Genomic DNA, 288358 nt, shown 5'->3' with positions numbered 1-288358 from the left:
ACAAATACTACTGTGATTGGTTTTAGTAGTCAAATATTACTGTGATTGGTTTTAGTAGACAAATACTACTGTAATTGGTTTTAGTAGTCAAATATTACTGTGATTGGTTTTAGTAGACAAATACTACTGTGATTGGTTTTAGTAGTCAAATATTACTGTGATTGGTTTTAGTAGTCAAACATTACTGTGATTTTGGTTTTAGTAGTCAAATATTACTGTGATTGGTTTTAGTAGTCAAATACTACTGTAATTGGTTTTAGTAGTCAAATACAACTGTATCTGGTTTTAGTAGACAAATACTACTGTGATTGGTTTTAGTAGTCAAATATTACTGTGATTGGTTTTAGTAGTCAAATACTACTGTAATTGGTTTTAATAGACAAATACTACTGTGACTGGTTTTAGTAGTCAAATACTACTGTGATTGGTTTTAGAAGTCAAATATTACTGTGATTGGTTTAAGTAGACAAATACTACTGGAATTGGTTTTAGTAGACAAATATTACTGTGATTGGTTTTAGTAGACAAATATCACTGTAATTGGTTTTAAAATGACAAATATTACTGTCATTTATAGTAGTCAAATATTACTGTAATTGGTTTTAGTAGTCAAATACTACTGTAATTGGTTTTAAAATGAGAAATATTACTGTAATTGGTTGTAGTAGTCAAATACTTCTATCATTGGTTTCAGTGTGTGTGTGTGATTTGGATTTTTAACATTGCTTTATCAATTTTTCAGTCATATGGCTATGATGTCTGCAGTGTGGCAGTTTTTAGTGATGTCTAGCACTGGGACATCATGTCACAGACATGTAGCGAATTGGTTTTAGTAGATAAAAATTACTGTGATTTGTTTTAGTAGTCAAATACAACTGTAACTGGTTTTAGTAGACAAATATTACTGTGCTTGGATTTAGTAGTCAAATACTACTGTGATTGGCTTTAGTAGTCAAGTACTACCATGACTGGTTTAGTAGTCAAATACTACCATGATTGGCTTTAGTAGTCAAATACTGTGATTGGTTTTAGTAGTCAAATACTACTGTAATTGGCATTAGTAGTCAAATACTACCATGATTGGTTTAATAGTCAAATACTACCATGACTGGTTTTAGTAGGCACCTACTAAAGTGATTGGTTTTAGTAGTCACATACTACTATGATTGGTTTTAGTAGTTAAATACTAACATGATTGGTTCTAGTAGTCAAATACTACCATGACTGGTTCTAGTATTCAAATACTACCATGACTGGTTTTAGTAGTCAGATACTACCATGATTGGTTTTAGTAGTCAAATACTACTGTGATTGGTTTTAGTAGTCAAATACTACCATGATTGGTTTTACAGGGACAAACTTAAGTTGACAAACACTACTGTACTTAACTCAAGTAATCAAACACTACTGTCCTAGAGTTTCCATATGACTAATAATCACATGAAAGTCAGTATTATTATTATGTTGCCCTCAACATAGTAGTCCATTGCCTGGGTCTGACTGGTGGTTCAGGCCACTCTTGTACAACGGTACTGCTGTCAAACAAACTGGATGAATAAAACTGGTACGCATTCACATATCTACTCAAGTCCAATACTACTACACCAATTTTATCACAAATCACTTCACTCCCAAGTACTCCTGGTAGTTCCTCATTGCCACTCTCAGTTTAGATACTCCTAGTCCCATCTAGTTTGCTAAACATAAGAATGCTATACAAATAATCTGTGTTTCACAACCACTACCTAAATTAATTAGTAAATACAGATGCATTCTACAATAAATACCTAAGAATATTAATCAGTACATACTAAAAGCATTCCCATACATATTAATTCCAACAATACATGAAAGACACCGATGTACTGTTGATAAAGCCTAAAACATTAAAATATTATGTTAAAATCTAATAAGTATAACAACATCCCATTAATTATTAGTTAACATTGAAATAAACCAAACTATATTCAGGTGCACTGTACAGGTGCGCATATCTATATTTATGACGACTAGAACCATACATATCACCCATAACCACGTTACACAAACAATACATGCTCAGTGTATTACGTTAAAAATACAGTAGTAATTGTTGAGAATAAAACACCTGTGCAAAAATACATCATAATATTTCTTCATTAATGAAAATGAACAAGATACCATAAATTTCAAGTATAATAATGTGAAACTTAACTCACCCAATTTGTGACAAGCATTTTCTATAATGACGGTTAAGTATCTCAATCTTGTGACAAGCAATTTTCTATAATACAGGTTTAGTATCTCAAGCCTGTGACAAGCAACTTTCTATAATACAGGTTTAGTATCTCAAGCCTGTGACAAGCAATTTTGTATAATACAGGCTGAGTATTTCAAGCCTGTGACAAGCAATTTTTTATAATGATAGTTTAGTATTTCAAGCCTGTGACAAAAACAGTTCTCTATAATGATGATTTAGTATTTCAAGCCTGTGACAAGCAATTTCCTATAATAAAGGTTTAGTATTTTAAGCCTGTGACAAGCAATTTTCTATAATGGTTAAGTATCTCAAGCCTATGACAAGAACAGTTCTCTATAATGCAGGCTGAGTATTCCAAGCCTGTAAGAAATCAATTTTCTAAAACACAGGTTGAGTATCTCAAGCCTGTGACAAGCAATTTTCATTCATACAGGTTGAGTATCTCAAACTGTGACAAGTATTGTCTATAATGCTCGTTTAATATCTCAAGCCTGAGGCAAGCAATTTTCTATAATGCAGGTTGAATATTTCAAGGCCATGACAAATCAATTCTCTACAATACAGGTTGAGTATCTCAAGCCAGGGACAAAAACAATTTTCTGTAACACAGGTTGAGTATCTCGAGCCTGTGACAAATAATTTTCTATAATGCAGGTAAACATCTCAAGCCTGAGACAAGCAATTTTCTGTAATGCTAGTTGAGTGTCTTAAGCCTGTAACGAGCAATTTTCGATAACACTGGTTGAGTATCTCAAGCCTGTGACAAGCAATTTTCTATAATACAGGTTAGTATATCAAGCCTGTGACAAGTAATTTTCTATAATGCAGGTTGAGTATCTCAAGCCTGTGACAAGCAATTTTCTATAACACAGGTTAGTATATCAAGCCTGTGACAAGCAATTTTCTATAATGCAGGTTGAGTATCTCAAGCCTGTGACAAGCAATCTTCTATAATACAGGTTAGTATATCAAGCCTGTGACAAGCAATTTTCTATAATGCAGGTTTAGTATCTCAAGCCTGTGACAAGCAATTTTCTATAATGCAGGTTTAGTATCTCAAGCCCATGACAAGCAATTTTCTATAATACAGGTTAGTATATCAAGCCTGTGACAAGCAATTTTCTATAATGCAGGTTTAGTATCTCAAGCCTGTGACAAGCAATTTTCTATAATGCAGGTTTAGTATCTCAAAGCCTGTGACAAGCAATTTTCTATAATACAGGTTAGTATATCAAGCCTGTGACAAGCAATTTTCTATAATGCAGGTTTAGTATCTCAAGCATGTGATAAGCAATTATTGGATGCATATGTGATTAGAGTGCAAAAATTCTTAAAATCCAGCATCTCCACACACATTCTATCTTTCTTTCCCACATTCCCACTTTGACTAAGCTGCATGTGTTTCCATTCTATCATTGAATGTTTGGAATCATAATGTGAGAAAAATATTAACTCTTTCAATTGTAATTACCAAAAGGAAGCTGTGAAATTTCATGTTCAGTTCATTTTGAATGCAGTAAGTAGGATGCACTTGGAATGCAGCTGAAATTACAATACGATTTTGATAAATGTGAATGCAAGCTATAGAACCCATCACATAGCTCAAGTATTTCCGATTTGCAGAACAAAGAAAGTATAATCTAAGGAAATTCAAGATGCAAAAATGAAAGTATATTTTTGCCATTCTTATTACCAGCTAAAGATGATATGTTTATGTGTGGTCATTTGCATGCTTCCCCAGTTATGTTATAACCTGTACTCAGTATCATGGCATCTATTGCTAGCCTAAATCCAAAACATTGTATCAACAAAGTTAACATGGAAAATCACAAGGCGTCTGGTGTATCACAATACATTCAACCAGCAGAAATAAGAATTCTTCATCGTCTTGGCTTATTAGCTCTGAGGCTCTTACTTTTCTAACAAGACTTTCATTTCCTTCTTTTCCCCATGAATTTAGTACTTTCAGGTAGAAAATGGTATGTATCTGACAGATATGTGATAGCCCTTTCCCTCAGTATGCTTTTCTATGCTATTCTTACATAACCCAGAGATCACTGGTCATAGTCTGAACAATTCCATTAATGAAATGTTATGAACATTTCTCAAAATAACTGTTTCAATAATCATAATGGTATTTTCAATACTGTGTCTCTCACGTTTGATGTGGACATTGTGAATATCATATTCATTCGTTTGCTTATTTTAAAATTTCATTTGTGACTAAATAAACTCTTCCACATCAATTTATCATCTTTACTTTCAAATACATGTAACAGCTGTTTTAGTTCATCCACAAACAAATCTAATAAACTGAAACCTAAAGTCTACTAAATCAACAAGATGGCTGCTATCGCTTAACCGGCTTGAAGCAGCTGTTCCATTTTTTTAGTGCCGTTTTCACAATATTTGTGTTTGTTGCCTGTTTTCATCTTTGTTATTGTATTCATTATGTATTGGCTGTTAAATTCATATCTGTTTCTTCATCTCCTTGTTTTTCTCAGCTGTCTTGCTCCACTGTTTTTGAACAAACCGCCATCATGTGATACTCGCCTGTCAACCCATTTATGCTACAATGGACCCAATTAATTGCTTTAAATGTTCACTCCCTGGCTCTCCACACTACATTGTGCTCCAGACTAAATGAACTGGAACTACATTCATCATTACCTTAATGTAAACAGAAGCGAAAAAAGAAACGTTTCAAAGCTGGCCGGCGTAGAACAGGAAGAAGAATTCCAGTTATCTCCCTTATTTCGACACAACCATTTAAAAAAAATTTGACCGTTAATTTAGATAACCTAATTCAAATCCCAATTAATTTGTCAACCTTTATGTCAACTATCCAAGAAATACCTCAGCGCATTGCATTATTCAATGCCCAGTCAGTAGGACCACCGGAAAAGCACACAGAAGTAGTTAATTTTATCAACAACCAAAATGCTGACATATTATTCTTGACAGAAACATGGCTAAAACCATCAGGCAATGAGCCCAAGTGTGCGGATCTAAGACCCACTGGTTACTCCATCAAGTTGTTCCCCCGTAATTCTCACGAAGGTGGAATTGCTGTCATCACAAAGAACTCCATGATAATATGTCTGAAGTACACCACAACATTCAAATTCGACCACACATCGTTTGAACTAGTCCAAACCACACTCACACTGGAGCAAAGGTCAGTACATTTTTTCTGCCTATAAAGCCCTCCTCCTAGTAGAAAAAACAAGCTGGCTGACTCTCTCTTTTTGGAGCAGTTTCCGAATCTCCTGGACTATAGAAATTCGATAGGTGGCAACCTAATTGTTCTTGGAGATTTCAACTTTCCCTTTGACGGTCCCGGAAACTCAAATACATCAAAACAACTAGATTCCATTAATGTTTTCAACCTCAAACAGTCAGTTAACCAACCCACCCATAAACATGGTCACATTTTAGACTGGATTCTTCATAGACCTGATGATAACATTCTACGGTCCTCCCTGGTATCCCATGACCTTGCATCAGATCACCTCTGCATTATATGCCATCTTGACGTATCAGTCCCTAACCCTCCACCTTTATCTGCTACTAAGAGAAACCTCCGTATGATAAATAGAACCAAATTAATGCACGACATCCAAGCTAACCTAACAACTTGCTTACCTCTTACTGCAGAACAACTCGATAAATGTCTGCATTCATTACTTGACAAACATGCCCCAGCTACCAAGTACAGAGTATCAATTAAAAAGTGTTCTCCATGGTATAGCAGTGTTAGGGACCAGCTTTGCACTGCTAAAAGAGACCGCCGTAAAGCTGAGAGGCTCTGGCTTTCCACCAGACTCACTATTCATAAGCAAATCTATGAAGTCGCTAAGAAGAACGTCAAAAATATAGTCCATGCAGCGAAATCAGCATAGCTGCCAACCTTCCAGGCTCACAATTAGTGAAAATAGGGATAAAAAGTCATGAATATGGACATGAATTCGTGAAAAATACCATGACAATAACTCCATCCACTCTGACCACTCCGACCGTCAATACTACACTATATCAAGTTTGCAAAATAAAAATAAAACACTACATATATGCAGAAATAGTTATTTATTAAGAAATGATACTGTGGCTGACTTGAACTTCCTCAACTGCTTGATCGTAAATTTGTTTTCTAAACAGTTCCGACTTCTTGCCTGCTGGTTGATCTTGGGGACTAAAATTGCTGACAAATTTTCTGCAGCTAAGGAGGCCCTAAAGTCTGTCTTATTTTTCCTCACTAAAGAAAATACTCTTTCGCTGACACTGTTGCTGTGAGGAATGCACAGGATCTGCATCATTTTTAGTTCTTCCACAGAAAAATTTGGAAGCGATTTTCGACTTCAGGAACATTTGTCAGAACAAATGTTTAGCATGGTCTCCAGCTGATAAAGGTAGATTGTGTTCAACAAGAAAACTCACAAATAATGCTTCAGCATTGGTAGCCTGCAGGTCTTCTGCCAATGGTTTAAAATAGTCCAGAGCTGAAATCTGCGAAATCTTAATTTTCCCAACTTCTATGTGTTTTTTGCAACCGACATTCTTCATCACATCGTCTCTGCAATGGCACACTGAGTGCAAAAAGCATGAATGATATCAATGTTTAATGGCAAAATGCACGGCCAATTTTTGATATATTCCAAATTAAACTTCACTTTTTGAGTAATACATTTCTTTTTCCTTGGTGGTGAAGACATTTTCAAGATCTTACATGCGATGCTGAACGGTAACTCAAATCAGTGTTTTGACGCATGCGCGGAGCAAATTTCCGGTTAGGCCCCAGTTTCTCTCAAAATCATTTGTAAAACTACTCTTATACATATAGATTAAAATAGGCTAAAATGCTTGCTACCGGGCCAACTGTACTAATTGGCTGTAGATCTACTAATATCTTGACCAGCAGTATCGGAACGTTTCGGCAACTGCGAATATCACGACTAGCGCTTAACGGGAAATTGGTTATTTTATTAAAGATTTAAAATAATTGAGGATTGGAAAATTTGTGAATTTTTGGCTTACAGCGTGAATCCGTGAATCGTTGAAAAAAGTTGTGAAATTCACACCAAATTCGTGAGGGTTGGCAGCTATGAATCAGCCCACTACACTACTAAGATCACGGAAAGTTCCAGCTGCAAAGAGCTCTTCGAGATTACTAACAAGCTAATGTCAAGGAAAAAATCAACACCACTTCCAACTACCTTCTCTCCAGTCGACCTTCTGGACATGTTTGCAAATTTTTTCCATGACAAAGTACAAACCATTAGAGATAAGCTTGACACCACAATTTCAACTGACTCGTCGTCACCATACAGTTGGGATACAGAATTTGAGTGGCAACCATTAGCAGCATTTGAACCTGTCTCTATGGATTTTGTACGTACAATCGTGATGAAGAGTGCACCAAAGTCATGTGAACTTGATCCAATTCCAACATCACTGCTGCTTGAGTGCTTAAATCCAGTATTGCCTTCACTAACTGATGTTATTAATACCTCTCTCTCATCTGGGAAATTCCCATCGTTTTTCAAAACTGCCATTGTAAAGCCTCTGCTGAAGAAACCAACACTAGACCATAACGATTTAAAGAACTACCGCCCAGTTTCTAATCTAACATTCATTTCAAAAATCTTAGAAAAGGTTGTTCTATCCCAGTTTGTATCTCATCTAAATTCAAACAGTCTTTTTAGCAATGTACAATCTGCATATCGCCCTTGCCACAGTACTGAAACTACTCTTTTAAAAGTAGTTAATGACATTCTCTCTGCATTGGATAGCGGAAAGATTACAGTCCTCACCCTCCTTGATTTGTCTGCAGCATTTGACACAATAGACCATGATATATTACTTCACCGTCTCCAGCATGTATTTGGCATTCATGATACAGCCTTACTGTGGTTCAAGTCCTACTTGGTCAACAGGACACAAATTGTATCTGCAAATGGAATACACTCCAACCCAGTTGATCTATGTTGTGGTGTTCCACAGGGGTCTGTTCTTGGACCTGTTCTCTTCATTCTGTACACTCAGTTGCTCTCAAGTGTCATAGATCATCATCCAGTGTCTCATCAATTGTACGCTGATGACACGCAAATATACAAAACTAGCCACCCAAATGAAGTTGATGCTACCATCCAAGGTGTAGAGAGGTGCATTTCTGATGTGAAATCATGGATGACTTGTAACAAGCTGCAGATGAATGATGATAAAACTGAGGCCATTCTGATCACAACACAAAGACTTTCTCATTCACATCCTTTACCTAAAACAATAAAAATCAGCAATGCCAACATTAAATTCACACAATCAGTACGAAACCTAGGTGTTACTCTGGACAGTACTCTCACATTGCACCAACATGTCATGAACATATGCAAGGCTGCATATCTTGAGCTGAGACGCATCAGCTCAATTTGCAAGTATCTTTCAGTTGATGCCACTAAAATACTTGTGTGTTCATTAGTACTTTCAAGATTGGACTATTGTAACTCAATTCTGTCTGGTTCATCTCAATATCTACTCCAGGAACTTCAAAAAATTCAAAACACATCTGCTAGGATCATACTTAGAGTACCACGATCAGAGCACACCTCCCCACTGCTCTGTACCCTACAATGGCTATCCATTCGATCCAGAATCAAACACATGTCTCTAGTCCAACATACCTATCTGACCTCACTTATGTGTACACACCAGCAAGATACTTACGCTCCTCTTCTGACAATCGTATACTCATTATTCCAAGTATGAAAACAAAGACATATGGACAGCGTTCTTTTTGCATACCAGGGCCCAGCAACGTGGAATGAATTACCCACTGAACTTAGACACAAATACACAGTGATCACATTCAAGAGGGCTCTCAAAACTCACTTATTTCGACAGCAAGAACAAACTTAAAGACCTAATAATGTTTCCTACCTGAAATATTCTCAGCATGTTGTTTGTTTTTGTAATAATATTATTATGCTTCTTATCTTATAGGTGTTGTCTAAAGTTGTAAAGCGCTTAGAGCTTCTAAAGATTAGGTGCTATACAAAGTCCTCATTATTATTATTACTACATGCATGTGAGTACAATATGAGTGTTCAGTATTGTAAAATACTGCATGATTCTGAGCATGTAAAGTTAATGGAGAAAAAAAGGAGTGTATAATTATAACTGATTTATTTACATGTTCATATATTTATCATTATATAAAATTTGTATGATTTTTGATGGATATCAGCAAACACATTTTTTCTCCCAAAAGCTTCATTTATTTCCAAATAATAAAGGATTATGTCAGAATTCTATTAAAGAAATTACAATGTTATCATTTAAATGATATTTATCAAGCAATTTGTTGTTTTGATGTCTTTTATATTGAACATGAATTGATAAATCTACCCAGATTTATCTTTATTACATTCTTGATATGTGCAGTGCTTATATTACATTCCTAATACATACATTAAATATTAAGTTTTTCAATTATAAAGTTTCTGTATTCCACTGGCAAGACTTGCATTGACTGTTTCACACACTGCTCAAAACTTTTAACACTATTGTTGTTCAGTGCAGACATCACTTTTTCATTGGCACAAAAGTCTTGAGCCACACCCAGAAGGTGGAGAACTAGAACTTGTATGTACTCAGAGATGGAGTTTGGAACTGTTGCCATAATGCTGCAGGCATGAATGAAGAACTGACTCAACACAAACAGCTGCAGATTCAGATTCTGTTGGCCTTTACATGTCTCTATCTTTGTCTGCAAAAAGAAATTTCAAAGATCTAACAAGAGTTAAAATCATGTACTTTAATTTAAAGGTTGCCTAGAAATGAATCAGAAGTCTCTTGTAATGAATAAAAACACCTTAATATGGCAATTTTGTATTAAACAGCATAAAACTTGCTGTTTAACAATATGGTTTCAGTTTTACAAATATCAGTCTTAATGTTATGACAGGACTAGACACATCTGATTGGACAAATTTAAATCAAACTATATTTTCAGCAATTCACTGGATTGAAAACTCTTAGACCAGACTTAAATTTCAGGCTATAATCCAGACCTTGTTTGAGTTTCACTACAGAATATATGTCATACATTTTACAGAATTTTCCACTGGATTTTTGTAAATGATTTTATCCATGTCTTCTTCCTTACCCATACAAATTATTGAACTGTTGTGCATAAAAGTTGATATTCAAGTTTTCTAGGGGCTTAGAATTAACATTCTTTGAAGAGAAATTGCACTATCTGCCTCATTTTAACAATGGTAAACTTCCTATCCTTACTACAGTAAAACCTGTCATGAGCGACCTCTGCTATGAGCGACCACCTGTCATTTCTGACCACAATCGTAATGCACAGATCGATTTTACTATATAAACACTCTGTTATGAACGACCACCTGCTGAATGCGACCAGCGACTGCGATTTCTTGGCAAAATATGCATTTTGACACTGCTATGAATGACCGCATCGCCAAAAAAACAAAAACAGATTGACACCACTGACCTTAACTTAATCCTTTGTAAACACTAGAGCTCGGGATAAATGTAGTATGCAAATTAAGTGCACATTAAATAAAACTATAGTTGAACAACAATATATGGAGATAAACACCTCCAACCATCATTTAATCCTTTGTAACAAAGACTGCATAAATAGTAAAGACTGCTCTAATAAAGTATTTTAAAAGAGTTTGTCTTGCTACAGTACCAGTTTTGTGAAATTTACAACTCCAGCATACGGTGTCATTTGTAAACTGCAGTAAACCAGACTAAAGTACATGTCACTAACCGCCACTGTAGTGCCGAAGTCATGTGAATAGCCAGTAAGAGTAACATCAAAGGGAGTAATGATGGATATATGCAGTCAATTTAGAGGTTTGTATTTTTTCTTTATCTTTATGAAAACTCAAAACCCCGGTAGTCCTTATGTCCCAGTGAGAAATCGTTTGAAACGGCTTCAGTGTATGTTTGAGTACATCGTTTGTCTTTCCAGTTAATCCATAATGCCTGTAGGGTGAATGAGCTCACTGTCTTTAATACTAGTAAGTGAGAATCATTACCGGATTTTTTTTTAAATTATTTTTTATTTCTTTTGTTAGTGTCTCACCAAGTCACCATCTGTTTACCTGGGTGCAGATGGTCGCAACCTTTGTTTGTCAAGCTATAACGCTGTTGATTTAAACTTCGTCTCAGAGTTTCTTGATGAATTAATTATGTCTTTTGGTTTCATTCATTGGTACATAATATATATTTATTCCACATTTCCCCAAAACCTGATCAAAACTGATAGTCTTTATAACGTCAACACTAATAACAATGGCAGAAACTCCCCTGAAAAAAAGAAAAATTTTAATACTGGAAGAAAGGATTAATGTCATTGAAAGAAATGAAAAAGGGGAGACCGCTCGCAAAATAGCAGTCAGTTTAAGCGTTGGTAAAACGCAAGTTCAGAATGTAATCAAAGACAAGGAGTCCATTAGAAACGAATGGCAGAAAGGTGCACAAGCACAGAGGAAATATGCCACGGCACGACGGACAGTTTACGGAGATCCGAAAGAGCGAGCATGGGAGTGGTTTTGTGTTGCAAGGAGTAAAAACATACCAGCAAGTGGAAAGTTGATTCAGGAAAAGGCAGTAATTGAGATACATGTTCAGACCAAACAGCTGAGTAAAACATGTCAACAAAGAAGCATAATGGATTTCTTAAAAAACAAGTGAATAAGTGTATAGAATAAGATATATACATCATATCTAACTGTTCATTTTTTGTACATATTAATGTGATGTTGAAATATAAATTTTATTCTCGTTGTTTGATAGATGAATATCTTTATTATATAAAGATATTTTGAGAGGAATGCATGCAATATTTAACAAGATTTATGAGTAAAGGATATGATACATGTACAGTGAGTATGGGTATTATTTATTTTTCAACAATGCTAACTACTGACCCTGAAAACCAGTCCATTTTCACACACCTCTTATGAGAGACCACCTGTCTTGAGAGACCGCTTTTGGTTGGCAGAAGGGGCGGTCTCTCATAACAGGTTTTACTGTAATAGTAGGAATACATATAAACTAAAACTGTGCTAACAATTATATAAGCATGACACTGAAGAGTCATCAAATTTCTGGATACAAATATTCCAATCTATCTGCGTCGCATGTACATAAATTTAATCTCACCTGCATGGCAGCAACATAGGACTGGCTGAGATAGATGAGGTCATGCTCATATAGAGCTGTATTTTTCCACAGCAGACAGTATGAGATGAACATGTCTCTCAAAAGCTGTGACACACACAAGTCTCCCTTGACTCCTGAAATACAGAGATAGTAAGTACAGTGAGACCCGTTTTAGAAGACACCTACATATACAGGTACTTCCATATATGGTACAATAAATCAGTACCCCCAAGCCTGTATTAATATTTTGTGTGGTTTGGGATGTGATCTCACTGTGTAATATATTGCAGACAGTTTGTCCGCAACACTTGTTCATATATTGATAATTTCAAATGTTTAGTGGTATTTCTTGCAGCACTTGAGTTACAACTGGTTAAAGGGCCTTGGGTCAATCTTTACAGCATATTTCTGTAAATCTACATAAATTGACAAAACTCAACCTCCCAACACCATTTTAAATAACCAGGCTCCATTGGCAAATAATCCCATGCTCCATCAATGTTGAGGATCCAATCAGATGTGACTTTGCTCATCGTTGTTTTGGTTATACAACTGGAGAATCTGTGGATTTGTCATGTGATTGTCACAGGATGAATATCGTCCTGAGCCTATCATCATGGTTCACCATTGTGTCATATTACAAAATCAACAGAATTACTGACAGTGTTCTGAAAAATTTGGGTTACAATGTCAAACTCACCTGTCCATTTTGTAATCTGAGACACTGTTGAACCATGATAATAGTCACATAATTCATCATGAAACAGTCATGCTTGAGGTGAATCATTCAATGAGAAAAGAGGTTTCACAACAAAGAACTGATTGCACATAAGCAGGAGCCTCTTCTTAGCACTGAATGAAGTTTAAGTGGATCATTCCACTGCAACTGCCAATTATTTGATTGATCAACAAGGGGTGTTGCTCACTGTGGCTAGAAGACTCAGAGGCATAAATGCATAAAAGATGAGTTACTGAGGTTCTATTCAGCCATGTAAGAACCTGTGAGAGATTCCATTTGGACACAAAGACCTTGGTCGAGACAAATTAAAACTCTTTGCTTTGTCTATTATCATCCTTTTCATGAGGCAAATCATGTCTGAGCTCATGAAAAGGTAACTTTTATAGTCATGTGTACTAACTTTTTTTCCTTGAAGAGCCAAAGGAAACATTTGCTACTTGTGGTATTGATACTTTGACCAGAGAGATACGTAATTTTAAAGTTGGGATGAATTATTCATAACAGCATAAATACACCAAATGCATAATGTATATTTTTTCATTCCTTAGTTTAGGTCTAAATAAATCTTTATAATTTACAGTGGTGCTAGCAGATCTTGGACCTGAGCCATGAAGAGAAAGAAGACCTTGATGATGAGGCTCATGAATAAATAATAAGTCTAAGTCTGGAACTTCCTTCTTGTGGTGAACATAGCTTGCAGGAATACCGGAAAGCAGCAAAAGGAAAACTTAAGTTAGAATTTCTTTGCATGCTTAATGTGGTTATCATCTCATTACAACATTCTGATACAGCCAGGAGGTTCTTCATTTGTTGCAAAATACAAAGTTATTCAAGGGGAAATCTGAACCAGAGAACAATTGTTAAACTTAATAATTACAATGACTGTCATCAGTGGTCATCAATGGTCATCAGACGGTGACATTGTGCAGGAAACTAAAAATGCTATCAGATTTTACATAACAAAATCTTTGCAGTGAACTAGAAGATAAACAACTCCTTTTTTTTCCATTAATTCACAGTACAGTGGAACCCCGCTATAACGCGATGATCGGGGTCCATAAAATCGGATCGCGTTAAAAGCGGGGTCGCGTTAATGCGGGGTTTTACAATATTTAACTTTTTTTCCGAGAACATATACGTGTATACATGTACAATGATCAAAAGTCGGCTTATCATCAGATGAATATTAACTGGAATGCATTAATTAAGATATATTCAAAATAATCGAAGGCTAATATATTTATAGGTTATTACTGAGCATTAAAAACATTTACTAATTTTTATTTGTTTGAACGATAATACAGATTGACCGATAATACCAGACTATCGCTATATCATGAAAAGTGTATCAACACCGTATGCTACCGTGCCGTCGTGGCATGCAGTTCATCCATAATGGATGTAATTTCGTTGAAAATCGTACAGATTTAAAATATTCAATAATTTTGTAATAGTCTGAATTCGTCGTGTAAAATATAAGATGAACAAAATATTGAAACCATTTACTTGCCGTCTGATATCGTACGGTCATTGCATGCAGCTATTCCCGGGTCTACATACGGTGTCTGTACAAATTTCATACCACTAAAATTTTATCATATGCGACAACTGCAAGAATAATTAACAATCAACGCATGATTTCAGCATGCAAATAACTTTTATTTCAGATTTTGTGAACATCAAAAGAAACATGTGAAAACTGCTAAATTAATACTTCTTTTAAGTTGAGTAATGCCAATGATGTGTCGACGGATGCGTTATTATCTGCTACCATTCCCTTTATCATTTCACGGCGATAATTTTGTTTAAATACGGAAATTATGCCTTGGTCAAGTGGCTGGATTTCTGACGTAGTGTTTTTCGGGAGGTACGAAACTTTGATCTTGCCATCACTGCTGACAAGATTTTCCGCTGGGGGGTGGGCAGGGCAATTATCCAGCAGGAGGAGAGCTTTTTCCTCCAGCTTGAGTTTTCGTAAATGAGCCCGAACATCTGGAACGAATGTTTTGTGAAACCAGTCGTCAAATATGGAGCTATTCATCCAAGCATTCTTGCTGTTAGTGTACTGAAATGGATGTGCCTTCATATTTACATGATGAAAACATCTGGGAGCTTTCGATTTTCCAATCATCAGAGGTCTGACTTTGTGGCTGCCAGACTTGTTAACACAAAATAAGAGAGTCACTCTGTCCTTCCTCTTCTTGAAACCTTCTCGTTTGTGACTGTCAGTCTTGGTTGCAAGGGTGCGATCGGGTAACATTTTATAACATAAACCAGTCTCCAGCAACTTTTTAAGCCCAATCGGGTAGGAATTGGCAGCCTCTTTGTCAGCGGAGCTGATTTCCCCAGACACAAGAACTTGGCTGATTGCGTGCCTTTTCTTGAATCTGTCTAGCCAGCCATTACTCGCCTTAAATTTGGAATCATCTCCATTGATACGGCGATCAAATTTCTCTGCTTGGGCTTTCAGAATTGGGCCAGAAATTGGAACACCTTCTGAGCGAGCTTGTACAAACCATTGGTACAAAGCTGAATCTAGGACATTGTCATTAGCTAACTTAACCCTTTTATGCTGTAAACCAGTTTCCTCTTCAAGAATGTTGGGTAGACTACGGAGCTTTCCTTCATCTGTTTTCCACCCTCGCAAAGTGGACTCGCTGATTCCTAGATCTCTGGCAAGCTGAGTTTGTTGTTTGCCCTTCTTTAGTTGATCTAGGGCATACAGTTTCTCTTTAGCAGAAAACGATTTGCATTTTTGAACTTGCTTTTCCATAACAGTAAAATATTTTTTTATATAAGCAAACAACGTACACAGATAAAGCTCAATAACTAAGTAATGAAGGCCTGCAATGGTTACGAATCACTTTTTATATAAAACAAAATTAAGCTGAACGGATGTACAATTTCATACCCTTTTAATTTACAGATAATAAAGTGGATATTATTTACTTTCAACTGTTTGTTGTTTGATCACACCGCCAAGCACAGCATACATGTTGGCGGCTTTCGTCCTTTGATGTTTATTAAATTGTGCGACTCTTGTATCAACCACAGCTTTGTCTGCTGCTTGGCTGTGATTGCAGTTAAATAAGAAGCCCATGTCGGCTATTGTTTGAGCAACGACTGTATACAGAATTCATGGAAGACAATCACAAAGACGATTTACTGGCTTTACTCATGGATCCGTAATAAGTAACACTTCCGATAATGTTTACTTCGGTTTAACAATTCAAAAACCTAATGAAACCAGTTTTCTCTTCTAGAGTAGAATACGGAGCTTCACCACAACCTATTCAAATTGATAAATTTCAGAAGCCAAGCGTTGTACACACTATTTCTCGTACGTTATATATATATCGTATTATTTTAGAATTCATACACGATCACTTCTCCAAAATCACTTAAAGAACCTGGATAAATTGTTAAGTTCCGATCGTTTATTATTAAAAGTCATACGCGAATTCTTCCACCAAATTATAATAAACGTTTTACACACTATTTCTCGTACGTTAAACAAATATTTTCACGGTCCGATAAAAATACATGTAAATGAATTTCAAATTTCAGGAACCATGCCACGATCATATTATTTTAAAAGTCACAACTAATCTCATGCCCAAAATGAAGTTAATTTCTTGTTTTGTTTTTTTTTACTTTTCTCCAAATTTTTTTCTCCATGTGTGAATGAATATAGGAAATTTCGGGAGCCATGCTACGACCGCGTTATATCCGATTTCGCGTTATGGCGGGGCGCGTTATAGCGGGGTTCCACTGTATATGGTCTCAACTTACTCAGTTATTTTTGTAACAGTTTCCATTAGAATCCAAATTTGATTGATGTTCAAATCTTGCACTTTTATTATAGTATGAAGAGAGATAACATATTATGCACTTGCTTTGTTTTCAATCCCGTTGAGACATACAATTTATACAGATATTGTGTAAGATAATTTCTATTTTGGTGGATATTAGTTTCCTTGATATGAGTCAGCTTATACGCAAACCTGCTTTTACGCAAGTATATACAGTAATCAAAATTTTGAAATCTACTAATAGGTCCTGGTTCTGTTACATGTATAATGATATGCAATGGCTATTTTTGACTGAGACACAACAACCTGATGAAGGAAGGTGATGTACACCCCATCTCACTGTGCTGGCATCCATGTAGAATGTAATTCCCAGGGATTGAATGTACAAGGAATACCTTCCGTGAACCATGTGAGGTTCTCTAGTTTGCTGAGACAGGACCTCATGTATCCCACAACTGTGATTGTTGAGAATTACTTGTAATGGTAATTGGTGGCCCAAGGTGATGTCCTCAGATGCATTGAGCAGACTTAACAAACAACGACTGCAACAACCATGTCTAAGCTCAGGACCCCTACATGGTAGGCATCTGAGTTGCTACATTACCAACTGGAAGAGAAAGACACTGGTAGCTGGCTTACCACAAACGCTTTTGATATCCCAAGGTTTCGGATTTTTCCAAATGAAGATCAGAAACCTCTGCAATCTTTGCTGATTGTTGGAATAGACAGAAGGAAGATAAAGACTCCTGAAGTTATCATCTGTGACTTTTTTTTTCTGAGTTAGAATGTCTCATTAGCGACTTAAGGAGCAACTGGTGGGCTATAACATCAATGCATATTCTCTTTCACCTCAAGCTGACCTTAAGTGATAGTTGCTGATAGTAAAGTTTGAGAAATGTTAGCCAAGAGAGTGACCATCATGGAATTGCTACCAAAGGTAGATACTGATGCTGTCTTAGCAAAATCAAGAGGCCCAATCGAGCCTAATATTGTCTACCTGGCTCATTGATTCTTATTCCATGTTATGAAATCAATTATTTAAAGGTTTCTCTAGTTTTTCTGTGCTGATTCTACTTTAAGTGGTGGATTGGGATCATGCTCTGAGCTAAATTTATTCAAAATTGTCCTGTCATTTTTTTAAAGTTTATAATTGCAACTGTTGATCGATGCATAAAGCACTACACATGACAAACACAGGGCCCATACAATAAGCCAGGTGAACTAAAACAACTACCTGTAATTAACAAAGAATAACAAACCAAACAAGGTAAAAACTACATCCAGAAAGCACCTAAATAAACCATGTGCACAAATAAAAACGAGAGCTAAGACCATGCGCAACTATTACAAAGTCCACCGAAGGTAAATGTGTGCAATATTACCAGTGATAAATAAAAACAGCCTCTTTTAAATAAATGCCAAAATAAAACGAGAGCATTGCTAAGACCATGCGCAACTATTACAAAGTCCACCGAAGGTAAATGTGTGCAATATTACCAGTGATAAATAAAAACAAAAGATATAAATGTGTGAAATAACCTCAAAATTACAATTACTATATTGTTTTTACAGATGGATGGAGGAAAATAAAGTTGAAATCTGTTGGTTATAAGAAGCAATGATAATATGACATTGACAGTATTCAAGAACATCTTGGTATGTGCCACTGAGTTATAGCAAGGGCAGGTAATTTATAAAGGTATCTGGGAAATGTTTCTTCCCGCAGAAGCTCTGTTTAAGGTATAGATGAAACATAAACAGGAAGGACACCGCTCTGGTGGCCTAGTGGTTAGAGTGTCCACCTTGGATGCAGAAGGTTGTGGGTTCGATTCCCAGCCTTTTCATGCCAAAGATTTACAAAAATGGTACTAATAGCTGCCTCGCTTAGCGCTCAGCATTAAGAGGCTAGTGTTAGGACTGGTTGGCCTGGTGTCAGGATAAATTGACTGCATGGGACATCATGCAATATGTATGCGACATGATGCCCCAGGGTTAGGCATCACTATAAACAGCCACACTGCAGACACTGTAGTGATATGACTGAATTTTTTTTGAAAGCTATGTTAAAAATCCAAATCACACACACACACACAGAGACAGGAAGGACAAATTCTGACATGTACCAGACTTTACTTCCTAAAATAAAGTTGACGTGATTAGGTGAAATCTAGTCAGATCATTTAGTTTTGCATCAATATAAGCTAGCTAAATTTCATTTATCTACACTGAGAAGCTTTTATACAAGTATTAACAAGCTTCTTGGGACAGAAAAACTGACAGACATTACCAAATAAAAATACTTCTACTGCAAGCAGTGGGGGCACAAAAATGGCTTAAATGGTGTCAATATCTAATTAGGTTAGTTACACAATAAACATGCATGTGAAATTTCATTTATCTAGGTCAATCAGTTCCCGCATAATCATGCAACCAAGATATTACAAGCACAAGAATGTCTTTAAAAAATACTCATAAACAAAAGCCCCAAGTGAGCCTGAGATCACTCAACTGGCTGACATCTGCCTAATAGCCAAATACAAAAAAAAGTACTATACAATAGTTTGCCAAGAGTCACTAGGATGTTTTCTGTAGAAAATTCTTTCAAAGCTGTTGATTGCATATGTTATATAAAGAAATGTTTCATGTGTATTTGATGGCACATCAGCATCATATGTGGAATACTGAAAGGCCCCGATACCAGGATGTTTTACATCAATACTTTATGTTTTATGTCAACACTGATCAAATTCTTTCAAGTGGCTTGTTTAGATCAAGTTGTTAATTTTCTGTTTTCAGTGATGGCAATCATATTGATGGCTGATCAACATCATTTGTATAAATCTGAAAGGTCTTCAAAACTAGGATAATTTCTGTCAAAACTAGGATAATTTCTGTCAAAACTAGATAATTTCTGTCAAAACTAGGATAATTTCTGTCACAACTAGGATAATTTCTGTCAAAGTTCAAATTCTGCTGAGCAGTTATTAGCAATGGTGGTTATATCTGATAGCCAATCAGAATCATTTGTAGAACCAGCAAGGCCTTCTAATTATGTCAAATTCTGTAAAGCAGTTTCAAGTAATGGCAGCCATATCTGATGTTGGATCAGCATCATTTGCACAATTGTGGAAGGCCTTTATGTTGCTGTCAAATTTGGTTAAATTCTGTTTAGTGTTTTTGGAGAAGGTCATTAAAAGGGTTTCCTAATTTTAGTAACAAAATTCATTATCTGATGACAGATATGCATCATGTATAGAAATTTCAAAGGTCTTCATGCAAGTGGTTTTCTGTCAAAGAACAAGATTTGATATGGGCTGATATTGGCCACCAAATCAGTCATAAATAAAAGCACTTGTAAGAGTATTTGTTATAATTATGCCATTTCCAGTATATACCAACAGCAACATATGTATACATGAAATAATGAAACAGCGTGAAATTAACATTTTTGTTCCTAAATAGGCCTGTCTTCAATTAAAAACTCAAATTTTGCCAGATTTTGGCATCTTTGAAGTCCTTAAACACTAGCAGCATGCTTAAAAAAAAAACATTTTAATTTTCACAGAAGACACATTTTGTAACCATCTAATACATGCAAATTTTATATATGCTTTCATTTGTGATCATCATTAACAAGCAGAAAAATGAGGACAAAATGTGTTTCTTGCCATCTCTGTCACCATATAATTTTAGGCCTATTTCACAGTAACACAAAATGCCATTTTATGTTTCATTAAACAAAATTGATATTCAAATGTTGATTACTATTTGTATTGGAGATTTTATTTTTTTCTTCTTTTATTTCTGGTTGTGTTTTGAGGCATTCTTTAGCACACATCATAAACAGAATACCTGGATGAGAGCAGCTAAATACAGAAGTGGCACATTTAGGAATGAGGTTCAAAGCTATAGAAAAACGAATAGAGAAGCAGTTGATACCAGTAATGCTATTTTTGACTAAAATGGTCGGAAAAATTGAATCCTGGCGAGAAATAATATCCCCTTTTTTCATTACCTGATCAGATTAAGTTGCATTTATTATCTATATTCTACTTTTCTATGATTTGACTGACTAGATCTAAAACCTACACAGTAGTCTACCAGCAAAATATAACGTGGACTAATTCAAATGATTATGGCATTTAAAATACTAGACTGCTCCAAATGCCACTCTTCCCTAAAGCAGATAATGTATGATTCCCATAACTCTAAATCCCCCCACCACCACTCTTTCCTCCAGCATACAGTGTATAAATCCTATAACTCTAAACCCTCCAATCAACAATCTTCCCTCCAGCAGTGTATGATTCCCGTAACTCTAAACCTCCAACCAACACTCTTCACTCCAGCAAATAATGTATGATTCCTATAACTCTAAACCCTCACATCGACAATCTTCCCTCCAGCAAACAGTGTATGACTCACTACTCTGGGTCCTCCAACCAATACTCTTCCATTCAGCAAACAGTGTATGACACACAAAACTATAGATCCTCCAATCAACACTCTTCCCTCCAGCATACAGTGATGACTCACAAAACTCTGGATCCTCTGGCTAATACTCTTCCCTTGTCTATCACTTTTCTCTCTAGCAAACAGAGATGACTCTCACAATTCTCAACCATTCAGCAAACATTCATTACATCAGCAAACACTCTATGATTCCCTTAAGGTAGTTCTCAGAATATTTATATATGTAAATATGAAATTTAATGCCAGGTAATGTGAGTGAAAGTGTGTTTCTTTATAGTGGATATAATATCTCTCAGTGAATACTATACAGTGGGCCTCTACTCAGCAGGCATTGGAACTCTGTGAGAGTAAGTATATGACACAGACAATTCAACTGCACTCTACCTGAAAAATCCTCCAGAGGCAGTATGTACACACAACTTGCCCTGTAGGGCACATCAAGAATACCCTCTAAAGCCAGGAATCTGAGGAGGTCAATTACATGTCCAAACTCCTCCATCAATAGATGTGGAGCAACCTGGAAATATTGTACATGTTATAAAGGTATATGACAAGTAAATAGTATAAAACATGATCTATACATGTTTTGATTAATTCGTCCATTTGAATGAAGTAACTTGTGTTGCAAAACATGTATGTAGCCCTAAAAAAGTCAAAATGTAGAAAAAATCATTTAAACCAGAGTGTAATCATGGGTTGAATAAACTCAACTCTACTTTTACTAGTCTCCAGCAGCCATTGTAAACACTATCATTCAGAAAATAAATTCAAACTAAAGTAATCTTTCCAACTAAAATATTTTGTTGCAATCTTTAATCTTTACATATGACCTTTTATCCCTTCTAAAATTTGACATTTAGACTTTTAATTGGCACTAAATGGACAGTATTGTACTGACATATTATGCAACCACCCACCTACCTACCTACCTACCCACCTACCCATCCACCAACCTTCTAAGACCAGGTATAAAACAAAAAAAGAATAAAAAAGGACATTCTTGTGTATCATATTAAAGTAGAAGTAACAAATTCACAATACACAGACTAATGTTATTTTTTAATACTTTTTTCAATCATTTTTCTTAAAATCTGCTTGAAAAGCTATTATCAATCCACTGCTTGAAGCCAGATTTTACTGGATGAAAGTCACAACCTTTGACTAACAATGAACTGACACCAGAAAGTAAATTATGTTCAAGTAATTACCTTGATTAGCTACTAAAGGTAGGGCCTTACATGAAAAGCATGCAGTCCACTCACCTAATTATTATACTCATTTACATGTATAATACAAAGGTAACCTGCTGAAGGTTACATATCATAATATCCAGTCATTAATATGGCAAGTACATCATTGAATAAATATATTTATACCACCTACATTAAAAATAACATCGCTTTTAAAGTGTTGGTATAAAGCAATTTGATATACCAATACTACTGGTATATCAAATTGTGATCCACCCATGGCGTGATAAAATGCATATATTAACATTCTCTCAAATGTCTGCTGTTGATTCTAGATCAACGATGAAGTTACACACATTAATCATTAGTGTCGTATGAAAATAATGATAAAAAGGATTAATAATCCCCGTTCTCTAAATTAATTTAATATAGTACACAATTTCATCACAATTCTTCTGCTTTGTCTCCCCCCTCTCATGCATAACGGACAAACTGCGCAGAAATCTGGAGTGAGAGAGAAAAATAATTTGCTCTGGATGAAAACCTTGAAAGTGAACTTTCACCAAATAACCTACAAGAATATAGGGTAAATTTCACGGTTATGTGGTGCACATACTGTGATGTATTTAAAGTTTTGTTGTTGTTGTTGTTTCATAAACCTATTATAATGTTCTAAAAATCAGTTATTATTAATTAAATATGAAAATGTCCAAAGGCAGCCCTCTCTCACTCTCTTTCTGGACCGACGTAGCAAGATATGAGCAAAAACGAGCATAAATGATTCTTGCTTGTGTCATCCCACAATGCCTCTGGACTTAAAAATGATGGTAAAAGTTAGGTCAAACTGACCAAAGGATGAGAGAGAGAAAGCCTCGTTTCCTTTTAACACATTAACCCCTGGTGATGAGTTTACATGGCAGGAGGTAGTAGCCTACTGCCGAGCTCTGTAGCGTCAAGGTCATGTAAGATACACTAAAGTGGGTGGTATTATAGAATGGTAGACAAATGTAGCTCTACAATGATACCAAATAATCTGGAATTTCTTGCTGCACTACAAAATACAGAGAGAAAAACCTCATTTTTTGGATCCGATTTTTTTCTACCAAAAATGTGCCCATGGTTTGTGTCTTAGACTTTTTGGTCTCAGATCTAAGGCAGACCGGTATGAACTGCAAACAGACAGATGAACTTTTGCAAAAAGTAGGAAAAGATGGGCATTTGGAATAAAGACTGGTCTCGATATGAAAATAATGGGTCCATTAAGCAAAAAATTAAAATAATAATAAAATAAAAGAACTCCAACTTTTATCCTTCTGCTCATGCACGAGCCAAATAGCCAATGAAAAACAATGTTTCTAATACAACCAGGCAGTATGTTATTGGAAATCACCTAGAAGTTGGTGTTTTAGGATGTATTCAGAAATAGTTTTCAAAATGTGTTTCCTACTCGAATTTCAGACAAAAACGACAAAATACCTCCAGGGGTTAATGTGTTAATGAAAACTTTATACATCTCATGGTATATCATTGACACAGTGTACATACTATACATATATTCTATATTTATTCACACTTCAAACTGCCTTGGTCACAAAGGGCCCTTTCAGCATGGTAGGATGAATCAATATAATCATTACATGCATTACTAACAATTGTTAAGTAGTTACATCCAGCATCAACAGCAATGAACTTCTAACACGTAATTTAAACAAAGTCACTGAGCATGCAATACGGGTCATAGAGACTTCTTTTTACAAGACAGACATTGATCTTATCAAGATGCATCCACCCACTAAGTTTCATGTTTCTAGGTAGGATAAGAAGCGTGCAGCATGCAAAAAGTTAACCAAAACCAGTCAAAGATGAAATATAGGTCACAATGAGTCCCTTTTGATGTAAGAATGTGGTAGTAACAGACATGCATTTCATCATCAATTTCATGATTACAGCATGAACAATCATAAGAAATAAACATCAAACACAAAATTTAACCCAAGTCAGTGAAGCATAAAATATTGTCAATACTGACATACTAATGAAATGAGGAAGTAGTATTCAAAGCAATTCATCCCCAAATTTCATCATTTTAAACAGGATAGTATCTATGTCATGAGCTAAATACAATTTAGCCCAGTAAAAAGTGAAATATAGGTCACAGTGACATCTTTTGGGATGGATGTGGTACTAAGATTGATGTTTAAATCACCTAGATTAAAGAGTAGAGAAATAACATTAAAAATGTAAAGTTGAACCAAAGTAGGTGGCAATGACCTTTCTTGTATGAGTAAGGTACTACCAGGGATGTATACAATCATCTAAATTGATGAATCCAGCATAAACAGTGCTTTTGACATAAATCAAGTGAACTATGAAATAATGGGTCACTTTGACCCACTTTTGTGTTGAGGGTGTAGTACTTCTCAAGATACATTGCCTCACCAAATTTCATGAATCTTTGAATAACAGTATGTATACAATATAAACCACAAAACTTAAGCCAGTAAAATGTGTAATGTAGGTCACAGTGACATTCATTTGTGGTATAGGTGAAGTACTAACAGAGATGCATACAATCATCCAATTTGATGATTCTAGCATAAACAGAGCTAGAGAAATAAACTTAAAATATACAATGTAACCAAATTTAGTGAATCATGAAATATAGGTGACAGCAAACTGCTTCTGAGATGCATCCCTGTACCAACCTTCATGAATCTAGGTATAACATAATCATAACAAGTCTACTGATGAACTCCTATGTTTGATACACAGATATTTTCAAGATATGACTTTCCATTTAAGAGGTTTGGTTTGGTGGCACAGTAACATAATTATGTCTAATTGGTGCCAAGGCAACTGGTGTAAAGTGCTTTGCCCACAGCCACACCATGTTTGCTGACACAGGCTAGTCCAACAGTAGGATTCGAACCTACACCCTTTTGGTTGTGAATCCAGCATGCTAACCACTGAGTCACAGCAGCTGTTCCATTCAGGAAGAGTAGCAACTAGATTTTATAAGATGGTTGTTATGGTGGCTATACTGGACATCAATCAGCACCATTTTCATTTTCAATCAGCTGGACATCATACAAACTCTATTAGTGAGAGCTTAATGTTGATATGACAATCCATTCAGGTAGAGTAGTGATAATAAGACTTTAAGATGGCTGTAACAGTGGCCATATTGGAAATCAGACTGGCACCATTCATGTAGGACCAACTAGATATAAAAAGTCTTTTAGTGAAACCCCATGTTCATATGACCATCCAATTGTGATAAAACTTTTGAAGATAGCTGCTGTGGTTCTCATACTGGATGTCCAAGCAGGACTGTTTTCAGTTAGGACCAACCAGACCATGAGATGAATGTGTGTGTAAGTTTCAAGGCAATCCAGCAAGTAATTTAGTAGGAGTAGCAATATGAAAAATGTGCTAATGGATGGAAGATGACAGATGAGAGGTGAAATCCCATCACATAAGCTTTTCTGGCTTATGACCAATAGAGCTAGAAATTTCATTGCAAGTCAGGGTTTTGTAATTCCCCTGGAACTGTATGATCATAAGAAAGGCATCTGAGGCATGTGATATATAACACTTCCTTTTCTTAAAGCAATACAACATATGTCAGTTTCTTGTATATATAGGTTAATTCTAACTATTTTATATAATTGTAATTTTCAGCAAAAATCAATATCTTTAAGAGTCACATGAATGGGGATTCAGCTGCAATAATTATTGACTATATTAAAAAAACTAATTGACTTAAGTCAAGTGATTACAATCATGGAGTATGATATTCTACTATTCTTCATCAGCCATAAAAGGTATATATATATATATAATACATTTTTAAAACTGAAATAGTCATATATAAAAATAAATAATCAGCATTCTAATTTTGTAGCAGTTACTATTTCATCATAAATATTATGTTTATGAGTTGTAAAGCCAATCTAGTATGCAGACAAAGCCATAAGCTGTCCTGGTAAACTAGACACAAGGCCAATATGTGTTCCATAAAGTACCTCTTGGCAAAACTGTGAGTTGTGATGCTATACCAGCTGGCTGGCAAATTTGTGAGCATTGAAGCCAAACTAGCCTCCAGCCAAAGCTGTCAGCCATGAAGCCAAATTAGTCTCTAGGCTAAACTGTGTCATGAAGTCAAACTAGCCTCCTGGCAAAGCTGAGAGAACCCAACTATCCTCAAGGCAAAGGCATGAAGCCAAATCAGTCTGCAAGCAAAGACATAAGAATCGAGTCAAACTAGCCTCCAGGTAAAGCCATAAGCCAAGAAGCCAAAATGGCCTTTTGGAAGAGCTATAAGACATGAAGCCAAAGTAGTTTCCAGATAAAGTTGTCAGCCATAAAGCCAAACTAGCCACTGGCAAAGCCAAAAGCCATGAAGCCAAACTAGCGTCCAGTCAAAGCCATAAGCATGAAGCCTAACTAGTCACCAGGCAAAGCTATAAACCATGAGGCTAAACTAGTCTCCAGGCAAAGCCATAGGCCATGAAACCAAACTAGTCTCCAGGCAAAGCCATAAGCCATGAAGCCAAACTGACCTATAGGCAAAGCCGTAAGCAGTGAAGCCAAATTGGTGTCAAGGCAAAGTAATAAGACTTGAATCCAAACTGGCCTCCTGGCAAACCTATAAGGTGGCGCTCTACAGTTTCGTATTTTGCATAGGATTAGAATTTTAAGGAAAAATAATTTCCCATGATTTCTTCACTGGTTATACTGGCTATATAATAAAGACTTTGTATATCTTAGGTGCTGTTTAAAGAACTTTTAATTCCCTTTATTCTGATATATGATTGATGGGTGTAATTTAGGTTCTAGAGTATACAGCTTGGGCTCACTTAAGATGTGCTTGTATAAAAAAACTGCATGGTCATTTTCACTTCCTGGACTTCAGAGGTAAATTGTAGAAAAAAGAGCCGATAACTTATTTTACTTTTCAGATATTTTGTAATTGGTTCATTGCACTTTCAGTAAATGCTATTGTCTACTTCAGCAAAGTTTATTTTCCCTATTTTAATAATTGCTAAAGTTAGTGTACTTTTGATTAATTCTGGTTAATTTGTCAAGCACAGGGGAGCATCCATTTTCTTGTACCGTGTGCTTAGATCATGTACAATTTTCACAGGTACAGTATCCAAAGAAATGTCAGCCACATTACATAAAAGTAACATAGAGGTATGCCAACATTATCTCCATTGTGCATGTTACAAATGCAAACAACTTCACCTTACCTACGTCACTCTCTGAAAAGTACAAAATAACTGATAAGCGCCACCTAAGCCATGAAGCCAAACTGGCCTCCTGATAAAGCTATAAGACTTAAAACCAAACTGGCCTCCTGGCAAAGCTATAAGACTTTAAGCCAAACTGGCCCCCTGGCAAAGCTATAAGACTTTAAGCCAAACTGGCCTCCTGGCAAAGCTATAAGCCATGAAGCCAAACTGGCCTCCTGGCAAAGCTATAAGACTTGAAGCCAAGCTGGCCTCCTGGCAAAGCTATAGGACATGAAGCCAAACTGGCCTCCTGGCAAAGCTATAAGCTATGAAGCCAAACTGGCCTCCTGGCAAAGCTATAAGACTTGAAGCCAAACTGGCCTCCTGGCATAGCTATAAGACTCGAAGCCAAACTGACCTCCTGGCAAAGCTATAAGACTTGAAGCCAAACTGGCCTCCTGGCAAAGCTATGACATATGAAACCAAGCTAGTCTCTAGGCAAAGCAGTTAAGCCTAACTAGTGTCCAAGCAAAGCTATCTTTCAAGTGTTGATTCATACTTATGCTTCTATGCAAACAAAACTGTGTCAAACTGATTACAGTTAATCATTGTTTTTGTGGAACAAATAATGCCCAATGACTGATTATAAAAGTTCTACCAAACATAAAACACTAATAGAGAGTTTTGATGGTGGCAAGAAGGAAAGGTATCATAATTTTATTGTTAAAGCATTCTAACCTGACAAAGTGATATGATAATATCTTCATAACTTATAGCAGCAAAGTATCCCTTGATAAAGGCATCCTTCGTCATTCTCAAGGTCTCTTCATCCACACTACAGAGTCTTAGGATACAGAGTAGGCAGTGGCTGGACACTAGATGACCTGAGAAGTTAACATTAATTATCTTAATTTGCAATTACCATATTTGCTAAGATTTCATACACATTTAAGTACAACCAAAACTGATTCAGTTCAGTTATGCCTAACTTAAATGCAGATTAGACCACCTTGCTATTCATTTTACATGCATCATTCCAGAAGAAAAGCTTACCTGTCAGCCTATCACATGACAACAGACTGAGGCCCATGCTCTTAGTATGGTTCTACAAAAAATCTGGTCCCTGATATTTCTGCCACCAGACCATCAGCCATATTGCTGTTCATTTCACTTGTATGATTCCAAAAGAACAACAAAGACCCTGATAAGGCTGCCTGTCAGTTAATCACATGACAGCAGATCAGGGACCTTGATGTTTATTTTACTTTGCTCATGAACAATTGCCCTGATCTGCTTGTCAGCTGGCATATTACATGACAGCGAAACAGGACCCTTGCTCATGATTTCAGCTGTATCATCCACAAGGACAAAGTGGACCCTGATCTGACCAGCTGCCAGCCAAACAGATGGCAACTGCTTCAATTTACCTGCATCATTCCACAAGAAAAAATGGATCCTTATCTGTCTGCCTGTCAGCATATCACATGAAAGTGGATCAGGGCCATTGTGGGTATGTGAGAAAGCTTACCAGTAGCTTCTCATGGGTCGGTGGTTCTTTCTGGGTTTTTCCCGGGTTCTTCCTCCACCATTAATACTGGCCGCCATGTATAGTCTCTTGTGTGCTGAAAAATGGTGTTAAACCCAACAACAACAACAGGGCCATTGCTGTTCGTTTTATTTTGCATCATTCCACTAGAACATGTACCCTGATACGTCTGCCTGCCAGTCCATCACAAGACAGCTGATCTAGGTCTTTGCTGTTCATTTTTTGGGTGCAAAAGAGCACTGACCCTGAAATGCCTGTGAACTAGTTCATTGCATGAAAGCAGACCAGGGCCCTTGCTGTTCATTTTACGTGTATGATGGGTATTTAAAAAGTTCTGAATATTAGAGCACTGTGCAATAAAGTTTTTTTTATTGAACAGTACATCAGTGCAACTCATCTTGGAAAACTGTTTGCTGTTTGCACGTTGCTCACATGGTAAATACGATCAATGTAAAGTTAAAGGATAACAACATTTCACAAATCTATTTTACTACAAAGACACTGATTTGGTAATTGGGATGAACTTTTAAAATAAAGGAACTTAACATAAAATCTTAGCACTGGCATTCGAGTTGTTGAAAAGTAGTAATTATTTCTCATTAGCTGGTAATTTACACAAGAAAAAAATCATATTTTTGTAATTGGCAGAACTATAGATAAAATAAAGTAGTCATTTAGTATCTGTTTCTTACTGAAGGTATCAATACATACCTGCTTTCATTTCTTTCAAATATTCTTCCACCAAATCTTCTGCATTCTGAAAATATTCATGTAAAGATTTGGAAATACTCTTTATGTATCAGAAACAAAGGAGGCAGCAGGATTTTTCAAATACTTCTTTGGTCTATCAATTGTTTCTTCTGGAATGGTTATGCTAAAACTGCAAAGGTTTATATCTCAACAGTCACATCATAACAATTATCTCAAATAACAAAAGAAAATACATATCTATTTTTTTTAAAAGAACACTTCTTTCTAGTAATGTTTAATTAAATAATATTTACCTGATCATAATACTTTGGGAGAATTACCTTGCAAATCCAGCCCTCCCAGGCTAAAAGTTATAAGTTATCTGCAGCTCAAGTGAGCTCCCCTTTATTCATGGAATGGCACCAAATCCTGTGAATACTTCAGTTACTAATGGAGAGGAGGGCAGTTCTCTATACGGTTGTAGCTGCAGGTAGGCTGGGAGGGTGTATGTCTATTATAATCTGGTAAGTATTATTGAAGAAACATATTTTACTGGAATTTTTTTCTTCTTATTTTTCAAATACATTACCTGCTCATAATAACTTAGGAGAATAGGCAAGAGGTGGAGGGAGATACATCCCCTCACCCTGGGGAGACCATCTTCAGTCAACTAAGGTATGGGAGACATCTTCCAGTTAACCCAACTGGAGAATAGATTTCATATCATGGAGAGTGGCAAATCCAGCAGAAATCATGAAGCTGTGTCCTTATGAAGATGTCAAATGACATAGGAAGGTAACCGGTTGTGCCACAGCTATAAAGCGAGTTTAGTTTTCTAGGATAAAAAGTCTCTGAGATAAAAGCTCGGAGAAGTGGACTCAGATCTCCATCCCATGACATAGATAATGACAAAGAACAGTTTTGCCCAAATGCAAGGTTTGTGTGACTGCACTGACTTCATGGGCCGAGATGTTTAGTAACTTCATTTGGTCTGGGGTTATTTTCTGATATGCAGCTCAAATAACCCACTTTATACAGGATGAAACAGTCTGCTGATATATCATCCTTTTCCTCTGTGAGGGGTAAGAAGAAGTGATTTCCCTTGACACAACGACTTGGTCTTTCTTAAGTACCACTTCAGAGCTCACACTTGGTCCTATAGGCTGGGTCCTGTAGATGACCTTGAGACGAAGTGTCAAGAGATTTCATTGCAATAGTCTGATTCGCCATGCTCCTGCCAATGAAAGCAGGGGCCGTCACAAATCATACTGATCCATCTTGTTGGAACTGCATATACTTTGGGTCCACTGATAGAGTATGTATTTTACTGATTCTGCCTGCCATCGCTAATGCAGTGTAGGAAGCTAGTCCTATGAGAGGTGAACCAATGAGGATCTTCAGAGTGGTTCAAATAGTTTCTTGTTCAGCCAGGTTAGTGTAATGATAGCTTCCCTCTGTACAAAAAGTTAATGTCTTTTCTAATGTGTAATCAAAATTGGACAAAAGACCGGATAGGTCTTTGTTTTGTCCAATATCCTATCTTCAGTGATGATGCAGGGTGTCAGTGACCATGGATTTTGATTGTGATTTGTGCTGTTTCTTGTCAAAGAGCCATAGTAGGAAGTTAGTTGTCTGAGGTATTTATGCCTGCAGTGGTGTAATGTGTTCTTGGGCACACCACTGTATTAAGATTTTCCATCTTTTTTCATATGTTTTAAAGTGAAGGGCAATCACACTTGAACGATTTCTACACCACTGGTTCTGAGAACTGTTTGTATCTGACGGCTTGTTTAAAATGATCTAGATGTTCAGGTTCAGAAACTCTGGGATGGGATGAAATACCTGCCATTGTGGTTGCTTGAGCAGATAAGGGAACATCTCTGCTTCTGGATGTAGTCCAGACATGGATCATTTCCTGGTCCATTAATTGCATGAAGCCCAAGTGACTGATCCTGAGTCCAAATGGGAGTGCCCTGAACTAGTAAAAAATTTCTTTGTAGGAGAATCACAGGATCTTCCTAGAAGCCATGTAAATGGGATCAAGATACACATCTGGAAAATGTACTGATTGCAGTCTCCCTCCCAGCATTTAGAACATGTCATAGTGTTTCCATTTTGAATCAAGGGGGCACGAATGAATTTATTAAGTGCACTTAGGTTGATGACATGGCAAAGAGTGCCGCATTGGTAGCTGAGGGAATCCTTGACAAAGGAGGAGGTGTGCTGAAAATGATAATGAGTCTCTCGGAAACCATTTGTTTTAGGTCTGTAGGTCACTGCAGCATACCTTGTCCCATCTGGCTGCAAATAACTGGAGCCTTCTCCCTGCTGGAATCTGTGATAAGGGGGGCATGAAGATGTAATTTTTTCAGATAGGGAGCCTGTCATGAAGAGAAACGCTGTCATAAATGACTGCCCTCTCTCTCTGCTTCTTGTCCGCTTATGTTCAGGAGAACTGTGGTTTTCAACATTTGTAGATTTGTATGACTGCTTCCCAGTAGCTTGTGTCCTATGGGCATCTCGCAATGCTTTTGTCGCTTGCCTTGAAAATCCCTCTGCTGTAGCTGAGACTTTGAGAGAGACAAATTGGTCTCTTTGGTTGCTTGTTTGCAGATTTCTATCAACCTGACCATTAAAAAAACATGGGGTAAAGTTTTCTCCAAACATGGGGTTTTTCTAACCATGCCTTGAATTTTGATATGACTTACTTTGTCTTTCTTACTTTGGATTTTTAAATATTTCAATACAAGCTTTCAGTGGCAAAGTACATTCTCTCTATGTTTAAAACATTCTGTCCAAAATGGTTCCCTTCGACTACCTCTAATTTGTTGGCCTATATACCAATCACATTAAGGCCTAGATCACATGTGGCTCCCTTTGAGAAGCAAAGGATTGAGAACAAAGTAAAGTAACATCTCTAGAATACTGATGCACTAAGCTGGGAATCATACGCAGGGTTGGACTGATGCATGAGAGTGCCTGTATGACCTAGGTATGTGAAGCTGGACAAAACTCATTCTTCTGGTGGTTGATACTGATTGATCATTTATGGTCATCACCCATTTTGTTCAGAAGTATATGGCAGAGACTGGTCATGATGAAACTGGACAAGCTTGGTTTGCACTACATTTTCCAGTTCTTGAAACTGAGATGAGGTACAGGATGTTGATCCATGAAACCAGTCCATAGTTCTGATGTCCAAGATGGTAACTGAGATGGTTTGCTCTCTATCTTACTCCCCAGTATGTAATGTGGTGTTGAACCCTAGCATGCAAACTGATGAATACCTCATCCCTCAAGGTGTACTTCTGTGCTTTCCCTTTTAGCACTGCCACCTACCCATTGACCTCTGTCTACAATGTGCAAGTCTGATAAGTATTTGTTGATTGACAACTGTAGTAAGCTACACATGTAGAGTGGCTGTCAGTTTGGTCTTACCCAAGGTCTAAATGCGCAAGATAAAAAATACAGCATGTCAATATATACAAGTGCAGCACAGCATGAACACTGCTTTAAAATCTTCAGAGTGTATGTAAAGAGTGTATAGTTAAAGTGTTAGAGTGTCACTATTAATACTTCTCAAGTAAACACTAAATTATCAGTTCTAATAAAAGTTACCTGAAGGAAAGGCCATTTGACTGCATATACAAGTAAAATCACTTAAGTATCACTTATAATACCTATGAAGTGGATGCTATGACTAAACAATGCCTAGAAAACTTACCTTTATGTAACTGACTGTGCCATAAGCTATACAGCAACATAACTGAGTTTTCTATAGTACACACACTACATGCATACACATATGCACAGAAGAGTCATTAGTGATACTTAAGAAGTGGATGCTATAATATCAATTGTAAGACAATGTTAACTGTATGAAAATCCAAAAATGGCCGATACAGGTCAAATCAGAAGAGCATCATGTATATAATTATAGAGATGACCTAAAGACTAGATTAATAAAGAAATCTTACCTGCATAGATCAAAGCTAGGCAAAAAGTAAACAGCAATATTATATGAGTTTTCTATCTCACAAACCAGAACTGCACCTATTTAAATTCAGCTATAGCAATGTGAGAAGACACAATCAGTAACCATGCATACCTGCTGTATTCCCAGACAGCACTGGTGGGTTTGTGAGACTAAAAAAGTGAGTTTTGAGTTACCAAGTGGGATTCAGTGCATGTGACCAAAATATGCTATTTTGTCTAATTGAGAATAAGTTAACTTTTCATATAAGCCTATAGAAAATGAATGGAAATTCAAATCATAATAAAAGAAATAAACTTATCTGTCTTGTTCAAAGCATTTAAAACACTTTTTTTTAAAAAATGGTTTGAAGACTTAGTATTGTCAAATATCTTCGCCATATACTTATGTGTAAGAACTCACATAATCACTACCAAACTGACATTATATAAAAACATGCACCAAGTTTCTGTCTTTAAAATCCATTGGATGGCAAAATATAGGCTTAATTAGATAAGTCTTTGCTACCCTCAATAATTCAATAGGGAGTTTGAAGGTAATGCAAGTGTCATTAGTGTCCATCACTACACTCAGTCAAGACTGGATGATACTGGTGGATTCTCTGAGCAAATTCTGGTCAGAACCAAGTTGTTCTGACTGACCATAATGCCAGCATTGCCAAAATTGTATCTGATGCAGTCTGGTCATGAGATATGCTTGTCTTTATAGAAAAAAAAGAAGGAATATACATCACATTTGGGACTTACTATTTCATTGGGGAAGGGTGAGGGGGGGTTATGTTTTAAAGTTTAATGGGGGCTTTACAGGTAATAAAGCTGTAATAAACACGTTTGTCCAGTATGGGTGGTAATGCTTTATCAACACAAAACAACTGTGTAAACATAAGCTTGTTCTTATTATTGTATTTCAAACAATCTATTTCATGGCTGAAAGAATCCTGAAATAGCATAGGTCAATTAATAGTTAGTATTTTTAACAGGATTAAGAAAAGAAATAATAACAAAGAGAACTCTCTGTTGAAAGTTACATAAAGATGGTGTATGAGAGATCCCCTACACACAGAAATGACATATGTTGACATTTTGTGCAAATAATTAAATGCACCCACCCCCTTTGCTGGCATTCCTCACAAAGTAAAACTCCAACAAACAATTCTGAAATTAATTTTTGCTGGATTTTCCTTGTTTTGCCAATGGCTAAGTGTTTCCTGAATTGCCTTAAAAAATGAATCTCAACTGAACACTATTCCGACAACTGAAAAAATTATGTTTGCATTTTATATATGGAGTAAAATCTTACTTCAAAGAAATGTTGCTGTTATTCACAAACTTCTCAATAATCTTTATTACAGATGGCTTAAACTATTTCATTCAAAGCAATGATATGCAAAACTTTTTTTTCTCATACACGCATCTAGCCTCTTGTTGATTTACCTAGATTGGATTGTTCCCCTTCGTTACCATTACATACACAAATCAGCAAAATGGACTCATCCACCGCAGTCTTCAAATACATCACACTAGCTGTTGTCAGGAAATTAAGTAATATGTGAAATGGTGGTTAATAGCTGATCTCACTGCTTTTAAATTGCCGTTATTTAACTTGCCCCAAGGATAGTTTTATATCATCTGATTCAGGACTGCTTACTGTTTATACACTTTACATGTAACAGACATACTGAAGCATATGTTTTTTTATGGCAGGTATGACCCAAGCAGGTACATACCCAAGTGTGCAAGGATGGCAAAGTGATTACACTAAGAAGACAGAAATTTTGTCTCTACTTGATGTGATAGACATCATCATAATCTAACCATATGTCTGTACTCGACTATACAGACAGCATGAAGTTAATAAATCACTTCACCAATGCTAACCACATAGAAATATAAAGCAAGTAAACTACTCACAGCACATGTGTCACAAAGAATTTTTCTGGCATACACTGTAACTAGCCAATCTAGTCCCTCCAGCCTGCTCCTCAGCCAAATTACTTCTCTCTCTGAAAACAAAAGTACTGCCTACAGATACTATGCTACTGCTTCTGCCTCTGTTTAGAGACTGAAAGATATGTTGCAGATATGATATATAAGAAATTCATATTTACAAAGTATACTGGGAAGTTAAAGGTATCAAATGTCTTCCTATATAATAATAATTTCCTATATTAAATGACATAGTTTGAATGTACTTTAAATTAAGGAGCCTTCTGAAAAAAACTGAATGTATTTACATCCCTACGACATATCAAACTTGTTCTTTCTGCCCACTTGAAACAAAAAACAGATACAGTTTTGTCTGTTTACAGAATATACAAAATCATGTTGACAAAATCTAATTTTAAATAATCTACTGTTTGGTGAATGATTCTGAATTAAAAGCTATCATGTCCCATATAATCTGTAAGGTAATAGATTAGTCCAGCTCCAGTAATTTTTTTTAATAATTATGATTTTTGCTGTATTCCATTTTTTCTGAACTTTAACAAGTTGTTCTCTATGTTTCTCTAAAATATCAATAAAATGTTTTGATGTTTTTTCATACTTTATAACAGATCAAAACGCTTATTTACTATCGTTTCTAATTTCCAGGGATTCCTAAGTGTATCTTTCCAAACCTTTGGTATAACATCAAGAATTCCAAGATTCCATTCGCCAAAATTATGACTAATAATACAAGAATGCCAGCTTTTCTGGTATACTTTTTATACCACAATGACATACATAAAATAGCTTCTGGGGTTATAGTGGAGCATTCATCCAATTCTAACTATATAAGAAATATACTCAATCAAAATCTTATAGGACACACGGTACTAATTATACGGAAGAACTGTGAACCAGTCTAGAAATGGGTGAAGAAATGATAGAGTATTTACAGGTTTGGTGGTCCATAATTGGTTAATAATGAAAATTAAAATTTTAGGAAAAATATCTTTTGAGAGCTTGTCCTATATGTAATGTAAAAAAAATATTGACAAATTTCTACTGATGCAATTTTAGCATTTTTACAGGCTTGACTCAGGAGTACTCAATACTGAAAGTAGCACCTGATTCATTTGGTGCAGAATCAATAACACGTGTTTCATGCACATGTATGTAAACAAATTGCCGCGGGTCATATGGTGTTCTCCACACATAAGCTTGCACCAAGGTTAGATGTGCACGAAAAATTATAGGTGTCATTATCAGCACCCATAAATTTTAAGTTATTGAATTTTGAATATGACAGTGTTTCCATATGTTTACCATTGGAGTGGAATTAGTACCGTGAGTCCTATATGCGACCTATACCATAATAGGAGTTTGTTGTTTCCATGGTTACCACGTGCATCCAGGGTATCAATTTGGTGGTTTTTACATATGACAGTGATAATGGAGTCTTTTTATCATGGTTTGCATGTGATTTTGGAGAAAAATTCTATACAAAAGACAGATGGGGATGGTTTTATACACTGGAGAGTGGAAGTATATAGCTCAGGCCATAGGGAAAAGAGCACAGTATGGCCTGATGGCAGAATTTCATATGATGGTACCCATAGATTGGCCTGTATGGTTAAATACCATTTAACACATGCAATAATTCCCCAAAATGGGGTGGGGTGGGGTAGATTTTATATGTAAGCCACTTATGTCACAATCACTTATGTATCAGTACTGATCATTTAACTTTAGAGACACACTCAGCAGATCAAAGCAGAGAACATTGTAAAAATAAGGACTGTGCACAAAACTGCACATGCTGCATTGCCTCAACCTGTAAATTGAATTATTATATGTCGAGTCACATTGAATATCAATTATACCGGTCTTATTTCTTATCCTAGAATTAAACTCCTTGACACCTATTCTATGTTCAGCATGTTTCTCATATTGGTACATTACAGTTTTGGGCAAACAGTATTGGAACTTTTCTGCATTCCTTTTGTTGAGGGAGCAGGGAGGGACATTTTCACTTAAAATAATAGTTTTCAACCCTTCATTCCCAATATAAGTCTGCAAAAGTCCTATCTGTATTGCATTCTTTACACAGGCAGTTTTTCTTCCCCAACCTCCCTTCATACAGTTGAAACATTCTTGATGTATAACTGCATGGTGAACATACTGCTCTCTCCCACCAAACCAGATCTCTTTTTTCTTCATGTACCAAGTCCCATGATAGAAAACCTTTATACTCAGGGTGTTGCAACTTGTGGTCTCAGAACACATTATTCCAAATCTCAGCATTTGATTACTGCGTGCACTAAGTGATATGGGTTTTCTTCACCATATATGTTGTTGTGAATAAATGAAAACAAGCTTCATGTCAGAAATATGGTTTCATATTTGAAACAAGAGCTATTTATTAAACCTACATTGCTCTGTTCTTACCATCAAGTAATAGTAAGGAATCATTTAGCTGTAAATTAGAGCTTGCTATTTGGTTTGCCAATTCAAGGTGTATTACCTCCCCTTTGACTGTAATTGAGTGATTGCAATGTTTGCTTTGTTTCTCTTTTGTTCAATAATGTATGCATTTTTTCAGCTTTATATTAAAAAGTAAGTAATTTAACACTGCTTATAGTGGAAAGTAGCCACAGTAATGATTTTGAGACTTTTTCTTAACTTTTTATGAGCTTTGGGTAAATGTAGGTATATGTTTATGTATTAGGCAACTTCAATATGCAATTCAATTCTATTACTTAAATTTAACAAGTAGTGTATTCAGTGACAATTTTTATCAGTGTCTGCATATTGCATAGAGACATGAACTTGTCTTGGCATAGCAAAGTTTTTCACACATTTCTCCACCTCCAGCATACTTAATAGCTTGAGTCATAACAGTTTGTGCATACACTTTCTGTCTCCAACATCAATGTCAGCATTATAGGAACTTTGGATAGCTTTTTCAAATTTGTCTCTTGCTGTCCTTATGTAACATACCTCATGCTGATGTGTTATTTGGGTTGATACACATTCCCTCCACCCCCGTTGTGGGGAACATTACCAGGCTTGAAGAAATTACTCTGTCTATTCTTTGCTTATTCACCCTTCCCCATAGTTTTATACTAAAAAGTAGCACTATGTTATTTAATTATTCAGTATAATAAAGCTTATGGAACTCTTCCTTGGCTTTTATACCTTTTTATTAACATTTGGGGGTCATGAATCACATGTGATGATAGTTTAAATAAGTTTGGAATGTCAGCATCTCTTGATGCTTCATGGGTGTGTGTATATGTTTTAGTCACAAAAGGGCAATGGCCTCTTATCATTTTGACCTGTCATGTGGCACACTTATTTGTTTTGTTTGATTGATGTGAATAGGGATGCACTGTATCTTATTTCTGTGAGAGTCAGCAAGAAAAGAAATGCAATTTTGAAATTTAAAACATTTAAAACTTGTCTTATAGCCAGTGAGAGATGAAAATACAATGCGTCATGTAATTTGATACCCTATGATGTCATACTTGCTGATGTCAGCATGCTTGTGTTTCTTTTGTGTAGCATGCATGCCATAGAAAGATAACATGAAGATACAAAGGCAGAAAACAATTATTTTAATAACAAGAATAAGCCATTAATAAGTACAATACAACACAGCAACATGTGATGCGGATGCAATTTAACTATAGATATTGGTATCACATAAAATGCTATTGCACTATTATCCATGCACAAGCATGGCCAATTCTTTCTTACAATTATGCCCTAATATCAAGGAGTAAAATACAACTTTTTCAAAAAAAATTAAATCTGGTTATAGGACACACGGTACTAATTATACGGAAGAACTGTGAACCAGTCTAGAAATGGGTGAAGAAATGATAGAGTATTTACAGGTTTGGTGGTCCATAATTGGTTAATAATGAAAATTAAAATTTTAGGAAAAATATCTTTTGAGAGCTTGTCCTATATGTAATGTAAAAAAAATATTGACAAATTTCTACTGATGCAATTTTAGCATTTTTACAGGCTTGACTCAGGAGTACTCAATACTGAAAGTAGCACCTGATTCATTTGGTGCAGAATCAATAACACGTGTTTCATGCACATGTATGTAAACAAATTGCCGCGGGTCATATGGTGTTCTCCACACATAAGCTTGCACCAAGGTTAGATGTGCACGAAAAATTATAGGTGTCATTATCAGCACCCATAAATTTTAAGTTATTGAATTTTGAATATGACAGTGTTTCCATATGTTTACCATTGGAGTGGAATTAGTACCGTGAGTCCTATAAATTCATTTGAGATCTTTTGGCTGCATTCCTTCTTTAAGGAGAAAATTTGAACACATCTATATTTTTTATTACATGTGCACTGGTTTGGTTTGGTGTTTGGTCTTTTACAGCACAGCAACAGCAGATTATTTAGTGCCCAGGTAACTGGAAAAAAGTGCCCTGCCCATAGACACTATTCTACATCCCCAAGCTTGGACCGCTCTGGTGGCCTAGTGGTTAGAACATCCACCTTGGATGTGGGAGGTAGTGGGTTCGATCCCCCGCCGCGTCATACCAAAGACTTACAAAAATGATACTAACAGCTGCCTCGCTTGGCACACAGCATTAGGAGGTTAGTGTTAGGACTGGTTGGCATGGTGTCAGGATAATGTGTCTGGGTGGACATCATTCTACATATCTGTAACATGATGCCCCAGTGGTAGGCTAGGCATCACTATAAACTGCCACACTGCAGACATTGTAGCGATATGACTGAAGAACTGTATAAGCTACCTTAAAAATCCAAATCACACACACACACACACACACACACACACACACACACACACATCCCACTCAGCCAGAAAATGCAATTGAATGATTTTTAAAAGAATTTTAAAGGTTTTCAGTGATGGTAGCCATATCTGATGGCCGATCAGCATCATTTATAAAATCTGATATGCCTTCAAGTCAAGATACTTTCCGTTAATTTCATCAAAATATCTGTTGAGGCAGTTTTAAGAAGTAATTTTAAAGTTAGTCTATTTTCAGTGATAGTTGCCATATTTGATGCATATTTGATACATACAGGTTTGAAAGGCCTTTATGATAGAATGCTATCTGCTAAATTCGGTTGAAACTGGTCTAGTGGGTTTAGAGAGATTAGAATTAAAATTAGCTAAATATTTAGTAAATTATGTTTCTCTAACAATTTTTACCCATTACCTCCCCTTACCACCATATGACTCCTAAAGAGAATATTCTTGGGTGAAGAAACTTGGGCTGAGAAAAAAACAGAACAAGTGTCAAGATATTTATTAATATCAAGAGATAAAGTCCAATCAACACTGGAATCATTTAGTTTTTTACTTAATTATTTGGATATCAAGCCTTAACAAAAAGTTCCATCAAAATGAGTAGCAAATCTACCAATTACAACATAGGCATGTTTTCCAGCAGAATACACTGCTTCCAATAGTTTAGTCAATTAAGAAGACAAAGTCATTTTTTGTTAGGTGGTTTTAAAGATGTTCTTGTCACTCCATACAAATTATTAATTAAATGTATCTCATTCTTCTTTCAAGAGATATTCCTTGCTCTATGGCATTTTATTTGTCTATTTAGAATTTGATGTCTCTACTGTTTTCTTTATCTATTTAGATGGCCAATTTGATGTTCTTGTTGTAGGATATGTTGTTTGTCTACTCAGACAGGGAAGTTGATGTCCTTGTTGTTTTCTGTGTTTGTTGAGATTAGAATTTGTTGCTCTGAATGGTATTTTGTCAGTTTAGATAGGGCATTTGACATCATTGTTGCTTTGTCTAATTAGTTGTGGAGTTTGATGTCCTTGTTGAATGGTCTTTTATTGGCCTATTTAGGTGGGGAATTTTATGTTCTTTTTTGTGACAATATTGGGTGGCATTTTTCTTTCATTAGCTTAGATTGTTTAAAATTAAACCTCAAACTGATATTGTGATGAATAAAGCTAATTTCACCTGTACATATTCTTCACAGCCATTATATTGTTTCATTAAACAAGTAAATATAAATCCTTTATTGAAATAACATTAACTGTGAATTTATTTAATTTTATGCAAAAATTACAGTTTACGGCATACAACATTTTTTCATGCAAAAATCAAACTATCCGTATACCATCACTGATTTATTAATGTCATATCCATAGACCCTTAAAAATCAAATTATCCAGATAGCATCATTGACTTATTAATGTCATATCCATATACCATCATTGATTTATTAATGTCATATCCATATACCATCATTGATTTATTAATGTCATATCCATATACAGTGGAACCCCACTATAACGCGCCCCGCCATAACGCGAATTCAGATATAATGCGGTCGTAGCACGGCTCCCGAAATTTCGTATATTCATTCACACATGGAGAAAAAAAATTTGGAGAAAAGTAAAAAAAACAAAACAAGAAATTAACTTCATTTTGGGCATGAGATTAGTTGTGACTTTTAAAATAATATGATCGTGGCATGGTTCCTGAAATTTGAAATTCATTTACGTGTATTTTTATCGGACCGTGAAAATATTTGTTTAACGTACAAGAAATAGTGTGTAAAACGTTTATTATAATTTGGTGGAAGAATTCGCGTATGACTTTTAATAATAAACGATCGGAACTTAACAATTTATCCAGGTTCTTTAAGTGATTTTGGAGAAGTGATCGTGTATGAATTCTAAAATAATACGATATATATAACGTACGAGAAATAGTGTGTACAACGCTTGGCTTCTGAAATTTATCAATTTGAACAGGTTGTGGTGAAGCTCCATATTCTACTCTAGAAGAGAAAACTGGTTTCATTAGGTTTTTGAATTGTTAAGCCGAAGTAAACATTATCGGAAATGTTACTTATTACGGATCCATGAGTAAAGCCAGTAAATCGCCTTTGTGATTGTCTTCCATGAAATCTGTATACAGTCGTTGCTCAAACAATAGCCGACATGGGCTTCTTATTTAACTGCAATCACAGCCAAGCAGCAGACAAAGCTGTGGTTGATACAAGAGTCGTACAATTTAATAAACATCAAAGGACGAAAGCCGCCAACATGTATGCTGTGCTTGGCGGTGTGATCAAACAAACAGTTGAAAGTAAATAATATCCACTTTATTATCTGTAAATTAAAAGGGTATGAAATTGTACATCCGTTCAGCTTAATTTTGTTTTATATAAAAAGTGATTCGTAACCATTGCAGGCCTTCATTACTTAGTTATCGAGCTTTATCTGTGTACGTTGTTTGCTTATATAAAAAAATATTTTACTGTTATGGAAAAGCAAGTTCAAAAACGCAAGTCATTTTCTGCTAAAGAGAAACTGTATGCCCTAGATCAACTAAAGAAGGGCAAACAACAAACTCAGCTTGCCAGAGATCTAGGAATCAGCGAGTCCACTTTGCGAGGGTGGAAAACAGATGAAGGAAAGCTCCGTAGTCTACCCAACATTCTTGAAGAGGAAACTGGTTTACAGCGTAAAAGGGTTAAGTTAGCTAATGACAATGTCCTAGATTCAGCTTTGTACCAATGGTTTGTACAAGCTCGCTCAGAAGGTGTTCCAATTTCTGGCCCAATTCTGAAAGCCCAAGCAGAGAAATTTGATCGCCATATCAATGGAGATGATTCCAAATTTAAGGCGAGTAATGGCTGGCTAGACAGATTCAAGAAAAGGCACGCTATCAGCCAAGTTCTTGTGTCTGGGGAAATCCGCTCCGCTGACAAAGAGGCTGCCAATTCCTACCTGATTGGGCTTAAAAAGTTGCTGGAGGACGGTTGCTACACAGCCGACCAAGTTTACAACTGCGATGAGACTGGTTTATGTTATAAAATGTTACCCGATCGCACCCTTGCAACCAAGACTGACAGTCACAAACGAGAAGGTTTCAAGAAGAGGAAGGACAGAGCGACTCTCTTATTTTGTGTTAACAAGTCTGGCAGCCACAAAGTCAGACCTCTGATGATTGGAAAATCGAAAGCTCCCAGATGTTTTCATCATGTAAATATGAAGGCACTTCCATTTCAGTACACTAACAGCAAGAATGCTTGGATGAATAGCTCCATATTTGACAACTGGTTTCACAAAACAGATGTTCGGGCTCATTTACGAAAACTCAAGCTGGAGGAAAAAGCTCTCCTCCTGCTGGATAATTGCCCTGCCCACCCCCCAGCGGAAAATCTTGTCAGCAGTGATGGCAAGATCAAAGTTTCGTACCTCCCGAAAAACACTACGTCAGAAATCCAGCCACTTGACCAAGGCATAATTTCCGTATTTAAACAAAATTATCGCCGTGAAATGATAAAGGTAATGGTAGCAGATAATAACACATCCATCGACACATCATTGGCATTACTCAACTTAAAAGAAGTATGTCACCTTGGAGGTAAAGCCTGGGATGCTATCACTGCACGCTGCATTGAACGATGCTGGATAAAGGGTCTTGGGCCAGCTTTTACGCCCTCGACACAAAATGATAGTGACGATGAGCTTGAATTTACAGGATTCACTGAAGACGACGTATGTTTAGCAGAAGAAGCACTCAAAAAATACGAGCACAGTCATCATGATATCCTTAACTGGTATTCAGTAGATGACATCTGCCCTATATACGAACACATATCAGATGACGAAATTGTTACAAATGTCAGCAGGAAGAATGAAGCTGCACAATCAGAACCTGAAACCAGTGACGATAATGATAACGATGACGATGGCACCCCAACTCCCCCACCAAAAGTGTCTGAAGCAGTAGTACATTTAGAAGCAAGTTTAAGGTGGCTGGAAACACAAGATGTTGACAGCGTCAAAGTCCTTCAATTAAGAAACATTCTTGACTTTGCTAGAACCCAACAGTTCGCGGCAAAGAAGCAAACAACATTGGACATATTTTTCAAGAAATGATGAAATTTAAATTTGGAACCACACTGACTTTGCACTTTGCGCAACGATTAATTTAGCAGTTTTCACATGTTTCTTTTGATGTTCACAAAATCTGAAATAAAAGTTATTTGCACGCTGAAATCATGTGTTGATTGTTAATTATTCTTGCAGTTGTCGCATATGACAAAATTTTAGCGGTATGAAATTTGTACAGACACCGTATGTAGACCCGGGAATAGCTGCATGCAATGACCGTACGATATCAGACGGCAAGTAAATGGTTTCAATATTTTGTTCATCCTATATTTTACACGACGAATTCAGACTATTATAAAATTATTGAATATTTTAAATCTGTACGATTTTCAATGAAATTACATCCATTATGGATGAACTGCATGCCACGACGGCACGGTAGCATACGGTGTTGATACACTTTTCATGATATAGCGATAGTCTGGTATTATCGGTCAATCTGTATTATCGTTCAAACAAATAAAAATTAGTAAATGTTTTTAATGCACAGTAATAACCTATAAATATATTAGCCATTGATTATTTTGAATATATCTTAATTAATGCATTCCAGTTAATATTCATCTGATGATAAGCCGACTTTTGATCATTGTACATGTATACACGTATATGTTCTCGGAAAAAAAGTTAAATATTGTAAAACCCCGCATTAACGCGACCCCGCTTTTAATGCGATCCGATTTTATGGACCCCGATCATCGCGTTATAGCGGGGTTCCACTGTACCATCATTGATTTATTAATGTCATATCCATAGACCCTAAATTGTCATTAAAATTGTATTGAAAGGTATGTAAGACAAAATGTTTCAAACATTCCAGTTGTTGGATATTCATTACTGGATGCAGAAATTCCAGATTTAATGTATTTGTGACATAATGTTTTCACTATTTGATTTGGAACAGTTCAGTAGACACAATGTATTCATTATTTGATTTGGAACAGTACAGTAGACATAATGTATTCTCTATTTGATTTTGGAACAGTACATTAGACATAATGCATTCATTGTTTGATTTGGAACAGTACAGTAGACATAATGTTTTCACTATTTGATTTGGAACAGTACAGTAAACATAATGTTATTCATTATTTGATTTGGAACAGTACAGTAGACATAATGTTTTCACTATCTGATTTGGAACAGTACAGTAGACATAATGTTTTTACTATTTGATTTGGAACAGTACAGTAGACATAATGTTTTTACTATTTGATTTGGAACAGTACAGTAGACATAATGTTTTCACTATTTGATTTGGAACAGTACAGCAGACATAATGTTTTCACTATTTGATTTGGAACAGTACAGCAGACATAATGTTTTCACTATTTGATTTGGAACAGTACAGTAGATATAATGTTTTCACTATTTGATTTGGAACAGTACAGTAGACATAAACAAATGTTCTTCAGAGTCAGAACTGCATCAGATAATAAAAAACATTAGCTTGTTGGAGCTATTTTACCACACACACAAAAAAAAACTGGTTGGAGAACTTTCTGTCAGTTGGAAAGAGGCTGGCAAATATCCACATTCTTCTTTAAACAGAGGTTTGTTATTTACATGTTAACTTTAAATCACACTTGTCACTGGCAGATGTCCATGTTACAGGACAAACCCCTGTCCCCGTGTCCATTGAATGATACCCTTAATTTAATTTGTAATAAGCCTCTATGTGGTAAATTGGCCATATTCAAACAGATGTTACCTTTTCTCCCCAATGCCACTTGGGCAATCGATTCAAAAATGGCTGCCAAAATATTGATAATGTTGTACTATAAGTTCACATTTGTCACTGTCATTGGGTGGGGGCACTAATACAGGTCCCCTTCCCCCTCAGAGCCCTCCATCCATTTATTGATATTGCTACTTTTGTTTGTAATGAGTCCCTTTGAGGTAAATCAGCCATATTTGGACAACCTTTTTTCCCAATGCCCCTTGGGGAACTGATTTGAAAAATGGCCAACAAATGTTGATAGTAATAGTAAAACAAATTCAGTTCTAGACACTGGGGTAAGGAAAATTCCCCCATCTTATCCACTCAGCAAAGAGAATACTGTGCAATAATTTCATTGGCTTACTTGGACCAATCAGAATCACATAAAGTGATAAGTTAACATGTTCTCATATAAAAATTATTAAACTGCACACATTATATATAAAATGTACCAACTATTTAATAATTATAGTTGCCATATGAACTGAACATAATAAATACTATGCATGGTTATCATATCAGCTGTATTTAAAATATACTATAAATAGTTACCATATCAACATTATATAATACATACAACAGTTACTATATCAACTGTGCATAGAACATACTATAAAAGTTACCATATCAACTGTATGCAGAGCTGCCAACCCTCCAGACTCGCAATTTGTGAAAAGAGGGATAGAAATTAGTGAATTTTGAACACAATTAGTGAAAAATTATACCATGACACAAGCTCCATCCACTTTGATGGTTAGTACTGCATTAGATGAAAATCCCGAAATATAAATAAAACATATTATTTACACTAATTACAAGTAAAAATTTATTTGAAGCCAAATTTACTGATATACACAAACACATGATATGATGCTGTGGTGGACCTGAACTTCCTCAATTGGGCTATAGTAAATTCATTTAAAACAGTTCAGGCTTCTTGCCTGCTGTATAAACTTGGTGACTATAATTGTTGCAAATTTTAAGCACCTACGGAGGCACTAAAGATTGTCTTATTTTTCCTTAGAATAGGAAATACTCTTTCGCTGTCACTATTGCTGATCTCCAACTGAGAAAGGCAAGTTATGTTCAACAAAACTCACCAACAATGCTTCAGCATTGGTAGCTTGCAAAAATATGAACTCAAGCAAATTATGATACATGCTAATCTTTCAATATCTGAAAAATGCCTACATTCGAAAAAGCTGTCTTCATTTGGTGCTTGTTTTAAAAAAGTACAGTTGCTACAAGTATGTACATGTGCCATTTAATTAAAAAAATCAGCTGGGCCCTGGTTTTCTTCATGAGAATTTGTAAAACTTCTGTTCTAAATATAGATTATATACTTTACAATGCTTGCTACAGGACAAACTATAACACTTGAATATAGTTTTATTAACATCCCAACTAGCAATACAGGACCATTATGGGTTTAAGTGTTGTTGTTGTTGTTGTAGGGTTTAACGCCATTTTTCAGCACACGATAGGCTATACATGGCGGCCAGTATTAATAGTGGAGGAAGAACCTGGGAAATCCCCGGAAAGAACCACCAACCCTCGAGAAGCTACTGGCAAGCTTTCTCACATACCCACATTGGCCGAATCCGAGACTCGAACCTACGCAGACAGAGGTGAGATGGCAGTGATCCGTAACGGACAGCGCTTTAGACCACTTGGCCACTCGGGACCCCGGGTATGAGTGACCACTGCTGCTATTCTGACTTGCACTTAATGGAATAAAATTAATTTTATTCATGATTTAAGCCAATTGAGAATTTGTGAATCCATAAATTGCTATCTCGAGTTGTGAAATTCACAACAAAATCATGAGGGTTGGCAGGCCTGTGTATGTAACACATGCTATACATAGTTACAACATAAACTGTACATTATACATACTGTATTTACCATATAAATTGTAGGTAATACATACTATACATAGTTACCATATCAACTGTATTGTACATGATACAAACCATGCATAGTTACCGATATCAATTTTACATAATACATACTATAATTAGCACATCAGTATCAGCACTCTCCTATACATTTGGCAGAGATGTCCAGTTTTGAAGATGATGAAATTATTTTGATAAATTCTAAATTTATGTATCCTAACAAAAGCATATCACTGACATATATAGGGTTCAAATGGAATTTTGCAGTGCATCCCTTCTCAGAAGCAATGTCTTCAAAATTTCATAACATTTTCTTAAGCATATGAGCACGGACAGCAAATTTCAGAACTATCAATAACTATTTAAAACATGTCATGTGTTATGCAGAATGCAATAATTGCATGATTTTTCAAAGCTGAGAACAATTTTATACTGACCTATCAATGGATAGCCGCTGTCAACAATAAGCTGAATCAGTACATGAAGGCAGGACACAGCCAGCCCCTTGAGTGCTACAGCACTAACTGGCAGGCTCTCCACTGCACCTCTCCACACCACCAGGCACTCATGTAACACCTCACAAATGCAAGCCACCATTGCTATTGGCTGAATACTCATCCAGTCAGGTGTGAGCTTTCTTGCACTATAGGATTCCAAGGTAATCCTGAGTAATCTCAATGCAAGACTGCAGGTGACTGGTTGTTCAAGACCATACAGTGAGGCTGAATTTATGTGAGGTAAGACACAATGGCTGAGAAATTCGATTTGGAAAGTGGTTCCGGACTGGCTGGTAGCACTGTCAGGCTGAGCTTGACTAATCCACTTAAAAATAAATGAACTGATAAAAAGTTTTGTTGCCTGAAATGTCTTCATGTTTCACAACATTGGTCACATTAAATATACCATAAATACTACCAGTAACAGAAAAGCTTTTGGACTTGTTCTTGTTTTGCTAGGGTACACGATAACAAATACATATACACTCATATCTACCACACACACAAAAAGCATGTACACGTTTAATATAACTTTAATGAAGTCTTCATGTTCATTTTAGTGCCTTAAATATTTTAAGAATTTGCTAATTTGTCCATAAAATAAAATTGATAAGATGCAGTATTCTCATTACCTGAATCTTCTTTTGAGAACATTCAAACAGTCTGTCAAAATACAATACCAACTCCCATAATGGCTGCCTCCCTCAAACAACAACCTCCATTATACAGTCAGCACTTGTCTCTCCCAAATGTTATTTTTCAAAAATATTTTACTTTTCCTAAAGTTATTTTTTGCATGCATTTCATTAAGTTTTTAAGGTGTACAAATAATTACAGATTCATGAATAATTAAAATTTTCTTCACTAACTAACATCGGCAAAATTGTGATAAGAAAGAAGTTCTCTGTACCAAAAGTTAGAAGAAAAAATATATATGCAATTTTCTTACCTTAATGGTATTAGAAAAATAAAAGACCACATAAAATTGCAGACAATACATTAATCCATAACAATTTCTGGATTACTTCCCTTGGTCAACATGCCAGTGACCTGGAGCCTTTTCTTTGGCAGTAATAACAAGTCTAAATGGAATTGCTGGCATTATAATTAAAGCACATGCCACTTTTGAGCCAGCTCCATTAAATCAAAGCTTTTGATTAGCAAGGGTACTATCAATGGATGTTATCATAAATGTTTATGTTTTCACTTCAAGCAATTTTGATAATTAGGTGTCATTTTCACTAACTCTGTGTAAGACTGAAAAATGTATTTGAACTTAGACAAATACATCAAATCTGCACTAATCACAACTGTAAAACAAAAAAAATGATTTATTACTGTACTAATTAGGGGTTCAAGTGCCTATCACTTGCAAAGAAAATTACATTCTTTTCCTACCTTAAAGCAAACCTTAAATCTAGCCAACAACACAGTCAATACTGACTTGTAAATAGTGGTAATTGCAGAATGTTGGTTCTCTATTGTAGCCAAAGCTCCACGTCTTGTTATTGATACAACTTTTAATATTTCAGAAATCAGCTTTTGGTGGTAATTCTGAACTTTACAAATGCATAATTTAGGACGTTGGCTTTAGTTCTTATACTTTAATGGCACTACCTTATCTTAAAGTTTGCTAATGAATACTAATAGCTACAACCTGTCACAGAATGTCAAGAATTGTCATATGATGGTTTTCAAACAATGGAAATGGAAAACAATGTATAGTGTCTGCACACTATAGCAGGTGTGTTGTATCTAATTATACTATGCATGTAAACCAAAAATGTGTTAAAATGTACAAATTCATAATTGCTTCTATGTGGATACTTTTTATATCATGACAGAAAAGGATAAAATCCACACAACATTAAACAGCACATTAAACTTTAAAAAGCTGATTTCCATAAGAAGCAAAAATATTTCCATCCCACTGATGGCTCGTGAAGAAGGACTGCACTATAGAAAGTTGCTTATTCCTCTTTTAACAAGGTCTCTTCCAGCACTAAGAAACTACTAACACTCTGAAAAATGGTGACCATTGCCTGATATAATCCTGAATTAAAGTTCTGGTCACGGACAAGTCCTTTACAATTTTGTTACACCAAAACCTCTGAGGATGCAATTTGTTTTCTGATTGGCTAAAAATCAAAGGAATATCCATGACATAAATTTGGACTCATTGATGTGATGGTACATCAAGACTCTCCCTATACTACATATTAACAACATTGTACAAAGTGTCAGAATATGAACACCTGCATAATCAAAGTGGTGTTTGTTTTGTCACAAATCAACAACATATAATATAAAACTGTCCACATTGTGTCAAAATTGGAGTACCTGTATAACCACAACAATACTTATATTGTCACAAATCAACAACACATTAAGAACACTTACCAAAGTGTGTCAACATATGAACACTAATATAATCATATCAGTGCTTATATTAACATAAATTTGCAGAATATTAAAAATTTGTCCAAGGTGTGTCAGTATAGGAATATGTGTACCACCATACAAACTGCTTAAATTGTCATGAATCTGCAACATATTAACAAAATTGTCCAAACTGTTTCAGTACAGAATCACCTGTATCATTATGTTTAAACTGTCCTAATCTGGCAACACTTTAAAACTGGCGTGTATGAATATCACACAAATATATATCAGATCTGATAATAAAACATATCCCCAAATTTGTACGAAAAGGAAGACACGCTAATGCATTTTCCTGTTTTCTATGTTATATTCAGTACCTCAGTTTTTATATGCTATATGCAGAAACTGTTTTCTGTATTATATTTGGTACCTCTGACTGTAGTAAAGACTGCAGGAACAAAAGGAACCTCTGATCCTCTGATTTCGATAGAAATGTCTTCACCAGGAAATTCTCCAAGATGAAGGTCAGCAAGGACATGTCTGGGTGGTGACAGGGATGCCTGGTCAGACACAAACTGGGTAACTGCAGCAACAGCTATAAATAAATTGGATGTAAATGTAAGTTTAATAAAGTCAGTTTCTTCTGATTTTAAATTAGCTTGTTCTTAGTTCCTAGTGATGTGTAATGCCCAGAAGGAAAAAAGGATTGTGATATACTGCAATACATCCTTTATTCATTGCAATATGTATAAATATGTATTAGAAACATTCATTTTTACTTATTCTGTTCCTTTAACGGTATATTAAAGTGTGTACATTTCTTTTCACTTATAAGTTTTGTTTATACAAGTATGATGGCAAACATGCTGTTATTCATGCTTAATTATATCAGTAAATCATGCAGTTATTCATACTTAATTATATCAGTAAATCATACAGTTATTCATACTTAATTATATCAGTAAATCAAGCAGTTATTCATGTTTAATTATATCAGTAAATCATGCAGTTATTCATACTTAAATATATTGGTAAATCATGCAGTTATTCATGTTTAATTATATCAGTAAATCTTGCAGTTATTCGTACTTAATTATATCAGTAAATCATGCAGTTATTCATACTTAAATATATCAGTAAATCATGTAGTTATTCATGCTTAATTATATCTGTAAATCAAGCAGTTATTCAGGTTTAATTATATCAGTAAATCATGCAGTTATTCATACTTAAATATATCAGTAAATCATGCAGTTATTCACACTTAATTATATCAGTAAATCATACAGTTATTCATGCTTAATTATACATGTATCAGTAAATCATGCAGTTATTCATACTTAATTATATCGGTAAATCATGCAGTTATTCATATTAATTATATCGGTAAATCATGCAGTTATTCATACTTAATTATATCAGTAAATCATGCAGTTATTCATACTTAATTATATCGGTAAATCATGCAGTTATTCATTCTTAATTATATTAATAAACCATGAGAGTCTTCACTGTTGATTTTGTAATGAAGAAAGCTTAAGAACAAAAACAAAAGAGAAAAAAAAAATAGATCAATTTTGCAAACCTTTTGCTTTGTGACTTTCAAAAGTTGAAAGCAAAATTAAAAATTAGTAGTAACTGAAAAGGAATACCACAATGATTATAGTGTTTACATTAATAAAACAATTATAATGTTTATGATATTATAAAATTATGTTTACAATACTACAATGATTATAGTGTTTACAACTTTAGTTTGATTATAGTGTTTACAACCTTACGATGATCATAGTGTTTACAACTTTACGATGATCATAGTGTTTACAACTTTATGATGATCATAGTGTTTACAACTTTAGGTTGATTATAGTGTTTACAACCTTATGATGATCATAGTCTTTACAACTTTATGATGATTATACTGTTTACAACTTTAGGTTGATTATAGTGTTTACAACCTTATGATGATCATAGTCTTTACAACTTTATGATGATTATAGTGTTTACAACTTTATGATGATCATAGTCTTTACAACTTTATGATGATTATAGTGTTTACAACTTTATGATGATCATAGTGTTTACAACCTTATGATGATCATAGTCTTTACAACTTTATGATGATTATACTGTTTACAACTTTAGGTTGATTATAGTGTTTACAACCTTATGATGATCATAGTCTTTACAACTTTATGATGATTATAGTGTTTACAACTTTAGGTTGATTATAGTGTTTACAACCTTATGATGATCATAGTCTTTACAACTTTAGTTTGATTATAGTGTTTACAACCTTACGATGATCATAGTGTTTACAACTTTACGATGATCATAGTGTTTACAACTTTATGATGATTATAGTGTTTACAACTTTATGATGATCATAGTGTTTACAACCTTATGATGATCATAGTGTTTACAACCTTATGATGATCATAGTCTTTACAACTTTATGATGATCATAGTGTTTACAACTTTAGGTTGATTATAGTGTTTACAACTTTAGGTTGATTATAGTGTTTACAACCTTATGATGATCATAGTCTTTACAACTTTATGATGATTATAGTGTTTACAACTTTATGATGATTATAGTGTTTACAACTTTAGGTTGATTATAGTGTTTACAACTTTAGGTTGATTATAGTGTTTACAACTTTAGGTTGATTATAGTGTTTACAACTTTAGGTTGATTATAGTGTTTACAACTTTATGATGATTATAGTGTTTACAACTTTATGATGATCATAGTGTTTACAACTTTATGATGATCATAGTGTTTACAACTTTATGATGATTATAGTGTTTACAACTTTAGGTTGATTATAGTGTTTACAACTTTAGGTTGATCATAGTGTTCACAACTTTATGATGATTATAGTGTTTACAACTTTATGATGATCATAGTGTTTACAACTTTATAATGATTATAGTGTTTACAACTTTAGGCTGATCATAGTGTTTACAACTTTATGATGATTATAGTGTTTACAACTTTATGATGATTATAGTGTTTACAACTTTAGGTTGATTATAGTGTTTACAACCTTATGATGATCATAGTCTTTACAACTTTATGATGATTATAGTGTTTACAACTTTATGATGATTATAGTGTTTACAACTTTAGGTCGATTATAGTGTTTACAACTTTAGGTTGATTATAGTGTTTACAACTTTAGGTTGATTATAGTGTTTACAACTTTATGATGATTATAGTGTTTACAACTTTATGATGATCATAGTGTTTACAACTTTATGATGATCATAGTGTTTACAACTTTATGATGATTATAGTGTTTACAACTTTAGGTTGATTATAGTGTTTACAACTTTAGGTTGATTATAGTGTTCACAACTTTATGATGATTATAGTGTTTACAACTTTATGATGATCATAGTGTTTACAACTTTATGATGATTATAGTGTTTACAACTTTAGGCTGATCATAGTGTTTACAACTTTATGATGATTATAGTGTTTACAACTTTAGGCTGATTATAGTGTTTACAACTTTAGGTTGATTATAGTGTTCACAACTTTATGATGATTATAGTGTTTACAACTTTATGATGATCATAGTGTTTACAACTTTATGATGATTATAGTGTTTACAACTTTATGATGATTATAGTGTTTACAACTTTACGATGATTATAGTGTTTACAACTTTAGGATGATCATAGTGTTTACAACTTTATGATGATTATAGTGTTTACAACTTTATGATGATTATAGTGTTTACAACTTTGCGATGATTATAGTGTTTACAAGATCAATGATTATAGCGTTTACCATACTACATTCAATATAGGTTGGCTAGGTGTCCTCAGATTTGATAACTGAGTCTGTCAATGAATTCAACAATAATAAACGACACCTACTGAGGACATGTTCATGGCCTGCTCTGTGTTCTTTACACTCATTTCAATAACAATCATCAAAACCTTCTTTGGGTCTTGCAGAGCTAATCGTAAAACTTCATCAAAAACCTGCAAAAGTAAAGGTCAACAATGGCAAGAACTATTCAAGTTAAGGACACTTTAAAAAGAAAATCCTTATCACATTTCATATGAAACCTGTTTAATGTAAATGTAAATAACACAATATCTGAACTCTGCATTGAACTGTCATATTTTTATTGAAAATTATATGACTTTATAACAAATAAAAAAATAGTAAAATATAATAAAACCTGATAAATGAAAGAATAACAAGAATTCATATCAAAGAACAACAATACTCAAAAAAAATTCATGGAAACAAAAAAAAAGTACACACATTAATAATCAAACAGATTTTGACAGTTGTCCATCCAGTTTCAAGTCACATACAATATTTTGAGATTTACAACAAAAACAAAAATGGTTTGGGTAAATTTAGGGCCAATATAGCAAGGGATGAAAATATCTGAAATCATAAAATATATGTGAGTTGACAGTGTATGTGCAACGTTACAGGCAAGGATGGAAAAAGTTGGTATGAGAGCAAATTGTACAAATACCAATAAACCAGGCACATCAATGCATGGTTTATCGCTTGCACAGAGTGGAGATAATTATCTTGTAAACCATACTTAAGAGTATAAAAATGAAATGAATGAATTTTTCACCTTTATGGGAGCTGAGTTCATAATGAAATGCATCACAAGTCAACATTCTGACACTATAATTTGTTGTACACAGCATCATGAATATTTTATCATATCTGTAACTCAGTAAATTATCAGGTTACCATATATAACTATAGTTATCTAATTTGTTTTACATTAAGTATTTAAAATGAGTTAGGTAATTTTAGCTATACTTAATGACGTTGATCTAAACATTTACAGAGTTACAGATAGGACAAAATTACGATACTGTGTGGAACAAAACAAGACTGTAATCCCATTCCAATATTATCACGGTCGGTCACCAACTTAATCCACACACAATTAACAACGTTGGTTTAGAGTTCATTTATAAAGTAAATAGTAAAAGTGTTTCCATGCACCACATAGAAAGTTTAGTTTTAGTGGCCTGGTGTGAGTGAAAGCCTCTAACTCAAGTATGGCTAGATCACACGTTTATAGTCATACACAACAGAAATAGAAACTGGCAAAAACCAAGTTGATCCCCGAGTAAACAATCACATGGTTATTAATTTATTTTGAACAAGAGGAAATAAAATCATCAATGGTATATACATAAAAAATAAACTACATAACAAATAACTATCTCAATACATGTATTCAAGATTCTTCAATGCAATCTAAATCAAGAAAAAAAGTGACCATGTGGATTATCATCTAAGAAACAGAAAGAGGAGAACTTTAATTTATACAGTTTCATCTTAAATCAAATATTGAAACCTTTCAATCCATCAAAGCAATAAGCTGACTCATCTTCTAGTGCTGTATTGTTGCCAGGGATCACTAAGCAGTCAGTAGGGATTATAAGTGTATGACAAGAATAAGTTGGATTCTTACAGACTTTGATGTTGAGACAGTTAGGTTTCAAGACTTAAAACATGTTTTACAATTTGTTGGTATATGAATACCAACAGCCTTATCTTTTCCCAGTACAGAGGCAAATTTTATCAGTGAAAACAGGCATATACCAGTGTGACAGAACCTCTGATGTGATACCAATGATTTTTCAATTCTAGATCATTTTTCGACACATGAGTTTTAGAGCTGATGTGTTTATGGTGTAGCTTGCTGATTTATTTATACTGACCAATCCTGTGACTATTGCATCATCTGAAGGTATTCCATAAATACTACAAGTGTGGTAGGATTGTATTTTCTAGGTACCACAACACTATATGGTACCAACTTTTACATTGTAAAAGATGATCTCATCTGAAATAGTACTCTTTACGTTCAAGTTGTAGAACATATCCCAAGTCTTTTGATTACATGAGCTAAATTATACTTCCAAACAAGCCTTTGGAATCCAGTAAAATCCTTAATTATTCCTATAGTAGGATAATTAAGGATTGTAAGAAATTGTTTGATTTAGTATCTGAATTCTTCAACTGAAAATATATTCATCCACTTTCCATTCCACTTACCTTCATATTATCATTTTATCATACAGTCAAAAAACTGACATATATTCACAATTACTGTGAATTCACTATTTTCTAGGAGGTCAAAATTTTCAAGAATTTTATGGAAACCACAAATTTAATGACCCAACAAATAATAATCCATAATCAGTTATTAAAGATGAAGGGTCAGGTATGGTGGAAATTTTTGAATAGGCAAATAAAAATCTGAAATTAATTTGTCCACGGGCAATTAAACTTACAAAATATTTTTAATGATCTGATCTTAATAATGGAAGAGTAAAGTTTGATAAATGTAACCACTAACTGACATTTCAACTGTGGGGAATAGGGCAATTCATCTTCTTTGATTCTGAATTATTCACTGGCATTCACACTTACCTTTGTGTCCATTCTACTAGTGATTCTATTGAAAATGCTGATGATGTCCTGCAGGGTTGTCTCCCCCTGTAACCATGGTACCTGATCATGCTTTGTGTACTCTGAAGCAATTAGTTCATCCCTCAGCTGTACTGATAGTGAGTCAAACACCTTCAGGATTAACTATAAATTGAAGTAAGTAATCGATAAGCCTATGACAATTTATTCTTTTTTATGCTGAGCAAGAGAAAAGTTCAGACTTGATGATTATTTTGAACACACACTAACATCTTACATATATTTTGAAAAAGATGAAACTATATTTATCCAGACTTGTTTTCTGAAACCTGTGCTTCAAGATTATTAATTAAATGTCTCTTTGCAATAAAATGATTCTTTGGAAAGCAGTCTTATCTCCAGAACCATGCCTTGATATGTTTACACTAAATGTAACTGGCAGAAATGCTGGCACAAAACTTTAATAAACACTAATCAAAACAATGACATTACCATCATTGCCAGAAAGAAAACAAAATAAATGTGTGTGTGTATATGTGTGTGTGTGTGTGTGTGTGTGCATGCATGCGTGTGTGTGTGTGTAAAATGGACAAAAGAAAGGCAGACAGTCCTGACAAATCTGTCGATCAAACTTCACGGTATCTCTTTGATACTGCATACAGTTGACTTTAACATTTAATGGCTGGAGATGGAAGATATTTAAAGGAAATTATACTCAATATATTACATTTAAAAAGCAGAAAACTAGTATAGAAATACAAACAATCTCAAATTGGAATGTGAGCATTAACAACTCTGAATATGAAAATAAAATATAAATACTTCAAATCTGCATCCCACAATTAGAATGAAACATTTAACCTTGCTATTCAAAGTAATTATGCTAGTATTCAAAGTAATTATGCTAGTATTCAAAGTAATTATGCTAGTCTTCTTTCCTACTGTGTGCCATGCTATGTCCCTCTACAAAGGACTGTGAAGACGTTATTCAGCCAATATTGATGCTTGTCAATTTACGAAAAACACATTTTCATCAAGGTTTAATTTCTTATAAGCCATCTTTCTGAATTTCTGTTGTGCACATTTTAAACAAAGTATCATTCTTACAGGTCATCATTCATTTCATTATCCTTTTTGAACATTCTCAGGTAAATGGAGCACTTAACATATACACTTTTGTTTAATATTCAATTGCTTTTGTGCAATATTTAATTGCTTTTAATATTCAATTCCTTTTGTGCAACATTCAGTTGCTCTTGTGTAACATTCAATTGCTCTTGTGTAATATTTAGTTGATTTTAAAATTCAACTGCTTTTGTGCAATGTTCAATTGCTTTTGTGTAATATTCAATTGCTTTTGTGCAATGTTCAATTGCTTTTGTGCAATATTCAATTGCTTTTGTGTAATATTTAACTGTTTTTGTGCAATATTCAAGTCATTTGATTTTGTTTCATATTTAATTGCTATTGTGCAATATTCAATTAATTTTGTGTACTATTTAATTGAGTTTGTGTAATATTCAACTGATCTTGTGCAATATTCAATTGATTTTGTTTAATATTTAACTTCTTTTTGTGCAATATTCAACTGATTTTTTGTAATATTCAACTGATTTTGTAAAATATTTAATTACTTTTATGAAATATTCAATTGATTTTGTGCAATATATAATTACTTTTATGCAATATTCAATTGATTTTGTGTAATATGAAATTACTTTTATGCAATTTCAATTGATTTTGTGCAATATTCAATTACTTTTATGCAATATTCAATTGATTTTGTGTAATATGAAATTGCTTTTATGCAATATCCAATTGTTTTGTATAATATTTAATTGCCTGGTGCAATATTCAATTGATTTTGTTTAATATTTAATTCCTTTTTGTGCAATATTCAATTGATTGTCTGTAATTTTTATTAATTTTGTATAATTTTCAATGGATTCTGTGCAATATTTAATTACTTTTATATATTATACAATTGCTTTTCTATAATATTTAATTGCTTGGTGCAATATTCAATTGATCTTGTGTAATATTCAATTGCTTTTGTGCAATTTTCAATTGTGATTTTTGTAATATTCAGTTGCTTTTGTGATATATACAGACAATGAACTCAACCAAGTCTGCATTTTATTTGCATTTTATTTGTAATTGATCTATCTGCTCATTACATTTTGTCTAAAGTCTCAGATCTTACATTTATCACCTACATCCTTCATTTCCTTGCTTGTTTGGAATGAAATTCAAATGCATTCATATCTTATATTTCACCTACATCCTTCATTTCCTTGCTTGTTTGGAATGAAATTCAAATGCATTCAGATCTTATATTTATTACCTACATCCTTCATTTCCTTGCTTGTTTGGAATGAAATTCAAATGTATTCAGATCTTATATTTATCACCTACATCCTTCATTTCCTTGCTTGTTTGGAATGAAATTCAAATGCATTCAGATCTTATATTTATCACCTACATCCTTCATTTCCTTGCTTCTTTGGAATGATCTCACTGGCTGTGCTATGGATAATTGTATTTTGGACTTGACCTTGTCCAAAATCAAGTTCATTTTCTACCTGAAATGAATCATTGATTTTGGTTTTGCAAAGAACATGTTTATCAAAATCTAACTCCAGAACATTGGAAATTCCCCATGAAATGCCAGGTCTACCTGTTGTTTACATCTAATAATATAATTTTAGTAACAGAACTTCTTATTATAACTATGATTTTATCTTGTAAACATTTGGAACCTTCCAGAATGAAATTTTCCATTTAGTTCTTTTATTTATAGAAAATGCTAATTGTGACCTGAGGTCAAGTAAAGGACTGTCTTGTTTATCTAGAAATTATTCATTTTGCTTTAAGATCTGAGCAGAATCAGTTGTATTATTGTTGTGTCCAGTATTTCATTTGGACTTGAATTTATTTATATAAATTATTTAATTCAGGTTATTCTTCTCTGAAATACAAAGTGCTCAAAAATATAACATTCTCGGAAATAGAGACATGGATTTATAGTGAAATACAAATAGGAATTTATTTTTGGATTGTATTATTGTGATTCAACAAAAGACTGTTGGCAAATCACTATGACACAGGCCCTCACCAGAATATTAACACTTCCAGCATTGGATTTATTTTGGAATACCAGTAACTACTTAAGTTTATTCAGAACTATAATTATTAGGACTTGTGTTAGAAATTCTATGTTTATTTGGAATTTAATTTACAATATTGACCGTTCTGGTGGCTAGTGGTTAGAGCATCCAACTTGGATGCGGGAGGTCACAGGTTCAAACCCCGGCCAAGTCATACCAAAGACTTACAAAAATGGTATCTACAGCTGCCTTGCTAGACACTCAGCATTAAGAGCTTAGTGTTTGGACTGGTTGGCCTGGTGTCAGGATAATGTGACTGGGTGGGACATGATGCTACATGTATGCGGCATGATGCCCCAATGCTAGACATCACTATAAAACTGCAACACTGTGGACAGCTTAGCAGTATGACTGAAATTTTTTTTAAAGCTTTGTTTCAAAAATCCAAATCACACACACACACACACATACACACACAAAATTCACAATATCATAAGTTCATTGTACATTTTACACTTTGTATTCTAATGAAATAAATTAGTTGTTGAATTTTACAAAGCTTGTTGGTTTTCACTCTTTTCTATTACATAGTTTAAGACTATAGAGTAGTAATAGGACAAAAAAACTGGAATGTCAAAATCAGAATCTTACAGAAGTGATTGTTCAGGGGAAAAATATTAGGATAAAAGCAGGAATGTCAAAATCAGAATGGTTGGTATCTCTGGTAGGACCTGGCAGAAAGAAAATATCAAAATGTCAGTGCTAGAATAATATGGATGCTATATATAAATACCTGTTTAAGTTTTGACTGCTGGCCATGAAAATTTCTGTTTATATCTAGCAGCCTCAATACAATAGGCTTGGTTCCCAAAATATCAATGTGCCAATGGAGAAACTCAGCAACACTGAAAATAGAATATTTTTAGAGTACTGTCCACCTTTGTGTCCCAACCACCTCCAAAATCAGTGCCCCTAGGGGTCAAGTCAGGAGTGGAGGGAGAGTATGAATGGGGCCAATTTTAGTTGCGTGTCTGAATTTGTCTTTTTATACTCAGCAGGCATTTATATGGTGGGGATCTCATTAGCCTCCAAATTATTACCCAGGGGCTGTGTGGGTAGAGATGAATCCTGGTGCCAATTCAGATGCATGCATAAGTGTATTTTTTATGCTTAATTAATATATATATATATATATATATATATATATATATATATATATATATATATATATATATATATATATATATATATATATATATATATGGTTCTAAGGTGGGGATCTCAGTAGTCTCTAACACAGGGGCCACAAACTTAATGCAGCAGGGCATGACCCTGAGGCCTCATTCTAATCCCGCCATCTGACATGCACTGACACTTAGTTCGTTGTTTAGATACACCAACTCTCAGATCTATATTCTCATAATTTGGGGGTTATTTTAAATATACACAAAACCACCCACACCAGCACAGTCCTACCTCCAGGGATTTTATCAGAATTCTAAATCTGTGCATATCAACATCTCATGCGCAATCTAATCCTAGAGTTGAAGTTTCTATTCTGAATTGTATTGATGTAGTTGAATATTACAAACACAAAAGTGGTGATACAAAAGCATGGGGATCAAAATAACGAGGACTGAAAGGATCACAATTTGGTTGAAAAAGTCCCATAAATCAGAGTTTGAATAAACTAAACAAGTCAAGACAAAAAGTCATGGGTTATCAATTATTCTCATAGAATAATGGGTGGAAATTTTAAAATGTTTGTAGTTATGTTGCCCTAGGGACAACCATCTGCAAGAAAGATATCAATGCTGACTCCCATGCCTGAGGTCACTAGGATCTAATGTAGACAAATATCAATTACAATAATGTTTTCAATCATTTTCTGACTATACACAGTCACAGCAGGAAGATGTGACAGATTTTACACTATGACCCCTAGGTCACAGTCTGGAGGTGGGTTGGAATATGCAGTAAAAAGCATAGAGGTTTGTGATGGCAATCCATGTTCAATTTTGTTAGAAGTGTATTTACAATATAAGGAGTCACTGTAGGATACATGTAGGGCAATTTACATTATTAACACTGACTATGATACATGTATGGCAATTTACATTATTAACACTGACTATGATACATGTAGGGCAATTTACATTATTAACACTGACTATGATACATGTAGGGCAATTTACATTATTAACACTGACTATGATACATGTATGGCAATTTACATTATTAACACCATGATACATGTATGGCAATTTACATTATTAACACCATGATACATGTAGGGCAATTGACATTATTAACACCGTAATACATGTAGGGCAATTTACATTATTAACACCATAATACATGTAGGGCAATTTACATTACTAACACCATGATACATGTAGGGCAATTTACATTATTAACACTGACTATGATACATGTATGGCAATTTACATTATTAATACTGAAATATGATACATGTATGGCAATTTACATTATTAACACTGACTATGATACATGTGTGGCAATTTACAGTAGCAGTGACTATGAAATATGTATGGTAATTTACATGATTAGCAGTGAATATGATACATAGATGCCAATTTACATTATTAACACCATGATACATGTATGGCAATTTACATTATTAACACTATGATACATGTATGGTAATTTACACTAGTAGTGACTATGACACATGTACGGCAAAATATATAGTAGTGACTATGACACATGTATGGCAATTTACATTATTAACAGTGACTATGAAATATGCCAACTTCCATTATTAACAGTGTATGACACATGTATGGCAAAGAAAATTCAAAAAGTACTCAATTGGTAAAAACTGAATGATGTTATTTGTTGACATATTACAATTTACAGTACTTTATTTGTTAACAAACTAATGAAAACTGTCAATAGCTTACTGTCCAGGATGGGTGCACAACATATGGCCTATGGGAAGCAAGAACATTTGTGCTGCCTGCAGCCCATGTTTTTAACTTGCACATGGTTTTATTCTAGATACAAAACTTTCACAGTGCAGCATGTTTAGTTCCAATCAAAGTTGATTCTGATCCATGTCAACATTTGAGTTGTGCACCCCTGGTCTAGGAAGAGGGTATTTCTACATGTAGAAGATTGACCAATATTTAGACAATATTCAAGTTTGTAAAATTCTAACATCATTATTTGTACAGTAATACAAATTGTCAATTACTTTGTTTTTAAACTTCAGCTTTTGTTCTGTGCTCTTAAGTCTAATATATTTAAAGATCCATAAATTCAGGGAGAAAAAATCTCTGAAATCGGCTTGGGCAAAGTTTGCATCACACAGAAAAAGTAAGTTCGAGTACACGGCAAGTGTTATCAAAAACTTTATTATAATAATAAATTCACTGGTGAGCTATTTTAACTGTACCTTTCATCATTCCAGAAAGAAAAACATTCAGGCGACACTAAAAGCTGCAGGCAGTCTGAAAAATAAAGCACTTACTTGCAGAAATACAAAGCTACCTATATAATAAGTGAGTTGAGCTTTCCATGGTTTAGGTATATTATACAGTTTTTAATACTGAGCACTCACCCATCACAAGACCTGAGACCAGCATAATACCTCTGTCAAATGAGTAGATATGGATGTGCCTATCAGTCAATAGTATACTTAGTAAATATTTACAAAATTAAAAAAATGAGAGACGAGATTATCATCAAGCATGGACTTATTGGCTAAATACAGTGCCTTCAAATAATGAAAACTACTGCAACAGGAAAACTTCGTAGTACATTAACTTTTCACATACTGTATATCCTCAATTATGCAAGAATGCAATGATCAAAAAGCCTTAAAAAGAAACAGGAATCTCTCAAAAAAATGATGCACTGCTGCTGTAAAAGCATTTATAGGCATCCAAAATCACAGAAGTCCATTTCTTCTGTTCATTTATTCTTTTTCATTGATGGATAATGAAACAATCATAGATATTCTTGAAAAACTCCAACATACTAGAATTGGTCACAAAACAATATGTATGTATGTATGCATGTGTGTGTGTGTGTGTGTGTATGTGTGTGTGCATGTATGTATGTGTGTCTGTATGTATGTATGTATGTATGTATGTCTTAACATGTTCACAAGTACAGTACAAAATTCATTGTCATGACCTTTGATTTTTGAACCCGATATCATGAATAGAATATCACTGAACCAGTCTAAGAAAATGTCAGTGCTAAAAATTAGTTAAATCAATAATTAATTTTTTCTGAAAATCCAAGTTACTGAAATAGCACCATTCAAGCTATGCTTCAAATAAATCCACAGACTGGCTTTGAGGCCTTTCTTCATCACTGGCTGAGAGACATGTTTCTTCCTGAGGGTGTATTTTAATAAAATCCAGACATGCAGGTTCAGGAACTTTGGGCTGGGATGAAACACCTGCCATCATGGTTGTTTAATGCAGGTGAGGGAATACCTTGATTTCCTGGCAATTCTGTTGCTAGACTGAGAAGGTCTTTAACCCAAGATTTCACATTTGAGTAATCAGGATGAGGAGACACTGGATTCTTTTGCTTCCTGCATCATCTCAGAAGCTGAGGTGTTGGAAGAGAAGCATATATAATTCCAATTTATAGCAAGAACATCAATTATCCAGGCCTTTGAATGTAGGACTGGTGCAACAAAAGTTGGGATTTTTTTCATTTGACCTTGTTGACCAACAGGTCCATCACATATCGATCCCATTGTGTACCTATCAAATGAAAACTGAGGGATGAAGAGACCATTCTGTTTGTATTAATTGGTTCTTGAGAATAACAACACATTAGCCGGCAAAGGGTATGTCAAACTTGGAAGTAGATTTGTCACTGAAGACACCCCTTTAGAAAATCTTAAACAAAAATACCATGGCTTGGGGAGCAAGTTCTGTCTTGCCATTTGAAACAAGTTACCACATTAGACTTGTCAGACCAAATGAGAACTCCAATTCACATGTAGGTTCTTCAGACACCAATGAAAAGCTTTTGGAACAGTTTTCATTTTGAGAATGTTGATGTGTTAATAATGATCCTAAGGGGACCACACTCCACTGGTATCCCAAAATGATAGGAGACTTGCCCCCCACCCCCACCCCCATGTGTTCATGTTCATATAAATCATGACTGCCAGTGGTTGTGCTTGCAGAGGTATTCCCAATGCAAGTCCAGTGAGATTTCCCTATCTTTGAGATGGAGACTCATATTGTGCAGATTGTGAAAGTTGGTCCAATGGTCAAAGGTTCTGCCTCCATTTTGACCACACAATCATTTCTATTAGTGCCCAAGAAGGGGACCTAAGACTAAGATGAGGCTGTCAGTATTCACTTACCAACAAACTGGAGAGAAATTATTTAGTCTTGAAAACTGATCTTCTCAACATCAAAGCCTGTTCTATAAAAAGCAGACTTATACTTTTCATAATGTTGTTGTCCCATACCCCTGCCGACTGAGCAGTTATTGTAGGCAACAAAGCACCAGAAGGAGAGTCGGCTTATCACTTTGATGAGTTTAAATGGTTTGATATTTGATTAAAGATGAAGCAATACATACAGAAGCACTCCTCTTTATGTTATAAAGACAGCAATCCAAACAGTCACTTTCTGCTTCATCCTCTTTATGTTATAAAGACAGTATTCCAAGCAGTCACTTTCTGCTTCATCCTCTTTATATTATAAAGACATTAATCCAAACAGTCACTTTCTGCTTCATTCTGTTTATGTTATAAAGACAGTAATCCAAACAGTCACTTTCTGCTTCATTCTGTTTATGTTATAAAGACAGTATTCCAACTTTCTGCTTCATTCTGTTTATGTTATAAAGACAGTAATCCAAACAGTCACTTTCTGCTTCATTCTGTTTATGTTATAAAGACAGTAATCCAAACAGTCACTTTCTGCTTCATTCTCTTTATGTTATAAAGACAGTAATCCAAACAGTCACTTTCTGCTTCATTCTGTTTATGTTATAAAGACAGTAATCCAAACAGTTACTTTCTGCTTCATTCTGTTTATGTTAACAAATCCTGAATATCAAGATATTTCTTTCTTTTGGAGAATATATTTATTCTGTATACTATTGATGCATTTATTTACTCTTATTCAAAACAAATTAACATGTTTGATTGTTGGGGTCAAATTAGGTTGGATTTGGCGAGTTTATATTTACAGATGATTTTAAGTCATGTGATCTAGCCATGCTGAAATGTGAGGGCTTTCCTTCACACAAAGCCAATAAAACAAAACATTTATGAAAACACTTGAACTATTTACTTTATAAGTGAACTCAAAATCAACGATGTTAATTGTGTCTGGATTAAGATGGTGACTGACAGTGACTGCATGTATCTGAATGTAATAGAAATTATAAAGAAATATTAAACAAGCTTTCTATACCATACACCAGACCTGTACTTATTAATATAGCAATATGGGGGACATCATCATGGCCTGTGCAGGTATATATCAAGGGCATCCAAGTATGTAAATACAGCAAAGTGATAACACTGAAATGTCAGACACTTTGTCATTGATGATAGAAAGAATAGGAAATTTATAGCTCTTCCAACTTGTTTTAAGGTAGGAAACTTCTAAACCGCTTGCATGGATTTTGCTAGGCCTCTCTGTTGGGAGCGTGCTACTCAGCATGATCGGAAGAAGCAACCAAAGAATTCACTGGATTTGGCACCAATCTCAGTATCAAGGTGAGATCACTCTATCTAACTGCTGCCTAAATGTGCTGAAAACCTTTATCTTTTTGGCTAAAAAACTTGTAATTTGGAAGGGCTGGATTTGCAAGAAAGTACAAGTAGTAGTTCTCCAATGATATAATGATCAGGTAACATATTTGAAGAAGACTCATTTTCATTTCGGTCCAACATGACCTCAGAATGAAACTGTATGATAAGTTGTACGACTCTTTTGGGTATCTTAGGAGTATATATGAAACAAAGAACTGCCAAGTGGTACCAGAGAACATTATATGCTGGCACATCACATGCAGTACACACATCATGGATTTCAGATTACCCACTCAGTCTGGTGGACACAGATACAGGGGTAAGGGATTAAGTGTCCAGCATGAGTGGACTTCCCCGATGTACCCGCTAGCATATATATATATATTTCATAAAGGTGCTTTGTGTACTGGTAAATAATTTATCTTGGTTTCCCATTTATTTTCATACTATTTCCATCACCCACTTTGAAGCACTAATACAAAATAAAACTAGAAAAGAGATTACAAACTAATGCTCTATTAATTACACCATACATGTACAATCAAGAATACAGGAACATTATGACACATTTGTCATAGAACTTTACAAAGTTTAAATATAATGCAGCAATGATAATTAAAATAAAGGAAAGATATACAAGTTATGCTACAAAAAGATTCTTCTTTACCTTTACCATTAAAAACTGAAAATGATATTGCTTATTAGAAGATATGACAATTTTAAATGTGAAGAACTGTATATACCATACAGACCATTGTGGTCTATTGGTGGCCATTCATGTTATAAACAAAGTGATTATAATGGAGAAAAGATAAATTCTGTTGTCACTTTTTTGATAAATGTACATGCATCGTCAGGCACTGTCCAAGGAGTGACATTCTTACTTTGAAGTCAGTGGCTATCACTGTCCAAGGAGTGACATTCTTACTTTGAAGTGAGTGGCTATCACTGTCCAAAGAGTCACATTCATACTTTGAAGTCAGTGGCTATCACTATCCAAGGAGTGACATTCTTACTTTGAAGTCAGTGGTTGTCCAAAGAGTGACATTCTTACTTTGAAGTCAGTGGCTATCACTGTCCAAGAAGTGACATTTTTACTTTGAAGTCAGTGGCTGTCCAAGGAGTGACATTCTTACTTTGAAGTCAGTGGCTATGCCTGTTACTGTAGCTTCCTGCCAACAAGTCAGTCAGGACAGTTCCTACCAGCTACTGTTCAACGTCATGCTTTGATTTTTAAAAACTGAAGCACAATAATTGTGGAATAAAAATTTTGTCACAGAACCACACACCTTAAGAAAACATTATGTGAAAAGCAAATTTGGACCAAGGGGGCAAATTTTAAAGTAAATTGTGTTTCTTACCCAGTCAAATTAATGTCAGGGATATAAGCTTGCTACCTTGCAAATCCAGCCTACAAAAAGATGAAAATTGTCTTTTCATGTCTAACAGAGACAAAGGACAATAATTCTTGCCCATTACCTCTCCTTGCCACTGCCAGGTGTCACTAGTCTTTAAGCTGAGTAATATACTAATAAAGATGCTCACATGGCGGGCTGGTTGGGATGATTTAAAGTAATGTGATTGGGTAACTATTCTTTGAGAAGCACAATTTACATAAAAGTTAGCTTTCTCCTTCAAATACATTTTCCAATCATATTAACATTAGGAGAATATTTCATAGAAGGAGGGAATGATGGCTGGATTCCCCCATGCTAACAATCAGCTGTTCTCCTAATTACATAAGCAACACAGCTTAGGGTCACTTGAACTGTGACCCCAACATATGGATAAGAAGATAATTATTTAAATCTTCTAACCTACAAAATTTCACTGACAAATCCATCAAAAGCTGATAGGCTTTGTTGATTGTTTTAATTGGGTCTGGTGGTTATCATTGCTTCTGCCACCAGACCAACCAGTTTCAAGGTTTGCCTATGCAATAAAAGCTCAAGAAGGTTGACTGCATGCCAGCCAACAGCTACTACTATATGTTGGATCAAAACATTATGTTTGAATGCGAGACTCACAGACATCACTCTAATCTCATGAGCGTATAACCCATTTCAGCCATGAAGCAAGGGCTTGAGGGGTGATATCCTGTTTTTCCAGGCTTGCATCAGAAGAGGCTCTTGTGTATCCCACAGCTTGTCTCTGTTCATTTCAAGTAGTGCTTGAGTGCACGAAAAGGTTTCACATGGCCGCAGCTCTCAATCTGTATATGGAAGACAGCAAGCAGATGACGACCCTTTGGTTGCTCACAGGTGGTAACCTACTTTTGACTACAAAGCCTGGCTGTGTCAAGAGTACCACCAAACCATCTGATCTGAACTGATGCTAGTTTGGGTCAATGGAAAGGGTATGAAACTCACTCACCCTGCATGTTTAACATAAAGCTATCAGAAATATGTTTGGTAAGAAAGTAGCTCTTTATCATGCCTGATATCGTATCTACTATGATGCTGGAATATGTCTGATATCATGAAGCAGTAGCCTTTGATAGTAATTGGGGTCCAACTGTGTCTCTGAAAAAAGCCAGAGAAAAAATTCTGCCACTTGAGGGATTGAGGAAGAGAGACAAATGCACACAACCTTTCCGAACTGATTGACAGAGTATCCATGACCCAAGCTTATGGATCTGGAACTGGATAAAGAAAGGTTGGCAACTTCCACTCTGTCACAAAAAGATCAATCATTGAACAGCCCCAAAGTGCACAGATTGGAATAAAGACTTATGGAGATGCCATTCCATGTGAAAGGCTTTACCTTTCCTGGATAGTGTCAGCCAAGACAATGAGTCTGCTGGGAATGTGTCTGATTGGTACGTTGATATGGAGGTTGTCATAAAAGCATAGAAACTACAAAATCAGAACACAGGCTGGGTGATTTGGTGCACCCATGTTTGAGGTAGGTCTCCACCAGAGTTGACAGACATAACAAGGACCATTTTGCCAGAGAATCAATCCTTCCAAAAGTGAAAGGCATTGATGATAGCCTTCATTTCTAAAAGATTGATGCAGAGAGATCACTCCCCTGGATCCCATGTGCAGCTGAAGGTAGTAAAGTCTGGCAACAGGTGGGCATCCCAACCATATGTTCTGGTGTTGATACATACCAATGCTTCCACTTGTTCAAAGACAGCATGTTGTAACATGGTATTAAATAAAGGTGAAAAAGTGACTCCAACTTGGCAATTTTTTTAAATAATGTATACAGCCTGCATAAGAATGATTTTCCAACAAAATAAATCCAAATTTAAAGTCTGATGGTCCAATTTGAACACTAAGATAGCTTGGATTGTTGGAGGTATAATGTACTTGTTATCAGTACAGTAGTGAGTCTTAAAAGCTGGCAATACCTGGTGGTGGCAAGGGGAGGTAATGAGCCAGAGTTATTGTCCTTTTCTACATGAAATAGAAAATGATGATTTTCATCTTTTAGTAGGGCTGGATTCACAAGGTAGCAGGCTTATTTTATATCCCTGATGTTAATGTGACTGGGGAATTTTTTGGAATGAGAAATGCACTGATGTTAAGTTCTCATATTATCATAAAACTTGTTTATAGCATTGCATGAAAAACTCTATATCGTTTTTTTAATTATTTTCCCAATTTGAGTCCATCCATTTTAAAGCAAATTTAGAACAAAGTGAAATGGCCTTGATTTATGTCTAAACTAAGTTCTTGATAAATGTCAGAGACACATGCAGCAATAACAAGTTTTCAAAACAAAAATAATCTTTAAAAATTATGATCAACAGTGTTTACAAATGAATGCTGTATTACTTAGTGTAAAAGCAGGGATAATTAAAATTGTAATTCTTCTCTAGAATATGACATGTTAAGCATGATACATGTGCTAGGCATGAAAATTTTCTCCTAATACATTATTTGAGTCAAGGCCTGAATTTTTTTTTGAGGTTAATTTGTGACACTTTCACAAATAACTGCTTTCTAGAGGTATACAAAAAATGTAAATTGTCTCCATAAATCTTTCAATACATATAAGTTTATCACAACAGAACATAAATATGATATGTTTATGAAAGCTCAATTACACTACAGGCTTACTTTTTTAAAATGCAGCTCTCTTTGTAATAAAATTTACTTATTATATGAAAAACTGACATACAGTGAGAAAATGCACCAACACTTATTGATCAACGTTACCCATTGCTCCTTTTGCTAACAGGCATCGATTATTAAAGAGTATGCATTTTTTAATGTGATACAATTATCTTCATTTTGGAATTCACCTATTGACAAAATTTAGAAATAAAATTTTGATACTGCTTATTATTCAGTACAGGTAGATTACTGTTTAGCAATTCATTTTGAATTTAAAAAGAATTTATATATGAACTTAAAGCTTTAGAAATGTAATAGATCAAAAGTCAAATGAGCTATCACTAATCAAACTAAATACAGTAACAATATTCACGAAAAAATTAGAGTTAATAGGGATTGTTCAATAAAAAGGAAATAATAAAACCATATCTTCCCCCATCTGCACATACAAACTGCCCCAACAATCTTTTCTATGCTGTGCAAATGTAGATCTTCGTTCTGTTAACTTTTGATTATTATTGCTTTTAATTCACCTATGGAGTGCAAAGTTTGTTCATGTGATTCCCAAAGATTCAGTGCCATTTGGTGGGGAGTATGGACATAATATCAGTAATTTCCTATTGCTCGTCTAATTGCTAAATCCCGTATAAATATGAATTTGGTCCATGTTCTTTGGTGACAAAATGTTTTATCTGTATTTAAGTCAACTTCTAACTCAAAAGGGTAATTGGGTCAATATGCAACAAATCAGAAACAATATTCACTTGACATTCTGGAACAGTTGTGTAGTATCTGACAGGTGGATTAAATGAATGAACTAACTGATCTGCATTAACTTAAAATAATACAAGTTTATCGACTACCAAAATTATTTTTGTGATCACGTTTTTTCATTGCTTTCACCCATCCATTTAGTAATAGTAACCTCTAGAGAACAAACAACCCAAGGTATATTTGTAAAGCTGATAGTTGTAGAATGCAACATCATGTTTTTCATCAAGTCTGTGTAAAAAAAAAAGTCCACAGTAAAAGTAAACACATGTCTAGTTCCCGAGAAAATGTGTCACATGTACATGTATAATTAGGTTGCAAGTACCAAACAGAGGCTGGACAAGAAGAGGTACTTTTTTCGGTAGTGCTGTGTTTGTGTGGGAACATGTTAAGCAAACAATTTAACAGTAACTGGAGGCATTAAAAAAATTTCTCACATTTTTTGTTTTAATAATGGAATGAAACCGACTAATAGTTATTTGTAATTTCTTTCCCTTTTCTTTGTTTAAAAGTAGAAACTCTCTCTCTCTCTCTCATTAAAATTAGTATTATTAAACCTAGTTAAATCTGTGAATCGTTTCAGGATTCTTGCTCAGAAATGTATCCTTTATCTCTTAAAATATAATATGTGTTTTAGTAAGCAAGTCTTGAATATTAAATAGCATTTTGCGTTTCAAAAGAGCCTTCTGCACAATAATGGAATAACATGGATGGATTAAGTTCCACCACGGTAACATGAACTTTTCATAATCCAAGATGTGTGTACCGTACAGAAGTCTGGTCTTCAACCAGTAATGACACCAATGAATAAGTTTCCATGCAAGAATTTGACTTTTGTAAACACTGATATTAATTCACAGTGGGAAACGAAAACAAATAACCTGCTTACAGTTGAATGGAATGATACTGAAAAGCTTGCTGAATATGTTGCAGGAAGATGTTGTGCCAAAACAGGAGATAAGACATCAAGGCACATTTACTCTGGGATTATTCTAACTAAAGAAAGCAGCTTTGTATAAAAATAAATTTTTGAAAAATCTACAACATTTCATTTTATAACATTTGTATCATTTGTCTTTTGATTATAAGTTCACAGATACACAAATTGTTGTTGTTGTTGTTGTTGTTGTGGGGTTTAACGCCATTTTTCAGCACATGATAGGCTATACATGGCGGCCAGTATTAATGGTGGAGGAAGAACCTGGGAAAACCCCGGAAACAACCACCGACCCAAGAGAAGCTACTGGCAAGCTTTCTCACATACCCACATTGGCTGAATCCGAGACTCGAACCCATGCAGACAGAGGTGAGATGGCAGTGATCCGTAATGGAGAACGCTTTAGACCACTCGGCCACTCAGGGCCCCCCAGATACACAAATAATAATCCACATGGTGTACTTCATTTTAGCTCATGGTGACCATTTGTCATGTATTATCTGTTATTTTTATTTTTTCTAAAATAACTACAGTAATTTCAATAAAATTTGTTTGACAGAATCCTTGTATGAAGGCCTTTAGTTTATATAAATGTATGCAACACTCACTTATAAGTCCAACTACAAGCAACACAGATCATAATCTATCATCATAAAGCACCAGCAGATCAGGATCTATATTATATGTTCTAATGATTAGTCCTAACAAATTACATAGATGGAGAGCTTCCAGGCCATCATGCAATGTCAGATCTGGGTCTGTGCAGTTTTTTAGTTGTACTCGATTTATAAGTAAGTATACAGAGTAATTATGGAAAATATTTACATAACCTTCAAACAATCTAAGCCAAATTTTGACAAAAGTAGATAAAGATTGATCACATTGGTACAAATGAAACTAATCAACCAAAAAATACTGCAACTTTAAAATAAAATAACTTCAAATTTGGAGTGTGTGGCATTCAGTTATATATTTAAATTTGATAGTTAAATTTCTGGTGTCAAGACCATTCCAAATTTCTACAAGAACAATTTACCTTCAAATACACAAAAATTAAGTACCACTGTTTTTAATGCAAGAACTGCTAAACCATCTAGACTAATAAATAAGCTTGAGTACTGTGGCATTGGCTAAAGCCTGTGTATGCTAGGTAAGCTATCTCAGGCTCAGTTAGGACACTTGTTTGTATACTGCTATGTATCAGTGGTGTCTACAGGCTCAGATGATTTGATCGGAACCATGAATGATTTGGGATTTTTTGCGTAGTTTTACCCATTACAAGTCATAGGTCCAAGTAACAGTATCTTTTAAGGCAGAATATTCAATTTCATTAATAAAAGCCAATAAACACTCATACCTTCATAAAATAAGAGTTTCTCATGTATTCTCCACATCAGGGCTCCAAGGGTCAGATCTGTGTCCAAGGGGCTGGGCTCAACCCTAAATATCTCCTTCCCTTCAACAGCACTTGTCTGGCCAACTGATATCTTCATAATAACACCAGACATGACCTTCATTACTTTCCCTGTCTCTATATAAAGACTGTCTGTAATCCAAATCATGGTTTCATTAATGACATCTGACAAACGCTGACAAATATCTGATACATTTAAGACATTAATGTCTGAAACCTCTGACAGCATAAGACACTTGCAAAGACAGTATGTCCAAACATCTGTAGGAAAGTCCTCAGATAGTAAATCAGTTAGTGTAGTATGTAGAACATAGTTTCTATTAGGTACATCAACAAGGTCAGTATCCAATTTAATATGACCAACTTCTTTACCTCTGTTTTCTGAAATCAATGAACATCTGGCTGAATCAAATCTTTCAACATTTGCACATTTCACATGTAATTCACTATGGCACACGTCATCATTTGGCACCAGAGATCTACAACCGTCCCTCTTCAACAAATTTCTGACAACCCATATGGAAAGTGACTCTTTTTCATCTTTCCACAAAATTCCAACAATACCAAGAAACATTAGCTGCCCTAGGCACTTCAAATATTGTCTCTGCTGAGATTTGGACATGTAGTAGGTAGCTGCTTCACACTGGAAATTTAACATGTCTGCTATGAATTGCTTCCTCTCATGCAGAAATTCCATAAATAGGGAGCTAGGGGAAGATACAGCCTTCAGTTTAATTGTTGACAGAACTAAGGGAGATAACTCTGCTGGAGCAGATACAACTGATGACAGAACAAAATCCATCATAGCTGAAATGAAGCATCTGTCATAAATGTCAACCGGTTTGGATTGACAGTGTTCCATGGCATGCTCCAACAAACTTGCTCCAATGCTGGCTTCATGCAACAACAGACTCTGAAAATATACCACATGTACTGCATCAGAATCAACTGAATACTGTTTGCACTCACTTATAAGTCCACTGCAAAATGCACATACCCAGATCTGCCACCACATAATGCAATGGCAGATCTGGGTCAAAGCAGTTTGTAAGAAGTAATCAGCAGAACAAAGAAAACAGACCCCAATCTGCCATCAAATTTTGTGACAACAGATTAAGGTCTATGCTGTTTGCTGTTATTGTTGTTGTTTTGGGTTTAATACTATTTCTCAGAGCAGGATAGGCTATACATGGCGGCCAGTATAACTGGTGGAGGAAGATCCTGAAGGAAACCCCTGGTAAGAACCAATGACCCACGGGAAGCTACTTATGTTGTTTTGCAGTAGAATTCATAAATGAGTATATACTTAATTTTTTAAAACACTAAAGCTAAAGTAAGAAAAACATTGTCATTATAGGTTACTGCATACATACAACACATACAACCAAATTTTATATTTTAAAAATACTTAAAAGTGTTTGTGGGCCAGATGAATGCATTACTGCAAGTTGATCAAGAAGCAAACCTCTAAAAGAATGTATCACTATCAAAAGACTGCTTATCTGTGGAGATCCTACTGCATAAAGCATCAAACTGAATCTGAATAATGGGGTCATTCACACATTTTAACTGAATTCTGAAATTCTGATTTTGTACCACCTAGTTAAAGGTTACTTGCTGTTTATGAGACATAGCTAGGGTCCATTACTGACATCTTTTTATTAGCATCAACATATTCTACCTGAAAAAAGTGTTGGTACCAATTGTTGTCTTTCACAAGTTCAAAGTAGAAAGGTCCACTGAATTCTGGTAATATGGCTGCCAGCATATCAAAGCTGGAGTAGACTAGTATTTCAGTCTCTTCTGTGGCAGCATCCTTCTCAGCGTACTGTGATGTTATCAGCTTATACTGAATCAAAGCATGAAGCTTCTGGTGCCAGGCAACACTGTCTACTAAGTAAAGGTCACTCTGTAACCCTGCAGTTATTTCCCTTACAGCAGCAGTAATAATGTTACAATAACATTTTGCCTCATATTTGTTGATAGATTTCAGTTGTGTTCTGGCCTGAAATAAAAGCATGATATAGGGTTAATAAACAAGAGGTCCAAGTGAGCCTGAAATTGTTCACCTGTATGATATATTATCTGAAAATTGTTCACCTGTATGATATATTATCTGAAAGCTAAATGCAAGGCCAGTTGGAAAGGTAATTTGGGTTTGTGTGATGCTGACATATAAATTTTTTATATCGTTTTAGTATTACCAGCCATAATGGAATGCAGATCAAGGTCATTAGTGTAAACTTTAAAAGTCTTATGCAAGGACGATTTCTACTAAATCTGGTCCAATTCTACTGACTGATTTTTGTGAAGGGATTACTTCAAGTTTATTTTCTGTTTTTAATAACATGTCCATACTGAATTTAAAACAAACTATAAATTACAAGAAGTGTTTCAGTGAGAATGCCAATAGGATTATTATGGAGTAACAGAAACAAGATTTTCAAGAAGACCATGACCACCATTTTGTGTGGTAAGATTGGCACCATTTTTAAATACATCTCATACAAAAAAAGTGTTTTAGCGAACACCCTATGTCAATATGACCATTCATTCAAGAGGAACAGAAATAACAGGATTATTAAGGTGAATGCCATGGTAGTCATGCTGAAATGTTATTAACACTATTTTCATTTGGAACCAACCATTTGCCACAAGACAATACTTATAGCAAAAATCAAATATTAATATTATGATCTGCACATAAGAAATAGTGAAAAGGTGACAGGATAGTTTTGTAACTTGGCCAAAATTCTTAACTTTTGCTACTGTGTGATTTTTGTCAGCTATTATTTTTTTAAAAGTAAATATATGGATATATTAGTGCATTCAATGCTTGTATTGCTTCTCAAACTAAAACAAATATATACAAGTCCCATACAAACTTAACAGAATCTTGACACTGAAATACCAATAGTCAGCCAGGAAATGGAGCTAGCCACCTGTAGCAGTAGACAATTTGGGTTCAAAGGAAGTAGAATATGTATTTACTCAAATAACAAACATTTCAACCTGTATAAAGCTGTTTAGTACACAGGTTTTTAAATTATCATGTGCGGACATTGACTGTATTGTGTGTCACTTTGCTTCAAAAATGACCTTTTCCAAGACCAATACATGTGCTATTTTAAGGCTGTCAACACAATAAGCCAGGTGGTTTAGGAGTACATGTAGCAATAACATTCTTGTGCTAACAGACAGGCACCTGACTGTTGAATAAGCCTGTCTTTGACTAGTACAGCTAAAAAGGAAAGCAACAGTACTATTGGCTGAATAATGCATTCTATACCTGGTACAGTGACAAAAATACCTGTTTGGAAATGAGAGCAAATGCTGAATGTAGAACAGCAATTTCTGGGCAATACTCCATGTCAAAAACTTTCTACCAATACTGCTGCCACTCCTGGAAAAAAGGTTAATAATTATTTAAACTAATGTCAATATCTCCTAATACTGCATGTTAATCAATATCAAAACAAGGTGTGTCTGTAAAATATATATCCCCATGCTTCTCTGCCACAACCAAAATCTTCCTGGGTAGGTCTCTGAGGGTAAGAATTGTCCCAAGAAAAATGTTATTTGGGTGTTTGCATTGATGCCAAATAAATATGTACATGGTCATATAGTAGGGATCTCAATAGTTTCCAAGTTATGACCCAAGGATTTATTTCCTTTTACAAGGGAGGGGTTGGATAGCTCTTATGGCCAATGTCAGCTGAATGTTTAATTCTGCATTTTCATGTCCCATATATTTATATATACAGTGGAACCCCGCTATAACACGATAATTGGGATCCAAACAATTGGATAGCGTTAATATCGGGGTCGCATTCATGTGGGGTTTACAGTATTTTATTTTTTTCAGAGAACAACTCATTGTCACACATACATTTATTCATGTCTAATGTGTATGATGAATAGGGTATCAACACCGTTTACTATCGTGCCGTTGTGGCATGCAGTTCATCTATAATGCATGCAATTCCATTGAAAAATTGCACACATATTTACAATATTCAATAATTTGAATGCATGTACCATTTCATACCCTTTCAATTTCCAGCTAATAAAGCTGACATTATTTACTGGTCAACTGACTGCATCTAATAACACTGCCAAGCCCAGCAAACATGTTGGTGGCTTTTGTATTTTTATGTTTATTAAACTGTGAGAATCTTTTATCAATCACCGCATTGTCTGCTGCGTGGTTGTGTATTCTGTTAAAGAAGAAACACATGTTGGCTATTGCTTGAGCAACTATTGTATACAGAATTAATTGAAGACAATCACAAAGACGACTTACTGGCTTTACTCATGGACCAGTAATAAGTAACATTTCTGATAATGTTTATTTTGGCATAAGACTTCAAGAACCTGGTGATATTGTTAAATTTCAGAAGCTACGCCACAATCATATTATATTAAAATTCATATGCGAACTCTTCCCCAAAATGATAATAAACATTTTACACACTATTTCTTGTACTTTAAAAAAATGTTCTTTCCCAGTACAAGAAAAACATACATACATGTATTTAAAATTTCAGGAACCACACCACAATCATATTAAATTCAAATTCATACGTGATCTCTTCCCCATAATGATAATACATTTTTTATACTTTATTTCATGTACACTGAACAAAAAAACTTTTTTCATGTGCGAATGAACATACAAAATTTTGGGAGCCACGCCATGACTGCGGGGCATATTATAGCGGGTTGCACTGTATTATATATGACCACAGGATCAGGCTCTGAACAGTTTTCAAGTTTTGATCTAGCATCTAAATCCTCGTGGGTAGGGATGGAATCCAGCGTCAACGCCAGCTGCATGTATGAATTTGTCTTTTCATGCCCAGTAAGTGTACATAAAGTATAGGGTAGGAGGTCTTAACAGTTTCAAAGTTACGACCCAAGAGCTCAATCCTTGGGGACAGATTTAATTATTTATGGAGTCAATTTTCAGGAGTAAATTGCTGAAAATTCTGCATTGAGAATGATGCAACCCTCCCCAATTTTCTGGGGGTGGCAACTAATACACAAAGAGATATATGAATTACACATTGGAGTGTTTGCAAATACTTAATCCTGTACTCTACTGCTTTGTCCCATCACCTTCATAATCTGTGTCCCTAGGGTCAAGGACCACTCCAGTGGCCTAGTGGTTAGAGCGTCAGCCTCAGAAGCAGAAGGTTGTAGGTTCAATCCCCAGCCGAGTCATACCAAAGACTTACAAAAATGTTACTAACAGCTGCCTTGCTAGGTGCTCAGCATTAAGAGGACTGATCAGCCTGGTGTCAGGATAATGTGACTGGGTGGGACATCATGCTACATGTCTGCGGCATGATGCCCCAGTGCTAGACATTACTTTAAACTGCCACATTGCAGGCATCATAGTGATATGACTGGAAAATTGTTAAAGCTACGTTAAAAATCTAAATCACACACACACACACACACACAGGTTCATGCAATGTTCAACTGGAATCTAAGTTGAATTATATAAAAAAATGAAAACAAATCTTGAAAACATGAAATAATACTATATTATATTTAGTAGTATATATACAGTTACTTAAAGTTTATAAACAATTTCAGCACTTTTCATTGATATAAAACATCAAACTCCAATGTACTGTTTGAAAGTGATTGTGACAATGAAAAGGAATTTTAAAGTTTTCGAGAGTAATCACTCAGGGGTAATTCTTCACTCCAGTTGCAGCTACAATTGATAGAACTTGAAGAATATTATGCAAAATATTGTTTGATAAGTTCTGTTGACCAGTTTTAGTAAATGTTTTACAACTAGAAACTTCAAATTTGGACCAAAATACTAGAAATTGAATTGTCTTGATTTTAGGTTCATAACATTATAGTATTTTGTCTATCTTCATTGACAAAAAAATTCATTAGACTTCAAAAGTAAGATTTTAATAAAGGAATTTTTTTTAAAGTCATATATCAAAATGCAATTATGAACATAAACATGTCCAATAAAACATGCAGTTATGAACATAAACATGTCCAATAAAACTTTATAAACATTTGTTTTCTGTGCTAATTTTTTATGAGATTGATATTTTCTTGAAAGATTTTGCACTCCTAGAATTTTTTGTGATAAATATATACATCATTTTCAGATGTCTCCCAAGAAATAATCAAACAACTTGCATTGAGAAGAAAGTACTGGTACCACATCACTGCTAAGTCACGCCAGGAGTCAAGAAGATAGGGAACTGATAATACAAATGATCAGGTGCCAATGTTGCTGATAGAAGTTGATAATGGTGTTGCACATCTTGCAGAACATTCATATAATGCACAAGTATTTGACACTGCATCAATGTAGGGTGTTGCTGAGTGTGTTCATTCATTTTTAATGAAGGAGTCTCTGGTGCTGACACATATGTTTAATCAAGACCCACTTGAACATTGTTCCCATTATAGACACAAAGGTGGTGCCAACAACAACCCAACAGTCTATGAGATCCGAAATGCCTTGACCACAATTCAAGCAGTTGGAGTACAGGCAATTGCTCCTCGCCAATAAGATATTGAACATGCAAACAATGAAAATGCTGAGAAAAGGGAAATTAAAAAATACAGCATTACCAAAGCGAAAGAAGTTATGTTTAAGAACTAAAACCCTGATGCATATGTACATTAAGTGACTGTGTTTTTAATAAATATTTTTTTATTGTTTTTGTAATTGCTTTTCTATATCATCTATCTTCTATATCTTTCCACAATTATGCTTTGCCTGACAATAATTCTAATATTCTTAGCACACTTAAATGTGCTATATGATACTCTCTCCAATACATGTATTAAGATATTGTTCTCCCTCTCTCTCTCTCTCCCTCAAGTTGTACATGTTTCATGGTTCATACCATAAATGGAAAATCCTTAAATTTGAGTGTTTACCGTAACATTTGAATATAAAGATACTTTACCTTTGAAAAGTCTGAAGCATTCTGAATTTACAGGAGGAAAAATAAATCAAATGGAAATGCATTTACTTTGCTGTAATTGCATGACAATTACTTTAATGTTTTCTTCTACCTTCTATTTTACCTATTGATGAAGTGATAAACAAAGTAACGTGGAGAATGTTCAATTTAGTTATGAAAACACAATGCTTGATGAATTTGAAAAGTCTTGGAAAATTTAAAATTCTCAGAGAAACAACTCGGGTGGGTGGGAGCTGTACAAACCATGCATTGATTTAACCAAATGTGGTGAATTTATTCTTGTGTATCTAATTACTATGTTCTTTGTTTTTAATCTGCATATCCATGATGTGGATTATGTTGTGCATAGACAACTGGAATAAACACTCCATGTATCCACAACTAGAATAAGCTCTTCCACGTGTTTCCATTTTGCATGGCTTGAAAAAGATTTATTTTAGTGCAGAGCTTGCTAATACATGTATATGAAAATGGAAAAAAAAGCCATTTCATTTTATTCCTTCATCATTGGTGTTGACAAAAAAATTATGCTTTAGCCTGGACAGCATTTCAAAAAAAGAAAATGTAAATGATGTTTGGTCTGACATGTCTACGAGTAAAGTTCAGATTTTGAAAAATGTTACTTTCCATTAGCTATTACATGTATCTGATTTTGCTTTGATTGTTCCTCATAATGACTTTCTGTCAGCAGCAATAGCTTTATTCAACCAGTTCCTCCAAATACGGACTACAGCATGTTCAAATATGGACTATAGCATGTCCAAATACGGACCATAGCATGTCCAAATACAGACTATAGCATGTCCAAATATGGACTATAGCATGTCTGAATATGGACTACAGCATGTCCAAATACCTACTATAGCATGTCCAAATACTGACTATAGCATGTCCAAATACAGACTATAGCATGTCCAAATATGGACTATAGCATGTCCAAATACTGACTATAGCATCTCCAAATACCGACTATAGCATGTCCAAATATGGACTATAGCATGTCTGAATATGGACAATAGCATGTCTGAATATGGACTATAGCATGTCTAAATACTGACTATAGCATGTATGAATATGGACTATAGCATGTCCAAATATGGACTATAGCATGTCTGAATATGGACTATAGCATGTCCAATATGGACTATAGCATGTCTGAATATGGACTGTAGCATGTCCAAATATGGACTATAGCATGTCTGAATATGGACTATAGCATGTCTGAATATGGACTATAGCATGTCCAAATATGGACTATAGCGTGTCTGAATATGGACTATAGCATGTCCAAATACTGACTATAGCATGTCTAAATATGGACTATAGCATGTCTAAAAATGGACAATAGCCTGTCCAAATATGGAATATATCATGTCTGAATATGGACTATAGCATGTCTGAATATGGATTATAGCATGTCCAAATACTGACTATAGCATGTCCAAATACTGACTATAGCATGTCCAAATATCGACTATAGCATGTCATGGAGATCAATATCATTCATAATCAGAATAGCTTCAAGATCATCCCACAAAAGGCAGTCATCATCCCATGAGACTAAACAAAATTACACTGATATTTGCTTTTTCCTACAAAAACTAACACCTATCTTCTGATCTGACACTATAGGTAATGATAAGCAATTCATCAAACTCTGTAAAAACAACTCCTCATATTATGATAAGTCTATCAATATAGAGACTACCAGTACACATGATGATAACACTGGAAATTCTCAAATGCTACTCACCACGCTGTTGCGGTCACTATCAATTGGTCATTTACACATGAATAGCAGCCCATTTGACTGAAAAATGCAAATGGTTCAGTTGCCAATCTCTCTGTTATATGTCTCTGCCTATGTGTGGTCTGTTTGACACACTGTACAATCCAATCTGTTACAATATCTAACAGAACTGAATGAAGTACCGTCTTGTACAGTAAACAACTGTTCACATATCTTACCTTAAAGTTTGTAATTTTTGAAAAATGTGTCTTTTACTTAATTAGATTCACATTCTTGTTTTGCAGAAGTGCCTTCTCACACACTAGCAGAACAGCATACCACAACTAGAATAGTTCTCATACCTGCAGTCAGATTCAATATACATCCCATTTACACATACATTTAAGGCTTATTTAGTATACACAGCTAATGGCAAGTATGTACTTGTACTTGTCATTATCTTTAGACGGGTATTAAGAATGAAAGACTGGTGAAGCCTGAAGATTTCAACTTTGGAGGATTAATACTTAGAGAAGTACATGCTATGAAAGATGAGATGAGTTTGTGTGTGTGTGTATGATTTGGATTTTTAACATAGAAATTTTCAGTCATATTGCTAAAATGTCTGCAGTGTGGCAGTTTATAGTAATGTCTAGCACCGAGGCATCATGCTGCAGATATGTGGTATCATGTCTCACCCAGTCACATTATCCTGACACCAGACCAACCGGCCTTATCACTAACCTCTTAACGCTGAGTGTCATGCAAGACAGCTGCTAGTACCATTTTTTTATAAGTCTTTATTGTGACTTAGCCAGAGTTTAAACCCACAACCTCCCACATCCGAGGCAGACACTATTAATCTAACCACTTAGGCCATCGGAGCGGTATGAGATTACACTGGACAACAAATTTTTACAAAAGTCATGTTACTGAAATAAAATTAGTCAATTCTTATCAATTTTTATGTGCTGAACACGAATATGACAGTCAAATTGCAAAATTGGCTCTAGTTTTTTTGTAATCTGCAAGAAATTAATGTTTACATAACGAAATGCATTCCAATAGTAAAAGGTCAACTGTAATAGCCTACCTATAAAAAATCAAGTCATTGACTACATCTTAGATTTCTTCACCTGTCTCTTGTACAGCTGTTCGGGAGCATCTCTGAGGAGTGTCCAGCAGTAGTCAGCCAGCATTGTAGTGGACCATTTTCCCTGGTATCTTTGTTCCATTGTTGCGATATCTTGATGAAAATGTTCGCCGTGTTCATCACTAACAATACCACAGTTGCTAGGAATGAAATCCAAATGGGAATGAAGGAAGTGAATCTTTAGAGACATATTGCAGCCAAGTTTCTTATACTTCATCAACATGTCTTCTACTAGTTCCTTATAGTTTTCTGCCCTAACATTTCCGAGGAAGTTTGTAGAAACTAGGCGAAAAGCATTCCATGCTTGTTTCGCGTCACCTTCCAGCAAGTTGTTGAACCGGTCATCTTTGAAAAGCTCTCGAATCTGAGGACCCACAAAAACTCCCTCTTTAATCTTTGCTTCGCTGAGTCGAGGGAATTTTTCATGCAGGTATCGGAATGCTGGCAAAGTCCGGTCAATGGCTTTCACGAAGTTCTTCATCAAACCTAGTTTGATGTGAAGGGGTGGTAGCAAGATTTTCTGAGCCTCAACCAGAGCTGGGTGTTGGATATTCTTCTCTCCAATGGCTACATTCTGCCTGTGAGTCCATTCCTTCCTCATGTAGTGCTTTTCCCTTGCTCGGCTATCCCACTCGCATAAGAAACACATGTATTTTGTATATCCTTGCTGCAGTCCCATTAAAAGGGCAACTACCTTCAAATCACCACAGAGGTGCCAGCTGTACTTGTTATACTCAATGGAATTCAGTAGCTGCCTTAAGTTATCGTATGTCTCTTTCATGTGGACAGCATACGCTACTGGAATAGATGGAAGAATGTTTCCATTGTGCAAAAGCACAGCCTTGAGACTCAGTTTCGAAGAGTCCACAAATAGTCTCCATTCTTGTGGGTCATGAGTGATTTTTAAAGCATTCATGAGGCCCTCAATATCGGAACAGAATATCAGATTACTTTCCTTTCTGAAGAAAGGCACCAATTGCTGGTGGCGCTTTCGATATGCAGTAATTGTGACATCTTCTTCTAGAAGATTCCATTGTTGGAGTCTTGATCCTAGCAATTCTGCCTTGTTCTTTGATAAGTCCAAATCACGAATCAGGTCATTTAGTTCTTCCTGTGTTATTCTGTGTGGGGTTGATGATGCACCACAGTGAAAATCTGGATCACTGCATGCTGATGGACCAGGAGAAGAACAGGTCGACTTACCTTTGTCTTCGTCAGATGAATCAAGAGAATATTCTGCTGGAGGTTCTGGAATAGGAAGTCCCTCACCATGTGGAACTGGTCTCAATGCAGACGGAATGTTTGGGTAGACTATTCTCGACTTCTTTCGCTTCGTTATTCCGCCGGAAAGAGGAGGAACCAAGCAGAAGTAACAGTCATTTAGGTGGTTGCTTGGCTCTCTCCACACCATTGGGACTGCAAACGGCATTGATGACCTTTTGCAATTCAACCACTGTGAAAGCTGTGTTGTACATGTAGCACAGCATATATGCGGAGCCCAAGGCTTGTCTTGGTCACCAACCTTGCATCCGAAGTAAAGATGATATGCCTTCTTCACTTGAGAATTGATACTTTTCTTCTGGTTGGCAAATGTCACTTCCCCACAAATATAGCAAAAATTGTCCGCGGTATTAACACACTTTCGAGGCATTACTGTTCTTTATTGTACGTAAATGGATAAAATAATAAGTTTTATGTAACAGTAGCTTGAACTGTCTCGCACAACGTCTAAAATATTTTAAATGCTGAACCTATCTGATTGGGCTTTATATAGTACACTGCTTACGTCAGCTTCAGCAGCCGCCTGGCATTAGTATAATAGGCCTACACATGTATAGTACACTGCTGACGTCAACTTACTTCAGCAGCCGCATGGCATTAGTATTGCATTGCATCAGAAAATGATGCAATCAACTGTGGATGATGTGAGCATGATGGTATTATGCAATGTTACATCATTATTCCGGATGTTGCTGCAGTCCTACTGGAGAAATTTACACAGTGAAACATAGAAAATGAGGTATATGAATATCTTCAAAACGAGAGCCAATACAAATTTTTCACGGTTATATTCGTGTTCGGCACACCAAAATACTACAGATTAGGGCCTTTTCAAGTCAGTAATGATTTCACTGTTGACCAGTGTTATCAGAAGTAAAATGTAAACAGGCAAATGAGTCATTTTATAGTACCAGTATGTATTTCAGGAATGTTTAGTAATTCTCTTTGCTATTGTCAGTACTGACCACAACTGTACTTTCAATATGGTAAGTTTGACCGCCATTGGGTTACAGGTATGCATGTAACATGACTGTCAGTAAAGGGAAAGGGTTTATTGGAAGAAGACCAATATGGCAGCCCCCATTACTTGGCATCATGATGTTTGACACATGTATTGTACACAACGGCCCAATGTATATGAAAAATGGAGCGCTCATTGCATCTAGATTAGTCTTCATGCAACAAGATAATTACAATGTAATACCAACAAGATAATTACAATGTAATACCAACAAGATAATTACAATGTAATAACTCAATACAATCTCATTGCTGTGTTCTATTATGCATAAAGTACCATATTAAATTGCCTATTTTAGCTGATATAAATACATTTTCCATAAAACAGATTGCCCCTGAACATTTAAATGAGTTTTTTAAGTTACTAATATAAACATTTAAACTCATTACGTACTATACATTATATTTTTCTATACCACATACACACACACATTAAGCCAATTCGTATTATTAATAGCCCTAAATACTGAGACCTTAATAAATCATAATTCCAAATTTTGGCTTCTTTGATTGATATTAACTCAGTAAACTAAAAATAATTTTTTTTATATAAAAAAAAATCTCACAAGGGCTTTCAGTCTGGAGATGTTTCACTGTGTTATTAATTTATCTACCCAACTCCACCACCAGTAATAAAATTAATTTTGAAAAAAATATCACTATGAACACTTTAGCATAGACACACACACACACACACACAACAAGAACAAAAACAACAATGAAATGGGCTCAATGTCATGACCATGTGTTTCCCTAACAATGTAGTTTTGTCTAAAATAAGTATGGAGAGAGACATTTCAACAAAAAGAAAATTCCAAAGCTATTTTAACCTGAAGACATTTCAACCCCAGCCATGGGACAATTCCACCCCAATTCCTGCATTTTTAAAACAATAATTAGCACCTTGCTAATGGTAATTCCTACTAATCACACGATTATTCATTGATGTCTGCAATTAAAGATGATACCAACACCGCTAAGTTACTAGAAAAGATTGCAACCGTAAATTATAATTAATTTTAGTAAGCTAATGAATGCATGCTAATTTGAATGAAAAGAAATCAAATTTACCACACTGTAAATTTGTATAAAAAAATCTGATATTTTTTAAAACAATAATTAACACATTGTTAATGGCCATTTCTACCAATCACAGTTCTTCACTGATGTCTGCAATTAAAGAATCAAAACTCTAAATCACCAACAGTTAATTATAATTAAAGTCACTTTTATCAAGTTAATCAATGCAAGCTAATTTAAATGAAATGAAAAAGGTATGAAAATTTAATGTACTACATGCTGTAAATTTGTTTAAAAGAACTGAAAATTTTCAGTACATTCAAATATTTATCCTAAGCTTTAATACAGGTGTGTGGTATCCTTGTGTATAAATTTTGATTAATTTATAGCAAATAGTTTATATGGTGACGTTTCAATCGGATATATTTTGGTATAATACTAACTGAACTGTGTTAACTGTGATACATGTAATAGTGTTTTATCCTTGTGTAAAATTCCATAGGCATGTCTGGCCTCACCATCTTGTTTTGTCTTGTAATAGATGTGGGAAATGTCAGCATTGCATCTGTACTAGAGGTAAGTTTAATGATCTTTTTTATTCTCTCAGTCTTCCTTTCTTAAATATTTATTCATTCATCCATTTATTTATTTATTTCTGAATTTCTCAGCTGAAATTACTGAGTAGCATAGATGTGGCCTGTATATTCATACATTTTAGATATAAAAAATGCATATAAAATGAATATATTCTTTCAAGCTTACCAACTTCAAATAGTCCTAGAATTTCTTTATTTTTAGAACATAATGTAAATAATTAAATATTGAATAAGTTAACGATTAGCACAAAATTCTTAATAATTTCAATATTTTAGACGGACAAGAAAATTGTCCGTAGCAACTGTGAAATATTAAATGTTAACTTTAAATACCAATATATTATGTTCTGCAGCTTCAAAGGAGGTATTTTACTTCTAAAATAATTATTACTGAGAATGAAGTTAGTAGTGAAATCTTCTTTACAAGAAATCAACACTATAATTACAGATACATATAAATTCTTAATATTTAACTTTATAAAATGCAATATATATTTTATGATTAGTGGTATATAATAAAAAGAATACAAAAATGTTTCAAATGCTTCAACAAAGAATTCTAAAATAAATAAAAGCTAATGTCTTAAAACATTCAAATTATTTCAATGCGGCTTGAAAAGAAAATCTTTAAAATGTAGTACTAAATTTCTCTTAACTGTAGGAAAAGGAAGGTGAATGCAGTGAAGTCTTTAACTAAACTATTACCAAGGACTTGAGTGGTTTAACTTATATTGTGATCTCAGGCAGCGAGGAATGCGAATTCACTCCCATATAAGGGTATACTGGATTCACCCCTGCGCTTTGGATTTAAGAAAAATTACAAGACTTGTTTTGGAAGATTTACGAAAACATTGGAATTTGTATTATAGCACCTTCAATTTTCCAAAAATGGCCCTATAGTTTAGCAGCTCTAGTCTTCACAGTTCATGACCTTCACAAAATCTGTCAAGCCAGCATTCTAGAAAGTTTTACTGAATCAACAGTCGCTGAGCCAACATCCTAATTTAAGGAATCAGCCTGATATGATATCTTGGATTATGTTACTGTATTCGCTAACTTAGAACACAGAAGAGAATTTTTCATTATTTTTATACAATGTTAGATGTATTGCTGTATTTAAGTGACAATCACAATCTTTATTAAAATGATACAAATTTAAATTACAACAAAAAAAAAATGCATTCTGTACAACTTCATTGAAAATTCAATCTTCACATGCTTATTAAGTATATAAATTTGTGTAAATCATTTATATGTGATGCTTAGTATACTGATTACCAATAAAAATAAAAGAGCATTGCTTTTTCTTTTACATATAAAAACATTTTTCCTTCGAAGTTGGCATTCCGTTCCTTGGAAACCGCTCCGGTGGCCTAGTGGTTACAGCGTCCGCCTCGGATGCGGGAGGTCGTGGGTTCGATCCCCGGCCAAGTCATACCAGAGACTTAAAAAATGGTACTAACAGCTGCCTCGCTTGGCGTTCAGCATTAAGAGGTTAGTGTTAGGACTGGTCGGCCTGGTGTCAGGATAATGTGACTGGGTGGGACATCATGCTACATGTCTGCGGCATGATGCCCCAGTGCTAGACATCACTATAAACTGCCACACTGTAGACATCGTAGCGATATGACTGAAAAATTGTTAAAGCTACGTTAAAAATCAAAATCACATCCGTTCCTTGGACTGATTCATAGTATTCGATCACTTGGGTCCTTAACGAGGTATAAATGACAAGCTATTAAATACTTTTGTTTCTTACACCTTACTTGTATCCTAATAATTATTTGAAAAAAAGTGATAATCCTTAGGTACAAGAACTGCAAACTATTTTTCTTCTTTTAATTATATACCACTCACGAATTTACTTCTTTAACTTTTAACACTGTTGATGTTTAAGCCTAGCTCCAGTTTAAATTCTCATAATATGCATGGAGCGACACATGCTTCTTTAGTGTGTAAAATTTGAACGGCTGACCTAATGGTTTCGTTGTATTTGACTTATCTTTTTTATAGAACAAAAGGGGTCACCGACTGAGTTGCATTATTATATGACCACACATAAACACGATAAATTAAGCTGGGGTGAATTGTCATTTGGGTCGAAATGCCCGGGCCGAATCATCTTTGGGGTTGAAATGTCGAGAGCTGTTAAAACATACTATTATATCAACATCCAGAATTTTTCCAAAATTGTTCGCTCCATAAACATTTTTAACGTTTTATCATTTAGATATGCTTCAAGATAATTAAAGACTAAAAGTATCCTTCTAGCCATCCACATGTAAGGTACTTTGTCTGTTCACATTTGGTTCACTCTATCGCAGGTGAGTTCTAAAAGAAGACAAACCTCCGAACCCGATGCGTCTAGTCGCACGCACAATGTCATCTGGGAAAAGTTTGTGCTCTATGACCAAACCTGGAGGAGTAAAACGGATAATAAAAATTACACGATAATGAATTTAACACATGTTAGCGTGCATATTTTAAACAATGTTTACGTTAATGTACTTACAGATACCAAATCAATTATGGAAAGTGTGTGTGTGTGTGTGTGTGTGTGTGTGTGTCAAATGATATACTAATCACCCCAAGGTATATTAAAAGGTCTTTAATTTACCTAACTGAGTGAAGTATGACCAGATGCTACAAGGATGCACCCCAACACACAGCCGTATGGGGTCCACGTACACGTGTAGGACTAGTAGTTGATTCAGACCTTGGTTACTGATGTTGGTCACAGCCTTTTACCACATAGACTTTGTGCTTATGCTACAATAAATCACACGTGTATGCGTGTGAACCCGTGAATTGTATTTTGTAAAATAAGTCCCCAGAATGTTTCCATTTCAACTGAAACTACCTTTCCTACAACCAGCAAATCACCCAACTTACAAGAAGAAAGCCAACAACAGCAAAAGTATATCATTTCCACCAAGCACACAAAAATATGCCTATTTTCTCCCACCAAAATATATGCAATAATTACAAAGAGGCTGCCACCAAAACGCAGCCAATTCCAACCAATCTACGTATATTCCAAGAACCAAAATATTTGCATAGACAAGCATACCAATCCAAAAACGCTCCATAGTCAACATATTATGTCAACAGAAAAGTATATCATCCAACAGCATAACCCAGAAATAACAAGTACATCAATCCATTAGCAGAAACAAGCAACAACATGTATACCAAAAACTAGAAAGAAGTATAATAAAACCAAAACATTCCAGTCCAACAACTTCCTACAGACACCAATCAAATAGCAAAACCCGAAACATTCAAGGTCAACAACAAGAACAGAAACATACGCATCAAAATCCAACATCGTCGGTAAAATAACCAACAATAAAAAACAACAAACAAAACCAACATGCTACTTTCTAAAAATACAAAGCCCTCAAACTGCAAACAAAGACGTTTTAAAAACAGCCCATGTGAAAATAGTTCATCTTCTTGGCATGGTGCGTACACTGTCCAGGTTTCGAAAGCATTCAGCATAATCGGCAGCACAATGACCTTGTAGACCTTAATTGTTGTTTCCGTTCCGCGCATTTGTATGTAGTCTGACAATGGTCATACATGCTCTGTCTATTCAGGCATTGGTTTCCACATCGACCTGGAGCGCGTGTGACATTGTGTTGATGAGATAGGTGAACTGATCCACTACCACGAGGGTTTGGCCATTTACTATGATGGTAAGTTCTGCGTAATGCTTTACTGGTGCAGATTGGGCCAAGCAGCAGAGGGGGCGAACAGACCAAAAGCTTTTTGCACAATAAGCCCTCCCCACGGAAACTATTCGATAGAAGCGTTATTTCGACGAAATAACACTTTTATTCAGAAAACGAGACAAAAAAAAATGTCCCCGATCCCTCGAAGAGTTTCCAGGGACAACCCGTGTTGAGTTTGCACTGCCCAACTTGGGTTACTTTAAATAAATCTGAAACAGTTTCCGACGCGGGGTCATTATTGAAAAATCCATGGGTCGGGTCCAGCCCCCCCTCTGCTGCTCTACGAAATGAGTTTCCGTGGGAATCTTCGATTCCTAAGAAAACATTTTTATGTTGCAAATAGTGTATCAAGTCCAATACGGTATCGTGTCCGCGGGTCGTGTAAATTTATTGTTACAAATCCGTGAGGTTTTCTTTGAGCATGACTGAAGAAATTTTTAAATTTATTTAAATCCATATCGCCACCACACCAGGTTTGATGAATATTTCTCAGCGTATGAACATCAACTCCATTAAACACAGCAAGAAGATTACAGTTATCCCTGATTACTTTTGGTATTTGTGTGTAACGTTGAGTAACATAAATGACATCGGTGTTTTTATGACGACCTCGTGAAAATATTCTTGCAGGATTTTTTTGCTTGTCCAGCATCACATCATCATACACTACTAGGTTATTTATTTCCCCGTTAAGGTCTTCAACGGACGGAGCTTCTTCAATATCAGTTATAAATTCAACAACATCCTCGCCGTCTTCACTCAGCGCTTTTGCACTCTCATTAAAATCTTTTATAACATCATAACAACGTTGATCATCCACAGACGGAGCTATCAAGTATAGTTTGTCCCATTTCATCCACTTCATTATCATGTTCAGCAACAGCTGTGTTTTACCTGATCCTGACGGTCCTATGATGATCATTCTGATAGAATTTGGTAGCACGGAATTATGCTTGACTGGTTCTTTCCTTCGCGTCGCAGAAAAATCAGTGATCTCCATTTGTATATAAGGAATAATAATTATGGATCTATATTGTGTGAAGTGTAAGGCACAAACCCCTACGAATGATCTAACAACCATTACAACAAAAAATAACAGACAAGCACTTTCTGGTAAGTGTGCGCAATGTGGCACAAAAAAATTTAGATTTCAAAAAAAAAGCCTGACAAAGTCAGCGGAGGTGACATCGCAGCAACCCTCGGACGACTTCCAGGTACCCCTTGGGCTAAATATCCCGGAGAAAAGCATCTCCCAGGATACAATTACTGCGGTCCAGGGACACGACTAGATATCAGACTTGATGAACAATCTAAACCAAAACCGGGAGAGTATCCGATAAACGCTATCGACGCAGCGTGTCACATGCATGATGTTGCTTATCGAAGTAAAGATCTGCAAGACAGGCATATCGCGGATGTGAAATTAATTCATGCACTAAGCGCCATAAAAAATAAATCATTTAAGGAGTCACTCGCTAATTGGTTAATAAGATCAGCGATGAAATCTAAATTAGCATTAGGCGCTGGATAATTAATAAAAATGCAAGCGATTTATTATTCCCCAATCGGATACTGGAGAGGTAACTCAGCAATTAATAAACTCGCCAACGCGGCATCAGTAACACGCGAGGTTGCCAAAAATTGGCTATCAAAACAAGCAATATGGCAAATCTACTTACCACCACCTCGACAAATCAACTTTGCACATTTTGATGTTAGTACCCCCAATGAAGTTCATCAGGCTGACATACTATTCCTGCCTCATGATACTGTCCGTAGAAAAATATACAAATACGCGCTAACAGTAGTTGATGTTGCCAGTAGATACAAAGAAGCAGAACCGTTAGCGACTAAAACAGCGTCCGAAGTCGCCTCTGCGTTTAAACGAATTTATCAACGAGGACCTCTAAACTGGCCACGATTATTACAAGTTGATCCTGGCAAGGAATTTCAGGGTGCGGTGTTATCACTGACAAAGCAGCATAACGTTACCATACGACGAGGACATACTGAAATTCATCGGGATCAGGCAATTGTTGAGCGATTTAATAGAACACTCGCTGAGAGATTATTCGGATACCAGTACGCGAGGGAATTTATTTACGATACGAGATCTCGTGAATGGGTTGCAAGACTGCCAAACGTGATAGCCGCACTGAATAATGAAATTACCAGAACAACAAACATGAGACCTGTAAATGCAATCACAAAAAAATATATACCCCGCGTCAGTGAGCGTGTTTCAACGCAGCCAACGACGCTAGCGTCCCCACTACTGGGTAATGTCACCGTTAGGTATTTATACGAACCCGGCGAACTCGAAGGAGGAAAAAAAAGGGCAACTGATCCTATATGGAGCGTTACAACACATAAGATATCTAGCATAACCAGATCAACTGGGAGAAACGCAATCTACAGATTAGATTCAACTGCTCCTCAGCGTGGGTTCACACGCGAGCAACTTCAGGTGATCCCCGCGGATACACAATTACCACCTCGATCACTTAAATAACTGCAGCAGCACCTCTGCGTCGATTACACTCAAGACAGGTCAACATCACATTTTCACGTGTATGACCGCGACTGCTATCTATTCTATCTACGGTAAATTGCCTTGGATTATTTTTCGAATACTGCCACAGCAATAAACAATTACAACTCGCGCAGTGATTATTCTGCTGCTGTTGTAATTGTATAATAAATGTTTCGTCGAGATCAAACTCGTTGCCATTTTTTTTGTCGCTCTGTTTGTAACCGGCTAATTTCTTTCTTATTGTATCATCAGCGATTGATCTGTTGATGCTGTCGTTGATAACATCATCTAATACAATTCTTCGTAACTGACCTATCCTTCTTACTCTTGACACGGCTAAATAAACTAAATTTGACCACTCGATGCGATCATCAACAATCCAAACTGTTGTATCTGAAATAGTTAGTCCCTGCGAACTGTGGATGGTCATAGCGTATCCTAGCGTCCACGGGGATTTGCTCATTTTCAGTGCCTGTTCAACAGCATCAATATCAACTGTGACAATATCATTTAATACTAAATTCTGTTTTTCCGGACCCGACGCAGTCAGGCGCCCTGGAATATCAACGTCGGTATTCTGCAATCGCGTATCAGCTGGTCTATAACACAACGGCACTGGCAACATGGGAAATTTCTTCTGATGTAACTGAAATAACCGCTGCTGAAGTGTGTCCCTGACTATCTTTCTACTTGCCACAATTAAATCACCTGGTTTCCACGTTTCCCAAAAGTCGCTCAGCGAAGTCTCTGGAATTATTTCACGCATTATCTCACACTGGACTTTATTGGTTTGTAGCCTGATCAACGCCTTAAACTCTTTCAGCGTTTCATCGAGTGCTCTAACATCGTTAGTTATTTCCTCATAATAATCTACAAAAGTTTTCAGCCACGTGTGTGGAGATTCACCTGTAAATGGCGGTGGTTGACCATGATCGCCGCACATAACAACTGCGGTATTTTTCTTTAGCAACCAATCCAGAAACTGTTTTAATGTATCCAACGGCACAGTGTCTATCTCATCCCAGATGATTATTCCAGGGATATATTTCGTTCCCATTCGCGTAGGAGTCCATGTGCCGCCGCTGTATTTGAAAAAACTGTGATACGTGCACGCGTTAACATCCCGTTGTCGCATCTCCCTGGCAAGTCTATGTGTGGGTGTTAGCACAATCATGTCAGAGTTTCTGAATAATTCTATCGCGCGAGTTGTCTTACCGGAACCACCAGCCCCGTTGAGATAAACTGTTCTATGTCTCACAACAGGATCGTGCACCGGCGGCAGCGAAGTTGTCGTAGAAATTGAAAATTTCCCAGATATTTCTGCGCCGCGATATTCATCCTCGATTTCAACATCAGCTGATTCACAATATCCATGCAACATTTCATTTTTTATTCTCCATGAACCCCACGATGGATCATTCGGTATAACCTTATTCAACGCCGCTAAGTGTTTTTTATCGATATAGAATGAATCCGTTGCAACTCTCACTGCGTCAACGGGAAACCTATTAATCATCGACAATAGGTTTATTGATACATAAGCTAGCATCGAAGATCTCAAATGTGTGTACTGAGATGATTCTCCGTCGATATAACTAAAAACAGTTCCTAATTTTTCCCCGTTTGACAGAAACACATCTTCGCGGGTACAAAACTTATTATTCGTGGCGGCATCAGCGACAATAAGATCCAATTCGGCCTCGTCCATGATTAATCGACTATGATGTAGTTTATGATCATACGCTCCACCTTGAGTAAATTTTCCTATTATTCTTCGTCCTAGATCTTTTGCGGCGCTTTCATCAGTTTGGGAAATTTTAGGAGTTCTTTCGATGATAGTGTCGATAAAAGATTCTGGATACTCCTGGAAATTATTAGTTTCTTCGATGACTTGCGGAGTTGGCAACCAAACTTCGGTTTGACGACAGTAGCATATAATCGCTTCACTGACCGTCAGCGACAGCAGTATTCGACTGTCAAGCATGTATCGCAATAACACTATTGGGGCCCATCGCTTCTCAACGAAATGTTTACCAAACCAAGCATAACACACAGGATGTAAACCCGTAGCGAGTTTAAACGACGACACACAAGCAACCCCCGTCAGATCAAAATCAGGTAATGGTCCGTTCACAGCAACTCTTGTCATCGAGCTTGTAATATGACCAAACCGCGCAAAATACTCACTACATTCTCCACGCCCAAGAAAACTTCCTGGATAACATGCCGTCATATCCACGGATATCATATCGCGGTGATCATACTGGGTATTCCACAAACCACCGTGTCCGTATTCGATACAGCTCTGTTGAATATCCTCGAGAAAACTCTTCGGGGTTGGTCTCCATGAATTTCGTTCTCGGGCTATATGCGTGACAACACCCGGGACAGTAAAACACTGCGTCAGTAACGTATCAGTGTTCGTCGCATGATATTTTTCTGCGAGTTTTTTCATTTCGTGATGTAATGCCGCCGTTCTGTATACCTCCCCGTTGGGTTTCACAAACTGATCAAACTCTCCCTCGAGGTCACTTCGGAATAACCACACCGACACTGGATCGGTTTTACTTATCTGATAAATAAAATCAAACATAGAAATGCTGGCATTTCCGCTCGTGGAACCACTAGCATTTTCCAATTCCGGATAATACTTTACAACACGATCTCGAGGAAATATCCTAACCGAGTCAGTCCAGGCGTGACTGTTATGATCGATAATAGTTATTGGTGCTCCACGGGAATCATATTTACTCTTGTACAATACCTCACCGGTCAACGATGAAACCGTTATAGGAAATTTTAGTAATCGTTCGAGCTCGGCAACATCATTTATTGACGCTCCTTCATCCACTACTTTTGCCGCCCACGCTGTTATTTTAGTCTGTCTTAGCGGTGTTAGGCCGTTTCCTCGCGCGGCATTTTTAAAATGTTCCATTACTCGCTCGGCTACACAATTCAACCCTGGGGATTTTATCAATGACTCTGACATCTTCATCGGGGCGAGTTTATCAACGCGTGGTTTCTTCATCGGATAAATTCCATAAATGACTGCGGTCACAGGATACGCTCTGGCATAATACGGTGTATCAATCCCAACAAGTACTCCCGGGTTTGAGTCTTTGGTTACGACGACGGTTTTTCCCCGTCGGGCATCAAGAATAGGGTCTAGTTTGTCTCTGATAATCCATGTTGTTTCACCTGTTTCCGCGTCGTCGACGCCAACGATAAATTTTATCTGAATGAAATATTTTTTATCATCGAGATACCCAATTATGTTCGACGCGATTGTATCGTTGATGGTACCATCAATGATGGCATTTTCAGAAATGATTTTATACGAAGACCACACATGTGCGGCACCATCACGACGAAACTCTTCTTTGGCGTTCTTGATAACACCAATTACGAGTGTGAGTTCTCGTCGTCGTCGATCAAAAGTTAACCGGTCAAGATCGAATCGACCTCGGGGAAATTGGAGATTTCCAGGTTTTATTCTGGATAGTCTTTCAAAACTCATTATTATAATTAAGACAAGTATTTAAATAGACAAATATATTATATGCACCAATGCAAGTGGATTAAACTAAATTCATCAGCGCCGTGTAGCAAACCATGCAGACACGAATACTGTGGACAACATGCTCAACAGGTCCGCGGTGGGAGTCTAGGACCGATACCGTGTATCAGATGCGGCATTGGAGTACGAGGAAAAACGCAATTATGTTCAGCGTGTGGGGGAAAACGCTATCGAGAACTAAAACGTTATTACGATAAAAAAAATCCAGCCTCGAACACGTTCTCGGAGCGTGATTACATAAATAAGTTTTCAGACAAATTATGAATTAGACAAATGATTTGCTTATAGTATAATGAATCAAGAATTCGTCCCCGAACAAGAATTTGTTCCCGAACAAGAATTTGTTGCACATCCAACTATTCCAAATTATGAGGCAAACCGAGATGGCATAGTACGACACTGCACGCGAAGACGACCAGTTGGTACAGTTGATAATGCTGGTTATTTAAGATTTACTGTTACCAAAGGGAGGTATTTATGTCATCGTTTCGTCTATGAGGTTTTTAACGGAGTGATCCCTAAGGGTTTTGTCATTGATCACATTAACGGTAACATACTTGATAACTCTATAAACAATCTTCGCGTGGTCACTCAGAGCAAGAACTGCCTACTGGGTAACACAGGGCGTTGTAAAACAGTTGGGAAACGAGCTGTTAGGTCTCGAAATATACAGACTCGTGAAGAAATTGTATTCCAGTCAATGGCCGCAGCCGGTAGGTATTTCGGTATTTGTTCACCTGTTGTACAGCATGTCGCAACCGGGATCTGCAAAACAGCATTTTCAAAGAAGCTCAAACAGAAGATTTCATTCTGCTATATAACTCTTATCGCTGACACAAACGACGATAACTCCTCCACGAGTGTGTAACGCTCTGCAGAGTTGTCGTCGTCAGAGGATTTGCTCCCCTGAGAAAGCCACCTTGATAAAATATTTTATCGAGTTCATAACATGTAATCATTTATTTACCGTAGAATATATATTTTTTTACAAACAATATCCTCGTTTTACTGAATATATCCGACTGTTTTGCTCTTCTGTGCTTGTTATATGACCGCGCTCGAGAAAACATACAATTAAAATATTTTAAACAAGTCCCGCCCACTGCTAGAGCGAATTTCCAACTCGCAAGTAACAGTTGGGTTATATACGAAATCGCTCCCTAAGACCTTTGGGTCGATCGAAAGTCAGCACGCGCAAGCAAAACCATAAATTAAATCCGCCAATGGCGGGTGTCTTTTGTGCACCATCCAATGGTCGATTCAATGGATGGTTTTGCTCTGCTGCTGACCGTAGAAAATGACCCACCTGCATGTTTGTGTCGTCATAGGATAAGGTCTTAGGATAAGTTAGGATAAGATTACATGTTCATTGTGCCTTTACTTGCTGTCATACTCGAATCAGAGGTAAAGGTTGTTCTGTGTTGTATCGTCCCTCCCGAGCTTCTAGACCGTTATTTGACGATCTAGAAGTTCCTCATGGGGTGAGTGACCCCCAAAAATAAACAGATAGATGGATGCATAAAGCTCTACGTCACCTGGGTGCCCACCAATAGAAACATTCAGAAAGAGTGTTGGCCAAAAATAAACGGTAACATGAGGTGCCTAAGGGAAAAATCACAACACGAAGGTCTAATATAAGACCAAGAAAAAAAAATCCTAACAAAGGACTCATGAAAGAACCGTAGGCCGGTGAAGAGTACCCAGTAAGTGATAACCGCTCATCATCTATCTGTTTATTTTTGTTTTTGGTGATGCTAGCATGAGAAGTCCCTTGGACTTCCAGAGAAACTCTTCGAGTTTCCACGCTCATGCAAAGCATTTTTCATGCATTTAAAAATATAAAAATATATAATAATATGAATCACGAAAATATAAATACCATACTTGTTGAAATTAAAGAATTACAACAGCGAGGTTTTAATATTTTACTAGACACTGAAACAATTATGTCAGATTTTGAATCCTTGAATGAGCTATCACAATCCGGGAAGAACAATCTCCCCGCGTGTTATAGGTTCATTAAGGGTTTGCAAGATCGCATTTACAGATCACTTGCCGGGATAACTGAAAATCAGGTATCTGAATTTATTCCACTGTGCCGTGCAGTTGAGAAGATTCGTCTTGTATTGTCAAGCGAGTATGAGACTCGAAAATTAATTAGCACCAGGGTGAGACGGTTAAAAGGTTATATAAAGAATCTAGACACGGAAATGCCTTGCATTTCTGACGAAAATACTAGTATTTGTGACTACGAGGCCGACAAGGAAGTATAAACCGCCGCGTGTGACTCACAGCACAAAGTGAAAGTAGAACCTGAGAAACGCTAGCCCCCCCCCGGAAACTCAATGAGTTTCTCGAGTGTAAAGCACATTTCCACGGTAAAAAAAAAGTGTATTATTTTTTTTGCCCGAGCGTGGAAACTCTTCGAGTTTTACATGAGAAATGCTTTGCATTTCCAGAGAAGTCCTTAGACTTCCAGGATTTGCTTAAGCGTTTCAACATCAATACAACAATGAGAATAGTTCATAATCTGTTCTCGTTGACACCAAGCTGTGATCATATGATTTTGCTGTAGCTGTGTTAATTGTGACGACGTTAACAAGAAGTCTTCGTCGCCGTACACGTCAACGATTATTTTAACGGGGAAATACTGTTCTGGGAATGTCTGTATTTGAAATGCGGTTTTTATTGCCTCGTGAAGAATTTGCTTATCATGAATATGAACTCGTGCGTGAATGTATTCACACATTATACACAACCGTTTTTTTAAATGCGCGCCTGCGTGCTAAGCACTCGCATGAGAAGTCCTTTGGACTTCCAGAGAAACTCTTCCAGAAATGCTTTGCATTTCCAACGATGCCGGTTTTGATGGGGTATTTGCACGCGATGACGAAAGTGGACCACTGCAGAAAAAAAACTATTATTATGGATCCGTTGACTTGTCCTTGTCCTCGAAGAGTTTCAGGACTTCACCAGTAAGTTCACGGAGACAGTCTCGCCACGCAGGTCCAACAACCCCCCCCGTTGGTCGGTGAGTTTAAAATTTATCGTTGACAACCACGGATTATTACACCGCAGATAGACCACATTGATTGGTTCTTGCACAATCAGAAAACCAGGAGGGTCTCTTGGTGTAAACGTATACAGGATAAACCCCTGTTGGGCCGTCGTTGTGTCTGCGCTGTAGCTACCGTCAATGACGTCACATACAAGATTGACCGCAATAACATCTGTGATATTTACGATCCCGGGTGAGATGTGTCTGCCATCGGATGCTGTACTGTTGTCGTGTCTTAAAATAACAGGTTGTGGTTTTATTTTCGTGTACGCGGCAAGAATATCTTTGAAAGATTCCTCGATGAGATCCCGGACTGATTCTCGCAGCACGGGTGCGTTATATCCAGGAAATTTAAAATTTGGAATATCCTTCACTTGAATACCGTATTTAGTTGCAAATTCTAATCTAGTTTGCTGTCCATATTCCCCCAAGACATTCCGAGGATCCTCCTTAAACGAATCCGGATCCACGAGATCCAACAACAACTGAATTATTTTTAGATTTATGATTTCCATCGCGGATGCAAGTTTGTTTAGTTTTTCTATGGTGGTGATAATTTTATCGCGAGAACTGCTTGCAGAAACGCTAGCGTTTCTAGTTCCCGTTGACGTATCGGAAATATAATCCTGAAAATATCCCCGCAACAATTGTAGCTGTTGCTGATGTTCAGTCGATATCGGAATAAAAAATTTAGATTCTATATCATCAAATTTGTAATTATCTGCAATGTGGGTTCCATCATCACGTGGAACCTGGACAATCCAAAAATTAAATATATCATTTGGTGTCCTAAGATTTCCTTTTTTTGTTAGTAATCTATCTGCAAGGGAAAAATAATTGCTGTACACGAGGTCGTGTATTTCTTCCTTGGTGGTCTCGAAATCAGATTTTTTAGGTTTTGGTGGACCCGGTTCGACCTCGGGTCGTTCTCGTGGCCATCCTAATACTGTTCGGATTGAGCTGCTATAAATATCCACGGCGTATTCCGGTGTTGAGATTTCAATGACCGCAGACAGCGTTGGTTCGTGCGCGGTCACAGATATTTTGGCTTCCTTGCCGGTGATTCGTTTTATTTGGCGTTGTATCTCCGCGTTGATTTCTTCGATCTGATAACTCCCAGTGGGTAGCGTAATTGTATCCCATTCAAGTTCACGTTGTTGTGGGTCCGCGCTGGGTCTCCCGAACACAAACGAATTATTCGGCTGCTGACCGCCAAATGATGCCGACCTGATATTGGGCCAGCTGTGATACGCACTGAGCTTTGCTAATGCGATTTCGCTCACACGAATTGGAGTTGGAAAATTAATGCTGAATTCTGGTGTCGTCGAGGACACTGAGATCATCGTTGTTTTTACCGGTGTTGTGTTTGTGGCTATTTGTTGAAGCAATTCCTGTGGCGTTGCCATCGTTATTATTTACTGAACTTTTCAAATAGTCATTGTACGCGTGTGACATCGCCGTAAATTCAGAATCTGATATCGTTCCGTCGTCGAGACTTGATGATATCAGCGATGACAGTTTCTGATATGCGGTCACGGCGGTAGTTAATTTGGTTGTGTAATCGTGCAGTTTTGTATTCGCGCATGATGATATTTTTTTTGCTATTATTCCAAAGACGCCGGCGGTGGTTGTTGTCACAGAAACACAAATTGTTGCAGCGACTACTGCAGTCACGGGAGTTATCGCTGATAGTATTAATCCCGCGGATGCAACAGCGGTAGATACCGAATAAACCATAACATCCAATACTACAACGCGGCGTTTATACTTCCTTACTTTACGATTAAGCTCGTCGATGACGGTTTTTAATTCTGATTGCCACTCATAGACCTGATTGTATCTATATTCATTCCCGCGCGGCGTTGAAACGCTTTGCGTTTGCGTTGACATTATTTAAATCGCATGCGATTCAATTATGCAGTGACCAATTGAGGCGTTGCAGCGACGAATTCCAAACAAAACCAGTAAGATGTTGCTGTTAAAGTATCGTCGGCGGCTTCAAGCATAAATGTTTCCTCGGTTCCGCTGTTTAGTATTACAGTGCAAACCCCGGAATACTTATCGGTGGAATGTCTCCAAGGATATGTTGTGAAGATTTCAAATTTAGCGGCTGAAAACACAGACAACCTGTAAACACCGGTGGCTGTTGCTGTATATTTGATAGTGCTATTTTGTCGTGACCATGTTGCGAATCCCGATGATACCGTGAATACGATGTTGGTGATATGCCCGGGAGTAACTCCAGTGGGAACTTTAAACAAACTGGTTTTGTTAACGATCTCAGGAATACCCGATACTATATTCTGCTGTGTTTGTTTGATCGTGTTAATGTTATTTTCTATTATCTGAACTTGATCTGAAAAACTTTTTTCCGTTCTGACTACACCTAACCGGGTATTAATCTTATTGATATCGTTGGCGTTATTAGTAAGATTTGGTATGATTTCAGAAAGTTTCGTGTCGACGACTGGAGGATCCCCAAAGAACTTATCCACGGCCTCATCAGTTTTTGAGAAGTTTCTTCGAAGTCTTGTAAACGCGCCCACGTGAACATCATACTCTGCACGCAGCGTATTTAGTTTACCGTTGACGATGTCCACGTATTGTTTGTTTGACGCATCCTGGTCGGATTCGGGATTTGCTAACGCGGTTATTTTGTTGCCGCTCATGTCAAGTCCGCCGGTCATTACGTCGCCGGATTTTGTTACTTTGTCGCTGACTAGGTCAACAACGAGTTTGTACTGCGCGTCGACGTATTGTTTGTTTGCTGCATCGTCGTTCGAGGCTGGATCTCTGAGTACGGTTATTTTGTTTCCATTCATGCTGAGTTCGCCTGTCATCGTGTCACCGGCTTTTTTCACACATTTATCAACACCTTTATCAATACTGTCTTTGATGCTTGCGATTGATATATTCGAGTCCTTGATCCGGCCGCCATCACTAAATGCAACGAAATTATCCTTGGTAGCTCCAAGAACTCTGCGAATTATATCATTCCACTTAATGTTGCTTGTTCTTAGTTTTCCTTGCTTGTCTTGGAAAATAGCAACTTCATCTGGGTCAACTCCAGCTATATTCAAAAGATTATCGACTTCATCTCGGGTCGCATATTTTGAGAGATCAACATCTGTGCCAGGTTTGACTTTTCTTGTGAAAGGTCTTCCGTAAATATCCACCATTATTCTTATTGCTGTTTTTCAAATGCGTGAGAAGTCCTTTGGACTTCCAGAAATGCTAAGCATTGGAAACGCTAGCGTTTCTCGATGCGGTATATTCATACACTACTCGATGCGGAGACGTTGCTGGATTTCTTGAGATTGCATCAAGAACATTTAAAACCTCGTTTCCACAAATGGGCGGATCAATTAATGTTTGTGTTGGTAGCGTCGACTGCCACACTGGAACATTAGAAAATCTGCTGTTGAGAGTGCGAGGCACTCCGCTGACATACCTGAGAAACTCAACTGGCGGTGCTAAACCGTACGAATCGAAATAGATAATTCCACGTGGATCGATCGCGTAAGCAACCCAGTGAGTTCCCGGACCATCTTTGTTGTCGAGATTGATAATGCCAGTTTCTGGATTATTCGGCCGCGTCGGTAATTGATCTCGCATAAATACTCCTCTGAAATGTTTTATACGCAATTTTTTAACAGCATCGAGTAAATCAAAATTGCTCAACGGCGTTAGAATTTTTTTGGATACCATGATGGTGGAGTTCCTGGTAGTCTTAGACCTGATCCGCGAGTGGATCTCCCCTTTTTTTTCTTATACCCATTTCCGGTTGCTTTCTTTAGTGCCATTCCAGCTGCGGTTCCAACTGCACCAAGTGCTGCTGCCTTTGCTACGGCTGGTGCTGCCGCGGCAATCAACGCCGGTATTGCTGCGAGAAGAGGAAATATTCCACCGGTTTTGGTCATGTCCTTGATAGCTGCAGCAGAGAAATTAAGTCGGACACCGGTTTTTGCCGTTAGTGCCTTATTAAAATGTTTAATCTGAGTATTAGTCAACGACAGCTTGTTTGGACCACCAACAAGTTGATCTCGTTTTAGTGTTATTGATGTCCCGCACGTGCTTGCGTTCTTCGATTGCAATTTCTTCGTTTGACCGGAAGTCAAGGTGACGTTAACGTGACTGTATGACATTATATTTCAAAGACTGAATTTAATTAGGTTACATATTCTCGACTGGAGCGTCAATGACTCTCATTCGTCCGCCAACACCTTCCAAAAGCATTGTTTTGTCGGAGAGTATGACAGCAATCGCTCTGTAACCACCAGCAGGAACTACACCCACCCTAGCCTTAAAGTGTATATCAACGACAGATTGTTTGGTTAGATCAAGATGTTCCAGCGAAAAGTAATAAACCGGATATAACGTTTTGAAATCCAACTGTGATATCTGTAGACCGGTATCAATATTTTGATCACGCCCCATAAACGTCATCAGACGGTGATACGCACGTGCGACCTGATTTTCTTCAAAATTTATATGAATGTCTTCAGATGGTTCTTGATGTCCGTTTATTCGCAGCGAAACCTCAGTGACGTCACAATTATCAAATACCATTGAATTTTCTTCTCGATTGTTTAATCGATCCATTCCCTGAAATGCAACGAAAATATGTCGCGGTGCTGATACTCCCTGTTGTGATGCTATATGCCACGTAAAATTTCCAAGAATGTTACTCTGAAAACTATCTGTTGTTGTTGTTAACCATGATAACAGTGATTTACCGCCTGTATCCATGAAAGAGAGTAGCCGTTGCTCTTCAGTGATCGATGGAGACATCACTGGCATCCACAACGCAAGCTTGGATAATACTACTTTACCTTCAGCAGCACCGGCTTCACACCAGATAGCGTCATTGCTGGTACCGTGTCTAACAAGTACAACTGAATGATTAGATCCAAAAATAATTTTTCTGACATTTCTGCAGAATCCAAAGATGTGAGACAGCGGAATTACACATGAGAATCTTCTGTTATTGCCTGATAACATTAATTTACGCGTAGCAAACCCCAGATTGTAATTAGGGTTGTGATGAACTATCGGCCACACATCAGCATCAGCGTTATCGGCAAAGTTTCTTGGTCGTCTTACAATGCTAGATCTATGATCCGGATGATCAGAATTATCCTTAGCGAACATCATAGTCGGACCAGCTGATCTAGTGTAATCATCTGAGTATCGTGCTAATCCCAAGATTGTTGTAGCAACGCCAACATTATCCTGAATCGTTTCAATCTCTCTCCCGTCAATGCTGTATGAAGCACTTTTGAACAGCGCCATGATGCCATTATTAACAAAACCAACTCGAACATCAGCTCCGTATGGCGTATTAGCGGGGACATTTGTTACAATTTCACCCGTGACTTCAAGAAATGCTTCAGCGGGCAAGAAATATCTACTTGTATCCTGAACTCGCAATTCAATTCGCCCCGACTGATTAGGTACTGTTGCTTCGTAAGAATAATACTGATAATCACGCACTGACTCATCCTTGAGTGTTGGTGCATCCATGTCGAACGCTGGATCAGATATACGTTTAAACATTTTATATAAAATTATTGCCTTCTAAAACGAAATCCGCTTCCTGATATCAGACTTGTATTTATTTGTTCGGGTGTTTGGGTTACAAGCTCTGCAAGTTTTTGATTGGCAGCCTGATTTATTACTTTACTGACGTCCGCGGGCATAAGTTCAGTACTGGCCAGTTTCACCGGTGGCGGTTTTTTTGATCTACGAGTTAACCGTAACAGTCTATCCTTGATTGACGCGAATGCCTTCCCGGCGAGATCACCAACAGATCCAAGGGCTTTATCCTTGATAACATCAATAGCTTTCATCGACAATTGTTTTGCAATCGGTAATGCCTTAGGGGCTATTCTTGAAAACAAACCAGTAATTGTATCACCGAGACCATCTCCGTAGGTTGCTCTGTAGACTGGTAATCGCGAGTTTACTACGCGGACTTGTAACACACGAGCGTGTCCGGGTTGAGAATTGTGCACGATCATTTTATTTAATTATTGTTTCTCTAACTAAATTTGCTAGTCGCTGTGGTAACCGTCTGCGAGTTCATCAATGAGTCCCCGGTAAACGCCGATATCCATAATGCCACGCTGAAATAGTCTCTGACAGATATCTGCGGCTTCATTTATAATTTCCGGAGAGTTGTTTCCGGCACGTCTTCCTCCGATGAGAACTTCCAACCGTGATACGTCATTGACGATATTATCAGGGCAAGTAATGTGACCACCAAGACCACTACCAGTAGCGGCTGGTGCGTCGTGAAATTCTTCCTCTGGAGATTGCGGTCGAAGTTGTGGCTGCGGTGGTGGAGGTTGTTTTTTCCGCTGCCGAGTTTGTTTCTGCTGCTGCGGTGGTGGAGAAGAAGATTGCTGTTGTTGCAGAGGTGGAGGAAGTTGATACTCGGCGGGCTGTTTTTGTTTTAGTTGTTTCATTTGCTCGTTATAAAGTTTTTTTACTTCATCATTAAGAATTCTATACTCTAAATCATCATCTCTGGCCTGCGGTTTGTCTGCGCGTATTCGATATATCCATTTGATAAGATTATCATCAGATACTTTATCATGGGGGGGGTTTAAAATTCTAGATTTACTAAATATACTAGCTAATATTTTTTTAACTAATTCTTCTGGTTTAGAATTTTTAATATCTTCGACAATACCTTTCTTAAATCTTGCAGCTAATTCTACGTTTTCTTTTACTGGTTTTTCTTCCCCGGCGGCGACGTCAGTACCCTCAAGTATTTCTTTACCGACAGGTGGAGGTTGAGCCGCAGCGATATCAGCTGGAAGTGTTCGTAAAATCTTTTTTGTCTGTTTAGTTCTTCTTGCTATTTTTTCAGCCTGCGTCGCAGTTTGTTTTGATACCGGAAGAAGATCTTCTTTGATGACAGTTGTAACTTTCTCAGTAGCTTTAGTCACGGGTTTAAATAATTCCTCCGCGGATTCTGCAAAGACTTCCCGTGCTTGCTGTCTTAGTTGTAATTTTTGTCTGACACTATCACGGACAGGAAGAAATTTCTGAATTGCTTCGAGACGTTCTCGAGCTAATCTAGTAGTAAGTGCTTCTCCGATATTTGCCATTATTTATTTGTCAATGATTTAATTCCTTTGACATAAAAATGTTTTCGTAGAGCAGCAGGGGGGGGGGGGCTGGACCCACCCCATGGATTTTGCAATAATGACCCCGCGAGCGATACTAGCATCGTCGGGGACATTTTTTTTTTGTCTCGTTTTCTGAATAAAAGTGTTATTTCGTCGAAATAACGCTTCTATCGAATAGTTTCCGTGGGGAGGGCTTATTGTGCAAAAAGCTTTTGGTCTGTTCGCCCCCTCTGCTGCTGGCCATACTGTGTTGCATTTCAGTCTCAGGTTTGGCATTCAAATTACAGTCATCAGAAAATAGGAGATCGCGAACACTCACATTCTTTTCCTGTAGTCTTCTCAGATTGTATAGCTTGCCGTCAGTCCTTTATCAGATGACGATTTCATTCTCGTCACTGAAGGAATCAGTAAGCATGGCTTAGAACATCATGTTCAAGAGGATTTGGGCCACCATAGCCTTGCTTGACTCCATAGATAAGTTGGAATGGTTCAGATGACTCACACTCAAAGCCATCAACAACACCAGCCTGCATGCCATCATGGAATTTCCAACCATAGCGATGAATTTCTATGGGCAACTTCGCCACGATCTTCCAAAAGTCCCCCACAGATGACGGTGTCAAAGGCTTTTGTAAAGTCGATGAATGTAGTGTACAGGTTGGACGTCTGTTCCTGTCGTTTCTTCTGGAGTTGACAAGCTGCAAACACCATGTATGTGGCCTCTCGTCCTTTTCTTACTTCACACTGATTCTCTGACAGGAGTCCTTGATCTATGTGATACACGAAACGATTCAGCAGAGATCTGTCAAGGATTTTGACAACTATTGAAACCAAGGAGATACACGTATGCTTGTCGCGAGTATGTAAGTTGCCTTTCCACTTGTACAAGTAGACTATGAATGCATCCTTCTACTTCTGGGGCATAGCTCCCTGAGTCCACATTGATTGGGAGAGTTCAGTCAGTTTCTGTGCCATGTGTGAGCCTCCGGCTTTTCAGACATCTGCTAGTATAGCATCTGCTCGAGGTGCTCTGCCATTTGACACCAGGAAGATTGCTTTCAAAGTTTCAGTCAGCTGTGGAAGATCGACAAGTGACATGTTTTTTTTCCACTTGGGGCAGTCGATCAATTGTCTCCTCGCTAACTGATTAATGTTGATTGATGGTATTGTTGAAGTTTTCTTCCAATTTTAATTAGCAACTTGAAGCAGTCACCACTCAGTTTGTGCCTCCTCGACTAGATGTATTTGGATTCCAAAATATATCAAGAACAGTTTACGACAATACGATGCAACAATACTATCTGTTATATGGCTGGCCCTTGAAAAGAATGCATAAAACGTTTGGAATGACAGAAAAGGCTCATCCGTCATAGCTACGCGCTCGCTATAATAATTGTGTGAAACGCAATACAAGTGGATACAACATGCTAGAAACGGTTGAAAAAAGAAAACTAGAACCGTTCCGTGGATGACTGGGATTGATAAAACGCACTGATGGTCTAAGGATTACAGGGATATTTATTGCATCGATGCCCTGCTTACTTTCCTCAAAGAGCCCTGAAAAATCCTTTCTCAGAGTTTATCATGGAAGAGGTGCAAGTAAAAACGGCCGCCAATATAGTTTAGAAAGACGATAGTAGTGAATGGGGACACCCTAGGGACTAGGGGAGTTCCATGTTAAAAAGGCAATATAGTTTAGAAAGACGATGATATTGAGTGATAGAAATGTTGGAATACAAATACGATCGACGTTTGAAAACAGATACAGAATTTATATATATTGTAGAAGATTACGATATGGCGGACATCGAACCTTTATATCCGCGCCACTGGTTTTTCGGATGATGAACTTCTACATACTTATTGCACGACGTGAACAAATCTTATGCAGAGCAAATCAAATGTGTGTTCCTTGTGTCCATGGGTATATAAATGTTTGATTCCCCACAGGTCATCCTCAAGTTTTGAAACACAATCGCCAATCCGAAATAGGATCAAACGTAAACCTTTGACAACGACGAACTTTTACCATACTGTTTTACCTCAACATTGCCACAGAAAACGAACGTTTTCTTTATATGCTGTACCTGTGCTGAAACGTGTAATCAAGACCAGCCTTGTCGCCATGATGATCAAGAACGATCCTTGGTAGGAACGTGGGTGTGAGTTGAATGATTTCATGTTTTCAATCGCTGATACCGCTTGTTAAATGTATATAAAATGTAACACTTCCTACCACCTATCCAACAGAACGAGGACTCGAATATAGTTTTTTCTTCTTCAGGCTACGTCATTGAATTTCTGAATTTGAAGCAAGAAGCTAGAGGCTCTCCTTCTTGGTGTCTGACTCCAAAAGGCAGATGATTTCAAAGAGCCTTACCAGTCCCTAGAGACCATTACCATTGAACATGTCGAACAGAAACAAAGAAGACAATCGCTTACAGAAGTCATACTGAATTATTTGTGGGGAAAATTTTGACGAATAAAAAGATAACTCAAAGTCAAGTCAAGAACAAGACTTTATGTGAAAATGTTGAAGCCTTACAAAATTGTACGTTTTTATATTTGGCGAGTAGCTGCTTTTGGTGGTTTCTACCCGAGTCTGTTTTTGATCAATAGTCAAACAAATGCAGAATCCATCTTATGCAATCTGCATGAACTTAAAATCACTCATCAATATACTAAAACAGCTGACGAATTAATGTCCGTGATAATAGAACCATCTTCTAACGTGTAGGAAACATCCTTATCAGTTGTCATATTTACATCACCCACGTTCCGGTCACCAGTCGCAGACAACGGGTCTTCTATAGCATGTGTCCTGTTCCATGGATTCGCGACATAATGGTTTGATTCTTTTTCACGAAGCAGCAAGGAAAGAGACCTCACAATGAGATTTATGTTTATACTGCTGGAGATGATTGATAACTCGATATTTTTGTGACAATTAGGTTGTTTTTTTTTTTTTTTACAGTACCAATGAACTGGACATTTGACCGTATAAGCCCGGAATTGATATGGTTCTTCTTTTCCCCAAGTGAACGCCGTTCACAAAGCATACTTGCTATAGATGGTGGAGAACTCGAGTGAAATCATTTTCATCTTCAGTCTCAGTTAAACTTGACCGGATCATTTAATCTCGAAATCTCCAGATTCTTTCCTGGTCAAGTTTTTTTTTTTTTTTTTTTAAAGTTGGTATGTTTTTTCTTTCTTATTGAAGTTTAATGGTCTTGCAGTTCCCCGTATTGTAAAATTGGTCAGTGTTTTCTGGGGAAAAAGGTGTTCCTCAGTGGCCTACAAATTTCCGTTATAACGTCGATAATTTACAACTTCTTTTAATTTACAACGATAAAATGTATAAATTGTACTTCTCCAAATCATAAAATTGCATACTTTGATGATTAAAATAACAACCACCAGCAGGTCAGCGTATTAGCATTGGATCAGCAACTTTTCGTTTCATCAGCAAATCGCTTACGTTAGAAGACTTTTCTTGGTCCGTGTAATTACCACAAACCACCGCAAACCACCAAACACCTACAACAGACCAACTTTAAAATGCATTATAATACTAATTTATCTGTTAACAAATGTTTTAATTGAACAAAAGACGAAACTTATAATGTGAAACCTTTATGCAGAATGATGTTTTCCACGTTACTAAATTTCAAAGGAGGGGGCACGCTTTTTGTAAAATTCTTAAAAGTTACATTACATCTGTTAAAAAACACGAGCAAATAATATTTGGTGTCAAATAATATCTAAATAACCTCTTCTTACTATACATTTCAATGAGGTATGGAATTGCTAAGGAAATTGTATACACTTAAATTTAATATGTGAGAATAACTGTCAGATGTGGGAGTTATGATCCCCACTCCTTATGGTGTTTTGGTTATCGTTATCTAGGAGTTGATCGGCCACGGTGTTAACGAGTAACACTTAAATTAATGTGTGAGAATCACTGTCAGATGTGGGAGTTGTGATCCCCACTCCTTGTGGTGTTTTGGTTATCGTTATCTAGGAGTTGATCGGCCACGGTGTTAACGAGTAACACTTAAATTAATGTGTGAGGATCACTGTCAGAGGTGGGAGATGTTATCCCCACTCATAATGGTGTTTTGGTTATCGTTATCTAGGAGGTGATCGACCACGGTGTTTTCGAGTAAACAATAAAATAAAATATGAAATTAATGGAAGGAATAACAGAGATCTGAGCAGAGATATAGAATAGAACATAATAACTATAACAATTTTAAAATAATTACATTAACAAAGTGAAATTCAACATGACATTTTAATGCTTTAATGTCTCATAGAAAAGGATTCACAAAGTTTATGCGAAATTCAATAAGCCGTTCTGTTATACCGATAAAAACAAATTTGATCACAGAGTCGAGTGAATGATCAAACTCCAACTGCCCGCGTGTCGTCATAACCTGGTTGTTTTTGGTCCTTCCGAAATCACTGTTGGTAACAGATCAGTGTTGCGGTATTTCTTTCCTTCTCTCTTTCTTTCTCTCATCCCCTTCGGGTCATCAGACGTAACTTGTTTGTAGACTGCGTTATTTTATATTGTGCAGTACAGATATGGAGCTATATTTCCCCTTCGAATAAAATATAATACGCAATCTAAATATGTCAGTTTTTTTTCTTTCTGAATTCGAACAACATTCCCATTTTTACGTCAGATATTGTCTTATCGTAATTAAACAGAACTAAGCTAATATGGCCAGTTTTCTACCTGATATACACACGCTATTATCATGAAATTAATTTTATTTCTAGCGGCTACTCACATTCCTAACTGGAACCATGACCTAACTAGACTTCTTGGATAAACAATTTCAACCCGCTGTGTGCTGTGAATTACTAGCTGAACGAACACAAGCCGACCTCTCGATCAAAAGAACCACAACTCAACTACACAAATGAATTAATGGACTTCACGTCTTATCGTAACTACATTACTTGCTAATTAGCGATTCATTCACATAGATATGGTAAAATCAATTCTTATCATTCATATAATTTAAGACAGGCAAATTAATTCTCACAGTTTGTATCAGAGTGATGCATGAACTTGCTACATGACTTCCATTGCATACAAACCACAAAATCCGAACACATTATCAATTACTTGCTAATTAGCGATTTATTCACATAGATATGGTAAAAACAGTTCTTAGCATTCATATCATTTAAGACAGGTAAATTAATTCTCACAATTCGTATCAGAGTAATGCATGAAATTCCTATACGATCTCTATTGCATACAAACCACAAAATCCGAACACATTACACTGGACAACAAATTTTTACAAAAGTCATGTTACTGAAATAAAATTAGTCAATTCTTATCAATTTTTATGTGCTGAACACGAATATGACAGTCAAATTGCAAAATTGGCTCTAGTTTTTTTGTAATCTGCAAGAAATTAATGTTTACATAACGAAATGCATTCCAATAGTAAAAGGTCAACTGTAATAGCCTACCTATAAAAAATCAAGTCATTGACTACATCTTAGATTTCTTCACCTGTCTCTTGTACAGCTGTTCGGGAGCATCTCTGAGGAGTGTCCAGCAGTAGTCAGCCAGCATTGTAGTGGACCATTTTCCCTGGTATCTTTGTTCCATTGTTGCGATATCTTGATGAAAACGTTCGCCGTGTTCATCACTAACAATACCACAGTTGCTAGGAAAGAAATCCAAATGGGAATGAAGGAAGTGAATCTTTAGAGACATATTGCAGCCAAGTTTCTTATACTTCATCAACATGTCTTCTACTAGTTCCTTATAGTTTTCTGCCCTAACATTTCCGAGGAAGTTTGTAGAAACTAGGCGAAAAGCATTCCATGCTTGTTTCGCGTCACCTTCCAGCAAGTTGTTGAACCGGTCATCTTTGAAAAGCTCTCGAATCTGAGGACCCACAAAAACTCCCTCTTTAATCTTTGCTTCGCTGAGTCGAGGGAATTTTTCATGCAGGTATCGGAATGCTGGCAAAGTCCGGTCAATGGCTTTCACGAAGTTCTTCATCAAACCTAGTTTGATGTGAAGGGGTGGTAGCAAGATTTTCTGAGCCTCAACCAGAGCTGGGTGTTGGATATTCTTCTCTCCAATGGCTACATTCTGCCTGTGAGTCCATTCCTTCCTCATGTAGTGCTTTTCCCTTGCTCGGCTATCCCACTCGCATAAGAAACACATGTATTTTGTATATCCTTGCTGCAGTCCCATTAAAAGGGCAACTACCTTCAAATCACCACAGAGGTGCCAGCTGTACTTGTTATACTCAATGGAATTCAGTAGCTGCCTTAAGTTATCGTATGTCTCTTTCATGTGGACAGCATACGCTACTGGAATAGATGGAAGAATGTTTCCATTGTGCAAAAGCACAGCCTTGAGACTCAGTTTCGAAGAGTCCACAAATAGTCTCCATTCTTGTGGGTCATGAGTGATTTTTAAAGCATTCATGAGGCCCTCAATATCGGAACAGAATATCAGATTACTTTCCTTTCTGAAGAAAGGCACCAATTGCTGGTGGCGCTTTCGATATGCAGTAATTGTGACATCTTCTTCTAGAAGATTCCATTGTTGGAGTCTTGATCCTAGCAATTCTGCCTTGTTCTTTGATAAGTCCAAATCACGAATCAGGTCATTTAGTTCTTCCTGTGTTATTCTGTGTGGGGTTGATGATGCACCACAGTGAAAATCTGGATCACTGCATGCTGATGGACCAGGAGAAGAACAGGTCGACTTACCTTTGTCTTCGTCAGATGAATCAAGAGAATATTCTGCTGGAGGTTCTGGAATAGGAAGTCCCTCACCATGTGGAACTGGTCTCAATGCAGACGGAATGTTTGGGTAGACTATTCTCGACTTCTTTCGCTTCGTTATTCCGCCGGAAAGAGGAGGAACCAAGCAGAAGTAACAGTCATTTAGGTGGTTGCTTGGCTCTCTCCACACCATTGGGACTGCAAACGGCATTGATGACCTTTTGCAATTCAACCACTGTGAAAGCTGTGTTGTACATGTAGCACAGCATATATGCGGAGCCCAAGGCTTGTCTTGGTCACCAACCTTGCATCCGAAGTAAAGATGATATGCCTTCTTCACTTGAGAATTGATACTTTTCTTCTGGTTGGCAAATGTCACTTCCCCACAAATATAGCAAAAATTGTCCGCGGTATTAACACACTTTCGAGGCATTACTGTTCTTTATTGTACGTAAATGGATAAAATAATAAGTTTTATGTAACAGTAGCTTGAACTGTCTCGCACAACGTCTAAAATATTTTAAATGCTGAACCTATCTGATTGGGCTTTATATAGTACACTGCTTACGTCAGCTTCAGCAGCCGCCTGGCATTAGTATAATAGGCCTACACATGTATAGTACACTGCTGACGTCAACTTACTTCAGCAGCCGCATGGCATTAGTATTGCATTGCATCAGAAAATGATGCAATCAACTGTGGATGATGTGAGCATGATGGTATTATGCAATGTTACATCATTATTCCAGATGTTGCTGCAGTCCTACTGGAGAAATTTACACAGTGAAACATAGAAAATGAGGTATATGAATATCTTCAAAACGAGAGCCAATACAAATTTTTCACGGTTATATTCGTGTTCGGCACACCAAAATACTACAGATTAGGGCCTTTTCAAGTCAGTAATGATTTCACTGTTGACCAGTGTTATCAATGAAATATTGTATGACATGCTTACAATACATGAATCATAAAACACTCAAGACGATGGCACTGTTAGCTGCTGCATTAATGTTATGAATATTAGATTTAATTTATATTTGATTTAATTTAATTGTTTGTTTGCTATTTTTTATTTATTTATTCCATTGCATGTTATTGTCATATACTTTTATTTGCTGGATTTGACATTGTCCAGAAATTCAGTTCAGTTCTGTTTGACCCGATTGTTTTTTTAATAGACAATTAATACTAGGAGCTTTGTATCTAACGCTGCCCTAGTTGCTGACCTTGATTCAGAATCAGTAAGAGTTGAAGTAATCGACGTTTTATATTAAAAAAAGTTATTCTTTCTCAGAGTAAGATCCACAAAGTAACATAGAGGCCATACTTGGAGCACATGACAAATAACATGAATCAGTTAGGTTTTACCAGAGGACTGACCCACATCCGGGCATCTGTTTTGCTGCGTAGCTAGATTTATTGCGGATGTTTTGAGAAAGAATAGCTATTACTTGCCTTAACACTTGAGAAGTTAAAGTGTTTCATGTTGTGACCAGTTTTTTGGGCTAATTATTTTATTTTTCTTCAAATTATTTGGATCCCAAGAGATTATTTTTACCTGGAAATATTTGTGCTGCAAATTAATTCTTGGACAAGGATATTTTCTAGGGAAATACAATATTTGTTAAATTGTACAAAGCTTGTTGTCTTCACTCTTTTCTTGTTACTGTTTGAAAGAGCCTAAACACGTAAAACTAAAAACATTCAACAAATTATTACAAACTTATATCAATTAACATATCGTATGCAATTGAGTCTAACCTTGTGCTTTATTGAGAGTTATTCTTACAATGCAGCTGAATCTCTGTCTGGTTCTGGGTCTCTCAAATTCTTCCATACCCACGTCCCTTTTTAATCTCCTTTGATTCCATCAGACTTCCCTTTCAGCAGAAAAACGTGGACTGCCGAATTTCGCGAAGGAAATTACTTTAAACATAGAATTTCTCCGGGGAAACACCGCCCGCCTCGTTTAGCTTAGCCTGTCAGGATTGGTTTTCTCTAACCGCCAAAATTGTAACACTCCCATCGAAGTCAGAATAATTTTCTCTAGACCGTCTTTATTTAATTTTATTTTTATATGTTATTGAATTTGTTGTTGCCTTTTAATTAGTTAAATTAAGTTCATTTTTAGATCTATATTTAAATTAATACTCTTTTAATCATTAGTAATGCACCCGCCGATAATTCATGCTTATGTATCATTAAGGATAATTAGAATGGATTGTTTTTACTATTATAATTCCTTGCTTTTTTAATTCAGCTTTGACTGACTTTGTTCTTGTCTTTTTTAATTAGTTCACTAGAATTAGAATATTTACCTGATTGACATTTCGTTAACTGTGTGTTCTTTTTGTGCTTCGACCTTGAAGATATTTGAAAAAAGTCGATAATATTACATTAAAAAATTCGGGTGTCATCTCTTTTACACGGTGCATAGATAGACCAGAGAGAGAGAGAGAGAGAGAGAGAGAGAGAGAGAGAGAGAGAGCGTTATATTAAGGGAATTTAAATTAAGACCAGGTTAAATCATGAGAAGTAAGTCACGTTGATTTACATTTAATTAAATAGGTCATTAAAGGGATGAAAATTAGTCACTTTTACATTTCTGTTTTTTTTATGTATAATAAAGTCGCATTTTATCTTCAATTTTTTCGTATTAAATGTAATCGATAAAACATAACTTCATTGTTTAAAAAAAATATTGAATCTAGTTTCACTAACAAAATAAATATCTAAATATGGAAACTACAAGTGTTTGTTTAATATAATGTATTCATTTTCTATTCCAAAAAATATGTTTTTGACCATTACATAAGCCTGTTCTCCATGTGAAATCTTCAACTATTACTAAGGCCGCTTACATTTCTGTGGTTCTTTGGTATTTAATTGGAGGCGATTTTGCAATTGGGGCGATGCTGTGAAAATTGTGGCGTTTTTGTCGGGGGCTGGTATTAAGTGGGGTATTTTGACCTGTTTCCTTCAAATATAGTGCAAATAAACTTACTTAGTTTAATTATATATTTTTGCATATGAATTTTAAGGCTATTTGAGTGAATGAAATACAGTGTTGTGTCATTTAGTGGCATACAAATTATGTGAAATTTGTTTGAAAATAATGTTCTAACAGATCCGGAAGTTTACCGGTAATAATTTTATCATCACTGTAATGGGTGTTTAAATTATTATGAAAAAGAAATGAACATATCATATCGACACTTCACAACTGCAGCTCTGACTAAGTGTAAATTAACAGTATCATTTAAAAAATGTCTTCACGTATTATGTTATAAGTTTCACATTTTGTTCGCTTAAAAAATTCTTTTCAGAGATGAATTAATACCATAATGCACTTTAAAAGTGGTTTGCGGTAGGTTTATGGTGGTTTGCGGTAAATCGAAAGAGGCGACTTTTCTGATCATTCTTTTAGCACGACCCCTTGCAACAGCTCTTCTCCAAGAAGGTTTATAAGGAAAGCTAACTGGGCACCAAACAAAATTAAACGTCTCCTGTATAAGCTAAATAAATTTATTGGTCATTCAGGCATTTGACATTCAGGACGAAGAATGGCAACAAATGGGTATATTTAATGCCGTCTTCTCTCGCAATTATCTATAGCATAACTGCAAAGGCACAACAATCAAATGGCGCCTCGACCACTAACTCGAGTAACACTCCAATAACTATGCAGTTTAATCTAGACATTAGTATTTCCCGCGGCTCTAGATTACAGTTAGTTGAAGGGGCCTTTGGATGATACGTACAGAATATTTTGGATCAATCCTATGCTATTATGGGTTTAACACCATTTTTCAGCACATGATGGGGTGTGTGTGTGTAGCAAACTACACTCTAAAACCGAAATACACATATTATGTGCCATAATGCTTATGAAAATAAATGTATTATAATTTGTATATGTTTGAATAATGATTAGAAAGCAAATTAGAATTTGATTTGAGTTATTTTTATAGGAATTATTAACATTATTCTATTTATAGCTTCATTCTTTTACTGAAGACACTCGGCCGTACTTGATTAGACAGCTTTTACCTCATTTTAATTACTTCAAAATACATAAGTATATGATATTTCCACAGAAAATATGTGTATACTCATTTTGGATTCTCACAATCATAATCTCACTCGTATATTTTAAGTTCTGACCAATCCACAATTTATTATACCTGTTCAGTCTTGTAAAATCAAGTACGACCGAGTGACATTGTTACATGGATTGTGCCAGAAAAAATTGGTAAAAATTAAATATAATTTGCATCAAAATTGCTTAAATCAAAGTTTGTTTTGCTTATTATTGTTAAAAGAATTACAAATCATAATATCAGGCTGTACTGTGTACACCTATATATATACCATAAAGATGTAAATAATTGTATATTTTGGTGTGTGTTTCAGTGTATTTCAGTTTTTGAGATTATTTTGGTGTTTCTAGTTACCGCATGGTAGTTACCTATGGTGGGCAGTTAGTCCTATAATGTAAGATGCCACTCCTGACATTTGTGTTTTAGGTCGTCATTTTAGTGCCTGAATAGAAGCATTGTGTAACATGTTCTGAGGTTGACTCGACTAATATTGGAATGAGAAGTTAAATTTTCAGGAATATCTCACACATTTGGCACACCATATAGACACTTTTCTACAAACTTAAATCATATTGCTTTAGTCGGACTTTACTTACTCCAATGTCTCTTTTCTAATAAATTCAAATTCTGACAGAAGCAACTTGGATTAAATTGAAGTATGTTTCTTCAGTGAAAATGAATGAAAATATACTAATATTCGGTGCATCGATACACTGGAATGCATTTGAAAACAGCTAAACACAATATCATATAAACTATAGTGTATCATTGGTTGCGTATATTATTCATAATTTTGAAATTTAATACTAGTTATATAATAGATTAATATGTACTTTCTTTACTGCCAACAAGTGATGCAACATGAAATTGATAAGCTGGAAATTTTGCATTTTGGCAAAATGATGCATGTACCCCAATAAATTTGCAGGGGTTGTGTTAGGTAATAAATGTGGACGCAAAATAAGTGCTTTATTGTCACAGTTACTATCTTAATCGATGCATATTAAATTGAGAAATACACTTGTAGTGAAAACAGAGAAGGTATATATAATGTTTTACTTTATTTAGAGAACTACGCTTTGGTACATATACATGTATACATGCATGCCGTTTTGTTTGAAGTCTAATGTCAAAAAAATACAACATAATGAAATAGATAAGAAAGAGATCCCACAAAATCAGTACATATCATATTTATTGGAAGGTACTTATTTTTATTTTAAAAAATTGGTTAAGATAAAATATTTAGAGTCACAGTTACTAGTGATATAGGAGGCCCCGAGTAGACAAGTGGTCTAAAGTGCTTTCCTTTACGTATCACTGCCATCTCACCTCTGTCTGCGTGGATTCGAGTCTCGGATTCGGCCAGTGTGGGTTGGTGGTTCTTTCCGGAGTTTTCCAGAGTTCTTCCTCCACCATTAATATTGGCCGCCATGTATAGCCTATCATGTGCTGAAAAATGGCGTTAAACCCCACAACAACAACAACAACAGTTACTAGTGATATAAAATGGAACCTTCAAATTCAAGAATGATGCACCAAAGCAAATCATGCTCTAGGCTTATTAAGATGCAAGTTATTATCTTGCCCACAGGGCGTAGAAGAAATAGTTTTCAGGCATATAATTAGACCTATTTTAGAATATGCTTGTTCTGAATTATAGACACACCCATGACTTTCTATTGGGCTTGACAATTTTCCTTCTGCTTTCCCAGACTGATAAAAAAAGGAAAGATGGGCCAAGGCACTAAAGAATAATGTTGATATGCTCTGTTTACTTAGACAAAATGTTTTGAATAACTTTACGAATTGTTTTACAAAGCAAGCATATAATGACATGGAAATAAGAATCACTTCATGTATATTTATCATTAGTGTGATAAGCATTAAAATAACTTCCACTTTACACTATATCTTTATCCTGAACTTTAATGTGGATAAAATCATCACTGTAGTTGTAGCAGATCATGCTGACAATGCTGCTGATGTTTAAACTAAAAGTTCATTTCATTTGGTTCCAATTTTGGGGACTGCATGAAAAGTGGGAAGCATAATTTTTTTACTTGGTGCTTCTTAAATACAGACTGACACCTGCCTTGTGACATGCCCTGGACTTGTCATTTCTAGTGGAAATTTCCACCAAATTTGTAAGCATGAAGTCCATTATTTAAATTTTAGCAAACAATGTGACGAAAATCAGGTAGACCATAATTTTTCCCTATGGGGTAAATGTCTTGAACTCAAATCCATGTAAATATATTGTTTACAAATTATCATTATCTTAAAGCATAATCTACAATCATGAACAAAAGTTAGCTACTTAATGTGTTGTTTACAAATGACCCTTACAATCTATAATGATGGACAAAAGTGAAACACAGTTTGGATATACATAACAATACACACACACACACACACACACACACAGACACAGAGCAAATGGTAGTTCTACAATATATACTATAAATTCATCAGTTTTAATGGTTTGGCAAAAAAAATGAGATTCAGTGTTTAAATACATTGCAATGTCTATGAAACAATTTATATTACTGGTAAAGAATTTTATATTAGGCTCGCTTGATGTTTGTACCAAACACAGACTTCACAAAAAATTGGTGCCTCATGAATGAAAGTAAATATTTCAGTTGAATTCAACTGCACACACACACACACACATACACATAGAGGTACAAACAACATTGATACTAATCTGCATTACATAATTTACCATCAGATTATTGCCTTTGTTGTTTGTTCTATTGATTACTTCTAACAAACTGCAGAGACCCAGACCTGCTGGTGCATTATGCTATGGCAGATCTGGGTATCTGCAGTTTTTAGTTGGGTTCAATTTATAAGCATGTATATAGAGTACAATAGATGGTAAGTTTTAATATGTTACCCATTTATACTCAATACGTTTACTTGCAAGTTTCATGTTAGAAGAGAATGATAAGTTAAACTGAGCTTCATTTAATGAATCATTGGTAGATTTAATGTTTTTTTGTTGTTGGTCAGAATTATTTTATTTATTGCTTGTTAATGTTTTTTTCTTCTAATATTTCAGAATGAGTAATGGTGCTGTAACTGGTACTAATATATTCACCTTTAAAGATGAGCGTCCTGGTTTGGATCCTGTGTTGGAATACACAAAGTCACTCAGAGATGGTGCAGTTCCCATTGTTATAGATAATGGTAAGGCTACTACCTTTGCTAATGGAACAAAGATGTGTAAGATTAAATGTAAACTATTTTTAGACATGTGGTTTTATTTAGATTCAGATTTTGACTTTTGCTATTTCAAGATATAGTTTTATATCAGATGTCTATTGTAATGAAGTAAAACTATATGTACTACTGGTACCTCTGTAATGACCTAACTTGTGTATTTATGCTCTGTCATTCTCAGGTAGTTACCAGTGTCGTGCAGGTTGGGCCTTGTCTCCAAAACCTCAACTCGTATTCAAGAACGTTACAGCCAGACAGAGAGGAAAAAAGGTTGCATTTCTTGAGTTTGCTCATCTATCTTGATCTTCAACTTATGTGTTGTCAATAATTCAGTGATATATTTGGTTCATTGCTATTTTGTTTCCTGAAAATATGATATATTTTGTAAGTATTCACTCAGAATTAATTCACTAGCGAGGAGTGACTATTTGTTAAAATTCTATTGACATTGCAATGGTTTTTAAAATATATATTGTCATCTGAAATTTTTTCTGTACCTCTGATTTGTAATTCAATATCAAGCACACAAACATAAATACAAAATGTAAGGGTGGTTCTAAAATCTTGTTGGGGCCTAAGGTGTCAGCGTGGTTTAAGGTGCTTGCCTTTACAGATGTCTCATATGTCTCACCTGTATCCTCATGAGTTCAGGTCTCAGCTTGACCAGTGTGAATATGTGAGAAGCTTGCCAGTAGCTTACCAATGGTCATTTATTCTTCCTGTGGTCTTCCTCCACTGGCTATCATGTATAGCCTATCATGTGCTGAAAATGGGTGTTAAATACCACAAAATCAAACCAGAATCTGTTTCATGGATGTGATGTTACACTTGTAGGTGAAAGTTGGAACCATTGATGTCTTGTCAGCTGATATTTTGTTTTAACTTTACATTTAATTTTTGTGTGTGATCTAAAGCGTTCATCTTTACCAATCTCTGCCATCTCACCTTTGTCTATGTGGGTTCAAGTCTCAAGCTCAACCAGTGTGAATATGTGAGAAAACTTGCCAGTAGCTTCTCATGGGTCAGTGGTTCTTATCGGGGTTTTCCCAGTTTTTTCCTCCACCATTTATACTGGCAGCCATGTATAACCTCTCTTGAGCAGAGAAATGGCATCAAACATCAAAAAGACAATAACAACATTTATGTTCCACACTTAATGTAGGAGTTTGTTTTATTTCATTATCCCCTTGCAAAATGGAATAAAATTACCATATCTTTTATATGTAATAGTATAGCATGTGACCACACTTTAACGTTGTTTAAATAGGATTCCATGAGGATATCTGTTGAAAAGCATGATTAAAGAATATCAAAGACTGCAGAGTTCTTTGTTCCAGGTTTCTTTCAAAGAACATAAAATATGTATCTGTTACTATACCTGTTAGTACTTCAAAAGTTTGTCATCAGCATTCTGAAATCATAGATTCACTAAAATTCTCTTTTGCTAAAATAGCTTTAACAATAATATAGAGGTACTTGTCATCAGCACGCTGAAATCAAAATAGCTCTTACAGTATTATACCAGTACTAGTCATCAGAATGCTGAAATCAAATAGCTTGTACAGTATTTATAGGTTACTGCATTTGTATTGGAAAATATTAGTGTTTTTTAATAATACTGCTTGATCTTGAGAGTGCAGTATTACTCAGAAACAACAAGTTCATATTTTCCCATACGAATGCAGTAACCTTTTTATTTTATGCTCATTTTGTTTTCCTACATAAGGCTTAATTATAACAAAATACATGATAAGAAACAAGGTAATTGAATTTATGCTGTATTCCAAAATAAATACACAATTGTAGATTCATCAATACACAATAACAATATTAATGCACACATAGCACTGCTCAGTGACCTTTGAACTTCGCCATTGTTATGTATATTTAATTTGATTGTTTATTTGTTAGTTTTTTTTAAAAATTGAAAGACAGATGTACAATGGAGAGATTCTTTGAGTCTGGTGATAGAGTTCTGTCTCTCTTGCTCATTCTTTAGGGTTTTCTTCAGATTAGGTATTGTGGCCCTTACAAAGTTAAGAAGGAAACGAGTGAGTTAAATTACAATAATAGTACTCCTGATATGTAAATAAATTAAAGGAGTACCAGCATGTTGATAGAGATAGCTAGGCTAAGCATGCAATTAATTTAGTTGTACTTGTCCCACTCAGTGAGGATTTAAGCGATGGAATGCAATCAGACTATACTGATTTTGGAGTAATAAATCTTCAAAATTCAGAAATTATGAATAATCTGGACCAGAAACTTTCACGTTTGCAACAAGAAAAGAATGAACTTAAACAGTTATTACTTGAATTTGAGCACTTATTTCCAGATGTTCCTACAAGAACAAGTAGAATCGACCATGACATTGAAATCGTAAATTCAACACATTTGAAACAACACCTGTTCAAGATGAACCCTCTCAAACAGAAATGTTTGAAAAACCAAAATTCAGTATTTGCTGGAGAATGATTTCATAGAGTCCAGTAAAAGTGACTGGAGTTCACCATATATACTTGTTCTGAAATCAGATAATACTTTCTGCATGTGCCCTGATTATAGGAAGGTGAACAGTGTGACTAAAATAGATTTATTTAAATTACCAAAAATCGATGACTGCATTGATAAAATTAGAAATGGAAAGTATGTCACCAAAATTGACCTTCTGAAAGGATTTTGGCAAATTCTACTGATGGAAAGAGCAAAGGAAATTTTGGCATTTGTGACTCCAGATGGACTTTGTCAATATAAAGTGATGCCGTTTGGGATGAAGGGTTCGCCTAGTAGTTTTCAGTGTTTAATGAACATGATTACATCTGGTCTAGATAATTGTGATGTTTACATTGATGATGTCATCATCTACAATGACACCTGGAAAGATCATTTAGCAACAATTTGGAAATTCTTTGACAGACTCACTGATGCAAGTTTGACAATTAATTTATCCAAAAGTGAGTTTTGCCGAGCTTGTGTAACATTTCTAGGACATGTTGTGGGACATGGACAGGTTAAACCTATAGATGCTATGGTCAAGGTTATCTTTGAATTCCCTGTGCCTATCATTAAAAAGCAACTGATGTGATTTTTGGGTATGGCTGGATACATTTGGAACCTTTGTTACAGTTTTTCCATAATGACTGAACCCCTGACAAATTTATTAAGCAAGAAAAATAAGTTTCTTCAGACTGAAAAATGTCAGAAGGCTTTTGATAAGTTAAAAGCCATACTTAAGAGTACACAGTTCTTACAGCTCCAAATTTCAGTCAATCATTTAAACTCTCTATTGATGCAAGTGATGTTGGCATTGGAGCAGTATTGATTCAAGAAGATAAAAATGGTGTTGATCATCCAGTGTGCTATTTTTCTAAGAAATAAAATAAGCAGGAGAGAAATTATTCCACAATCAAGAAGGAATGTTTGGCTTTGACATTGGCATTACAACACTTTGAAGTTTACATTAGTTCAGCTCCTTCTCTGATTATTGTGTTTAGTGATCACAACCCCCTTACTTTCATCAGCAAGATGGGGAAAAAAAGGGTGGAGTTTGTTGTTAAAGGAATATAATAGTGAAATCAGGCACATCAAGGGAAAAGAGTTTAATAGCAGATGCACTTTAATGTGTATAGAAATGTATTGTTTCCTGTATACTTTATGTCATTCATAAGATTTCATCTTATATATATATTTTTTACCACATGTATATTTGACTAATTTAAAACAGAAAGATTTATTGCATAAATTGCGAAAAGAATTGTTGTTTTGGTCTGCTTAAAATTGAAATTTGGGGTCATTATGTGAATGAATGTGCATGGTGACAACTTTTCCAGTTGGTCTGGAATGGATCAATTATTTTGGTCAATTCTTCTCAATTCTGATTTCTGCTTGTGATGGACTGGATAGTTCTGCTTGAAGTACATGTGATTTGGAAGGGACCCACCATGAATCAGCTGCATATGTAGTTTATGATCTGTCATGATTGTTTGGAATTAATAATGTGGGAAAAATATGAACTCTTTCAGTTGAAATTATCAAAAAGATGCTATGAAATATCACATTCATTTCCTTTTGAGTGCATTAAGGAGAATGTGATTGTTGTTGGAAATGTAGTTGAAATTGTAGTACAATTTTGCAGTGTGTAATCAAGTTTTAGAACCCATGACAAGCTCATGTAATTCAGATTTGCAGAGCAAACTAAGAAATTATATTTTAAGGAAATTCAAGATGCAAAAATATAAGTATATTTTTTGCCATTCTTATTATTAGCTAAAAAGACATGTTTATGCCATGTCACTTGTATGCTTTTTATAGGAACCCCAGCCATGTAATGACCTCTACTGTAGTATGGCTTCTATTGCTAGCCTAAATCCGAAACATTATATTAAAAAGTTAACTTGGAAAATTGCAAAGCAGCTGGAGTGTGATAGTCCATTCATCCAGCGGAAATAAGAATTCTTCTTTGTGGTCTTGATTTATTTAGTCTGACACCATTATTTTTGTACCAGAACCTTCAGTTAAATGTTTTCTCAAATTTAATACTTTGACATTATAAAATGATACATCTCTGATAGGTATGCAATTGCCCATGTTTTCAATATGCTTTTCTATGCTCCAGAGAGCACTGGTCATAGCCTGAACCATTCCATTTATAAATTCTTTAACTGTTTAAATGATCAGAATAGTATTTTCAAACTTGCATCTGTCAAGTTTGTTGTACACATCGTGAATATCATGTTCATTTGTTTGCTTCTTTGAAAGTTTTATTTGTGAATCAGTAAACTTGTCCACATCGTTCACTTTATCATCTCTGCTTTTAATTAGATGGAAAAGCTTCTTTAATTCATCCACAAACAAATCTAACAAACTAAAACCTAAAGTGTCTGCCACATGAATGTACATGGTTTATTTACAGAGTAGTTCCTAAATATGCTATATGCTATTTTTAGATGCACATGTTGTGTAATATGAAGCTGTGCAATATGGAAAAATATTGCACGATTCTGACAATATAAAGTTAATGGGAAACAAAGAGCATACTTATAGGTTACTGCATTTGTATGGGAAAATATGAATGAGTTTTTCAGATGGAATACTGCACGACCTTGGGAGTGAAGTATATCCTTCCAACAAAACAAGTTCATATTTTTCCCATACAATTGCAGTAACCTTTTTATTATATAACCTTTTTATTACATGCTCTTTTTCTTATTCTACCTAAGGCTTATATATATAAATAAGATACACTACAAGAAACAAAGTAAATGAACGTATGCCGTATTCCAAACTAAATACACAAGCGCAGATTCATCATTACACAATAACAACATTATTAATGCGCACATAACTCCGCCCAGATATATTTGAACTTGTCGTACGCTAGACATAAGTTTTAAAAGAAAATGGCATCTTTGTCTACTTAAAATTGAAATTTGGAGTCATATTGTGAATGAATGCGCATTGCAACAAGTTTTCCATTTGTTCTGGAATGAATGGATTTTTTTATTTTTGTCGATTCTACGAAAGTTTGTGATTATGGACTGGATTCGTCTGTGCAAATTGTACTTGAAGTACATCGGATTGAAGCAGCGTGGGAGAAGTGTTTTGACATCTACAAGTGTGTTTGTTCTGTCATTGACTATTTGAAATCAATATGGGAAAAATATGAAGTCTTGCAATTGCAATTATCAAAACAACGCTATTGAATTTAATGTTTATTTCATTTTGAGTGCAGTAAGGAGGATGTAATTGCACTTGAAATATAGTTAGAATTACAGTACAATTTTGAAATGTGTAATCAAGCTTGAGAACTCATGGCATGGCTCATGTAATTCAGATTTGCGGAACTAAGAAAGTACATTTTGAGGAAATTCAGGATGTAAAACTGTAAGTATACTTTTTGCCATTCTTATTACCAGCTAGAGGAGATAGCTTATGCCTTGTAACTTGCATGTTATTTGTAGCTACCCAGCAGTTTTATGAAATCTGGCATCTATCGCCAAAATCCAAAACATTGTATCAACAAAGTTAACGCGGAATGTAGCAAAGCAGCTGGTATGTGGCAGTCCACAAAAGATCTACTTTAGTTCATTCAGAAACAAATTTAATCAACCAAAACGTAAAGCATCTGCTACACGATTGTACATGGTTTGTTTACAAAGTAGTTCCTAATACACTATTGGGCACACGTGTCCTGCACATGAATGCAATATGAAGGTGTGCAATATCGTAAAATACTGAACGATTCTGACAATGTAAAGTTAATGGAGAAGAAAATGAGCATATAATAAAATGATATATGGTACTTGTCACCAGCATGCTGAAATCAAAATAGATTTTACAGTATTGTATAGGTACTTGTCATCAGCATGCTGAAATCAAAATAGATTTTGCAGTATTGTACAGGTACTTGTCATCAGCATGCTGAAATCAAAATAGATTTTGCAGTATTGTACAGGTACCTGTCATCATCATGCTGAAATCAAAATAGATTTTGCAGTATTGTACAGGTACCTGTCATCATCATGCTGAAATCAAAATAGATTTTGCAGTATTGTACAGTTGCTTGTCATCATCATGCTGAAATCAAAATAGATTTTGCAGTATTGTACAGTTGCTTGTCATCATCATGCTGAAATCAAAATAGATTTTGCAGTATTGTACAGGTACTTGTCATCAGCATGCTGAAATCAAAATAGATTTTGCAGTATTGTACAGGAACTTGTCATCAGCATGCTGAAATCAAAATAGATTTTGCAGTATTGTACAGGTACCTGTCATCATCATGCTGAAATCAAAATAGATTTTGCAGTATTGTACAGGTACTTGTCATCAGCATGCTGAAATCAAAATAGATTTTGCAGTATTGTACAGGTACTTGTCATCAGCATGCTGAAATCAAAATAGATTTTGCAGTATTGTACAGGTACTTGTCATCAGCATGCTGAAATCAAAATAGATTTTGCAGTATTGTACAGGTACTTGTCATCAGCATGCTGAAATCAAAATAGATTTTGCAGTATTGTACAGGTACCTGTCATCATCATGCTGAAATCAAAATAGATTTTGCAGTATTGTACAGGTACTTGTCATCAGCATGCTGAAATCAAAATAGATTTTGCAGTATTGTACAGGTACTTGTCATCAGCATGCTGAAATCAAAATAGATTTTGCAGTATTGTACAGGTACCTGTCATCATCATGCTGAAATCAAAATAGATTTTGCAGTATTGTACAGGTACTTGTCATCATCATGCTGAAATCAAAATAGATTTTGCAGTATTGTACAGGTACTTGTCATCAGCATGCTGAAATCAAAATAGATTTTGCAGTATTGTACAGGAACTTGTCATCGGCATGCTGAAATCAAAATAGATTTGACATTATTGTATATGTACTTGCATATTGTTACATACAGGATTTCTTTGCTATCCAATTTTTTAAATTTGAAAAATGTGAAATTCAATTTTAGACAACATCATGAAACTCATGAAAGTGACTTGTCGTCTTATTGCTATAAATAATTAATTAGTAAAATGTCTTTACTGCTTTGATCATGATATTGATGTAAAATTCATTTAAATAATTTTGCTTCAAGAAGAGTTACAGATGCTTTTAAAAATGTTTTTTCTTATCCTCTAATTATAAAGTCATTTCTAAAAGGTATTGTGTAAAATGTCCCATTTAATGTATATAGTTAGGATTTTCCTGTCTTTGAGATTCTTTTCCATTTGAGGTATTGCTGGCAAACATGAAGGTAGTTGGTGGTATATTGGTCTTCAAGCTGTAGATTATTAAATGAGAGTGAATTCATAAAATATATTGATGTGAACCCAGTGAATGGAAGTCATGAAAATTGTGTTTAACTATATTGTTAGGAGACAGATGTACAAGTTGGCAATGAGATCACAAACCTGGAAGTTGTTAGATGGATGCTGAGAACACCATTTGACAGGAACTTGGTAACTCTGTACGATGTCCAGGTAAGATGTTCTTCCTTTTCTTTCAAATGTTAGCATGTTTACTTGTATATGAAGTGCATCCAGCTGATGTTACTGATGTGTAATGCCTCCCCCGATTTGCTGTCACGTGATATACTAACCTGTTATGGTATACAACTTTGCACGGATTCTGTTGAGTTAAGTTATACAGTTATATTGCGGGAATTGTGTTTCTCATTCTGTATGTGTATAAAAATATTTTCCTGTGTTGAACATCAATTGAGGATATCTTTGTCTTTCACCACATAAATGCCATGTTATATACATGTATGTCTCATGATGTCAGAATAGCATTTTATTGGTGCATGTCAGCACACTGGCTTGTATGTCATGATTGTGGGCAGTTTATGTATGTCTTGACATGTCATGATTGTGGGGAGTTTATTATGTATGTCTTCGCATGTCATGATTGTGGGCAGTTTATTATGTATGTCTTCGCATGTCATGATTGTGGGCAGTTTATTATGTATGTCTTCGCATGTCATGATTGTGGGCAGTTTATGTATGTCTTCACATGTCATGATTGTGGGCAGTTTATGTATGTCTTCACATGTCATGATTGTGGGCAGTTTATTATGTATGTCTTCGCATGTCATGATTGTGGGCAGTTTATGTATGTCTTCACATGTCATGATTGTGGGCATTTTGTTTATGTCTTCACATGTCATATTGTGGGCAGTTTATGTATTTAACTTAGTAATTAACTAAACTCTGGGATTTGAAAACTTTTCATTTAGTCCCTTGCCCTCCAGGGCAAATAACTTCTAACTTTTACTTGACTTGCATGGGTTTAAAATGTTTTCCCTTGCCCTCTGTGACTAATATTTTGGAGCATTTACTCGTCTTGCATAGGATTTTCTTGTCCTGTACTTGTGTATAATTTTTAAGACTGAAAACGTAAACATCATGTATGATATTGTTTCAGTGTTTTGGCAAGATTTTGCATGCAGGTTTTTCAAATACCTTTTCATGCTGAACATACTGGATACACATTAAACCACAGTCAGGATGATTTTGAGGCTGATATTAAATATTATTTGCAAACTGAATAATATAGCACACTGGACTGATTGTCATACAGTAAGTCATGCCTGTTGAACCTGTTCTTAAACTTTAAAGAATTATACTTTTGTCTGCTGTTTGATTTTCTCTGCTTAGCATTTTATGATCTTTTCATTCCTTAACTCTTCCAATGAAGGAAATACTTTTGAATGACCAACATGCCAACTAGTCAGGTGATGATGTCTCAGAATGAATGCGTGCAAAAACCAGCTGTTGCAATTGACAGAAATAAACAATTTACAAAGTGGCCTTTGCTTGATTTCTAAATAAACTTTACTACATGCATTTGCAGAATTAGAACTAAAAATAGAAAATGTTGGGGTATCCTGGTGTATGGGATGCTTATGTAAATATAATATATGTGAAATTGAATCAAAAGCCTTAACAATAGATTAGTTTGCATCTGGTTGATAGAGACTCATCACAAATGAATATGATTGTAAGGATATTTCTGTCATTTTTCTTGAAAAGCCACTTTACCTTCCTTTTTTGTCACAGATAAGTATGAGAGGACTTGGGAGGAATGGAGTTTTTTAGCCCTGTTTTCTGTCTGCCTTCAGCCTTAGCCCTGTATCTGTCTGCCTTCAGCCATCTTTCCAGTTGTATTCTTAATTGTAAATTGAAATAATACACTATTTCTAAATATTTAAAATTTTAATGGATATTTGAAAGGAATGCCGTCATGTCCAGTGCAAATTTCAGAAACTTGCATATGGAGGATTCTGTTATCTCTTATTTGTAGGAGCAGATACTGGATTACATCTTTGCCCATCTTGGTATAAATACAGAGGGTGAGGTCAACCATCCAATTGTTATGACAGAGCCTGTATGTAATCCCAACTACTGTCGAGCACGTAAGTCTTTGTTATCGAAATCAGAAAGTCACTATCCTATATTTTCTCTATATGTGCATTTTTTGCAGATATACTTATATCAGTTATATTGATCCCACATGATTCCTTCCATCGATGTCTCAGTTCTGCTAATAATATAATCATGATGCATCAAATGTGTAGAGGATAATTAAATTTGGTAAAAGCAAACCCTTGCTGATAATCAGGGTCCATTACTGCCAATTGTATTATGTACTTAACTGCTACATGTTAAAAATCAGAAACTCATTGAAAGTGTATTTGTATAGATAAAATAATTGTCACATTGTAGTAATTGTGCCCTGAAACCGCAATCCTTATGTACATGCAAGGTGCATATTTCAAGATATTTCTTAAGAAATAGAGCACCTTGTGTTTATGATTAGAGTCCCAATGTACAAAGTTGGCAGATCCCTATAGTAATCAGATCTGTCTGTTAGCAGTTTGGTTTCTTCAGAAAATCATTGCTGGGAATTGCTGGATTTGAACCATATTTGATATGAAGCTCAATTTTGAGAAGATCCTCAAAGTTTGATTTCCAGTTTTGTGTGTCATTAATTACAGGAGTTATGGTCCCTGATTGCCAGTCTTCCTGACTTTCATTTCCACAGCTTCAATTTATCATGGATTGATTTTAATCAAATTTTGGCATTCAGCTCTATGTCGATGAGTTCTTGAATGAATAAGATTTCAAGCATTCCATGACATTGAGCCATGCCTCCTGATTGCCCAGTCTCCTAATGTTTGTTACCACAATAAACTTTACCAAAGTTAGTTGGATTTCATCCAGGTTTGGTGTGTGGCTTTATATTGATGATACCTTAAATTTCTAGCATTCCACAACATGATATACAAGATTTATGCCCTATACTTGTCTAACAGCCTGATTTTATTTTCTGCAACATAACTTTCACAAAATTTGGCATGCAGCTTTGTAGTGCATGAAAATATTATTTATAGGAATTATTTACCTGCTTGGACCATCTTCTGACTTTGCTTTGTGCTGTGTGGCTTTACACAGAATTGTAGAATTTGAACCAAATATGGTATGCAGGTTTATATTGATGAAATTTTATTTTCTTGTATTCCAAAACAACATTTATGAGTTATGGCCATCGGTTTCTGATCCTCTTAACTTGGGGCTTCGGCAGCATAACTATGCTATAGGTTATTGGATTTCAAGCAAATTTAGCTTGTACCTTAATAAGACCTTTAATTAATTTGGATTTTAGCATTTTACAGTTCAATTTACAGGAGTTATGTATTGCATTTAATCCTGATAGAAACCTTTACTTTCAAAATTATAAACTCCTTGAAACATGACTCACTCTTTTCTCACCACATATTGAAAAATCTAATTTTAAGTATCATGTACACTACACCTTTTTATAGTAGAAACATGAGTAATGGTGATATTTCTATTGAATTTAACAACTTTACCACATATCCCTCAAATCAGATATCATGTTACAATAGTACCATTGGAAACTAATCTCAAGGTCATCAGGGTTAAAGGTGCAAGATTGCAAAGTGCCAAACCATAATATTCAAATACTTTATCAAAATTTGAGGTTTACCAGCTTAGTAATTTTTTTTCTTCTACACTTTATGAATAAAGTTTCTATTTTTATGTTCAGAATAAAAAACTTTGTATTCACTGGGCTGATTTGATGGAGCTTATTGCCATATTTCAAACATTTTTGTCACAGAGTTTCTTGGTGATTTGCAGCCGAGGTTTCCCATGTGTGGGTAATACAAATGTAATGAAATGCATTATTCAGATGGGTCTAATGGTAATAGGTACCATATTATTCATATTCAAGCAAATCCACATCCTAAATTAATACAATCTGCAGATGAATGACTTAAGGAACTTTTGCTTTTTCCGTAAGGTAACACTGAACGGTTTTTTGTATGATTGACCATGGAGTACATTTTTTTTATAGCAGAGACATCTATACTACATCTGAAGGTTTGTCCCTCATTATTTACATTGATGTCAAGAGTGCATGATTTCATGTTGTATGCACAAGGGGACAATTCTAGAGCAGGCACACATGTTTTAGTCAGGTTGAAGTTTTGCCATTTTCTTTGCATGAGCGGCTGCCCATTTTCTGTCATCTCCCTTTTTCTGTGTTTATGGTAATTCATTCGTAGTCCACTTTTATCTTCATGAAAGCAGCATCTGGGATGCAATTGCTGGAACGTGATAAGGAAAATTTTCTGATTTTCTTCAGTATAGCTTCTTGTTGAGTTTTTAAATGTCAAGTTTTAGTGAATTTCTCATGTTGTAAGGAGGGGAGTTGGTGTGGCTATAAAGGGGGTAATCACTTAGGGTTAAGCTTTGCTGTGCGCATTATTTTTTTTTACTGATTTAGTTTTATTTACAGTGGTCCCCTTCTTATACAGCCACCCCTTCTACACCGGGAAAGTGGTCTTATAAGACAGGTGGCCTTTCCAGAGGGGGATTAAATTTTTTGTGAGGAGTATATGTCATGTACATAGTAAGAAAGCTACATACTTAAAAGCATTTAATATCTTCATTTAATATCTTCATTTAAAAGTAACATTAATTATTATTAATAGACTTATTTCAACTGAATATACATTAATAGTTCTTATTCTTGGTGTAAGCGTGATATGTGAGTGGGTATTGTTGTCATGCACATTGCAAAACCATTCAAAAACATCATTTAAATCTTGGTACATAATTCTCTTTCCATTAAGTTTATTTTAGGTCAGTATCATTGACACTGTTAGCCATAGTCACAAAAGCATGCCGTTTTGTTTGAAGTCTAATGTCAATTTCTTATGCACATTCGACAGCAGTGTTATATAAAAAAGAGGGAGTGGTTGGGTTCAGCTAAACTATTTCTTTCAATATATGTTTAATACTTTTAAATTTTTTATTTCTTCAGAAATGTCAGAGCTGTTGTTTGAGTGTTATCATGTCCCCAAAGTTGCATATGGAGTGGATTCATTGTTTAGTCTTCTGAACAATCACCCTGCGCCAGGTAGTTACATCATGTTACTGCATTATTATTTATAACCAGGTAGTTACATCATGTTACTGCGTTATTATTTATAACCAGGTAGTTACATCATGTTACTGCATTATTATTTATAACCAGGTAGTTACATCATGTTACTGCATTATTATTTATAACCAGGTAGTTACATCATGTTACTGCATTATTATTTATAACCAGGTAGTTACATCATGTTACTGCATTATTATTTATAACCAGGTAGTTACATCGTGTTACTGCATTATTATTTATAACCAGGTAGTTACGTCATGTTACTGCATTATTATTTATAACCAGGTAGTTATGTGTTACTCCATGACTGTATTACATCTCCTTCAAATATGTTCCCTGATCACATTAACATTATGATAAACCTACTTCCTCCTGAATCCAGCCCTCCTAAAAAGACAAATAATTGTCTTTTCCTGTCTGTTTCTTATAGATAAAGGCAGGAACTCTTGCCCATTACCTCTCATTGCCACCACCAGGTGTCACCAGCTTTTAAACTTCACTGTCATGTTGATACATGCACAAAATTACCTCGTGAACATCCAAGCCATATTTTGTGATTTTATCAGTAGCTGCTGCCAAATTTGGAAGTATTGTGTTCCTTAATCATTACTACACAGGTGGTATACATTTTACTTTTATATTTTTTCTCAGAATTTTGGATGAATTTGACAATTACGGACTTAGTCTTTTAGACTCCTTATACCAAAATGGCAACCACACTAATGTTGTAGATGTGTTATTGACTTAGCATGCCAATGCAATTTTTCCTATAACCTGTTAATAACTGGTGTGTAGTTGCATATTATTTACATGCAAAAGTGCTTCTTGTACTGTTTTTTGCTACTTTTCTATAATTTTTGGTTGTTTCAGTCTGAATGGTGACCAATGCGCTACATGTAACAATTTCCAATACAGTGAGGACAACCATATCAGCCTGTGTTAGACTTGGTTTAAGGAACTTGGTCAATAGTGTTAAAAAAAAATCAACCAAAGGGAATGATAAAAGAGCCAAGAGCCAACACTGGCAGTCCAGCCAACACCAGCAGTCCAGCTGTCCCAGTATGGGGATCTTTTCATTGAAATAGTCCAGCCAAATAGTTCATGTGAGGATATTAGAGATAGATCCATCCATCTAGCCATGCCATCGGCATCTTATTACTATACCTGAAATTTAAATGAGAAATCTGTTTGTTCAGCCATTACCAGTGACAGCCAGACCATCTACCGCCAGCATCTGGGTTGTGGGCATTTGCCCTCCTGTGTTGCTGAGTTTGAAAATAATCCAGAAGTTATGGGTTTAGAATGGCAAGATGATTCTGATTGCCCCTCTCAGATGGGTCAGGTCCTGGGTCAGTGATCTATTCGTTCTGTCAATAGATATGCCCAGGAAGATTCAAGCCAACCCTAATCTTCTCTAGCATCCTTAGTCAGAGGTGGTTCTTCCCTGACCGGACCGTCCTCTTCTTTTATGTGCTCTGCTCTTACCAGGACAGCCTTGTGAGGCAAACAATTCAAGCCTTTGATTAAGAAAACCCTCCACTCTGAAGGCTTATGAGGGACAGTGGCTTGTTTTTAGGGACTGGTGCAATACCAACAACATCGTCTCTTTGCATGTCTCAAGCTCTCAACTGGCTGACTTTTTCACTGGCTTTTGAAGAGAAACAGTTGGGCCCCAATTTCTACCAAAGGCTACCACCCCATGATATTGGACACATTCCTGCATCATAGCAGACATGTTTTTGGGCAGGATATAGTCTTATCAGACCTTTTGGACAATTTGTGTCTCAATCAGCCAGTAACCCTCATTTTGTCTCAGAATGGAACCAATTCTAGGTCATACAATAATGTTTCCTGACACCATTAGTTTCTGCATGCAGGGTATGAGAGCTGCATGCCCTTTAGGTCGACCCAAAATCTCTTCACTTCAGATCGGAGGGTTCATTGGTTCTCTTGGCAGAATCAGGCTTCTTAGCCCAAAATAGGTTACTGTCTGTCGGTAATCAAAGAGTCGTCACTCACTTGTTCTCTTCCATAGACAGGTTGAGAACAGCAGTCAGGAAAGATCCTGTTCATGCTTTCAAGAATGAAGTACAGAGTGACAAATCTTGGCATGTGCAAATGACTCTTCCTTCCAGGGTGAGCCAGAACACAGAATAACACCTGTCATGCCCTTTCTTCATGGCTGAAGTGGGTCATACACTTGGTGTACTCTGACGGCTCAAAAGATTACTGCACAGAAGTATTGAGCAATTGCACTCAGATGCAACATTCTGACCCATTATATAATAGAAGCTGTTCGATGGCATGCAAAGTCAACTCTTGAACTTCCATCTTATAGATTTGGCATTGTAAAGACAACCTTGAATCTGGTAGGTCCAGTAGTTGCAGCACAGGCAGCCATCAGACCCAACTAGATCAAACAACACAGCTTGAAATTTTATAAGTAAGAAGATTTTCAATAATCATCTTAACTGTATGTTAGGGTCACAGGTCAAATGACCCCAGGCTGTTTTGCTCATGTAATTAGGAGAACGGGTTATCATTCACATGGGGAAATTCAGCTATTCTTGCCTAGAAAGATACCCAAGGTAGAGGTCAGATGCTTAGTATCCCCTTCTCCTGATACTTATTCTCCTAACATAATGTGATTGGGGAACGTGTTCAAAGGATAAAGCAAATTCTTAAGTAAATTATGTTTCTCCAAAAATACTTACCTAATCATATTACTTAAGAACCTCCCAACCGCCCCGCCATGTGTGCATCCTCATTAATCTCTCATTCCTCTAAAAACTAGTGGCACCTGGTTGTGCCAAGGGGAGGTAATGAACAAGAGTTATTGCCATTTGTCTATTGATATAGACAGGAAAAGACGATTTTCATCTTTCAGTAGTTCTTGATTAGCAGGCTAATATTCTTAACATGATGTGATTGGGTAAGTATTCTCGGAGAAACATAATTTACTTTTGTTAATAATACTTACCCAATCATAATGGACGTTTACCTTCCCAGCTGCCTTGCACTTAAATCCTTATTGAGATCATTCCTCTTGGTGCAGCAGTAACTCAAGTATTCGTGGAATTTGGTGCCAATCCCTGTGTCAAGGGAAAATCATGCTATTTAACTGTCACCTAGATGGTCAGATAACTTTTAGCTTGTCAGCTAAACATTTTAGCCTGGGAGGGCTGGATTCATGATCTACTTGGAATTCTCTTAGTGTTTTATGATCAGGTAAATTTTATTGAAGAAACAAATTTTACTTGAAAAAATTGGTTTCTCTGTCCTCAGCATTTGATAATTTCTGACATTTTCAGTGGGGGATTCTTGGTGCTGAAGTGCCATACATTTGTCATTTTTTTAGAATATTCATACCAGTAAGACTTTAAACAAATTTGTACACAATCATTATGTTGGTCTGATTATAATAGTAACATAGCAGAATGTGCAGCGGATAGCGCAGGGGTTGGCAACCTATGGCAATGGTGCCACAAGGTGGCATGTCGAGAGGTTTTGTGTGGCACGTGAAATGCAGCCAAAAATCTCGATTTTAAAACTGTGTTACTCTCTTACTGGTGGTACATGCTCATTCATTTTGTAATTAATCCACAAAAAAGTGGCATGCTAAGTCAAATAGGTTGACAACCCGTGGGATAGAGTATATCATCGGACTCAGAAATTTCTTATTGTAATTTAAAAAAACAAATACAGGAGACAGGAATTTACAACATTGACAATGAGATGAGAGGCATCGCTGATATTGGGTGAGCTGTCCTCCCACTCAAGAGGTTCACATTTATGCATATAACACACCCAGATATGCCACTGCATATTGTACTGACTGATCATGGTCTATGTTATTAATTCTAATTATGATGCCAGACAACATGGTGTATGTTTTTCACAGACATGTAGTCATTTGACATGTATTGATATAGACATAATAATAAAGCCTGTGCTGTTTTCCAGAGAAAGCAAACTCAATGATTGTTGACTGTGGATACCAGACAGTGCACCTTCTGCCAGTGATAGCAGGTCAGCTGGATCCAAGTAACTGTCGACGTATCAACCTTGGTGGAGCACAGTTGGATGTCTTCATGCAGCGACTTCTTCAGCTGAAATATCCTGGTCATAGTGCTGTTCTGACTCTCAGTCGTGCTGAGGTGAGACTCAAGTTATTTTGGTTTTAATGTATAAATCGGTGGTGTAATAATAACGTTTTCTTGTTGAATTATGAAATTATTTTATTTTTAAACTAGAGAAATTTAAGTGCACAGCTTAATAAAAAATATTTTAATAGCATTACTACAATACCTGCTGCAATTGCATTGCTTATATTTATGGGATGCTACACCCAGCACAAATTAAATATTCATTCTGCCTGTTAGAAATTAGAACTTAGAATTGAAAAGAACATGATCCCAGTCTGATTTGTGAGTCACAGCCAATATACAGAATACCTTCTTTTTCCTTGAACTTCATGCAAGTAACGTATGCCAAAATCGCTAACCAAAATTGGCTCTTGATGTTTTTATTTTTACATCTTATTGGTCAATCTTCGATCCTTTTGTGTTGATTGATTATTTTTTATCACTCGTCTTACATAATTTGAAGGGGCCCCAAGTGGCCGAGTGGTCTAAAGCTCTCTCCGTTACAGATCATTGCCATCTCACCTCTGTCTGTGTGGGTTCGAGTCTCTTATTCGGCCAATGTGGGTATGTGAGAAAGCTTGCCAGTAGCTTCTCGTGGGTTGGTGGTCCTTTCCGGGTTTTTCCCGGGTTCTTCCTCCACCATTAATACTGGCCGCCATGTATAGCCTATCATGTGCTGAAAAATGGCGTTAAACCGTACAACAACAACAACAACATAATTTGAATGAATTTGTGTTTCTATGGCTAAGTTGAAAGGTTTTGGGGTTTCACTCAGCAGTTGGGGAATCTGTTTATTGTTAGCCCCTTTTCAGTAATACATGTTTGGGTAAGTAATTATTACCTTCCCTTCTTTGGTTTCCAGTTACCTCATTTTTTTTGTAATTTCTAACTCATAGACTTGACAAGCTTATGGGATGGTCTTTCATCCATCATCTGTTATCTGTTTTCCATCTTTTAGCACAAAAAATATATTGTTACTTCTACTTGGAGGATTAAAATGAAACTTCACAATGACATTCATCCCTTAGTTGGTTCCGAATAAAAATGATGCCATTCTGACATCCAGTATGGCTACCAAGGCAGCCATTTTTTTTAGATCTTATTGCTTCTTATCCTGAATGAAATTCATATTGACTTTTTGAGTTTTTACCAGAAGACTTCTTATGATGACATATTGGTTCTAAATGAAAATGGTGCTGATCTGATAACTAATATGGTAACCATAGTAACCATCTTGAAAATTTTGTTATCACTACTACTTATGAACAGTTGATCATATCACCATGTGATTTTCACCAATTTAAACGTGTTTTTATGATACTATTGTCTTAAGATTAAGTAACAGATAAAGCAAAATCAACAATTATTTCTCTAGAATACAGAACGAGCTGCAGTGGCTTGGTGGTTAGCATGCTGGTTTTGCATCTGAAAGGGTGCAAGTTCAATACTACTATCAGACCAGTCTGGATGAACTACTGTGGTATGTCCACGGGCAACATACTTTACTTCAGTTGCCTCAGCACTAAATAACTTTTTGTGTTGCTGTGACATAAAGCACCAAACCAAACCAAACCCTTTAATACAAAGCATAGATTTAAGAGGAATCCCAGATAATTCTAAAAGTTCTACTACAACTCCAAAAGTATAGATTATTCCAAATGAATTCCAGTATTGAATGTGCTGATTTGTCAATAGCCTTGATTGAGCTGATGTGCCAACAGTCTTGATGTATTAAAATGATATAATCCAGAATGTCCCTGAATGAATTCACAATAATTCCAAAATAGTGATTTAGTCCAAAATGTCATTGAGCACTTTGTAATTCCAATGAATTATTTTTTAATTAAAGATTCTACTCAGATTATATCTAAAGACAATTAACAATAATGTTAGAGATGGAACTAAAAGTAGGAATCAAGAATTTTTTTATTACTTCAGCACCTTATATAAAAACCTAAGGCACAATAAGATGACCAAGATGTGGGTCATTTTCCTGTCAAATTCATACACAAGTTCTCTTATTGAACATACTAAGGCTTGACCTTTAACTCAGATATCAGTCAACAACTTTTTTACAACTTACAAGACAAAAAAGCAGGTGTGCCTTGAAAAATCTACCGTCAAAATGTTTACCTTTCTTAAAGTATAATCTACAATCATGGATAAAAATTAGCTATGTATTATGTTGTTTACAAATGACTTGAAATCTACAATCATGGATTAAAGTTAAACACAATATAGATGTACAGAACAACTTCAAATTATGTCTAGTTGGTTCTAAATGAAAATGGTGTCAATCTGACGTAGAATATGTCCATCAGAGTTTGAAAATTAGAAATTTGAAAATTTTGTAATAGCTGAAGAATATCAGAGATAGATTAATCACTCAGCAGTTTAAAGGAAGAAATAGTCTCAAATTCCAGGAAAGTCTTTTGCCCAGTAGAACATCAGTCCTATTGAGGAACTCTTGTTTTCTCTTTCAGAGATTAACATGTTGCAGGGTGTGGGTAAGTGGGTAAGTGTGGGCACATGAAAACCCATAGGGATACATCACCTCCTTATAATGAATGTCTGTTTGCATGCACAGTTGTATGTCCTATATGTTGTCTACGAAGAGCTAAAGAGTGGGACTTGGTGAAAAGTCGTCACACATAGAAGACAACTGTCTGAATTTCTTCTTGGTTTAGGGAAGTCTACAGCTCCTGTTGGGCAGGAACAAGAAATGATCTCCATGGATTAGAGATCATCAAAGGGCAGTTTGATGCCATAATTGCCTGCGAGAAATAGATCCTTTACTTCTCTTAAGGGAGGAAAAGTGCATGAAGCATAATATGCCTTCTGGCAAGGATGAACAGTGCCTTCTCAACATATGCATAGCATGGGTGCAGCAGATAGGGTGGCCTGTCCCTCTCATCTGTGGTCACACCACTGGTTTCTGCCTCCAGCTAATGGGTTAATTCCACATGTCCCTTAAGCCAGCCCCCTTATACTCCAGTGGGTCACATGTGGATATTGGCTGGGCTTGTCTCTATCTTATGGCCCTTCTGCTTAAGGCTCAAAACCTTGTGACTATTGCCTCCCATACTGATCTCAGTTTCTTGAAGATGGAAACATTGTCCCCGATGGCACTGCAGCTTTTGTTGGAGGTTGTTGGCATAAAATGTGATGGCATGCACTCTCTGTATCAATGGCACTGTCTGTGGAGTTTTCCCATCTTCACAGGGATCTTGCCTTGGAGACATCTAAGGTCTTGCCGGACCACAGCAAGAGGGCAGCACTGATTGTGGTGAAGATGCTCTTCAGAGGTCTTATCCCATCTGTAACCTCAGGTGACTCTAGGCCCACTAAAACTGGTCAGGAAGAGGGCTCATCTTGATCAACTGTGGTGAGCTCATCACAAGTTCTTCAGACCTGGTCAACATTATCAGACAAACAAGCAGCCCAAATCTTCCTCAGTGGAGGGACCTGCTGCACAGGGATATCATCTGCACAACAGACCTTCACACCAGGCTTATCGTGCACACATGAGCTGCCAAGACCAGTTTTCAAGTAAGGTTGCCAACTGAATTGTCCAAATTAAGAGACAGCCCATTCGTGGAGAATCTTCTGTAATAGGTGAAATAGGAAATGCATTAATTCTAGTTGTCCACTGTAAGTGCAGTTGCAGACTTGGTTCTCTTCATTTGTGCAGAAAGAGAATGTTATGTTTCCATTATTAAGGGCTTTAGTTAACCTGTTTCTTATGCTTTCAAGTTCTCATTGTATTCTAACATCGGGTTGTATCCTCACTTTGTGATCTTGTCAGTTATTTTCAGTAAAAAGTGTCTCTCTCATTAATGCTTATATGGAACCTCTAGTCTATCAACATCAGCAAGGACATTAGTGGGACAAAGTTTGTCAGGCAACGGAAGAGTTTTGTTCTTTTCTGTTTTTACACTGCCAGTGGCAAGACCATTCCTGGATTTTTTACCTGGTTGTTGTAATACTGGCTGTGGTTGTTGTTATACTGGCTGTGGTTGTTGTAATTGTATAGTTATCTACTCCATTAATAAATCTAATATATCTTGGATCACTATTTTGGGCCTGATCAACTCCTTAGTATATGTGATCTATCCATTTGTACCAAACTTCTCTACCTACATCATCATTAGTGTACTCAGGTTTCAGAACTTTTTTCGCCGATTAAAACTGTTCATGGCAAATGCAGATAATTCTTCCACGTCAAGTTTTTATATTTTGGCAGTACTCTCTTCGGTAAATTTATCAGTTTTTTCAGTTCTCTCTTTTGCTGGTTCTTGTTCTTGTTCTGCTTCTGATTCTGGTATACGATCCTTTATATCACCTATTTCAGCACGACCTTAGTCAATACCTTCGAGTATTTCTCACATTGGTTGAGCAGCAGCTATTTCACCTGGAAGTTCTCTTAGAATCTTTCTTGTTTGTTTAGTTCTTTTTGCTATTTTTCCAGTTGCTTCAGTGGTTTTCTGCAATGTGGCTAGAAGACCCATGGTAGCCTTTGTAATTGGTTTGAACAACTGTTCTGCACCTTCTGTAAATTCCACCTGAGACTCCTGACACACTTGAAGTTGTTGTTTGACAGAATCACAGATGGGAGATATTTCTTAATTGCCTCTAGTCACTGTTGAGCTAGATTAGCTGTGTGAGATTCCATAGTTAGTATTATTATTGATATAATAATGATTTAATTAAGCCACACACATAGCAGCAGGGGAGGGACGACCAAGAGTGAGTGTCCAGGTAGGTAAACAGGCACACATACATATTTGGAAACAAGCATCAATGATAAAATAGCAAATGAGCTAACCTACACCCATGAAGGAGGTGTGTGTGTATTTGACACACACATAAAAATAACCCAGTTAGAGGTCTCAATGACACTTGTATTTTTTCATCCTCCGTAGGAAGGCTTTACCACACAAATAAATTTAGTCTATTTACCCTCCCTACTTTAGCGTTATTGGCGCTTGTATTATTTTACACTCCGTAGGAAGCTTTATATCAGTCTGAAATTCTGGTCTGTTCACCCCCCCATCCCCGCTGCTGCATGGGTGAGGGTGGAGAGAGAGAGCTGGTACTGTTTAATGGCTGAATACTCATTTTATAAATGTTTTGGGTATAATTCTCAGCGGTTTCCTCCAACGTGGGAAGAAGACCCATGGTAGTCTTTGTAATTGGTTTGAACAACTGTTCTGCACCTTCTGTAAATTCCACCTTAGCACCCTCAATCAGTTCATTGATGCCACTTGGCTCTCAATGGAAACACCATGGTGCATTTTGGAATGCTGTCCAAGAGGGAGACTTCACCATCAGTGTGGACTTAAAAATGCATACCTTTATGTCCCAATTCACAAGGCTTCCAATTCACCTACAACATCAGGGATTTCCCATTGGGACCCAACATCAGTCTTCACTCATTGTCCTAGGTCACATTTTAATGTGCATATTGCAATGATTCTTATGTCTTAATGGAAGCCAAAAGTTTGCCCACTGGACCAACCTCTCCCCATCTGCACACATTTCAGGCACCATCTGTGGAATTAGGGCATCCAGTTTGGCACATGGCAGGTATAACTCTGCAAGTATAACCTTACAGTCCTTACCAGGGCAAGTACAGAAGGCTGGGGGAACCCACATACTATCATCCTTTCAGGGAGCCAGTGGTGCATGATCTCCCCAGGAATGCCATATGCATATCAGGCCATTGTGAAAGCCTTTCACTGGTGGCAGGAATGTTTAAATGGCAAGGGAGTTCTCATTCTGTTCAACAAATTTATAGTAGTAACTTTTCTCAAATGACAAGGAGGAACCAAGACCCCAGACCTTTGCATCATGATGTGGAACTTTTTAAGGTATCTATAATACAGATAGTTCATTTCCTCCCCTGGCTTTTTGAAGAGAGAAAGTTAGCACTGAATATGATAAAAGGTTACCGTTGTACGATCACTGACACCCTTTGTCATCAAGGTAGAGAGGATATCAGACAAAACAAGGACTTATCCAACCTACTTGCCAACTATGAATATACATGACTGAAACATGAATCCTATGCCCAAGTGGAATCTATCTGAGTATTAACTTGGCTTAACAAAATACAATTTGAAGCAATTTCAAGGGCATTTCTGGTGCAACTTTCTTACAAGACCTGCTTCCTCATGATGTTAGCAACTGGAGGCACAGTTAGCAAAATGTATGTCCTATCAGCAGACACAAATTACATGCAGTTCTGACAAGTTGGGTCAGTCTTCTCATGACAGCATCCTCTTTCATCGCCAAGAACTGGCTTCCTTATATGGGTAACCAGACTTTCATCATTTAACCTCTCTCATGTCTGGACACATCAGCTAAAGGCCACCTACAAGACCCAGTTTGGGTTTTGAAGTGTACTTCAAAAAACGGAGCCATTGCATTGAGAGAGATCTTGCCTCTTTCTACCTTGCAAGACAGGACAGGAGGATATATCAACACAGACTATCTTGTCCTGGATTATGTGGGTTATTCACTTGGCATATAGAGAAATAACCCATGCTCACATGAACTTATTACACATTATAGCTCACACGGTTAGAGCAGTTGCCACCAGCCTAGCATTCATCCGAAACTGCTCACTAACCGACATCATTCATTCTGTGAGATGGTGATTGGAGTCCACATTCTCTAGCTTTTACCTTCACGATCTGACATCACAGAGGGCCTAATTCGATCAGGTAGGAACTATATTCACAGCTCAACAGGTCACCCTTCCAGGCCGACAGCTTCTTAAGATGCAGCTTCATGACTTCTACTAGATTGGCGGGGGGGGGGGGCATTTTTCCCTATTTGAAGCCACGTCCCGACAGGCAAAGTCCCCTCCATTCAGGTTAACTAGAAGCTGTCTCACATACCTTAGGGAACTGGAGATGGTATCTCTGGGATAGACGTACCTCCCTCCACCTTTTATTCTCCTGAGGTATTATGATTGGGTAACATACACCCTCCCAGCCTCCCCACAGTTACATCCATAGAGAGCATGCCTCCTGCTCCAGTAGTAATTGAACGTTGCTTGGACTTTGCTGCTAATTCTTATACCTAAGGGATTATCACTCTGCCTGACCATCACATAGGTCAGCAGACAACTTTTAGATCCCTTTAGCTTAAAGTAGTATCTGGGAGGGCTTTATTTGGGAGGTAGTCATAGATTTCCATTGGTATTATTTTTGGGTAAGTATTCTGAAAGAAACATGTTACTTGGAAAAATTGGTTTCATAATGTTGATTCAAATGTCCAGGTCCTGTCTGCTGTTTCCAATGACAAAATGAGTGATAAATCCAAGTTTTAGTTACCTTGTGATTATGATTTTCTTCAAGTTCAACAATTATGGGTCATTGTTTTGGAAATTTCTAGTTTAAAAAAATGGTATCCATGCTTGACTCTGTGTTATAAGCGGGTTCCTGACTTATCAGTGCAAGAGTTATCGAAGGAGTAGTGTATAATGAATAAATAAAACCTAACAAACAGTGCAAATTAAATATACATAACATTGGAAATATGAAACTTAGTGAGAGTATACATCTTGACAATTACTACATGCTCATTACAAAAGTAGGTCATCAACCCATGGTATATGCATCACTGACATAGGTTCAGTTTTGTTTTAACTTCATGACTGAATCACTAAATTAGATGGTTGTATAGATCTCTCTTCATAAAACATCTTTATTGAGACTGTATACATACTTTCCTATTCAGAATCATAACACTTAGTGAAAGGATCCATTTTAATAAGCACTGTTTCTAATTGCACAAGTAGGTGAATATGGCCTATATTCTATGCTACTCTCACTTGGGTTGTATTGGATGTTTATTTTTCCATAGCCTTTGTTAGAATAATAAAAATGATGATAAAATGTATCTCAGATACGCACCACACCCATACTATAAAACCAGCTAATTGTGACATATTTCATCTTTCACTGACTTTGCTTCAGATTTTGAATTTGGTTCATGTCCGTACAAATTCTTGGAGTGTTATATGCATACTGACCTTCCTAGAGTGATAGAACTTGTTGAAATAGTGAAAACCAACAGGTTTCATACAGTTCAATAAATAATTTATTTCTCTAGAATGCAAAAGTAAAAATTTTAAAAGTACTTGCAGTATTGTGAATTAAATACCAAACAGTCTAGAAGTTATATCACCAGTCCTAATCAATAAAGTTTTAATTAAATTCCAGTGGTGTTTGAAATAGCATCAATTGCTGAACATGTTGATGTGACTATAGTCTTGAATGTACTAATTTACAGTGACCTGAATTGTGATGATGTCTTAACAGTCTTCCAGTTTATCACCAACTATTATAATCAAAGATATCCTTGTCTGAATTCAGTATAATTCTGTGTTAGTGTTTCTGTTCAAGAATATTATTAAAGAACACTATTTCCAGAGAATAATAAATTGAATAAATAATTTCACCCAAATTAAATACTGAAGAAAAACAATATGACTGATTCTGCATAAAGATATTAAAGAAAGAATAAATAATTTTTCAAGGAAACAAGATTATTTTTAAAAAAAAACTTAGACACAAAAAAAGAGGCGGGATGTAGGTCCAAAGTTAATTTCTAGAAAATTTTAAGTTGTGAACAAATAAAATCTGTTCCTAAAATTATAATAAAGAATTCGGAAAACATCAGGTAGACAAGGTTATTCCATGGGGATACCAATGTCTTGACTCGGACCAAGATTACGATCCTAATATTTAACCCACACTCATAGGGAAATATTAACTAAATATTATTTGTTCATAAAATAGAAACATCAGTGTCTCCAGTCGGGAACACAGTGAACTTGATTTTGGACAAGGTCAGTTACAAATTCCAACTAAACATAACACATAATGATGGTGGACAAAAACCCTAACAAATACAAATTAAACATACATAACAGGGTCAGCATGCTTAAATGAATTTGTTGAATGATTGTTGTGTTTCAAGATCTTTATATATTGGGTGCTATTTTTATTTTAATTATAAAACAGCAATTTTATACATGTTTTTACTGCACCCTTACAACTCATGTAGGTCACTTTGACTTTCATTTTATGCTCTATTAACATAGATTAAAGTGGTTTTGTTTAGCTCATGACAACTTAGATGCTGCATACATCCCAGGCAATGTGAAAGCCCTTTCTGATCTGTGCAGTTGAAAGTAGGAATAAATATGTTTATTCACTGGTAGAATTTTCATATTACATTGTATAATATTTTGTGGTAGGTTCCTATCTGTAAGTTGAATGAAGATAGGAATTAGATGTCTCTGTGGCCTGATGCTTTTTATGTAAGGTATCATTTGTAGTGGCTAATCAAGATAATTAATGCTGAGTGGACTATGCTGTCATTCCAAAGTCAAAACCTCTGATATTCATCCAGTAAAATCTGCCCTCTAGTGGTGAACAATGATTATAGATTCTGAAGCTGATTTTAAAAACAATAATTTTTTATTTGAAAGAAAATGCTAATACACAATGTTTTTCACTCAGTTTGTCATCAAATATATGAATACTCTTCAGCAATGTACAGTTGAATCTTTCTTGTATGTGAACACACAGGCATCTGGCATGCATTGACTGTATGTGAACACACAGGCATTCTGGCATGCATTGACTGTATGTGAACACACAGGCATTCTGGCATGCATTGACTGTTTAGAATAATTTATACAAATGAGTCATTTGCCTGCTTGTAATTTGTCAGGAAGTTTTGAGGGACCATTGCTATGTAGCCAGGGATTACCAAGTGGAGTTGGATGACTGGGTGTCTAATGAGTACTATGATGAAAGTGTCCACAAGATTCAGCTGCCCTACACAAATGTATGTCACATGTCTTTCCATTTAGTTGTTCACATTGACCAGCCTTTGTAATTATTCATGTTGTACTATTAATGGAGTTATGTAGCATCACCAAAGCTTTAAACTGCATATTGAGTTTTAGATTGATGAATCTTTATACTAAACAACTAATTTGGTATCAACTATCTGCTTGCTGAGTTATTAAGTGTTAATAGATCAACATTTAAAAAGATAAATACAGTTATAGCAGTAAATATGCACTTATTTTAATGTTATTTCTTTAACTCCTACTATTTACAGATAATAATTTTCATTGGTTTCTCTTTATTCAAAACCATATCTGAAATAGCTTGGTAGATGTAATGTCTCCTTGAGATATGTTCCCCAATAACATTACTTTAGGAATATTTGCCTGCTAACTTGTGAATGCATCCCTACTGAAAGATGAAAATCATCTTTTCCAGTCTATCTCATAATGACAAAACACCGTTAGGTGTCACTAGTTTTTAGCATTGTTGCTGTACTGGTAACATTGTACAGTAGAATCTCTGACAATCCAAGCTAATTTTGTGTTCTAAATGAACCATCCAACGTTTCTTTTGGATCTCTTGCGTTGATTAATCTTTGCAGGTTGTATACTTATTTTTTACTTACAATTTCTGCCAAAATTAGAGTGATTTTATCACCTTTATAGACTTTGTCTATTTAAGACCATGTTAGACCATACTATCATTGACCTTATGCAAGGTCATTCAGTAAATACAACTTTGACTATTTTCACCTACTTTCTTTGTAACAGAAATCATAGTAACAACTTTTTATATGCTGCATAGCTAATTTATGCTTAGTTTCTTCTTATTTGGTGTTGTTTTGATAGAATTCTAAACTTGGCATTATGCATTGGTTGATAGAATTCTAAACTAGGCATTATGCATTGGTTGATAGAATTCTAAACTAGGCATTATGCATTGGTTGATAGAATTCTAACCTAGGCATTATGCATTGGTTGATAGAATTCTAAACTAGGCATTATGCATTGGTTGATAGAATTCTAAACTTGGCATTATGCATTGGTTGATAGAATTCTAAACTAGGCATTATGCATTGGTTGATAGAATTCTAAACTAGGCATTATGCATTGGTTGATAGAATTCTAACCTAGGCATTATGCATTGGTTGATATAATTCTAACCTAGGCATTATGCATTGGTTGATAGAATTCTAAACTATGCATTATGCATTGGTTGATAGAATTCTAAACTTGGCATTATGCATTGGTTGATAGAATTCTAAACTCGGCATTATCCATTGGTTCATAACATGGCTAAAGGCTTCTTACATGATGCTTCTTTTTTCACTTTTTTCCAGTAAGAAATTTGTTCTGTCTATCCAGGTCTTTGGAGTGGCTGGTACCAGTGATAGCCAGACTGTCTTCTATACCACCAGCATCTGGGCCGACCATATGCCAAGCACAACAGCAGGGCTTCAGAATGTTCACTTGCCTACCTTCAAGAGAGAGCTAGTGACATCATCAAAGATGACTTGCCAGAGTCATCCATGCTACCTGGCATGACCTATGTAGAGCTGCAAACCAACGGGGAAGGGGAACCAGTGCCAGCAATCAATCATATTCAGATCTGACTGAATTCAGCTTTCAAGCTGCAGTGAAGGAAATCTTTGGGTGTTGGCCATTGCGGAATGCTTTCCACCCTCTACTGCTACCCAAAACTATAAAGTCAAGGTATCTGTAGATTTTGGTGAGGAGGAAGAGACACCTTCTGGCTCCTTCCCCAATCAGTAAATATTAAAGAGATCAGTGACTGGTTTTTGTGAAGGATGGGTGACCCAGGTAATTCTAATGTTTTCTTCTGAGAAAGCCACATCCCTGTGATATTTTCCTCTTGCTGGTATAATATTCACTCCAATGCCTTCAGTATGGATCTCAGACCTTGACAAGAACTTAGACATGTCAGCTCCATTGTACTACACAGTGGACAAGACTGTGTTCATGCCATGTCCAGGCTGGTTAGGAGCATCGTCATGACATCCTCAGTGTTTGATTTGGCCTCATTGGCAATCTTCCAACTCGTGGAAAAAATCTGACAATGGCCCCACATGGGAGATGATGACCAGGATTGCTAGAGTACTTAATCAAGCAGCTCACCATACTATGGCCAATGCCTTGACTGATTTGGCCAGCTTACACCTATGATGACAGGATGCATGTCTGTGGTCTGCATCACCCAAACCTCAATACACCTTAGCATTATGGATGACCCTGTTTGGGTCACCATTGGCATTGCTTTTTGGAGAAAGAATAGAAGAAGCTTGGAGAATGGCAGCTCAGGAACTGCCACTCCAGCTTGCTGCGCAACCCAGACAGATGTTTGGACCCACTCAGCCCCACCTGTGTGAAGGAATGTTAAGCAGCTTCAGGCCAGGGGATCTTTTAATTCAGATGTGCACCAATATTGATCCCAACCCAGTGCCAAGAGACAACAACCAACCTAGGAGGCAATCGAAAAGAGGTTTTTAAGAACTGAATTTCTCCACCTTCAAGCCTCCTAACTGGAAACATTGACCTGCCCTCCCCTTCGCCTTCAGACACCCTACCTGTCGGTAGTGGACTCCTGTAGTTTTGTGCTCAATGGATCTCCCTATTCCGTCAGGACAGTTGGGTGATCCTGGTCATTTCAGAGGAACTTTGTGTTTCATTTATCCAATCCCCTCCCCTCTCCTCCTCCTACTTCATGCATATACTGTCAGATTGGGAGAAGGATGCCTTTCTACTATAGGAGATATGGTCACTCATCAAAAAACAGGTCAACCTGAATCTTCTCAAGCAACCATGGTCACAGGTGTTCCATCCCTGCCAGGACTGTCTTCTTCTGTACGCCTGGCTCAGGGCAGCCTTGTGAGATGAACAATTAAAACCGTTGCTTGTGGAGAAAATCTTGACAGCAAGAAGGCCCTCCACTCTGAAGACGTACAGCGAAAAGTTATATGTTTTCAGGAATTGGTGCCATACCAACAACATTGTTCCTCTGAGTTCCTCAGTCCCTCAACTGGCTGACTTTTTTTGCTGGCTCTTCAAGGAGAAACAGTCAGCCCCCAATTACTATCAAAGTCTCCTACTCCATGACAGCAGACACATTTTGGCAGACATGATATTGGGCACAAATAGAGACTTATCAGATCTTTTATACAATTTTGATCTCAATTGACCAAAACCCCTCACTCAGTTTCCATAATGCAATCTGTCCTGGGTTTTGACATTTCTCAATTCAATCAAATTCGAGTCTCTAGCCCACACTTTGCTAAAGTTACTATCTTACATGACGCGTTTTGTGATAGCTGTAGCTTCAGCATGCAGGGCAAGTGAGCTACATGCCCTTTTTGTCAGCCTGAATTATCTTCAGTTCAGATTGGATGGTTCATTGGTCCTATTGACACAACCATTCAGTGTAGCCAAAATTAAGTTACCATCACTCAAGAGTCGTCATTTGCTTGCTGTCTTTCATTGACAAGTCAGGGGCAGTAGCAGTCAAGATCCTATTCACACACTCAAGCACTACTTGAAATGCATGGAGACAAGTCATGGCACATGTATGCCTCTTCCTTAAGGTAAAAGCCAGGATACAGGATATCACCCCTCAAGCCCTTGCTTCATGGCTGAAATGGGTTATGCACTTGGCATACTCAAAGGTCTCAAAAGATCAGAGTGGCCTCATGAAGATTACTGCACATGAGATTTGAGCCATCTCTGCGAGCCTCATTTTTGAATGTAATGTTTTCATCCAAGATACAATAGAAGCTGTTGTCTGGCATGCAAAGTCAACCTTCTCGAGTTTTTAGACTTAACTTTGTGGAGGCAAACCTTGACTATGATAAGTCTAGTGGCAACACCACAGAAAGCCTCCAGACCCAGTTAAAACAGTCAACACAGCCTATCAGCTTCACTGGATTTGCCAGTGAAATTTTTGGGTAAGAAGATTTCCGTATTTATCTTCTTAACCATATGTAAGGGTCACACATTAGATAACCCTAGGCAGTGTTGCTTATGTAATTAGGGGAATAGGTTATCGTTTGCATGAGGAATCCAACCATCATTCCCTAGAAAGATACTTTAACTTAACCTGATTTCGGCATTCCCAGCTTCCATCACTTTCCAAAGCATATTAGAGTTATTCCCACCTTGCTTGCTCGTAGCTAAAAAAGATTCTCGATTTTTAAAAAAATTATGTCCAGACTCCCAGGATTAACACAGAAAAAATTGTAATTTAATTTTTATATGAAAAAAACATACAAAACAATTGTACAGCCATACACTGCTGAAAATGATTTTTTAAATACAAATTACGGGTAACCCATACAAGTTGACACGTATGCATTACATACCTGTCATTCCTTAGAAGGATACCTGAGATAGAGGTTGGATGCTTTGCATTCCCTCCTCCAGTTACCTATTCTCCTAATGTGATGTGATTGAGGAACGTATTTGAAGGAGAAAGCAATTTTTAAGTAAATTATGTTTCACCAGAAATACTTACCCAATCACATTACTTAAAAACCCTCACAAGCACCTTCCCATGTTAGTATATCACTCAGGTAAAAACTAACAACACCTGTCAAACAAAGGTAATGGGCAAGAGTTATTGCCGTTTATCTCTATGAGATAGACAGGAAAATACAATTTTTGTCTTTTAGTAGGTCTGGATTCACGAGGTAGCAGGCTAATATTCCTAAAATAGTGTGATTGGGTAAGTATTTTCGGAGACAAAAAATTTAATTTAAATTCACACCAAGGAATAGAAAACAAGAAGCTGTCTGACCTCCACCTAATCTTCAGCCATTTTATAGGTATGTCACTTATGTATATAACATCACATGGTTTAATAAGTACCTTTAATTTATTTTACAGTAATAAAATAACAAGAAAAAATGAAATTTATCAATAGACAAGCTGTGACTTGAAATAAATAGACCTTAGAGATACAAGGCAACAACTATCTCTATTTTATATGCATTACAGGTTCCAGGCAGTCAGATTTCAGCTCAGCAGCAGAAAGAGAGAAGAGAGCAGCAGATTAAACGTTTGAAAGAATTGAACAACAAAAAGAGAATGGAGAAGGTATTTGAATAATACTGAACGTAGTTAGGTACATGTACATCTAGCGCGAAAGGAATCGTTGGGCATCAATATAACTTTGAATTTATATTTAATTTCTTTTGTATAAAGTGAAGTCAACCAAATATGTAGAATTGTTCATTTCCTTGTCACTTTGTCTGGCTCGCAATTGGGGTAAGGAAGAAGCCTTTCTGTTTCTGGAAATAGGTCAGTTGTCAAGGTGATTGTGAATGAAAGAAGAAAACTGGTTTCTGCACAAAAACTCTTCTTCTCCACAATCTTAAGTTACCAAACTTTGTGGATGAAAGGTCAAGGTCTTTATGACTGAAAGAATACAAACATTCTTTTCACAATAACATTAGTTCTACATTGCACATTCCTGTCAACCCCTTGAGATAGAAACCTGTACGCCAGACCAATAAAAAACCTTACAAAGACCAAAAAGAACACAGCTTTAAAACAACAAATGCCATAAACGAACTAATTTTACACACATTTACATAATTATTTTTATCTCTGAAACTTATTTTAATTTATTATTTTGATTTTGAGTGTGTTGTAACACATTCGTCATTATATTCAACACATGCACCCTTTGCACTTTTCAAAATGTAATCAAGGGTTTAAAGTCTATGCAGAAGGTGTCAATGTTTATTTTACCCTGTAAAAATGATGTTAGTGTGTCTGCATTCAGGGACTTCCTACAGTCTGTATGTATTTTTTTTATCCTTGAAAAAATCTCATAGTCCGCATTGTTGTGAGGCAAGGTAAGTAGTTGTTGAATAACTCATTTCAGATTTGGGACTTGGATGTACTAATTGTCTGGCTGATAATATCCAGCCAGTAGCTACAAAAGCTCCTTTTCTGGTGATTGTCTTTTAATACAGGCACACACTTATCAGGTGGCATGAAATAATCCTTAGACTCATTTCATGATCCATGTGTGGAGCAACTCAAAAACGAAAGTGTCGCTACTAGTAAAAAAAAAAGGTATGCACAAGGTATTTTGAAAAATGAATTTTCAAGGTGCAGTATTAATTTCATTGGATTTATCATAGTCTGATTATTACATATTTATATTTTCCCCCCCATAAACCCGTAGTTTTACAATGTAAGACCTTGACCCAATATTTATTTTTTGGGTGTTCAGGTCTTACTGCCTAAAAGTACTTAATTTAATTTTAAATATCTTGTATAAACGAATTAGGTATTTTTAGCTACATTTGATGATGTTGACCTGATAATTTACTGAGTTACAGACAAAATCAAAACTTTAATACTGTGTGGAACCAACTATATTGTCATGGAGTTGACTTGTGATGCTGTCCATTATGAATACATCTCATGTAAAGGTAGGTCAGAATAGCAGTCATTCATTTTTCTTACTCTATAGTATTGTTTACAACATAATTTTCTCTACTCTATGTAAATGTTAAACCATGCATCGATAATATTGGTTGATTAGTATTTATACCGATAAGCTTTGGTCTTGTACCAACTTTCCATCCTTGCCGGTGCAAAGTACTGGTAATAGCAGAAATGCTTGCTCATTTCTTGTAAAAAATTTCAGAAATGGAAATTAAATGTTGAATTTTGTTGAATTAAGTGGGTTCACATGTTGCGTAAGAATGACATAACTGGGTTATTGATTTTACATGGGTCAAGATAAGCAGGAAAAATTAGCATAACAAAAAAGGATTTTATTGGACCAGACCAAAATGATCGACATGGGTTCTTGAGAGAACTGAGGTCAAGATAATTGGGTTTGACTGTAATGTCAAAAGTCATCAATACCCCATTTGTGCATACATATAGGGCTATCAAACATGAAACAGGCATACCATTTAACATTCATGGGTCTCTTGTTCATTCTTGACAGCTTGCAGCAGAGGAGGAGAGTCTGCAGCAGCTAATGAGTGTACAGGAGCTGCTGGAAGATGAGGATGAGGACACATTTAATGTGAGTACTAACTCTCAGGGAGAGACACAATGGCAAAGATTTAATAATTTGTATGGATATCATTTAAGTGGCTCATGATGTTTTCGTGTACAATTAAATGAGTCAAACATTTATTCATATGTTTATTTTAATTGTCACATTTTTTTCAAACCTTGGGTTTTGTAGTGCTTTCACCATTCTGCTTACCAGAAAGAAAAAGAAATTTAAAAAAAAAGGCTCCAGTATTTTTCATGGATGCAAATATATGCACATCTAATTTTCTTTATTACTTTTAAAGGTCAGCTGATTTGTTGTCAAGATGTAAAAGCAAACAAACAGCAAGAATGTTATTATAATGCATTGATGCCTTTGCAACATATTATATTTACATGCAAGAATGTTATTATAATGCATTGATGCCTTTGCAACATATTATATTTACATGCAAGAATGTTATTATAATGCATTGATGCCTTTGCAACATATTATATTTACATGCAAGAATGTTATTATAATGCATTGATGCCTTTGCAACATATTATATTTACATGCAAGAATGTTATTATAATGCATTGATGCCTTTGCAACATATTATATTTACATGCAAGAATGTTATTATAATGCATTGATGCCTTTGCAACATATTATATTTACATGCAAGAATGTTATTATAATGCATTGATGCCTTTGCAACATATTATATTTACATGCAAATTTATATTCATAAAGAAATTACAAATAATAAATAAAAGTCTTTGATTCCTGTGTGGAGAGCATCATGTGTGAAACGGAGGATAAAATGATTTCATGTGTGTTGACGCCAATAACAACTGTATTGTATGATTATCAGGTACAGCCTTAATTCATATGCATTATTTGCACACACTAAATATTATGTTAATAAATAATGGCCAATGTTTGAAGCCTACTGACAAACCTTTTTATGCTGCAAAATTGTTTATCACTATTATTGGTTAAGTTGCTTTATCCTGACCACATGAATCTTCCATGGACAGAAAGGTTCATTACAGCTCACATTTCTTATAGCTGAGCTCGCATTTATCAATTGGACAAGGAGATTGGTATAGTCCACTCTCCTTTTAGTTGAACTCACCTTTATTAGTTGGACAGGGAGATTTGGTATAGTTCATGCTCCTTTTAGTTGAACTCATCGTTATCAATTGGACAGGGAGATTGGTATAGTCCACACTCCTTTTAGTTGAACTCATCTTTATCAGTTGGACAGGGAGATTGGTATAGTCCACACTCCTTTTAGTTGAACTCACCTTTATTAGTTGGACAGGGAGATTTGGTATAGTTCATGCTCCTTTTAGTTGAACTCATCATTATCAGTTGGACAGGGAGATTGGTATAGTCCACACTCCTTTTAGTTGAACTCATCTTTATCAATTGGACAGGGAGATTGGTATAGTCCATGCTCCTTTTAGTTGAACTCATCTTTATCAGTTGGACAGGGAGATTGGTATAGTTCACACTTCTTTTAGTTGAACTCATCTTTATCAGTTGGACAGGGAGATTGGTATAGTCCACACTCCTTTTAGTTGAACTCATCTTTATCAGTTGGACAGGGAGATTGGTATAGTTCATGCTCCTTTTAGTTGAACTCACCTTTATCAGTTGGACAGGGAGATTGGTATAGTCCACACTCCTTTTAGTTGAACTCATCTTTATCAATTGGACAGGGAGATTGGTATAGTCCATGCTCCTTTTGGTTGAACTCATCGTTATCAGTTGGACAGGGAGATTGGTATAGTTCACACTTCTTTTAGTTGAACTCATCGTTATCAATTGGACAGGGAGATTGGTATAGTCCACACTTCTTTTAGTTGAACTCATCTTTATCAGTTGGACAGGGAGATTGGTATAGTCCACACTCCTCTTAGTTGAACTCATCTTTATCAGTTGGACAGGGAGATTTGGTATAGTTCATGCTCCTTTTAGTTGAACTCATCATTATCAATTGGACAGGGAGATTGGTATAGTCCACACTCCTTTTAGTTGAACTCATCTTTATCAATTGGACAGGGAGATTGGTATAGTCCATGCTCCTTTTAGTTGAACTCATCTTTATCAGTTGGACAGGGAGATTGGTATAGTTCACACTTCTTTTAGTTGAACTCATCTTTATCAGTTGGACAGGGAGATTGGTATAGTCCACACTCCTTTTAGTTGAACTCATCTTTATCAGTTGGACAGGGAGATTGGTATAGTCCACACTCCTTTTAGCTGAACTTACATTTATCAATTGGACAGGGAGATAATTTAGTCCACACTCTTTTTAGCTGAACTCATATTTATCAATTGGACAATTGGATAAGGAGATTGGTATAGTCCACACTTCTTTTAGCTAACTCATATTTATTAATTGGACAGAGAGCTTTGATTTAGTCCTTATTCCTTTTAGCTGAACTCATCTTTATCAGTTGGACAGGGAGATTTGGTATAGTCCACGCTCCTTTTAGTTGAACTCATCTTTATTAATTGGACAGGGAGATTGGTATAGTCCATGCTCCTTTTGGTTGAACTCATCTTTATCAATTGGACAGGGAGATTGGTATAGTTCACACTTCTTTTAGTTGAACTCATCTTTATCAGTTGGACAGGGAGATTGGTATAGTTCACACTTCTTTTAGTTGAACTCATCTTTATCAGTTGGACAGGGAGATTGGTATAGTTCACACTTCTTTTAGTTGAACTCATCTTTATCAGTTGGACAGGGAGATTGGTATAGTTCACACTTCTTTTAGCTGAACTTACATTTATCAATTGGACAGGGAGATAATTTAGTCCACACTCCTTTTAGCTGAACTCATATCAGTTGGACAGAGAGATTTGGTATAGTCCACACTCCTTTTAGCTGAACTCATATCAGTTGGACAGAGAGATTTGATTTAGTCCTTATTCCTTTTAGCTGAGATCATATTTATCAATTGAACAGTGAGATTTGGTATAGTCCACACTCCTTTTAGCAGAACTCATATTTTCCAATTGGACATTGTTTTGATTTAGTCCACACTCCTTTTAGCTTAATCTATATTTATCAGTTGAATGAAGAGATTTGGTATAATCTACACTCCGTTTAGCTGAATTTATATTTAGCAATTGGCTGGTGTGATTTGGTATAGTCTACACTCCTTTTAGCTGATGAATGTATATTGATCAATTGAATAGGGAGATTTGGTGTCACCCACACTCCTTTTAGCTGAGCTAACATTTATGTAGACATTTAACATGTCATTTATCCCAAGGAATTGTGCTAAATTAGTAGGGCCCACTGTAATTTGATTCATGAATGTAATGAAAGCTGAAAGTTTCAGGATGAGATTGCACTTGACTTAATTGAATGCCAATTTTCACAAAGTCATGGGGGAGGGAGGGAGGGAGAGAGAGAAGAATTACACCTTTCATTTCAATGGACATGATCAGTATTTGTAGATTTTCATTTTGTGTGTGCCACAACAAACTGATCTTCCCACAGAAAGTATAGGATATCTAGTACAATTCACAAATTTAAGTGCCAACGAAAGTTCATCTTTGCAGAACCAACAAAATTTAAGTGAAAATAGATATGGCATATTTGTGGTATCAGCAAATTAATGTTCACTATGATGCAAATTTGGTCAAGTACAACTTGTAACTGATTTTGCCTTAGTAAGCATTTGTGTATCTATCTCTCTGTGTGAAATTAGAGAACTGTTTGGAACTTTATTGTATTTACAGCAGATTATGGAAGCATTTGTGTATCTATCTCTGTGTGAAAATAGAGAACTGTTTGGAACTTTATTGTATTTACAGCAGATTATGGAAGCATTTGTGTATCTATCTCTGTGTGAAAATAGAGAACTGTTTGGAACTTTATTGTATTTACAGCAGATTATGGAAGCTTTTGTGTATCTATCTCTCTGTGTGAAATTAGAGAACTGTTTGGAACTTCTTTGTATTTACAGCAGATTATGGAAGCTTTTTGAGAACATTGCAATGAAGATGAAATATTTCAGTTATCACTTTTGTACTACTGCTGTAGCTGACATGTTTTCTCAGTTTTAATTAGCTCATTGTAGCTTGCATTTACAGAAACGATTTTAATAGTTTCTTGGAAGGAAATAGATGTATCTGAAATATAACAAACCAGAACAAGTCTTAAAATGACTTTGTTTGGCTGTTGCCGCCATTAAGTTCAGTTATGGTTGTACATGTATATTTAATTTACATCCTTGAAAAAGTATTTGTAAAATTTCTCCTCCTGAAAAAGGCATGCAGACACATTGTTAAGTTTTTTTAAGCATTTCTTGGAAACAAATCATGAGGCTTAATGTTAAAACACCTGGGATAAATTTGATTTTCAACTTTTCTATGAAAATTTTAAGGAGTTGTCGCCTCTGTTTGACTAAAATTTTAGCTGGCAATCAGTTTAGTCATTTTGACTCTAATATTTTGAAGGACTTCATAGATGAATACTAAACTTGAAATAGTTCTTATATTAAGAAGACTTAGGTCTAATTAAATTGTCACCTTTTTCCTCATAAATTTTAATTATTTATGGTCACAGTTTGACTAGAAACATTTTTTGCTTGAGTATTCAACACTATAACCTGCCTCCTTTTGCCTTTTACGTTGATCCCTTTATTGGTTTTGCATTTTTTTATAGGTTCCTCGATAACCTGTGCCTCACTTATAGTGCGGTCGATGTTTTTGGACCCCGATGTGCATGAGTTATCGAGGGAGAGGTGTATTTGGATTTCTTTTTATCTAGACTGTTTGACTAGAAACCCATTTTGCTTTTCTGTTTGACTGGAAACTTATTTTGATTTCTTTTTATCTAGACTGTTTGACTAGAAACCCATTTTGCTTTTCTGTTTGACTGGAAACTTATTTTGATTTCTTTTTATCTAGACTGTTTGACTAGAAACCCATTTTGCTTTTGTTTGACTGGAAACTTATTTTGATTTCTTTTTATCTAGACTGTTTGACTGGAAACCCATTTTGCTTTTTCGTTATCCAGAGAGCTCTTGCTGAGGCTGGATATGAGACAACCGATGAGCTTCAGGCAGCCATCAATCACTTGACCGCTAGCATCCAGAGGCTGAAGGCAAAAATACTGAAAGTAGAACCTCCTCCTGTGGAATTAATTGAGGTACAACTCCTTGAATATATTGCTATGTTATATGAATCAGTATATTAGGAGTATAACTGCCTCCTATGGAGGTAGATGAGATTCACTGTAAGATGTCAGTACACTATAAAGATGAAGAAACTAGGAGTAGAACCTCCTTTTGTGGAGGTAGCTGAGGTACAGCAATTCCTGTAATATATGTAATATATTGCTACATTATATGAATCAAGATGATCAAGATGCTAGGAGTATAACTGCCTCCTGTAGAGGTGCTGAGATATACTGTAAGATTTCAGTACACTCAAAGCAGACCTGCCAACCTTCATCGCTTCTGGCATGAATTTCACAACTCTCGATAGCAATTCATGGAATAATGAATTCCCCAGTTCTCAGTTAGCTTAAATCAGGAATAAAATAACTTTTACCCTGTTAAGTGATAGTCACAATATCAGCAGTGACAGTGGTCACTGATGCCAATGACAGTCCCAGACTGCTAGTTGTGATGTTAGTAAAACTGTAACAAACTGTTAGTTTCCCTTTAGCAAGCATTTTAAAGTATTTAATCTATATTTAGAATATAAGTTTTACAAATACTTGTGGTGAAAACTGGGGCCCAACTAGATTTTTTTAAATGGCTCATGTACACACTCATAGCAACCGTAATTTTTTTTAATAACAAACAATAAATGAAGACAGCTTTTTGAATGTAGGAATTTTTGAGATATTGAAAGATTAGCATATATCGTAATTTGCTTGAGTTCATATTTTTCCACGCATGCGCCAACACAACTGATCATTAATCATTTGATGTCTCATCTTCTGGATTAATACCATTTCATATTTAAGCTATACTACAGTTAAAATGTTTTCACAGTGTTCTTTGAATTTTAGAATTGGGAATGTGCACATGGGCTTGGATCGTTGCTTACGATTTACCTGTCGTATATGTACTATATAATAATATTATTATATAGTACATGTATGACAGATCAATCGTAAACAACGATACAAGCCCCTATGGGCATGTGGCACGGGTGATGGGTAAAAGCACAAATATTGGGAAAATTAAGAGCACCCAGCAGATTTCAGTTCTGGAATGCTTCAAGCCTTCAACTGAAGACCTGCAAGCTACCATTGCTAAATGATTGTGTTTTCTTGTTCTACATAATCTGCCTTTCTCTGTTGGAAATCAGTGACAGTAAAAGAGTATTTTCTATTGTGCGGAAAAATAAGATGGAATTTAGGGCCTTCTTAGATGCTGAAAATTTGCAACAATTTTAGTGACTTAGATCAACCACCAGGCAAGAAACCTGAACTGTTTTTAAACAAATTTACCATAACCTTATTGAGGAAACTCAAGTCGGCCACAGCATCATATCATGACAAATAGCATGAAGTTTGTGTGTATCGGTAAATTTGGCTACAAATATAGTAGTACATGTAATTAGTGTAAATAATGTTTTATTTTTATTTTGGGATTTTCATATAATACATGCTGACCATCAGAGTGTATGGAGCTAGTGTCATGGTTTAATTTTTCACTGGTTGTGTTCAAATTTCACTAACGTTTATCCCTCTTTTTACTAATTGTGAGTCTGGACGGTTGGCAGCTCTGTTATAAAGATGAAGAAACTAGGAGTAGAACTGCCCCCTGTGGAGGCAGTTGAGGCACAGTAATTCTGTCTGTAAGATGTTATTATAAAAGAGGGATAAATATATTGGGAGTAAAATTTGTCTGGAGACAGTTGAGGTGTGGTAATGCTTGTACAACTAATGTATTATTGTTCTTTATATATCAGATTGTGACGAATCTCCTTGAATAAGGCAGAAAACATGTGTACATGAGCACTTTTTCCATATAATCTTAAATTGGCAGACATGATCATTTTTCAGTGGAAGATGCATTGCCATGAGATTGGTAGTCATGATTATTTTTCGTTGGAAGATGCATTGCCATGAGATTGGCAGTCATGATCATTTTTCATTGGAAGATGCATTGCCATGAGCTCACATCAGAAAACATTTCTGTGTCAGCGCATTCTGTTATCTGAGAAAGATTTGCTGTGGCTCTTGTAATAATGTAACTAGTGCTCTCAAGTAGCTGCCTTTTACTGTACTACTAATTAGACCTGCCTTTTACTATGCTACTAATTAGACCTGCCTTTTCCTATTCTACTAATTAGACCTGCCTCTTACTATACTACTAATTAGACCTGCCTTTTACTATACTACTAATTAGACCTGTCTTTTACTATGTTACTAATTAGACCTGTCTTTTACTATACTACTAATTAGACCTGCCTGTTACTATACTACTAATTAGACCTGCCTATTACTATACTACTAATTAGACCTGCCTATTACTATACTACTAATTAGACATGCCTTTTACTATACTACTAATTAGACCTGCCTATTACTATACTACTAATTAGACCTGCCTTTTACTATATTACTAATTAGACCTGCCTATTACTATACTACTAATTAGACCTGTCTTTTACTATACTACTAATTAGACCTGCCTTTTACTATTATACTAAGTAGACCTGCCTTTTACTATACTACTAATTAGACCTGCCTTTTACTATACTACTAATTAGACCTGCCTTTTACTATTCTACTAATTAGACCTGCCTTTTACTATTCTACTAATTAGACCTGCCTTTTACTATTCTACTAATTAGACCTGCCTTTTACTATTCTACTAATTAGACCTGCCTTTTACTATACTACTAATTAGACCTGCCTTTTACTATACTACTAATTAGACCTGCCTTTTACTATTCTACTAATTAGACCTGCCTTTTACTATTCTACTAATTAGACCTGCCTTTTACTATTCTACTAATTAGACCTGCCTTTTACTATTCTACTAATTAGACCTGCCTTTTACTATTCTACTAATTAGACCTGCCTTTTACTATACTACTAATTAGACCTGCCTCTTACTATTCTACTAATTAGACCTGAATTTGCACAAGACAGTCATGATAGCCTGCTGGTGATTGTGTAATAATTTTGCATACAAATGAAAACAATTGATGTCAGATGGTGGTCGAGGATGATAGCTTATATAATGCTTTTACACAATAAGTGATTTTGGTATTAGACAGAATTACTAATATATCATGACATGGAAAGAACATCCTACCTGCAATCTGTATGAAGCAAATCAGCAAAGTGATATCAGGCACATCCAGAATCATGTATTTTAACAAAGAAATCTGACTAATAATGGTTACATTCAATCAGCAGTCAGCAGAAGAGGAAGATTGCCAGAAGCAGAGTTACCCACTCTTAAAATATTGGCATAAGCCTCACTGTTTTCAGGGGTAACTTGCTCCATTAGGATTTTCCCCCTTTCACTTACAAATTTCACTACAACGCATGCATTAAGTTTCCTTACTCTAAATAATTGTTCACAACATAATTTTCTCCACTCTGTGTAAGTGATAAATCATGCATTGATGAGATCCGCTGATTATCATTTGTACCAATAAAATTTGGTCTTGTACTGACTTTCCATCCTTGCGGAAATGCCAGATCATTTGTTGTAAAATTTCTCCAATATAGACATTAAAAGATTCATTTCATCGAATTAAGTGGGTCCACATGCTACTTCAGACAGAAACTTATGTCCAACATAACAGAGTTATTGACTTAACAGGGGTGGAGAAAAATAACAGAAGGATTGTTTTGCAACTGGACCAAAATGCTCAACAAAAACAGGTTCTTGAGATAACTGATGCCGAGATAAGTGGGTTTGACTATATATATATATATATATATATATATATATATATATATATATATATATATATATATATATTGTTGGGTCTGATAAAGGTGATAAGCTTCTTTTAAATAGGTACTTTAATTCATTTGTAAATTTGGGAGAGAAAGTACTTAAGACTTCTCCATTGTTTTGGTGCATGGTTGTGTATGCCAGATGACTGAGTAAACATCTGTTGGCTGTTGTTTACCCTCGACTGAGCTGTTGTACACAGAATGCATGGAAGAAAAACACAAAGAAAACTTAATGGCTTTACTGTTTTGGTTTAGTAATAATTAATTAACAATAGTCTGCTTTTAAAAAGCCAACATCTTTCAAAATAACCAGGAAACAGTGATAAGATATTTTTTTTCAAGAATACAACACCTCTTGCCAAAATATTAAATTAAACCCATGTTTATATGGGCACTAAACCTTTATAATACTTTGAGAATTATTAAAATTATTATAAAATTTTAGGAGCCTTGGGATGGCTGTGCTATACCAAGGTTCATGTTATGTAAGGCATGTTATGGATGACTGTGCTATACCCAGGTTCATGTTATATGTGGCATGTTACGGATGACTACTATACCCAGGTTCATGTTATATGAGGCATGTTACGGATGACTGCTGTACCCAGGTTCATGTTATATGAGGCATGTTACGGAGGACTGTGCTATACCCAGGTTCATGTTATATGAGGCATGTTACGGAGGACTGTGCTATACCCAGGTTCATGTTATATGAGGCATGTTACGGAGGACTGTGCTATACCCAGGTTCATGTTATATGAGGCATGTTATGGAGGACTGTGCTATACCCAGGTTCATGTTATATGAGGCATGTTATGGATGACTGCTGTACCCAGGTTCATGTTATATGTGGCATGTTACAGATGACTGCTGTACCCAGGTTCATGTTATATGAGGCATGTTACGGAGGGCTGTGCTATACCCAGGTTCATGTTATATGAGGCATGTTACGGATGACTGCTATACCCAGGTTCATGTTATATGTGGCATGTTACGGATGACTGCTATACCCAGGTTCATGTTATATGAGGCATGTTACGGATGACTGCTATACCCAGGTTCATGTTATATGAGGCATGTTACGGCAGAGTTTCACTGTAGTTCTGCTGTTTAGTTTTACTACCAACAAAATTGTCCATATTTGTTTCCATGTCTAGATTTTTTCTGCATCCATACTATTAGTTGAGATTGATTGTACAAGTTCCTTATTAGACTGGTTGCTTTTAAGCTGTAAGCCAGACTAGCTGTTTATAATGTTGACAGATTAATATATTAACTGGCAGTCTTACAATCAAAAAGGGATTATGCTGTGAATTAAATTGCTTCTACCAAATATTTTTAATATAAAATATTATATATACATGTACTTGTAATTATTAGGTAGTGATGTTATTTTCAACTTGCCACATAATGATTCTATTGGTCACCAGAGAGCAGCCAGTTGACAGTTTTCACTCACGAATTCTGAATTTGTAGAATCACAACTTTGAGTGCTGTACCATCCATTATTAGTATAGGGATTAAGATATTATGTGTAGCTTCCCCAGTGGGTACAGCATTTTTGGTATCATCAGATTTCGGTGTACAGTATGGATTGTGATACAGGGAATATCATTTTTCCTGTCTGTTTAATATCAGATGCTTAACAATACGTTTTCAGTTCCTTGGTTCGAGAATTTCTTTTCGTCAGATTTAATCAAGGGCCTTAGTCTATCTATTAGAGTATCTTGGTTCTGTTATAAAGGTTATGTTGTATTTTGTCAGTCTGTTCTTATGTTGTTTCAGTTCCATTAATGAATACTGAAAACCAGTAATTAGTAAATAAAAAAGCATTTAGAACACATACAATCTAATTTGATCATTTTTCACGAGTTACTGTAGTCTTAGGACTTTAACCGTGTGAAGTGGATCTTTCCCAGCCAGGTTTTAAAGTGTTTTCAGTCCCTGAATATATCTTATTAAGAATAAAAAACAAGAAATGGTTATGGAAAAATAATTTAATGTGTGAACTTTCAGCCAAAGAAGGAGCCTGTTTATGACTTGATAGAAGTACCTGACGATCAGCTGACACCTGAGCAACTTACTATGAAAAAGAGACAGAAAATTCTCAAAAAAGCAAGGGAGGGCCGTGAAAAGGCACAGACTCTTCAAAGAGAAAAGAGACTTAAGGTTTGTTTCCTCATTTTTCCTTATCTTTGCTAGTTCCTGAAATGAAATTTAAAAAAGTAGTAGTACAAATAATGTTGAATTGATTATTTTCTTGATACCTGCAGTATGTGTAGGTTATGTTGTTACTAATTTAAAGAATATTTTTTATGTGTATATATATAAGATATTCTCTATTGTATGTTCCCTGATCACACTAACATTAGGAAAGAAGGACAGTAGGACAAATTGTACATCCCAAAGTCAAGACTAGAAATACATACAAGAAGATGAAAGCAGCTGCCTATTCTGCAGCCAGACAGGTGGAATGAATGCAAGAAATGTACAAAAAAGCTAATTGAGTTTATTATGGAATATGCAATTAAAAACACAGGGCTTGTTAATGGTGAGTCATTGCACTTGCTCTAGTTTGTTAATTAAAACTAGTTTTGAACTTTACACAAAAAAGTCAGAAAGCTGTTATTACATACCAAGCTTTTGTATGAAAGTGAATTTTTGTCACTGTGATTGTGCTTTCTATTTCTCTTTTGTTGTTTCCCATGAGTTTTTTTTATACATCTTTTGGAAGTGTGTATTATGCTATAGCCCTGTCTGTCTGACTGTCCATCTGTCCAGTTCTTTTAGGCATGAAAAGTTCAGTTCTCCATGATCTACTCTTGGCAAACTTAATGGATGCCTTGCACATGGAGTTAGGAAGCACCCCTTTGATTTTGGGCTCAAAAGGTCAAAGTCACTGCACCCGAAGAAATAACAATATTTTGCAGGATAATAACATTAGTTCTACATCACATACCAGGGTCCCAGGTGGCTGAGTGGTTTATATCACTCATCTTTACCATGACTAATATCTCACCTCTTCCACATGGATTTGGGTAAATGTTTGTGAGAAAGCTGCCAGAAGCTTGCTGGAGGTCAGTGGTTCTTACCGGGGTTTTCCCAAGTTCATCCTTCACCGAGTTATACCATATATAGCCCATAACGTTAAACCTCAAAATAACATCACATACCTGGACCAAACATTGTGGATAGCATGCGCATGGGCTAAATAAAGAAGCCTTTTGATTTTGTGGTTTAAAGGTTAATGGTAAAAAACTGATGTACACACAAACACAGTTATACATCACAGACAAGGACTAAACATTGCAGGTGGATTGTGCGTTTGGAAGTCAAAATATGCAAGGTTGCGATCAAAGTGACTTATGAGAGAAAAATAGTTTCTGCACAAAAATTTTAATTCTTGACTATCTCCCTTCACCAAAACTTTCGGATGACTTGCACGTTGGTTAAGAAAGAAGCCTTTTGATTCTGGACTTATAAGGTCAAAGGTCAAGATCACTTTATACCTTGACCTAAATTTGTGGAGGCTTGGACGAAAGAGGGCAGTTGATTTGGAGTCAGAAAGTTAAAGGTCAGGGTCATTGTGGCTGAAAAGGAAACTGCTTTTGCAGAATAACTTTTGCCCTAGAATACATTTGTTGACCAAACTGTTATGGATGACTTGCAGATTCTGGGGACTACAAGTCAGATGTCATGGTTGTGGTAAAACGGAAAAGAAATTAATGGTTTTGGCACAGTAACAATGTTAAGACTGCATATCATGATCAAGCATCAGGGTCATTGAGACTCATTAGTTAATAATCTCCTGAGTCAGTTGTGTCCTACTATGTGTCTGTTTAAAAAAATTTTAATCACAAGGTTGGCCTATCATGTGGCATTCATAGTACTAATGTTTTTTATTTCAATTTTAGATAGACAGTGTCCACAATCTAGTATAAATAAAATGAATTACACATTATTTCCATATTTTTTTTAAATTTTCATTTTGCAGGTCAGTGTCCCTAAATAGTGCTTTTAATCACAATCAGTTATTTCCCTTGTTTGATTTTTTCGTTTCTTTACAAACATAGTGTTACTTAAAGTTAGATACTGTGCTGTATAAATTGTGCAAGGAAGCCTACTCATTACATGTTTATATCTGGCTGTAATAAGCTCTACATACATCATCAAATCAAACTATTCTTTTGATGGAGACTATTATAAAAGTCTTTAAAAATTGGCCAGCCAGCCCCACCACCACCACCACCTATTCCTCTTTTGTCACGGAAAATTGAAGCAGTTTTGGAAATTTGTGTTCTGCTAAACCCAGATGTGTCAAAGAGTTTGGTAGTTTTTAATGTGTTTTGTGTGATGATGCATTGTTGTTGTTGTTGTTGTTGCCATAGGGTTTAACGCCATTTTTCAGCACATGATAGGCTATACATGGCTGCCAGTATTAAGGGTGGAGGAACAACCCGGGAAAACCCCAGAAAGAACCACCAACCCACAAGAAGCTACTGGCAAGCTTTCTCACATACCCACATTGGCTGAATCTGAGACTCAAACCCATGCAGACAGAGGTGAGATGGCAGTGATCCATAACGGAGAGCGCTTTAGACCACTCGGCCACTCAGGGCCCCCGATGATGCATTGACTTAGGAGGTATGTGATATGATGTTCCATGATAATGTAACTGCTTCATGCAGAACAGGGGTGCCCTGAGTGATCGGTTGGTCTAAAGTGCTCACCGCTATGGATCACTGCCATCTCACCTCTGTCTGCATGGGTGTGAGTCTCGGGTTCGGTCTATGTGGATATGTGAGAAAACTTGCCAGTAGCTTCTCATGGGTCGGTGGTTCTTTCCTGGGTTCTTCCTCCACCATTAATAATGGCCACCATGTATAGCCTATCTTGTGCTGAAAAATGGCTTTAAACCCCACAACAACAACAACAACAACATCATGCAGATCAGGGCTGTTTCATTTACAGAAAATTTGTAAACATTTGCAAGTCTTTTAGGAAACAAAATGATTCCATTTAAATGTGATCTTATATCACTGTAATAGGTCATAATGAAGGTAGCTTTCTCTAAAGTGGTCCAAGTGTTAATGAGTCTTTTTATTATTAATGTTTAAAAATTATTATATATATTGAAAATTAGTTTATAAGTTTGTTACTTCAGCTGAATAAAAAATTGCTTATTAGTTTTCACATGGTATTGAGGTAAATGTTGTGTATTCAGTTTATCAATTATTTCAGGAATATGACTGCTCTTGCTTTAAAAATTCATTAATCAGCTTTCTATGTTGACGTATATACATATTACATGGCACAAATATACTCTTTGTATAGGTTAATTTGAGAATAGCAACAGTGATGGTATGTTAGGCAGACACAAAGTAACAGCTGGGTGGGGTAATCATAAAAACATGTTATCAATATGTATATTTAGAGTAAGAATTTAAACAGGAAAATATTTGATTAATTGACCTGTAACCTCAGTTTAGAAACATTGCTTATCACATTCATCCACACACATCATTGCTAGTGTTTTACTTTCAACATGGAAGGCAGTATAGGAGCTTTTAAAGCTGTAAATGGCTGCTGATTGATAATCTTTCGTGAACCTGTTTCATTGAAGGGATTTATATTTTTACTTTGGAAGATCTGCCATTGTGCTGTTATGTATATATAATTTGTATTGTATGCTTGACCTTTGTCCATGATTGATGATAAGTGTTTTAGTGTCTTGTTCGTAAGTTATAAATAGATATTTACTTGGTTTTGGGTTCAAGACCTAGACTTGACTGTGACTTTAGAAGGTTCTAGAAGCAAACTTGTTTACAGTTTGGAGTAATTTTACATTAAGATGATTGCGTTATTTTCAGATAGTGCTGTTGCATCATAGGAGCAAGTGGGAATGTACATAAGGTTGAGATCAACAAGATTATTCATTCTTGCTTTAATTTTAGTCTGTTGGCTTATTTACTATTGTGTTTGACCGCTCTGGTGGCCTAGTGGTTAGAGCAGGAGGTCGTAGGTCGATCCCCGGCCGAGTCATACCAAAGACTTACAAAAATGATACTAACATCTGCCTCACTTGGTGCTCAGCATTGAGAGGTTAGTGTTAGGACTGGTCGGCCTGGTGTCATGATAATGTGATTGGGTGGGACATCATGCTACATGTCTGCAGCATGATGCCCCAGTGCTAGACATCAATATAAACTGTCACGCTGCAGACATTGTAGTGATATGAATGAAAAATTGTTAAAGCTACGTTAAAAATCCAGTCACACACAAACACACTGTTGTGTTCAGATATAATTTGAGAAGAATCATTTATTTTAAAAATTATTAATTGGAATTACAAAGTGCTCATTCACTTTTGGACTAAAACATTATTTGGGGATTACTGAGGACTCATTCAAAGACATTCTTGATTATATCATTGTGATACATCAAGACTGTTATTACATCAGCACATTCAAGATTGAAATTAATTTGGAACATCAATGAAATTCTTTCAGAACACTATACTTTTGGACTCGTGATAGAACTTTTAGGATTATTTGAGATTTAATTCACAATACTGTAGGTTCCTCTTAAATTTTCACTTTGTAACTTAGATAATTAAATTATTTGTTGGTTTTTATTTAGTCTATTACTTAGTTTAAGACCATAGAGTCATAGCAGAAATTGGGGGCTCATCTGTGATATTACATTTCAGAGATATTAAAATTTTCTTTTGAAATTTAAATGGACTTTGTTTAAGAATTTCCATTGTCCCTGTTAAAGATTTTAAACTTTTTTAAAAAATATTCCATTGTTTAATGAACATGATAACATCTGGTCTAGGTAATTCTGTTGCATACATTGATGATGTTATTTTCTAAAGTGATACCAGGAAAGATTATTTGGAAGCCATAAAAAAATTCTTTAATCAACTCAGTGATGCAAATTTGACAATTAATTTAGGTAAAAGTGGGTTTTGCCATGCTTGTGTTACATGTGTAGGACATATTGTGGGATGTGGTCAAATTAAACTTGCAGAAGTTAAGGTCAAGGCTATATCTGAACTTCCAGTCCCTTTCAGTAAAGAGTGACTGATGCAATTTTAGATATTATCAGAAATTTTGATCAAATTATTCCATAAATGCTAAAGCCCTGACCGATTTGTTGAGTAAGAAATCCAAGTTTCATTTTGTTAGAGGTTAATTTCTTTCAGCTCCAAACTTGTCAGTTATTTAAAATGGCTGCAAGTGATGGTGGAGTATTGATTCAAGAAGACAAATATGGTGTAGATCCTCCAGCATCCTTTTTTATGCAGAGTACCTGCCAAACTATGGAAGAGACACTTGGTTGACTTGTTTGCATCAAAGCTAAACAACAAGCTCCCCTTTTACCATTCCTCTAATCTCAGGCCAGTGGGGCTAGGTAGTGGACACCTTTAGCCAAAATTGAGATAATAATAATAATAATAATGTAGACTCAGTACAGTGCCTACTCTTTAGAAGCTCTAAGTCCTTTACAGTATTAGATAACACATAAAAACATATACAACAACACCATGAAATTATAAAACAAAAACATGCATGTTGATGATAATTAAGAAGGTAAACATTATGTCTTAATACGTATGGCCTTGTAGTTGAAATAGGCAAGTTTTTAAGAGCACTCTTGAATGAGGACACAGTGTTCTTGTGTCTAAGATCTATGGGCAATTCGTTCCTTGCTGGGGCCTTGGTAAGCAAAAAAACATTGTCCATATGACTTTGTTTTAACAGTGGGAACAACGAGAATGTTAGTGTCAGAAGAGGAGTGTAAGTTACTAGATGGAGTGTGCACATAGGTGAGGTCAGATAGGTATATTGAACTGGAGCCAGTCAGCAAAATTTAGCATAGTGGACTGATTTTATGTTTGATTCTGTTTCGAACAGGTAGCCAGTGAAGGTTACAGAGCAGGGGGAGGTGTGCTCAGTTGTTCATACTCTAAGGATGATCTGAGTAGCCTGATTTTGAATTTTATGAAGTTTCTGTAGTAGATACCGTGACTAACCTGATGGAAGTGAATTACAATAGACCAGTCTTTAAAGTACTAAGGAACACACAAGTGTTTTAGTGGCATCAACTGAAAAAAACTGAATGGAGCTGATTCATTTCAGCTCCAGATATGCAGCCTTGCATATGTTCATTACATGTTGATATAATGAGAGCATACTGTTGAGAGTGACCCCTAGGTTTCATAATGAATGTGTAAATTTAATGCTGGCACTGATGATATTTATGTTTTGAGGTTAAGGATGTGAATAAGAAAGTGTGTCCATGGTGATGAGAATGACTTCAGTTTTATCTTATTACATAACATCCATGACTTCACATCGGAAATGCACCTCATTGCACCTTGATGGTGGCCTTAAATTCAGCTTGGTTGCTAGATTTGTATATTTGAGTGTAGGAAGATGATTGAATGGATGTGGAGGCCTACCCTCCCATTTACTCGAGCGGTATGGTCACCCCCGGTCCCTGTCTGGCTTTGTTACTAGTGTAACTCATCAGACAGAATTGATCTGGCTGATTCATTTGTTTAGCTAATCACTTTTTGTCTTGTCAATGAATGGTTTATATCCATCTTTGCTGCAGGTGTTGCCAGTGCAACCAGTACTGCTACATGTTCGGTCATGTGACAATTGTATTGGTGAGACATTGCAGCATTTGGATTTTGAATGATACCAATGTCTTGCAGTGGGGATTAGGCTAAAACAGTGGATAAAAAATTATTATAGAAGACTGTTTTAAATGGGGGTATAAACAAAGAAATGACAAGAAAACACTTTTGAATTATTATTCAGATTTATTTTCTGTATTGTAGATAAAGTTAGTTTTTGTAATGCTAAGCATACTAATATAAAGTATGTTTAATTTTATTGTTTTGAACCAATGATTGGCAATGTTTAAATAATGCTGCACAAAAAAACACGTGTGTAGTGGTTATGTAACATGGTTGGTCATGGTTTATGATGTAATCAATAAAAAGCAAGGGCAGCGAAAAGAGGAAAGTGTTTCCTCAAAATTTTTAAACTTTCAGGGGTCAGAATGTCAGAGTTCTCATGGGATGAAATATTATAAATTATGTTAAGATACCTGGACTCCCATTTAAACAGAGATGTTAATCCCTACCAGCTGTAGTGTATGTGTATGATAACAATTCTCTATCTTTCAGATAAATGGTGCTTCTTGAGAATTCTGAATCAGATTTAATAATATCTATCATCTGATACTTACAGATTTTGTTGTGGTCATTTTTGTTAATATGTTTAGATACTAGAGAATCTTTATGATTATGGATATCCCTCAAGTGTTCTTTTATTCTCACTTGGAATTCCCTTGTCGTCTCGCCAACATATTGTTTGCCACATTGATGGAAGGTGAGTAAGCAGATGACATTTCATGTGATACAATGATGTTAGGTTTATCCATTTTCATGCTGAAGCTGCAATTAATGGGTCTCACAATCTAGTACTTTGTTAGTGGATGTTTTACCCATCAGGCCTGCATGTTTGCTAGAAAACTTTGATTTTATCAGTTACTTAAATAATTTAGAACCAGTCTTACTAAAGCCACAATCCTCAGATTGGAGAGATGATATTTTGGTTTATTTAAAGCTATACCAATTACATACTCTACAGCCAGTAAGGATTAACATCTCTGTTTAAATGGGAGTCCAGGTACCTTTAACTTGTATATTTGAGCGTCATCAGTGTACAATATTTGAGACACCGGATGTCCACCTATGACATTTGAAAGTGCTGAGTGTATAGAATGATGAGAATTGGGCAGAGAACAGAGCCTTGTGGAACACCAAAACATTGATCAACTGGGCTGGAATGTTTTCCATTTATGCACACGATTTGTGTGCTGTTTACTAAGTAGGACTTGAACCATGGTATGGATGTATCATGAATACCCAATACATTGCTGGACATGGTGAAGTAATATATCATGGTCTGTTATGTCAGATGCCACAAACAAAAGTCAAGGAGGGTGAGGACTGTAATCTTTCCACTATCCAAAGCAAAGAGAAGGTCATTAATAACTCTCAGAAGGACAGTTTCAGTACTATGGCGAGTACAATATGCAGACTGTACATTGCTTAAAAGACTATTTTAATTCAGATGACATACAAGAATGGAATAGAACAAATTTTTCTGAGATTTTTTAAATGTCTGAGAGGTTAGAAACAGCTTGGATGTTCATTAAATCAGTCAGGTTAAGTGTCAGTTTCTTCAACAGAGGCTTAACAATGGCAGTTTTGAAAAATGATGGGAATTTTCCAGATGAGAGAGAGGTATTGATAACATTGGTTAAGGAAGGCAACATTGAATCTAAGCCCTCAGGTAACAAAGATCTTCATCTAGTAGATTGTCTGTTATGCCTTCCCACTGTTCACAAAGATTCAGCAAAGTCTGGATCTCCACTGCCTGGCTCATTTTGATTGTCCCATTGTTGCCCCAATAATTTGGTTAAATGATCTTCTAACCAGTCCAGGATGTTACCTCAGAGGAGGGATATTATGTCACAGCATAGAGACTTGTTTTTGCACAACACCTAATAGATTGTTCACCTTCATGCATGACTTGTCTCTGTGACAGGACAAGATTTTGAACAAAGATGCCAAGTGCATTGTTCAAGCTTGGAGATGCTTTCCATTCAAAGCCAAAGTCTATGATGCCAGATGGAGAATCTTTTGCAGTTGGTGCAATAGAAAATGCATTGATCCTAGCTCTTCCTGTATGAGTGGATAATTTTCTTCTCTTCACTTTTTGAAGAGAGAAAATGTTTCAGTGACATGGGGAAGTGACTGTGTTGGTGTTCTTCCAGTTTTGGGAGGATGTAATTTTTATTATATGGATGAGGGTAATTTCCATCCTGGTAAGGTAAACTATGCAACAAACAATTATTACATGAGTAGAATTAGTTCTACCCCTTCAGAAACATAGTTTGGGGCCCTGAGTGGCAGAGTGGTCTAAAGCGCTCTTCGTCACGGATCACTGCCATCTCACCTCTGTCTACGGCGGTTCAAGTCTAAGATTCAGCCAATGTGGGCATGTGAGAAAGCTTGCCAGTAGCTTCTCGTGGGTCGGTGGTTCTTTCCGGGGTTTTCCCGGGTTCTTCCTCCACCATTAATACTGGCCGCCATGTATATCCTATCGTGTGCTGAAAAATGGCGTTAAACCCCACAACAACAACAACAACAACAAAAATCAGAAACATTGTTCTATCTACACATGTTAGTATGACAGCCCTTGTGCTGACTGCATTCATTGTTATAATAAAGATTGGAGTTGTATTCATTCCTTTGCCGCCCACTGCAGGCTTGGGGATATAAAATAGGCCTGATGCATCTTTCTGCATGTCAGGTGACTAATGGAGACCTTGGGAAATGTCCCATACAGATTTTCCAGCTGAGAAGGTCTTGGAATTTTTTTTAAAGAGTGCTGTTCTTTTAATTATCCGTTGTCTCAAGATAATGTTACCTTAATACCACATATTTGTCTATTATGGAAAACATTCAGATATCATCAACTGCTTTATTATTTTGTGTATCCATCATGACTGTCTCGCTCAGTACTGTGAAAGTGTCTGTATATGCAAGTTTTCTTTTGTGTGTCCATTTTCATGTGCATTGCTGATAGTTGAACACTGCTTTTCTAACAAATTGTGAGTCCATTACCTTGCATATGACTTCTGTTATCTCAATCACTTTTCACACGTCACTGTCAATTTATATTTGTATCACAGGAACTGGAGGAGGAGAGGGAGCTAGAGAGGAAACGACAAATTGACTTTGTGGCATGGTTACAGGAGGTCAGACAAAGGCGCCAGGTGATTCCACAAACATGCTTTCATATTATGAACATGTTTTTTGTGTTAAGATTTTCAGTTCTTGTTTGAATTAGTCATTTGCCTCATGGTGATAAACAAATATAGGAAAAATTACTTTCATTGGGGGAATTTGATTATGAGCCTTCCTTTTAGTTCTTCAAATGAATGTATAAATCTTTGAAAAACCTTTATTCTCTTTTAAAGGATTTATTGTATATTTCTAATGAGGTGAACAATGCACAAGTGTTAATTCTGAGCTTACTAATTTATTTAAAGAAGCTGTTTTCTTAGATTGATGTACATATGTCAGACAGTTTGCAGCAGAAAACTTTTGTTTTGGATCTCTCCCTCGCTGTCATTGTCTACTTTACATAGTATTTTGTGACCTATATTCTGTGCTTTAGTGACTTTAAAAAAATTGCATTTAGAGTTTATTTCTTGCACCTGATCATGTTAGAATAATGAAACTTGATAACTAAATGCATCTATATAAGTACTATCCCCTAAAGGGATCTAGGTGGCCATGTTGTCTAAAGTGCTCACACTTACTGATCACTGCCATCTCACCTCTGTCCACTTGGTTTTGAACCTCAGGCTTGGACAATGTGGTTATGTGAGAAAGCTGCCAGTAGCTTCCAAGACCTGTCAACCCATATGATTTTGCTGTAAGTCTTATAGAAATGACCCTTAAAATATGGACTTACAGAGTAAAAGCATAATTTACAGAAATACATGGCTTGAGAAGGTCACTTTATGGTTGGCAGGTCTGGCTTCCCATGGGTCAGTGGTTCTTACTTGGGTTTTCTTAGGTTCTTCCTCCAACAGTTATACTGGTGGCCACACATAGTCTGTCTTGCACTGAGAAATGGTGTTAAACCCCAAAACAACAAAAACAACTATACCCTTACAGTCAACAAGGAAGGTCACTATGACACACATTGTATGCTTTACTCACATGGGTATTTTATTGGCTTATTATAGTACCTATAGTAGCTGTACTTTAATATCATATAAACGAAAAATCTTTTTTAATATATGAATGTCCTATCACAACGAACAACATTTTCATGTTAAGATCACTGTTTGTAACATAAATTTATTGTCTGTAGGATATTTAATGTTTATAGTAGCTGCTGCAGTGTATTAAAAGCTGTGATGTAGATGTGAGCTCTGTAATCATTGATAACATTCTGGTTTATGTCCCATTGGATCATGGTTACCCTAATAGGAAATTACTGTTTGCCCTACATTTTGATCTTGAATACCCTTATAGCAAATGACTATTTGCCCTTCATTTTGATCTTGAATACCCTTATAGCAAATGACTTTTTGCCCTTCATTTTGATCTTGAATGCTCTTATAGCAAATGACTATTTGCCCTTTATTTTGATTTTGAATACCCTAATAGGAAATGACTATTTGCCCTTCATTTTGATCTTGAATACACTTATAGCAAATGACTATTTGCCCTTCATTTTGATCTTGAATACACTTATAGCACATGACAATTTGCCCTTCATTTTGATCTTGAATACCCTTATAGCAAAATAATATTTGCCCTTCATTTTGATCTTGAATACCCTTATAGCAAATGACTGTTTGCCCTTCATTTTGATCTTGAATACCCTTATAGCAAAATAATATTTGCCCTTCATTTTGATCTTGAATACCCTTATAGCAAATGACTATTTGCCCTACATTTTGATCTTGAATACCCTTATAGCAAAATAATATTTGCCCTTCATTTTGATCTTGAATACCCTTATAGCAAATGACTATTTGCTCTATTTGATCTTGACCACAATTTCTCCAGTGATGAAGTAAAATTGAAAACTAATTTTTTATATATGACTGCATTTGTTTTATCTTTTTATAAAAATAAAATAATCTGTTATCAGCATTAATAGATGCGTTATATTCTCAGAAACTGCTGGACCAGCGTGCTGCTAGGAAACAACGTAAGACAGACATGTCCAAGAGGAAAACTTTTGCTGCACAGCAGAGAATGAAGATTATATCTCAGTTGGCAGGAAGTCAGTTGATTCATTTTGTATTTTTAAATAAATATATATATATATATATATATATATATATATATATATATATATATATATATAAACATAACTATCTCATGTTGGTGTATATGTCATGCATGGTTCGCATTTGGCAAATTATATTTAGACTAAATCCACCTTTTAGTTTCCAAAATGTGCAACTGAAAGATTTTTTAATAATAAGTGAAGCAAAGCAGAATACCATGTATATAAAGCTTTTGAGCTAAAACTTTAAGTAATGATGAGTTGTAATGTATAAAAAAATATTTTAATTGTAAATATTAAATATTTTAAACTTTTAAGCTGCAGATACCCATCTGGTATCTCTGCTTGGTTTCCTCAGATACACATTTGGTATCATTGCCTGATGTCCTCAGATACACATTTGGTATCATTGCCTGATGTCCTCAGATACACATTTGGTATCATTGTCTGATGTCCTCAGATACACAACTGGTGTGTGTGTGTGTGATATGAATTTTTAACGTAGCTTTAACAATGTTTTAGTCATATCACTACGATGTCTGCAGTGTGACAGTATATAGTGATGCCTAGCCTCCCGCATCCGAGGCGGACGCTCTAACCACTAGGCCACCGGAGCAGTACACACATTTGGTATCATATCACAATGTCCTCAGACACACATTTGGTATCATAGCCTGATGTCCTCAGATACACATTTGGTATCATTGCCTGATGGAATGTTGTGAAATACAGTGGAACCCTGCTATATAACACGATAATTTGGGTCCACAAAATTGGATCGCGTTTATATCGGGGTCGCGTTAATGTGGGTTTTTACAGTATTTTACTTTTTTGAGAGAACAACTCATTGGCACATATACGTGTATTCAGACACATAATGATGTGTGACAAAATTATTGAATAGTTTAAATATGTATGCAGTTTTTGCCAGAAGATTTGGAGAAAATAAAATCATTTGATGAATTTGTGAAGGCCAGAAGAGAAGCAGATGATTTTGCAGACAATACGATTATCAACATGGATGAAATTCTAGTGTACTTTGATCTCATTCCTGGACAGACTCACGATAAGATGGGGGTCAAAAGTGTGAGAATTAGCATGACTGGTGCAGATTCGAAAAAATCTTACTTTAGTCCTTTCAGTTTCTGTTTTAGGTGATGTGTTCCTTCTAACAATAATTTTTCATGGTATGAGAAAGCTAAAATAAATATTCATGCACCAAAAGAATGGATCGCACATGTGCGGGAGAAGGGTTGTGTTGATGAGATGATGCTGCAGTGGATCAAAGAGTACATTTTCCAACACTTAATTTTCAAATGATTTAAAAGGTGTTCCACAACTTACGACTTGAGAAAACAATGTGTCCAGAAAATACAGTGCATAAGAAAATTACTTTCAAAATTAATTTTGTGGTATCCCAACAAATACAGTGTCCCAACATATACGATAATACCATCACAACAGAATGAGATGCACTACTCTCCACCTTTCTTTGGGATCATCATTAGACCAGGCTACAATCTCACCCATTATCCTCTAATCTACTTTTTAATGGCCAGATCAATGAAATACACAAACAAGCCACTAAGGAGACAAATTTTACAGCCCCTCAGCCACAACACCATAAAAAAACATTGCCATTCATTTAGATGTAGGACAGACAAATGAGGACACTATACCATAAAAACATTGCTGTTCATTTAGATGTAGGACAGACAAATGAGGACACTATACCATAAAACATTGCTGTTCATTTAGATGTAGGACAGACAATAGAGGACACTATACCATAAAACATTGCTGTTCATTTAGATGTAGGACAGACAAATGAGGACACTATACCATGAAAACATTGCTGTTCATTTAGATGTAGGACAGACAAACGAGGACACTAGACCATAAAATAAAACATTGCTGTTCATTTGGATGTAGGACAGACGAATGAGGACACTATACCATAAAAACATTGCTATTCATTTAGATGTAGGACAGACAAATGAGGACACTATACCATAAAACATTGCTGTTCATTTAGATGTAGGACAGACAATAGAGGACACTATACCATAAAATAAAACATTGCTGTTCATTTGGATGTAGGACAGACGAATGAGGACACTATACCATAAAAACATTGCTATTCATTTAGATGTAGGACAGATGAATGAGGACACTATACCATGAAAACATTGCTATTCATTTAGATGTAGGACAGATGAATGAGGACACTATATCATAAAATAAAACATTGCTATTCATTTAGATGTAGGACAGACAATAGAGGATACTATACCATGAAAACATTGTTATTCATTTAGATGTAGGACAGACAATAGAGGACACTATACCATGAAAACATTGCTATTCATTTAGATGTAGGACAGACAATAGAGGACACTATACCATGAAAACATTGCTATTCATTTAGATGTAGGACAGACAATAGAGGACACTATACCATAAAAACGTTGCTTTTCATTTTGATGTAGGACAGAAAAATGAGGACACTATACCATGAAAACATTGCTATTCATTTAGATGTAGGACAGACAAACGAGGACACTATACCATAAAAACACTGCTATTCATTTAGATGTAGGACAGACAATAGAGGACACTATACCATGAAAACATTGCTATTCATTTAGATGTAGGACAGACAATAGAGGACACTATACCATTAAAACGTTGCTTTTCATTTTGATGTAGGACAGACAAATGAGGACACTATACCATGAAAACATTGCTATTCATTTAGATGTAGGACAGACAATAGAGGACACTATACCATAAAAACATTGCTATTCATTTAGATGTAGGACAGACAATAGAGGACACTATACCATGAAAACATTGCTATTCATTTAGATGTAGGACAGATGAACGAGGACACTATACCATGAAAACATTGCTATTCATTTAGATGTAGGACAGACAATAGAGGACACTATACCATGAAAACATTGCTATTCATTTAGATGTAGGACAGATGAACGAGGACACTATACCATGAAAATGTTGCTATTCATTTAGATGTAGGACAGACAAATGAGGACACTATACCATGAAAACATTGCTATTCATTTAGATGTAGGACAGAAATAGAGGACACTATACCATGAAAACATTGCTATTCATTTTATTTTTGTCATGGAAGAAAATTGATGTAGTTTGGCATCTGTGTATGTGTCCATATGTTCTAGATTAATCTCAATTCTCAGGTTTTACTTTATACTACCCTACCTATAAAAACATACACATATATACAGCCTCAATGATTCTCAAGCATTCTTTCTTCCTAGGTCATGGGAACAGTTTGGAGTGGCTTGCAAAGCACATGTATCCTGGGGAAGGGCTAACTTTGTACATTAGTTTTACATTCTTGGCTAAGTTTTTGCTTTCTCTCATGGTCTTTTACACTGTATAAATACTGTTATTATTTGGAATTGTGAAACTTCAACCTCATCACAAAACAGGTCACCATAACCCATATGTTTCATGCATCACTGACTTATGTTCAGTCTCTAGCACAATTCCTGTTAAAATCATCAAAATCTCTGTTAGTACAACATCCTTTGAACAAAAGAAGGTTACTGTGGACTACATTTCACATTTTACTGGCTTATGTTGAGTTTTTGAATTTATCACAAGACCACATACCAGTAGGTTTTTGTTTTACTTCCTACACACTAGAAGTTATGCTGGGAATTTTGGAACTTGGAGAAAGATGAATAGTACACCCTCATCATTAAAGTAGATCACTGTATCCAATATTTCACACTTTGGTTAAAAAAATTTGAATCATTAAACTAGATGATTATATACATCTCTTCTAGTACCACACCCAAAGAAGAAAAGGTCACCATGACCTACATTTCACATTTTACTGGTTTATGTTATATATTTACCTTTATCTCATGACCATATCCTGTTTTGGGTCATGAAACTTGGCTGGAGGATGCATCTTAATGAGCATTACTTAATTTCAGTTGCATATTGTCCCATGATTTCCTTTACAATGACTTGTGTTTATTAGGAGAGTGGTAGGGAGGGAGATACAAAGAGAAAAAGTTTATTCTTATACCCTGTTGTCATAAAGTGAGTGCCACTATGACAGTATGTAATTTGTTATAAAGTGAGTGACACTATGACAGTAGGTAATTTGTTATAAAGTGAGTGACACTATGATAGTATGTAATTTGTCACACAGAAATACTCGGCTGATCAAGTTCAATTAAAGACTCCAAATGGTCAGATCAAAGGTATGCAACTAACTTTTCATCAGTGGTAACTTATTAGGTGATTAAAGTTTTTCACCTACTGGCACAGGTGTGAGGAGAATCCATGTTAACTGAGTTTACCTTGATCAAAGCCCTTTAACACTTTTGTTCATAAGATCACATAAAACATGACTGTTTATCATACCTATGTTATTATTCCAACATGGATGACCCAAGTTGGTATCCAATAGGTGTGAAGTATTGAACTCAAGTATCTTAATATTTTTATTGTTTTTTTTTTTTCCTGCTCTTAAATCATCTGAAATGTCATTAACATATTACAATCAACCTAATTACTGATATATATATATATATATATATATATATATATATATATATATATATATATATATATATATATATATAATAAGACCCATTTAATCAAGATATTCTGTTCACTGTCCTATTTTTTTTACTAAAATTCAAATGAATGATTATTTGGACTAAAGCAGTGTCCCCAGATGGTTCTAGATATTCTTTACTATATTATTATCTATATTATTATCACTCAGACTAATGTTGTTTCTTATCAATGATGATTATCTAATACTTTGCTCTGTGAGAGATTGACTCATAATGAATTAGAATGTCTTCCTTTTTCATGCTGATTACTCAAGTCATTGATGATGATGATGAGTGAGGGTCTGACACAAATACTAGGTATTCAGAAGCTGGAGAAAATGACTGAATTGCAGTTAATGATGAAGACACTGGGGACATTACCTCAGTATTTGATACTTTTACCAGGAGTGATGGTTCTGTCAATCAAGCATAATGAATGTACCAAACAAATTTTGTAATCACACTGAATGATTCCAAAGAAACTTGGGCTTTAAAATGACTGGTTCATGATGAAAAGTAAGATTTCAGTGTTATAATTAGAGAAAACACCATTAATAAAGTGTTGTGTAGGCACTATGTTGTATCAGTTACAGTTTGTACAGAACTTTATATGACTGTAGAAAATGTGAAAATAATTTTAAAAACAATTTAATATCAGCCAGAGATAAAAGTATAAAATTATTGCAGTAATTGATAGCAAATATTCATAATTGTGGTCACACAAAAAGCATGCAAGTAAGATCATATTAGATAACAAGTAGTGCCCTTTGAATGTGAAAAGGGTAGATTTGACCTAGGTGGTTGATAGTGCCTCTTTTCAGGAAAAATGGAGGAAAAACCCACTGAAACTGCAAAACTTATGAATCCAGGTGTTTGTAATGGAAATATAAAGCAAAAAATCCTTGCCAAAGTTGACTCTTGGTCTACATGCTTTTATCTTATTAAAAAATCAAGACTTTTATGATATGATAGATCAAGGTTGATTCAAGCATTTCCTTTTTCTTTTGTTGGCATATATCATGCAAATTTCTTTGGTCCTTATTTCTTTTATATATCAGGTACCAGATCCCTAAAAAATATAATAATAACAGCATAAAAGAGTTGTACATTTATATTGCTTGGAGGACTCCTAGATGAAAATGTTTGCATTGCATTTTATAATTGAGGATGTAAACTAAAATTTTATTTTTCTGTGTAAATATTCACATAGATGTATCAGTTGAATTGGTTACCATTGTAACCAGTGCTCATAATATCTTTTGACAGAAATAAATCCTTTAGGTTTTTTGTTTTATGTTATTTATTTTTTTATTTTCTTTGGTATAAAGCTTTATCAGCAACATATTTTTTTTATATGGGCAATTTCCATTTATATCCATAGACTAATTACAGACTCTGCAAGTTGCATAGACAAATAATGTTTTCCATAAGTTATGTGACCTTTTTATCTTATTACCTCTTTCTTTCTTTGGATTTTACTCTCCTTATTTCAACTACATGTTATTTTGCATGGTTTAATTAATCAAAATCGAGGTGATGTTAGTTGTAAGAGTCATTAGAAGAACATAAACTTGTAATCATTCTGATACCATGATTACAAGGAATATATCTGACATTGTTATTTTGTGTCACATGTATTCAGTATGATGTGTAAGTTTTATTTATAAATCTAAATGCTTACATTAAAAATATTAATTAATTTCTCAGGAAATGGGTCTTTTTCAAGCAGTGCTATTGAGTTAAATGTTGGACATCAGTATAGATTTCTTGAGAGGTAAAGGATTAAACTTTAAGGTGAACAATTCACACACAATTTCATCAGTGTCATTGTAGTTGCAGTTTACCTGTGTTTTATTGTTCCACATAACCTCTGATTGGTTTCCTTCAGTTCTTCATGGAACATTTAATGCGATCATAGTTGGATATCTTTAATCCTATATGGGACAAATTGATCTACATACATATTAGCTTACCATAGGTATATGATTAGATTGCTCCTATATAAAAATCACCATATACATGTAGGTAGAATTGTTTAAAAAATTCCAAAAATTCTCTTTTACTAAAATTGCTAAATTTTCTTTCATTGAAGACACCAAGAAAGACGACACTTTTGGGCAGGATGACAAGGACTGGGATGTTTACAAAGAAATAGTAAGTAGTTGAAATGTTGTTTGTCATAATTTACTGTAACCCTACTTTCTTTATTTCTATTGTTATGTATATTTAACTTATACTGTGTGCTTGACCTTTGTCCATGATTGAGGGTAGAGATTTGGTGTACCTGACTTTTGTAAAAAAATTTAAAGACGTTTACTTATATTTGAGTTAATGTTTACTTCTGTTTTAAGTCTTGGGTTAAATTCTGTTGTGTCTTATGTCAAGTGAAATAGTATACACAGGTTTTGTAAGCAGAGTCTTCATTCCTGTTTGGTATCAGTCTTTGGGAATCAGTGATCAGACTTTTTAGTTGTGTTCACATATAATTTGAGAGGAATTATTTATTAAAATTATTCTTTGGAATTCCAAAGTGTTCATTGACTTTTGTACTTTGGGATTAAATTCATACAAAGACATTCTGGATTATGTCATTGCGATGAAACTATTGGTACATCAGCACATTTAAGATTATTAGAGTTTTATACTTTTGGGCTTTTGATAGAATATATAGGATTATTTGGGATTTAATTCACATTTAATAGGAGCAATAGCTTACCTATGGCTATTATTTAGCTTTCTTTTTCATGCCGAAAAATACATACTGTCCATTTGATGTGCATACATCTTCCCTTGGAGTGAAGAATTGTCAGTAATAAGGAAAATTCGTTGTGCAGCTTGGCATGAAAAACAAAGCTAAAGAATGACCATGGGTAAGTATTGCATAATTAAAATTAGCTTTACCCCCCCCAATAAAAACATATACTGTGTCTTTTGAATTTTTGCTTTGTATTCTAGGGAAATAAATTATTTGTTGAATTTTACTCAAACATGTTGGTTTTGCTTCTTTCTGTCACATTGTTTATGACAATAGAGTCATAAGACCATGCTATACACATGGAACTTCAACTTGAAATCAAAATATGAGAGGACTAGGTACTAAAAGACCAAATTTGGCCCAACTGTGAAAAGGTGCCAACTTTTATACAGAAACTCTTTACTACTGGTTCCATAGTGTAATCATTATTTATTGATGTCATGCAAGTACGTTATAGGTATTCTGCACTTGTTGTTTCAACTCACCCCTATAAACCTGTCGTAATGGTCTTCTGCCTGTCGTAATGGTGTTTCTTAACCAAGCAGTGGTTTCATCCTGCCCTCCAGTCACTATATCATATTACTGACTGTTCCAAGGATTCAGATTAAACTTATTTTGTTTTTGATGAACAAGGCATGTTATATATAAAGGTATATTACCTGAATCAATGTTTAAACATTTCATATTTGGATTGTACCTACCATAATCCATTGAAACTCAAAGGTTTCTGACAAAGCCAGATTCATCAAACAGAGAGCACATGTAAGCCTGTTAGTCACGTGATACAACAAAACCATCATTGACACATGTTCTATTCTTGATGACTCTTTCTCCAACTTGCCGCAACAGCAACAAGTTTCTGGCCATTGTTCTCCAAATAATATGTTGAGAATTATTTGTTCTTTTGATTTTTTTCAAACAGTATGTGACTTTCATTTAATATTTTAAAATTTGTGTACAAAAATATTAGAAAGAAGGGTTTATTGTTGATGTCATGTGACTATTGGACCTCAGATGACATTGACGTGTTGATTGCCAGATTCATGCACTTTTATATGACTAGAAATACAAATGATGAGTACCACGTAAAATTTCATCAACGATATTGCTTCATCTTGACTGTTAGCAGATTAAGTACATAATGATTATAATGCTTGCAATTTCAGAAAATAAATCATTTTCCTATTGATTTCATGCAGATATGACTCAAAGTAACATCTTTTAAGTTTGCTGTGCCCACTGGTAAGCAGCTACACTATGTGGCCACTGCACGGTGGCAGCGAATTCAAACCTTTTGATAGGCAATTGACTCTAACCCTATACACCACCATAAATGTTGTGATATCACAAATGAGGTGGGAAAGGTCAGAGGAAACTTGGACTAATGATGTAGGTGCTGCTAACAATAGCCCCAGGAAGCTTCTTTAAATTACCTAATCATCAACGGTTGCAAACAAAAGCTGTCTTTTGATCTCAGTGAGTTTGAGCAGCTGCTTAATCCATTAGTTGTTTAGTGCGTGAATACGTTTTCATGCCTAATTATACCAACTACCATGACAAAAGTTGTGTGTTTCACAATTACAGGTTAGCTGTCATATATTAATCTTATTTAGTAGCTGTTTCTTCTGAGATAAAATGAGATAAAATGGTTTGCTTGTGTGAGAGAGAGAGAAAGAGATATGTATAAATGAATGCATATACTCGGATGTAGTTTTCTTGTTTTGATGGTGGTGTATTGAAATTATCGGATTGGTTTATGAGACATTAAATGACAAGTAGAGTCAGGTACTGATAAATGCAAAGTTATTTCTCTACATGAGACATTAAATGACAAGTAGAGTCAGGTACTGATAAATGCAGTTATTTCTCTACATGAGACATTAAATGACAAGTAGAGTCAGGTACTGATAAATGCAGTTATTTCTCTACATGAGACATTAAATGAAAAGTAGAGTCAGGTACTGATAAATGCAAAGTTATTTCTCTACATGAGACATTAAATGACAAGTAGAGTCAGGTACTGATAAATGCAGTTATTTCTCTACATGAGACATTAAATGACAAGTAGAGTCAGGTACTGATAAATGCAAAGTTATTTCTCTACAGGATGACACCTCTTATCTTTGACAAGTGAAACAATTCAAGCAAGGATACAGTAGCTTTTATTGGAACTTATTTTGTTATTTCCTTTTTTGCTAAATAGTGAAACTAAATACATGTATATTGGTAATGTATTACTCTTGCTAATAATGATATGTGTGGAACAATAATAATAATGCTAATGTTATTCAGTTCATAATACATAAATTTGTCATGAACCAAGTTTGAGAGCTAGACCTGACTTCAGAGGTCATCTGTCTAAAAAGCCACTTTTGCCATTTCCCATGGGTGGCAGCTGTAGACAGGTGTGTGTGTGTGTGTGTGTGTGTGTGTGTGTGTGTGTGTGTGACAGTTTTGTAAAAGACTTTTACAGAAGACATCCATAAATAGCATCAAAGCAACCAAAAGAAAAATATATCTTCAACACGTTATAATTTTGAATTAGCTTCTTTTCCTTCCATCTATGCAAAACGTGCTAAGTGGTACTAGATATATAACATAAACATCAACCCCATAAAAATCATTGTACATTGTAGCATGCTACAAGATTTGACATTTTCATATTAATTGAAATCCACAGAAAATCAATGACATGAAAGACATTAGAATCCACTGTGATATATACAGATGCTATATTATGAAGGAGAAGCAGGAAGAGGAGAAGAACATAATTTGTCTCCTGTCAGTTGCAAATCGAAATTGGCTATTGAAATGGTGAATATCATAAGACCTGACTTTCTTCAGCCAATGATTCAGATCTTATCTCATTTTGATCACACAGACACAAAATTCATTTGCAAGTTTGCCCTTATCTCTAAACAGAAGTGGAATCACTATATTTATAATGCTTCAAATGCACTTTCATGTACAAATAAATCAATTGTTAAAGCTCTGGTCTAGAGACACATTAGTTATCTTAACAATTTATGGATTCACTGAATGTAAACACATATGACATACTTCTACAAGAGAGAGAATGAAGAACGTACCTGAGATGCTAGAGGTCATGGTTTTCGACCCCAGCTGAGTCATGCCAAAGACTTATAAAAATGGTACTAGCAGCTACCTTGCTTGGCACCCAGCATTAAGAGGTTATTAATAGGATTGGTTGGCCTGATGTCAGGATAATGTGACTGGGAGGGACATGATGCAACATATCTGTGGTATGATGCCCCAGTGCTAGACATCACTTTGAACTGCCACACGGCATATGACTGAAATTTTTTTTTAAAGCTACATTAAAAATCCAAATCACACACACACACACACACGCAGATGCAGAGAAAACATAGTTTTATTGTGCTTCTAGACAAGAAGTGTGAAAAAGAATCTGGAAAAATGGACCCCATAATAATAAAAAATAAATGAATAATTAAAAACCTCAAGGGGGTGGGGCAGAGGGTAACCTGCTTTGTAGATGTAAATAAGAAGGGGTGGTTTCAAGTATGTTCAATTGTAGTTCAAGTGCAAGATTATGACCATGTTAACTTAGGCCATGCTACTTTATACACATACAATTCATATAGACCTGACCATGCTACTTTATATGCATCAAATTCACCTGGACTAGGCCCTGCTTCTTTATATGCATTGAATTCACCTTGACTAGGCCATCCTACTTTATATGCATTGAATTCACCTTGACTAGGTCATGCTACTTTATATGCATCAAATTCACCTTGACTAGGCCTTGCTACTTTATATGCATTGAATTCACCTTGACTAGGCCATGCTACTTTATATGCATCCAGTTCACCTAGACTAGGCCATGCTACTTTATACACATCGAATTCACCTTGACTAGGCCATGATACTTTCTACACATCCAATTCACCTTGACTAGGTCATGATACTTTCTACACACCCAGTTCACCTAGACTAGGTCATGCTACTTTATATGCATCAAATTCACCTAGACTAGGCCATGTTACTTTATACACATCCAATTCACCTTGACTAGGCTCTGCTACTTTATAAATGTCCAGTTCACCTAGACTAGGCCATGCTACTTTTTACACATCCAATTCACCTAGATTAGGCCATGCTACTTTATACACATCCAATACACCTAGACTAGACCATGCTACTTTACACACATCCAATACACCTAGACTAGGCCATGCTACTTTATATCCATCCAATTCACAACTGACTTTAGAGTTGGCACAAGATAGTGCAGAACATGAATTTGAAAAAACACCATTATTATTAAAAACAGTCACATAAACACTTTACAAATACAATATGTGGAAAGCTACACTCATTTTCAAAACATCCATATTGCTGTGTTTAATCAAACACACTTTCTGATCACGATGCTGGGACTTTCCTAAAACTAAACAAGCTGCACTAGATGATCTGCGTGATTTAAATAAAAGACAACCATTTTATAAAAATGGTCTATACAAACGGGCTTATTATGTTATTAGTTTCAAATTGGTTTCTGGTTGGGGGAATGTTGCTTTTGCAGATTATAAAAAATCATGTACTATTGTCCTTGAAATAAACATACTGTGGCATTTGCATGGATAAGGTCTGCATGATATGAAGAATATCAAGTCCCTTATTGTTAATAATTTCATTAAAAATGAGCTAAAAATGCAGCAAATACCTGAGTATTTCACCATGCAAATACCTGACAAACTATTAAATGTTGTCAGCCATCACTGCATGTTTAAGGGTTAATGATGTACATATAAAGCATCCTTCTTTTCACAGCGATTTCTTTTCATGTCTAGACCCTTGTATTCTACCTTCTATATGAGATTATTATTTTCTTCAAATCAGTGCAGCATTTTCTGCCAGTTGTTCATTGGTGATATGACTAGCACTCAGTTATATTCCCCAATATATGGTATCTGTGAATTGGGTACATCATGGTATTGTTGAGAAATTTCTGTTTTTACCATAGCATCGATATTCAACCACACATTTAGTAACTAATCATGTTGCATATCTACTCTTTGCACTTTCCTTCCTTTCTGCAAGAAAGTAGGTATTTCAGTTTGAATGCCTAAATCTTTAAGTAGGCCATTTGAATTACTATATCAGATGCCAAAATCTTTAAGTAGGCCAATTGAATTACTATGTCAGATGTCTAAATATTTAGGTAGGCCAATTGAATTACTGTATCATCTTCTTACAGCCACTCTTATTTTTGTTGATATTGTTGCTGAGGACATATGCTGGCATTATTGTTTTTACAATAGACTTATAGCATGTTCTTACTGATGACTAATTTCACAAGATCGGGATGAAGACTGAAATATCAGTGATGAAAATTGGACTGCAGATATTCCTATATGAATGTGTAGGTACCACATATGACTAAAGTTCTTCCTATATGAATGGATAGGTACCACATATGACTAAAGTTATTCCTATATGAATGTGTAGGTACCACATATGACTGAAGTTATTCCTATATGAATGTGTAGGTACCACATATGACTGAAGTTCTTCCTATATGAATGGATAGGTACCACATATGACTGAAGTTATTCTTATATGAATGTGTAGGTACCACATATGACTGAAGTTATTCTTATATGAATGTGTAGGTACCACATATGACTGAAGTTATTCTTATATGAATGTGTAGGTACCACATATGACTGAAGTTATTCTTATATGAATGTGTAGGTACCACATATGACTGAAGTTATTCTTATATGAATGTGTAGGTACCACATATGACTGAAGTTATTCTATATGAATGTGTAGGTACCACATATGACTGAAGTTATTCCTATATGAATGTGTAGGTACCACATATGACTGAAGTTATTCCTATATGAATGTGTAGGTACCACATATGACTAAAGTTATTCCTATATGAATGGATAGGTACCACATATGACTGAAGTTATTCTATATGAATGTGTAGGTACCACATATGACTAAAGTTATTCCTATATGAATGTGTAGGTACCACATATGACTAAAGTTATTCCTATATGAATGGATAGGTACCACATATGACTAAAGTTATTCCTATATGAATGTGTAGGTACCACATATGACTAAAGTTATTCCTATATGAATGGATAGGTACCACATATGACTGAAGTTATTCTATATGAATGTGTAGGTACCACATATGACTAAAGTTATTCCTATATGAATGTGTGGGTACCACATATGACTAAAGTTATTCCTATATGAATGGATAGGTACCACATGTGACTAAAGTTATTCCTATATGAATGGATAGGTACCACATATGACTAAAGTTATTCTTATATGAATGTGTAGGTACCACATATGACTAAAGTTATTGCTATAAGAATGGATAGGTAGTACATATGACTAAAGTTATTCCTTTAGGAATGGATAGGTACCACATAGGAATAAAGTTGCTGGAATGTTATTTCCACCAAAAATGGCCTGCATCAGGCCTGTGGTATTTTGACTTATTACAGTTCCTCTGTCACCGTGTTGAAAGTCATCATATTTAGGAATAAAGTACATAGTTAGGTAGCTGATGTGATAGCTGATGTCACCTACAACACACTGCTTTTAATGACTGTTGATTGTATTTTATCTGAGTGAAAAGGTTTAAAAAGGATGCCTAGGCATTGTCTGTAGGATCTGATTTTAAACATTGTAGTCTATTGTCATGACTACAAATGTCATTGAATGATGCCTTGTCAATCCATAATCGATTGGAATAATAATCAGAGAAGATGATATGTCAAAATTGATTTGTCTTCTTTTGTTCTAAGTGTTTCATATACTTTGTTTAAGCATGACAGTGTCAACTCATTTCTGATTTCAAGCCTGAGATACAGTCAAAAGCAGCATATTTAAATCTGTCATACTCAATATGGCCAGGACAACATCTTGCACCAGCTGTAATGATTATATTCCTATCAATAAGCATGAGATACCTGACTGAAGCAAGCACTGCATTGAATTTTGGCCTCTATGTTTGTATGTGTTGCAGGATGAATGAAATTAATGTATAACAGAAGACAAGAAATGATTATTTTCTTCAGAGAATTAACATCTGCAGAAATATTTGTATGATTAGCATTATCATCATTGGGCTGAATTTAATTTCATGGACAGAAATATACATAGGATTAGCATTATCATCATTGGGCTGAATTTGGTTTCATGGACAGAAATATACGTAAGATTAGCATTATCATCATTGGGCTGAATTTGGTTTCATGGACAGAAATATACGTAGGATTAGTATTATCATCATTAGGCTGAATTTGGTTTCATGGACAGAAATATATGTAGGATTAGCATTATCATCATTGGGCTGAATTTGGTTTCATGGACAGAAATATACGTAGGATTAACATTATCATCATTGGGCTGAATTTGGTTTCATGGACAGAAATATACGCAGGATTATCATTATCATCATTGGGCTGAATTTGGTTTCATGGACAGAAATATATGTAGGATTAGCATTATCATCATTGGGCTGAATTTGGTTGCATGGACAGAAATATACGTAAGATTAGCATTATCATCATTGGGCTGAATTTGGTTGCATGGACAGAAATACACGTAGGATTAGCATTATCATCATTGGGCTGAATTTGGTTTCATGGACAGAAATATACGTAGGATTAGCATTATCATTGGGCTGAATTTGGTTTCATCAACAGAAGTATACGTAGGATTAGCATTATCATCATTGGGCTGAATTTGGTTTCATCAACAGAAGTATACGTAGGATTAGCATTATCATCATTGGGCTGAATTTGGTTTCATGGACAGAAATATACGTAGGATTAGCATTATCATCATTGGGCTGAATTTGGTTGCATCAACAGAAGTATAAGTAGGATTAGCATTATCATCACTGGGCTGAATTTGGTTTCATTAAGAGAAGTATATGTAGGATTAGTGTTATTATCATTGGGCTGAATTTGGTTTCATGGACAGAAATATACGTAGGATTAGCATTATCATCATTGGGCAGAATTTGGTTTCATGGACAGAAGTATACGTAGGATTAGCATTATCATCATTGGGCTGAATTTGGTTTCATGGACAGAAATATACGTAGGATTAGCATTATCACTGGGCTGAATTTGATTTCATTAACAGAAGTATATGTAGAATTAGTGTTATTATCATTGGGCTGGATTTGGTTTCATGGACAGAAATATACGTAGGATTAGCATTATCATCATTGGGCTGAATTTGGTTTCATGGACAGAAATATACGTAGGATTAGCATTATCACTGGGCTGAATTTGGTTTCATCAACAGAAGTATACGTAGGATTAGCATTATCATCATTGGGCTGAATTTGGTTTTATGGACAGAAATATACATAGGATTAGCATTATCACTGGGCTGAATTTGGTTTCATCAACAGAAGTATATGTAGGATTAGTGTTGTTATCATTGGGCTGGATTTGGTTTCATGGACAGCAATATATGTACGATTAGCATTATCATCATTGGGCTGAATTTGGTTTCATGGACAGAAATATACGTAGGATTAGCATTATCATCATTGGGTTGAATTTGGTTTCATGGACAGAAATATACGTAGGATTAGCACTATCATCACTGGGCTGAATTTGGTTTCATCAACAGAAATATATTTAGGATTAGCATTATCATTGGGCTGAATTTGGTTTCATGGACAGAAATATACGTAGGATTAGCACTATCATCATTGGGCTGAATTTGGTTTCATGGACAGAAATATATGTAGGATTAGCACTATCATCACTGGGCTGAATTTGGTTTCATGAACAGAAATATATTTAGGATTAGCAAATATCATCAATGGGTTGAATTTGGATTCATGGAGAGAAACTCCTCTTTGTTATACGTGCTTCTACACTTAGCATAAGTCACATTTATTTCTTCTATATTTATCAGGAAAGTTTTTATGGATATTTTGAATCTCCATGTTTCTTGGACCATTATGATCTCTCCTTCTGATGTTTTTTGTGTGCAGACAAAACATGGAGGTTTTTTTCTTTTCCTGTGTTAGTCCTGTATATATTTCATTGTGTGGTTCCAAAAGCATGATATTTTAGCAAGTGATGAAATATATCCAGTATTAATGTAGGGAAAAGAAAATTTTCTTTTTATTGTGTACCAAGCTTGCTATAGAATCAAAGTTTACAAGATTAAACGAGACAACTACCAGGAATAATTAAACCAGCACAGCTTCTTTGCTTCACTGGATTCATCTTTTTAACCTGGTGGAGCTTGTGACCACAGACTGTGCTGCTTTAAGCAGGAAAACAGGTTATCATTTGCATGGGAAATCCAATCTTACTTTCTCTCAATGTACACAGTATATGTAGGATGCTGAGCATTCTATATGCCTATTACCAGTTCCCCTAATGTTAATTTGATCAGGGAATGTATTCAGTGGAGAAAGCAAATTTTCTGGTTAATTACTTTTGCTCCAAGAATATTTATTGCTTCAGATTACTCAAAAACACTCCCAAGCCACCCTGCTATGTAAGCATCCTTATCATTATTTTGCTCAGCTTAATAGGAAGTGACACCTAGCAGCAGGAAGGGGAGGTAATATGCAAGAGTTGTTTCCCTTGTCTATATGATAGAAAGTATTAATTTTCCTAATGTAGTAGGGCTGGATTTGAGATGTAGCAGGCTTTTATTCCTAATGTTAGTGTGATCAGGGAATATATTATCAGAAAACAATTTACTAGAAAAAATGTATTTTCTTCATATTTAGGATGACTTTTTATGAAGCTAATAGAACTCTTTCTATGATGTGTTTGTTCACTTATTGTACTTTGGAGTCAAGGTCACAGAAATTTTGTTTTAATGTTTTGTATCAAGTTTTTTCATTTGCTTATGTTTTCCAAACCTCTTCATGTATTTTCTTCATGTATTTAATAAACCATTATGAAAATAAGATATTTCATTCTTTTATATACTTGCTTGCCCCTTTGACCTTGGGGTCAAGGTCACACATTTTACAACAGTACTTGGATCATGGTCACACATTTTGCAACAGTACTTGGATCATGCAAGCCCTTGCCTTCTTTTATTATTAAACCTGTGAAGCAATAGAGTAAAATAGAGAATACATTTTTCAAGATGGTGCCTTGGAGTTAACATTGCTCCGCACAACATGCTTGCTTCTATTTGTATGACACATTATAGGTGCATTTGAACTCATGATTAGTGAGACATTTTTTACAGTTTGGATTGGAAATAACAAATTCATCCCACACAGTTAAACTGTAACCAACAGAAATGCATGTTTTGGCAGTTTGAATGAAGGGTGTTTTGTTAGCTTTAATGTTGACTCCTCTTTGATAAAAGGCAGTTTTCCAGACTGTTGCCAGAAGGTTTGCTGGCCAGGTATTTCTGCAAGATACTTGTGTTAGTTGTGATTTGTCTTTTTTCCTTCAAAAAGTAAACACAAACCCGAATAATGGTAAAGTAAATCGGATAAATCTAAATCGGCAGCTTATGTCAGCTACCAAGTCCAACAGTGGCAATTTGTTGAGTTTGTAGTGATTTCCTTCCCTCACACACACAGACACACACTCCTATTAACCAGAATGAATGATTTCCTTTGATTAGAACAAAGGCATTGGTTTTCATTGGAGTAAGACCACTTGATACAACTTTTAATGTCATCGTGATTTGTAGAGCTCAACAAGCACTACAGTTGAATTTATTTTCTTTAAAAGTGATACCCTATCATCACTTTAAATCCTTTCAATTTAATAAGGATCTTGACAAAAGAAATTGTGATCTGACAGATTTATTTAAAGGATCATTTTACCATATATACTCAGCTCTAAGTCACCCCCCATTTTTAGAAACCCCCATTTTTAGGGGAAAGCCAATTTCTCTTTGACCCTCCTATAAGTCAAGGTATATTTTGCAAGTCAGATCTATATGAAGGGCTGACTTTGTAATCAGTGAGTTAGAGTTGCACTTTGAAAAAATAAAACAAGTCACACTGGATAGATGGATGGATAAGTGCATGGGTGGGTGGGTAATGACAAAACCAGTGTAAAATTTGGTGCTGTCTTTTCAAGCCAAGGGCTTGTTGGGTTGTGTACACTGACAGAAAATGTGGGAAATATCACTTGAGTATTAAATCAAACTTATGGAGAAAAACCCACTAATTAAATCAAAACTTTTATTGCATCAAACACAGTGTATATACAGCAACACGCAAATATTAATACAAATACAGGTTGTACAGACTTGCATGAAAAGGGAAGCAATATAATTGCTAGTAAACACCCATGGTAAACAACACTGACACAGACTTCACTTTGTGTGGGTAGCATTTTATTTACCCATAATATTTTCAAATTATTAAAATCCAAATAACTGTAGATACAAGTATCTGTAATGAATACCATCATGAAATGGATAAATATGGTGTATGCCATATACACATTTATGAATGGGAATACCATCATGAAATGGATAAATATGGTGTATGCCATATACACATTTATGAATGGGAATACCATCATGAAATGGATAAATATGGTGTATGCCATATACACGTTTATGAATGGGAATACCATCATGAAATGGATACATATGGTGTATATGATGTATACATTTATGAATGGGAATACCATCATGAAATGGATACATATGATGCATGCCATATACACATTTATGAATGGGAATAGTAGCATGAAATGGATACATATGGTGCATGCCATATACACATTTATGAATGGGAATACCATCGTGAAATGGATACATATGTTGCATGCCATATACACATTTATGAATGGGATTACCATCATGAAATGGATACATATGGTGCATGCCATATACACATTTATGAATAGGAATAGTAGCATGAAAACATTAAAATATTTGAAATGACATAATTTTACTGCAAAACCTCAATTTTCTAACATTACCCCTATATTTATCAATTTGTTTTGTATGTCATGCTTATAAGACAAGCCCTACTTTGCATGAATCAGATTTTTATTAAAAAGAACATTGTCTTATAAACGATCATATCATATGTGTATTTAAATTGAGCAAAAATGATGTCTTTCTGACATCAGAATCAGTTACCTGTAATAACAAATCTTTCGCTGAGATATTTTGTGACTGGTGTATTTTTACAGAATCCTAACAACAGTGACAGTGATTCAGAGGCAGAGGAAGATAAACTTGAGGAACTAGAAACCATGTTGAGAGAACATGATCCAGAATTTCAGAAGTAGGTCAATGTGAACAACCATTTCCATCTTCAGTTTATATAATATTTAAAATACTACACTATAGAACTTCAGTTCAAACATTCAATATCTGTTTCATTTTAAAAAGTATGCTCAATTACTTCCACATAAAGAAAACAGAAAACATTCTTTTTCTTTGCTCACAGAGTATAAAGAGACTTGTAATTTCTTAAGAGAAACTGAACCAAAAAAAATTAAAATAAACTTTTTGGTTTTCAGTTGCCAAGGTTTGCCAAACCGTGTTATTTATATTTATGCTGATTTCAGGTAATAAACTATTTAAAAAATGTTCTGTTGTTATTTACAACGGATGATGCAGATGTGTGAAATTTTCTACAATTAAAGATATGCTTTTATGGAAGTGAGCCAGGTTGATCCATCCATATTTTATGTCTGCCATAATGCACGTCATGTTATGGTGTTGTCCATCAGTCAGTTACAAATGTGTTTCCAGATAATAACTTGTGTTATCCACCATTTATGGTTACCACACTTCATGCATGACTTCCACATGGGGTACAGAAGAACTCGATTAAATTCAGAGTCACAATGTCAAATGTCTAGGTTATTGACTTAAGGATGACAGCTGGGGATTTTCCCTATCCTATGTGCAAGTCTTTCATCAAGTTTGTTAACTGGAGATGGTGGATAACTCAAATTATTGTGCATAAACCATGTAATTTTGGGGTCAAAAGGTCAATTGTCACTGACTAATAGAAGATGGATGGATTCTGCACAATAGCTAGAGTCCTACACCATCTACAGTCAATGTATGGCTTGCACTCTGTGTGTGTGGGTATAGTTGTTTGTGATTTGGATTTTTAATGTTGCTTTAACAATGTTTCAGTCATACTTCTATGATGTCTACAGTGTGGCAGTTTATAGTGATGTCTAGCACTGAGGCATCATGCCGCAGACATGTAGCATGATTTCCCATCCAGTCACATTATCCTGACATCGGGCCAACCAGTCCTGACACTAACCTGATAATACTGCGTGCCTAGTGAGGCAGCTGCTTGTATCATTTTTATAAGTCTTTGTATGACTCAGCCTGGGGCTCAAACCCATAACCTCCCACATCTGAGGCAGGCTTTCTAACCACTTAGGCCACTGGAGCAGTCAGCTTGCACTTGGGGTAGGAAAACTCTGTTGAGTTGGGGTCAGAAAAATCAAAGAAAGTGGTTTCTGCACACAAATTTCAGTTATCTTTATGGAAGACTGTTAAATACAGTATATTTATATAATGTGCCATTTATGATGCTTTTGTTAAAACTTAGTTAAGTTATCCACATTTATGGAAATATAAAATATAAGTATGAACTGATGTGGATCACCTTCAGTCCTTAAAAACATTTTCTGAAGTTATATTTTATTGTGGCAAATACTTGTTTTTTGGGAATAAACTTGTAAAGCATATTGAAAGAATGAGGAAATAATTGATTATCACTTGCATATTATTGCAGAGAGCTAGGTGAATCAGCCGGGGAGTTTGATATTGCTGAATACTACAGATTACATCTGGCTATTGAGAGAATCAGGTGAGGTACATTTGTGGCTATTGCGTGAATCAGGTGAGGCACATGTCTCGCTTTGTAGAGAATCAGGTGAGGTACATTTGTGGCTGTTGAGTGAATCAAGTGAGGCATATGTCTTGCTTTGTAGAGAATCAGGTGAGATACATTTGTTACTATTGAGTGAATCAAGTGAGGCACATGTCTCGCTTTGTAGAGAATCAGGTGAGGTACATTTGTGGCTATTGAGTGAATCAAGTGAGGCACATGTCTCGCTTTGTAGAGAATCAGGTGAGGTACATTTGTGGCTATTAACAGAATCAGGTGAGATACATTTCTGTAACAGAATAATGAAGAAAAGATGAATGTTACTATTTTGTTTCCCCTTTGTTCTTAGATTAAAGATTTTATCTTTGATTAGCTTAAAATTGGATCATGACCATTCTTTGGTACTTTTAGTAAAACCTCCAAATTTATACCACCCATCAGATTTTGGGAAAAGTTATTTGAATTAAGAGGTAGCCTGTTTTTATAGGATACCTTTGCATTTTTAATTAGTCGGTGACAGTTAAGAGCAGTGATCTCAATATGATAGATCAGAGGCATGCACATCTGTCAGATCATCAGCAGTAGACCAATCATGGACCTGTCTACTAGGGTGCCAACTTCATTGCCAAGGCTTAGAGGAAATACACTTCCAAAGTTTAGAATGCATAGTTGAAAATCTTATGTAATTGATGCAATAGGAAATGCATAGATCCTAGCTGTACCCCTTTGAATGCATTGATCCTAGCTGTACCTCTTTGAATGCATTGATCCTAGCTGCACCCCTTTGAATGCATTGATCCTAGCTGTACCCAATTAAATGCATTGATCCAAGCTGTACCCCTTTAAATGCATTTGCATCTTTTTCTTTCTATTTGTGTTTCTACTGTTAAGACCAAAGGGAGAGCCTTTCTAACACTCATTCTAAGGGTTCTGCTATCGGGTTGGATCATCTTTATCGGGTATATTGAGCCCCTCCTCCATCTACATTATTCCTGCTATTCAGCCAGATCTGGTGGTCATATTGGGTTTTTAATAAAAGTTTTCTAGTTATGCTTAGAAGCTCCAAGTTTTGGTGGTAAAGAAAATAAATAATCTGAATTATAATTACCAAAATTTACTAATCTGAATTCTAGTTACCAAAATATGACAGTTATGAAAATAAAAGCTTATTATGTCAGTGCCTGTTGGGCTAATTTCTTCACAGAGGTAAAAAGTTAGGTTTCATAATAAATTCTTGAAGTGGTACTTACTTAAAATTTATCTGCAAATGGTTTCCAATGCTGTTAAACCACAGTTTAATTCTGGTAGTGCTGGAGCCATATATTTATATATGACATCACCTGGCTTTTTATGTGGGAATCATATATTTATGGTCAAACATCACCTAGCTCTGTCTGTGGATACCATATTTTAATGGTGCATGATAGTGATGTCTGTGGATGTCCATTCTAGGCCAAACATTAAATGTGTGCTAATAATAGCAGGGAGATAGTATATGTAATAGTCTCGTAGATCATGGCTCTCTGCATCGTTGTAACGAAACATCAGTGAAACAAATATTACAACAGACTTATTTGTCCAGGAAAGTTTGTTGTTAACAGTGGATGTTGATATAAACAATATGGTGGCTGTTAAGTAGTTGCAGTCTCGCAGCTGTCTCATAGCCAGTTGTCACTGATTACCATATATATATGTTATGGTCCAAATTACAATAAAGTTTGTTAGAGCTTTGTGTGGAAGTATAGAGGTATAAATAGCAATATGCAGCGTTTTCCAAATTTGAGAATTCATTTTCTGCAGGAATACACCATTTGTTTGATATGAAAGTGCTCTGACACTGACATGTGTTTGATATGAAAGTGCTCTGACACTGTAATGTGTTTGATATGAAAGTGCTCTGACACTGTCATGTGTTTGATATGAAAGTGCTCTGACACTGTAATGTGTTTGATATGAAAGTTCTCTGACACTGTAATGTGTTTGATATGAAAGTGCTCTGACACTGTAATGTGTTTGATATGAAAGTGCTCTGACACTGTCATGTGTTTGATATGAAAGTGCTCTGACACTGTAATGTGTTTGATATGAAAGTGCTCTGACACTGTAATGTGTTTGATATGAAAGTGCTCTGACACTGTAATGTGTTTGATATGAAAGTGCTCTGACACTGTAATGTGTTGATATACAAGTGCTATTACATGGCCATCCCATTCAGTAATAAGTTCCACAAAATCAAGCTTAAACTTTTAGCCAAGTTTATCAATGAGTCTGTCATGTACACAGCCTTTTTTATATTGGGGGATACATTGTATCAAGAGTAAGAATTGTATATGCCTGAAAGGGACCAACCATTCATTTTTGGGGTTGTCAGGTATTGATACTGAGATTTCCTTTCCTTGAAGATCTGATTTCTTTTCTTAAAATAAAAAAAAGCATAATACTCTTCTTGCACTATAAAGTTCATTTTGCTCTGCTTCTCTCTCTCTCTCTTTCTTTCTCTCTCTCTCTTTCTCTCTCTTTTTCAACAATTAAGTTGAAAAGGAAATGGATGGAAGAGAGAGAGAGAGAAAGAGAGAGAGTTTTTAATTAACCCACTCTTATGAGAGCAGTGTGAAATGTATGTGACTTGGGAATCTAATAATCATGACCCGCATTCAGTTGCTGAAATTTTCACCTGGTGCAAATCATTTTTTTTTTCATTGACAGTTTCATTTTTTGTTTCGTTTTTACAGCGCTAGTTTCAGAGATACACCAATGAACATATAGAACTTGTTCTTTTTTTATTTATTTTTTTATTTTTCCTCAAATGTTTGACAGTGTAGTCTTTATAATATGTTAAGATTGTTGCTGAGAAATCTATTTTATTTCTAATATTTTTGGTAGGTTACAATGAATAATTATCATTGAAAACCTCAAAACTTTTACTCTTTAATTTATAATCAGTGAGAAATAATTATGTTAATTTTCTGTAATAATGACTTTCAGGCCTCTCAGATCTACAGCTCCTCTCAAAATAATACCTGACAATCATACATGTGTACTGAACGCAAGAGATCCCATCAAGTGTTGAAAACTCACATCTCAGTGAATTTATTTCTGCCTCACTTGGCAGTAAAGATCGAAGGGCTGACTTGGCTTGGAAACACATTGGCATTTCTTAGCTGATGTTTCATACCTTATACAACCGAAAAATAGTACACTACTCTATTGTGTTGAGAGAAGACCCAAACTAATGACTGTGATAATATTGCTGTACCTGATGATATTACATTAAAATCATTCAGATGTAGACACTAGAATATTACATAATTAAACACTTCTGTTTGGTAGGCCATTGACAGTTATGCTCAAACTAGCTGAACATCAGAAGATTTTTAAAAAATAAGATTCTAAAACAACTTGAGTTGTAAAGAAAGTTATTCTAAAACTATATGTGCTCAAACTAGCTGAACATTAGATGCGCTGTCATATATTAAGAATGCATTAATTATAAAAGCTATTAAAGACATCAAAGATATGATGTATCCCATACTATGGATATGCATTCAGTTTGCAGGTTAATAGACAGTAAAGGAAAGTTAAGACATACGAAAGATTTAGTTGTGAAGTTGGCCCAAAACATTTTCAAAATAAGACTAAAAGTCATTAAATCCATGAATGAAATCCTAACTTTTTCAACTGTATTTTTTATTTTGAAAGAAAAATTTATTTGTTTCATTTTACTTGATGATGAATAGAGTCCACTGCAGTCAATGACAAACTTGCAGATGGATTTTGTATCAGTTATTACGTATTTCACATATATAGAGATACTTGCATTCATCAAATTTATTCTTGCAACCAACAATAATTGCTTATAGATGTGTTTACATAAAAAAGCTGTAAATCATCTGCCTTTCGACAATTTTCAAATGAGAAAACTAGTTTTCCATTAGTTGGACTTCATTGCATAAACAGTATTCTCTGTACACTAAAACACAACAAATGTAATTGTTCTACTTTATGATAATTGGTATTTTGCCTTCATAATTAAAACAACTTGATGACACTGACCTATTTGAATAATGAAAATGAAAAATGAATGCTTTGTTTTGTTGAATAAAAGATTCTACCAACAATATTATTTTAAAAAGTCTTTTAAATCCTTCAAACACTAGCATTATTTTTTGGTTGCTATGGCAACCAAAGTAAATCTAATTATTTATCATTTTTTATATGATTAGTATTGGTCCCTTATCAATGAACTATAAAATAAATGAATAGAATTATATTTTATATGCAGACCATTTGTGATTAATAACCTTGCATAAATATTACATCATCTAAATATTGTAACATACTGAAATGAAGGACATGTTTGAAAGTAGAGTTTTAATTATCTATCATAGCCCTACAAGTAATAAACTGAGGATATGTAGGAAAATAAATTGACTGTCCATGTGCATGTACAGAATAAGTATATTTGATGGAAAAGTATACATTAATTTTGATTTTTTTTGTCCCCAAAAAATTACTTTTCTGCCCTTTTTGTCTATTTGGAAGGCTATGGTAGCCAAGAATACACATGAATTTCAGTGACATTTTAGTGTTAGCAATCTGTATGCATATATGCATCACTTTATACAATTTCACAACAATATGATTATAAATAATAGTTTTGTAGTTGTTAATTAGATTTGGCCCAAAAACTCTCTATTGTTCTGAAACAATTCAGCATACACGGACAGGACAGTTAGAAACAAATCAGCACTGCTTTCAAGGTCAAGCAAAACAACACAGCACTACCAGTGTTAAAAGCAAGAATACATAATTTACCTGCAAAGCTCAGCAAAATAAAATGTTAAAACTCCAGGTTGACAGGGTTTTACTTTGTCAAGCACAGTAGCAAGAGGGAGAATTTAATTCTTTGCACATACAGCAGATATTGACATTTTAGTAATTCTGAAGTATATGACGTTCATCAAAATAGAAACACCTGTATGTAGTATTACTGGAGTCTGACATTTTATCAGTTACATACAACATGTGTATATTTATAGTACAGATATGGCTATTTCATGTTGTCACAAATTTTTGTCATGTTTTATTGATAAAAACATCAGTCTCCTGTGATAGCATATTCAGTACACTGAATTAAACATTCAGATTAGTTATCTTTATTATTATTTGATTTCTTAATCTTGTTAAAATACTATTAATTGACCCATGCCTTTCATAATGATTTTAGCCATGAAATAGATTGATTAAAAGACAGTAATAAGTACACCCTCATGTTTGCACATTTGATTTGCGCTAATAATGCATTAACACCTGAACTGGATGGAGCCATTTATGACTGCTGTATTACCTGTAAGAAAAACTCATTAAATTTGAAAATAGTATGTTTTCTCCCTTCCCCCATCGAAATGGTGGGTACAAATATGATATATATGTAGTATTCTATAGAGAGAAGCATATCTCATTGTCACACTGTATCAGATACAGATCTGGCAATACCAACATGATGGTTGTCATAAACAACTCAGTTCTGACTAGGATTTGCCTAGAGAATCCAGCAGAGAAGTTTGGACAATAGTACAGTCTGGTCTTTGGACAATAGTACAATCTGGTCTTTGGACAATAGTACAATCTGGTTTTTGGACAATAGTACAAACTGGTTTTTAGTGTGAATACTGATGACAGTTGCATTACCTTCAAACTGCCTACTGAACTATTGAGAGCAGTAATGACTGCATCAAAATAAGCATGGATTTTAAAGGCAGAAACTTGTTTGTTTGTATTTAATATCAATGTGGTTGTGATATATGAGTGTTTGTACATGTGTATGGCAGTGATATTGGACATTACAGTGCTAAGTTTACCAACTATTTTTCTCTGTAAGTGAATTAAATCCTTGGAGGGGAAACCCAGACAAAAATTAAGTTTTGTTTATTCAGATTTGATTTTTCAATCATTTTCTAATGGCTTATATGAAAATATAGCTTATTTTCAATTCGATGCATTGCTTTTTTTTTTTTTGATCACACACACTGACCCCTCCCCCTAGGGACCTCAAACACACTTTGTGAGGCTCAAACACACACACACACCACCTTTGTCTGGGAATATGGCAGGTATGGAGCTATGATATGCAGTCCTCAAAGAAAAGTATTTGTATCAATTATTAGAGTTTCTTTCTGATAGATGAAAGCTAATGGTCGACTTGTTTACCATGAGTCTAGACAAAAAGTTAACACATTATATCCTTTCAGTGTCAGATCAGAGTGCATCACTGTGGGGGGGGGTGACACTTTCAATCTGAATTTAAATCCTTTATTGATTATGATTAGAAATCTTTAAAAATATTGTTATGTGGTAATGTACAATTCTCTCACAAAAGATTTTGTAACACAGCCATAGCAGATAATGTTTGCATTCAGGAGAAGAAGTATGATTCTAAAACTTGTAATATATGAAGACAGAAAAATAAACTGAATTTATTCATTTTTAGCATGATTGTGTTTGAACCCAATCAGCTCTAGATTTAGTATTGTGTACAAAATAAAGGTCTTAAGTGGTCAGTAGATATCTGTTTTTGTTCGGTGCTTGACATAAGAGTTAATTCATGGATAAATATTAAAATACATGCCATAATCTTTGCAATCTTGCTACAACAGATATGACTTGAACCAAGGTCATCATTATAATGATAGTTGACTGTATTATTCTTTTGGACAGAGGCAACAAGATTATTTCCAAAGTCTTTAATACTGTATTGAAGGTTGATGAATAGTATCATAAAACACCTGAACTAAAACACCTTAGTGAAAGTAAGTCTTTCAGCAATACAAACCTCAGTGTATCTTGGCTTATGTTGTTATAGATCAAACTGTGGTAAATAAGACAGTATGTGTTTCTGAAATTTATCAGTATTGTCATGGGCCAACACAATAACCTTATGCAAATTGAAAATATTATAACATTTGGTGAATCTTTTGAAAATTTAAGTATTTTCTGGTGATAGAATACTGTTGTAAAAGTTCTTAAATTTTCTTGAAAATTATTTTACAGGACATTCTAGATGTTTTTATCAAAGCCGTGATGAAATGCTTACAATTTTATTCACAAACTTGATCTGTTCAGTAGATTAATGCCTCGGTATAATTTTCTCATCAGGGTACCAGAGTTATTGTTCCAGCCCTCCATGGTAGGGATAGAGCAGGCAGGAATAGTGGAGACCATGGATTATGTCTTCAGGAAATACACACATGAAGTGCAGAATGATCTGGCCCAGGTACTGGCATGGTTATTATTATAATTGTTGTATAATGATGATCATAATGATAAAGGCTTTCAGGCCATGCAAGTTTATAGTTTGATCCTGCACTGAGTATGCATTTTCAAGCTTGTGTCATATATTGTCCAAAGTCAGTCATCCATTATCCATCAGCAGTTGCTGTTTTCAACTTCTTCGCTACAACCACAACATATTTTCATTAAAATTTGGCACAGAGCTCAATGGCAAACACAGTCTTTCAGACTTTTGGACAAATGCCAATCTGCCATCAGATGTGGCAAACATTTCTTAAAACTAGAGAAACCTTTAAATAACAACTTCTCTTGAACCACTAAACATACTGGATACATAGTTTTTTTAATACTGTATTTACCATATTGGGACACCATAAAAAATAATTTGTGTGTGCATTGTATGTTTGGGGACACATCATTTGTTTCGAGTCATCAGTTGTGAGACACCTTATAAATGATAAATCATTCAAAAATTACATGCCAGAAAATGCACTCTAACTTAAATTTTATTTAAAAAATTATTAAACTGTGTACTTGAGATAAAACTCTTTGATCCAATTAGCATTTTCTCAACATAACCCATCTCATGCACATGTATGATCCATTCTTTCAGTACTAGAATATTTGTTCATGCCGTGAAATATTGCAATAGGAGGCTGCATCTTCTGAAGCAGAAACTGCAATGACAGAAGTCAGATTTTTTTAATCTGCACCAGTCACACTAACTTTTAACCCCATCTTATTGTCAGTCCACCCAGCAGTGAGATCAAAGTGCACTAGAATTTATCCATGTTAGTGATCATAGTGTCAACGAAATTATCTTCTCTTCTGGCCTTCACAAATTCATCAAATGATTTTATTTTCTCCAGATCTTTTTGGCTGTGCTGGGTCATCAATGTTCGATTGATTCAATTTATTTTCAAAATTCCAGTGAATTCTGGTGACAGGGAACTAAAGTTAGCTTCCATATCATGGCTGACTTTGTATATCCCATCAACAAAAAATTGGCACACTTAAAAGAACCCAAGGTCGGCTTTCTTTGTAAAAAAATGACCTTTGTATTAATACCTTTTTTAACAAAATTGGCGTAAAAGTATCCAAAGTCTTTTTCCAAGGTCAACTTGCTTTGTAATAAAAACAACCCTTGTCTTTGATATCCTGTCGGTAAGTTCAAACAGTGAGTTTACTGCTCGCTGCCAGTTGTGTTCATTCATCACCTGGACTTCTGTTTGCTTGGCATCTATAGTTATAGTTAATACAAACAGGCAGTGTATAATGTGAATGTATAAAAATAAGTTAGTTACTGGTTATAAAAGTAGTCTTCACTTACTATTAAGCCTTCCGAGATGGAACAGTGCCTCTATCGTATTGGTAAACAATAATGTATTTAGTTTTGAGGCATTACTGAGAATTTTTGTGTTTTAAATGATGATTAAAATGTATAATCATATGCATGTATATTAAGAGTACACAAAAATGTGTTTTGTTACGTTATATGTTCATCATCAGACAGATTGGATTTTAAAATGTGTTTTGTTACGTTATATGTTCATCATCAGACAGATTGGATTTTAAAATGTGTTTTGTTACGTTATATGTTCATCATCAGACAGATTGGATTTTAAAATGAGCCAAATATTATAACTGACATGCACTAGCAATAACCATTACGAAGTACAAAGGGAGGTAATTTAAAAGAAGTTGACTGAAAAACCATGCATACCAATTTTTCTGTATTATATGATATCATTCTCAAATGCATAATGTTCACGTTTTCAGTAATTTCCTTAAACCTGCTGTAGAAAAACTTATCACTTACATATCATCAGCAAAACTAAGATTGAAACAAAAATAAAGCCTTTAGTGTCAAATGTAGCCTCTTGTGACATTGTCCCAACATATAATTTACAATGTTTATGTATGTATTAAAAACAAAGGCAAAAGAACAACTCCCTGCCTCAAACCATTGGTTACATATATGGAATTGCATACTGCACTTTCCCCATTGCATATAGTACAACTGTTTTCCATACCATTTAACTAGAGTATCAACTGTGTCATCAGGTATTTGATTGTCAAGCAGCATTCTAAAAATAATATAAATAACCCCTTCAGATGCATTACTGCCATTGAAATACATGCAAACACAGGCCTACCATATTTTATATAACAGTTGATAGTTTCTTTAAAGGCATAAAGCACAAGTCTCTTGAATGTTGTTTCTTAAAACGAGACAAATTTAGAAGAAATTGTGACTTCACATCTTTGTTGTACAGAACATTCAATTTTGTTTTTAATTATCATCATAAGAGCTTGTTGGTCTATATTGTTTTTGTCTTCCATGTTACCAGTTTTACCTTTCAATAGCAGGATAATCATAAGTTTTTTAAAAATCATTTGGATCTGAAAATTTGAAAATGTTTTATGTATAAAAATCATACACTTGACATCAACTCCTCCTATTTGGCTATGTTATGTTCTGTCTTGGACATTGATATCAGTTCAAAACTGGTAGAGACCTTTGCATGTTGAGAAAATATAATCTTTATTTGAATTTTTTTTAATGCTATTGAGTAATGATTCAGAATGATTTTTCCACATGTTTTAATGTTTTAGGGTTTTAATGCTATCCCATAGCACACGATAGGCTATACATGGCGGCCAGTATTAATGGTGGAGGAAGAACCTGGGAAAACCCAGGAAAGAACCACCGACCCATGATTAGCTACTGACAAGCTTTCTCACATACCCACAGTGGCCAAATCCAAGACTCGAACCCACACAAACAAAGGTGAGATGGCAGTGATTCGTAACGGAGAGTGCTTTAGACCACTCGGCCACTCGGGGCCCCTCTATTGGAAGTTGTAGTAGTATTTTGTTTAACTTGCTTTCAGAAATAACAGTAGTCAAAATTTTCAATATTTTGGCAAGTAGGAACTGATTTGTGTGTGTGTGTGTGTGTGTGTTTTGGATTTTGAACATAGCTTTAACAGTTTTTCAGTCATATTGCTACAATGTCTGCATTGTAGTAGTTTATAGTGATGTCTAGCACTGGGACATCATGCTGCACACATGGTGTTGATATACAAATATCCAGCTGAGAGATAGCATTGTGCAAGTTACTGAGAACAATTGAATTTGTTATGAGGTCTGCTGTAATTTTGAAGAATGATAAAACACAGCACAATTATTACAAAATGGGTGAAGTTAACCTCCAAAGGGAGTGGATCTGAACGTATTACCACTCCCTCATAAATGAGCCATCTGTCTGCCCTCCTGGCTTCAGCCTTCCACGACATCTGTAGACCATGCTGAACCATTTCTGGACAGGACAGAGGCAGTGTGCAGTCAACCTTGTACGATGGGGCCAGCTCACTGACTCTTCCTGTAGCTATGGAGCTCTGCAGACCATGTCATACATTGTGAACAACTGCCCACTGACAAAATTCCCCAGTGGACTGCAGGCTCTGCACCTTGCTGATGATGGTGCTGTTAAATGGTAGGGCATGCACTGCAGACAATAAATAAATAATCATTCCAAGTTCTTAATATTTGGTATGCTTTAGTAACATTAATTTTACCCAGGCAATCAACAAATTCCTCAAAATGTTCAACTAATTACAAATTAAATAGACATTTATGAAAAGCAGAGATGTATCACCTGTCGTAATATTAATACCTTATAATTTGTGAGGTGTTATACTTACATAATATTTGCAAGAGATCTTTGAAATGATACAACGACAAAGACTACTTAACTATAGAAGACTGAAGTAGTGATGCACCTGGTCCATTAAATTATTCATGCATTGATGAAAGACAGTCTATCTCACTGTTGAATAGCTGCAGCTCTTATAGATTTAGTTGTAGTTGTTGTAGGGCTTAACACCATTTTTCAGCACACGATAGGCTATACATGGCGGCCAGTATTAATGGTGGAGGAAGAACCTGGGAAAACCCCAGAAAGAACCACCGACCCACGAGAAGCTACTGGCAAGCTTTCTCACATACCCACATTGGCCGAATCCGAGACTTGAACCTACGCAGACAACTCTTGTAGAAGACACATCTTATAGCATAAAGTAACCATTATGTAAAGTTGATTCCAACGAAGTAAAATTTGGAATATTAGAATTTAAATCCAGCTCTGACAGTAGTCTCTAAATCAATGTATTCCTTGGCCATGTATCCATGTTCATTATTCGATTGTGAGTGAAGTTATGGGTGATTTTGAAGCTCGAATAAGTATCATATTTTAGTCGTAACCTTGGTAACTCCATAGTAAAGCCCAATAAGAGAGGCTATGTCTTATTCAAGAGTTCCAGGGACAAGTCTTGTTACAAATATACATCACTGTCACATTGGACACACTATATACAAGTGAGAGGATGCTTCATCTCCTATGATAATGCTGCCATACCTTCTCGGAAATTGGTGTGAATGGGATATTTGCAGACAAATTAGTCCATCACCAATATAGATTTTATGTGATGGTTTCAGTCAAAATCTAGCCCTGTTCAATAGGGGTGAAATGATATGTTTGGGGCCATGTATCAATACAATGCATGATACACAGCCTGCGATATGATACATATCAATACATGTATCAAATTCAAAATGTGATTATCACAACACATTTGATTGATCATATGAATGTGTTGAATGGTATTTTCATGTACAGATAGTGTAAAATATGCAATGAATTAGCAGTGAGTCATATAGTTAACATGTTTCTGATTAATGATAACACAGAAAACATTGAATGTCACTGCTAACATTGGTTTTCCATGTGTAACAAAATAAATTATAAGAAGGTTGTGTTTCTTAAATCTTCATTCAATAAAATTGAAATGTTACATGTTTTGTGTCTGATTCATCACAGAATAACATACTGCAACACATAAGCACATTAAAAAGTACATGCAATACAAAACTATAAAAAAATGTAAAATTAATGGAATAAGGAAGTCATTATTATGCATGCATGTACTTTTCTAAACTGTGCATTTTCCTCTTTTGTTAAATTAAAAAACAATCAACTTAGAAAACACAAATGAAGAAATTCAATGAAGCCAACACTAATTAATTTCAAATAAATTGTCATGTGTGTAATTGAATTCCATAGATGATTAAAAGAAAATTTCATAATGATTGAAGACGATATCCTCATCATCTTAAACACATTTTCCAGCAGAGAATGCATCTTCATATCTTTGGCATAGTTGTCTTAAGATGCAACCAGTTTTAAATCAGTTATGCTGTGATTAAAATCGCCATCATTGGAAATATTATCCTGGCAGCAGGGCAGACCTTATTAACACGAATCTGGATGCCATTTGAGTCTGTATAGTGCTGCATACATTACAAGTAACTTCTTTCTTTTGAATGACTAGTGGTAGGGTTTATCATTGTTGGCATACATGATTGACTTAACAGATCTGGATTTGTTTTATTATAGCCTTATGTTGCTGTTTAATTATTGTTGACGACAACGTCAGATTGAACTGTGTTAAAAGTATCAACATGAGGTGGCAAATGTATTTGTGACGGACAACGATGACTGAGTATGTTCATATGGGCCTTGCATTATACTTAAAGAGTCTGATGGACTGACTTTAGAATATCCACAGAATGTTTTACATTTTTCCATGTCCTTCCATAAAACTGACATGTGCACATAATTGTATTATACAGGGGGCAATTTTCATGGATCCAAGGCAAGCAAGCTTGTTATGTCATTTTGGACACGAATAGATTCAGTATGTTTAATATTATTTGCAGATTTATCCTGCTGCTTTATCATTATCTCGTCTGTTTGTACCACTGAAAACAGAGTGTGTTTTGTCACCTCAATATCACTGTCACAATATGTTCATGAAAAGTTGTACAATATGATCTCATGGCAAAAGATATCATTTACGTAACACTAAAATAGTTGAAGCCTAAAATACTTCCTTGTGGAACAGTACTTGTTATTATTTTTCCTTTTGATTACTCCCTATTTACCTTCATTATTTGTTTTCATTTAAACCATTAACTGATTGGATTCCCATACTTTTCAGCTTCTTTCCAGGAATTGTATGATCTACTGTATCAAAAGATTCATAAAACTCTGGCATAATCATTCCTATTTGCGTGTATTGTTGAATGTAGTCAGTAATGAGTAACTTTATTGTGCATTGTTTTAATTTGGTCAATTAACATCATTACTGATATTCTGTATTGATAAAATTTCAGTATGTGTTCCTTACTGGCAGCAATGCTAACTTTCCCAACTTTAGTGAGAGACTGGAGAGAGAACTGCTGGCCATCCGACCATTTGAGTCCATGTTCCATGTCTATAAAGCAGGTATGCACTATCAAATCTAAGTCCAAATTATTATTCTTACATTATCCAGCTAATTTTTGCTGGTTTGATGCATGCAGTTTTGTGTTGGCCGCCATGTTTAATCAACATAATTGCACATGCTGCTTGATGTTTTTCCATGTTAAATAAATTCCCTATTTAGTAGCGAGGATTTGATGTAATTAATCACATAAGAATAATGATCAGACATGGTTTGCTGTGTACAGTCATTTGTCCTTTGAGTACATTCCGTCATCACATTAATATCGGGGATATAAATCTGCTACTTCCCAATGCCAGCCCTACTAAAATATGAAAATTTGTCTTTGTTCTCTGTATTATGTAGACAAAGGGCAGTTACTCTTGCCCATAAAAAACCATTGCCACTAGGTATCCACAGTTTAAAGCTTCACCTCCATTCAACAACATTGTATGAGACACCTAACATCATTCCAAGCCAAATTTGTGTTAATTTTGAAACATCCATACAGGATTTTGGATTTATTTGGATTAATATTCATTCATTATTATGTAAATCTATATTTTTGTAACTCCTGGCACATGATTGTGTCTGTATTATGTGTAGTTTTTATTCTTGACTATAAATTGTAATGATCATCTGTAGTCAAGATATTAGAAAGTTAATTTTTATACATGGGTATAAAGATCTATTTTAAGATATTAAGAGTGTAGATTCTGTAGGATCTATAAATAGCTGTTGATGTAGGTGTTTATGACCATTAATAATAATATTAATAAGAAGACCTGTTAACTAGTTTGGGGTTAGGTGGGTTCTTAGAAAAATTAAGTTATTTCCCATAGGATGGGTTAGGTCAGATGAGTAGGTATTTTGAAGTATTAGATTGAGTAGTAAGATGTGTCACATGGGGTATGTTGAGACATAGACTCTTGAAGGTGTAGATAAGGAGAGAACTGAGCAGTCAGATTCATTCCTATTTTGGATTCATGTTTCATATGTTAAAATTAGTCTGCAGATGTGATTATTGTTGTGTTTAGATAATTTGAGAGAAGATATTTGTTAGGATTATTCATTGGAATTACAAAGAGCTCATTGGACTAGAACATTATTCTGTGACTATTATGAATTATTCAGAGGAGTTCTGGATAATGCTATTTTATTACATACATTTGAGGATCTAATATTCATTTGGAACATTTGATTATTTTGGACTTGAATAGAACTTTTTAGGATTAATTTGGATTCAGTTCATTTTACATTTTAATTTTATAACTCTGATAATTCATTTATTTGTTAAGTTTTACAAAACTTGTTGCCTTTGTTTCTTTTCATTACTTAGTTTATGACCATACAGTCATACTATCATAAACAGGTGGTAAATATTATTTTGTGAATTTTTTCTTTTGGAAGTATTTTGGTATTCACAGTTTGGCACACACTTCCTATTACTTGCTTACCTGGTTAGTAATGGGTGTTGTTTTAGTGACTTATTATGATGCAGCATTATTAATTTATACGGTTTTGTTGTGTTTCATTTTATATTACTGTTTTAGTGAAAGATGTCGGCAAAGTTTAATAAATGCAACAAGGTCAAGGCCAAGGAAGACACACATTAGTCATGCTCACTGTATGCAGTACCATACAGTGTGTCTGTGTGTGTGTGTGTGTGTGTGTGTGTGTCTAATGGTCCAAGAGTGTATGAACTGTTGTTTTGCAAAAGATAACCAAGGCAAAGAAAGGGGGTGATCAGCGATACATATTTTAAATTCCTACAATTTAATTATGATTCAGTGGGGAAACGTACCTGCATTATAGGCAGCCCAGGTGATAAAAGTCCACCCGCAGGTCAGAGCATGGCCTGTAAGTCCAGGTGCATAGGTTTTTTAATGGATCCAACTAATTCATCTTGTACTACTGTATCACCATATGGAATTGTCCAACCACTAGAGCTGGCCATCCAGCCAGTCCAGCCATCTCAGTGGGGATCTTACTGAAAGATCTGACCCTATCGCCAGGCCTACATCTTTTTCTCTTCATAATTACAGAGATCTTAATGTTTGATCTGTCCTTCCTGATATGTCTATAGTTGCATACAATTATGGGGATCTTAGTGGCTGATTCATCCGTCTTGCTGGACATGAGGCTACACAAACATATTATGATGGGGATTTTAGTGATAGATCCATCTGTCCAGTCTTGCCCACATCACAGCCAGTTCCACTGCCTTGGAGCTGCCTTGTCCTATATTCACTGCTTACCTACAGTGTAATGGTTGTGACTTATATAGAGACAATGGCATTGCATCATCATTGCCACAGGGAAAGGTTTTTCATGAAATGGAAGCAGACCATGAACAGGAGACCTCACACAGTGAGTGTAAAGATAATTCCGAGTACCATCACTGCTCTGATCTGACCATGGAGAAGGCATAATTTAGTTTTAAAGCTGCTGATTAGAAGACTTACCAGGTGTTGCTGGCTTTGAAATGCCCTCCAACCTGTACCACGATGCATGATTATAAGATAAATGCATTGATCAACATCGAAGGTGGAGACATATCTATCCCTTTAACTGTTTCTTTAGTCAGCATAAGACATATCGCTAAAGCTACATCGTGCTCTGGCTTTAAGAATGGCTCCATTTAGCTTATCATTGCTGTTATGGGGCAAAATTTAAAATGTTTGGAAGCAGGCAGCTCAAAAACTACCCCCCCCCCATCTTGTCACTCCAGCTGTATCCTTGTTTTAAAATCCAGCTGTCCTTGCACAATTCTGTCTCAAGTGCCATTCAGATCTCAACCTTATGCCAGCAGACAACAGCTGAAACAGACTAGGAGGCATCCTTGCAGGGGAAAAAGTATTAAACCAACTTTCTCCACCCCTAGCAGTCTCCCACCACTGACCTAACAACCCAACCTGACAGAAGTCTGCCAGGGTACTCTTGACACCTGCAATTCTGATCACATTAGATCAACCTGTTTCTGCAAAATGAATGGGTGGTCCAAGTCATTTCAGAGAGACCTTAGATTTCATTTATCCAGCTGCCTCCTCTTTCTTTCTCTCCAATGAATGTGCCACCGTGGCTGTTACTTTAACAAAAAGGCAACGGTAAGTTTAGGCTGATCATAGACTTCATTTGCCTTAACGAATTCATTTTTTCACTGAGATTAAAGACAGACTTGGTGAGGTCTATACAACATTTCATCCAAAGAGACAAGTATACCATCAGTCACAATCTCACAGATGCCTACTTTCATGACCCTATTCACCTATCATCATGAAAAGTTTCCTTGGTTTACTTACTGCAACAGTGTTTACCAATTTCAAGTTCTCCCCATTGGTTTAAACATCAATTGTTACCGAATTATAGGTTATGTTTTGACCCTGTTCTGCTAAACTTCCTCTACGTCAACAACAGCATAACTGGATGATATCCTCCATAATATATGATACCTTCCATTTTCAAGGGCAGAATGATCTATCCCTTTTGAATCATCTTAGTTTTTTCATGAATTGGGAAAAATCTGACCTTTGCCCATCCCAGTGTTTTGGTATGGAGTTTATAAACAATCTCACTCTTGTTCGGGGCCCCGAGTGGCCGAGTGGTCTAAAGTGCTCTCCATTACGGATCATTGCCATCTCACCTGTCCGCGTGGGTTCAAGTCTCCGATTCGGCCAATGTGGGTATGTGAGAAAGCTTGGAAGTAGCGTCTCGTGGGTCAGTGGTTCTTTCTGGGGTTTTTCCAGGTTCTTCCTCCACCATTAATACTGGCCGCCATGTATAGCCTATCTTGTGCTGAAAAATGGCGTTAAACCCCACAACAACAACAACACTCTTATTCATCTCCATCATGTCCACATCATATGGCTCATCAGATTCAAAGAGTGTGTTAACAACAAAATGAGAATTTTGCAACTCCTGGGATTTTTCAGTGTGGCAGCAGATTTGATCCTACTGGGCCACCTTTATATGTGCTGTTACAAATGACTTTGCTGGCTCAGTGACACCCAGTCCACTCAATTAAAAGGTCAATATGATGAATGATCATTCTGTTGTCAGTAGTGCAACCATGGTTGACTCACAACAGGAATTCCTCTGGAGAAGCCCCAACTGGAAGTGATGGTATATACAGACACCATTATGTACAGTTGGGGAGCCCCCTTGTTGCCATACTTCAGCACAATCAGCAGACATATTTTGTATTTAGTAGGGCTGGATTTGGGAGGTAGCAGACTTATATCTCTAATCTTAATATGATCTGGTAAGGGTTATTCCATTTAAACATACCACTACCCCACAGATGGCAAAATAAAACAACTTCCATGCATGGTCATCAATAAACAATAATCACTTCTGTGCCATGTCATATCAAAGATGCATGGCCATGGGTGTCCAAAATTCACTGCTATGACTGGTGGTGGTAGAAAAAAAATCACTTCTGTGGGTGGTTACCCATTTTTGAATGTGTCTTCCCCTCGCCCCCAAGGGGTATGTTTAAATGGAATAGCCCTAAGTAATCTCAGCTAAACATAATTTGCTAGAAAAGTTTGCTTGCCCAAAACACTTTGGAAATACTTTTTATTGCTTTAGCTTATATTCTCCTTCTTGCTTAGGGAAACATTTGATTCCACTGCAGTTGTACAATGAGAAATGCATAGGATAGCCCCAAAAGAATATCTTCTTATTTATCCTTCACGTTTCAGTGACCATGTGTAATTTTATGTTGTTTGACATATAAACTTTAGACAGTTGTAGTCTTATTTTTCTTTTGAATAGTTTTTGCCCCTAATTTATATACTTCTAGTATCTTTGCATAGGGCCAGTTTATGTCTTTTGAATAGTTTTTGCCCCTAATTTGTATACTTCTGGTATCTTTGCATAGGGCCAGTTGATGTCTTTTGAATAGTTTTTGCCCCTAATTTGTATACTTCTAGTATCTTTGCATAGGGCCAGTTTATGTCTTTTGAATAGTTTTTGCCCCTAATTTATATACTTCTAGTATCTTTGCATTGGACTGGTCTATGACTTTTGAGAGTTTATTGCATTTCTAAATCAAATGAAATAATTAAATATGAAGCTAGTAGATACTAGTGACACATATATTTGTACATATTAGATACTAGTGACACATATATTTGTACATATTAGATACTAGTGACACATATATTTGTACATATTAGATACTAGTGACACATATATTTGTACATATTATGCTATTTTCAGTTGGTTCCAGTTCATAATCATAACGTTTTTTAATTCTGCCAGATAATAGTTTTATAATGAATTGTATAAGTTGTCTTGAACATGTTTTTGTGTAGGAAACCCTTCCTTGGATGCTTGGCTTGGTGCAAGAAAATGGGCGCTGTCCCCAACGTTTTCTACATCTTTCATCACAAGGTCAGAATATGAGGAAAAAGGGGGGGAATACTTGAAGGAGCACACCTGTTCAAACAGATTCTTCCCAACTCCAGTCCTAGTCTCTAAATGACATGAAGATGTTCATATTAACCCTGTTACCAACTTCAGCTAGTCTCCAAATGACATGAAGATGTTCCTATTAACCCTGTTACCAACTTCAGCTAGTTTCCAAATGACATGAAGATGTTCCTGTTAACCCTGTTACCAACTTCAGCTTGTCTCCAAATGAATGGCTGATTGAAAAGAGTTGTAGTTACATGAGTAAAAATAAATATCTTACAATCAATGTTGGCTTTGTGAAATTCAAGATTTTAGAATCCTTCTGTGCAAAGTTTATCTATCCGCAGACACTGAAACCAAATATTTTTTTTTTTAACCAGGGAAACAGAATGCATGCAAAATGCCAATAAAATTGTAATGGTAATATGAGTGACACATAAAATAGTCCAAAAGACAGAATGATTCATGATACATAAAAAAAAACAAAATGAGACATACCAGTAATGCATTTCTTGAGTAGATTTGAACATCTGTTAACCTGTATTTTGGGTTGATGCTGAACTTACACAGTCAAAAGCCCTTTTGCATGATAATCCAGGATCAGATTCTTTATTCTTTTTATGGATAGACAATTTTTCATTATTTACAGCCCATGAAATTGTTCTAATAGCCATCATTGATACCATGACATCATCATTGTTAGTTGTATCTCTACAGTTTTCATTTATATGAAATGAATTACGAAATAAAATATTTCTGGCAAATATTCTGCAATTTTAGTTTTCATTTATTGCAGTTAAATTTATATCATTATTTACTGCTGAAGCACACTTTTAAAAGAGGCACAAAAGTTATAATTCTTTCCATTTAAAAATGAAATGAAATCCTAAGGAACTGTAGATGCTTTATGGTTAGAGTGCCAGACTTGACACAGAAAGGGTGCAGGTTAAAAGTCTATGGTCATATTGCCTATCAGAGTGTGCCCTGGGCAAGGCACTTTAATCCATGTGCCCTGGGCAAGGCACTTTAATCCATTTGCCCTGGGCAAGGCACTTTAATCCATCTGCCCTGGGCAAGGCACTTTAATCCATCTGCCCTGGGCAAGGCACTTTAATCTGTTTGCCCTGGGCAAGGCACTTTAATTCATTTGCCCTGGGCAAGGCACTTTAATCCATTTGCCCTGGACAAGGCACTTTATTCCAGTTGCCTTGGTACTCAAACTGCTTATGTTGATTATGCCATAAAATACTAAATCAAACAAAATCAGCTGACTTTGATAAATGAACACAAATAATGGAAACAATGAATGGAAGTTATAAACACAAAATTAGAATGCATTTGTTAGATCGTTGTTGTTGTTGTTGTTGTAGGGTTTAACGCCATTTTTCAGCACACAATAGGCTATACATGGCAGCCAATATTAATGGTGGAGGAAGAACCTGGGAAATCCACGGAAAGAACCACCGACCCACGAGAAGCTGCTGGCAAGCTTTCTCACATACCCTCATTGGCCGAATCCGAGACTCAAACCTACGCAGACAGAGGTGAGATGGCAGTGATCTGTAACGGAGAGCGCTTTAGACCACTCGGCCACTTGGTGCCCCTTGTTAGATCGTAAATAAAAGCTTGGATGATAGTTGAAATGCATATGTGAGTAGAATGCAAGCAGCATGCGGAGAATGAATGAAAATGATTTGGTAAAATTGCACATTCAGGAACTGTGTCAGCATGTATGTCAGTCTTGTCTGTTTGTCTCACTCTATCTGCATTGAATTAAATACACAGTTTGTTGTCATAATGATACTCTAAAATATTTTTTATAATCTGACAGAAATTACATTGTTACCTCACCTTTTTGTGATTGTCTAGCAATTTTAAGCCAGCTACAAAAAAGAGGTTATGATCAACATGCTGTGACCCTTTACATTCCCACTTTAAACCAATGTTTTGAAGTAATTCATATATATATATATATATATATATATATATATATATATATATATATATATATATATATATATATATATATTATCATGGTGGCTTTAATGATGAATAGACAGCCTTAATTATCTGTTTGTAAAATATATATCTTTTGCCAAAATCTTCCACTCGTAATTTGTTTTTGGCTCAAGTGATTATTGGCAAGAAGAATTTATGGGATGGTCTGTTGTTTCTTCACTGTCATCCATTAGTACAAGTGTTTACTGGCAAGAAGAGTTTTTGGGATGGATTGTTGTTCCTTCACTGTCCATCCATTAGTACAAGCAGTTATTGGTGAGAAGAGTTTCCTTCACTGTCCATCCATTAGTACAAGTGGTTATTGGCAAGAAGAGTTTATGGGATGGTCTGTTGTTCCTTCACTGTCCATCCATTTGTACAAGTGTTTATTGGCAAGAAGAGTTTTTGGGATGGATTGTTGTTCCTTCACTGTCCATCCATTAGTACAAGCAGTTATTGGTGAGAAGAGTTTGTTCCTTCACTGTCCATCCATTAGTACAAGTTTGTTATCGCTACTGCTACTAAGCTACTTGGTGGATTACACATTTATCCCATGTACTAGCTGGTTCTAAATAGAAATAGTACCTCTTTGGCAGCTGAAAATCTTGTTGGAACAAATTCCTACTGAATCAGCAGCGAGTTTTCACTAAAAGACTTTGTATGATATCTGGTTGGTCCTTGATAAATATGTCCCAATCTGACATCCATTATCATATCATTATCATAACTATGGTAGCTATCTTGAAAATCTTTTTGCTAATATCTACTAAATAGAAAGAAATTTCAATTTCTAGTGGGTCTTAAGTGAAAATAGTTCTGATCTGATCTCAGATATGATTGGCATGGCAGCCTTCTTGAAAATCTGGTCATCATTCAATCTAAATGGAAAGTGATATTGACATGCAGTTTTCATGAAAAGATTTTTTAAGGCATCTAGTTGGGCCAGAATGGAATTGATACCAGCCTGACCTTCAATAGGACCATCAGGGCCGGAATGGAATTGATACCAGCCTGACCTCCAATAGGACCATCAGGGCCAGAATGGAATTGATACCAGTCTGACCTCAAATAGGACCATCAGGACCAGAATGGAATTGATACCAGTCTGACCTTCAATAGGACCATCAGGGCCAGAATGGAACTGATACCAGCCTGACCTTCAATATGACCATCAGGGCCAGAATGGAACTGATACCAGTCTGACCTTCAATAGGACCATCAGGGCCAGAATGGAATTGATACCAGTCTGACCTTCAATAGGACCATCAGGGCCAGAATGGAATTGATACCAGTCTGACCTCCAATATGACCACCATGATGGCCATCTTGAAAGTCATAGCAGCATAGAGTTTGCATCAAAAGATTTCTTATTATATCTAGTTGGTCCTAAAAATGTGAATGGTGACAATCTTACATTAGATAAATCTGCTACAATGGCCACCTTAAAAATCTGGCTACTAATTCTGAGTGAATGGTTTTATTGGTATGTTTTTTTTTAAATACTGAAAGTCTTTAATGATGTCTAGCTTGTCCCAGATGAAATAGGGATGATCTTATATCCAATATGGTCATCACAGTAGCCAAGTTTGAAGCCTAGTTGCTCAAGAATATCAAAAATGGTTAAAACTCCCAGTAGTTAAAAAGGAAGAAAATGGTTCAATTAATGGAAATTCTTTTCAGACAGTAGAGTGGCAATCCATTTTAGGGACTCTTGTTACCAATGTCCTTGACAGTAATCGACAGTTCCTTTATGGTAAAGTTATTTTTGCTGAAGTCTCACTGATTTTGTTAAACAGCAAGCAAAACTTCCTGTTGTCTTTATCTGCTTATGAGTGTACAAACCTGAGTTTGTCCATTTATCTCAGTCACTTGCCACTGCGGCTATTACCATATTATCTCTATAACCAAGGCATTACCTTGGAAGGGTCCTGTAAGCAAAACTAGATTGGGATCACTGAAGAAAGACAGCTGAACCACAATTAACTATGTTAACATGTTAATTCTGGGAATTTTGAATTTTTAATGTAGCTTTAACAATTTTTCAGTCATATCACTACGATGTCTGCAGTGTGGCAGTTTATAGTGATGTGTAGCACTGGGGTATCATGCCGCAGACATGTAGAATGATGTCCCACCCAATCATATTATCCTGACCCCAGGCCGACCAGTCCTAACACTAACCTCTTAATGCTGAGTGCCAAGCGAGGCAGTTGTTAATACACCACTCCCTCGATAACTCGCGCACACCGGGGTCCAGAAACATCGAACGCACTATAAGTGAGGCACGAGTTATCGAGTGACCTACAAAATAAGCCCAAAATCAATAAAGTGATTGACGATATAACGGAGATATAAGGGGGGTAGGGTAGGCAGATTATACTGTTGAATACTCACTTTATAATCGTTCTGAGATTAAATGTTAATAAATATCTCTTCATAATGGTGTACTTTATTATTTCCTCATAGGACAACATTAATTTCAGGATAAATTACAGTATATTGAGGCGATCATCGAAAACATTATTCCACATGGTTTCCGTTCGCTTAACATGTGTACCACTTCACACAATGTGTACTACGTCACTAATTTTTATGTTGAATTGGATACATTCTAGTTTTATTCTTTGATCCAAATTAGATGTTTTTTTATATACAAAAGATCGACTCTTTTCGAGAAAGTGTCAATCGAACGATAGATAAATATTTTTTAATGTGATAGAAGTAAAATGGAAAACAAAAAAAACAAGGGTTAATCAGTACAGATATATTTTTTTGGTCTACAAATTTAAAACAACATAAATTAGAACAAGTTAATACTTGCCGTTTGTGCCACGCTTGACAAATATCAATTCACTTTTTGAAAAAATCAGTTATTTTTTGTGTGTGTGTGTTATTCCTTGGTTTCTCTGCCGCCGAGCAAAATCCCTCAGATTTCTCAACTGCATGAGCTTTACGTAGTTAACATTTTGGGTCTCCAGCCACCTTATGGCAATATCAAAATATTTGAGTGCTTCCTGTACAGAGGGGTGGGGGGTGCGACATCTGCATCTGCATCACTTTCAACACTTGTGTTACTCCAGTTAGAATCGTCTTCTGCTGCAAATTTGTTCACTATAGAAATAATTATAGTTTCATCTGACATGTATTCGGCTGTGGGGCAATCATTGTCAGCACAAATCCACTCCTCCATATCATCAAGAGAAACGCCCATCTCAGGACCATGAGTCTGTACGAATTTCTCCCATACATCCTCGGCATTAATGACATCAGTTTCACTGAAACATTCGAAGTCACTATCATCGTCGTTGTCTCTGTTACTGTTTTGCTTTACGTCAAAGGCAGCTCCAAGACCCTTAATCCAGCACCCGAGGTCTCTTGTAATCGATTTTTTTTTAATGCAACAAATACTTCCCCAAGCTGTTGATCAAAACAAAGCCGGCATGTACATGTAATTAGGTTCTCACAGAAGTACTCACGAGTTTCGATGTGACGGTCGACTGACTCTTTTCATGTTTTCAATGAACATAATATGTTGTGATTATAATGTTTACACTGAAACGGAATTAAAGGATTAGAACGTGACTTTCACACAGGAAGACGTTTAATTGGTGTTTATTTCATTCTCTGTTGCCACCTGTTAGCATTTACCGAAAGTTTTCATTGATCGCTATTTCACCAGACTGTTTATTTACAGTATACTGACAACTATTTATCATAAAAACTTACATAATATATGATATCTTTAAACAGAGGTCTCACTAGGATTTTAAAACTGGGTCTTTCTGCCTCTGAAGTCAATCACTAAATATCAGTACATTTTCTCACTCGGCCGCTAGTCAAAGCCTTTGAACTAGCCGCCAAGCTGTTGCATCATGTTCTTTTTTTTTTTTTAATGTACTCTTATAAAATGGCAACAGTACATCAAAGAGTCTTTCAGTCACTGAATTCTATCATTGTAAATATCAGCACAGTTAACTGATCAACACATTTTCCCACAAAGCAGGTGGCTGAAACAGGACCGGCAAATCTTTGAATTTTCCCGTGCACCTATTACATGTGTACGGAGGACTCCCGCCTCAGTGATTTTCTGTGTCCCAGATAAAAAATTGGCATCCAAATACGCGTAATTAAGCGTTTTCGAGATCTCTGAAATTAATTCTTCTTTAGAACTTGCAAATTTCAAAATATGGATTATATTTTTACAGGCATTAATCACCATTTTCGATGATAAAACGAGCAATGTATCAAGGTTTAATTTATCAATTCTTATCGTAATTTTTTCATGTTCAGCATATTTTTAAAGATATTTTAAATACATTTTCTCTGGAAAAAATCGGGAGCCAAGACAGACACCGCATTATAAGCTGGATCGCGAGTTATCGAGGGAGCGGTGTACCATTTTTGCAAGTCTTTGGTATGACTTGGCTGGGGATCGAACCCACGACCTCCAGCATCTGAGGTGGATGCTCTAACCACTAGGCCACCGAAGTGGTTTAGAAATTGCCATCAGTTAAATAAAATGTGATCAGATTAGTCATTGATAAAGGTTTTTTCCATTATGAAAATATGCTGTTGGAGATTATAAATTAAAGTACTATGCCAGAAGAATACTCAATGTAATACTAGTAGATTATAAATTAAAGTACTATGCCAGAAGAATACTAAATGTAATACCAGTAGTTTGTTAATTCATGGACTATGCCAGAAGAATAATACAAATAGTACCATTAGTCAATCAAATCAGGAACTATGCCAGAAGAATAATACAAATAGTACCATTAGTCTATCAAATCAGGAACTATGTCAGAAGTATAATACAAATAGCACCATTAGTCTATCAAATCAGGAACTATGCCAGAAAGAATAATACAAATAGTACCATTAGTCTATCAAATCAGGGACTATGCCAGAAGAATAATACAAATAGTACTATTAGACTTTCAAATCACGAACTATGCCAGAAGAATAATACAGATACAGTACACATGTACTGCCTGACTGCATCTCAGCCAAACATTCACAGATATAATACACATGTAGTGACTGTCTGCATCTCAGCCAAACATCCACAGTTATAATACACATGTACTGACTGTCTGCATCTCAGCCAAACATCCACAGATATAATACACATGTACTGACTGTCTGCATGTCAGCCAAACATCCACAGATATAATACACATGTACTGTCTGTCTGCATCTCAGCCAAACATCCACAGATACAATACACATGTACTGATTCTCTGCATCTCAACCAAACATCCACAGATACAATACACATGTACTGACTGTCTGCATCTCAGCCAAACAGCCACATATACAATACACATGTACTGCCTGACTGCATCTCAGCCAAACATTCACAGATATAATACACATGTAGTGACTGTCTGTATCTCAGCCAAACATACACAGATATAATACACATGTACTGTCTGTCTGTATCTCAACCAACATCCACATATACAATATACATGTACTGACTGTCTGCATCTCAACCAAACATACACATACAATGCACATGTACTGACTGTCTGCATCTCAGCCAAACATCCACAGATACAATACACATGTACTGCCTGACTGCATCTCAACCAAACATCCACAGATACAATACACATGTACTGACTGTCTGCATCTCAGCCAAACATCCACAGATATAATACACATGTACTGTCTGTCTGCATCTCAACCAAACATCCACAGATATAATACACATGTACTGCCTGACTGCATCTCAGCCAAACATCCACAGATATAATACACATGTACTGCCTGTCTGCATCTCAACCAAACATCCACAGATACAATACACATGTACTGTCTGTCTGCATCTCAACCAAACATACACAGATACAATACACATGTACTGTCTGTCTGCATCTCAACCAAACATCCACATATACAATACACATGTACTGTCTGTCTGCATCTCAAACAAACATCCACAGATATAATACACATGTACTGACTGTCTGTATCTCAACCAACATCCACATATACAATATACATGTACTGACTGTCTGCATCTCAACCAAACATACACATACAATGCACATGTACTGTCTGTCTGCATCTCAACCAAACATCCACAGATACAATACACATTTAGTGCCTGACTGCATCTCAACCAAACATACACAGATATAATACACATATAGTGCCTGACTGCATCTCAACCAAACATCCATAGATACAATACATATGTACTGTCTGTCTGTATCTCAACCAAACATCCACAGATACAATACACATGTAGTGCCTGACTGCATCTCAACCAAACATACACAGATATAATACACATGTACTGACTGCATCTCAGCCAAACATCCACAGATACAATACACATGTACTGATTCTCTGCATCTCAACCAAACATCCACAGATACAATACACATGTACTGACTGTCTGCATCTCAACCAACATCCACAGATACAATACACATGTACTGTCTGTCTGCATCTCAACCAAACATCCACAGATACAATACACATGTAGTGCCTGACTGCATCTCAACCAAACATACACAGATATAATACACATGTACTGACTGTCTGTATCTCAACCAAACATCCACAGATACAATACACGTGTACTGATTCTCTGCATCTCAACCAAACATCCACAGATACAATACACATGTACTGACTGTCTGCATCTCAACCAACATCCACAGATACAATACACATGTACTGTCTGTCTGCATCTCAACCAAACATCCACAGATACAATACACATGTAGTGCCTGACTGCATCTCAACCAAACATACACAGATATAATACACATGTACTGACTGTCTGTATCTCAACCAAACATCCACAGATACAATACACGTGTACTGATTCTCTGCATCTCAACCAAACATCCACAGATACAATACACATGTACTGACTGTCTGCATCTCAACCAACATCCACAGATACAATACACATGTACTGTCTGTCTGCATCTCAACCAAACATCCACAGATACAATACACATGTAGTGCCTGACTGCATCTCAACCAAACATACACAGATATAATACACATGTACTGACTGTCTGTATCTCAACCAAACATCCACAGGTACAATACACGTGTACTGATTCTCTGCATCTCAACCAAACATCCACAGATACAATACACATGTACTGACTGTCTGCATCTCAACCAACATCCACAGATACAATACACATGTACTGTCTGTCTGCATCTCAACCAAATATACACGTATATAATACACATATACTGACTGCCTGCATCTCAACCAAATACACACGTATATAATACACATGTACTGTCTGTCTGCATCTCAACCAAATATACACGTATATAATACACATGTACATCCTGACTGCATCTCAACCAAACATTTCTTTGTGGATTCTAAGTAACAGTTTCAAGTGGGTTTCATATCATATGCCCCCTGAAGAATGGGCTAATTGTGTACAAAAATGTACATTATTAGTTAAATTTTCTTTTATATGTATACCTGGAATCGTGTAACTTGGTTAAGGGATGCATCCTTGTGTATACCTGGAATCGTATAACTTGGTTAATGGATGCATCCTTGTGGGTACTACCCATATTTCAAAAGTTATTTTGATCACAGTTCACATACTTTGGCTACATTTTGTTAAAGTTTATTTCTTAAGTACTGTTCACCAAACTAGATAATAATAATAATAAACAATAATAATAATAATAATAATGAGGACTTTGTATAGTGCCTAATCTTTAGAAACTCTAAGCACTTTACAACATTAGACAACACCTAATAAAACATATGTAATGATATGGTCTTTAAGTCTGTTCTTGCAATCAAAATAGGGATGTTTTAAGAGCGTTCTTGAATGAGATCACTGTGTCTTTGTGTCTTAAGTTCAGTGGGCAATTCGTTCCATGTTGCTGGGCCCTGGTATGCAAAAGAACATTGTCCATATGACTAAAGACGGTCATATGCATCTCTATTAGTACCACATCCAAATGACTAAAGATGGTCATATGCATCTCTATTAGTACCACATCCAAATGACTACAGATGGTCATATGCATCTCTATTAGTACCACATCCAAATGACTACAGATGGTCATATGCATCTCTATTAGTACCACAGCCATATGACAACAGGTGGTCATATGCATCTCTGTTAGTACCCCACCAAATGACAACATATGGTCATATGCATCTCTATTAGTACCACACCCAAATGACTACATATGGTCATATGCATCTCTATTAGTACCACACCCAGATGACTACAGATGGTCATATGCATCTCTATTAGTACCACAGCCATATGACAACAGGTGGTCATATGCATCTCTGTTAGTACCACACCAAATGACTACAGATGGTCATATGCATCTCTATTAGTACCACATCCAAATGACTACAGATGGTCATATGCATCTCTATTAGTACCACATCCAAATGACTACAGATGGTCGTATGCATCTCTATTAGTACCACATCCAAATGACTACAGATGGTCGTATGCATCTCTATTAGTACCACATCCAAATTACTACAGATGGTCGTATGCATCTCTATTAGTACCACATCCAAATGACTACAGATGGTCATATGCATCTCTATTAGTACCACATCCAAATGACTACAGATGGTCATATGCATCTCTATTAGTACCACATCCAAATGACTACAGATGGTCATATGCATCTCTATTAGTACCACACCCAAATGACTAAAGATGGTCATATGCATCTCTATTAGTACCACATCCAAATGACTACAGATGGTCATATGCATCTCTATTAGTACCACATCCAAATGACTACAGATGGTCATATGCATCTCTATTAGTACCACAGCCATATGACAACAGGTGGTCATATGCATCTCTGTTAGTACCACACCAAATGACAACATATGGTCATATGCATCTCTATTAGTACCACACCCAAATGACTACATATGGTCATATGCATCTCTATTAGTACCACACCCAAATGACTACAGATGGTCATATGCATCTCTATTAGTACCACAGCCATATGACAACAGGTGGTCATATGCATCTCTGTTAGTACCACACCAAATGACTACAGATGGTCATATGCATCTCTATTAGTACCACATCCAAATGACTACAGATGGTCATATGCATCTCTATTAGTACCACATCCAAATGACTACAGATGGTCATATGCATCTCTATTAGTACCACACCCAAATGACTACAGATGGTCATATGCATCTTTATTAGTACTACACCCAAATGACAACAGATGGTCATATGCATCTCTATTAGTACCACACCCAAATGACTACAGATGGTCATATGCATCTTTATTAGTACTACACCCAAATGACTACAGATGGTCATATGCATCTCTATTAGTACCACACCCAAATGACTACAGATGGTCATATGCATCTTTATTAGTACTACACCCAAATGACAACAGATGGTCATATGCATCTCTATTAGTACCACACCCAAATGACTACAGATGGTCATATGCATCTTTATTAGTACTACACCCAAATGACTACAGATGGTCATATGCATCTCTATTAGTACCACACCCAAATGACTACAGATGGTCATATGCATCTTTATTAGTACTACACCCAAATGACAACAGATGGTCATATGCATCTCTATTAGTACTATACCCATATGACAACAGATGGTCATAGACCTCTCTGTTAGTACCACACCCAAATGACTACAGATGGTCATATGCATCTCTATTAGTACCACACCCAAATGACAACAGATGGTCATATGCATCTCTATTAGTACCACACCCAAATGACTACAGATGGTCATATGCATCTTTATTAGTACTACACCCAAATGACTACAGATGGTCATATGCATCTCTATTAGTACCACACCCAAATGACTACAGATGGTCATATGCATCTTTATTAGTAATACACCCAAATGACAACAGATGGTCATATGCATCTCTATTAGTACTATACCCATATGACAACAGATGGTCATAGACCTCTCTGTTAGTACCACACCCAAATGACTACAGATGGTCATATGCATCTCTGTTAGTACTATACCCATATGACAACAGATGGTCATATGCATCTCTATTAGTACCACACCCAAATGACAACAGATGGTCATATGCATCTCTATTAGTACCACACCCAAATGACTACAGATGGTCATATGCATCTCTATTAGTACCACACCCAAATGACTACAGATGGTCATATGCATCTCTATTAGTACCACACCCAAATGACAACAGATGGTCATATGCATCTCTATTAGTACCACACCCAAATGACTACAGATGGTCATATGCATCTTTATTAGTACTACACCCAAATGACTACAGATGGTCATATGCATCTCTATTAGTACCACACCCAAATGACTACAGATGGTCATATGCATCTTTATTAGTACTACCCCCAAATGACAACAGATGGTCATATGCATCTCTATTAGTACCACACCCAAATGACTACAGATGGTCATAGACCTCTCTGTTAGTACCACACCCAAATGACAACAGATGGTCATATGCATCTTTATTAGTACTACACCCAAATGACTACAGATGGTCATGGACCTCTCTGTTAGTACCACACCCAAATGACAACAGATGGTCATAGACCTCTCTGTTAGTACCACACCCAAATGACAACTGATGGTCATGGACCTCTCTGTTAGTACCACACCCATATGACTACAGATGGTCATAGGCCTCTCTGTTAGTACCACACCCATATGACTACAGATGGTCATATGCATCTTTATTAGTACTACACCCAAATGACAACAGATGGTCATGGACCTCTCTGTTAGTACCACACCCATATGACTACAGATGGTCATAGGCCTCTCTGTTAGTACCACACCCATATGACTACAGATGGTCATATGCATCTTTATTAGTACTACACCCAAATGACAACAGATGGTCATGGACCTCTCTGTTAGTACCACACCCATATGACTACAGATGGTCATAGGCCTCTCTGTTAGTACCACACCCATATGACTACAGATGGTCATATGCATCTTTATTAGTACTACATGTACACCCAAATGACTACAGATGGTTATGGACCTCTCTGTTAGTACCACACCCAAATGACAACAGATGGTCATAGACCTCTCTGTTAGTACCACACCCAAATGACAACAGATGGTCATAGACCTCTCTGTTAGTACCACACCCAAATGACAACAGATGGTCATAGACCTCTCTGTTAGTACCACACCCAAATGACAACAGATGGTCATAGACCTCTCTGTTAGTACCACACCCAAATGACAACAGATGGTCATAGACCTCTCTGTTAGTACCACACCCAAATGACAACAGATGGTCATAGACCTCTCTGTTAGTACCACACCCATATGACAACAGATGGTCATAGACCTCTCTGTTAGTACCACACCCAAATGACAACAGATGGTCATAGACCTCTCTGTTAGTACCACACCCAAATGAGAACAGATGGTCATAGACCTCTCTGTTAGTACCACACCCAAATGACAACAGATGGTCATAGACCTCTCTGTTAGTACCACACCCATATGACAACAGATGGTCATAGACCTCTCTGTTAGTACCACACCCAAATGACAACAGATGGTCATAGACCTCTCTGTTAGTACCACACCCAAACAGCACAAGAAGCTAATCATGACCTTTATTTCATCTTTTACTGGCAATGGTTAAGTTTTAGTGTTTAGCTCATTACCAGATGAATTTTTGTATGCTTTATGCATATTGATAAGTGTGATCTATATGCTTTATGCATATTGATAAGTGTGATCTATATTTCATCTTTACATACCTGTCAATTTTTCAAAAGCCAGTTTGGGGAGATTTAATTAAAAAATTAGGGAGATTGGGACCTAAAATTGGTAGGGTTTTCACAGCATTTTTAAGCCTTGTTTTCACTAAATATTGACCAATCTTCCAGGTCCAATACCAGACCTGCCAACCCTTCAGAGTCCGTCTCAGTAAGGCAGTTGAATTTTTTCCGTAAGATTGACCAGTTTTCAGTAAGGTGTAACAAAATATCAATAACTGCTATTGTAGAGCTGGAAAATATAATTAAAAGTTCAACACAGCAACGATAAACATTATGTTCAACTGAAAAGTTTGTAAAGTACACATAGACTTTATTTACCACAAGTACAGGTGCACAAACTTTAGTTCCAAACCCTATGCAACTCAATGGTTTGTTGCTATCTCTCAACTTGACATAATTCTTGGAAATTCTTTTTCCATTTCACATGACGATGGTAATCATATCTCTTGCCGCAAGACATACTCAAAATGGCATGTGATGTCCAATAAATGTAACTGTGTCCTTTCCAGCTTTTATTCACAAGAATCTGAATACTCCTTTTTATTCTTCTGTGTTGATTATTAAAACATTTTTAGAAGCTTATTTTCCCTTTTGTCTTAAACATGCATCGCTTTCTTGATGCCATTTAAAAAAAATTCTGTAATCAACAGTTTGATCATGCAGATGCTTTGTAGGAACAAATAGATGCAGTTTAAAGCATCTGGGGTGCTGCTGTAAAGTTAGTCTGGTTTCCTGACTTATTTCACTAATCCTAATATGAAACCCTGATCCATATTAAACACGGATGCATCAATTATCTGGATCCTATAATTTTCACATAGTTTTTGATTGCGTGCCGTAAGTCCGTATTTTAAGGGTAATTTTCATCAGACTTATGGCAAAATCGTAAGAGTTGGCAAGTCTGCAATACACATGAAATTCTCAAAGGGTGCGCCATTTCTCCCTGTGATGTGCCTTATTTTCCCCTAGGACATATTCTTTTCATGTTCTGGTCAGCTGTGGCCAAACTGCACAATAGCTAAAGGTTAGACTTAAGTAAACAAGCAAGAAAGCCAGTTTGACTAATTAACAGTAAATCCTTATCATTGCAATTATCTTGTGAAAAGGACTGGCCCTCAGATATAATTCAAAGTATCATGCTCTACAGTGTGTTATGTAAGCACCAGCAATTAATTGGCAAATAAAAGATGCCTTACTTTGTTGTAACTAGCGGTGTCTAAATATGCAGTCTCAAGCTACCAAGCATGTGGTAACTATTTTTCCCATGTTTTATATCCCACCTTATTTCCTTATTGTCAGCTCTTAAGGCATTTAACATTGTTTACCAAATAGCATATTAATTCAGAGTTAGCTTTTCGAGGGCACATAAACTGCGTGTTATGTTTCTTCCATTTTTTTTTAATGATGGTAATTAATGTTTCTATATCAGTACAGTAATGCCAGGTGTTCACTCATGTATGTTTCTTTGGTGGGAATGGAGATGCTACAGCATTCACAGTGATCATTCATGGGATTGAAACTAATTGCTTACAATTTTATTTTTGTGGTTCATTTTTTGTTTTAGTTTATTTTCTGATTTTAATATTGTTGTAGGGTTATAAAAAAAATTATAAATTGATGTGAATCATGTTTAAACTCTACATTCTATTTACTGAAGAAAAAAATGTGTGTGTTAATTATTTCATCACAACAGTTTTCACAGGTAATGAAATAGAACATGACTTCTGTGGATTCTGTGGCATATATCTATTTATGTAGGATTTATTTTTAGGAGAAATGAACATTGATAGATATTATGTAATAATCGGGAGTTCTCTGCAAAAATTGGGAGATATTATGAAATTGGGAGGTAGGCATGGAGCTACCCCAAAATTGGGAGGTTTTTTTTCTTCTCCTGGCATGATATTTGACAGGTATGCTTTTACTGGCAAAGGTTACGATTTTGTATGTAGCTCATTACCATCTGAATTTTTAGCATGCTTTATGCATATTGTCCCATCTGTTGTCAAGGAACTTGGTGAGGGAATACATTTTGACAAGTTCTACATCCATATTGCAAAAGAATGTTCCATCTGATCTATATTTATTCCACTTAAACATAGATGGCACCCAGCACTTTGTTAAAAATATATAGATGCCAGGGTACTCTGGTTACTCCTCGTGTTTGTATGCAAATGATGACAAATTCTAAATTGCATCTATGGGTGGCTACTCCACATTGACAGAACCTTTCCCATGTACATTTTCGTGGAACAGTCCTCATTGACTTTGTTGAATTTTTTTGTTTAAAGTTCATTTATTCAGTGCTGCTGATATTAAAATTGAACCTACATTGCGTGCTTTATTAATTAAGGTTAAATATATTTATGTTTAGGTATTGAGCATTTTTCCATGCTTTATATATCTTAACCTACTTTATTTAGTGCTGTGTAGCTAGCATAGACATTAACAACTAAATATAGTCAAGACAGAATAAATATATTGTATTTAATAAGTTCAACACATTTTATTATACATAAATTCAGACAGTTTAAACATAGATTTATTAATCTGTTTACAAGTATGTCAATTAGACAGTACTTTGTACTTGGCTAGTACCTTATGAACAAGACAAAAATATTGACAGCCTTGCTAAAAGGACCATAATACTATATATATATATATATATATATATATATATATATATATATATATATATATATATATATATTATACCTATTTTTTATTCATAATCATTTTAATGAATGGAACAATGGAACACACATAATTTCATTACAATTTAAATACAGGTATTTTTCTGGAATTAAATTTAACCGTCTCTTATTTTGTGGTTTCTCCCTTGTTGTAAAAGCCAATGAACTACACTAGATGTTGTTAAGAATGCTTCCTGACCTCTTTCATCCAGGGTGAGGTATTTTATCCTATCATGTATTGACAAATTAACTAAAAGACATGGTCAGTACTCAGCCATCCCAAACTGCCTGTTGAGAAATGAGGCTGAAAATGTTGCAAATGACACTTGTAAAAAGATTTTTTTTTTTAAAGAATTAATACAATCACATCATTAATAGTTGCATACTATAAATGTACATTTCTTTCTTGATTGTAAAAAAGTGTTTTTCCCCATATTTTATTTTATTGACATGAAATCTCCAATTTCTTCCTACGGCAAGCTTATGTTGAATTCAGAACAGAACTTCTCATCTTTAGCAGTAGATACGATTCTACTGATCGGTGCAAACTGTCTCTTATTTTCGTTTTATGCAATGACAGTGTTAGAAGATTAACCTACACTGGCATTACAGTGAAATGTTGCTTTGATATTCAATTAAAGGAAACTTAGTACATGGTTCATACAACCTCAGAAAGAAATCCTTGAATTTGAGACATTACTTTGAAAACTCCTTGGATTTCAAAAAGTTTGTTTAATTTTGAAAAGGCTTTAAATTTGTTGGAAAAACTCTTGAATGTTGCCTAAAATATCTTGAATATAATACAGTATACAAAAACGTACAAGAATATATAAAGTAAGGCCAGCCATGGTTGGTTACCTCAGTGTTTCTTTGGGAAAAGCGCATTTTTCTTAGCATGATATGACCAATAATGTCATAAAAATGACATTAATACCATCATCAACAACAATAAAAACTTCAATTTTATAAATAAAATAAGTAAAATGAAAAGTATAATTAGATGGATCTATAACACATCCCAGCAGTATGGAGTAGAGTAACTTGCTTAGTGGTGCGCCAATCACTTTTGCAAATGGATGACTAACTTACTTAGAATTGTGATCTGACAAGGGATTAACTGTACCTACATTTGACCCACTTTCCATAAGAATTGATCTGACAAGGGATTAACTGTATCTACATTTGACCCACTTTCCATAAGAATTGATCTGACAAGGGATTAACTGTATCTACATTTGACCCACTTTCCTTAAGAATAAATACTCCTTGGAAATTTGTGGAGACCATTTCAAAATCCTGGGAAAAATTCTCTCCAAGGCTGTATGAACCATGCAGTGAAAAAAATACAAGGCATTGTAAAAAGAAACACTTAGTACTGTCTTCATCATTGATGAAATGATCTTTCTGATCAATACAAGTTTAGATGATATTGGAATACAAATATATGTATTCTTTTTGTTTTAATTTTGATGTCCATCAAGCAATGGAACTATTACAAAGACATAGTCAGCTCCAGCGGGCGATGTTTAGCATTGTGGGTGCTGGTTCCAAATGTCTCACCATAACGGAACTTTTGGTCTGAAAGAGAAAAGGACACACATGCAGTACAGATTAATTCTTTAATTCTAGGAACAAATGCCTTGATGCTTGACTGTTTGCCCCATCTAATCTTCAAGGCCTTTTTTTGAACCTATGTGTAAAAGCTACCACACCAAAAAAAAATACATTGATGATGCTACTGGTTCTTCAAATACACTGGCAAACCATAATATATAAAGAGTAAATCCAAAAGCTCATAAATCCAGCACTGTCAAGCAAAGAGTACTTTAAACACATCCTTTGGCTTGTTTTAGCTGTGAAAGTGTCGTTACATCATCAGCCCGCCAAAGCAGAAGTGATATAAGAGTGGTCTCCCATCTGATAGAGGGGTTGGTACAAAATCCCACCATTCAGCTATTTATTACTTCCACTTGTGCCTAGTCAACACACACATGTGGGAACCTGTTCCATACAATGAAAGCAAAAGTTATCATAGAATTAATCAAACCACTATGGCTGATCTGCAGATAGATTGGGTTAACTTTCAAAGTTTGCAGCTTGTATTTTAACTGATTGAGACACTTGTAGATAAGGTGACTCTGTATAGTACAAAACCTGCTTTCAAAAGTACATAATAACTACAGAGCAGGACTAGAAGGACCATACAGCATTGTATGATTTAGCATTGGCTGTATATTAGCTGACACATTTAATTCACAAGCATCTAAATATTCCATTTGAATAATTATCATGCATTTCTTCCACAGAACGGTATTCATTAGTACCAAAATTGCACACAAGTCCCACTCTCCTTCTGTATGATGAGAAGTAAGTTATTTTGAAAATGCACGTTACATTTTCTCAACATAGCAACTACTTTTATGCTAAGTGACAGGAGCAAGAAACTTGCCACAGTTATTTCTGAGATGTCACAACAAAAAGTACAGACTGAAAAGGGATGGAGCAAATCAGGTTCAGAGAGGTCAAAGGACAAAATATATGTCAATAAAATGCTGGCACCAGCATCTGGAAGTATGCAAATCTGCTTTGTCATTTTTTGTCCTTACCTTTATTACAAATGAATGAAAAGAAATATTTTTTGCTATATCTTTCTTTCACTTAATGCATGTAACTTTTTTTTAAGTTTCTTAATATTTTGTAATACCTTATACCTGTCCTGCATTCAGAAGTACATAGTAACTGCAGGGTTAAACCAAAGTTGTGGGCCATCTTGGTTGATTCTGTCCCCCACTTGTTCAGAGTAATGTTTCTTCTTGAGAGCCAAGATGTAAACCTGCATTCATGGTTAATTCAGCAAGCATGGAGAAAGTGTGACTCCTGGTAGTCACTGGTGCTAGACTGAAGAGGTAGCTGATGTGAGGTGTTTCCTGCTTGAAGTGAGTGAAAAGATTAGTCATCACTCCTCAGATTCCTTCAGTTATGGAAGACTTTCCGATTGGAGTATGTTAGGAAAAGGCCATTTAGCAAGACTTCCAATTCTGAAAAAAGGTGGCTTTTGGGTTTGTTGCTGGGAAGATGAGGATTGGAGCTTGGTGTTCCACCTTGTAAAGATTACCACAAACGGGAATCCTAGTGTGTACAGATTCAACTGAAACTTGTGGGGCAAAAGGATTGTGCAATGTGGATTGGTTTTTTCCAGCAGATGGGTGAGTCTGCTAGAAGCTTGAACTTGCATTGAATGTGGTGGACATGAATATGGATTTGTTGATGAGGATACCATCTGAGAAAATTCTAGATGGGAAGGCTGAGGTCTGTTGACTGGGTTCTCTATCAGAAACTAGAGTAATAGACAACAGTCAAGATGATGGTAATAATAAGATCATTCTTTCTAAATGACCTCTGACCTGAATGAAAGGCATTCATTATGGCTCTTATCCATATGGCGTTGATATGCATGGTGCACCATTATGCGGCCAAACCTGTCTCAGAAGAATGGCATGAAATGGATTCTGCTGCCAGTCTTGCACATATCACAATGTCCAGCAGTTGATCCTTGAGTGGGATATTCACTGCAAACAGGGGAAGTTCTTCCTATTCTCATAACGAATGAAACTTGGAGCATTGCATCTGGTAAAAATTTTGTAGCTGTCAGTGATTTAAAATTGAGAGCCTTTTGAACCATCAGTCACACTGAGAAGGTCCAAGAGGAGAAATTATTCTCAAGCAAAGGTGTCACTTATCAAATAGACTGGGAACACCATGGAGGTGATCACCAAATGATGCTTTACGGGAGAGAAATTCAGAACCAAAGGGGGTTTTGAACTCCATTCCCAGATGAATGAAAACCAGAGACTTAATGAGATAGCATTTATCCTTGTTGAAAAAGAATTCATGAAGAAAGAGGGAAATAAAGGATTTTGTATTTGTTTAATTTGTGTAGTTTTGCCTATAAGCTCTAGCTTCATTATGATGTTTATGATCGATCTTGGAACTGAACTCTGCTGCCTGTAGTTGCTGATTGAGAGAGCTACAATTTTGAAAGGCACTTGGAGTAAGATCCTGATGGGGATGTGTTATGAAGAAATTCGAGCACGCTTTTTGTGAGGCGAGTGTAGATTCTAGTGAGAGTTGCAGGCCTTTGGGTCCAAGTGTTTCCTATACCTTGGTGAGGTGTAAAGACCCCATCACTAGGTATCACATGCTATGGGGTGGGAGTGACATTTGCTGCACAGAATGGGGGATATCCTGACCCAGACGACTTGTGTCTTTGGACAGAAATAAACACTCGCTTCACAACAAAAGTGGCTGAGTTCGTTTACCAAACAACTTGACCAGGATCTTAAGCCAGACCTTTCCAGGACTTGTTTTCACTCAAGCAGAACTTTCAAGCTACCGAGTTCATGTGACTGGGGTTTGTCCCTTGCAAGAGTGTCCCATGCATATCAACCCCTGCAGATGAAGATCACAGTAATTGTTTTTAGATCACATCAGATATTATCTGGTTGGGAACTCTCATTTTTCTCGTTTCCTCATTGATCATCAGTTTGTTCAGAAGACAAGGAAGAACTAAGTCCCCAAACTGGTGCCTTCCCCTAGACATGAGGGGGAATATGAAGCTCCATACACTCATCTCAGGGGTCCTGATTGGCAGAGAGGTCTAAAGCGCTCTCCATTATGAATCACTGCCATCTCACCTCTGTCTGCATGGGTTCGAGTCTCGGATTCGGCTAATGTGGGTATGTAAGAAAGCTTGCCAGTAGCTTCTCGAGGGTAGGTGGTTTTTTCTGGGGTTTTCCCGGGTTCTTCCTCCACCATTAATACTGGCCGCCATGTATAGCCTATCATGTGCTGAAAAATGGCATTAAACCCTACAACAACAACAGCAACAACACTCATCTCACCAACCGCAGATTCAAAAGCCTGGCAGTTGATGTCCTTTCCCATAATTTAAATGGTCCAAATGAACACGCCTTTATCCTTGCTTCTCTTCTTCCCAAAGTCTTATATAGATCCGACAGCCCACTAGGGAAAGAATTACATGGGCAAAAATACCCACCACATTAAGAACATATAAAGGCAAATTGTAGTTCTCTTGCTTTGGATGGAATCAAATGTATATCTATATATAATAGTGCATCTAATAATCTTACGTGGAATATGTCCTGTATAGTGAGGCACGAGTCCGATATCAACAGGATAGATCAGTTTTGAATCCTTTGGCACTGCTTCTTCCCTGTGGATTTGGATTGGCTTTCTCTGGATTTCCATGAGTCTGCCAGTGTCATCTGTGAATTCATTCAAGGCTTTATGGGTAATGATGGGGTAACCCATTCCTAACCTCTGGCGAGCTCTGGGCACGAATCCAGTGTACCCTTATGAAAAAAATAAAAACAATGAAAATGTTAACCCAATTCTGTGATAGGGTTTATGCAGAAATTAATATAGAAATATTCGTATCTTAGATGGGTTAACTGCCTTTCAACCACCAAAGCGTTTTGGAATATATGTACTCGTGGATTTTGACTTGATTACAACCATATATACAATTTTCTTAAATACAAATGTTATGCTGAGTTTTAATCGTCGAACACTAGTATACATATTAAATGAGTAGGTACCAGTAATCATTCATGCAAATAATGCCTTCTTTTTGCTGGCCATATAGAATATAGAACTTTAGTTTTTTATGCATGCTTGAGTTAACAGTGACCCTAGCAGATGTACCTGACATAAATCTTTTCATTGGGTTGTTATTGGACATGTAGAATGGTGACTCGGCACTCTTAACAAAGCTGGGAGACATATATGGTTTGGGTTCAGCAGCAATTGCCTGCAAAGGGGTCAAATAGCGGCTTCTGATTGGCTGAAAGACAAAACATGAAACTATAGTTTTAAAAGTTTTAATGTTTTTCATAGTGTTTCAAGTACTTACTATGGTAATTAGCGACTGTACATCCAAGTACAAAACCTATGAGTGCTAAGATAATCGTATTCTGTTGAGAGAAAAGAGCTGTGACAACCATGTTACCATAGTAAGGTAGGAAAGATATCACAACTCCCTCCAATTCTGGAAGGTAAAACCTGGCTTCCAATGATTCTGCTGAACGAGTCATTATCGATTTGCATTAGTGATGGAGGGAGACGAGTTTGGTTGAGGAGGGGAGGGTAATGTTGGACTGATGAGAAAATGCAAGACAAACATTGGCCATTGTCTGCACCATGATTGGCTGTTGCTATCTCAGATTTTCCTAAGCAATGAGCTTTGTCATTCAACACATTTCATGCAGTTATATCTACCCATTGACCTATCATTGATACAGAGTTATACAGCAGCAGCTATCGAGCCTCTCACACTGACCTAACCTTCAAAATCTAATGCTTTTATGTATATACTGTTACGAAACAACATAAGTGTTAATCCACATTTCTGCCATAAATATAGCTAGATGTTGATAAGTATGCTGCATACATCATACACAATTATTCAGTCTTCATTATCTAAATTTCTGTTATCATGAATACCTTGTACATTTTAATGAAAGTTTGTTAATGAATATTATCTTGATTACCCACGTCTCCTGTTCTTGCCAAATAGATGAATTATGTTGCCTGCTATCAGATATATCAAGCTGAGTCAGATTTCAACATATATAATTAACTGTTGGCCTTTAATTACTGATAATTGTTGAATCAGTTTGAGTTGACCTGGAATTTTCTAATACTGTGAATTCGTGTATTTTTGTGGTAATTATTTTTAGTGGTTTGGGGGAAAATATATTTTTGTGGGTACTTAAATGTGTGGGTTGGGAAAAGGGTTAACAGAAGGATGAATGTTTGTTTGGTCTTTCAAATTCATGGGTTTGGAAAATAACAGATTGATAAATGTTTGTTGTTTGGTCTTTCGATTCATGGGTTTGGAATCGGGTTAACAGAAGGATGAATGTTTGTTTGATCTTTCGATTCATGGTTTGTGACAACCATAAAATGAATGGAAATTGGTACTCACAAAAATTCAGTTTCATACTTAGCCACTGATGCCTTAATAGTATTGGTATTAACAGTGACACTTTTCAGCAAAAATTGTCATTTTTGTTATGCAGAGCAAGATTTCTTTACAATGAGCCATCGTATATCTTGATGAACCAGACCTCTTAGAAGTTAAGCAGCCGATAATGTCAAACTTTGTGTGAGTTTTCACCTGGCCAGGCAGTGTTACAATTTTGCAGGTCACCACTATTTTCAATACTGAAGCTCCATTGATTCATTGTCATACCAAATGAAGATGCTAGGATATAGTTTTATAATTACATTTCACAAGAAAAATGTTGCCAGCTTACATAAGAAATCTTTTAAGAGCCGATTTCCAACAAGTTACAGACAATGTATGCTGTTGCAATCTATTTATGAAGGATATAATGTTGAGAAACACCCAATGGGTAGACATCTAGTTGGGGTAATGACCTTTTGTAATGTTGAGAAACACCCAATGGGTAGACATCTAGTTGGGGTAATGACCTTTTGTAATGTTGAGAAACACCCAATGGGTAGACATCTAGTTGGGGTAATAACCTTTTGGGTGATCAGCAATCTTTCTTTTAATGGCACCCATGTGTATTATGGAGGTGTGACCTAAATAATCATTAATATGAAAGTTGGTGTAAATTGAGACCATTAGAATTCTCATTCAAATGCATATTATTGAGATTTGTCTTGTAAAAAGTAATTAGATGCTTCTATCTATCTATCTATCTATCTATCTATCTATCTATCTATCTATCTATCTATCTGTCTGTCTGTCTGTCTGTCTGTCTGTCTGTTTGTCTGTCTGTCACTCACTCACTCACTTACAGGTAAGTTAGGTACTCTGGATTTGTTGACTGGTTTTCCTGACTGCAGGGCGTCAGTAATTTTTAACTCCTCCACTTTCTCCTTCTGCCTGTAATTGTCCATCTCGAAGTCTGAAATGGCATGCTTGCAGTTGATTACGTACCGGTTGCCAAAATAATTCTGGCTCTTGGGGATGAAACCTGCAATGAAAAGCTTTGGTAATATACGAATGTTTACTCACTTCTGTTGTTTATATTTCTGGTGCAGAGAGAGAGAGAGAGAGAGAGTTCATCACATACAACATATGATGTCTACATGCTAGCGGACAACTTTACTTTAAAATATGAAATAAATGCATTGACTTTGAGGCAAGGGGATTTGATATGGTACTACGGCAATTCGCCGTCTAATCATGATATATACTTTGAGGCAAGGGGGTTTGATACGGTACTACAGCAATTCGCTGTCTAATCATGATATATACTTTGAGGCAAGGGGATTTGATACAGTACTACGGCAATTTGCGCTCTAATCATAATATATACTTTGAGGCAAGGGGATTTGATACGGTACTACGGCAATTAGCCATCTAACCATGATATATACTTTGAGGCAAGGGGATTTGATATGGTACTATGGCAATTTGCCATCTAATCATGATATATATACTTTGAGGCAAGGGGATTTGATACGGTACTATGCAATTCGCTGTCTAATCATGATATATACTTTGAGGCAAGGGGATTTGATACGGTACTACAGCAGTTCACCGTCTAATCATGATATATACTTTGAGGCAAGGGGATTTGATACGGTAACGGCAATTAGCCATCTAATCATGATATATACTTTGAGGTAAGGGGATTTGATACGGTACTACGGCAGTTTGCCATCTAATCATGATATATACTTTGAGGCAAGGGGATTTGATACGGTACTATGGCAATTTGCCATCTAATCATGATATATACTTTGAGGCAAGGGGATTTGATACAGTACTACGGCAATTTGCGCTCTAATCATAATATATACTTTGAGGCAAGGGGATTTGATACGGTACTACGGCAATTAGCCATCTAACCATGATATATACTTTGAGGCAAGGGGATTTGATATGGTACTATGGCAATTTGCCATCTAATCATGATATATATACTTTGAGGCAAGGGGATTTGATACGGTACTATGCAATTCGCCGTCTAATCATGATATATACTTTGAGGCAAGGGGATTTGATACGGTACTACAGCAGTTCACCGTCTAATCATGATATATACTTTGAGGCAAGGGGATTTGATACGGTAACGGCAATTAGCCATCTAATCATGATATATACTTTGAGGCAAGGGGATTTGATACAGTACTACGGCAATTAGCCATCTAATCATGATATATACTTTGAGGCAAGGGGATTTGATACAGTACTACAGCAGTTCGCCGTCTAATCATGATATATACTTTGAGGCAAGGGGATTTGATACGGTAATGGCAATTAGCCATCTAATCATGATATATACTTTGAGGCAAGGGGATTTGATATGGTACTACGGCAATTCGCTGTCTAATCATGATATATACTTCATTGGCAGATCCAGATTTACATATTGGTGGAATGGAGGAAGGGACATAAAAGTTGACAAAGGGGTCTGAAGGATGGAATGGGGGAGGGACGCAAAAAGGGTGAAGAAGTCATCTCATGCTTCTGTATTTCAAGCGTTTCCATGGCATAATTTTAACTAACTGGAACGAAAACAAACTTGGGGAAATGTGCCGTGTACCAGTTGCTTCTGGCTCTTTTCATTTTCTCAACGTGGGGAGTTGCTGGCTCCACTCCTGCCCCTCCCTGCACCCCATCAGATCCGCAAGTGTTATGGAGAAACTTAGAGAAATTTAACATGAGCTGTTTTTCTACACATAACTGTATATAAATAAAATTAATTTTTGTCATTCCTGAACAACCTTGACAGTAGTTCCTAAACAAAATTTGAGGCCTGTATTGGCCATAAGCAGCATTTTATTATGAAGACAATTAAATAATTCTTGACTGCTCCAGTGGCCTAATGGTTAGAAGCGACCACCTCGGATGTGGGAGATCATGGGTTCGATCCTCTGCCGATTCATACAGAAGCGGGTCACAATTAGTACTTCCAGTTCAGTACCCACGAATGTAGTTGTAGACTATTTGTAGAACATTTTTTCCTCTCTCATTTTGGTGGTGATAGAAGAGTTTTTTATATGCATTTTTGGTAGGGATTTAAAGGTAATTGTTTATTCTTGAGAATATGAGCTCAGGGTTGGTGTTCCATGTGTATTTCGGTGACAGTGCACAGTGAGTAATAAGGCCTTGATGATGATCCGGAAGTGAAATCTGTGTTCTTTTTACATACTGCTCTGTTGACAGTCCAGCCTTTCAAAAAAATGCAGGTCAACCCTTGACAAGAACTTTACCATGAAGTCATCTTTGAAGGTATTTTAGATTAACATATGATTTGTATTGACTGTCACACAGTGGAAAGGTCAGTAATCAGAAACAAATGTAGAGAACATATAGTAAAGTTAATTGTGTTTTATGTCCTGTCAGTGCAGTATTGGAGTAAAGTTTAAAATGGTATAAAATCTTTATTATTAATGATAGACACATGAAATTTGAATATTTTATGTATATTGACTTTGAAAGTATAAGAATGAAATTAAAAATAAAAATTAAGTTTTATTTAAAAATTTAAATGAAATTAAAAGAAAAAAAACATTCCCCCCAAAATGCACATATATAATATTTTTTTGAAATGATATTAAATGATATCATCATGTATATATTCCTACACCATATACAAGCTCCAATGTTGGATATTTGTCACATTTTGGCAGAGAAAATATCTTTGTAAATCAAAATGAGACCTTCATTTAAAATACACGAAGACAAAATTCTATTTTGTAATGGCCATTCAGACCATTTATTAGGGGTCCAAGCAGTTAATTTTATGTGTTTATGATGGGGTCACTTCCTGAGTAACACATGTCTGCTTGTATAGCCTTCAGTAATTGTTTAAAAACAGAGTTGTAAGGTATTTAGTGAGAGGACAGCAATGAAAACTTTATACTAGAACCTACTCAAGTTCTCTACTAAATCATTTTAAACTCTCCGAGAATGAAATATAGGTTAAAGGGATAAAATATACTTTCCCCAGGTATATTTACCCTTGCATGTAAGAAAACAGCAAAATTATGTAAGTTGAACACAAACTGCATTCCATTTTATTGTTCAGTTTGGTTAAGATATTGATTGGTGTAGTGTGGCATTGTGGCCTATATATGATCCATCTTGCTTTATGCATTATTAATTTCTAATAATATTTGTTAACTGACACTCTAAAGATTACATGAGAAATATTCAAAACAGATTATTTGAATTTAACTTAGAACAACTGATCTTAACATGGTTACATATCCCACATGAACAAATATCCATATATTTTAGAATGTTTGGGATCAAAAAGTTCACATTCGGTACATCATATAGGTTGACATTGTACCTATAGTGAATCTATAATGCACATTTCTGGCTGTGTGCACTGAAAATATCCCAAAATGTTATTTTTATCATGAATATGCCTATGTGTGGTAACATATTTCAAATTAGTACTTTGACAGAGTGTGGTATTTTTGCATCAGCTGATATCTGATTCCATTGAATCAATGAGCTTACTAATTGGTAACCAACACTCTTAAAAAATACACTATAAATGTTCAAACAGATCATTTGAATTATGTTTGCACCTTTGATCTTAACAAGTACACTATTTATGTCCCACATATGCAAATTTCCATCTTTGTTTACAAGTTTTGGGGATCAGAATTTCACATTTAGTTGATGATATAGGATTTATTGGTACCTACAGTTGATCTGTGTGGCCACATTTGGCTGTATTAACTTGCAATATCCAAAATTGTTATTTCCCTCATGAATAAGATTGCTTATAGTAATATATTTTAATTTAGTACATTGTCACTTGACTTTCCTGTATAATGGTATGCACTAATGTTTGCACCAATGATCAAACCTCACTGCCTCATCATTGCCTTAAAAGGGGCCCCGAGTGGCCAAGTGGTCTAAAGCGCTCTTCGTTACGGATCACTGCCATCTCACCTCTGTCTGCGGCGGTTCGAGTCTAGGATTCAGCCAATGTGGGTATGTGAGAAAGCTTGCCAGTAGCTTCTCGTGGGTCGGTGGTTCTTTCCGGCGTTTTCCCGGGTTCTTCCTCCACCATTAATACTGGCCGCCATGTATAGCCTATCGCGTGCTGAAAAATGGCGTTAAACCCCACAACAACAACAACATTGCCTTAAACTTTATGATACACAGTCTACCTGATTAGTTATTTAACTTGTAAATGGCTAAATATGTTTCTAAAAACCTCATATATTTTTAGGATGAATTTATCACTTTAATACATGGCCATTGCTTCACATTTCTGAGTGTCACTCGGTCAAGTTAAATATTTTTTCCCATGCTTGCAACCTTAATGTTATTTTGAAATCACCATATCTAACACATTTTAACTTCATTTATATAGATCTTACTGTTTTCTAGAAGTAAGTGAAACATATTGTATCTTTTCAGGTGTAGCCTGGCATCTGGAACAAAGTGCTAGAGTTGGATAAGCTTGGAAACTCTCCAGTTGTCCGGTGGTGATAGCAAGGTTTCATAAGGGCATGTGCAGTGTACTGCCGTAAGTGACCAAGATTAGTTCATATCACCACACTGATATATAGCACCTCAAAGACATGGCTTGGGTCTTCATGAGAGAGATTAGCACCATTTTTCAGAAGGTAGAGCCTCCCTAGAAACTATTTTCCTATCCCATTGTCACCTTTTGTACTTATCAACATTGAAATGGAATGCATTTTTGCTATAAAACATGGTAGTGGCCCCATCAGAACTTTAAATCTGAGTGTGCTATTAGTTATACAAACAACTGCCTAAGTACTTGACACAATAAATGTGGAACATAGCACCTGCCATTGTTTCTTTAGTGTGAAATATTATGGTTTGCTGCCAAAATCACTATGAGCTATGTTGCTTCACATCCCCTGGGAAAAATGTTATGTGTTGTACAGACCCAAACTACCATTTGTTTTAAATACCATTCATTAGACAACTTTGCTGTCTAAAATTTGTCAAACTGTGTTTTAAAACCTGTATGAAAATTTCAGTTTTCAATAAAATAAGTGTAGCATGCAAATATAAAAGTTTGACTAAAATTGGCATAAAAATGGGGCCTGTCAGGAATCGGGTCACAATTAGTACTTCCAGTTCAGTACCCACGAATGTAGTTCTAGTCCATTTTTTGAACATTTTTCCTCTCTCATTTTGATGGTGATAGAAGAGTTATATTTATGCATGTTTGGTAGGGATTTAAAGGTAATTGATTATTCTTGAGAATATGAGCTCAGGGTGTGGTTTTCCATGTGTATTTTGGCGACAGTGCACAGTGAGTAATAAGGCCTTGGTGATGAGCTGGAAGTGAAATCTGTGTTCTGTTTACATGCTGCTCTGTTGACAGTCCAGCCTCTCAAAAAAATGCAGGTCAACCCTTGACAAGAACTTTACCATGAAGTCATCTTTGAAGGTATTTTAGATTAACATATGATTTGTATTGATTGTCACACAGTGGAAAAGTCAGTATTGAGAAACAAATGTAGAGAACATATAGTAAAATTAATTGTGTTCTATGTCCTGTCACAAAGGCTTACAAAAATGGTACTAACATCTGTCTTGGTTAGTGTTAGGACTGGTCGGCCTGGTGTCAGGATAATGTGACTGGGTGGGACATCATGTTACATGTCAGCAACATGATGCCCCAGTGCTAGGCATCACTATAAACTGCTACACTGCAGACATCATAGCGATATGACTGATTTTTTTTTACAGCTACGTTTAAAATCACACACAAACACACACACAAACACATAATTCTTTATGTATTTTGGTAATAAAAATAATGACACAACGTTTAATCCCAAACATTATGATGATCCTTTAAATAAACAGTCTGAATATTTTCATATTCTTCGCTCACACGTCTTTCTATACTGTACATACTATAGATCTATTTATTCTATCACAGTTGGTAATTCAGTTTTCTATACTTTTTTAATTGATAAATCTTGAGTTTAAACCTCAAACCACTTTATTGGTATCCTGAAATGGAATCAAGGTAAAATGTACAAAATGTAAGGATTTATCTTTATGTAGACCACCAGCCACATTACGCTGCCTCCTTGTCTCATACCTTGTAAAGCACCCCATGTTTTTGTAAATGCCTAGACTGTTGTTATGTATATCAAAATTTGTGCTTATTCACTTGTAAGCAACCTATTGCACAGCTAACTTTTATCAATGATTGCAGATTACTAAGAGAATAATCATATGTAAATCTGTTTACTTGGATTTGAGTTCAGGACCTTAGTTTTTCCCTGGGAAATCCGATTTTAGGACAGTAAGTCACAGGACAAAAAGTCACAGTTCTGATTTTCACAGTTATGAATAAATGAGGTGTAGGATAGAAAGTCACAGGACAAAATGTCAATTATTTTTAATGGAGTTATCAAAATGAGGTAGGTCGACAAGTCACAATATGACATATATAATTTTTAAGTCTTCTTACTTCACGAATTAGGACCATCATTTTCACATTCCCTTTCCTACTTTATCCAATACTTTTTAATACTCATTTTTTAAAATTTTATGGTAAAATGATACATTTACATTTCCTGATGCAATACATAAAACATTTTGATTGTGTTCTTTCGTGTTATTTGTAGTAAATTCACGTATTATATGATTTATTTGTCCTGTTAAATCTCGTTTTTATACACTTATACATTTTTACCTGCTAAATTATTGTCAAAACCACCCCTTCATGTGTACAATATAATAAAATAATGAGAGACCAGACATTTGTTTCCAGCATGCATATCATGTAACCTTGTTTACACAGTAACTAAGGAAACAAACCATGCCGCCAATTGTTACATTATCAGCAACATCACCATTCGAGTATAACATACTTGCAAGCAAACCAAACTGTCAATTGCTAAATCATCGTCAAAACCACACCTTCCTGTCTAAAACAACTGCACCAAAGTCTGTGTAATATTTTGTCCATCATTATTAATGTTACTATTTTATAACATTAAAAGTATTCAAGTGTGACATTTTCTCCTGTAACTTTTGTCCATCATTATTAATGTTCCTATTTTATAACATTAAAAGTATTCAAGTGTGACATTTTCTCCTGTAACTTTTGTCCATCATTATTAATGTTCCTATTTTATAACATTAAAAGTATTCAAGTGTGACATTTTCTCCTGTAACTTTTGTCCATCATTATTAATGTTCCTATTTTATAACATTAAAAGTATTCAAGTGTGACATTTTCTCCTGTAACTTTTGTCCATCATTATTAATGTTCCTATTTTATAACATTAAAAGTATTCAAGTGTGACATTTTCTCCTGTAACTTTTGTCCATTATTATTAATGTTCCTATTTTATAACATTAAAAGTATTCAAGTGTGACATTTTCTCCTGTAACTTTTGTCCATCATTATTAATGTTACTATTTTATAACATTAAAAGTATTCAAGTGTGACATTTTCTCCTGTAACTTTTGTCCATCATTATTAATGTTCCTATTTTATAACATTAAAAGTATTCAAGTGTGACATTTTCTCCTGTAACTTTTGTCCATCATTATTAATGTTACTATTTTATAACATTAAAAGTATTCAAGTGTGACATTTTCTCCTGTAACTTTTGTCCTACATGTTCATCACAACAATAAAAATATGAATTGTGACTTTTTGTCCTGCGTGTCTTTGTGACTTTTTGTATTGTGACTTTTTGACCATTACCAGAAGAAAAAAAACATGGTCTACCTGATCTTTCTCTGGTTTTTAGTTAAAAGTTAATTATACATTCCTGACCTTGCTTACAAATTTGATGGGAAAATGACCCACATTCTAGTCCGCTTATTGTATCTTAAGTTTTTATATAAAGGTTGTGATCAACTTAATTATTTAGTCCTACTTTAACATCTGTCTAGTGAAGTCACTTTTATTTATGATCAGTATTTATGATCAGTTATAATTTGAGAGGAGTTGTTTATTTAAATTATTCATTGGAATTACAAAGTGCTCATTGACTGGTAGATAAAAATCCCTATTTTAGGATTATTGTGAAGCCATCCAAGGACATTGTGGGTTATATCATTGTGATACACCAAGATTGTCAGCACATCAAACTATTAAATACTGCTGGTACATAAGCCTAAGCAGGTCATTCCGTACCCAAGTCGTTCCGTACGCAAATGGTCGTTTGGTATCCAAACCAATAGTCGTTCCGTACTCAGTTTTATAGTCGTTTTGTACCCAAAGCTGTAGTCGTTTATTGCAAATACAAATATAATCACCAAGATCATATAAAAATATATTTCCAACATATTTCAATCTGTTACATTTTTTTTTCGGGTGTTGCCATGGTGACGGTGATTATCTTTGGATAATTCGCTGAGAATACGTGCTGGCGTTTCTTACCTTTGGGTATTGGGATAAAAAATCTTTAAAAAACCGCATACAATTCTGTGCAACTAGTTTCACATTTATGCTTCTTTAGGCACGAAATGTTTTGAAAGAAAATGGATGACGTCTTTTACGAAAGTATAGTGATTAAAAAGGCTGATAAATCAAAGACTATTATTATTATGAATCAAGAAGATTATGTTAAAGAAGTTGAACGTCAACTAAATAATGAAAAATACCTCAAACATATTAACGAAGACCCCGTCAAGAGAAATTAAATAAAAAATTTCAACATGCGTTATTGAGATCGCTAAAAATAATAATTCCGTATATGAGGAATTTGATACTTTCCCTCTTAACATGCGTACACCTCAATTCTACATATTACCCAAAACTCATAAAAATTCTGACAATAATTTACCTTTAAATTACCCAGGACGACCCATTATGTCAGGTTGTAATTCATATACTGAAAACCTATCAAATTTATTGATAGTGTTTTACAATCTTTAATGAAATCAATTCCTTCATACATTAAATATACTACTGATTTCATTAAAAAGTTGAAGTCTATTTCGCATGCAGATGGTATTCAAGCGTGTAAATATTTTCTTGATAATAATCCTAATAATAGCACACTACCTAGTGAAGATATTTGTAAAAAAATAAAACTTATCTTGGAAAATAATTATTTTCAATTTAATAATACGAATTACATCCCAAAAATGGGTACGGCAATGAGTAGTCCTGTGGCTTCTTAATACGCTTCCCTTTTCATGGGTAAATTAGAAAAAGATTTTCTTCAAAACGAAATGTTTAATCCATCTGTTTGGTTCATATTGTAGATGACATATTTATGATCTGGAACCATTCAACTGAAGAACTGAAACAAAATATTAATCGCCTAAAGCATTTTCATCCGACGATTAAATTTACTTATACTGCATCTAGTACGCATGTTTCATATTTTAGATGTAAATGTAATAAAAAATACTGATAATACTATCTCTACAAATATTCTTATCAAGGAAACTAATATCCACCAATATGTGGAATATTCTTCATGTCATCCCATGTCATGTAAAAACGGTATACCATATAGCCAGGCCAAAAGATACCAACGCATTATTTCAGATGATTGTCAATTACAAAATTCGTTGAATAAATTACAAACATATTTCGAAAATAGAAATTATCCTGCACATATAATTGAGTCTGCGCTGAACAAAGACCGTAATCTTACTCAACATGAGGCTTTAAACACAGCAGAATGTAAAATAGAGAGAGATGTGATTCCTTTCACAATACAATATAATCCTTCATTACCTAATATAGGTCGTATAATTAATAAATAGTACTGTCTCCTAAATTTATCAAATAAAACCAGCGTAAAATCACTTTACAAAAAATAGACAAATTCTCGCTTATAGAAAACCCAAGAATTTGCAAGATTTTCTAATTAGAACTAAACAGACAGAAAATACAAAAGATAATTTTCATCATCTAAATGTAACAGACACCGCTGCTCTTAATGTGCAAACATAAGAGAAAGTATTTATTTCAGTATCGCTAATACAAAAGGTATTTTCTCTACGTGATAACACTAACTGCATATCATCTCACGTGATTTATTTGATAACCTTTCAAAAAAAATTAGCATGCAATATGTTGGACAAGCAGTTCAACAAGTTTCTAAGAGAATGAATAATCATCACTTTCATATAAAAAAGTATAGAGATCCTCAGTTTTCTTCTAATATTTCAACACACATTAACACCAATAATTACTCTGTACTCGATTTTTCTTTCATGACAATAGATATTGTGCATGGTGACATGAACAGACTCATAAAAGAAACTTATTGGATTCATAAGTTAGATACTTTGTATCCTAATGGCCTTAATGCCAATGCACTAAATAAAAATTGTGTACATTTTTTTTAATTGATATATTTTATATCCTTTATAACAATATAATTATATGTATGACTTGTTTGTCTCTATTTGATTCTATTATTTTACCTTTGGGTATGAAACTCCAGCATGTGTTCTCGGCTGCACATCAAAGTAGAAAGATAATAAACTCATATAAATAGATACTTCATACATATTTCAAACTGTTACTTATTTCATTTCATGTATTGTTTTGGTGACACCGATTATCTGTGGATAATTCGCCGCTAACAGATGCTGGAGTATACGCATTCACGCTTACATGAAAAAATACGGCGTTTTATAGCAAAACATTTTTTAATGTACTAAGACAGAACGTGACATTAATTAAGACTGAAACATTGCAATGTAATAATATATGCAGTTTTCATTTCATCAGAATGATAAGCACATAAATTTATGCTTTGCCGTTGTTGATTAATTTGTCTCTATGTTTATTACTTTGCGTTTGTCTGATTTTAATAAATGTTTTAACTCACGATGACATGATTAAACCCTGATCTATTCTTAAGTATACTTATTATGTGATGAAAGGGCTCCGTATTTCTGATTGCTGCAGATTGAAAAATAAGCAACAGAATAAAGGCAGCTATGCCGAATGCATTTATTTATAAGAGGTCAAGGTCACTGTCTTGTACTGAAAGCAATACACTGGTTATGTCAAACAAACCCCAGTCTGATTTTATTATGGAGAATTATGAACCATTCATGTCGAAAGATTCTAACTCACTTACTTGCGATTCTGCCAAGCCTATCCTTTTTAAAATATGTCCTATTTGCCGTTAGAAGAGCATGTTGCACTATATTTACTTTAACATTCACGATTGGTGACAATCGTAACATCTAACAGAACGAAACGAGGTACCTTCTTCTAAACTATGCAACCTGCTTGTATATTTTGCCGGATCAGTTTGCATTTTTTTTAAATTTGTCCTTTTCTTAATTTGAATCACAACTTCTCATACTTACAAACATATTCAATATATGTCCCATTTATGCATACGTTAGGATACTTAGCTAATGGCAAGTACTTGTCATTATCTTTAGACGGGTATTAAGAAGGAAAGACTGGTGAAACCTGAAGAAAACAACTTTGGCGAATTAATATTTACAGAACTACATGCAGTGAAAGATGATAGGAAAAGAAGTAAAATGTAAACAAGAGAATAAGTAATTTTATAGCATGTATTTCGGGAATGTTTCGGAATTTTCTTCGCAGTTATTAGTACCGAGCACAGCTGTGTTTTCAATATGGAAAGTTCGATAGCCATCATGGTACAGGCATGCGTGTACTATGACTGTCGGTCAACGGATGGGCTTGACTGGAAGAAGATCAATATCGCAGCTCTCATTACATGACATCGCGATGCTTGCCACATACAATGCACACAAGGCCCAGTGTATATGAAGAATGGAACGCTCATTGCATCTTGCATAGGTTTGATGCAACAAGATAATTACAATGCATTATTATACATCTCTGTGCCGTGATGTATTCCGATTTGTAAAATGCAGTATCAAATTGCCTGCTTTAGCTCACATAAATGCATTTTCCGCAAAGCAGACTGTATCCCTGAAGATTTAAATAATTTTTTTTTTAAAAAGGAATACTACACCCACCCAACCTGTTTGGCCTAATCACGTCACCAATAGCCCTTAATTAGAAAGGTACGTTGTTAAAAGGGACTTTTATTCTCGAAATATAATTATCTAGGCATGTTAACAGCAGGTTATCTCTAATATGTTGGTAATAAAGCGATGATCTCATTTCAGCCATTGTTTAAAAACCAGATTTCCACGATGGCCGTTTCTTTCCATTTGGTTCAAATATAAGGCGACCTTGAAAGTTTTTGGAAAATATGCAATTTGTTTCTTTCCTTTGAGCAAAGAATAGAGGTGGGTTCGAGATAATAGTGCATTTGTTCATATATTACATCCTAAACACTATACCGGTGAGTGTGAGATGGACTTTCTTAAAAGGTTGCATCGGAAATAGGTAAACAAAATAACAAATAAAATCAAGTCCTGGTACATAAGAGCGTTTTGTCAGCTTCGTAGTAAATTGTAAGGAAGAGTGATTATATGAACTACTTTTCCTGGCCAGATAAAACTCAAGTAAAACACATAAATGGACAGGAGAGGAAGGACAATGTTGGCTCGAAGAAGGTCTCAAAATTGTCCACAAAAATGTACGATTCTAATAAATGAATATGTAAATAGCTTAAATGGGACTAAGATCGAAGAATACCTGTGTAGCCCGGTATCATATTTTCTACCAGTTTCTGGTCCCCCCAGCTGTGTGTGCGGCTTCGGAGCAGCGCCTCAGTGGGGTCAACGTGATCTGCAGGTACAGACCGCGGCCTGATGTCCGCCAGCACAAGCTTTCCTGAGCTGGCCACTTTCTCATCTCGAAGCAGACTAGACGTAGTCTTCCCGAACGTTTCTCCTATCTTGTACTTAAACTGTGGACAGAATCCGCCGTATCTGAAATGAGTAGAAATCGTGTATTCAGGTGTACTAATCAAAAACAAAAAGCAGTCTGTCATAATAAATGCTTAAGTTGCAAATGGCAAGGTGTATACGAGGATTCACGTTCGATTCAAATAGCATCAACACTTCAACTAATGTTATGCACCATTATTATTATTATTATTATTATTATTATTATTTATGACGTTGACAGTTATTATTAGACCTTTGGCCTCTGGCCGTTGCCTCACAAATTGGTGTAACAGTAAAGAGATGGTAGGTATCAAGAAAACTGGTTATCCCATTGTAAATAATGCATTAAACCGTCTGATTAACTTAGCCATATTATGATCGGTAAACTGATAACCATCGTATTAGATAACTTGGAGGAAGTGCTGAGTTATGTCACTTGCAACAAATAAATCAAAATGAAATCTTTTGAAATTACGATAGTCTATAAACCTGTATCAGCAGCAAATCAGACTTGGACGGTAAACAGCTTGAATACTATATTACTCGAGTAGCTTCAACGCTGTATGACTAGAACAGCTTGAATAGTGTACGACTTGAATAGTGTAGACTAGAACAGCTTGAATAGTGTACGACTAGAACAGGTTGAATAGTGTACGACTAGAACAGCTTGAATAGTGTACGACTAGAACATCTTTAATAGTGTATGATTAGAGTAGCTTGAATACTGTTTGATTAGAGTAGCTCGAATATTATGTGATAAAAGCAGTTTAAATATGCATGACTCGAGCAGCTTGAATACTTTGCGACTATAACAGCTTGAATATTGTATGACTAGAACAACTTGAACATTGTGACTCTTGTAGATTGAATACTTTACGGCTCTAGTAACTAGTAATCTAGTATGACTCGAGCAGTAAGAATACTGTGCGATTAGAGCAGCAGCTTGTATACTGTACGACTCAAACAGCTTGAATACTGTATGACTCGAGCAGCTTGAATATTGTATGCCTAGAACCTCTTGAATATTGTACGACTATAACAGCTTGAATACTGTGCGACTATAACAGCTTGAATATTGTGACTCTTGTAGATTGAATACTTTACGGCTCTGGTAACTTGAATACTGTATGACTCGAGCAGTAAGAATACTGTGCAATTAGAGCAGCAGCTTGTATAATGTACGAATCAAACAGCTTGAATACTGTATGACTCGAGCAGCTTGAATATTGTATGCCTAGAACATCTTGAATATTGTACGACTAGAACAGCTTGAATACTGTATGACTCGAGCAGCTTGAATACTGCTTGAATACTGTATTGTGTGACTCGAGCAGCTCGAATACTGTATACACGAAATTAGCGAATTTTTTCTTCACTTAAAGTATACGATATGCATATTATCAATAGGAAATCGTATTTTTGTGTCACGAAAATGATTTTACATATTATGAAAATGTTATGACGCAAATATATTATGATAAAATGGGTAATACATGAATATATTATTTTTGTACACATTATGTCCAGTTATCAAAGAATAAAGCAACTATTATACATGTTTGTGTAAACCAAGTCACACTGACCTAATTTTGATGGCATTTAGTCAGAATTCGAAACGTGTTAAAGTCTATTGTGTGCAAGTGAAAATCAAACAGTGCTCGAATGTGGAGATAAAAGAACTTGAATTTACTCCTACAGGACTAGGATAAGTATATTTTAAATTCACCGTCAAACTGCGTACGCTGCATGTGTAACCGCTGTATAGTATATTAGTAGCCTGCACCTGCAGACGCTGTACAATATGCTGTAATATCATATACATGATTTATTTAATTATTGGTATTAAGGGTATCTAAATACGTCAAAGTTTTTCTTCGTGCTAGGACAATCAGAATGCATTGCCTTGCCCAGAAAGAAAGAAGAAAAAAACCTCCTAAAAAATTCAGGTCGATAACATTTACATGCGTATAACGTACATATTAGAAATATTACGTGGTTATCAGATGCTGTAAGTACAACTTTCAAACAGAAACTCTAAAATGTAATTGTCCCGAGCTGGAATTGAGACGATTGACAAATATAAGCAATTTTGTTTAATGCCCCCCAAAAATACCGCAGCGACCAATCCATCCTGGTCTGGGTAGGAATCGAACCCGCTTACTTCCAGGTTGTTGCTAAAATGTATTTCCTTTATGACTGATTGGGAACACTATCCTACAATATGCATGCGACTTGTATTAATTTTAGACTGACAATAAATTTAAGACTTACCTATACCTATACCATTTAATTTGTCAGATACATTAGAAACACCTGTATCTTCAGAACCACCCTACTACCACCCCTTTTTCCATCATAATATATTTGAAACGTGTCGACTGCCTTACTATATGAACAGTAATATTACAGTATTCGGACAATTTCGGTTGCCCTGTGATACGAACAGTAATATTATATTGTCTGGGTAATGAAATTCCAGTGCTAGACTATATTAAGATGATATAGGCGATAGTTGTGACCCATTACTTTTTATGATTAATATGCAAAAAATCTCGAAGCAGTCCGTGTTGTATGCGTAGAGGAAATTAGATGACTGTTTAAACTTTTTAATATCTTTCTTTTAAAGCTTCTGTTGCTTTGCAAAAAATAACTTTCAAGTTAATTTATTTGATGACAAATGTCTAAACCACGAGTAAAATAAATTGGACTCATACGGAGGAATGAATGCTTGCCTCTCATCTGATTACTGGCGTTGAACAGATCACTCAGGTAGTTACTGACCCAATCTAGGACTAACATCGAGTATTATATTGTACCTTGGACACGAGCCACCGTGCATTAAACAATACACATCGACAGGGACAAAAGAAAGCCCCTAACACTACAACTGTTGGTCAATAGAAACCTATTCGAGGACCACAATACTACACATACAGGATTATTGAACGGGAAAGTTTGTCAGTGAAAGTTAATACAATACTCTTGTATACGCTTCGATTCAATATTGCTGTACTAGGCTCTTTTGACCTACAATACATACTTATGCTGGCTGTATGAAAACCTTGATGCCTTCAAAAATCTATCAGTTCAGGTTTAAATATGATTGTTACATATTGGTAATGCATTAATGATAAACGCGTGTCGCCGAGTTAAACATATTTACTTCAAAATAAATAAACTCGTAGTGTATACTGTTAATATTATTTGAAAAGGAGGACGGAAAAGTTGATGAAATATATAGATACATATTTCAAAAAGTAAACGGGAATGTGCAATTTAATTGACAGGAAGCCAAAAGCAGGAGCGCTATTTTGAGGAGAATATCACCTAAAAGACCTGTTTTGACGGCAAATGTGAAAGTTTAGGTTGTTTTTTTTGTTCTTCTTAAAATCAGAACTAAATGACAAATACAGGTAGCATAGTAGTAGTAGTAGTGACATCAGCAGCTACAAGTGGCAAAAGAACAGGAACACATGTATTAATTTTATTCTTACCTTTCTCACTGGGTGATCAGTTTGTAATAATATGAACTTAAGAAAGCAAATTGAAGAGAACTGCAATTAGAAGAGTGTGGACTTCATGAAATATTAACTCTGATGGTAGGTGTATGACGGTAATAAACTGTAAATGTATCTCATAAATTGTGTTTTCGAAAAAAATTATTTCATTTGCGTTTAAATTTTAAAGAAGCGAATAGTTTAAGTATGAAAAAATGTATGCTGGATATCAAAATTACTATTTTACATTCACCAAAAGCAAGGAAGCACACTATGATTTGTATGCATAGACATGTAAGCAGGTCCATAGCACCATATTGATTTTAAAGTAGTTATTATTGTGTTTAGATTTACGTCAGTGTGAGCTAAATAAACCAGTAAGTTAAAAAAAATTACTTAGTCAAAACTATAGCCACTTCAAAGGATTCAAACAAACAAGGTTTCAAATGATTGTATTTTTTTAAAATCAAGCAAACTATTAATAATGGAAAACATTGTGTACACACACACACACACACACACACACACACACACATATATATATATATATATATATATATATATATATATATATATATATATATATATATATATATATGGTTCATGTGTGAAAGCAAGCTATTTTCTTGAGCAGTAAAGTCACGAGTTCATCCCCCAAATATAAATCTCTAGATAAGAAAGTGCAAAGAATATATACCTTACAGTTCTACATCGCGATCCTATGTTGACAGACCCCGTACAATAGAATTAAACTCTATCGTCAGTTTTAATAACTGAGGGTGTTTCATACTTGTAAAATTAATAAAATATATATTTAAAAAAATATATAAAACACAATGCAGCAAGAAAAACAAGCAAAACAAACACTTCTGTCGTCCAATACTCTATTACTTGCAATGGAATTTGCTTAAATGTCGTTATTTTCAGGTTTTATTTTAACTTTTATGGAAAAGCTTGGTATTATTTTTTTAGCTTAAAAACCAGTTGGGTAATAAAAAAAACGAATGCAACGAATAGAGTGACTGTATAAGATTTCATATTGGCTTTTACATTTAAAGAGAGTCAATATTACACGTCAAATATTGATTATATATTTTTCTTCGTCAAGACAAATATAGATCAGTGTATTTTCCTGAAGAATTAAATAGGCCCAGATCTAACTTTTGTATAATGAAAAAAAAAAACACTTGCACAAAGAGAGTAATAGTCGATTCTAATCGTCTTTACTAATGCACTAATCTAGCAATGTGAGACTAGTCAATATACATACATGGTTTTACCTTTACATGTCAGATAATACCAGTAACTTACCCTGGAGTGTGATAAGGGTCCGGAGTCATTAGAATACTTTTTCCATTTGGCGGCAAAGGCATTTTTTTAAAGTATTCCTCTGATCTATCTTTCAATTTTCGAAGGGATATCAGCCAGTCCTCACCATATGAATTTCACACGTCAAACGCCACCCAACTCCACTTCAGACTACAGACTAGCGTAACTAGGGGAGAGCGCATTACGTCACCTATTGTGTTGTGCGAAGATAGCTACATAGCTACTTCATCGCCCTGTTTATTACGTTAAGTGGCGTTATGTACTTCACGTCTTGTGTCCGCGTCAGTCTATCCCTACGGGAATGTCAGTTTTAATTACATCTCAAAAAAGAATCGGATTTACTTGGTTTATTTTGTTACCAAACAAAGTACATAATTTCATCTATACTGATTTAACTGTACATTAAACACTACACTTGACCCTTTAAAAAATATCTACAAGTGAATTAATTACATTGTAAATAAAATGCTTATGATTTACACACTTTTAAGAGGTCACTGTATCTTACCACTGAGCTACATTAATATATATAATAAATTTATAAGGTTGGTACAAACGCAGATACAACGAATTTAAGGTATGGATATAACAAAGACATTTTGGATGCTCTGAGCAGCTCGTAATAGAGTATTAATCATTCCAATAAATAAAAACAAATCATGCTTGAAATGTATCCTTAAAGATCAATTTGTATGTAGCGACCTGTCATTTTCATAATCATAAGGCCTATCGTGCTGAAAAATGGCGTTAAACTCCACCACATACATACACACACACACACACACACACACACACACACACACACATATATATATATATATATATATATATATATATATATATATATATATATATATATATATATATATATATATATATATATATATTTATATATATATATATGCTATACAATTCATTTACTAGTTTGTTAGATTTGTCTAAAATAATCACTTTCCAGTTGGTGTAATATTTAAAGGTCACTTACGAGATCTTTTTCTTCAGACTCTATGAAATACTTCAGCTACAAAAATTAAATGGAACAGATGCCCATAGAGCTATTAAAGATCCGAAGAAAAAATTCCCTTATCAAATTATTTGATTGTATTTAGAATAAGCGACATTAGCAACAATGATAATAAATACCTCGGCTATAGGCAATGTTAGTTATTGTAGAATATTGAATTACACAGCTATTGTACTAAATTGTTTCCTTTCATCAAGGTCGTAGATCATGTAATGGCTTTTAAAGAAAAAACTGAATACAACAAAACTCACTCCAGCTCATAAAAGTGTTGCCCATAAAGGGGTAATGACACGCATTCGTGTATTGTCATTATTTGGATCCTTTGTTAACGAAATAGATCAGTGATTTATACTAGAACGGATAGCAAGTACAACACCGTATGTGCCGAGGTAAAATTGACTTCAATTCTTATGTCTTCAAGAAAAAGAAAAATACTCGTATAAACTTTTGCAAATTCAGTGCTTTCTTTTCTGTTTATTATGTATCTTGTTGTTGACAAAGACTCAATGATAGCAGAAAGTGCTTAGGCCAGTTAAAATCTAGTTTTGTACTTGTCATTTATTGGTACATACATGCATACATACATGGACGCAGACAGACAGACACACACATACATATACATACATAGTTTGTCTAAAGAATTGTCCAATTATTCTTTGTAATATTTTTTTAATTTTGAACAAAGCAAGAGGTCAATGAGTCCGACATCTCTTATCTCCAAGAAGAGTCAGGGTTACGCTCTAGAGCTTCGAATTTGCACAGGGTTTTATTTGCAAGAGATAACCTTTCCAAGGCTTGCTCACTGGTTATTTAAAGAAAGACATTGTAAAACTTTGATTTTGTTGAAATAACTTTTAATTCCCTTTATTTTGTTGTACCATTGATTCAGATAGAAGTAAACACGTTTACCTCCATTAATAACGATCTGAATATTTAATCTATAATCATAGAGAAATATTAGCTATGTAGTATGTTGTTTACAAAATGAATGTCACTGGTCAGACAGACCGTTCACTTCATTTTGAACTAAGGTTATTTACAAAATACAGATATAATTACGATATAATCATTAAGAAAAGCCAGCAAAAATACAAATTAAATATGCATAACAGAAGGTATAGGGAGTTTTTCTCACCTTAATATAAATGAATAGTTTAATTATTGGTATTATTCTGACAAAATATAATATAATATATATTGTACGCGGGAAATGATTTGTCTGATAACCTCGCTGTGAAGAAACAGATAATGTGTCTAAGTATTATTTGCATCATAATAACAAAATACTAGGTTCTTTCTTGAATTTTTCTGATAAATACAAGGCCAGGTATTTAACATGTGTATACCTCAGTATATAATTCAGATACCAGAAGAGTATGATCTGACTCGTGACCTGAAATTATGTACACGACAAAAGCCATGCATTTGACCTTACCAAGTATTAACATATCAAGTATTTTAAACACATACAAGATAAGAAAATGTAGTATTAGTAAGGCTAGTTTGGAATTGATGGATTTACAACTGTCAATTAACGGACGTGCTCAGTATGTCTGTGCGTCTGATATATCTGTATCCGTAGAAATTTGTTATTTACATATGATATTAACAGTGTGAATGTCAGTGAACTTAGATAAAGATGGGTAAGAAGTAATACATTTATACTAGAAAGCGACGCTGCATCAAACAGTTCACTAAAGATCCAATAATACATTTATACTAGAAAGCGACGCTGCATAAAAGTTCAATAAAGATCCCATAATACATTTATACTTGAAAGCGACGCTGCATAAAACAGTTCAATAAAGATCCCATAATACATTTATACTTGAAAGCGACGCTGCATAAAACAGTTCAATAAAGATCCCATAACACATTTATGCTTGAAAGCGACGCTGCATAAAACAGTTTAATAAAGATCCCATAATACATTTATACTTGAAAGCGACGCTGCATAAAACAGTTCAATAAAGATCCCATAATACATTTATACTAGAAAGATACGCTGAATGAAATAGTTCAATAAAGATCCCATAATACATTTATACTAGAAAGATACGCTGAATGAAACAGTTCAATAAAGATCCCACAATACATTTATACTAGAAAGATACGCTGCATAAAACAGTTAAATAAAGATCCGAATGTTTATTTTGTGTTTGAAGCGCCTATCTTGCATGATCACCTTCCCCCCTCCCTGCAGCAGAAATATTGACCATACTTTCAAGATAAACTGATTGGACAGTTGTATGATTATCAGGTACACCTCTTGGTGCAAGCACTGACCCTTTGGTTTTATCTATTCGACTTGTTTACAAACTTGCTGTTAACCTTTAAAAAGCCATGTTGGACACACATTAATTATAATAGTGCGAAAGCTTGATTAATCAAAATGAACTGCACCTATCCACACTAATCACTAATTGTACTGCATTAAATAAATGAATAAATAAATCAAGCGTGTTAATCCAGATAATGCCGTGTTTGCTGGGTGTTTATTGATAGGCATAACATTCTTGGTTTTGTTAGTCGTTCATTTGTATCTAGATAATATAACATAATTTTAAGAACACTTGAAAATCATGATAAAAATTTTCTTCAAAGAATTGCAAATGCATTAAAGATTGTAAAGTAACAGCCGTGAAATTTCCAGATGACGGCTAGATAGCTGCAACGATTTTATTCCAGTACTGCAATGAAATACTTCTCTTCTCTTAGCAGTATTACGACTCTAAATAAACTAAATAATAGAAAAGAGAGAAAACCAAGAGGTTTTGTAAAATTCAACACATCATTTATTTCACTAGAACACAAAATGAAAATATAAAAAAACTTACGGTATTGTGAATTAAATCCCAAATAATCCTAGAATTTCTAACACTAGTCCTAATGATTAAAGTGCTGAAAGAACTTTAGTGGCATTCCAAACTAAAACCAACGCTAAAAATATTGATGTGCCTGTGATTGTCTGTGTCATAGTGATGTGCCAACAGTTTTTTGTTGAATCACAATAATAAAATCAAAGAATATGTCCTCATTTAAATATCGCTATAAATACAAGTCTCTATTCCATGATTTTTATTATTTGAGCAATTTGTATTTCCAGAGAAGAATACCTTTAATTCTGGAAGGTTTCAAATATTTACAAGATAAAATCTTAGTTATAACTAGAAGGTATGGTACTAAAATTATAATATAAAATGTGATAAAGAACAGGTAGACCCGGCAGTTCATGGGAAATTTCCAATGTTCTGGACTCAGACTGAGATAAGCATGTTGTTTACAAGACCAAATTCAATGATTCGGATCAGGTAGAAAATGAACTTGATTTTGGACAATATCAGGTCGAAAATATAATTATCCATAGCATATTATGAATAAAAAGCAAACAAACTATGGAAATTAAGTATGCATAACAGGAGAGTACAAGTCACATACGATGTAAACAGAATATGTGCCCGACAATATTATACTGTCATTCTCACAACGATGCAAGGCAGATTTATGATATAATAGCAGAATAGTGTCCACTTCTCTCACAAATTAAACAAATCTGTACATACAACAAAAATCTATTTTTAATAGATGGTATCACGTCTCCTTTACACTTCCAGTGCACGCATAGTGGGGAGGGCGGGAGTAACCAGAGGAGACGGAGAAAATTAAGTTTTAAAGCAAAATGCGTTCCATCCAAAAAGACACTAACAATAATTTACTTAAAATAGATTGATCTCATTTGCTCCATGGACACCAGTGGCATAACTTCAAATGTTGGGCTCCTTCTTAACCCTACCCACACCCGCATTTCAAAGGTCACGCCCCCGATATATAGCCTTCTAAAGTTTAACATGGATTGTATAGTGTCTCCGCAAATGCATCGGACAATTTATAAGGTCGGTTCGGTATGGATAATATTAGAATCCACAATTAATGGAGACAATTCAAGGTGTTTTATAAATTTTCATAAAATGTACTTTTTGAATTTGCTTTTTTCTGTCCAGTTCAAAATTAATGTCGAAACATCATAAAGTCAGAATTGTGTTAAATGTAAAAGGCCAAAAATCGCGTTGAAGAAGGATAAATTTAGACGTATATAGAGGTTTCGTCTAAAAATAGAGCATGACTACAAGCAATGTGGTCACATGTCGCCTAAACGCATAGTCTGAGACGCGAATAGCTGGTAGACCTCAAGATACTTTCACGCTAATTTCTGTGGTAACAGATGGGATGATATCACTTTACTACACAATAATGTGTCTTCTAAGGAGTAGAACAATTCTAATCCGCAATAGTTTGGGCGAAAAGATAAAACAAGTTATTTGCTGTGTAAGCAGAGTTTATACCATAACGTTCTTTCTAATACTTTAGATAGATATCTATTTAGATACAGGAAGGTTAGAATTAAACTAAAACACATTAGCAGATGACTCTTTGTTTATATACTATAATTCATTGATTGCTTTTTCACAAGTAAGCCTACGAGTCTACTCAGGCAAAATTAATTTTTACCCTTTTAAAAACTGCTTAAGTTAGTGTGCTTTGGAATATTTCCACTTTATTCCTTGAGCGCATCTAAGCAGCCATTTCGATCAGATGTCTGCTTTAAGTTCGCGTTGTTTCCCTAATACTACATATAAAGATATTTCAGTCACAGTACATGAAGGTCGCATAGAGGTATGCTAACATTATCTCCACTGTTCATGTTGCAAATGCACACAGCTTCATTTCATACCTGTCCCTCTTTCAAAATTATTTGATAAGTGTAGAGCGGAACATTGAGACATTCCGTCAAGAATGATACTTCAACAGAACCGCTGAAAGAAAGCATTGCAGAAACTTGCTCGTGAGAAGCTAGTTGCGCACACAGTATTTATGTGCACTGATAGACAGACGAAAACATATTGTAGTGGAGCTCACTCGGCTACATTTAACCGAGATCGCTTCGGGTTCTTAAGGATAGGTCTTTATATCGGAGTGATTTATACCACTATATGGGGACAATCGCTGCCGAATCTAACAGATTTTTACCCCAACAGGTGCGTCTTATTCCTGGCTTCTTGTCGCCAACCAGGGCCAACAAGAAGACAGGGCATCCCCGGGGACCTAGCCCGTAAGGGGGCCAGGGCCGAACAACAGTTTTAATTTATTTAAGAAAAAGTTTGTTTGAACAAGAACTAGGAAAGGCTCCGGTGTTTCTTACCCAAGGGCCCGTGATCGCTACGGCCCTGTCGCCAACTAGATCGTCGACATGACTCTTCTGGATCGCCGACTGAGTCGTCGACTAGGTCGTCTTCTGAGTCGCCGACTGGATCGTTCTTTTGGGTCGCCGTCTGGTTCGTCGACTATGTGGTCGCAGATCGTCACTCGCTCAAGATCGACAGAGACGAACAGGGCGAATTGATGAAAGAGAGATTTTCAATTAATATGTATATTCCGGCAATGTCGTGATAATATTTCAGTGGTTCTTGAACGCGCCTCTATTCTGGTCGACGAAAGACCTAGTCCCTATCCTTCTGAGATTCTCCGATCTGGCCCTTTCCTGTTCGGCGAACTACGAACAAATGTGCTTGCTCTGAGTGAATAAAATACTTCACTTGAAAAGAAGGTCTTCACACTACATCACGACATATACCACACCATCACTGAAAGCTTCAGTTGGTATATATATATATATATATATATATATATATATATATATATATATATATATATATATATATATATATATACATTCATATATACATACATATATACATACATATATATACATACATACATACATACATACTACATCACGACATATACCACACCATCACTGAAAGCTTCAGTTGGTATATATATATATATATATATATATATATATATATATATATACACATACATTCATATATACATACATATATACATACATATATATACATACATACATACATACATACACCCCGCTAAAACGCTAAATGGTGCTACAAAGCCTGGTAACATTAAAAATAAAAACTTCAACGAAACGAAAATTACTGTTAATGTGTTTTCTGAGTACAATATGACTGGATGAACATTACCATTATCTTTTTCTCGTTTGAAGAAACATAGAAGATGTAAGTTAGAAGAAACACAGGATAAAGGCGTTTTGTCTGTAACCTAACGCTCATCTAGCAATCTCGACTACCCCCACCCCCAGCCATCAGTCTAAATTACCACGCAACATGGGCAGATGGGACAAAAATAGTCGAATGCAGTTCGTTCGTAATCTAAACGCTTTTGTCAGATTTCAATCGAGACCTGGCGGATTACTATTGAGCCATGTTTTTTTTCCTTCTTTTTCCCTACTACACATATTACAACCAATCTGACATGCTGTTCAACTGGTATAGACGTAATTTACCGGCATGAATGCTAGTCACTTTCTAATCCATGTAAATACTGCGAGTGCTCACGACTGATTTCTAAGTGACAATAGGGATTCACATGTCAAAATTTGTTAATTTATATAGTTTCATGGTGTTAGCGACACGGATATTCCTGGTATGATGAAGATGACATATTATCCAATTACTCTAGACTTTGGACACGCTATATGTTATGAATATATATTATTGCCAGGTTTAATGATGTAAGCTACCGGAAACTAATTTAATAATATACTTAAGTATTACGAAGAACAGACTGGATAATAATTTCAATATCTTAAGCGGGAATGACTATAGAGATCTACCTACAGGGAACTTAACAGAGTAATCAAAACGGCGACATACTGCTTAATGTGGCATTGTTCATTCATATTAATACAATTTTCTACTTGATAATTTATTAAATTCATTATTATTAAAAAATTCGGGCACAGCTTTTTGACCCCTCCCCCCAAATCTTGGCACCCTAGGCGGCAGCCTAGTTCACCTAGTGGTCAAACCGGCTCTAGTGGCCATATCTGAGGGTGCATAAGTATCCTTTGTACAAAATGGAAAGTTCTTCATGCTAGAATGCTTTCTATTAAATCTGGTCAAATTCTGTGCGGAGTAACTGAAAGGTTTAAATGTTACGGCAGATACAGTGCCAGATCACTTGTACAAATCTGAAAGCCATTGCTGCAATGATTGCCTTCGATCACATTTGGTTAAATTCGGTCGAGCAGGTTTAGAAATAAGGTCGTGCAAAGTTGTTTTCACATCAGTAACAGTGGCTATATTTGATGGCGGAAAGTCATCATTTTATACAAATTTGGAAGTCCTTCACGCCAGGATGCTTCCTGTTCAATCTAGCCGAGTTCTGTTGAGTGATTTTTATAAGTTATTCAAAGGTAGACGCGAGACCTCGATATTACATACCTCTGAATTATTCAGTATGATGAATCCTACAATATGTAAAAGTTTGGACTGCGTGCGATCAACAGTTAGCGAGAAATTTAAGTTTAAATGTAAATGTCAAAGCATTTTTCCTAGTCCATATACAACTTCGGCAGTTTCCGCGGTTCGACTCCGTGACATCCCTGGATGATTGGAGAAAGCCCCGCATTGCGAATCACCATCGCTCAATTATAGTCGGATGTGAGGATGTGTGTGGGATGTGTGTATGTGTTAAGTTTGGATTTTTAACGTAGCTTTAACAATTTTTCAGTCATGTTTTAGTGATGTCTAGCACTGGGGCATCATGTCGCAGACATGTAGCGCGATGTCCCACCGAGTCACCGAGACACCAGGCCGACCAGTCCTAACACTAACCTCGTAATGCTGAGCGCCAAGCTAGGAACCTGTTAGTACCATTTTTGTAAGCCTTTCGTATGACTCAACCGGGTATCGAACCCACGACCTCCCGCACCCGAGGCTGACGCTCTAACCACTAGGCCACCGGAACGGTACGATGTGAGGACATATATATATATATATATATATATATATATATATATATATATATATATATATACACACAGAGTATATATTTCTTCTGCCGCTGTTAAGCATGCCTTGGTAAAATTTGGCTATTACTACTGTACAACACGTTTACACGTCTTTTTGTGACACGCATGACAGAGCTAAACAACATAGTTGCAAATTTTTAATGAAAACGAAACTAGGTGTCAGAGGCAGTTAACCGTGCTTAATATACACATTTAAAAGATGCTGCAAAACAAAACGAAAGAACTATTGCACTGTAAACCCACATTTGATCAATTCCATGACTACTTCATTCCTGAAAATGCGTGCGAAGAAAACAAAACAAGCCGACATAAAAATAAATAATATTATGTATATTTAGTTTGCTTTCTTTTTTTTCTTTTTTTTTAAATTTCATTATATGCTTTTGTAATGTAAAATTGCATGTTGGACTTAAAACCTTGTCCAATATCAAGTTTATTGTCTATTTGTCCTAAGTTATTGATTTTTTAAATTTTATTCTATAAATAACAAATACACAGCTAAAATATTATCTGTGTGTATGGGTTTAATATCAGGATCATTATTAAACAAGTTTATTTGGGTGTGTGTCAAGGTTATTTGGATTCCCTTACAATTTACCTGGTGTACCTGACAGTAAAAAATCGAGTAAAACTTAACGAAAATCTTGTTGGGAAATCTGCATACCAGTTGCTATGTTTTGATGTCGGTCCATGTACGACCACATTTTGCGATATCTATGAGCAATGTGAGGAGTGTCTACTGTATAGTCAAGCCGCATTTCTTCAGAAGGTTCCTGATGGCCGATTAACTGAAGCGAAATTTCAGTCACTCCTAAAGTATCGAATATTCTCATGTTATGCTCCTGACTATTATCTCGATTTACAATTTGAAATCCATAAAACACATGTTTTTGGTGAATTAAGGCCATGCGGGATACTTATTTGCCTAGAAAAGTGTCCAGCAATACCAGTTGGTGGGTGTGTATGCGGTATTTGCAAATAACGAGAAGGCTGAAGTGGTTACCGGCTGCATAAATGACAAGAAACCTGATTCTATAGAATGTGAAGGGGATAACACAGGTAATCACATTGTTAAAGCTTCTAGTAAAACTTTACTAGCAGCACCTCCTGAACTCCAAATTACAACATTGGTGTTTTTCTTACGAAAAAAGATCACTGTGTGTTTAGCTCCAAATATAAGCGAACATCTCTACAAAAGCCAAAGATTTGGCTGATAGAATTACGCGCGAAAACCTCATTGAATAACCAATGATTTGTGATTGACGTTGTGCAAATCCATTGTTAAAATTTGGGTTGGAGCCAAAGAATACGGCGGTGTAAATAGCTGCGTGCGGCTGAAAGTAATATAGTAAAAAAAAAAAAATTTATTATAGACCAAACATAGGGGACCCGTGTTATTTTATAGTAAAGTGGGGGTTCTGGACCATGCGCGTAAAAAAGGTGGTTTTGGTTGTGTCCTGTGCCTAAGTGTGCGTGTTATATGTTTATCGTTAGTATAAACAATTGATCAGGAAACTTCGTTTCGAGAGGCGTCAGCGCTACCGCCATGGCAATGGACGTCAGCGTCTCCAGAGTTGAATGACTGGGATATTTTGAAACATTTTGATGCGGCGGTGGCGATGGCCAATAAGGATTTGAGTTATGTCCCAGAGATAATTTTTGGGGAGGAGGAGGATCAGGATGTGTAAGAAGACCAGTGGAGGAGGAGGTGTTATGGTCATCAAAGACCCACGCAGCGATACAAGCAGAAATATAACATCCAGAATAGAATGAAGCTTTTTATACTTGACTGCGCCACAACGAGATCAATTTGGTCAGTGGCTCAAACTATCTCGCGTGCTCCACTTCGAGGCCCCTTTAAGTTCGATTACGTGTTTAAGCGTATTTTTGAGCTTATGGTATTAGCAGATCAGGCTTGCGAAATGCAAGCCTGTTTTCGGCAAAAACATGTCAGCAGCGTACGATACAATTATTTCGGGGGCACTGGCACTGGTGAAAAGGTCTCCAACGACTCCGTTGGGATCCACGAGTTAAATTTGTCAGGATAACCAAACCATTTGACAAGAGATCTTTTTACCTTTTGTCAAGATGATCCTTTCGATTCAGAAAATATCCTGGTTGGTTTTCCGTAATTCTTGCTCGTAAAAAGAACCCTTCGATGGACTCTCCTGAAGCATCTTTAAGTGTGTACATGTCCGGCATCGTTTTCTTTATTTTATCCATCACAAACACTTCCTCGGTCCAGTTGGGAGTGTATCCTTTCTCAAACGTTCTTTTTTGTCAACCGATTCTCACGTGGTCACCCACCTTAAATTTATGTCTAAAAAAAGGCGTCAGTCACTTCCTGTCTTCGGTCTATCTCAGACGATTGTTGGCGTCATCTGATGCTTTGTGCTTCGTTTGATTGTACTGGTTTACGATCTCTGGCAAAAATTATAAGCACCGGTAGGTAATATCACTAGTAAATCTCTTCCACATGCGGTTTTTCAGAATTCTATTAAACCGTTCCACGACATCAGCTTTGACCTGATTTTCCGTGCTGTACAAGTCTACGTTATTTTTTTAAAAAGCCAATAGGATGCGGTTTTATCGTAAAATTTCGCTGCCATGATCGACCCACAATTTTCTGGGTTTGCGCACACCTACCACACTCCCCAACGCATCACGATAGAATTTAATTTTGTTTTCTTCTGAGGAACCACCCAAGCGTACATGCTAAAAACATCGATGACCGTCAACAGATACTTGAAATGATCATTAAAGGAGCTGTAATATCTCATGTCAATTAGATCCACCGTCCAGATGTCGTCAACCGCCACAGCAATGACCTTAAAACGCGAGAAACGTTTACGTTGTTGTTGTTGTTGGGTTTAACGCCATTTTTCAGCACACGATAGGCTATACATGGCGGCCAGTATTAATGGTGGAGGAAGAACCCGGGAAAACCCCGGAAAGAACCACCGACCCTCGAGAAGCTACTGGCAAGCTTTCTCACATATCCACATTGGCCGAATCCGAGACTCGAACATACGCAGACAGAGGTGAGATGGCAGTGATCCGTAACGGAGAGCGCATTAGACAACTCGGCCACTCGGGGCCCCTAGAAACGTTTACGTAATGGTTTGTGTAGATCTTCCGCCAGCAACTACATTTTCGATATTTTCGACTCCTGCGACTCCGTTGCTCACGTCTGAACACTAACACCCAACTTAGTCCCTATGATACTATGCACGAAAGCGTGGTCTACTCCTTCCCTAAAATTTCTCCGTTTGAGCCTTTTTAAATTCCTCAGCATGGCCTCATCGCATCCAGCTTTGTCGAAGGGATAATCCCTGTAACAATTACCATGCTACAGCGTAATGGCATCCAGGCCGTTGTAAGTCTCCAGACCTATCAGCGACTGATCGTTTTCGTGCAGATGTTTTTCCCAGAGGATTCCACGGATTGGTATACTTGTGTCCTTGGTAACGTCCAATCACCTTTGGGTCTGTGAAGCTTTCCGAAGAGTTTATGGGTGTCCACGGCGCCACTGAGGGTCAGACTTTCACCGTATCATACTCATCGTCCCTATCCGAAGATCTTCTAAGCTCGTGTCCAGATCGCAATGCTTGCATTTTTTAACACAAAAAAGGTACACTCAGTCGTGGGCGACGTTGTCTCCACCGTTGCCCGAGTCTCTGGTAACTGTGCTTCCAGAGACTCTGTCACACGACCAGTAACGATCTGCGATTTTTTTTACTCAACACACCTCGCAGAACGATTTGACAGCGAGGCGATTACTTTTGTGCATCACCTCTACTGGATTTTTACCGTTCTAGCTCACACTTGACACACTATGAGTTCATGATTGTGCCATACTTTATGCATCCACAAAAAAAAAATTAAAAAAAAAAAATTGTTGAAGCTGTGATGCAGCTGTAAAGCAGTCATAAAATCGATTCCACAGACGATGTTCTGTTGTATTTCTGCTAGACGTAGAGGATGCAGTAGCAGCCACCCGTGTTATCATCCACGTTTTGAATCTGTAACGAATTATACACGACACCGCCGTTTCCCGTGGTCCTTGTTTTAGCTAACAGACGAGGTAAACCAAAAGAATCGAAATACTCGACGTCGCTTTGCCGTGGATCATTCAGCACAGTGACCCAGAGAGTTCCAGATCCATCGTAATAATTTGCAGATGAATCATGCAGCTCTCCTCGGGTCTTATTGATCGAGCAAATGATCCTTGGAAAAGAAGCATATAAAATTTGAGATGCTCGGTGCCAACTCTCTCTGTCTCTGTCTCTGTCTCTCTCTCTCTCACAATGTCAAAATTGGACATCGGACAACGGCGACTCCATTAAACCCTTCTTTTTTATTTTTATTCGGGCAATACCTTTGCAGGCAAATCCTTTTCCGTGCGTAGTTCTAGGAAGCTAGAGTCCTGTTCCCAATCGAAGGAGAGAGGAAGAGAGGGAAGTAATATTCCTGCGATACCGGCTAACAGTGGCGTGATGAATCCTCCTTGTTTAGCCAGCTGAGACGCAGAAAATTTCAGAACGAGTCCTCTTTTTGGCGGAGTAAACAATATGGTTAATACGATATAACTTAAGTACGTTTCGGTGTTTTTATTTTTGTTCCGCACGTTTCGATGTTTCTATGCACCCCTCAACAATATGAACTGATCCGTCGTCTGAGAGATTTACTTCGGGATCACCCAGCGACAATCACGTTACTCAAGACTGAACTGTTGCGTGAGTTCCCTCGAGGCGAGCTCGTGATGGATTTTAACCATTTCATCGACAATTTCATTGCGGTATGCAAAACAACTGTGCGATAAATACAAGGGGTTCATGGGAAATCCACATGGTATCCCATAACGAGGGCTAAAGTGATCAAACTTAGAAACAAGATCGTGAATTGACGAAGGCGATCTAAGATTGAAAAAAGCTTCCCATGATGGATTTGCAATGCAATAAGGTCATCCTGGCGGAATCATTGACATCACGACAAACCCAAAAGGCATACAAAGGTGCCGACAAAGGCTCTGTTTACAACAATTCACATGTGCTCGAGCGCAATGTCGATAAACAACTGCTACAATGACTGTTGAAACCAACCATTGATGAACAGCTTCAAACAAACACGGCTATCAAACTTAGTGTCGCCTTTAATGTTCATTTTACATGGGCAGTATAATAATAAACCGCCGACGTCTGGCTGAGATCAAAGTCGGCCATCGTTTCTTGCAGTAAATACTGCAACACAATCGTCGACATCGTCTGGTCATTTATCCAACGTTGCATAGAAGATTACCAGGAGAAAGGATAGGCATGAATCTTTGCCAGAGTAAACTCACTCGTGTTTCAAATTTCGAAAGACCTGAAGTTGAGAAAAGGAAAATTGCGTCCACCCCCCCCCCAAAAAAAAAAAAGATTTCAGCGACTAAAGCATGCATGATTGTACAAAACAATGATGACCAATGATGACGGTCTGGACAGTGCAGTCCATTTTACACCTGGCAGAGGATCACATGGATGGCGTCTCCAACTACAAGTCGTATTTCGACAAGATCAAAACAGCCAATATACGGTTTCCAGTGGAGGTCAAAGAGGTACCAAAATTGGGATCACAAAATCGTCTGTCGATCAACATCTTTGGCCTGGAAAAAAAAAGATCACCGACAGCAGAAAAAATCAGGCGCCGCTGATCCCGTTCAAGCCAGAACAGCAACAGAAGCACAAGTTGGCGGTTCTTTGTCACATTATTTTAAACCGCATGATAAGAAGGTTAGGGACCACTGTCACATCACTAGAAGCTATCGCAATGCCGCTCATGACCAATGCAACCTCCATTTCAAGGATCCAGATTTCATTCCAGTGATCGCTCATAATCTTTGTGGATACGATGGACACGTTATTGTGGTGGTGTTGAACCATAAGCGGATCAGAACATCTAAATCAGTCGGAACCAGAATCTGATGTGTCCCTAATAATTTTGAAAATAAAATGTTAGTCTCAGATGGACCCTTCTGGCTCACAGACAGGTTCCAGTTTATGTTGGTGTCGTTAGACAAATTGGCCCAAAATTGTCCTTTGTTCATCTTGTTGAGGCCGATCTGGGAAAAAAAAAGTTTGCTCAAAAAGGGATTTATCATTATGAGTACATCGATAGCTGGTCAAGGTTCGATTAAACTCTTCTTCCTCCCAAAGACGCATTTAAGCGGCTTTATTCTCACTTAAATCTGTCTAATATCACAGTGATGAATATGAAAGAGTTCTCGCGGTGTGGCAAAAATCTGGCAATCGGAGTCGCGGAGATTATCACAATGTGTATCTGAAAATGGATGTGCTGTTACTCGGGGACGTGTTTAAAAATTTCAGGGAAACCTGCTAAAACATTATCAGCTGGACCCACTCTGTATGTACTGCTGAAAACCAGTGGAGTACAGCTCAAACTCTTCAGTGACCCAGACATGTTTTTGTTTACTGAACAGATGGTACAAGGCAGAATTTCGACCATTTGTTAAAAAAAAGCATGCTGTGGCCTATAACAAATACCTATCATACTACGATCCTACTATGTCACCCATGTACATCATTTATCTGGCAATCTGTATGATTGGGCTATCTCGCAGTCTTTTCCAGTTTCTGCAAAACGCTCGGTCGGTTACATCAATGACGGGTTATTTCATCGAGGTCAACCTGATCTATCCTGAACACTTGCTTGAGCTCCACAATGATTATCCATTCTGTGCTTAACTACTGCTGGTGACAATGAGTTACTGTCTCCGGAATAGTTAGCGCAAAAAGGATGAGTTCGGTCTAAGAGACACCAAAGTAAAAAAACTTGTACTGAATCTCATGACTAAGACCAGATACATTTTACATCATCGACTGCTCGATCAGGCTCTGAAACAAAGGGTAATGTTTGACAAAGTTCATCACGCATAAAAGATTATTTAGACCCAGTGGTTGAAAAGTTACATTGATTTTAACATGCTGCAGTGCGTGCTGGGGACCATGGACTTTGAAAAGGTTTTTTCAAACTCATGAACAACAGCGTTTTCGGCAACACCATTAAAAACATTTCTAAAAAAGGAAAAAAAAATGAAATCGTTAATGCTGTGCGTTATCGTGACAAACTTGTCTCATCAGATGCTTTCGTCCACATTAAAATCTTTGACGAACACCTGGTAGCTGTCGAATCCAGAAAAGCACAACTGAAACTTAACAAACCTGTGTACACTGAAGCAGCCATACTCAATCTTTCCAAAATGGGCATGCTAGATTTCCAAGATGGCTTCATCAAGTCACCGTATGGTGATCGCGCTAATCTGTTATGACTGACACCAATTCACTTGTATACAAGATTCAGACGGAGGATCTTTATCAGGATGTGTTCGACCACAAAGAACTTTTTGATCTCAGTGATTACCCACCAGATAGTCCATTTTACTGTGCAGACAATAAAACGGTCCTAGGAAAAATCCCAGACAAGTGTTACAATGTACCCATTGCGGAGTTTGTCGGTCTAAGCTCTCCAAAATGTACTGTATCAAACTGGACACTGGCAAGGCCAAGAAAATGGCCAAAGGCATTAAAGTGGCCGTTGTTCATAAAATTGCCACAATCGACCATTACAGGGAGGCACTGGCTGGCGGTCTCCACTATTACATGATGAGAACCTTAACATCTGGCTGACACAGGTTCTCCACATTGATGGTAAAAAAATGGACTCATGCACCTTCGACGATAAATGATACTGCTCTGATGCCATGTTAACACTGGCGTTTGGACATGAAAAGATCAGGCCATGGTCAGGTTCTGTGCTGTAAACATCCATCACCTTAAAGTTTGTCCTTCTTCACTGTCACTGTTATGTTTGGTCCAGAACCAACATAGCTGTGATCACCAACACGTGGCCCAGAACCACCAACGGGATTTCCATTAGAATACCATAGTATTCCTACATTTCGTTCAGAGCAACCATGATTTATCTAGACCATAACAATGATGCAATGGATTTCCTACGTTTGTCTTGAACCCCCACGGTTTATCTAGACCATAACAACCATTCAATGGATTTCCTACATTTGGTCCAGAACCCCCATGGTTTATCTAGACCATAACAACCATTCAATGGATTTCCTACGTTTGGTCCAGAACCCCCACTGTTTATCTAGACCATAACAACCATTCAATGGATATCCTACGTTTGGTCCAGAACCCCCACGGTTTATCTAGACCATAACAACCATTCAATGGATTTCCTACGTTTGGAACAGAACACCCACAGTTTATCTAGACTATAACAATGATGCAATGGACTTCCTACATTTGGTCCAGAACCCCCACGGTTTATCTAGACTATAACAATGATGCAATGGACTTCCTACATTTGGTCCAGAACCCCCACGGTTTATCTAGACCATAACAACCATTCAATGGATTTCCTACATTTGGTCTAGAACCCCCACGGTTTATCTAGACCATAACAACCATTCAATGGATTTCCTACGTTTGGACCAGAACCCCCACGGTTTATCTAGACCATAACAACCATTCAATGGATTTCCTACGTTTGGTCCAGAACCCCCATGGTTTATCTAGACCATAACAACCATTCAATGGATTTCCTACATTTGGTCCAGAACCCCCACTGTTTATCTAGACCATAACAACCATTCAATGGATTTCCTACATTTGGTCCAGAACCCCCACTGTTTATCTAGACCATAACAACCATTCAATGGATTTCCTACATTTGGTCCAGAACCCCCACTGTTTATCTAGACCATAACAACCATTCAATGTATTTCCTACATTTGGTCCAGAACCCCCACGGCTCCAAGTAAAACTGCAACACAAATGTTAGATGAATAATAAATCCAGTTGTTATTCCTGCTAATCATAAACTAGCACTTGCAAAATCTATTCCACTTCATCAGTCACCACACTAGCCTCTACAACATCTATTCCACTTGAGTTACCACATTAAACTGCAACACCTATTGCACTCACCAAACTAATCTCTTCAACACCTACTCCACTTGGTACAGTCACCACATTAATCTCTGCAACACCTATTCCACTAGATGCAGTCACCACACTAAAATCTGCAACATTTTTTTCCACTTGATCAGTCACCACACTAGCCTCTGCTACTATTCCACTTGATGCAGTCACCACACCAATATCTTGGCAACACCCATTCCACTTGATAGGTACCACACAGGATTCATACAGAACAGGAAAACTGAAATCAAAGGACTTTCAATGACCATATTTTGGTTTTCAATGACTACTCACGGTATCAAGTGTTGTGCTTCAGTTATTAATTTAAATACAAGAAACAAAATACAAAAACAATACAGAAATAAATGTAATGAAATATGGACAGAAAATTATATTTACCAAAAAAACAGTAATTGTAACTGGACTCAGATGTTAACCATTGCTCTTTCCTTTTGTATTTACTTCTCTAGCTGCAATTTCAGTTCTTTCACTTCAGAGTTACTGCCTGAATTTTCTCTAAAGTGGGGAGTTGAACAAAAAAGGAGGAGGGAAAAAATGGCCATAGTTAACTATTTACCTGTCATTTCAATATTGGTCTGTCTTCCAGCTACACTCAGTTGGTGTTCTACTGAAATAAAACTCTATAAAAGCTGTTGCCTCTGTTGATTTTTCTGAGCTTAATCTGTTCCTCACCAGTTTTTGAAAATTGTTCTGTGCTGAGAAGATCTTGGCCGATAAATCATCCCTTTGCCCATAACAGTACTGACTGGCAGTTTAGGGACTGATATCGCCTATTCATTAAAACATTCAAAAATCTGCTGCCACTCTTGCCTGCACACATTGGTGTATCTTTTATATACTTACTGGTATTTCTCACAGCTGTTGAGCTACCATCAACTGAAGGGTTCTTTTGGCGACATGTACATACTAATTCTGGATCAAATCCTATGTTTGGCAACTTGTAAATCAACATGGAATAACACAACCCTCTGTCCTGTTGCTATTTGGAATTTTGAGCTAGATACGTCTGTTACCAAATACTGATAAGTGTCTAAACTATATGCAGGTGTGTTCCAGAAAGATTTGCATGCAGCAAAATTGCATATTTAAATGAACAGGTGACATTAGACTCATATTTTGTCCATCAGTATCAACACAGATTTGGGGGCTGATTTATCAGACTAGAGATGCCGCTGCCGATGGGGATATAGAAAGCTAGCTTAGCCAGCTGGAACAAGTTTGGAAACTATTCCTTACGGTCATTATGTAAAAAAATTCACAGCTCACAGGTAATGTCTTTTGGATATATTGGCTCCAAGATAAAAGTTTTCACCAACATTAGCCCATTCTGCTTCAGTTTCATTTTCTTGAATCAGTCATTTACTAACTTCACTGCCATATTTCCATTCTGTTCCATAATGCTATATTAGGATCTACAAAGTCCATAAACGCCCTAGACTGCTTGTTCAGACATAGGTATTTTGATCAAATAAAAATATTTACTTCCCAATTTTAATTTTACCTTATTTAGTAAATTTATCTGAACCCGTATATGGCTACATACAGCTATGCTCAAGGTACTGTGAATAATTTTATATAACTTGTAGCTTTAAAAAAAAAATTCCTATCACTATCATCTGCCAGTATTTGCTGAACTTAATCAACAAAGATGAACCATTCAACCCTCTTGGATTTTCTAGGTACTGTAGCCATATTTTAAACATGCATTTGTAAAACCTCCTTGATGCATGGTTCAAACTATGACAGAATGTCTTGTCCAGGACTCAATGTGCCAATTAAACTTCATGAAGCGAAATAGCATTAATGACATCATGTGAAAGGGGTGTGCTATGCATGATATCTGATTACTTCATGTTGATTATGATAATAGTGGAATTGCTAGCATATGACAGAAAATCAAACTGTACTTAAAATTGTCACACAACTTAAAATAAATGACTTGAAAGCAAGATTTTCAATCATATCTCTTTTAAAAACCAAATCTCCAAAATTCAATGGTTTAGGTGAAATATCAATGACTTCCTAGGCCTTGAATTCAGGTGTTCATTTTTCATTGACATTCAATGATTGTGCGAACCCTGCCACATTAACCCTGCAACACCTATTCCACTTGATGCAGTCACCACACTAACCACTGCAACATCTATTCCACTTGATGCAGTCACCACACTAACCACTGCAACATCTATTCCACTTGATGCAGTCACCACACTAATCACTGCAACATCTATTCCACTTGATGCAGTCACCACACTAACCACTGCAACATCTATTCCACTTGATGCAGTCGCCACACTAACCACTGTAAAATCTATTCTACTTGATGCAGTCACCACACTAACCACTGCAACATCTATTCCACTTGATGCAGTCACCACACTAACCACTGCAACATCTATTCTACTTGATGCAGTCACCACACTAACCACTGCAACATCTATTCCACTTGATGCAGTCACCACACTAACCACTGCAACATCTATTCTACTTGATGCAGTCACCACACTAACCACTGCAACAGCTATTCCACTTGATGCAGTCACCACACTAACCACTGCAACATCTATTCTACTTGATGCAGTCACCACACTAACCACTGCAACATCTATTCCACTTGATGCAGTCACCACACTAACCACTGCAACATCTATTCCACTTGATGCAGTCGCCACACTAACCACTGTAAAATCTATTCTACTTGATGCAGTCACCACACTAACCACTGCAACATCTATTCCACTTGATGCAGTCACCACACTAACCACTGCAACATCTATTCTACTTGATGCAGTCACCACACTAACCACTGCAACATCTATTCCACTTGATGCAGTCACCACACTAACCACTGCAACATCTATTCTACTTGATGCAGTCACCACACTAACCACTGCAACAGCTATTCCACTTGATGCAGTCACCACACTAACCACTGCAACATCTATTCTACTTGATGCAGTCACCACACTAACCACTGCAACATCTATTCCACTTGATGCAGTCACCACACTAACCACTGCAACACCTATTTCATTTGATAGCCACCATTAATCTCTGCAACAGTTAATCCACTTGATACAGTTAACACAATAATCTATGCCCAGTTTAAACTTGTATGATGTTTTATACTTTTTACAACACCTATGTAATGTTCAATCTTGTGAACCAAATGATTCATAATTTCATCACCCTGAAATTAATTCCACTGTCTGTAGCTATTTTAAATTCCAATGCTGGTGCACTTGGCACCATTTTATCTACTTTACACGATATATATATATATATATATATATATATATATATATATATATATATATATATATATATATATATATATATATACATATACATATACACATAGAGAGAGAGAGTGAGAGAAAGAACAGCCAAGTCAATCTGGGGTTTAATTTCATCTCTCTCTACTCCCACTGAGTGGAGTATTATAAAGAAAGGCTTGGAGATATTTAGTGTTGATTTAAAAAACAGGAGGATGGATTTCTCACTTGTGCTACTTTAAATTTTATTATTTTTAAGATCAATGTTCATTGTACAAATTTTAAAGTTGTGACATTATTTAAAAGCATAACTCTGTACAAAAGTGGATATAAAATGTACCTTTACATGGAAGACCACCACATATTCATGATGCCATACCTTTACATGGAAGACCACCACATATTCATGATGCCATACCTTAACATGGAAGACCACCACATATTCATGATGCCATACTTTTACATGGAAAACCACCACATACTCACAATGCCATACCTTTACATGGAAAACCACCACATACTCACAATGCCATACCTTTACATGGAAAACCACCACATACTCACAATGCCATACCTTTACATGGAAGACCACCACATACTCATGATGCCATACCTTTACATGGAAGACCACCACATACTCCTGATGCCATACCTTTACATGGAAGACCACCACATACTCCTGATGCCATACCTTTACATGGAAGACCACCACATACTCCTGATGCCATACCTTTACATGGAAGACCACCACATACTCCTGATGCCATACCTTTACATGGAAGACCACCACATACTCACAATGCCATACCTTTACATGGAAAACCACCACATACTCACAATGCCATACCTTTACATGGAAGACCACCACATACTCCTGATGCCATACCTTTACATGGAAGACCACCACATACTCCTGATGCCATACCTTTACATGGAAAACCACCATATACTCCTGATGCCATACCTTTACATGGAAGTCCACCACATACTCCTGATGCCATACCTTTACATGGAAGACCACCACATACTCATGATGCCATACCTTTACATGGAAGACCACCACATACTCACAATGCCATACCTTTACATGGAAGACCACCACATACTCATGATGCCATACCTTTACATGGAAGACCACCACATACTCATGATGCCATACCTTTACATGGAAAACCACCATATACTCCTGATGCCATACCTTTACATGGAAAACCACCACATACTCATGATGCCATACCTTTACATGGAAGACCACCACATACTCCTGATGCCATACCTTTACATGGAAAACCACCACATACTCATGATGCCATACCTTTACATGGAAAACCACCATATACTCCTGATGCCATACCTTTACATGGAAGTCCACCACATACTCATGATGCCATACCTTTACATGGAAGACCACCACATACTCATGATGCCATACCTTTACATGGAAGACCACCACATACTCATGATGCCATACCTTTACATGGAAGACCACCACATACCCATGATGCCATACCTTTACATGGAAGACCACCACATACTCATGATGCCATACCTTTACATGGAAGACCACCACATACTCATGATGCCATACCTTTACATGGAAGACCACCACATACTCATGATGCCATACCTTTACATGGAAGACCACCACATACTCATGATGCCATACCTTTACATGGAAGACCACCACATACTCATGATGCCATACCTTTACATGGAAAACCACCATATACTCCTGATGCCATACCTTTACATGGAAGTCCACCACATACTCATGATGCCATACCTTTACATGGAAGACCACCACATACTCATGATGCCATACCTTTACATGGAAGACCACCACATACTCATGATGCCATACCTTTACATGGAAGACCACCACATACTCATGATGCCATACCTTTACATGGAAGACCACCACATACTCCTGATGCCATACCTTTACATGGAAGACCACCACATACTCATGATGCCATACCTTTACATGGAAGACCACCACATACTCATGATGCCATACCTTTACATGGAAGACCACCACATACTCATGATGCCATACCTTTACATGGAAGACCACCACATACTCCTGATGCCATACCTTTACATGGAAGACCACCACATACTCATGATGCCATACCTTTACATGGAAGACCACCACATACTCATGATGCCATACCTTTACATGGAAGACCACCACATACTCCTGATGCCATACCTTTACATGGAAGACCACCACATACTCATGATGCCATACCTTTACATGGAAAACCACCACATATTCATGATGCCATACCTGGAAGGTAGTCTGCCCTTCTTGACAGGAAGCAAGTTGGCATTTACACCCAGGTTGGAACATCTGCATATGAGACTGCTTTATTTGATCATAGGTTGTTTCCATTCTCTGTCATATTTAGTTCCCTATTACCCATATTTGCCTTTGAAATCCCTTTTTATTGTTAATCAAGGCAATATTACATACTTTCACAAAAACATTATAAAGGATAAAGTGTCAGCAGCAAAAAGTCTCAGCATGCTTGCATTGGTGAGTACCATTGTAGTGTCAACAGAAAAGTAACTGGTGTTATGCGTGTCCACAGTTAGGATAATTGTGTGTGTGTGTGTGTAAGGACATTGATACTAATGAAACCTGTCAGAGGGAATGGAATATTGTCCGACACACACAAAGAAACACATACACACCAATCATGTGTATGTCAATACATAAATTCTAAATGCCAATCCATGTATCTTTCCGACAATAATTTATTACGTAAAATATTGTTGCAAAGAAAGGTTGGCTACTGTTTTTTATATGTAAAACCATGTCGGCCAATTCTGCACGTCGGGTAATTCTCCTCAACGATATGTCAATTCTGTAAACATTGGATCACGTGTTAATTTGGGTCAAAAATCCATTTTGTATCAAGAAAGAACAATAAATGTACTTTAATTAAGAAAAGTGATATTCATAAAGTGTACAAAAATATTGCACATTTCAACTCGAAACGCAATCAAAATGTGATTTCTAACTGTCAACATGAAGACACACTCCATGACCTTCTTGAAACTTTAACCCAGAAAATCCTATTTTCTATGTATCTTTTAGAATCTATAAATGCATCTTAATTCAAGTTTCCAATTTTGCAAGATGTTGTCCCACACGTACAAAATCATCTGCTACCCAACATATCAACTTGCCTCTAGAATGGGATTCTCAAGAAATTCCCTGGTGTATAGTCTGTTTCTGAATTCTTTAGTAATTTTTCCCCACAAGCAAGACATTGTAAACACATTACATCCTATTCATTGTTGTTTCTCTTCCACATAATAGCATATTTTTTAAAAAATGTTGAACTTTACTAAATTTTTTTACAAGATTGGTTTAGTTTGCTTAATATCTCTTGCCATTTACTGGCATTGTTATGTTGAATTTTGTAAGACTAGCTATAAACCTGACCTAATTACTTGACTGAACTGCTGACAGAAACAGTCCAAAGTAATGTATTTCATTTCCATAGCTCGATGGATAAATATTACATATTCTCAAAGCTGTGCGCGGAATAGGCAGACACTATCGCGAGTCATGAAAACACGGTGGGGTGGGAGTGGGGTGGTATCCTGTTTATTCAAAATTAATAATATTTTGAACAGAATATTTTGGTGACAGTTGCCTCTTTTCAAATGGTAAGCATTGCAGGTTTTTTCTCATCAACTGGTCGAATTCGGTATGCGCTTTGCTTCAATATTGGTGACAGAATCCTTCAGTGCACAGAAATGCCGACATATGGCACATGAATTTATAGGGTTTCCAAACTGTTTCATGAATAATGTGCCAGCAGATCTGGGTTTATGTTGTTTGTTCTACTGATTATTCCTAACAAACTGCACAGACCTAGATCTGGGTTTATGTTGTTTGTTCTACTGATTATTCCTAACAAACTGCACAGACCTAGATCTGTTTTATGTGATGACAGACCTGGGTCTATGCAGTCTGCTGTAAGACTTGAGTAATAAGTCAGTATATATAATGTCAGGAAGTACGAGAAATTGTTTCAGGAAGAAACAAGCCTATATATTAATGCTGATGACAAATTATTATTAATGAAAATGTAGATCCTAATCATACATGTCTGCAAAGGTAGAAATATTATCAAAATAATCAGTTTTCTTACCTCAAACATCAGATGTTGCATTATGGGAAGTTTAGTTTAAATGCCAAGGATAGTCTAGAACAAATAAAGTTTTCAATAAAGATATGATGGCAGTCAATTTGATTTTTTATGTCGGCAGCTGATTTGATATTATTTTATATATGTATTATTAAGAATACTGTTATAATAAAGATACACTGACACCAGATGCCAATATGAAGGATATGTTACGATAAGAAATTTAAAAGCAATTATAGCCTACAGTACCAACAAAACTCCTGACAAAATGACCCGTAGTTATCTTTAAAAATTACTGAAACAAAAGAAAGTTGTGCTTCATCTGGCTTCTTTTGGTTCTGATAGTACAGGAGTATCAGGATGTGATTTGGCTTGTTTCATTTTGCACTAAGAGTAAATCTACAAAAATACATCTAGCCATATGGTGTAATTCTCTCCTGTCAATATAATTCAATCTGAATAGTTCTGGCAGCTCACAATGATATCAAAGCTCCTACAAGCTGGAACTTACCAAGTACAAGTACGAACAGACTTAGTTTAAGTCATTGTATTCTGTACAACAAAATCAGTTATTGGTAATATTGTGTCACCAACACTATGCGACTACAACCTCACAAACACTATGTGACTATAACCTCACAAACACTATGCAACTATAACCTAACACTACGTGACTATAACCTCACAATCACTATGCAACTATAACCTAACAAACACTATGTGACTATAACCTCACAAACACTATGCAACTATAACCTAACACTATGTGACTATAACCTCACAATC

At 35.9% G+C, this 288358-nt stretch overlaps 3 protein-coding genes across 4 annotated transcripts; 1 reads left to right on the top strand and 2 right to left on the bottom strand.

Annotated features, from left to right (window-relative positions):
* Positions 1–9399: 9399 nt before the first annotated feature.
* On the bottom strand, positions 9400–91069 carry LOC149778455 (gem-associated protein 4-like). 2 transcript variants are annotated; one of them, XM_089939293.1, is made up of 16 exons: positions 90913–91069; positions 78291–78383; positions 76662–76985; positions 74924–75893; positions 64447–64501; positions 61822–61933; positions 57925–58086; positions 55374–55481; positions 51916–52080; positions 49044–49428; positions 36028–36119; positions 30145–30190; positions 28626–28771; positions 21848–21980; positions 12440–12573; positions 9400–10001 (listed from the first exon to the last, which is right to left on the bottom strand). In XM_089939293.1, exons 2-16 carry the CDS (start codon positions 78348–78350, stop codon positions 9705–9707), a joined length of 3189 nt encoding a protein of 1062 aa, XP_089795419.1. In that variant the 5' UTR covers positions 78351–78383; positions 90913–91069; the 3' UTR covers positions 9400–9704. The 2 variants fall into 2 exon arrangements, with proteins under 2 accessions (XP_089795419.1, XP_089795420.1); XM_089939294.1 differs by having other exon boundaries at positions 90970–91054.
* A 27944-nt stretch (positions 91070–119013) lies between these two features.
* On the top strand, positions 119014–220812 carry LOC149778454 (actin-related protein 5-like). The gene is made up of 20 exons (XM_089939292.1): positions 119014–119145; positions 122736–122863; positions 123078–123166; positions 130771–130875; positions 132698–132809; positions 135746–135841; positions 139832–140025; positions 149764–149880; positions 154892–154990; positions 156867–156947; positions 161950–162081; positions 167887–168039; positions 177652–177735; positions 179660–179768; positions 186489–186550; positions 199340–199434; positions 200917–200991; positions 208168–208285; positions 214540–214651; positions 219947–220812. The coding sequence occupies exons 1-20, from the start codon at positions 119132–119134 to the stop codon at positions 220114–220116; spliced, it is 2145 nt and encodes a 714-aa protein (XP_089795418.1). The 5' UTR covers positions 119014–119131; the 3' UTR covers positions 220117–220812.
* Positions 220813–236326: 15514 nt separating this feature from the next.
* On the bottom strand, positions 236327–262336 carry LOC149778453 (ciliary microtubule inner protein 2B-like). Its single transcript, XM_089939291.1, has 6 exons — positions 262158–262336; positions 257156–257391; positions 244395–244573; positions 242271–242409; positions 241697–241918; positions 236327–238124 (listed from the first exon to the last, which is right to left on the bottom strand). Exons 1-6 carry the CDS (start codon positions 262217–262219, stop codon positions 238039–238041), a joined length of 924 nt encoding a protein of 307 aa, XP_089795417.1. The 5' UTR covers positions 262220–262336; the 3' UTR covers positions 236327–238038.
* Positions 262337–288358: the final 26022 nt, after the last annotated feature.

The sequence above is a fragment of the Sinohyriopsis cumingii genome, chromosome 17 (genome assembly GCF_028554795.1).
Source record: "Sinohyriopsis cumingii isolate HCF-2022 chromosome 17, ASM2855479v2, whole genome shotgun sequence".
Lineage (NCBI taxonomy): Eukaryota > Metazoa > Mollusca > Bivalvia > Unionida > Unionidae > Sinohyriopsis > Sinohyriopsis cumingii.
This window is presented reverse-complemented; position numbering and strand designations above follow the sequence as displayed.

Bases quoted from the DNA above. Each gene is read 5' to 3' on its own strand.
- LOC149778455 (XM_089939293.1), bottom strand. From the start codon at position 78,350: ATGGAGTATTGCCCAGAAATTGCTGTTCTACATTCAGCATTTGCTCTC. The intron at 55,482-57,924 runs GTAAGTGTGAAT...TTACTTTTGCAG, and splicing joins CTAGTAGAATGGACACAAAG to GTTTTTGATGAAGTTTTACG. The intron at 10,002-12,439 runs GTGAGATTAAAT...TTCTTTTTGCAG, and splicing joins CCTATGTTGCTGCCATGCAG to ACAAAGATAGAGACATGTAA.
- LOC149778454 (XM_089939292.1), top strand. The intron at 168,040-177,651 runs GTTTGTTTCCTC...TTTGTATCACAG, and splicing joins AAAGAGAAAAGAGACTTAAG to GAACTGGAGGAGGAGAGGGA. The intron at 200,992-208,167 runs GTGAGGTACATT...TTTTCTCATCAG, and splicing joins CTGGCTATTGAGAGAATCAG to GGTACCAGAGTTATTGTTCC.
- LOC149778453 (XM_089939291.1), bottom strand. From the start codon at position 262,219: ATGCCTTTGCCGCCAAATGGAAAAAGTATTCTAATGACTCCGGACCCT. The intron at 244,574-257,155 runs GTATTCTTCGAT...TTTTCATTGCAG, and splicing joins TATGATACCGGGCTACACAG to GTTTCATCCCCAAGAGCCAG. The intron at 241,919-242,270 runs GTACATCTGCTA...TTTTTTCATAAG, and splicing joins AATGAAAAGATTTATGTCAG to GGTACACTGGATTCGTGCCC.